Genomic DNA, 288,358 nt, shown 5'->3' on the forward strand with positions numbered 1-288,358 from the left:
AGCAGAAGATGCAAACACAGTTGTTGTAGTTTTAGTTAGAAGCTCAGGGTAATTTATAATCCTAAAAGAGGCAGTCTAATATTATGGCGCCATGACGTCTGTTGGACAAAACTGGCAGACACATTTTTCGACTGTAATTTGTTTCTGATTGACGATAAAGAATGACGTCAAACTTTTGGCAAATGATTTGTTAAATCTTTGCCGCCCTATACCCTGACAATACCACTTCATCTTCATAAAACTTCTTACCCGACTGCCAAGAAGAGCTATGCTTACGACAATACAAGAAAGTCCCAAATATGACTCTCAAAAAACAACAATTGTTTACGCTTAACTGACCTTGACTATAAACCCCGTGTTGATTAAAAAGCGATGTCAATTACATCTAGTGAAACAGCTACATTATTTCTATTTTAGACGTCGGATTATACTCCTAACATGACATTACTACGCACTATGCACGCAATCAAAACACGAGCGTACTTTTTACGACTAAATTAGTATACAAAGTTAATCCTACTACGCAATTTTTGTAGTAAATTTTTCACAATTTGATAGCTGCATGGGTCTGATCAATGCGCCGATCGTTAAAGGCCCGGATGTTTCTAATTGTCAATAATTCTAAATCAAACCAGTATGACGTAAGTACCTATGTTTGCTGCAATTTAGTTCTAGAATGTTATAAGCACAAACAATTTTACTTCAAACTTTGTAGGTAATTCTGCGATTTTACAAAAAAGAAAGCTTGAAAGTTTTGTACCTACTCAGAAAGAAAACTGTTATATATTTTCTGTTGTTAATAGAGAACCAAATAGAGTCGACCAATTAAATCTAACTCCTGGAGCAATCCTATTTTGATATTAGCTAATAAACAAAAGAAAATCAATAAACTGGTTCAAGCACATCAATAACAAAGTGAAAGTCATTGACCATTTGATCCTTATTGCGTGCACATAAGATTCCTTTCTGCGTGTAAGGACGAAGGGATCAAAGAACGCGTGTACTGCGTCGAATGCTCTACCGAACAGGGAACTGGCTTCTGTCCAGCTTTTCCTGAAATAGCACAAAGGATCGACCTCAACTTTTGCTTGTGAAAAAAACTTCTGCGAAATGTCAGCGGACGGCCGTCGGTGGAAAATTTTGTGCGTCACCCAAGCGTGCGCGTGCGGTGGATCATCTAGATAAGTGGTTAATGCACTGGCGATGTTGAAAAGCTAATTGAAGTAAGCCCTTGCTATGATTTTGTTAGGATTTTGATTAGATTTAACAAGGTAATTGTTTAATGAAGCCCGAGCAACGACCTCAGGAAAATATCCGTGGATTATGATGACAGCGGTCAAAAATTGCCTTATTCCTGCACAGATATTAAACTGATAAGGTAATCTACCATTTATATACTGAGATGCAAAGAATGATAGAAAATACCAGTGTCAACTGCTTGTCATCACGTGAACGATTTAGATGTTGCATGTGAGAAAATTCTGCATTTTCTGGCGCACTGTGCCCTTAACGACACCCTACCATACGTTACCATACGTTACCTACCATATGCATACCTGTACCTACCTACTTCGATACTGGCTGATCATAAATATACCTAGGTACTGAGCATAGGTAATCATATTATTGCTACACCAGGTGATCTTAGATAGACATTGTGGATGAGAACATTATTCTGAGGAATTACTTGTAGATACTTAAATTACTTAATACATAGGTTTGCAGTAGGAGAGGTGGTAGATATTACGAAATTGTACCTTATGATTTGCATTTAAAAAGTGCCAACTAACACCGAGCAGTGTTAGAAAATCCAAAATGATGATTCCTGTGTTTTCTATTATATATTTAGTACACAGATGATCAGTCAATTAGTTTCAGCTGCATTTTGAGTCCACACTAAGCAATACGTGCGTCATCTTGTTTGTTATTTGAACATCCGTCATATGCCGTTTTCGGCTCATGAAAAATCACTATAAGTACCAAAGCTTTGTTCTAAACGAATCAGGGCAGCGACAAAATTCATACAATGAAAGCTTTTCCTCTCCCCATCTTAAAATATATTAAAAGAAATATATAAAAAAGCTGATAAACATGAAACTTTCCATGTTTACATTGTACAGTTGAGTAATTTATTTCACAGCAAATAAAACGCAAAAGCTTGTAAAAGTGGGCCACATTGAGAAAATACTCGTAAAGTAGACACGAGGTCGCCTCGTGTAGGAAATACAAAACGTAACTGATTTATTTATTACATAAAAAAAAAACAAATGATGTCTTGAAATTATTTCTAATATATTTAATTAAATAAAAATGACATTGACCTCAAAAATAAATTACAATTTTGTGAAACAAAGGAGCTACTTTTGGCTTGCAGTTTTCAGAAGTTGTTGCACCTGAATGAGATCAACGACACATCTGCGTTTCCACACCGATCTTGCAGTTGTTGGCATGTGTGGTATTAACCATGGCCCACCACATGATTATACATAGGTACCATAGGCTATAATCATTAATCAGGTATTCAGGTATAACGCAGCAAAATGGACAAATTACAATAAACATTAAAAAATCTTGACTGTATCCAAAGTTCCTCGTATATTTTCCAAAAATAAATAGTCTAGTAGGTACAAATATTAATCCGAGCTGTCGGGAATATAGTTCTTGGCAGCTGTTCAAGGTTATTGCTGGCGAAAATCTACGACTCTCTTTGGCCGAAACTTCAAGGCGGTGCGTTGAACGGACGACATAATATGGACGTCAACTTTTTAATTGACGCAATTATTTGCAAGTATGAATAAATGAAACGATTTTCTCAGGTGCCTGCGTACGTTCGATTCGGTCCTTGAACTTGAAGATAATTTGGATTTGTCAACAAACTATCATAACTCAAAACAAATTACCGCCTCTGTTGAAAATGTTTGTAACCACTATATGGGCTTTAAGTAGTTCATTACATAGGTAGGTCCATCTTGGTTCCACAATATTGTTTAGCTCACGTTTTTTACGGAAATGTCTCAGAGGTCTTGAACGAAGCGTTACTAATTAATCAAAGTTATAACACTTTCTTATGGATTTCTTCAATCACGATCGGTGACGACAAACTGAGCCAAGGCCAGTCATTATGAAAATTATAAGTGGCAATATTTATACATTTTGGTTAAATCATGTTACGAGTGAACTGAATAAGCAATATTTTTCAATTCTTGCTTTTAATCTAAAATGATGTAATTCTAGGAAACCTATTGAATAACATGCTCATGAGTCAAAATAAAACCGTTTTAATTCATCGGTAATCAAGTTTGCGCATCGAATGCGTCCGCAATAAATTGCAACATGTAACACATTGATGGCCCGTTGTGAATTAGGCTGGAAAATCATGTTCGACCGTCAGCCCAGCCTTTCACATTGAGCTGATCATCGACATGCATTCAAACGCCGATTATTCCCACAAACAATGCAATCAGATAACGGACTCAGTAATCACAATGCTCTTATTGAAGACGTGACAATGCGCTCCACTGAAAACGAGATCGCAGGATTGTTTATCCAAGCGGAAAACAGATATTCCTTTGTGATCCAGATCAAAACTCCTGACAGATTTTCATAAATCTCCCGTAGATACAATATTTTCCTAAAGCTTCCGCCAGCAGCCAACTTGCGTCAACTGCGCAGCAGACAGTGCGAGCGAGATAGACATTTGTTGTTATTGCGCTCTCGTTCTTGCACCACGCTTCTTTGTTTTGGCAACGATATAAAGGCAGGCTGCGAACGCGGCGCTCGAATTTTACCAGAGTGCTACCGTGGACCCAGGCGCATCGCGTTTCGCTGCGGTGGTAGATGATTCGTGATTCTTTCAGATTGTGAAAGACTTTCATAGTCGTGACCTACCAGTGACTTTACCAAGGGATTGTGCAGTGACTGTTTACAAACAAGTGCAGTGATGAGGCCCCCTGCGGAATACGACGGAGGAGCGAGGATGCCCAGCGAGGCGGAGGAAGGTGACCCTCGGGCGAGGCCCATGATGATCTGTGCGAGGCTGGCCGGACGCGCCATCATCAGAGTTGTGGGACGTTGTGAAGATGCACAGGAGAATAGTCAACTAGGTGCGTACTGCATAATTACATGGTGCATGAATCTTAATTCAAGCCATTGGATATCGCTTAACTAACACAACAATTATGGCGAATAAATAACAACAAGCGAGAACATAGAGATATAAAAAAAAACATAAATAAAAACATTACGCAGTTCCTACTTGAGCCACTTGTATGAATAAAATATTAGCGACATTGAGATAACTAAACGGCTAGTCCGCGGATTGTAATTATTGTAAAAATAAAGACGTGTAACAAAAGAATGAGTTCATCGAACTAATCCAAAAACCTAAATATTCGCATTCTAGCTTCCTCATTAGATTCATCAGTTGTTCGTAAATCATCTTGATATGTTATCGTTTTGCGAAGGTAGGTACGATAATGTTATTGTACCTTTTTAATAAGAGCGTCTATCATTAATTAGGGTCAAGCTAAGCGTGAATTAATGGATGAAGATGACCTCTATTACAAGTGGGCGACTGTTTACTAACAGTTGTTACGGCTGTGAGAATTAGTCAATGAATTAATGAAGTGAGACCGTGACACATAATTGGAGTGACCCAGTGAGCGGTGGCTTAGTGTTATGTTTAATTTAAAGCTAAAGTTAACAAGTAAATTATATAACTTATTTGTTAGGAAATAAATTAGGACCAAATAATTTAATTAATATAAAAATGAACTACAATGATCATATTTTTTTCAGAAATTGGATTTTCCATGCATGTCTCTTTTATCTAAAGTTCGATTTTCTGCAATTTTCTTGTGTTATCCAGTCATAGAATTAAAATAGAAATATTCTAGTCCAATATCAAACGCAATTACAATTAATAGATAAGTCCATACTCAACAATAAACAACCTTTTGTTTTTATTGAGTTTATCGTTATCTATTCAGCAATCTTTTGCGTGTTGAAGATGGTTTAGCAAACGGACGTTGATAAAACTAGTCACTTTTATATTAAGATCCTTCTCTGATTCATTAATATAATTTAAATGTACATACGTAACATTAGAGTCATATTAAAAATAAATTGGAAAAACTAAACGTGAAGGTCAAAGACAAGTAAAGTTCAATGAAATACCTAGTTCTGTATTCAAATTATGTATCCTCATTAATTTGTATCGCACATAATAGTGACTAATTATATCAGCTGTCTGTCGATAAGATAACGAACAACACAATGTATAATGTGTCATGAAATTAGTAAACAACAATAAAGTCTATGAAATCAAAAATTATATTTCTAAAATTATTCTATAAAAATTTCGGAATTTAGTTGATCACACACATAATTGAAACACGTAAAAAACACTAACTTTCATAGACAATCCATATCGCATAACAATCGATTTAATTGTCATAGTTCTTACGTAGATTTCTCTTACGTTATCTAATATACGTAACACTTACAAATAGAGTGTCGACTTCGACACTCACTAGCAATATCCCAAATGATATTGTTCTATAGTAATATAATAAAGAGGAAAGATTTTTTGTTTGTTTGTAAACTAAAGGCTCGAAACTACTGACCCGATTTGAAAAATAATCACCGTTAGAAAGCCACACTCTTCCCGAGTAATACAGGCTATATTTTATCCCGAAACGGGCAGGTAATTCCCACGGGACGCGAGTGAAAACGCGGGGAAACAGCCAGTTGCCAAAAAAATAATCTACTTCATTCGATTTTCCGGTTAGAAGGTAAGTAAACCTTTCCAATTTATAGGTTTAATATGGGTTATGTGCGATGGCCCTACAAAACAATAATTTACTCACTTCTACACGTGCTATTTCCTTCTCATATAAAAATAATAAACAATTTCATTCATGCGTGCATGCTATTTTATTCATAATAGAATAGAATAATAAGATCCTAAATAAGTATAACTACCTATTTCAAAACGAGCACATTACAAGATAGATGTCGCTAAAGATTACTAAATAATTTCCATGTAACATATTTCTTCTTAGTTATAGCAGTTAATGTAACTGTTATGTGAATATATGCGGAATATTTCGAATGAATTACCAATCTTGTTAATGTTACATTAGAATACAAATTTCATTTTATTTCTTTAATTTTAAAAACATTACTTTTATTTTTCTTAGGTAACCATTACACAAGACAATTTAATTGGACACTGTAGATACTTTACCACTAATGGCATTCAAAATAATAGGCTAATCACCGTCACAGTTTATCCAAAATAGCCCGTGCATAAAGCCCTTAACAACTTCTTCCCCTTCACACGTAACAGCTCTCTACTAAGTACATACTACCGCAACTTTTTGTCACACTGTTATGTTCAATCTTAACGCTTATCTTCTCTCGAGGATACCGCAAGAGACTGACTAACGACCCATTCATCATCACACGCACAAAACCCAACTTTATCCAGTAGCACATAGCGTAGCGAATGGCTTGAGCTATCTCGAATGAATAATTACGCGAAATATGCCTGTTTACGCAACCACGTTCAAATGAGTGTTCTGTTGCATTTGACTTTCGTAAACGAAGATATCGTGTAAAAAATTGTGAAACTAAGCGAGGCCAGCCCCAGTTGGAACACTGGCTTTGTTACACGGATTAATTTCATGTGGCTAATTAATTCCTTGTGACTATCTACACAATTGCGTTTTTTGCAACTGCATCAGTGTTAAAATGTTGTTAAATAGTGAAAGAAATAGTTACCAACCGCGTTTTGTTCGATATTTACTGAATATCTTCATGAAATTTTGCCATTTGGGAAAACACCTAAAAAATGACTACATCTCTGGCTACCGTACAAAGTCGTAATAGCTAATATTAGTCAGTTATTTTGGAGAAGTGAAATCTTTTGCGCAGTAGGTACACAATCATGTGCGAACGTCCCAAACAAGAACGCGGATTACAATTTAGTTTTGCGTGTCTTCAATTATAATCTATTGTCGGTGTTGATGTTAATAATGCTCGTTATAAACACTTAATACATGTTGAACTGCCTTCTAGCACTTAATTTCAACAGCTCAGTTATAATTTTACAATTAGTTACGCATTATGGGCAAGACCTTGCGTTAACGTTAGCAACATGTTAGTTGACCCGTAAATGTTTCCAAGATTTATAATATGAAACCATATTTATATTTTTTCTATAATAATTCACATCTAAACCCATATCGGCTTACTGTCCGGAAAACGTTCTGCCACAAACAAAGAACGCGCTAATGCGGAAGACCCGCACATGTAACAATTCCGTGCCATAGCAGTCGGCGCCATTCGAGTGTGATCGATTTAGAACATCTCACATGCGCGTGCGTTTGATTTACAAACTTGAACGGGTTGAACTCGCCAGTTGAACACATGTTGGCCTTAGCTAACCAATTTATTCCATATAGAGTAACACCGCCGGGTAGAGAGGTCACTGCTCGTTATTACACTTCCTTGTAGTGATTCACTCATTGCTGATTATGACAACAAGAAGTTTCTTACAATGTGTCTGTAATCAAGAGATCAAGCCAGAAGAAAAAATATAATTTGCACGTCTTTGTTTGCTGTCGTGGAATGATGAAATTCTGAACTTCATAGATTCCTGGCTTTGGGCTTCGTCATTTTTTGAGTTTATGAACCTAACAAACTATAGGGGACGAATCCCTACACGTGCATGATCATGCATCAAGCTTTAAAATTGGTAGGCTAGAATTAAGATAGAAATGAGCTTGGGGTACTTAAAGATATTTTTTTGTACTTATCTTTCTACTATTATAGGCTTATAATATTTAAAAAAACATTTCGAAACTATGATAGCCCCAGATAAGGGTATTGGCTATTTTTTAACCACGATCGCGAAGCTATTCCATGAAAAAATAATCTTAATCCTCCTTTCAATCGTCGGTTAGCCATTTTCTCACCTATCGAGAATATCTGTGAAAACGAATCAAGAAGTCAGCTGACTGTCAAAAATCTAAACGTCAACGTAAGAAATATGTCAAAATGTCAAAACAATAAGAAAGAAAGCTGAGACAAGAAAGTCAGACAAAATAAATGAAAATAAATAAAGAATGCAGCGAAACTAACATTAATTAGTCATTGCTTGATAACAAATCTAAAACCCATCCAACGTTTACCTTCACACATAATAATTTTCTAATTTATTAATAGATAGCCACGCGCATAACGTGTGAACTTCGCAATAATTTATAGATTTAAAAATAGCTTTAGGAACTATCGCTGTGCTCGTGTTCCCGTTCCTAGTTAGCTGCGGCTACCGAGCTACCGTTACTAGTTAATTCTGTGAAGTAGGTTTAATATTTCGCGATGGCTTTAGCTGTGACCCGTGTAGTGTTAAAATGCGAGGACGCTCAAAAAACTCAAGTACTAGGTATGAATAATAGTTATTACACACAAGGCTAATTGAAATCAGAAGCACACATGTTACATGACGTAACTGCTGATGATTTCTGCTCTAATAAACAATTTGCAATGTGTCCTAAAAATGCTTATACAATTTATGGCATTAATTAGTTTTTCTCAACCTGCTTGAGTGTGTTTCATTGCTTTGATTTAATTTAAATAGAGGCCTATGCTATTGAGTGCTATTGGATCAAATGTCTTTATTTAATGACTACAGGTTCATAAATATGATTTATACTGTGCCCTAATCTAAGTATATTCATCGTTAGTGTTTTTTATTTGAATTAGGGGAAAACATTCAGAATATGATGTATATAAATTAGAAATTGGAATTAAATTCAAGTTTATGAACCATTACGTAGCTTATTATTAAACTTAGTCATAAGGATAAACAAATATTTCATCACTAAGCTCTTGAGACAGGAATTAGTCATTAGCGGGTTTTATATTCCTTGATTATTATCAATATCCTAGACTTATATCTTTGAATATCGGTAGATAACTGATTGTGTCACTATAAAAGTTCCTTTAGAAGAAAATTTCTTATGATTACTCATATTTCATTGACTGATAAGAATTATACACAACAATGTACTGGTGTTACTTCAGCCAGTTGTGCGTGGCAGAGTCCGGCCGAGTTCTAAAGAAAACTTTTTCTTTTTACAGATTTATCAGAATGTCAATTGATGCAAGTACCTGATGCTGTGTACCACCTGATGCGACACACAGAGCTCAAGAGTTGTGATCTCAGCGGAAATGTTATTACTAAGATACCTCCTAAGTTTGCAGTCAAATTTAGTTTAATTACAGGTCAGTTTCACTTACACAATACTTTTTAATTTCAATGAATACAATCTAAAATAAATAATTACATGCTTCAAATACGAAATAAAATCATCAAAGAAAATATTAATAACTTTTGTGTTGATAATGAAAAATATTTAGTTCAAAAGCGACTTGATTAATTTCAGATTTAAATCTGTCCAACAACCAAATGGCGAAGCTCCCTGATGAGCTGTGCACACTGGCCTGCCTGGAGCGGCTGGACATCTCGCACAACACATTTGTGGCCCTGCCCCACATCACCTTCCAGTGTCCTAGTCTGCACACACTACTTGCGCATCACAATCAGATCATTGGTACTTGACATTTTATTCTAAATCTAACATAAGGTAATTTTCTCTGACATACTTTTTGTGTGTCTTAGATTTTAGAACATTAACAATTTTTATTAAAATAAATGATAAAGAATTTATCTTGGTTCAATTTCGTGTTGAACATTTTTGAAAAATATATTGACAGAATTTAACACAAATATTTTCTTCTCTCTACAGAAATCGATGTCGACAGATTAGCCAGATCCCGCGCCCTTGAGTACGTAGATCTCAGTGACAACCCCATTCCTCCGCGCACGCATGACGAGCTCAAGCAGCTGACGCGGCCCTCAGTGTCTGTCTCCGAGAGACAGAAAGAAGACTGGGAGGAAGATCTTCTAATATAGAAGAGTACACTCTTGTGAACTTATGCATTCAGGGCCAGGGGTAGATGCGGCACAACAATGTCAGCTGGAGTATTGGAAGGAGTTAAAGGGTTAATGTACATGTGACTGAGCACATGCAATGATTTACAAACTGTGGCTCTAGCGTATTCATAGGGTTTGGTGCAATATTAATGTCAAAGCTAAAACAACTGGTCCTAACTAAACTGTGATCTTCTCTGTGAAAAGAGGACAATATCAACATGATTTTATAGTGTATGCTATTTTTATTAGTAATAAATGACAGCATTGTCGTGATTTGAGAGATTTGTTAGAGATTATCAATAAATGTTTTTTTAATCTTTTGACATGCTCAAAAGCTAGCGTACTTAATTAGACTAAAATGTGATTTGGTTTGTGAAGTCCTTTAAATATTAATAATATGGCTTATATTAAAAAGTGAAGCAAATAAAAAATTATGTATGTAAAGTTGGTATATATTTTTGATACATAAGATGGTTGGATAGTATTATGTTGATATATCTCATTGTATTGAATACTAGTCCATCATAAAATTAAGCTTATGAATTCCAATAGGAATGAAATTATGTTCTAATGTAAGTAATTGATAAGTACACATAAATGTATATTTGCAATATATGCTGATATATGGTTGTTATTTTAAAATATGAGTTCACTCTGCGTAAATTTTGCTTATAATTTTTATTGACACAATTTTATCCAAAGAATCATTGACTGATGAAATAAACAATATTTTTTATTCTGTATTGAATGCAACAACCAGGAATTTTCAAAGTCGATAAATAAGTTTTGAGATTTGTTTTTTAAGAATTAAATCAAAAATGAATAATTAAACGCATTTATGAAATGCACAAAAGAAATATATTGTTTTATTAATTTCATAGAGCGTGAGCATTTTTCAGTCTTTCTGGATTGCAAGAAAGCAAATGATAGCCAGGGGTCAAAACAAATGAAAGATTTACGCGAGCAGTAGCGGATTTACCGAAGTGGGCTCTCTGGGCATACCTACAACCCTAATTTATTTTTATGTACATATAGGTACACACTATAGTACCTCTATGTAATCCCTGCACTGCCTCATCGGGCTAGGACAGCCCGCACTGTAATAACCTCCTTGATTAAAATTCTAGACAGTTTCAATAAACACTCCTTTTCAAGCCACCATTCATGTTAAATTTCTTTAAAAAAATGTACAATGTCATTCCCTAATTACATATTTTCTTAGATATTTATATTCCTTTAGGAAAACAGTTTAGCAAATCGCTTAGAGTGCAATGGCAGGGCACGGAGTAGACGATGATCCAAAATTAAAAGGTTTCGCCCGCATGTTCAATAGCCAGACGAACAGAGGACGAGCAAATGTGCGTATATCCACACTTATTTCTTCAGTGAATTCATTTATTAGTAAACTAGCTTGTTACGCTTTAACCGCAAAACGGCTGATTGAGATTATATTTGGTATACCTACCTACTGAAATCTGTGGTAGGTGGTAAGGCAGTAAGTACTTAATCCTGAAGACAGTTACGTCGTACCTACGTTAAGCGTCCGCCAAACTACGGCACTGGGCTACATACATTGGCTTACTTCGGACAGTTTTGTCTCCCAACATATTTTACTACTGTAATACCATCTTATCGTAGTGGATGGATACAATTTAGTAACACTGTTACTTAAACTAGGTAAGCATGTACTATACAGTACCTAACATTTGTTTGCAGACATCTAAAGCTACAATGGGTTTAGCTGCTGCAGTTTATGTTTATTTCAAATTTCTCAAAGGAAACAAGAAAAAGAAGAAGTAATACAATTTATGTAGGTACTTTTTTATAAAAAGAAAGTTCCTTCCACGATAATCCAATAGTTTACATATTTGTTTCCTAATATGGTATGACTGTAGATCACCTTATTTTTATATATGTATATGTTATAGGTAAGTACAGTCACCAACAACAATAAAAAATACAAAAGCTGTATCTGTATGGTGACTTTTCAGGAGGATTTAATAGTTCAAATAATTTGTAATTTCTATTATATCAATAGCACGTTTGTTGCTGACTGTACCTACTTAAAGATATTTTTTTTTAATTGCCAAAAACATTCGATAATAAAAATATGTATTTAGAAAAAAGAGTGTAGATTTACAAAATGTTAGTATAATGTTTTATTTACGCGTTGTATGTAGAAAATTGTAACCAATAAGGCCTATAGTATTTTTCTACAGTGCTAATCGAACGGAACGTTGCCTGACAGTTTGATTCTGGCCAATCTGCGTTTCACTGTGAGGTTATGTAGATCTTCAGCATTATTTTATCTCCAGCTCTTTCACGCTTACTACTTTTGACATCATGCTATTCTGCTGTCGCCATTATGTTACAAATTGTGATAAAGTCAAAGTCATACACGACTTTGCGAATTGCATCTACTTTGCGTTATTACATAAGGGCTAAAATAACTTTTTGTCAGGTAATATTCCTGTTTTTACATAAATTACAAAAAATAATTAAGTTACAAGACATTGGGTAATCCGTAAATATTTGGTTTCTTATGAAGTTTTAATTATTTGTGATATAACAAGGTTTCTGTATATTTTATTGTAGAATGGCCGGAGACAGTTCTGTCGATGAATCCCAGCTTAAGGGCTTGTCCAAATACTTCAACAGCCAAACCAACAGGGGCAGAGCTAACGTAAGTATTTAATATATTGGTTAAATTAAATGCCACAAAAATTGGGAGCTGTTTTAGGTTATGTGTTATGTTCTTGTTAAAATACTCCCTCTGTGAAACTAATAATTATGATATATAAATATATTTTGATAATTATGACGACTAATAATAGTAAAGGAGTGTGTACTAGTTATTACATGGAACCTCCAAAAACCCTAGATCCATATGATTTGACATTGGATCATAGGGATAGTATCAACAAGACTTGAACTTACATCTTCACTATTATTAACAGTTAAACTATGGTAATACGTACCCAGTCGTTGTCAATAAGGAAATGATGGTTTTATTTTAATGGCCATTCCTTTTTCTTGGACCATAGGTCAAGACCAGAATATGTAATTTTCAATAGTGTTAGGAGAAATCTATCAAGGTTAAGGGATCTTTTACTTTTACTCAATGTTTTAATTTCCCGAAATAACATTTCACAACATAAATTACTTCCTACCTACTTATGTAAACTTTTTATGTTCCAGACGGCCAAGGCAACATACGCTGTCATGGGTGCGTTCATCCTATACCTGACACTCAAACCTAAGTCAAAGAAGTAATCCACGTTTTATGCATACCTATATGATTTTGTTATTCAGTTAGTACATATAATTTCATTAAGGGCAACATGTAAGTTATTTAGTAAATACAATCATGTGAACTCATTGTTGGACTTTTATTGTTCCTTCTTCTTACGAGGCTTCTTCCCAACTATGTTGTGGTCGGCTTCCAGTCTAACCGGATGCAGTTGAGTACCAGTGGTTTACAGGGAGCAACTGCCTTATCTGACCTCAACCCAGGACTTTTATTGTTTCCTATATCTTTTTGAGTTTCTTGTGCTCTAATAGAGGACTGTAGATTGTTTTTAGCTCTAGGTAGGAATAACTCAACATAATTTTGAGTAAATAATATCAACACTGAAATAAATATGTATTTATTAGTACTATATGTATGTAAAAATAAATAATGCAGCACAGAAAAGATCACAAAGAAAGCTTCACAGTTTCAGATCTAAATAGTTAGAACAGGCATTTTACTTAATTAATCTTTGGTGTTGAAGAGTTATTGTATGTTCAACAAATGATAAAATTCTTGATAAGTGAAAAATTACTGCATATTGTAGAAGAATTTCATAGGTTTTAGACACTGCTAAACAGTGTTAAGTATGTGCAAACGAAAATACTATTGAAAACAGCAGGGAGGGATGTGCTTGAAGACAACAAACACCAATCTTGGTGTGAAAAAAAATATCAGCTGTCAATGGCTGTTCTCCCCATAGATAATAAATTAATATCAACCAAAACGACCAACTCTCATAATAAACATCTCAAATAATTTAAAGATATTCACAATCAATTAAAGCGTATTTATTTGCAGGTCATACAGCATATTTCGTTTTGTGCATCCTATATTTTTCAGTATAAAAATTTAAGACTAATCGTGAAACTCTAGCACCAAAAGCCTACAGATTAATAATACTAGCAAAGCAACTATTTAGTGAAATGTATTATTATTTAAAGTTCGGCCATTCAGAGAATGCGTTCCTGACACGTCGCGATTGAACTGACGACGTAACTTTGCAATGGCGTTGCAGTTACGATAAAAATATTTTTGCTGGTTGTTTACCGTTTTAACAATTGAGGAGCATTAAAACAACATTATTATATCAATAATCAATGAATGTTATTACGTCGTCAGTTCAATCGCGACGTGTCAGGAACGCATTCTCTGAATGGCCGAACTATAATAAATAATTTAAGATTAAGAAGGTTTGATACAATACAATTTCGATTCATACAACGAAGAAAGTTGTTCATACAATATGTCAATACAAGTAGATTTATTACTTAAGTATACCTAGAACTAGGTCAAATTGACCTCATAATATTACTGCAAAAATGCATGGTGTATGGGTAATACACAATATCGTGAAATAACTTCTGACTATATTTTTAATGATTTCGAGACTTATTCTTGCATTAATCACTATGGCAACCACAAAAATATTTTAGCAAAAATGTTGCCATCTTTATAAACTGTTATGGAATAATGCAGTAATTCTGCTATTTTTACCCTGCATTGAAAGGTTTTTTTGTCAATGGCTTACTTTATAATAATTGGCAACATGTTAGATGGTAAAATTATACGTATTAACTACCATCAAAACCAAGCAACATTTTCGTTCGCTATTTGACAATGCAAGTTTAATATCATGCCGGCGTTCTAAATACAAATTGCAGCAAATGACTAGCTTGTATAATGTTTGATCTGTGAAATGCAACACTCTTACAAATCCTATCTAATTCACTCGTACCCTCGTTTTATGCCAATAACATCACAGTTCCATGCTTCAATCAGTCAGTTTAATTGGTTCATACATTGCGTACTGAAGTTTAGTACATAAATATTACCTCATATAATAGTAGACAGTATTAATATTTCGATGTTAAATATTTGACGTCAATCTTCAATTTGCTCAGATTAACTCTTGATTTATTCGGGAATTCAGTAAACGAGTTCAAACTTCAGAATCACATTCTCCTTTAGCACAATATAAGTAAGGAACATGGGTATGGAAATTAGGAACAAGAATATTTTGGAACATGTATTTGTTTACGTGACCTAATCTTTCCTTCCCATCTTAACGCCATTCTTTGGGGCTTTATCGTTCCTTAAAAATATTTTAATGCCACCAAAATCAGTCCCTTTTAGCTATGCCAGCACTACTGTGTTATTATTGCTAAAAATACTGAAAATAATTTATGCAACATACTGTATAATAATAAAATGTATTTGTGACGAGAGGTTAATAAAAAAGACTGACTTTAGCGACAAACTTATGTAGTAGACGAGTAAGCTTTATCAAAGCGATACGATACAATACGACAAAATGGAATGTGGCAGTGTTGCCTATCGTTGTAAACAATTTTATTTATACACACGTCCACACAAATCATGTAAATTGTTGGAGCGTTTGCGCCGGTCCCTAAGCTATGGATGGAATGCTGTAATTGAAAAATCCAAGTTGCTTTACAAGTAACGTTAACTTATATTGCGTGCACAATATAAGGAAGTCTTACCTATCATCGAACAGAGTATAAAATGTTACTACAGTTAAATATCGTTACAACGAGTAATTTATAAGAGTATCATATAGTGAGGACATTGCTAATATCAATATGACGTATGTTGCAACTGCCCGATATCTTCATAAATGTTTCCACATGGAAAAATATTAATGAAGCATACATCCTTCTACTTATAAATATTTGCGACTTGACTAGGATGAATTGATGCAAGTGCATGGTGTAAAATAGTGTTGAGATATTAGTGATTTCTGTCCGTACTTATAGACAACTTTAAAACAATTAGAAATTGAGTGGAATGAAATTTTCATTTGATCCAATTTACAAAACTGGATAAGTTAAAACAAGAGTAAGATACAGAGCTTAGTGTATTTTATGTGTTGTTGATTTATCGACACAACTTCCGAAATTATTTCACCACCGCGAACCGTCACTTGTTATCAAGTAGAACACGGTGTAACTGTCTTTTGTTTCTAGCGGTACCGGATGACGTCATCACTTGGTTCCGTTAAGCTTGTCGTGCGGCGAGTATCGCGAGGTCCTCGTGTATGGTCCAGGGACCGGCGCGGTCTCAGAGCCACGTGGGGGCCCGGCTGAACGAATACAGCGGTGGGGGGACGGTGACGGGTGGGGGGGCCGCGTCCGCTTCCGAATCAGATTCTTCGGATGAAACTCGTTCGGCTGCGCTGAGTGCCACGCGGGCGTATTCGTCCGTGTCTATGCTCTTACAAAAGTGAATAGCGTATCTGAAAATTTGTGACAGATCAGTGTTTAGGACTGGTGAAGTCCAGTTAAATTGAAAAAGAACACATATTTTTACAAAGGTTAGAGTAAACAGTTTCGGCAATGTCATATTACCTGAGTTTCTCCCGTAGCACAGACTTGCAGGAATATCTTGGCATCTTGAGAAGGAAGAAACATGTGTAACTCTCTGGCAAGAAGTGGTCTGGTGGCTGGTACTTGTCTAACACCTAAAACAACAATTCGAAACACATTATATCTCTTTTATATGTATACTGAGCGAACTATGAACCTTATACCTTCGGTTATAGAGTTCAAATTCCATTGTTTCATATGACCAAGCAATTTGTGTACCTGTAGCACAAAGTCTCTCTGCCTCGGGTCTTGTGGGGCTCTCGGCAATCTTGTTCTTCCCCAAACGAAGCGAAGGAACAACGCCCTCTCACTACCGGACAACTCCTCCATGACCTCCCAGAACCATTGTACTAGAGGAGCGTTTGGCTCGATTCCTGGAATGAAAAGTTTCAATCAATTTTCGATAATAATCAAAAAGGATAAATTACTTTTTAAAACAGCAAACCTTCAAAACTTCTCGGTAATATAATTTTAGAATTCTTTATTTGAAAACGTGTGAAATCTCGCACACTTGCGTGCGACGATTCGGTCATATCGTCCGAAATCTGGAAGAATCACAGAAATACCTAACGATGAACTATATTCTGAAAACGTCATCAGATTCGAAGCGCTGACAATGATATATGACAGGTGTGAAGGTAAACAATGTCTTCCGTACCTTCGGCTTGCATAAGTGTGCGAGGCCTCTACAATTTCTTTCATCAGCAATTTATCACACAATTTACCTTTATAAGTAGCAGAAGCCCTGAGCGAGTGTACGGGGATATCAGGCGAACCGCACACGAGAGTCTCTAAGTCAGCCGCGGTGAACAACGCGAGTAGCGGCGCCGGGACTACGCGGGACATGCCGTCACGAACCGCGCGGACTTGCTCGTCGAATTCGTGTAATCTGGGGAAGAGAAATAAGGTATAGGTATTTATATAAATACTAGCTTTCGCCTGCGGTTTTACCCGCGTCCCGTAGCCAGATGGTGACAAAAACTTCCTTACCTCCCCTCTAATTTTCAGCCAAATCGGTCAAGCCGTATTCATGTTATGTCGTGACAACGGAAAGCGGGTTTCATTTTTATATACATAGATGTGAAACTAAATTTTTGGGTGTATTTATTAGGATAACTATACAGAAGTCTTAGGAAGAAATGGTGTAAAAATTACCCAAAGTAGACCAAAAAAACATGTCATCTGATCTTATCAATTAACAACTATACCGATTGTCGGCTGTTCTCTATAAAGAGATCAGCCAGCTGCGGGATATATTATGCATCACAAGCATTTGTGGACACAAATGCACTCTCTATTCCCTCATTCTCATAGTACAATAGATGTGGGACGGCAATCCAACATGCTCTTGCTCTCCGACGCATGTATCAATATTACCAATTTCGCCTCACAGCAATACTAAAATCCCTTTTCTACTAATTACGTTCATTTACCTGTAGTGCAGAGCCAACTGCACATATTCGTCTTTATTGTCAGGAGTAACCCTCTTATGCCTTGTAGAGAGAGGTACTTCGTGCCCAGCAGCCGATGGTATTGAGAATGGAAGCTCCAGGTTTTGTAGTTCCTGCCAACAAAACAAGATATTATCTTTAATACTGATTGCGATATCATAGCATTATGACATTGGGTTGAATGGCATTCAAGCAAACTATAGATAGTTCAACTCAGATTTGCGCGCGGCCCTATGTGTGCGTCGGCTTGTAAATATACAACTTTCATTCGTGTGACAGTGACGTCGTCCGAGCATGACGTGTTCTCATCGCTTTTTGTTATAGGTACAGTCGTTTACGAAAATGTCTAGTTCTTCACGGAGAAAATGTTTTAAGGAGTCAGGTAGCGTTTCAAAAAAATGAAACAACATTCAAAGCTTTTTATTATTACATTTTACAGTTTATCATTATTTTCTCATACGGCTTTTCAAATTGACATTGACAGTATCTAAGAAATAAATGAAGTGAAATATCTAAGATGAATTAAATACTCCTTACATATTTTCTAGCTCGGGGTACGCGGACAATAAATAAATGTGTGGACTAAGAATGTAAAAGACCTATAATTTAGTATAATAATGGAAACAAAATGTGTGGGGAATTTTAAAAAATTATATTGCTTCGCATAATGTCGACCAAAATAAGACGGAAATAATGAAACTCATAAATGAACGTTTAAGTCAAATTGATGAAGGGATGTTGGGTAATACTTGTCGACATGTACAAAAGAAAAAAGAAGAATACTATAGACATTTTGACATGGAGTCAGAATTTATAATTAACATTGGTGAAAGTAGCGAATCCGAAAATTCATCATTTGATTTTTCAAGTAGCGATACAGAATCATTATAAATAAATAAACTAAATTACGTAATAACTGTTTTTCTTTAAACAGCCGTATACAACCCCTAAATAACTGTATTTGTACCCGACTGTACCTCTTGTCACGCACACAAAGTCACTGTATATGTACAAGGGTTACCCACACATAGGGCCGCGCGCACGACTGAGTTGAACTTACTATACATAATTTGATGATTACAGTAAATTTTCATAAACTCTAGGTAGTGGACACAGATTGTTGCAAAATTGTGGATTTGGTAAAAAAACATACAGAAAAAAAAGAAGCTAATGTAGAAAGGATAGGGAAGTAAAAAACGAACACTATCAATGTTTAAACCTACTTCAAGGAATATGAAAGCAAACCATACATTTTCATCTGTTCAAACATGGATTACATTACATATTTTTTCTTGTCAATTAAAGGAGTAATTCATTTTTAATAAATGAAATTCATACCTTATTATGCGGCGTCATATCTCTAATACAAAGCAGAGCGGGTAAGAAGTCTTTGTCTACTTCGGCCAGATCTTGCGGCCGTAGAGGCTGTCCTGCCAACTGACGCCATACACCTTCAGCCAGGGAGAGGGACAGAGGTGACCCGGTGCGGATTGCGATGCCCATTAGTACACCTGTATAAGTTATTAATTATAGTCAAACGGAGTAAAATGTATCATGGCTGGCTATTGAAATATTTTTATGTGGTGTTATTTCTGTGGGCACTCCTTTAGTTTTGTTGTTCTTATTGTCATATCCTGTTGTGACATATCCTGTTTTCCATACATATGTAGCTTCCGCCAGCGGTTTCACCCACGTCCAGTGGGAACTAAACTTTTTATCCAGGTGGATAAAAAATCATGGTAACCCCTAAAGCCTTCTTTGGTAAATCTTACACTGAAATAACTTTTCAAATAAATCCAGTAGTTACCTACTTAGAGCAACGAACTCTTCAACTTTATATGATAAGTAGAGAAAAAAAATGTATTTACTTACCCAGAAATCGGAAACAATTAAGATGAAGCGGAGTATTAGCAGTAGGGTTGAGTAGGAACGCGTCCCTCGATGCGCCGGCGTCGCCACGACCATTCGGCGTGGCCATCAGCAGCGGCAGCGAGCCGTTCTGTAGCTCCTCGCACATCTCAGCTATGCTCTCGCTGTAGCCGCCGCCGCAATCGTCCACGCTCTCACCTGGTCAATGTTAATTGGAAATATATTTGGGTATTCTGGTACTCAGGCATGAATGCAAGTAATAACATGAGTAAAAATGACGATAAAAAGGTAAATAACAGTACTTGTAAAGCAGGAATATAAAATATATGATTGCTTCAGTTTGTGGTGTCTCACTGCAGTGCAAAAGCCATTCCTTTTCGTTGGAGGCCAGTTCGTGCCGCTATCTCCTTAATTCTCTCCTCTGATTTTCCTGGGCCTACTATTTTTTTGTTTCTTGCTATCTGGGATATATTTACCTCGCCAAAGGTTTTCCTGTAGTTTATACCTATAGTCCTGCCTCCGAACATCGCACCTGAAAAGACCCTAGTATTTGTTCACCATACGTACCAACAAACTTGACCTTCCACACGCGGTGCGGTAGCGCGAGTGCGTCCTGCGTGAGCGCGGGCAGGCGAGCCACCATCTGCCCGAACACCGAGCGCATGCCCGCCGGCCCGGCTAGCCCCGACCCCATGACATCACCAACACACAGAGCTATGTTCACTATACGTACCAACAAACTTGACCTTCCACACGCGGTGGGGCAGCGCGAGTGCGTCCTGCGTGAGCGCGGGCAGGCGAGCCACCATCTGCCCGAACACCGAGCGCATGCCCGCCGGCCCGGCTAGCCCCGACCCCATGACATCACCAACACACAGAGCTATGTTCACTATACGTACCAACAAACTTGACCTTCCACACGCGGTGGGGCAGCGCGAGTGCGTCCTGCGTGAGCGCGGGCAGGCGAGCCACCATCTGCCCGAACACCGAGCGCATGCCCGCCGGCCCCGCTAGACCTGAACCACCCCGTCGGGCTCGACGGGCGGCGACGCGGGATAGTTCTACTACGGGGCCGTGTTGGCGTTCGCGTACCATTGTTGCCATTATTGCCTGAGATATAGTAAGTTACATTATTGCGTTCATAAGCGCGTCCATGATAGATGAAATCAATATATCAATATGAATTACAAGAGAAACTATGTATAAAAAAGATTAGATGACGCAAATGGGCGACACAATCTACCTAAAGAGGCTTCTATCGATTTTAGCGATATCTCTTTAGGTCGATGGTCATATAAAATAATTATTATGCGGACGGGAGTAAATAAAGGCCTACGACGAAACACAACGGTTTTTAGTCAGTAGGGAGTCTCGCATTCCCTCACCGCTGCTGACCACTATATAGAATGAGGAATATTCGGTTGGCATTTTCATTAAATACTAAAAACTAGAAAATAAAAAAAAACTGTTACTTACCTATAAACCTACGTAGGTGGTCCCGGTCATATTAGACTAAAATAAAAACGTGGGACCCATTACCTAACTATTGCTGTAATACTTTCTTCTAGAGGTATAATAGGTGTGGATTGCATCGACTTACTATAATCGTAACTGGAGATTTTGACAATCAATAAATCAGCTGTAGCGGCTTCACCAGCGAACGCCGAGCTTACGATCTACCAAAGTATAAAGATATGCTTTGCCATAGGTAGGATTTCAGAGGGCCCCACGTTTTTATTTTAGTCTAATATTACCGGGACCACCTACGTAGGTTTATAGGTAAGTAACAGTCTTTTTTTATTTTCTAGTTTTTAGTATTTAATGAAAATGCCTACCGAATATTCCTCATTCTATATATGGGTCAGCAGCGGTGAGGGAATGCCAGACTCTTACTGACTAAAAACCGTTGTGTTTCGTTGTGGGCCTTTTATGTACCAGGACCACGGTAACTCTTTCGAACAATCCCGCAGCCCAGGCAGGCCTTGGCCCTGTTGGGGCCCGCTGGGGTTGCTGACAGTATTCTACTTGAGTAGCCCTTTCATTTGACACCCATATTGAGGGGGTTGTGGAAAAAATATGTAATCCGCCATTTTGTACCGGCGGCCATCTTGGATTTACAATGTTATTGATATTACTATATTATATTGTCATCGGAATTGAAGGTGTGTACCAAATTTCAGATCAATCTGACAACAGAAAGGTACTCAAATTTGAATTAACCCAAGAATAAATAATAAATAAAACAAACAGGGTGACCTGAATAAAACCGTTTAAAAATGCATACCTTTCTGAATGCTGCTTCCTTAACGCTATAGAACAGTAGAGTCCTTAACTGATCGAAGGGACCGTCTAGAATTAACAGCGGCAGATTTGGACACACCAGATCAGAGAATTGGTGGAGAAGTACCTAGGAAAAAACAAACAATATTAGAACCAATAGTTTCGTTATTTAATGTCCAACTAGCTGTTTCCCGCGGGGTTTCGGAGACTTTAGGTACACATTAAAAAAAATATATATATTTTTAGTATTTTAGTATAGATAAAAAAATACTTTTAAAAAAACATTTTCTTGCTGAGGTCTACCATACATTCTATCAAATATTAGTGTTCAAATAATTAGAGATTGCAGTGTTATGAAGTTCAATACATACCAGTCTATTACAAATAAGTTGCGGCGCTAGATCTCTCAACAGATGGCACTCGAGCGGCGGCGCCGGAGGGGCGCGGGGGGCGCGGGGTGCTTCTACACATAGAGCCACTGTGTGAGCACTGCCGCAAGCCACTTTTGTTACACGTTTGCCCTGAAAAGAAGGAAAAATGTAATATTGCATTGAAGAGGAACTTCGATGAAATGTACTGAAGATGCATGATTAGCACTCGAAGTGGTGCAACCAAAACTTCAATCACTTTACGAGAGCAAAGCACCGCAAGAAGTACATCATCATCATCATCATCATCTCAGCCATAGGAAGTCCACTGCTGAACATAGGCCTCCCCGAAGAAGAAGAAGAAGTACATTTTAAACGAATTGCATTTCTTACTGAAAACGTTCGAAATGTACTTCTTGGGGAGGATAATCAATCCAAAATTCAGAACATGAATTAAATAAGGGTTGATTTTCAAAAGTTTTTGCAGACACAAAAAAAGTATTTCACGATAAAGTATTTCGTTCATTTTGTTTCTGATTACCTGTAGAGCCATCAATAGCCTGGGCCTTTGAGCAGCGAGTGTAGTCCCGTCACCCAGCTGTCCTTCGTCATTGTCACCCCATGTGTACACCTCGCCGTTGTCCGTACATGCGACGCAGTGGAGACTCCCTAACAAGTGGTAAAAATTATTACATACTCAAATTCATTAAATGAGGTGTTGGAAATGAATCTGAAGATGATGTCATGCTTTTATCGTTCTGAGAAATGGAATTAAATGCCTTATTCGCAGGGACGGCTTCAGCCCACAAAAAAATTGTGAGCACATACATCCGACATGGTTGAAAACTCACTATTATTTACATTCATTAAATTCAGGTGCATTTGGAAGTACATAAGGGAGAATATAAAGGGATTTTTCAGCGAGTATAAAGAGGGAGTACATAATGGAGTACGTAGGAGGTGTAAGTATGTAACGGAGTACATAAGAAAATATATAAGAGAGCCTAAAGGCATAGTACAAACCTGTAGCGATAGACACAATAGTCTTCCCTTGCATGCCCGTCACCCGCATCGGTCTCCGCACATGTTCATAACTGCCGTGACCTAGCCGATGGTAATCACCCTTACCCCTGTGTAACAAGGCAAAAAGTTCATTATAATCCGGGTCATTAAAAAGGGAACATCATTAACATGTTCTCTCGCTTGTGCACTATAAATGGCATAAATTTTCTGGCGACAAGTAAGAGGGCGCGGGTTCGATCCCAGGTCAGGCAAGTACCAATGCAACTTTTCTAAATTTGTATGTACTTTCTAAGTATATCTTAGACACCACTGACTGTGTTTCGGATGGCACGTTAAACTGTAGGTCCCGGCTGTCATTGAACATCCTTGGCAGTCGTTACGGGTAGTCAGAAGCCAAGGGGTATCGGGTTGCCCGGGTAACTGGGTTGAGGAGGTCAGATAGGCAGTCGCTTCTTGTAAAGCACTGGTACTCAGCTGAATCCGGTTAGACTGGAAGCCGACCCCAACATGATTGGGGAAATGCTCGGAGGACGAAATTTTCTGGCGACAGAACATGATAATAATATTCCTTTATTCAATATGGTTTTCTTTCCGCGTTAAGTACACAAATGCTAACAGATAACGGTACTTTAACGGCCGTTCCCAATTATCTATCTATTTGTTGCTTTGCTTACTTAAGACGTAATTTTGACAATAGCTCCATACAAGTAATGTCAAATTCTTATCTCTAAAATATTGGGATCGGTCGTAATAACCTACAAAAAGTTTCCTTAACTTATTTATTTACGGTTTTTGTACACACACACATTAAAGAAAGACGAGAGGAAAGAAAGAATTACTTACCATGTATAAACACTTCCACATTGACATAACGCAACTGAGAATTGAGATCCACATTCAACTTTAACGACTCGAAGTCCTTTCAAGCAGTCAATGCGCATCGGAAGCTTACAGCCTTCTGAACCGCCACGACCTAAAATATAAATCATGTATTTGCAAAAAAAAAATGGTATAGTCACAATTTTTAAAATTATGAAGTTTTCTGAATGTAAACAAAACTACAATCCGATAGATATAATTACATCATATTTATAAATTGTTTGAATATTACCTAGTTTCCCATAGTCACCGTCTCCCCACGACCAGACATTGTCGTCGTCGGTAATGCAAAGCGTTTGTGCATCCCCGGAGCCGCAAGCCACATCTACCACGCGGTATGATGATAACGCGTCCACCTAGAATAATAAGAGCATGATTATTTGTCAAACGTGTCAATAAACGTTACAATCGTATGGTAAACAATTCCAGAAAACTGAAGAAAAAAAACTCCAAATCACGGTATTTCCTCAAAAGTGGGGAAACAATAGATAGTCATTGAAAAATAATTGATTTAAAAATATACTAATTTATAAAAAAAAAAATCTATTTCTTTTACAATTTGCAGGTTATTGGAGAACATTTTTCCTTTGACTTAATAAATACAGTGAAACAAACTTGAAATTTCAGACCACTCATTGGATTAAGATTACTTTTAAACCTTTATTGTCAGGTTTTATTTTTAATATTGGTACTTACCAATTTAGGCACAAGCTGGTCTTCCGAGTCACCATGTCCCAACCTGCCATACCGTCCCTTCCCCCACGTGTATATGCGACCTCTAGCGGTCAAACACGCGGAATGCGCGCCACCGCAAGCAATGGCTACCACTTCAAGCCCTGATAGAGCTGTTATTAACTTTGGTCGGTCGTAGCTCCTGAAAAAGTGCAAAAAATCATAGTATTTAAAAAAAAAGGCAAAGTCCTGATTATTGGTACAGTAGAAGCTGTGAATGATGACTTTAAGATATCGATTCCCAATCATTAACCTCTTTATCGTCCTACGAAGAGGCATAATCATAATGCTTGTTCAAATCGATCCCTCTATGTAAATATCATATTATAGAGAAATTCTTAGAAAGGAAGACTGAAATGATTATTTTTTCTTTTAATATATTTTCTAAGATAAAGTCTAGAAACACAATTTTTGGAAACATCACAAAATATTGTCTGATATTCGTATACTTACACTCTATTTCCGTGTCCCAGTTTGCCGTCTTCACCCTCACCCCAGCTGTAAACATCACCATCAGCCGAAAGCGCTAGACAATGTTTACCTCCCGAATTGCAAGCAACCTGACAAATGCAACAAACAGAATAAACTTTATTATAGAATCCGCGTAAAATAAAATTATTGAAGTGTGTAGTAAAATAATTTCACCTTTGTTATGAAAACGTGCTGTATCGAAGCCAACAGTGTTGGTTGTGACACGGAATCGATGCCGCCTATTCCCAATCTTCCACCAGCACCATACCCTGTTCAAAATATCGACACCATTAAAATCACATTTATAAGGATTTTTATCGAAATTCTCCCACATAATCTTTACTGTACATTTACAGTAAAGATTCAATGGTTTCTCGACGTTATTTATGCCCAAAAAATATTTAATTACAACAAAACTTTCCAAACACACGAACTCACCAGTAGCATAGACCTTTCCATCAGGCGTAACAGCAAACAGGGTCTGTTCTCCTCCTACTAACTGCACGGGGTTCAAAGCGGCCAGTGCTGAGCAAGGCGTAGGTGTTCGCACTTTGGCCCCTTCAACCCCGCCTAGTTGGCCGCGATGGTTGTGTCCCCAGCCATATACTGCACAGCCGCGGGAACCCCCGCCCCACCAGCCGCACCAGTCTTCTGGACGTCTGGGGAGAGCAATGAAGATTGTTGTGTAAACTATTAATTTTACCCATTTTTTTTTTTACAAAAAACGCGGACAATACACTAAAAGTCTGACAAATATTATACTGAAAACCGCAAAAAAATCGTTTCAGAAAATAGTGATATAAGCACGCACAGAGAAACATCCACACGTCCAACTAAAAGTAAAACTAAAAGTTTAAGTCATTAAAAAAAGTTGAAACACATTTGGATACACGTAGACTAAGCGTTTTTTGAAGATATATTATTCTGCCTTCGTCTACGGTTTGTCTTAACACACATATAATAGAGTTACGCATTTCGATTGCAACTTACTTGTTAACCCAATGCAGAAGTTGTTCATCATGTTGCTTAGTGAACTTCGTATTATCCTCCCACGCATAATGCGGGTCACTGGTCGCTTCATCAGTGTTGTACACTCCGAGATCTGCCAGTCTCTTTCGCACATCCGCTAGGAACGGCGTGGGTAAGGGAGTGCGACGTATGAGCGCGTCAGCCGTGCGGACGCAGAGGCAGTACTTCTTAAACCACGCCCACCGGGCGGAGTCGGGGCCACTGCAGACGCGGGAGTCCATGCGGAGACCGCATGCGAGCCACGCTAGTTCCTGAAGAGGGAATGCACACATGAGTATAGATAGACCCAAGTATAATATAATAGCGCTGTAACTTTCACCTTGGTATCTAATGCTATACAACATTTCCAAACAAAGATGGGGAGTTAGAAGTCAAGAAATTGTCCTTTGCAATCGTGTATCCACATTTTTCCTGATAATAAGAACTGAAGTCGCTGTTAAGTTTCTAATTTGTCCGATTAAACCTCCCAATGGCACCGAGGTGCTTCTGAAACCTCTGTTAAGACAAGTTTATAATAATATCAGCACAAAAAACCACTACAATCTATTCTCCATCATACCTTCAAGTAGCCCACTCTCCGGAGACGGCGCCATGATACAAGACAGTGGTTATAACTTACCTCCAAGTAGTGAGTGAGTATGCCGCTGCCGCCGCACAGCACGCGCGGGGCGCCATGCTATAGGCACGTACCTTCAGGTAGTGAGTGTGCAGTAAGTGAGTGCCGGTCCGCAGCGCCGGCTCCTCGTGGTCGTACTGCGCGTGCAGCAGCTGCGGCAGGTGGTGCAGCGCGGGCGGCGACGCGCTGCTCTCGCGCGGGGCGCCATGCTATAGGCACGTACCTTCAGGTAGTGAGTGTGCAGTAAGTGAGTGCCGGTCCGCAGCGCCGGCTCCTCGTGGTCGTACTGCGCGTGCAGCAGCTGCGGCAGGTGGTGCAGCGCGGGCGGCGACGCGCTGCTCTCGCACGCCGCGCCGCAGCCGCTGCCGCCGCACACCACGCCGCGGAGACGACGGACACACCATACACGAGCTCGCCAAGCTATAAAAAAGTAGGAGATCAGTAAAATATCCCCCTCCAAAAAAAATAAAAACTTTTTGTAACTGAACATAACGTGAATAGCTCCTCGTTGGTCAAGTAGTAGCATAGCGCAACTGCTTTGCACGAGGTCTCGGGATTCATTCCCGGATTGGATTGGATAAATTAGAATAAAGCTCGCAAACTTACATAACGTAGGCATTTGCGCACATATAGCTAGCGCTTGAGCTAGACGCGGCGCCAACTGGTGATCGTTTGATATCGCCGCTAACAGTGGACCGTCGAGTAAACGCCACGCCAACTCCACTGACGGACACGATAGTACGTAGCGATCTGATCCGCTGTCCTGCGTTTAATAAATATACAATGATTATGACAACACAGATGTCATAAGGATCTGTCAAAAAATTATGGACAAAGAAAACAATGTAAAAAATATTATTCATTATTTTTAAGTAATTACTGACGTAAAGAAAACAGTACATACAGTAATAGAATGTGAAGGCAGCATTGGATGAGCAGTGAACCTCCAACCCCAGCCATTGACGGAACCATCGCTTGTGAATCTCCAACGTAATTCGTCACCTAATACAAGGAAATAAAGTTGCAAATGTATAATTCATTAAGTTAGAAGAACGTCTAGACAGTAAAACTCAAATGTATTTAATGCAAAAAGGCCTTAAGAAACTTCATGCTATTTGCACAGTTCCAAAAAAAAAGGTCCCGTGGAGAAGTGCTTTGAAGAAACTGGACAACATGGGTACTCTTTTAAGAAAACAATTTTTTTACATGACAATAGCAGACTGAAAAACTTATATAATCCAAGTTGAGCTATAATTATAATTACTTACCATTCACAATAATCTCTTGAGCCCAGTCAGTGGGTTCTCGTCCGGACCGCGTAGCTAACACCCGACCCGTACTGTCCGATATTGTTAACGGATCATTCCGACGTTCAGTGGAACATCCTTGTTCGAATACTACTCGGAGAGACGATGCGCCGGGAATTTTTACTACACCTGGGTAACGGTTATTAAGAATGAATACAAGAGAAATATTTTTACTGTATAAAATAAAATATTTTTTAAAGTCAATAAATATGCTGTAGGTATCCATATACCTGATTACTTTTTTAATTTTCTTAGTTTTCTAAGTATTAGATACTGTACAAACTCCCTAAACTTTAGGGCCTAAAGCGATCACAAGATTTTCTAATAAATTTGTGCCCGAATAAACGACGACACAGTTTTAACGACCGGAAAATGCGAACTAGAACCGAAATAATATCAAGAATTTGGCCCTGTTAATTAAGTTACTGAATACTATACATGTGTTACATTATTTTCTGGTCTTTGTATTACGCCGTTCTTCTGCGATTTTGAGAGCCAAATGAAGCACTGCTGATAAATATGTTGTTCCTGTATTCATACCTGATATATCAGCGTCATCAGCATACGGATGCGGACTGTCGACAGTGACGGGCTGTGGAGGCGCCCGCCCGCCTCCCGCCGCCGCCTCTTCTAGTTCACACACGCATACCTCTACTACCATGTCGGCTACGGATGGCTTACTGGCGCAGAGCGCTGGGAAACGAATAAAGTATTAAAAACACGCTTACATGTAATGTATATTATTTACATGTAATATATTTACTAAGGTATGTCAAGGTGCATCCTGCATAGGAAACTTCAAAAGAAATCGACTGTTTGTTGTTTTCGGACTCCACCGCATCGCAATCGCATCCAAATCGCTCACATAGGACGCATCATTATGTACAACTACTGAGTCCAAAAAGTTCTTGCTTGGTTCCTGTTTTATTGATTGTATGAAACCATGTGCATACATACCCATGAGTACATCAGTGATGATTTTAACCGCATTATTCGAGTCTGGTATTCTGCCGGCCGCAGCTAACTTCAGTAAATCAACCAACGCTCTCGCGTCTGACTCGCCGAGTTGTGACGTAAATTCGTCCAGTACCAACTGTCAACAAAATAAAGACGAAATTAAAAATTAAGAAAATAGATCCTGCTTGTAAAATGTTTCATAAACGATGACTATTGTTTCATGAGGCCCATTTCCACAAATAAAATAAACTCCAATTAAATAAAAACAGGTTACATCTTACATAAATTATATAATTTGATTCCCAAAAAAAGTTCGCAAAAAAGAAAGTTTCACGAGAAAGCCAGTTTCATAGTAAAAAAATTGTTGTGTGGACTACCGATCACGCAATCGCCTTTCAGTAAAATTGGCCCAAGTACATGGAACTACTTGAATCGAAACATAAAATCTCTATGTAAGCGAAATCAATAAATAATAAATCATAGTATCTTGAATAATATGTTACCTTAGGAGCTTCAGCTTGCTGCACTGTCATTGTAGCTGCAGCCACGGACACAGCACTCGATGACATGACAGCCGAATGTCGAGACGATATCGAACCACTTAGAGGACTGCTGGCTCCACTCTGCTTAACAAATGTTCTCAACTTTAATATCGATGCTGAATACGAATATCGATTAGAAACCCACACTTCTGACACTAAATAGGCGAAAAATACACATTTTCTTTAATGTCATTTATGGTTTTCTGGCGAGAGGGTTCACTCGTATCACTTGGAAGCTACTTCGTGCCCAAATAAAATGTAGCTCATACAATGTACCTTGCTCGATAAATGGGCTTTCTCACAGTGAAACAGTTATTCAGCTTTATCATAAATTAAGTTCTAAAGTAAAAAATAAACTTACCGGTAAGGTAGCTCTATCAGCGGGTGCTTCGCCCCCTCCAGTGCGGGCGTCGGCCTCCGTGTCTTCGTCCTCAGTATCGATGTTCGTCACTACGGGGACAGCGGCCGAACACGCCTCATGAGCACATAGGGCTTCTACCGATAAATGACTTACCGGTAAGGTAGCCTCCGTATCTTCGTCTTCAGTATCGATGTTAGTCACTACGGAAGCTACAGCCGAACACCTCTCATGAGCACATAGGGCTTCTACCGATATATAACTTACCGGTAATGTAGCCCTGTCAGCAGGGGCTTCGCCCCCTCCAGTACGGGCGTCGGCCTCCGTGTCTTCGTCCTCAGTATCGATGTTCGTCACTACGGGAACGGCGGCCGAACAGGCCTCGTGAGCGCGTAGGGCTTCTACTAATAAGTTGCGGGCCTATAAGAAGTATATAGAAAAAAACAAGTGCTTAGTCCTCGCAAAACTTAATGGCGGTGAACAACTAAATTCCGAGCACAAGTATGCGCATGTGGCCCATACAAACCTACACCTATGCCACTTGCATATGTTAATACTTGCATACCTGGAAATGGTTTTACGCAGCGACTCACACGATGTTTCATGATGACTAAACGTCTGACAAGAACATGTGATAAAGTGATAACTTAAATGACAACATTTCAAATGAATCATCTCACAAATCAAATCTTTTTAACAATCGAAGTAAAGTTATGCCTTATGGTGTGACAAGAATATGCTCCATCATTTCAAAAACATATTGATTAAACGTAAACATACCTGTGTTATATGTAAAGCGAGTAGAATCAACGAGAGTGCATGTTGCGCGGCTACAGGCGGTTCTAAAGCCAACGCCGCAGCGGCCAATGACCCTCGTGATCCTTGTGGCTCATCCACTACCGCTTCTTCGGAGTAAAGTCCTGTGATCATGAAACAATACCGAATTTTTAACAGGCGAAATATATATGAGAAAATATTATGAAGAAACATGATCACTTCCATTTAAATTGTCGCGCAATATTCTTATCATAGTTGTGCAAAAAAATGTGTTTGCGCAAAATATTGAAGGTTTTGCGCAAAAGTTACTCAACTTACCAAGACTTTGTGCACCCAACGGGTCTTTCAACGTAGGGAACGGTAAAGGTGCTATATGGGGTGCTTGAGCATCGGTCTGCAAAGCAGCCGGTCTTAACGACCAGGCGGCTGAATGTGAAGAGCCGGCGGCTGCTCTTTGTACGCCTTCGACCCCGGCTACGAGAGCGGGGCGACGGTTGACGCAGGTGGTGCCGTTACCTTGTTGCCCGTGGTCATTGTCACCCCATGCCCATACCTGGGAAGATGAATAGTTGTAAGTTATGATGACGCATGGTCTTTTCTATAGTTTTTAAGACAAAGCTCGGTCCAGATTGATTGATGGTTATAGACTGTTAGTTAAGTTATCAAAGATGTTTTAAGAATATAGTTTTGCTATGTCAGTTAGTTTATCCTCATTGGTTGCAGTTTTTCGAAATATGCTTTATAGAATAATTGGTAAAAACTTGGCAATTCGTCGCCCTTTTTGCAAGGCTTTTCTCAAAATTTTGAATTTGAAGAGAATTTACAGTTCTTAGGTCAGGTCACATACCTGATGTTCACTAGTTACAGCCAGACAATGTAAAGCGCCAACAGCCACATGTATAACTCGACGACCTCGCAACGCTTCCACAATCGTCGGTCGCCGAACATGAGCATCACACCCGTGCCCTAATCTGAAGTAGTCACCTTTGCCCCACGTCCAGACCTTTATAGAAAATACAAAATTCATATTTTAATCTATGGAAAACTTAGTATTTTGTTTGTTTATAATGGGACTTCTGGACCAATTTAAAAAAATCTTTCACCATTAGAAAGCTACACTATATTATGTGCGACATAGGCTATATTTTATCTCGTCATGGGTAGTAGTTCCCACGGGACGCGGGTCGAGGAAAGTCTTTTATTATTGAACAAAATGTAGAAATTCATACCTCTCCATCTCTAGTCAAAGCTAGGCTAAATTGAGCACCGCATTCAACTTGAATGACTCCAAGAGTATTCAATCTTTCGATATTCATTGGCACTGCGCATCCATCGGAGCCCCCACGCCCTATAAACATTATTAACTTATAAGATCAGATCTCAGATCTAAGATTGATCCACTAATAGGGAAAAAAATCAATGTCTATTGGAATTAATACGTACCCAATTTGCCAAAATCGCCATCACCCCAAGAAAACACTTTGCCACACGCGGTCAAAGCCAAAGTTTGAGCGTCGCGTGAACCACACGCAACTTGTACCACACGGAAGTTTGAAAGGGCTTCCACCTGAAATATCGATAACACATTACACCATTTATCGATGTGTAATTTCACAAATAGTTCGCAATCTCCTATCTACGATTTTCATCATTCGCAAAGAGTGTCTTTGGAGTTTCTTGTCGCTTCTTCTTCAGTCTTTGAAACCGTGCACCTAACTGAACGTTTCGTAAGACCCTGTCAAAGGTCTATGTGAAATAAAAGCCATTGACTCTTTACTGGTTATGTCGCATTTTTAAAGCTTAAACATTTATACCCTTTCACTTCCCATCCCATTATAACAATAAGTAACAACTACTTACCATTTTAGGATACAGCTGTGTAGTATCATCTCCATGTCCAAGCCTGCCGTACTCGCCCATGCCCCACGTATACAAATGCCCTCTGGCGGTCACACACGCACTATGGGCCGACCCACAAGCTATACCGACCACTCGTTCCCCGGCTAACGTCTCTATGAGACGCGGGACTTCGAGTGTGATGCGGTTACCGTGACCTAACTTGCCGTCTTCGCCTTCACCCCAGGAATAAACCTGGGAAAGTATGCTGTATTATTAGGGGGTAAGGTTGATTTTAAAATGGCTACCGGTAAAGTGAAATATAGATTTCTATGCGGGAAAATCATAGTTTCTATCATATAGTGCCTTTTATATACAAGAAATTAACGTTTTTATTACAATTTTAAACGCGTGCTTGTCGGATTCACACACAGATTTTTAAGACAATGGTGAAAATAGAAGTTGTTTGAGCTGAAATGACGCACCCAACCACGACATTTACGCATTGCGTGTGCGTAGAATTAATAGCTTAGGGCTTTATTTTTTCTTTTTTTAACGACGTCAAAAATCATCAAATGACCCCTCCCGCTGTAGGTTAGCAGCGGTGAGGGAGTGTCAGACTCTTACTGACTAAAAACCGTCGTGTTCCGTCATAGGCCTTTTATGTACCAGGGCCGCGGTATCTCTTTCGAACAACCCGCAGCCCCGGCAGGCCTTGGCCCTGCTGGGCCCCGCTGGGGTTGCTGACATCTCTTTGAGGAGCGCGTGGAACAACGCGTGCCGTCGACACGGGTCTGTCGTCTAAGCAGACAGAGGGACGATGAGCCACCCGAACTCACCGCCCACAGACCCACGCCTACGGTAGCCGGGAGTCATCACGCGACACCCGGCGCCCATGGTGTCTACCTGGTCCAGCGCGGCGGCCGGGATGAGAGGTGCGTACTCTCTGGCGTTCCGCCTCCTCCTTCTCGAGCATGACCGCTTCGCAGAAGGAGGGACGGCAACCCATTCCCTCTCGCCCCGGACCATGGCCTGAACCAGGGCCGGACGCGAGAGGTCGCCGCCGCCCAAAGCCTCGACGAGGACCCGGCGGTGCCCTTCCCATGCGGGGCACACCTGGACTGTGTGGTCCACCGTGTCCTCGGGGCTGTCCGCACAATGGTGACACCCGGGCGCCTCCTCACGACCGATTCGGTGCAGGTACCTCCCTTCGGTGCAGGTGAGGACCTGCGTCATGCGGTACGTGAGGGCGCCGTGACTCCTCCCGAGCCACTCCTCAAAGAGGGGACTTACCGCCACGATGGTGGCGTGCCCTAATAGCTTAGGGCTTAGACGAAGTATAACTTTATGTATGTAAAAGGCTAACATTCTTGGGAAACAACTACAATTTACTCTCTATAAATTATACAATTAATTAAAATGCTTACCTTTCCATCAGCAGTAAGCGCAAGCGCATGTTTCCCTCCGGAATGTACGGCGACGCGTCGGACCAGCACGTGAGATAGATAAGGATTGGCGCGCGGACTCGACACGTTGTTACTGTGGCCTAGGCCGAGACGCCCGTTTGTACCTTCGCCACAAGTGTAGAGCTGTTGGAGATGAAAGTTAATGAGAGGCTGAAGAATTGATTTTCAGAAAAAATTAAACAAATAAAATGGGGAAGATATAGTTTCATTTTGACAGAATTGCAGCAGAGTCATAGCGTTAAGCTGTTTCAAATAAGAGTTTTGCTATTTGAATCAGAAATTTCGGCAAAGGTTTCGGTCAAACTGAAGTGATTTTATTCAGATTTCGGTTTTCAAGTACATACAACTTACAACTGCGTCAGGTGCATCATTTGAGAGAAAAGATAAAAAAAACAAGGCAAGAAATTAGTAAAGTAGCAGAGCCTAACTTACCTTCCCATCGTGTGACACAATAAACAACGTCTTGGATCCGCCCGCGATGTGAACAGGACGGTACGCACTAAGGCTCGGCGAGAACACCGGCACTTTCACCTTAGAGCCCTTAACGCCACCTAACTGGTCTTTGTCGTTCAAGCCCCATACATATACCTGAGAAAACATAACAATTATGTAAGAAAAAAAAACACCTGTTACTATTTTACATGAAGATAGTTAGCTCCTCTAAGGATGTTTAGAAACGTTAACTAAAGTCTTTTTCTGTTCGATAAAATTATCTTACTGACTGACTGATAGAATATTCTTTTGTTATGACTTACTTTAGGACAATCAACCGGCAAAGAAGGTGGGTTATTATCGGCAGACACAGCCCCCGTAGGATTATTATCTTTCTCCATCCAATCCTCAGCTACGAAATTCATGCTCTGAAAAATTAAACGCAATCAAAACCCATCCGTATGTCTAGGATGGTAAAGTCCAATTTTATATGTTTACCTGTAAGACTTCAGTGTACAGTGGGTTTGGTCTGAAACCTGTGATATAGAGTCCATGGACGCGACAATCAGCGTTTACGTTGCGACTTTGCTTTACTGCTATTTCTATGCAGGCATAATACTGTAACAAAGACATCAGTTCATTATTTATGTTTGGGAGAAATGACCACAAAATCGATTTGAAGTATCGCTGTTCTAAACTAAGTAAATACCTAATTAGAAACTGAGAAGAACTTACTTAATAATTAACACTTACGGAAGGTAAGTGTTAATTTACCTTCTACTTTCTTTCTTTTATAAGTGTTATATTCCTGTATAAAAACACAAAGGCCGTATGCTAGCGAACAAATTGCACATTGCAGCGATGATCATCAGGTTCATACAATACACAAAATATTCAAAATAATACATATATATTGACAACAAACCTGTTTACAATCAGCCAGCAGCTGTATCTGCGTGAGATGTACAGGCGTCCTATCTCTAGGCGGAGGTGCGGGGGCGCAGGGCACGGCAGCTAGGGGTGCCAGCGCGGCGTCGTCGAACGTAGCCCCGGCCCGCACCGCGAGGGCCGCGGGACAGTGGGTGCCGTTGCTGACGCCTAGCCCGAGACGACGGATGCGAACGCCGCTGCGCATTTCTACGCGGATCCAATGCTGTTCATAGAAATGGTTTGGATATAGTTTTTTTGGACTTAATACTGAATACATAGATTATCAGTGGGTAAAACGAAGCACCGTCCATTTAGTGTAGAAATTAAAACTATATAAATAAGTTCCTAAAAATCAACAGAATCGATTTTAAGGGGTACTTTTAACAAAGTCTAGTTTAGTACCATTTAAGTGAATTTAAGTGTAATTCACAATTAACATTATTTAATTTATATAAAGTAAGTTTTATTTAAGTCACATTTAAAGAGTCTAGAATCAATTGTAGCCTATCAAAGCAAAAACTTTATCACTAATAACCTGGCCATTCCCACTAGAACTCTGCCAATACGTCCCAGGCTGTGAATCCAACAGTCTTCTAGCGCCGGCCCCTGGTCGACATGACGAGACGCGGACCGCTCGCACAGCGCCGCGCCAACCCACTGCCGTTCCACCCGCACTTTCACCCCATTCCGCTAGAAATCAATGCGTAGGTACTCGAAAAATAAACTATAGTCTTAGCGTTAAAGTTAGAATTTATATAAACCGTTTCACATTACACTGCAACGCCATATTATTTTAAATATCGAATTTCATTCCGCTAGGATTCAAATACCGGATCATGTGTACTAGGAAAATGAACCATAAGTCTTGCTAATATGGTTCAAATTTAAATCACCGGCTTCACATAACACTGCAAGGCCATATAATTTGAAAATTGAATCTACTATTTCAAGTATGTAATAATGTCTGGACACATAATAATAATGTCTGGACACATTTTCACACACGGCCTGTTAGCCCCATGGTAAGTTATTAATTAACTTGTGTTATGGGTGCTAACACAACTGATAAACTACATATAGCTACATATATACATATTGATAAATACATATTGTAACACCCAGACCACGGCCAACAAACATGCTCATCACACACATGTCGACCGAACCGGGAATTGAACCCAGGACCTCAGGTTCGGCAGTCCGGCATGGCGACCATTGCGCCATCGAGGTCGTCTAAATCGTATGTGCGACTGGTACTTACATTGATCAGTAACAAGTTCCATCTCGCAAACTTGTCCAGTCCATCCAGGTTGTTGAGGAAAATCAGCTGTCAAATCCCGCCCAGTGCTTGATATAGCTGCAAGTGAAAGAAAATTATAGACAAGTGTAGGACACATGTTATAATAATTTGCAAAGGATTCAATGTTTACAAATACCCTTCAGTTTGAAAAAAAGGCCAATGAAACTAAGCACAACAGTATGCTATAAAAGATTCCGACGAATTGGAAACCTCCCCATTTTTTCGAAGTCGGTTAAAAATCATTTTTGGGCATGCCTCAAAAATACTAACTACTACTAAATAACACTTTAAATTAAACACGTACAAGTAACAGTTCCGACGCTAGAATGATCGATACACCCCCACTTGTACCGCGGCTGCGTGACAGCGGCGCGAACTCGCACTCGATCTCCCACCGCAAATGGCGGCAAGCCCGACACCACTTCGGCATTCACTGCGCGTACGCCGAACACGCGGCCTAGGCTGCGCCATTCAACCTGCACAATGAATTAATTTCTTATTTATTTATGTATAGGTGGTGGGAGTAAGTCTGACACCAGTCTAACCAAGATCTAATGGGTTGCCCGGATAACTGGGTTGAGGAGGTCAGATAGGCAGTCGCTTCTCGTAAAGCACTGGTAATTAACCGCATCCGGTTAGACTGGAAGCCGACCCCGGGAAAAGGGATAAAATAAATCATTTTCAACTTTTAAAATTGTTTGACAGTTTGTGCTGCTCTAGCAACTTGGTTTTTATTTCGATATAAATAAGGTTCAAAGGTTAGGATGAAAAGGAACAAGATATCAGTTATGTGGTTTGTGGATATAACAGTACAAATGAATTAATGAAGTGAGTTATGCGTAACAATATAAATGTATACTATGCACAGTGAAGGGAATACTTACATGCAGGAAGACATTTTGTTTTATATCTCGTTCAACTTTTTGTACCTGTCCCACGTCACCTAAGCCGATCTGAAAAAAATACGCACAGAAATCTCAAAAAAAAACAAGCAAGCGTTCGTACTGAAGAAGCTTATTACATGAAGGTAATGAAGGGGGACAACCTACAACTTTTTTTTTGGGACATAAAGGCATTTTGGATAGGCAGTATTTACACAAGGATTTTAAAAAAAGAACGTCAATAGCAACCTTGATAAAGTCCACTACATCCTTCTTACCGGTTCGACTGCCTTACAGCATCGTACTGTCATTCCAGGAGTGATGACGTCAGACAAATACTGCGCATACTCTTCCTCAGACTTGAAACAACTGCGCCATCTGTAGGGCGTTTGTTTCTTCTCAGGTTTTGCACTTTGAGGCCTCACTTCGAAGACTGAATCATCCATCCCGTGTTGAGGCAGTTCTAATAGGTATACTACTAACGCTTCTACTGAGGGTAGCGTTGTTCCACCTGCAAGGAATTTTGTACTTTATAGCTAAGGAAACAGGGTTGTTATTGTTATAGTATGGTGGTTAGTTTAGTACCTAGAGCCTGAATAGCACCGTAGACAGCGTGTCTAGAGAAGCCCATTTCAATAACTTGCTGTACTTGTGAAGAATTTGCCCAAGTGTTGAGATCTTTCCTTGCTGCAAGAAAAAATAAATTAAAACCATATTTATTTTGTCATAAACATATGCAGTTGAAGATAATTTTGTATGAAACTTACATAAAGAAGCCGTACTAGTCGACGGGCCCATAGACATCTGCATAACATTACTTTTATCTATGATCGGCATTTCGGGCGGCGTCTCATGGTCTTTATCTTCTACTGTAGAACAAAACAAGGCACAATAATAAATGACGACACTTAAACTTGAATTTGGAATGACAAAAAAAATATGAAGATAATTTTTCAAAAAAGTAAAGAATAAACTTGCCATTCACATGGGCAGCCAATTGCTGTACTACGGTAAGAGCAGCCGCTTCAAGTTCTCGCGGTGTATGGGACGCGGCCAGTGGACTTGGGCGAGTTGCTAGCGCTAGTAACCTCCTTAGTAAAGTTCCTTCTGTTCCTAAGGTATTTCCTCTGTCTATGTTACCTGAAAGAGTTACTATTACTTTTGAATCGACTCTCGAAAATACAAGTTCTATGGGTGAGATGGGAGGCAAAAGGAACTTACCCGCATGATCTGGTGGTTGCATCAAAACCTTCCGCAATCTAGTCCTTGTAGTCAATAGACCTCTTACAGCACAAAGGGTCAATAGTTCCATTTGTTGCTTTCGTAATCCGTATACGTCGATGTCAGCTAAAAAGGGAAAAAAATATATTTAAATAGATTGATTGCAAGAACGATAAAAAATCATAACTATGAACCCGTGTCTAAATGAGTAATAAATAAATTTTAATGGACGCACTCAGAGACATCTAATGGTTACTTAAGCCATTCCTTAGTGGAGGATTTCTTTGACAATCCGTCACTAAGGAGTGACTTAAGTAATCATTAAATTTCTCTCGAGTGTGGGGGTAAGTTATAAATATCAGGATGTTTTTACCAGGTAAGTGATGCGGATGCATAGGCGACGCTTGTGGGCCAGCGCCTAACAACGCTGCGCAGACGCGCAAAGCGCTCTCACCGCCACCTAGCGGTAGGGAGAGGCGATCACTTTCCGCGCTCTGTATGCCTATTAGTTCAGTCTGAAAAGGGCAACCAAAATAAAGCAATGTAAACAGTTCAATGAATAACTGTTTTTCACAAAGAATTGGACGGCAACATCTTTAAGAGATAGGGTCCAAGCAACGGAACCGATTTGAAAAATTCTTTCACTGCTGGAAAGCTTCACTCTTCTCGTGTAACATTAACTAAATTTTATCATGGCACGGGCCGTAGTTTCCACGGGACCAGGGTGAAAATGGTTAGTGAAAAATAAATGGACATGACATTAGAAGAGAAAAAAATCTTTAAAACAAAAATAATATGCTCAAGTAAACCCACCTTTGTAGTAGTGTTATCATCATGCACTAAAGTGATCTTAGCTCTAGGCGACAGTTGTGTAACAATCGCATTCCGAGGCGGAGATCCAGCGGTCACTTTCTGACCCAATCTTATACGCCATTCGACGCCCCCAACCACGCCGAGAGCACCCGCTACAAACAATTATGAACCTTGTAACTTAAGGAATAAAGATCAATTTTGTTTGACTGTAGCGGTGTAGTTGCATTTATGAACCTTATGACTAGGGCAGTAAGTATTAATTTTGATTAACTGTTGTGGTGTAGTTAATAGTAGCTTACCAATGAGACAATTTTCCAGACTGGGTGGTGTAGGTTTGATCAGTTGTGTTAAGTCTTGACTAGTGTGTGGCCACCAATGCCAGTCACTCGTTACCTGTAAGTAAATTGTTTGGATTATTTATTTTCTGTCAGACTTCTAAATGCAGAATAGGTATTTAAAAATTACTCAATTAATACAAAACACATTTTGAAATTACAAAAAGGGTATTACAGCTTCATATCATAAGCAGTAGTGTTGTGTATTCGCTACATAGTTATCGATGATTTCAATTCCCACCCATGGCCATAAAGTTTAATATTCTAGAGAATCTCATCATTAACTACCACTATCACTAAGACGATTTTCACATACCTAACCATCTTACGAAATATCAATCTAATTCTTTGTATATTTTGTATGATACTAATTCTTTGTATAATTTTTATCTACTTTTCACAAAATGATCATAAAACTTACCGTCTGCGCCGCTAACTGTAGTTTGTCTAACAACAAAGTCGTAATAGGTGTGTGCCATTGCGCAGCTGAATGCAGTTGTCTCACTAACTGCACTAGCGCCGCGCACGTCGATCCTGTGTAACTAGCGGTGGCTGGTGCACGCCATCTGTTGTCTGTAACGAGGAAACTTATTAAACCTCATATTTTTGTAATGGACTTCTATACATAGATTATGTGGGTAAAGTTTTGAATAATGATAAATTATTTCAACAATTGGAGTCTCAGATTTTCATTAGCTACACTTGTAACTATGTATGTATGTATGAAAATCTTGTAAGCTTAATTTGACCCAATTCCCCGTCTTCGATTAGGATGAAATTTTGCACACGCTCTGAGATCTGATGGCAATACACAATTAGCGTGTTTTTTTAGTCTTTAAACTATTTTTTTTATCAGTTTACAAAAAGTGCTGAGGCCTTTAGAAAAGTGAGCAAGATCAGATTTCATCAGATAATCAAACATCAACAAAGGTAACTAATGCTATGCAACTATAAGGTGTTCAATCACAAAATACTTACCAACTTCCTCTTCATCAGTATTGCTACCAATAGCCTGGTGGTTCGGCTTCAAGGCCGGGTCCCACGAATGAGTTTCAAGCCACAGCCGACCAATCAGCGCTAACAACTGAGCACCGACCGTTCGTCTCCATTCAGGAGGTCCGTTATGTTCTACTAGTATGCGGCGTAGAAGCCATAGAGATTGAATCTGTTGGATAAAAAGAGGTTTAGAATGTTGTGTTCCATATTCAAACTTGGTTCAATTTGAATGTGGAAAGGAGTTTTTTTTTTTGTTTTTAATATGTTACTAACGCGCGGATTTATAGAAATATGTGCAACCTAGAACTAAGTTAGAGTAAATCCACTTGAGTATATAAAATAAAGCATAGAATATATACTGACTTGTAAATAAATGAGATCCTGTGTGATAGGTTTATCCGCAGCGGATATAATACTGTAACAGAGCTCGAACCACGAGTCGGTGCATAGAGATATACGCATCTCTAGGCTTTGTGCACTTGCTGCAACAAAAGAACATAATTACAATAAGTTTCGATATCGATATGGATTAAATCACGTCGAATGGCTAACGGATCGATATACAGCTGCCATATAATTACTGATCCATCGGGCTATAAGAGTGAAGGAATAGTGAGTGCATTGTTGGCTCCTTATATGAGAACAGCCAGATGATCGGCTAACAGGACATCATCATCATATTTATGCTGCAAAAAGTATTTATTTTTATTTCCTTACCTCTTAACAAAGCCAGAGCCGTATGATAATGCGTAGCAAACGCAGTCGGAGGCGGCGTAGAATGCGCATGAGCTAACGTCAACAGTCTTCGTTGTAACGCGGCGACGTTACGTCGAGCGATGGTACCGACGCAAGCGAGAGCGCCGCCCGCGCCTGCGCAGAGGGCTCGGATAGCCCCCGTGCAGGCTGCTCGCACTTCGCTTACCGGCCACCATTCTACGCTGGTATCTACTACTGCAGCTGATTGGAAAAAAAGTTGGTTTATTATTCTGATTATATGATTGTCGATGAGGGAACAAAATTGCTACAATGATTTAGCCTCTGCCTCGAATTTTGCGGGCAGCGGGGCGGCAGCGGCGGCGGCGCGGGCGGTCACCGAGTGCACCGCTCGTTGCCCGCTCCCGCGCCGCTGTATTCGAGGGACCACAATCAAATGGACCGGCCATTTGATTATACGCGTAAGATCCTGCCGCCCACGCCGCCGCCGCTGCCGCCCCGCTGCCCGCAAAATTCGAGGCCGAGGCCTTAGGCGTCATCACATAAAATAAAGTGGCAATGTTCGTTCAGAAGCTATCACATACATTCCTTAATGACAAAATGTGTCAAATGATCTTATGATCATTTGTGTATATAAATATAAATGATCAAATATAAATAAATATAAATATAAAAGATATTAATAAAAGATCAAACAATCATACCAATTGCACAAAAAAACTCACCACGTTGTATTGGTGAGGTTTTTTGTAAGCCAATATATTTTGTACTATCATTTTCTCAGAGTAAAGAGAGAAAAATAAACAAGAAGATTTTAAGCCAACTTACCAGTCCCCTGCACAGTCTCATCAACCGAGGGCGGTGGTGATGGCGACCGTGCTAACTTGAGATCATATTTCCCTTCCTTCCCCATGCGGTAAGAGTTCGTACCGCCCGCGTCCCATGCGACGCGCACCCATCCATCTTCACCCAGTTCACCTATGACACGACCTTCACCGCCGGGGACACCGTCCTAGAAGAGAAAAGTCAAGTTATCGAACTTAGAAATTGTTCTAAAACTAAAAATAACCTTATGTCGGACTTATAATTCTAGGAATGGATTAAAAAATCCGGAAAGTATTTTTTCGTCTATTGCCACAAAGTCCAAAAAAAAGAAAGAGCAAAATATAATATCGATAATTTTTATGTATTTTAACATAAAAATTGGTCCATAATATAAATGCTGCAGCTTGCTATTTACTACTTTGTCTTGACATAACACAATCTTTAGCTGTATATCGTCCATACCTGATCACCCCACTTCCAATCCTTTCCCCTAACAACCCGAGTACCGATCTTCATAAGCGAAGCCAGTTCAGGGCCAGACAACGAAGCACCACGCGCTCGAGCGCCTAATCTCTCATCTTCGTATATTATTAAACAATCCGCTAAAACAAAAATAATTGTTCATTTATCAATATACATGAAAATTAGTATCGAAACGTAAAAACCAAATTACTGGCCAAAAAAAATAATTACTTACATTTCGACTTCAATCCATTACATATTAGAGATGTAAGCTGAGATGTGTCGCCTCCGATTTGTTTGAGTAACGTCAAGCACGTGCTTAGAGCGCCACCATTGATCAGTTGTTCTAGCTCTGGACCTTGACAACCCTCTATGAGGAGTGATAGTAACGTTATTAGGAACCTGGAAGAGAGACAGACATATACACTTTAGTTTTTACCACCCCTAAGAACGAGAAAACAAAAGAGAGTGCTATAACTTTTTTTTTTGTTTAACGACGTCAAAAATCATCAAATAACCCCTCCCGCTGTAGGTTAGCAGCGGTGAGGGAGTGTCAGACTCTTACTGACTAAAAACTGTCGTGTTCCGTCATAGGCCTTTTATGTACCAGGGCCGCGGTAACTCTTTCGAACAACCCGCAGCCCCGGCAGGCCTTGGCCCTACTGGGCCCTTCAGTAACTAAACAAACTCATGTTCGAAGTTCAAAAAAACTCTTACCTAGCTCTCGAAGGCCGATTCAACAGCGCATGAGCACCATAATTCGCACTCATTTTCAAAGGCAACGGTTGAGTCTGTTCGCCTTCCAAAACCCTCGCTTTTAGCTCTATCAGTATGAAATCCATCAACCTTGATCGTTCTAACAGCACCATATACTTAGAGTAAGGTATCACAGATTCTATACCGATCAATGGATGGGTTAAAGGAATAGTAGGTTTTAATGGTACATAGGGAATTGCTTCGGCCATACAAGCGCCCAATAAGCCGCTAAGAGCAGCATATTTAATACTTTCAGACATCGTCTGTGACGAATTGAGAATACTGTTAATCATACTGTAACCGTTCTTTCTTATTTCTGCTCTTTGTACCTGAAATAAGACCATATATTTATAGAAATAGAGTTGTTATAGTTATTTAAATTATTGATCAATTTATCAAAGCTGTTGTACAATTATAAACTTTATGCCAAAGATATAAGGGTCACTTTAGTTTGTGGGGTTCATACCTGGCAGTACAAAGCTCTCCTAAGTATGTCTATATCACAGGGTTCTTCAGTCATGACAAAGTCAATAACGGCTACAGTCAGAGCTTGTTGCTCTTGACTCACTTCCTCTAACAACCAGTACAAATCTAGAAAAAAATACAACAATTTATTAACGTACCAAATATTAAAAAGAAAAAAAAAAGTGAAGAAGGTTTTATACCTTTCTCCTCACACGCAAGTCTCGAAACCCACGTATTAACAAACTTATTCCTCTCAGAATTATCATCATCCTTTTCTTCGTCAGCCAAAATCAAATCCGTCTTCAAATCATCAGCCAGCATCATTACCTGCTTCTCGCTTTCCATCGATTCTTTTAAAATCGAGTTATCGGTAATATCGTTAATCGAACTAATCGATACTTCGTTCGTTGGCGTTTTATCGTCGTTTTCTTTATCGAGAGCATCTTCTCGGTCGCCTTTGTCTCTATCGCCTCGGCCTTCTTTTGTCATGTCATCATTGTTCGATGCATTTTTCAAATCTTTTTCTAATGGTTTATCTTTGACCTTGAGAGTGACTTTAGATCTAAGTAATGGTTCTTTTGGAGCAGTGGGTGTTTCGTTGTGACCTCTAGAAGGTTCTACGATAATGCTCGGAGCGTCATCTGGAGTTTTGGACGCTTGAGCGATAGACGATTTAATGAGGAGAGCATCGCCTTGTAGGAGACTGCTTGTGGCTTTGAACATGCTTTTACTTAGGCTGTTTTGTCTGTTCCTGAGATCTTTTGTGGTTTCAAAACTGGAAAAAAGCCAAGTTGTAAGTAAAGTTCAATTTACAATAGCAATTATGATAGAAGTGTACATTTGTTTTTTTTTTTACCATTTATTAAATCCAGGCGTCTTAGCAGCCCGCATGACTTTCTGGAATATCTTCTTGGCGGTGGGTGCTCGATGGGACGGCGGACGTAAGTGCAACGCCGAAACGGCCGGAGAAATGGCTGCACGAACTTCATGTAGAAGAAACCGAGCTCTTTCTAAAGGTGCTGCGCAAACCTAAGAACATCGAAACATATATATATTTTTAATTTATTTATTTATTCAGGCAAGCCAACAACATATTTACAAAACAAGTATAGTTGCTTAGTTTCATACGTATGTGTTTACAGTGTAAATACGTGTTAACAGACAGATGTCTCCGACGGTAAATTGAGAAAAGACGTACCTCTTTATAACCACGTGACAGCTGTTGTCTGGTCCTCATTAAAGTCCATTTACTTTGCTGAACCGCCTTCACGATTTCAGACATTGCAGGCGAGAGTTTTACCTCACCTTTCTCCATTTCTAAAAGAAACCATCACTTATGTAGTAGACTAGACTTCACAAAATTATATCGATAATTTTCTCAACCATATTTGTTCGTTTATCGATATTTGTATGTGACCTATTTATTTTGCTTCAGACTAAGAAAGATGGAAGACTTGGGGAAGGCCTTTGCCCAGTGGTGAGACTACGTAAAATTTTATCGATAACTTTCTCAGCAATATTTTCTGATTTATCGATATTTGTATTGAAAAAATCTTACCAGCCATAGCAGTAGCGAGCGCATGTTCTTTCAACCCAGCGTGGTATAGTAAAGCTGCTAATAACGCTCGCCTTAGTTCCTCCAAGGGATGTTCAGGGGGAAAGTGTGGAGCGCAGCCCTCGCGTCTCTCGCAGGCCCACCATAAGTGTAGTGCTAATTGGTCCTAGAGAGATATTATATATATGTAGAAGTAGGATAGTGTGTCGATAACTTATTGTTACTCAACATCATACATGAGCTTTAATATGTGGGTATATGACAAGCCAATTTCAATTATAATAAAAATGTAGAGTTTTCGCAATTATAAAAGCATCTTTGATGTTCTACTGTTTGTCTAGTGCAGTGGTTCTTAACCGGTGGTCCGCGGACCACTGGTGGTCCCTGGAGGCATTCCAAGTGGTCCGCGAAGCTTAGCTTCGCGACGTTGCTATACGTTATCTAACTTAATTTTTATCGACTTATAACTGCGAGCGGGGGTTTTCGCATGGACGTATATCGGGTGTATCGTACCTAGTAATTTGTAATTTTGGTTTTGAGTCTTAAAAAATAATTAAAATTTCGCGCTCGCTTCGCTCGCGTATTCAGAAACTGTATGCCTTTATTTTTGCATTTGTCAACAAACAAAAAGTTAAGTACGTTTGGGCTAAATTTTACGTAATATTTGGTTGAAGTCCGATAAAAATTTCGCGCTCGCTTCGCTCGCGTATTCAGAAACTATTTGTCCTTATTTTTGCATTTGTCAACAAACGAAAAGTTAAGTACGTTTGGGCTACATTTTACGTAATATTTGGTTTAAGTCCGATAAAAATTTCGCGCTCGCTTCGCTCGCGCTTTTGGAAACTACATAGGCAAGTTTTTCTTTATTTGCATTTGCTTACCTACACATCTGCCGATATGCGTTTAGCTTTGAGTAGACCTGACCCAAAAATTCAGTTTGTTTTTTGCATAAATAATAAAGAAATGAGTACTAATTTAGGTAAACCGATGAGGTGGTCCCCGGCAAGACAAACTTTAGTCAAAGTGGTCCCTCATGTCAAAAAGGTTAAGAACCACTGGTCTAGTGAGATAAATAAATCGAAACTAGTGAGTCAGAAATTTCGATAAAAAATCAACCAGACGTAAATGGTTAAGCACTTGTCTAGATATTTAACATCGATAAACATTTTTCCAGTATAGTTACAGACATCACATCTTAAGTTTATCCTCTTAATTTTATCGACAAAATAAAGTCCCAACTCACATGCAACTTCGGTTCAGCTAACGCATGTAACAAAGCCTCAGCTCTAGCCGGTGACTGTGCCACATTGACCCTCGGCGGAGGGCGCGGGGGACGGGACATGCGGGTAGGTATCGGCGCTTCACCGGCCGGACTGTTCCCACCGGTGGAGGACCCACTGCGAGCCTCTGCTTTCTCCTCGTCGAAGGGATTTGTTAGTTGGGGGACCTGATGGGATAGAATAGAACGTCGTAGTTTAAAGAATCTGTAAATTATTTTCTACAATATTACTGTACAATATTTGCAAGATTATATCGCAGTGTGAGGTTTCACGCCATGATGATATAATTATGTTCTTCAGTAAATCGAGTTAAATCTACTATATCTATCTATGTTATAAAGCTGAAAAGTTTGTTTGTTTGAACGCGCTAATCTCAGGAACAACTGGTCCGAATTGAAAAATTCTTGTGAGATAGCCCATTTATCGAGGAAGGGTATAGGCTTTTCATCCAGGTTCGTACACAGGTGCCCACGGGATGCGGGTGATACCGCTAGCAGTAGTGATCGATAAACCACTCCTCACTGTCATAAGGCACAAATCGTCAGTCAGCCTTATTATAACAATTATTTTAAACATGGAATAATATCATTTACTTAGTAGTATACAAACCTGTAGTCCCCCTCTCAGGAACACAGCGGCGGCATAAGGCGCAGCGTCCCTTTCAGCCTGTTGTACGGGCAGCGAGCGAGCTAAACGAGACCCGCATTGTGTTAAACCGATAGCTACGTTGAACGCGCAAGTTGATAGTATGTGATGTGCACGAAGACTTGCTGCACTATCCTGCAAGTATAATACCGTTTGAGTATGGATAGTGATAAAATCAATCTATGCTATTAATCGAAGGTAGAATGGATGGTCGAAGTGATAAGTATGGTCGAAGTTATTGATCCACGACCAGCAATCTATTATACCATATATTTGTGGCGTCGATTACTACATTGAGTCAGCCGGTCGAAATTCAAATAGTGCTGGAGTCTACGGCTTCCATTTTAGTTGGTAAACTAAAAACACATGTAAAGAAAACAACGCTACTTCACATCATAATAACAATGATACTCACATGAAAAGGAAAAGTGTACAACTGATCGGTATACATGCCGACACATTTCTCCGTAACCCTAGAAAGGTACGCCGCATGTGGTTCGACGCTCATAGCGGCGGTCGCATCAGAACCGCGAAGCTTTCGTATCAACTCCACCGTGCTCGCGCTCTCGCACTCGAAGTTTTCTACATCGAATACGTAGCCTGCTATTATAACCCAGGAGCCGCCATCTTTTGTGTGGTTGTAGATATCACATCTGAAAAAAATAAAGATTGTGTACTTTCTTTTAGACAATAAGCAAGTTTTTTTAACTTTGGCTCAGATAAGGATAGCGCCTCTTCTCAACTCTGTTGAACTAAGAAATTAAGATTTTTTTATAAAAGGTACATGAAATTTTTCCACATGTTACAGAGGCAATTAATGTTACTTTAATCGTTTTTAAGAAGTTTCTGTCGCTTCTTCTTATTGAGTACGCTGCAGATTACATGACCCAACAAGTTTAGTGTCAGAGATTTCTCAAATCCTGAGTTAGAGTTATAACAATGACTGGTAGTGAGTAGCATTCTTATGTCCCTGACAATAAAGATTAATACTACTTACTTTCGAATAATGTGATTCTTTGTCTGATGTTTCTTCGACACCAGTCCGGGCCAGCCAAGTAAGTCTGCGTCTAGCTTGGCAGCGGATGGTAACGACTTGGCCGCATTATCACAAGCTCGTGCAATCTTGACTAGAGAGCTTGCTGAATCGGATAGGGCGACTGGTGAGCGAGCTGCGCAGGAGCATACCCATGCACCTAGTTCACTTACGACACGACCTAGAGAAAATAATCAAGTATGTAAAGCCTTTATGAAAACACACAGATTTCAACAAAAAAATCATATAGGAAATCCTGAAAGGTTTTGGGATGTCTTGTGTAAATTTTGAGGTTCTAAAAGTGCTGTTTTGCAGCCAATTTTGAATAAATGTTTTTGAGTTTGAAAAAGGTTTTATTTATAGTAATAATAATAACAAATACTACAGAACCCATTGAGCATTCTTGAATGCGTCCCACCAGTATCATTATTGCTAATTCAAATAGCAAACACTGAACCACAATTTTACTGAAGATATTTACGTCGCCGTACAGTTCATTTCCTACCTCGATAAAGCACAACACTATTTGAACAGTTCACACGGACATTCATAGAGCTGCAAAACCCCCTAAAACTTACCAACAATATCAGCAGCAATAAGCTCACACAACGCCACGAGCTGCGCACTATCAGCTCTATGTACGGCTCTCGTGAAGTACCGCAGAGTAGTTTGTACGTGTTCCGCTAACAACTCTATGTATTGTGTCATTAGAGCTCGCACGCCGCCTCTGGTACTGCGCCCACCACGAGACCACATGGCTTCGCAGAATAGTAACCTGGGGGAAATAAATATTTTTCTGTTGATTTTCCCACCTAACTTCACCGCTCCTAACATCGCGGTAGACAAAATGTAGGAAAAGGGACTACTGCACTTGCACGAGGCGACTTTATGGAAATGTTAAGATAGGCCAATTTATTTGACAAAAGCTGTCAATAAGAGAGCGCTTCAAATCTACTAGTAGCTGGCATTATCTGAGATGTGTGGCGAGCAGGCTCGATTGTATATATGTGAATCGCTGCTGCAAGCTGTCCACTTCGGTGATAGATGTGCGGTGGTGATTCACATATCATATGTATTTAGGTTAGTACGTAGAATAGGAATACTAACATAGGATAAGGAACATTGTTACTAACACTTTTTGAGTCTTGTTACTTGAAAAATAAAGATTTATATTATATTATATATTATAAATTCTTATATTTTTTCAATTTTTTAAATTCTTATATGTAACTATCGCCACTGCAAGCAAAAAACAAACGACGAATGCCCTAAAGTCAATGCATTATTTTTTTCTCTTCTAAAATAAAGTGACCCTTGGCTTACCTTTGGAATCGTATAAGTAGATCACAGCTAGGACTAACAGGGTCATGACCTTTCGGATCATCAGTCTTACTTGTATCTCCATACATTATCGCATTAATATGTGTCTGAGTCTGACACGAGGTGTTGCGAATAAGATGTTTTACCTGTCAAGAATAATGTCACATTAAAGTATAATTATACCAACTACTATTATGAGTAAATTAATGTGATATCGATCTTACCAAATGCATTAATGGCACTGAAGCTCCTTTGTCTGAAGTTGCCGCATTGCATATTTGATATTCTTCGGTACAGCCTACAAAATATTATTTAAATTATTTATTATACTACTGGTGTGTTAATTTCGAAGATCACATCTAATATATTATAGAGTATATTTATTTTATTGATAAAAACTACAAACCTGTGACAGTATCAGAGTCATCTCCCGTTGTTGCAGGCTGCGTTCCTCGTTGTCCAGTCACTATATCGATTTGGTCGTAATCCCTGAAATTATTCATACATAACTATCTCCTCACACTACACACAATTGTTGTACATCGTACATACAATAAAATCGTAAAAAAGTCAAAACTATATGTACAGTCGGCAAAACGGCTAGGTATGCAGGCCACACACACAAACATACAGTGTTAGTGTGCATAAAGCAAAACGTGTGTTACTTCGCATATTTATAATATCAGTGCTGCTTCACAAACACAATCAACGGTCAACGACTGTGTGACCCTCCCCTTTCGCGAAGCTAGATGTACAATGTTTATACTTTGGGTCGATATTGTTAATACTCGGGGGGTTATTTTTCAAACCTAATCAAATTCAAAAATTTATTCGCGTGATCAATAACGGTCCTAAAAGTATCGTTGAATATTATAATGTAAAAAATACATACGCGTCTAGTAAGAGATGATTATACGCGTCCGTAGAATGAGCTTGCAATGCGTTACGTAGCGCGTCGCGTAGTCCACCACCGCCGAGTAGAGACCAAACTAGTAGCTCCGTCATGAATCGTGCGCCGGCGCTAGCTGGTACTGATCCTGTTGATAATAATTATGTAAGTGTATTTAAAACCTTATGTGAGTCTAAAATTGTTAAAGTCTAAAATTGTTTGTATTCCGTGTAAGTAGAAGTTTATGTGAAGGTTACGCAAAGGTATATTCTGGTACTTTTTCAAGACCGCAAAATAGAACGTATCGAATTTAAAAACACGCACTTCAAGGATAATAAGTTAAGTTGATTACTGTAAATCCCTATCCTTCCCTCTAAAATACATCAATAAAATCAACCAACCGCACTCAAAAGTATCAAAAATACTTAAGATCAAACCAATAATGCCCTTTCTGAACGATGTGTGTACATACCTTGAGGCAACAACGTAATAAGATGATGTGCCCGCACTTGCGGTGTAGGCAACAACAACGGCCAAGCCGCAGCCAACGCCCTTCTCGCTGCCGTCGCCGCTCCCGCCCCGGCACGTCCTTCCACTAACGCCACCAACGCCGTATGAACACCATTACACCACGAACGAGCTTCCCCTTCTAACTCCTCGGGTTCGGGACCGCGTGAACATTGCCACGCTTGCACCTTTGAATTTAGAACGCACAAAAAGAGGTTAGTTATAAAAAAAACCGGCCAAGTGCGAGTCGGACTCGCGCACCGAGGGTTCCGTACAAATTCTGTATAGATAAATACATAAAAAGTGAGTCTCGCGCCAACCGTTCAGTTTAGAACAATCATAGTTATGGTAATTTCGTGAGAGTCAAAATAGTTCATATTTTTTATTTTATAATACCTATAACTAAAATAGTAGGCCAGTACCTTGTAAAAGTTATTTTATTAAAGTTATTTATATACAACATTTTATAGTCATCATTCAGAAATCTGATTGAAAATAACTAATTATGTCTTAAAGGTCATTGGGCATATCTTACCCGCTTTGTAAAAAGTGGCGGACATGAATCAAAGTAGTTTTAAATCGTGGAGAATGGTATGACGTTTCTTTGAATATAAATATTTTATTAAAATTCCATGGAGACGAATGTCCAGGATCGTTTGAAAAATATAAAAAAAGCAGTTTCAGAGGATTGTACAGGTTGCAATGCTAGTTTTTTTTGTTAAAGACTTTTCATAAAGAAGGAAGATGCTAATTCGGATGACCAGGATCTGATGAGGATCTGGAAACCCTGAGAAATCGAGGGCAACTCTTGAATATTGTAGGCACGCATCGAGTCAAAACCAGACATGTGAGTGTATTTTTGAGGGTACTGGTAAACAGTGAAAGTTTGGAGCTGATTTGATTATGGAGACTACAGAGAGTCGAGGGAACTCCTGAACGGTATGTTGCAACTACCACGTGTTTGGGCTTATTTTATTCGTATTGGCGAAGACTTTCCTCATAGACAGGTTTGACTGCCATTGTGGGATCGATAGCAAAGATCAGATATAGTTACGGGAATTCCTTTACAATTTATAACGTAACCTTGTGTTGGAGCTTATTTTATTTTAGGTGATGAGAATTCACTACTAATGGGATCTTTTATTTTTGAGGGATTAATCACCTAACGAGCATCAGTTTCAGGTTTTTTTCGAAACTGCCTGACGACTTATAACTGTCGAATTGTAACTACGACTGCTAGAGAGTAGGATTCAGGGCTGCTGGCTTTACGTTTCTGGAGCCTTGACAAAAGTGTAATTCTGTCCCTTTCTTTGTTTTATAAAGTCGGCTTTATTTTATTTTGTAGCATTTTACAAACAAATCCAACTTCAAACATATAAAAAAGCAACAAGAAAACAAAAGCAAGAAAAAAATTAAAAAGATGTTAGGTGCATCGGTCTAGAAGTCGGTGTCTAAAGGATGCATCTATATTTATTTAACCACCGAGATCTAGACCGATGCATATAAACAGTTTTCTTGTTGTTTTTAGAAGTTGTTTTTTTTTTGTAAAAATTTTTTATTTTTAACTTTTGTGAAAAGTCCTCGTCAATACGAATAATATAAGCCCAAACACGACGTAACTAAAACATACCGTTGAGGAGTTCTCTCGACTTTCTCACGTCTCCATCATCAGGTAAGCTCTAACTTCCTAACCTTCACTCTTTGATAGTCACCAGACATACATCTGAGAATCAAGTTTTAATCCTATGGGCCTACAATTTCTGATAGTTGCCCTCGATTTCTCAGGATTTCCGTCATCAGATCCTGACCTGATGACAATGGAAATAAACGGCGAGTATACTCTTTCACTACAAAGAAATGATTTCTCAAATCCGTCAAACTTGGTTGTTTAAATTCCCCATTGAAATGAGGAAAATATTTGATGATTACACCTGATTTTCTCTAGATTCCCATGGTTCACATTGATGCGACTAATGCCATAGTAAATCAGAGCCTTTATCATGACACTGCGCTATATTTCGTTCGTATCCGCCGTGGGTATGGTTTCCATACTAAGGTGCCCAATGACCTTTGAATGATTTAAAATTTTTCACAGTTTAGAGTTTGTAATATTTTATGTAACTTCAAATTTATCATTTTCGCAATTTTTCCTTTATCTGTACTATATAACGTTGCTTTTTGGCGAATTTCAAGATTCTGAGTTCACGGAAAGTACCTTGTAGGTTTTGATTCCCTAGCGTGTGACGGAAATTCGTCTAAGGTGTCGGTATAACCGTTGTATCTTTTGATCGCGTTAACTTAGAAGTTTGATTTTTTCACTGCCTAAAGAGACAATAGACTTAGGTATTTGGTATAAAGGACAATGGGCACTTTGTATGGGATTTGGTACCCGCTCCAACAGTAACATATGATATATCATTAGAAAGGTATTTACGTGAACAATAATAAAAACTATGGGGCTTGCCTCAATTAGCTGTCCGATCCGAGTGACGATAAAAATTGAATCGACATAGCAACAAGTATGTCATCCATATAGGCAAAATCATTAAGAGGCATATGTCGTCAGTGTAATAATTTTAAACTAAGTTAATATACATCTTACATTGTTTGAGATACACTCTATTATAATCTAAAGATTGTAATAGTCTATGGAGTCTTACTACGGAAACACAATCACCATCTGATTTGACAAAAGTTCAAAACATTTCTATTCATCTTTTTTTAAGAAGAAATTCTTCATTTTCTCAGCACCTCTTGAGGAGCAAGATTGAGTCGTAATATGTACTATGTAAACATCGTCTTCTGACTTTTCAACTTTAATTGATTGTAGATACTTAAAGACTTTCATCAAATACATAAGCTAGTTCTGCGTGAACTGCAAAGGTTTTGCACAGTCTTTATTTAAAGCAGTGGGCAGGCAAACATTCTAAGAAGGCCAAATTCCTGTTTTTTTATTACTTTACCAGTTTTTATTCAATACAGTTGGATTCAAGAACTACATCTACATTGATGATTTTTGAACATTATACATTCTATTAGTCGATGTCACGTGAAATGGACAAAGATTTGGGACTAGTCGTCATAGTAAACATTTTTTGCCTTGCCAAGACCTACGCAATGGTACTAAAATCAACACTGTTGGACAGGGTACCAAAACGCCCATCGTCCTTTCAATTTGATATCTTTATTCGTTCGTGAGAAATAAGGTAGTAAGTTACATTTTATTAAAATATTTTTTTTTATATTATATAACTAAAAAAATGAGATTTTCGAAATTTTTCCTATATTTGCATTATATGACAATGCTTCATGCCAAATTTCAAGGCTCTGAGTTTACGGGAAGTATCCTGTAGGTTTTGATTCCTTTGCGAATGTCGAAAATTTGCTGAAAATATCGACATAATCGGCTGTATCTTTTGATTGGCTTGGCTTAGAAGTTTGATATTTTCACAGCTTAAAGGGACAACAGACCTGAGTATTTCATGTGAATTTCAGCTTGATGCGTCCACGTGTTTTTGAGATAAAGGGTCTTGACAGACAGACAGACAGACAGACAGACAGACAGACAGACAGACAGACAGACAGACAGACAGACGGACAACAAAGTGATCCTATAAGGGTTCCGTTTTTTCCTTTCGAGGTACGGAACCCTAAAAAAGAGAAATTCATTGCTGGCCGTCAAATTTTAAAACTTTTTGGCAAATATGAATTTACAAAAGACCCTAAAAAGGTTAGACATCAAAACAAAAGAGGAATTTATTGCTGGCTGGTAAATTTAAAATATTCTGCAAAGAGGTCGGATAAAAACAGGTGGAGTTGTCGTTGCACTTACTTGAAGTCTTAGTAGATTCAAGCAGGAGATCGCCATACATTCGACCTCCTTTATAGTGGCTGAGCTGCTTTGTTCGACTACTATCCTCAACAATCTTTCCAAAAGTCTACAAAATGAACAACATATTAACATAATTTTAACAAACTTTAATATTACAAGAATTAACAATGAATATGTTTAGTACTCACTTGAAAGTGCTATCGGATAAATCAATAACAAAAGGCATAGAGGAAGGCAGATCTCTAGGACTTTCCTCACTCCAGACTAAAATTTGAGCAGGCCCACTAGATACACCTAGAAAGAAAATTAGTATTAAATTATAACTGACTATGATAATCAATTACAAAAAATAACAACAAATCGGTGGAATTTTATGTATTGTTCAAACTAACACAAGTAATGTTCAAAAAACTTTCGGTCTCATGTCTCTGCGACCATCGGTTTTCGCAGTGAGCGTCCAAAATAACACGCATTGTTTCAAAGCGACCCTTAACGTTTTAAACTTAAGGTTTTGTATGAAAATGTCCTGTACTAAATGGAACATTCTACTCACCATTAGCTTTAAACGACGGGTTGAGTACTTGCAAGAGCTGTGGCACAGGTCGCGTTATTTGCGCTCGCTCGTGCGTACCCCAAGCGTACAGAGCGCCCTCTGCCGTCAACGCAATACCGTGTGTTGCTCCGAGAGATAGATCCACTACTCTTACTCCTAAAATAGTTAATAAGAAATATTTTAGATTGCTAAACCAGTAAAAATAATATGATTTCTTACGCCCATTCCCTTGTATGACTAGTAAAAGCATAACAACAGATAAATAGAATATTGGGAACGGCCGTTAGTTAATATATTACCTTGCAGAGCGTCCAGCAACTTTGGGATCTTCACATTTTCGAGGTTACCATGTCCGAGTCGGTAGCTCTCTCCTTTACCCCAAGTGTATACTTGGCCACTGTTAACAAAAAAAAAACAATTCAGTATAGTGCATAATTTTGTATTTTAAATAACGAACTCTAAAATTCTTTTTAAAGAAGGATTTATATAAAAAAAAGAACTTACGCATCAGTAAGAGCAGCATGCCAGTGCTCGCCAGTATAAACTCGAGTAATTCTCAACACGGACAGTGACGTCAGAGTACGCGGTACTCCGGCCTCGGTATCACCAAATACTTGTACCGCGCCCTCCCATGTACAGCAAAGAGTTTGAGCTTCACCCCAACCTGGTTATTGAAAGAAATACTCAATTATTCAATTCTGTATTAGCATCCCATATAATACAACATATTGACAGCAATAATGTCGATATCTTTCATGTTCACTAAAGCTATTATGTTAGTTGAGATAATTATATTCTGCCAAGTGTCTGTGTAGGTATGTATTTTACCTTAAATAGGCATCACAATTAATTGAAGAAGAAATGTGTTAACATTTATGTGATCTGTACGGACTCAACTTATATAAACTTTCAAATTATTCTCAGTGCAATACTTGCAAAGTTACGTACCCAGAGCTACATCGATGACCCGTTCAATATTGTGAGCGTTGAAGGAGACAGGTTGAGGCGTCAGACAGTTCTCAATAGTGCCATGACCCAGGCGTCCTTGCGTGCCTCGGCCCCACGTGTATAGAGCTCCTCGAGATGTTATCACCGCACTGAAAATGTGTAACGGTCGTGAAATGGTGAACAAATTCAAAACAAGTAATTTTATGAAGATACTAGTAGTAGAAGTTGTGAAAAAACCAGGGAGAAAAGATTAATTATCGTGGTTCACAGCAAATTATCGTGTTTCTATACTTGCCAACACGATTCAAAAAGAATTTACGGTGAGTTACACCATTTAACTGACCATTTTCAGTAATCATGTCGCCAATTTGACCAATGGACGGCAAGTATAGGAATACTTATGGTTTGGTTATCTTTATAGTTAAATAGTGCAACTGGATCTTAATGAACTAAACTACTTTTCTCTTTCTTACCTGCAAGCAGCCCCCGCAGCTACCCTCACAACTTCATGATGGGCTAAATGGTGTAGATGCGAGGGCGCATCCCGTGGAGCTGTATCACCGTGACCGAGTCGCCCGTCATCACCAGCGCCCCACGACCAAGCCCCGCCACAGGACGAACAACACAGGTAGTGACGACCCGCGGGGTGACACGATACTTGGGTTATTGTTTTGCTTTCGAGACCTAAGACAAAAGACAAAGGAGATTGAAATGCATAGCTTACGGGGAAGCGACTTTGACACAGTAAATAGAAATGCAAAGGATCTACTGTGTTGATGTCGAATCACCTGGTTGCCATGATATATCACACACACGCAAGTACACGTACGCAGTTATGCGCACATAGAAATAGAAGTCGGTGAATAGAGAGTAATAAAAAATGATTGGTGTAGACGAGTGTCATTGCAATGTGCCGAAAATTGAGCAGGGACAGATCATGATAAAATGGGCTAGGAGCTTCACGACTTTATTTACACAAATAAATAAATTATTATATATTGACAAATAATAAATCTGTTTACCTGGAACTAGCTGCGGTGTCATAGTATCATAAGGCAGAGTGTACACAGCGCCATCATGTGTCAATAACAAAGCCAGTTTCTCAGCACACGCTATTTGTTGAATCCTTAGCGTCCCCAGATGTAATGGTCCCACACCAACTGACACTACTTCTTGAGCTGATTCTGTACACTGCATTAATAAATAACATTAATTAGATTCCAATATAATATTTAAACTTCTCTGTAATAAGGGAACAAAACTTACAGTAACAAATCCTTTCAAAGGAGGGAGCAGTGGTGCTCCTAGCCTGTCTAGATGACACAGTAAGGCAATTCCAGCCTTTCTAACGCCCATCAATCCATCACCACTAGGGATGTTTAGCTCTCTAAAATAAAAAAAAATAAAAAAAACCATATTAATTAGTTTATCAAAATTTTAAATTAAATTGCAATGAAAGAATATAGACAACTCATACTTACTTAAGGAAATTTTCTGTAAGATTAGCTTCAGTAGTTGGTTCACTGTTTAGAATAGGATTTGGAGCTGTCACTTTTGCCATGCGCCTAAGAAATGGTCCTAAAGGTGCAGTGCATTCTTCTAGAACAATCCTAAAAGAAGAAATGAATATTGAATGACTTATACATATGAGTCTTATTACAAGGACATAAGTTTCAAATTTCTTTGTTCCGATTTATGTACACAGGCTTACCTATTATCCGGTTGTCGCTTCTGTCGAGGAGGTAATGTGACTAGAACATCTGCAGCTTTCAAAAGGGAGGGTAATTCTGCTCTTCTTGCGCATAACTCCACCCACACACATAAGGATGTCCGCCAATCACCGAGCGGGACATTACAGCCTACTTCCCTGTGGAAACAATAATCGTCTTGCATTTACAAACAGAAGTTAGATGCGCCGAGTTAAAGACCTGGCGATATGTTGCGTATTATTAAGCAAGACCTCTGTCCAATATTGTTAATTATGTACTAACATAAAAGTCGTTTATGAATTTGGTTTAGTGATCAATAAGTATTGAATACATACCCAATCACAACCTGATGCAGAAACTTAGCAGCACTATCAACGACTTCGGCCCATATCTTCTGGGAGCGCGGCGCCTGAGTGGCTCCAGTGCCAGCGAATAATCCCGCATCAGGTAACGCGCGTACCGCATCAAGAGCGTCTCGGAGTAATGCGGAACATACGTCGGCATCTTCCCCGCATCGCCACGCGCGACGGACTAGGGATAAAGCTAAGCGGAGAGCGGCGCGAGCTCCAACGCGAGCGAGGCCGATTGCACTGGAAATGGGGAGTAATTTCAATAAAAATAAAGGAATATCGATCTGGGAAATCAAGTTCTTATCTTAAAAAACATCAGCATTATCTTATCTTCATACTGTCAGTCTCATAAATCTTAGAGCTAGTCTGATTCAAAGCTTGGAATGTAGGAAAAACGAATGTTTAATCAATAACCATGTAAAGAATTTGCAAAACAATATAGTTAATTAATGACCTCACAAGCCATGACTTTTATTTACATAACAAACATTCGGAATGTTAAACTGGATAGCAGTTTACATTGTTGGGTGAAACCTTATAAATAAAACAAACTGTGTGTCATTGACTCACTAATTTATGCACAAAGATTTTGCAAACGTTTATGAAATGCAATGACCTGTATACAGTGCACATTCATACTACATTTGCTGACACCTAAGTATAAGAAGATTTAAAGTTTGAAAAAAGAAGTTCTATACTGTTCTTTACCAAATAGGATATTCAACCTCTTTTGTTGATTCTCTATGATTACCTTTCTGAGTCATCAGTAATTTCCTCACTCTCTTCTTGAGCTTCAGCGCTGCCCTCCCCGGTTTTGTTCAGAGCACCAACAACATTGCTCAAAGCCCTGTTACTGACTGCATGGGGAGGCTTCTTGTCTAGTCTTACTCTTTTAACTTCTTTGTTCTGACTTTGATCTCTGTAAATAAATCAATTTATTATAATTCAAACTTTATTGCTTAAGAATTAACTACATATCTCATTAGATCAATATTATGAAGGGTTTCGTTATCAATACCTAATAACAGCTACAAGATGTCTGTTGCACAACACAATGAGTCGACGGATTTGAGATATGAATGGACAAGTAACGGCTGTGTTAATAGCTCTCACTCGCTGCTCCCACACTAGAGCTTCCATCAAGCTTTGAAGACATTCTGGACCTGAATAATAAGAAAATTGAAATGAGTTTAACACGGAAAAGTTTTACGCAGAATATTGACAAAGGAATAATTACTATAGTATATAAAGAATTAGAACCTGGGTCTTGTTTCCACTTGAGATCATCAATAATCTGATGTGATGGTGGTGGTGCCACTTGCTTGGATTGTAAAGAGATTCTGAGTTCCTCCTCTGCTGATAGTATGCTGCATGGTGGGCAGGCACAACCCGAATGTGGTCCGCAAAGACCATCACAACAGGTGCACGTCAATATCTATGTAAACAAAACAGTATTTTTGTACTACATATAAAAATAAATTCATAAGATAAATATTTACTTAATTATTGAAAAGTAATTATAATTATATCTTTTAAACAAAAAAGGATTTTATTTTCCAAAGAAAATACACTTACCCTCAGACCGCAGTAATATTTTCCACTATCACCAAGTTTAGCAGTTATACCAGCACCATTCACGAGCCCATTTCCGGCGTCGAAATATATTTCCCTGTCTTGCACGAGGCTGTTAAACAAACTGCACAAACCATCAGGATTATGTAGTGCTTCCTGTAAATCAGGATTTAACCATTTTGCATCCAAATGCTGTTGTGGACGAAATATGAAATCGTCCTGATCGTCAGGGACAGACATTTTCGCAACCGGTGCCTCGAACACTTTCAAACACCCATTTTAAGTTTAAGATAAAACTGTTTTATGAAATCTTTACAATTTCATTCGATCGCTCTTATATTTTCATTCTATAATAACGAGTAAAAAATTATTAAAATAATACATCGAAACAAGAATCGACAAATCAATCGGCCCGAAGAAAACTGTCAAAAGAATTTTGTTCCGTTTTTCTTGAGTCAGCTGAGTGTTTCTATCTAAAATGAATTTAATTTATTGGGCAATAGAAAAATGTTATTGGATTGCTCTTCTCCACAGTTGTTTATTTTAAGGATAAGGTGTAAAAGTTCAATTATTTTATAAATGACTTCAATACAAAAAAATACCATTCTCTACTCCTTTGTTTTGATCAACCATGAAAATCGGAACGGAGCGATCTTCAGGGCGTCTTTTTGTTGCACTCGAAAACCAGATTAAAAATGTTAAATTAAAGTAGAGGTACGTATGGACTACGAATAATAGTGATAAGAAAGGAATGAAAATGTAATACTTATTTAATACATTCATTTTCAAAAATATAATAAGATTTATACTGTTAGTTGATCAAAAACAAGCAGTTGAAAAACTATCAAAGTGTGCCAGATCAGCAGGTATTTGAACATAATTCACAACTCAAATTGATGGTACAGATAAAAAATATTCGTCGGCTGTCGTAGTGTCGTGAAGTGTCGTGTTATTGTGCATTTGTGATGTGATGTGTGATACCTACGCAATAATTTAGAGAAATTAAAAGAACAATTGCCTTTGTATGGATTCTGTGTGGTTGTGCCAATGGATACCGATATTTTGATTGAAAGCAAGGACTGTTTATATGGTAATTTTAGTTTCCATTTCTCACGCTTTACTCCGGCTAATTTACAACAACAATGTGCTGCTAATTTTCTGTGAATCGTGTTATTGACCTCTCAAACGTATTTTGTGTACGCACGTGTCCTTGATTACGCTTTCGGTTTTATTAAAAACGTAATTAGCTATAGGAAAACAAAGATTTGTTAGAAGCATGTTTCTTACAAATTCCTTTTTTTATCGCGTTGGAAGTAAAGTCAAGAAAGTTTTTATATCGGGTTTTATCACTGCCGATAAGAACTGTCAATAGCATTTTTTAGAAAATGTAACTTGGTTTTAGATGAGGATTTTCTTGATCAGTTGTTATCCAATGACTACAAATGGTCGTCACTGTTGGACGCTACGGACGCGTCGCCGAGCGAGATCCTAGCTGATGCAGCACCAATCCTGGTGCCGCCCATATCACCGATCTTGAGCATAAAGTCTTCTACAAGTAGCAGTAACTCAGACTCGGGCAGTGAAGATGATTCTAAAAAGTAAGGCTTCAGTAATTTAATATTTTTTAAGCACTTTCACTTTCATTAAACCTGATATTTTTATGAAAAGCTTTTTTACTTTCACTTTTTCTTTTTTACTGTACTCATTTGAACTTGAATAATGGAATAACTCCGCCCCTAAGACGACCCACTGACCAAATTTATTACTAATAAAAATATTCTACTACATTCAAAAAATATTGATCTCAATCAATTCAATTCACTATGGGTTACTAACATTATTTTATATTTTAATTACTTCTAGCTCCAGCAGCACTTCTGCAAGGCAGTCATCCCAATCCCCTTTTGATTGGACATCCAATTTTAGTGAAGAACCTTCCAGTAACCTTAATCTGGAAGATATTGAACTGTTCTTACAGAAAACTGGTACATACAACCTTTTTATATCATACATTCTCATAAGATTCAGTTTTGAAAATAAAATGACTTTCTGGTAAATTAATTTAAACTGATATTTATTCATCCGTAGAAAGCATACATCAAGATGTTATGTAATATATCATGCATAGTAGCCATTAAGTTATTCACAATTACCATTTATGCAAAATATTGCATGTTATTTTGCATTCAGTTCATTATCTAGCTCAATGCACATACATGCAATAACTACTTCGTAAGATTTAGAAGAGATTTTAATCTTTCTACACAGCTCCGAGCCCTGAAAACCCATCTTTACACAAACCACATATTAATGGAAAATCTCCTGAAAGAAATGGCCCGGTCATGGCTATTGAAAATGGTGTTATTAAGGTATTGAAACTTATAAATAATCTCTATCATATAGTCATATATCACAGACGAAATTACTCTACATAGTTCTGTGTAATTTAATTGATAGTATACAGAACTTTTAAAATAGTATCTAAGACAAATACAAGTAAAGAATGTAATTGTTTGTTACACTTATTCTACTTTTATTTTAGGGCATCAAAATGGAGATTGAAGACTGTGATAGTGAACTAAGCAATACATTTTCCAAGTTACAAAGAGGTAAGTCTTTATTTAATATGTATATCATCATCATCCTCATCATCCTCCGAGCCTTTTCTCAATCATGTTGGGGTCGGCTTCCAGTCTAACCGGATTCAGCTGAGTACCAGTGCTTTACAAGAAGTGACTGCCTATCTGACCTCCTCAACCCAGTTACCCGGGCAACCCGATACCCCCTTGGTTAGACTGGTGTCAGACTTACTGGCTTCTGACTACCCGTAACGACTGCCAAGGATATTCAATGACAGCCGGGACCTACAGTTTAACGTGCCATCTGAAACACAGCCAATGGTGTCTAAGATATACTATACATATGTATATCATCAACAGGGAAAAATAAAATAAATCACATTATGTTATAAAGTTAATAAGTTTAGGCAGTTGCTCCTCATAAAATACTGGTACTCAGCTCCATCCGGTTAGACTGGTAAAGGAATCCAACATACTTGGGAAAAGGCTCGGGAGATGATGTTATGCATTAAATGTTACAATTTACAGTATCCTGTTTAATGTTGCGTGTGAATGTCTGTGCATGTGAATATGAAAACAATTGCATATGAGTTATTGTCGTAATAATGTACAGGTGCATTCACAACATGACCTTGCAATACAACTATGTACATTTTTATATTTGAACAAACTGGTTCCTTTATACCATTTTATTGCTTATCCAAAATGTTACAAAGAGATAAGGATTTTTTGGACTGTGTTTTTGTGGCTTTATAATCTTTTATCTCAAAAATGCTATTTTTAAATTATGTCTACAATTGAAATTAGTAGTACTTTTTCATGTAACTAACACAACCATACATTGCTTACCGCTGTTATCAGCTAATTCAATTTTCTTTTCAGGTAATGGTTACCAACAAAATTCATACTTTAAAGTGGTTAATGAAAACACGAATAATTCGCCAAATGATAAGCAAATAGTGGTGAATGGCCAGATTCAGTTGATAGTAGAACAAAAGAAAGTGCCCAGTATACTTAAGAGGAATTGCAATGTAGTTAGTAAGCCCAGTATAGTGATCCCGGCGGAGAGCACAAAGGGTGGGAAGATTGCCATATCGCCGCTGACTCAAACCAAATTTAATGGTGCCAAGGATATTCAACTGAAGGTATAAATATCCTGTTCAATTCCGAAAATGTATTCAACGTTTGAAGTTCTTTGTTAAAAATTCATATATATTTTTATTTAGAACTCAATTATACACATAATAAACACATTTTTTTTTAAATCAATCAGTTATGATAAAAAATAAAAAATTATGTGTAAATTCAAATATATTATGTTTTGATCAACTTCTGTATTTAAGGTTACCTCGCCTAGAAGCAATGTAATAATCAACCATAAGCCGGTAGCACAAACTAATGGTGTAAAGCCACAGATAGTACAAAACCATGTGATACCTCAGAATCCTGAAAGTGAATGTCCAAAGAGTCCCACATTAGACCTCTCAAACTTCAGTGAGGCTGAAATCAGAGCCATTAAGAAGCAACAGAGGATGATTAAAAATCGGTATGAATTTTAAATATTATAACGTCATTATCATCAATCTTTTTATGGCCCCTTGTAGGGCAAGCTTCTCGTACAGAGAAGGAATTAACATTGAATATCCATCACCATGCTTACTCAAGGCGGATTGGCAATTTGAGTCATTGTAAGATCAGGGTTTTCTTGCAATGTTGTCCTTCAATGTAACTCCTTAAAATGTTGTGTTCTAGCCTTAAATGTTTAAAATGCATGGTGTGTTGTCTTGACACAAAAATAGCTTGTTAGATAGTGGTATGTCTACTAACATGCTAGATTTGGATTGCAAATGTATTTTATTCCTTGACCTTTATCTAATCTTCATTACTGCATACAAACTCGTTATATAACTTAGCAACAATACTAATCAAACAAGAACTGAATGGGCGTCGTAACTTTTGTTTTATTTTGCACGACTTTTCGTGACATCGTACATTTTTATTTTATTGCTTAGTCGTAAGGTTTATATTGCAGTAATTCGTACACTATAATGAATTGTAAGGAATGTTATTGCTTTTCTGTAACATGTTGTTATAGATTTCACGGTCAATCTTAATTAAGTACATTGAGAAATAATTGGGCGTAGTACAGACGAATTATCGATGCTAAATGAGGTTTAATTTTCTAGGGAATCAGCATGCCAGTCTCGACAGAAGAAGAAAGAATATGTGTCTGCCTTAGAGCAGCAGTTACTTGAGGCACAACAAGAGATTGCCAGATTGCGACTTGAGAATAAACTGCTGAGAGACCAGATTGAAACTGGTGGAAGAAGTCGAAAGGTACAACTTTCATTACCCACAGTTTTCCTAATGATGTACCGACAAAAACCGTTTCTTATTTTTCTATCTGAAACCACATAAGAAGTTTCTTACGCCCCTGTATTTAAGTACAGTCTGCCTATTAAACTCCGTAAATCATTTTTGATTAGCATCTGAACAGGAAAAAATATTTTATATTTAATTAAATTATTATTCTGTTTATTCAGTACACAGGTGTAACCTTGATCCAGTTAGCAATAGCATACTTACAAGTTAATAATGAAATGTGAATAAATACAGATGTCTTGTGTTTCCACAGATGCCGCGACTTGACACCTCACTTCTGATACCTAAGAAGAATATAGCTGTTATATTTGCTATGGTCTTTATGGTTTCACTCAATTGGAATGTTTTAGGGTAAGCTGGACATTTTTCCTGCTTTGTAAATAAGTACGTCATACTTTTTTCCTCGAACTGGAAAAACATTAACTAACATTTTCCGACTTAATGATCTCATTACGTATTTTACCGCTTATGATAACAATGGTTGTAATTTTTTTTTATTTATGAACTGTAACTAATAAGTACCTATGTATTTTTATTTTTTGAAGGTGGAATGCAAAGCCTTTTGTCGGACCCTCCACTCAGCACGTAAGTTCAAGACATCTACTGTGGTCAGAAGACACAGCTGTAGATATTGCTAATGGTGTGTATATTTGACTACTTTTACGCGACCGAAACATTTAGATATGAAAACATTTAGAACATGCTTATGATCTACAACATATCAATTAAGCAAGCAGTGTAAATAAAATTCAACCCTGAACATGTGAATAAAGCATTTATTTGTACTTATAGTGATGTGTGTGCAAGTCAAGTATAATAATAGCTTCTAGACTCTAGAAGCTATTATTAATAATAATCTGAAAGATGACCTTTTAAAATTTAATTTAGAAATGTAAATTAAATTCCAATAAATTACACTATTTTATTCTTAAATTTTATTAATTTTCTATTTTATATTACAGATGACCTAAGCAACGGGACATACGTAACAGACTGTCAGAACGCTACAATGAAAACAACAGACTTCGTGAATATAAATCAGACTGAAAGTAAAAGGTTAGCAGGAGAATTAAACCGGTGGATCGGCGGCGGGAAGACGTTGAACTGGACTTACGATGTGCCGAGGAAAAAACGACAAGCTTATTTGAGTGAGGAGAAAATTACTGGTAAGTCTTTAAGAATTAACCGCAATATGTACGACGGAGTTTGTTACCTAATATAAAAGCTGCCTTGACGATAAGCTATGTAAATAAAAGTACATTAGCAATGCTCTATTTAAAGTAACGCAAGTAGTTTCAACTATATTTCGTCTGAAACTTCAACATATAATATAGATAATTTTAACTTACTAAAGTATGTTTGTATCTATTTTCAGGTGGCTTATTAGAAACCTACAGGTTATTCAATAAACTCCACTTAGACGGCAATCTAGTAGACTTCCCCAGTATAAGAAGTCAAACGAAAACTGTCAAAGACAAGTCACGTTTGCGGCGACTAAGGAGGAATAAGGAGATAGACTTTGCTGAAAACGCAGTCATCGACTACGAAACTCTTTACCGAAAGCCTATGAGGAAGAGTGTCAATGATTTTAATATGGATGACTTGGGTGAATGGAATGCCTTGCTTCAAGCGCTACATAGGCGCGATGATACTTTCTATATAGTTGGGTTCGGGAAAGGTGAACATCTGTTGCTCCCGGCTGTATCACATAATGTTACCAGACCACCTAAAATGGCGCTCATTCTGCCAGCAAGGAGTGGTAATGGTAAGTTTGCTAAATAATATCTCTATGACTCACACACACTAGTGTGTTTATTCTTGTTGCATTCTAAATTCTATTGTTTTCTTTCAGATTCCGTGATGAATGACCATGTGACCCTCATGCAAATTGACTGCTCGGTCGTCAACACAACGCTAGTCAAGTTGAAATCGGATGCACTACCTGAGAGTTTAAGAAAGCCACCTACAAGCGAGCAGGAAGAGAAACAAGAAAACTCGACTGCTTATTACAAAACAAATAAGGAGAACATTGTTAGTAATCTCTTACAAAATTCTAGTAATATATCAAGTAATAATAATAATTCTAAAAGTCAAAATGTGTCACATAAAGAAACAGATGTAGGCAAAGATGATGCCTTTGCTCATTACTTGTTTTCGAAATACGAAAACACTAAAGAGGCGCCTATGAAAAGGCCGCGTAACAATAGCTATAGGAATGTAGAAAAACAAATTGTTAATAGCAGTTTAAGTTCAACGTGATTGTTTCAGTACGTCCTGATTAGAATATCTATTGTGTTACCTATCTTATTTGTTTGTATCAATAACGTAATGATTAAATTGTTATTGAGCCTTCATCGTAACACCCTTAAATTAAGTTATCGAATGCGTCATAAAAAAAGAAGAATATTCTAACACAAAAAATGTATAAAATTATAATTTTATAAATATCCAAGTAGATTATTGATATGTTGGAATGGCAATATAACATCAGCTTACACTACCAGGCTGACTATTAGATGTACTAAGAGTTTCTCCATACAATTTGTCTATGGGAAATGTAAAGGATGGATAGGGCGAGCAAAAAATCATTTTCCTGCTTTGAGAGTAACTTGGGATTTGGTTCTCTAATTATTTATTTGTTGTCTATTCCACAATTTGTATTGAAATAAGAATTTAGTACCTTTCATCATTTCCGTTAACTATTCATAAAATTATACTATAAAAATATAGTTTAAGATATACTATGTAATCGATCTCAGTATAATATGTCGAAACATTATTTTGGTAGAAAAAGATATACCTGAAAAACTGTAAATAGCCATAAAAAAAAAAACATTTAGCTTAATTTTGACAAACCTACTTATATTGAGCCAAATGTAATATAACGGCGTTGGCTGTGTGTAAGATATATTTTAAATAGGTTTGTTGTAAAATGCAATATTCCATTTCATTTTGGTTTATGAATTAATAAAATAAATTATATTTATAATTCAAGACTAGTCGTTACAGTTTTGGCGACACGACTAATCAGAACTACACTTTTGTTATGTACTCGCCAAGTTAATATAATGTTAGTATCTTTATACTTACAAATATTCTATATTTAAATAGGTACTTGTAATCAACTGATTACAAGTACCTATTTAAATAGTAGTATGGTTCACAATAGAAATGACTTGAAATGCTGAAAATGCACTCAGCAATCATAATTAGCAAACCTTGCCTAACCAGCCTTGCCTGGCAGGGAAGGCAACTTGGGATATTTCATAATAATTTTGGGATTTTTAATTCTAGTTATCTTAATGCTGCCTCTAGGTTCTCGTTTGTTTTTTAATATTTCATGAATTTTAATCTAATGAGAAGTAAGTGTTTCAATACCGGTTGACTCTTTCTTACTTTTTAATCCATTAGGGACGATATTGTTGAGTCTGTTTTGTAACACTGAAGACACTGTACTTTTGGTATGAGATTAGCTGTTAATTTCAAATGTTAATTATATTATTACGCGTTGGCATATTTATTAAAACTTATCACAAAATAACGACTTACTATGTACATTATTTTATCACTTGTTGTTTTTAATTCATATTGTTGAGTTTATTTCACGGGATTTAATTTATTCACATGTTTTATGTTTTCAATATATAACGCACTTTTTGTATTTAAAAATCGGACTGAGTATTGTTTTTTATTCCTTGAATCAATTACTCGGGTTACAATAAATTATATACATTTTTAACGTTTGTATTTATTTCAATATTCTACTTTTTATTACTCTGCTATGTGTTTAGGATAAAATATTTTAAATAACAATATTCTGAAATTCGATTCACAAACTGTGATGCATTGCATTGGCATTTCAATGGGGAGTGCCTGTATAGTAGAAGATTTGGGAAACTCAATTTCAGTTTTTACATAAGATGAATTTTCATTGTGGCCTTTCGTAGGTTTTATTGCCATATAGCTCATATCCTAGCTATATCTCTATGTTTATAGTTCCCATTTCGTACTAAAATACCCTCAATATTAAAAAAATCTAAGGTCGTTTCCACCAAGTCACCTATACGCATCGATACATATGTAGTACTAATACGTATATGAATTTAATTTTGAGGTTTTTAGTTTTTTTTTTTTTTATATATATAATGCATTATTTTTAGGAACTACTTGAGCAGGTGTTTTTGAACGCAAGATCTTTTGACAGAATTTTAGAATCAGCTGTGATTGTCAATGTCATACTTTTGTATATAACCTAACCTCAAACGTATGGGAAATAACATACTGTATTGATATGACATTATTATGAGTGAATAGAAGACTATTGTTGAATGTAAAAGTATTAATTCGCAAGTCAGTAGATTAACTTCAAGCAAAAATGAATTGCTTACGATTGCTACGACTAGCCGAACGGCAACAATTTAAAGTGTTTCAGACAACTTCTGTGAGATGTGTCTCAAATCATCCTATGCGCTTCATGGAGACTCAAAACTTATGGAGGGAAAGGGACGGTGTCTCTAAACGATGGCAGCTGATATATAAGGCTCCTATGGACGGAGCCATGAAATACGCTTCCACATACTTAACGTTGTCAACAGCTATAGTTGCTGCTAGTTCAATGTATTACGGAGCTTTCGTTTTTGACTTAGCCGATATGTCCAAACCCGTAGTGATTGGAGACGATGTGATAATCGCCAACTCTCCTGTAGAGTGTTTCATTTACCTTGGGACATTTATTGCATTAAATATTGCTGTAAAAACATTAATATCCAAATATGTGCTTAGGCTATACCAAGACGGTGATGAATATCTAGCAGTGTTTAGAGGGCACTTCTTCAACTCAATAAGTATTCATAAATTCCATTTGAAGGATTTTAAGAAATTAAAGCCTACATTTGTAGTTTCATGGGGTGATGCCAGGTTTGGTTTGGGTAACAAACATGGAATATTGTTGGAGAACTACTTCAAGACTCCAGAACATTTCAACTACTTGTTAAACAAGAAGAGCGCTGATAAACCTGATCTTGACTGAATTGCTGTTTTTTCTGTAGTATAATACTATTTTTTTTAAGTTTAAAAACAAATTATGAGTTAGCTAATAAAAAATGATTTTATAACACTTGTTTGTTTTGTTTTCCTGTAAATATAATGTAAGGGTTTTAGAATGAAATTCAAGATTGTAATACATATAAGTTTAATATACCTGCTAAGTAACTAATCTACATTGTTATTAAGTTAAAATCCTCCAGTAAATGCATTATTCCATCTGTATCTTGAATCCTTCTTTAATGTTTCAGAGTTCATTTTCTTTTCACTGTTTTCAAATTGTTCTAATGCTTCAATTTGTTCGGCCTTTGGTTCCAACTTCTTAGTGACCAAACATTGGCCATTTTCCTTTACAACTGTATAGTTGATATCATCCTTAGTAGGCTCTCCATATGGGAATACTATTGGTGTTATTTTCACTAAATGCTTAACTTTCCAAAGCTTTGAGTTCACCTCAGGTATGTTCTTCACTATAGCTACTCTATTTTCACACTGAAATTGAAAATTTGATCAATTATTTTCATAGCTAATATCACAGCTTTTGGTCAGTGGGTTGTCTTAGGGGCGGACATGTTTAAAGAAATTAGTAAATGAAGAATGATTAACTTATATTATTCTTTATAATGAATAAATGAATGCCTTGCTGCAAGTTTGTAACTTATATAGATGGTGAGTTTTCTACTTACACCTTCCAAAATGTGCATCTCTTTGAGTATATCTTTAAGCCAGTATGGCTGGTGTCTGGACGATTTAACACGTTCGACTCTGAATAACTTTGATGGTGTGTGTTCAGGATCTTTGTGGTCTGGATCTCTGGAAATGAGTTTAATTGAATTGATTGATATAAAAAATGATTTATGAAATAAGTAGTGCTAGCATAAACTCAAACTCAAAATCGTTTATTCAAATTAGGCTGATAAATCAGCACTTTTCGAACGTCAAAAACAAAAGACAGCCCCCAAAACGCCCGCCCTTCACCACTTCCTGTGTTTTTGCTGGGAAGAAGTGGCGCAACAAACTCCCCAGCAACATAATTTATTACCTTGGGTAGTACACTATGCCACCTGGATAACGAATTCCCCCTGGCGCTTTGTATCCTTTCGGTCTCGTTACCGAAATCAAAGGGTTGAACACTTTTAGCAGTTGCCTATTCATTTTTTATTCAATTAAATCCAAATATGATTTAACCTCAAAATAGGCGCAGTCTGACAGTTAAAATGAAAACAAGTTTGACGTTTGTAATTTTGTTGCCAAGCTATATAGCTACAGCCTGCTATAAACAGCTAGGTCTTTTTTGTACTTGGTATTTTTTCTAAAGAAAACAAGAACTGTTTGTTAACATATAACAAGAAATTGTTTTGTTTCTGTTTACGTTTCATATAAATACTATTGAAATATTTTTTTAAACATGTCAAAAACCGGATTTCTTTAATTTTTAACTTATGCCTACTCCATGAAGTTGGTAATGTTGGTATTCGTTAATCTGATGCTACGTTCAGACGCGCGCCGCGCAGCCCGGCGGGCTGCCTGGCGGGCAGCGCGGCGTGCAGCCCGTCGCGGGCAAGCGGACATTCAAGCTGTTTACACGCGCGCCGTCGTGTCAGTCAGTGCAAGAATGGCGAGCAGCGAGGATCTTGGTGTTGTTGCTGTCATAGCCTTTGGATTAACTTATTTTTATTGGAAAAAGAATCAAAATGATGAACGACGTTAACCATTCCGTCATGTTGTAATCTCCAATCGTAGCGACTTTCTTAGAACGTTTAATCGTCACGAAAGCGCAGGAGAGACTGACTGCCCGCGCGCGTGTAAACAGTCGCCGGGCGCCCGCACATTCATCCTTTGAACTTTGCCAAAAAACCGACACTCGCCCGGTTCGCGGCATTCACGGGCACGGGCGCGTTCACGGGCTCGGGCGTACCGTTTACACGCTCGTGAACGTGACTGTGCCCGTTGAATGTCGATTTGAACGCGCGCGTGTGAACGTACCATGAGAGTTTACAAAAAAAAAAAAATGTTAATGTCAAAGAACTCCTGACAGAAAGTGACGAGTATTTTCAAAACTTTGTTGTGCACTTTATTTTAGTATACTTGTGATTTGTTTGTCATAATTTTAAAGATATTTTATAATATTCTTGTCTTCAAAATGTTAAGCGATCACGTCTGATGTTTTTTTAAAGACCATATCGTAGTTTGTCTTGGGTTGACCGACATAATTCAGAGCCACGGACATAAATGAAGAAAGTTCGGTTCGAGAGTCCTGTGAAAGTTTTAAAACCTATCAATATGAACGACCGTGAATGCCATTCACCTCGTCCTATGATAGACAGACAGTTGCCTTATAACCGTCATGCAAACTTGCCTAACTTCTATAGTCAACCGAAAGTTTTGCCATACAGTGACGATCCTATGCAACTGTTCGAGAGCAGCAACGGTTCTCCGTATCCAATGATGAACAAAACACCATTGCCGGGTTATCAGAAGGGTCCAGACTGGTCACCGTCTAATGACTTAGAATTAAGTTTGCTTGATGCGTCCTACCATGAGCCACGAATGCCTACATTTTGTAGGTCTATCCTCAAGCCTGCAGACATTAATAGCAATCAAAACAGTGTTAAAGATGTTGTTCAAGTTAATACACCGCCCCAGACTTCTACAACTAGGGATAATTCAGTGAAACCACCAAATATTCTCATTAAAGACAATGATTTCTTTATTAAAAGGGATAATTTAGACAAATTTCATTTAGATATGAATCCAATACAGAAGCAATTCAATAAGCTAAGTCTAGACAAGGAAAATAACCCATTTGTAAAGAAGTCTGAAATGGTGCAAATGGCAGCAATTAAACCCACAGAAAATATTAATCAAGCTCTCTCACAGCCTACTGGTTTTGGTAATGAGGATTGTAGATGTCATCATTGCATTAAAAAAGTTGCTACTCCGAGTTATATCACAAACACACCGGCTGTTCATAACTTAGCTCATTGTGAGCCCAAATTTCCAGTACAAAATGTTACAAGACATAGTCATTGCCCTTGCAGTTTACCACCACAGCCTAACAGATGTTCATGTTGTAACAACACTCCTGCTCCTAGACAATGCCAACACAACATGTGTGGTGGAGACCAAGCAACCAGCCCAAAAATGAATGCTGTTGATAAAAAGACATGGGCCATTGAAAAATATGAGCAAGGCCAGAATTCCGATTCTATGCAGGTTGAAAAACAAACCAATATCTCTAAGGAGAAAAGGGAACCAACTGTATCTGATCTTTTCAAGATTATTAAGCTTCAGAATGAGCAATTACAATTGCTGCAAGAGAAAGTAGACAAGTTCATCTCATCTAGTCAGCAAACACAAGTACCTGCTCAAAGCCATTTAACAAATCATGTAGCTATTGAGACAGTTGGTAAGGAACAGCATAAAATATCAATAGGAGTCATGACCAGCTTTGAAATGGTTAGAACTTCCACAGTTATCAATAAAGAGGTTGTGAAAACAAATGAAAATGCTCAAATACAATGCAACAGGTCCCAAATTAGTATAAAAGAGGTTGTATCCAAAGGCCAAACTGCTAATCCAAACTTCTTGGATGGTATTGCACCTGTGGGTGAAACTATGCGAGCAGAGTTTGAAGCTGAAGGAAATGCTTTGGTAAATGCTGCAAAGAATGGTGGTGTACTCCAACCAGCTGGTATGAATGAAGAGAAAACATTAAATGAAATGAGCCTGTATGATGTACAAATAGATAATGCTACTACACCACTCATGTCACCTGAACAGAGTTTATATTTGGACATAAGAGACTACAGCGAGTAAGTTTATCTTCAGGACAAAAAAAATAAATGTTTAAGAATGTTATAGTAGTGCTATAAATAATAATATTTTTATCATTTCCAGTTCAGACACAGGCAGTGATGACCAATCCAATGTTGGGTGGACTTATTACAATAAAGTTATGGTAATATCATTACTTATTTTATTCACTACTTGAAATTATTCATACCTATTTATCCAATTGTTTAAATGAAATTTCCAGACTCATGTGAATGGTATGTTGCAAGACTCGGATATGCCTTCGTCAGCCAGTGCCCTGTACAGGAACACTCGACAACAGATGCAGACTGTACAAATGCAAATTGACAAGACCAATGTTAGTGTTACTAAAAGGTAAATAAAATCCATTAATTTATTTTGCATTACATTTATTTTACATTTATTTTGTTTTACATGCAACTTGAGAACCCTTCCAGTGAATCAGGCGGTGTATTTTTTCTATTATTATTATTTTATAGATTGTAATTATCTAACATAGGTTAAGTTGTTTTTTGTTACTAACATTTTATGGGCCTTGGCGCCTGAATATAAAAGATTTTTATTTTTATTTTTATTTTTTTTTTATTTTTTTTTTTTTTTTTTTATTTATTTTTAACTTCAATGGAATTTATAGGAATATGTTTTGTGATTTGTCTTAAGCCAATAATGTGTTATTATAGGGTGAAGTTTGGAGACGATCCTCTCGGTCTGCATCAACCGCATATCTACGCGTCCACTGACACCAGTTTGAAGATGAACCAACTAGCAGCCAAGTACCTGAAGAACGGGCCAGTGGCGGCGCCACAACGGCCAGCGGTGGCCTCGAGGCCTCCTATGCCGATTGACATGTCCTTTGCTACTAAGAACTATATGGAAAGGCATAAATTGTTGCAAGGTGTGTATCTTTATAATATAGCTGATTAGATTCTGCATATAAACTAGACTACACAAATTTTGAAAAACAATTCTATGGTTTTTTCGTTTTTAATCGTCTTTTATTATAATTATTTATCACATTATGATTGTGTAATTGAGGGAATTCGGATACATATTTAAAAGTATACAGTGGTAGTACAGGTATCTGTGGAGATCTAAGGGGCCTATGTTCAGCAGTGGACATCCTATGGCTGAGATGATGATGATGATTTAAAAGTATTGTAAAAATGATGAGCTATTTTTATTTTCAGGTGTACAACCGCCACCAAAATCGACGTCGCCAGGTGAGATGCCCAGGTTCTAATGCTTCAATTTGTTCGGCCTTTGGTTCCAACTTCTTAGTGACCAAACATTGGCCATTTTCCTTTACAACTGTATAGTTGATATCATCCTTAGTAGGCTCTCCATATGGGAATACTATTGGTGTTATTTTCACTAAATGCTTAACTTTCCAAAGCTTTGAGTTCACCTCAGGTATGTTCTTCACTATAGCTACTCTATTTTCACACTGAAATTGAAAATTTGATCAATTATTTTCATAGCTAATATCACAGCTTTTGGTCAGTGGGTTGTCTTAGGGGCGGACATGTTTAAAGAAATTAGTAAATGAAGAATGATTAACTTATATTATTCTTTATAATGAATAAATGAATGCCTTGCTGCAAGTTTGTAACTTATATAGATGGTGAGTTTTCTACTTACACCTTCCAAAATGTGCATCTCTTTGAGTATATCTTTAAGCCAGTATGGCTGGTGTCTGGACGATTTAACACGTTCGACTCTGAATAACTTTGATGGTGTGTGTTCAGGATCTTTGTGGTCTGGATCTCTGGAAATGAGTTTAATTGAATTGATTGATATAAAAAATGATTTATGAAATAAGTAGTGCTAGCATAAACTCAAACTCAAAATCGTTTATTCAAATTAGGCTGATAAATCAGCACTTTTCGAACGTCAAAAACAAAAGACAGCCCCCAAAACGCCCGCCCTTCACCACTTCCTGTGTTTTTGCTGGGAAGAAGTGGCGCAACAAACTCCCCAGCAACATAATTTATTACCTTGGGTAGTACACTATGCCACCTGGATAACGAATTCCCCCTGGCGCTTTGTATCCTTTCGGTCTCGTTACCGAAATCAAAGGGTTGAACACTTTTAGCAGTTGCCTATTCATTTTTTATTCAATTAAATCCAAATATGATTTAACCTCAAAATAGGCGCAGTCTGACAGTTAAAATGAAAACAAGTTTGACGTTTGTAATTTTGTTGCCAAGCTATATAGCTACAGCCTGCTATAAACAGCTAGGTCTTTTTTGTACTTGGTATTTTTTCTAAAGAAAACAAGAACTGTTTGTTAACATATAACAAGAAATTGTTTTGTTTCTGTTTACGTTTCATATAAATACTATTGAAATATTTTTTTAAACATGTCAAAAACCGGATTTCTTTAATTTTTAACTTATGCCTACTCCATGAAGTTGGTAATGTTGGTATTCGTTAATCTGATGCTACGTTCAGACGCGCGCCGCGCAGCCCGGCGGGCTGCCTGGCGGGCAGCGCGGCGTGCAGCCCGTCGCGGGCAAGCGGACATTCAAGCTGTTTACACGCGCGCCGTCGTGTCAGTCAGTGCAAGAATGGCGAGCAGCGAGGATCTTGGTGTTGTTGCTGTCATAGCCTTTGGATTAACTTATTTTTATTGGAAAAAGAATCAAAATGATGAACGACGTTAACCATTCCGTCATGTTGTAATCTCCAATCGTAGCGACTTTCTTAGAACGTTTAATCGTCACGAAAGCGCAGGAGAGACTGACTGCCCGCGCGCGTGTAAACAGTCGCCGGGCGCCCGCACATTCATCCTTTGAACTTTGCCAAAAAACCGACACTCGCCCGGTTCGCGGCATTCACGGGCACGGGCGCGTTCACGGGCTCGGGCGTACCGTTTACACGCTCGTGAACGTGACTGTGCCCGTTGAATGTCGATTTGAACGCGCGCGTGTGAACGTACCATGAGAGTTTACAAAAAAAAAAAAATGTTAATGTCAAAGAACTCCTGACAGAAAGTGACGAGTATTTTCAAAACTTTGTTGTGCACTTTATTTTAGTATACTTGTGATTTGTTTGTCATAATTTTAAAGATATTTTATAATATTCTTGTCTTCAAAATGTTAAGCGATCACGTCTGATGTTTTTTTAAAGACCATATCGTAGTTTGTCTTGGGTTGACCGACATAATTCAGAGCCACGGACATAAATGAAGAAAGTTCGGTTCGAGAGTCCTGTGAAAGTTTTAAAACCTATCAATATGAACGACCGTGAATGCCATTCACCTCGTCCTATGATAGACAGACAGTTGCCTTATAACCGTCATGCAAACTTGCCTAACTTCTATAGTCAACCGAAAGTTTTGCCATACAGTGACGATCCTATGCAACTGTTCGAGAGCAGCAACGGTTCTCCGTATCCAATGATGAACAAAACACCATTGCCGGGTTATCAGAAGGGTCCAGACTGGTCACCGTCTAATGACTTAGAATTAAGTTTGCTTGATGCGTCCTACCATGAGCCACGAATGCCTACATTTTGTAGGTCTATCCTCAAGCCTGCAGACATTAATAGCAATCAAAACAGTGTTAAAGATGTTGTTCAAGTTAATACACCGCCCCAGACTTCTACAACTAGGGATAATTCAGTGAAACCACCAAATATTCTCATTAAAGACAATGATTTCTTTATTAAAAGGGATAATTTAGACAAATTTCATTTAGATATGAATCCAATACAGAAGCAATTCAATAAGCTAAGTCTAGACAAGGAAAATAACCCATTTGTAAAGAAGTCTGAAATGGTGCAAATGGCAGCAATTAAACCCACAGAAAATATTAATCAAGCTCTCTCACAGCCTACTGGTTTTGGTAATGAGGATTGTAGATGTCATCATTGCATTAAAAAAGTTGCTACTCCGAGTTATATCACAAACACACCGGCTGTTCATAACTTAGCTCATTGTGAGCCCAAATTTCCAGTACAAAATGTTACAAGACATAGTCATTGCCCTTGCAGTTTACCACCACAGCCTAACAGATGTTCATGTTGTAACAACACTCCTGCTCCTAGACAATGCCAACACAACATGTGTGGTGGAGACCAAGCAACCAGCCCAAAAATGAATGCTGTTGATAAAAAGACATGGGCCATTGAAAAATATGAGCAAGGCCAGAATTCCGATTCTATGCAGGTTGAAAAACAAACCAATATCTCTAAGGAGAAAAGGGAACCAACTGTATCTGATCTTTTCAAGATTATTAAGCTTCAGAATGAGCAATTACAATTGCTGCAAGAGAAAGTAGACAAGTTCATCTCATCTAGTCAGCAAACACAAGTACCTGCTCAAAGCCATTTAACAAATCATGTAGCTATTGAGACAGTTGGTAAGGAACAGCATAAAATATCAATAGGAGTCATGACCAGCTTTGAAATGGTTAGAACTTCCACAGTTATCAATAAAGAGGTTGTGAAAACAAATGAAAATGCTCAAATACAATGCAACAGGTCCCAAATTAGTATAAAAGAGGTTGTATCCAAAGGCCAAACTGCTAATCCAAACTTCTTGGATGGTATTGCACCTGTGGGTGAAACTATGCGAGCAGAGTTTGAAGCTGAAGGAAATGCTTTGGTAAATGCTGCAAAGAATGGTGGTGTACTCCAACCAGCTGGTATGAATGAAGAGAAAACATTAAATGAAATGAGCCTGTATGATGTACAAATAGATAATGCTACTACACCACTCATGTCACCTGAACAGAGTTTATATTTGGACATAAGAGACTACAGCGAGTAAGTTTATCTTCAGGACAAAAAAAATAAATGTTTAAGAATGTTATAGTAGTGCTATAAATAATAATATTTTTATCATTTCCAGTTCAGACACAGGCAGTGATGACCAATCCAATGTTGGGTGGACTTATTACAATAAAGTTATGGTAATATCATTACTTATTTTATTCACTACTTGAAATTATTCATACCTATTTATCCAATTGTTTAAATGAAATTTCCAGACTCATGTGAATGGTATGTTGCAAGACTCGGATATGCCTTCGTCAGCCAGTGCCCTGTACAGGAACACTCGACAACAGATGCAGACTGTACAAATGCAAATTGACAAGACCAATGTTAGTGTTACTAAAAGGTAAATAAAATCCATTAATTTATTTTGCATTACATTTATTTTACATTTATTTTGTTTTACATGCAACTTGAGAACCCTTCCAGTGAATCAGGCGGTGTATTTTTTCTATTATTATTATTTTATAGATTGTAATTATCTAACATAGGTTAAGTTGTTTTTTGTTACTAACATTTTATGGGCCTTGGCGCCTGAATATAAAAGATTTTTATTTTTATTTTTATTTTTTTTTTATTTTTTTTTTTTTTTTTTTATTTATTTTTAACTTCAATGGAATTTATAGGAATATGTTTTGTGATTTGTCTTAAGCCAATAATGTGTTATTATAGGGTGAAGTTTGGAGACGATCCTCTCGGTCTGCATCAACCGCATATCTACGCGTCCACTGACACCAGTTTGAAGATGAACCAACTAGCAGCCAAGTACCTGAAGAACGGGCCAGTGGCGGCGCCACAACGGCCAGCGGTGGCCTCGAGGCCTCCTATGCCGATTGACATGTCCTTTGCTACTAAGAACTATATGGAAAGGCATAAATTGTTGCAAGGTGTGTATCTTTATAATATAGCTGATTAGATTCTGCATATAAACTAGACTACACAAATTTTGAAAAACAATTCTATGGTTTTTTCGTTTTTAATCGTCTTTTATTATAATTATTTATCACATTATGATTGTGTAATTGAGGGAATTCGGATACATATTTAAAAGTATACAGTGGTAGTACAGGTATCTGTGGAGATCTAAGGGGCCTATGTTCAGCAGTGGACATCCTATGGCTGAGATGATGATGATGATTTAAAAGTATTGTAAAAATGATGAGCTATTTTTATTTTCAGGTGTACAACCGCCACCAAAATCGACGTCGCCAGGTGAGATGCCCAGGTTTTTAGACATAACTGCTTTGAAACAGCAGCCCAAGTTTCTATGAACTTACAATTAATTATTGTAGTTATGAATTTTATTTTATTAATTAATATTTTAAGGAGCTAACTTTTATCATAATTTTAATATATTGTGTTTATTAGTTTGGACTAGATTTATGGATGACTTACTTAGCTATAATGTTAGGGGTATTTCAGGTATTTGTAGAGTGTAATAAATATATAAGACAGGTTCTGAACAGACATTTATTTTAAACCTCAGAGAAAATAACAGAGTAAAACCCTACATTATATAAGTAGGTATATTTGTTACTGGAACAGTTGTTTGTTAAATATATTACACTTATATTTGTTCAGTATCTCGGGTTTATTATGAATTATTATAATTAATTTACATTAATTTTGTCTACGTATATGATATAAACAATAAATTTAATTTCATACAATGTGCTATTTTAATTTTGTTTCACACAATATCACATTTTGTTGAAACAAGTGATTTAGGATTTTTCCGCATGCACATTAGTTGAAAATACGTCGTTTTACTAATACTGACGCTAAAATTATGTGCATTTAAAAGTATACATTTACCACGCACGCATTTTCATAACTAAATATCCAAATATATATTTTTCATTAATGTACATGCGACTTTTATACACTCATTCAAAATATATAAAGTTATTTAATAAACTTGTGAACTACTATAACATCATTATAACTTTTCTTTCAGAGGTATTCAAATATCTCTCACAGGCAATTGTACTTCCATAACTTTGGATACCGCAATAAAAATATTTATATGATACATCGAATCTGCTTATAATATTATATTTTCTATGGTCTTCGTAACTTTGACTATGTCGAAGAGGGAACTATAAACGGCGCAATTATAAACTGAGAAATATTATAAAAAATTACATTCATATTTAATTTGTTATTTACACTAATCTTTCAACATACATTGGGACACATACATTATCATTATAATATTTATGAAATAATTAAAACAATGATCTAGTTTGGATATTTCTTCATAGGTTACTAATGAAAGCTTACAAATATTTCATTTTCAATTGGACAAAACTTTATGACTACACATTGTACGCATATAAATTTAAATCTCACGTGGTATCAGCATTCATAATAATTCTTATGGTTTAAACTTATCGCTATCAGTTTGGTTCTTTTCTTTGGTAAGTAATATACATTTTCGCACGACATTGAAACATTCAACACACTACAAGATTGTCTGTAATACAAGTAAATAGGTAACTTTAATTAATACATTTGAAATGTTAACGCTACTGTTACTCTATGTACATTGAAGATAATTTGTATTAACACTTAAATAAGGTTTCAATTCTCTTGCATCGCAAAATATTACAGTTTTATACTATTAAGTCTAGAAAGATAACCAAATAATTGGATGGCACTTCTTTTCTGGTGTCAAATAGACTTTCGAGAGATATAATATAATCATTTCTTCAGAAATCGTTTAATCCTAAGAGAACTATTTTACATCACTTTTTTGTCTTACATGTTGAAGTCAAGTGACTAGAATATTATACATGAGATTCAGTATTTAATTAAGTAAGTATATATTATTTGAATTACATCGATATCTGTAGTTACACTGTACATTGTATATTTTTTGTAAAAATTCTTGCTAGGTCATAAAATTTCTTATCCAATAGTATTTAACATTGAACGATCATCTACATCGTAACTGTTAATTTTAATATAATTTTGTTTTACAGTATGTTTCCCTTATATTGAGCATATATTTTGTGCAGAGCAATTAATTAGTAATGTAGGTTTATTTAGACGATTCTTAATTTTCTTATTTCAATAGCAGGGAAGAGAATATAACTATTGTTATAGCATTCTTTCTGATATATATCTCAAATATTGCAACAATGATAGAATATTACAATTGTCAACGTAAAATAGCTTCATACTGATTTTCTCATACACTCTACTAGTAGGAAATATAGTTCTGTTCACTACACATCACCCATATTTGTTATATCACATCTTTGCCATTCAAAAGTATCCATCTAGTATCTACTCGTTCTATGGCTACAGGTAACGTGTCTACTTGAATTAAAATAGCTATTTTTAATTTTATCTAGACATTTAAAGTTGTTTGTACACGACATAACTTTAGGTGGAGCTCTCTACAGTGGTCCTAAGACTATATATTTGCGATTCAGAAAGTTCCGTCGTGTGCAGACAACTTTCCAACTCTTAATACCTTTAGGTACCTACGGTTGTATATCTACCTACTCATAATTTATAATTGTGCACCTGGTTCCGTATTCGATAACAAGCTACGAAGATTGGTTGTGTATTTGTCACTTATAAAGTTTCGTCGTCACCTCCTCCTCTTGATTTGCTGTCGAGTCTCAGTTCTGCTAGTCTCTGGCGAATGCTGTTTGGCCTGGAAATTAAATTGCAGGTTATAGATGTTTTAATCCCGTATATTTTTAGGGGATGTTTATAAGTCAATTTAATAGGCGTCACCTGTCTGAGAAATATGATGTGACCACTTGGTCGGCGGAGACGGACTGTCGCTGGTATGCTCCTGCACTCAGGTTGCTCTGAGGAATCTTGTAGATTCGTACACAGCGCCCGCTGTTTTCTGGTAGAACTGGAAATGATATTTACCATTTAAAGCAAATTTTCTGGAAACTATTCATTCGTTTCCAAAAGCCATTATCTTCCGAATAAATTCTAGGGATCAGTTTGTTTGTATACAAATCGGAGGTTTCAAATTGTCCCAATTGCAAACTTTATAATCCAGTTTTCTAATCTTAACTAATTGCCAACAGATAAAATTGAAGCTTCACAAACAAATTTATTGTAATATCCGTCTCATTATTCTGTACATACCTTGTGGAGAAGTGGGTGGTGATATGGGAGCCATCCTCGTCAGCGGTGGTCTGATATTCTCCTGTTCGGACGATATGGAGCTACTTCTGCTTGATGCCGAGTTATTCTCCGAAGGGGCGGTGCGATTGATATTGTAGGGGTCTCCTCTGTTGACAATAAATAACAACGCGTAAAATTTTGTTCTTCGACTGTATCCGTTCAAGAGTTTTTTTATTGTTTGTAGCTATTATTCTGTTGGTGTCTATTTTACACCTCCAAAAGTTGGACTTTCATCAATTTGGATACCCCTTGGCAACTTATCTCCCATTTTAAACGAAATGTGATTGACTAAGTTTCACGTATTCGTTCTAGGGCTTACCTGTCATGATTTTCATCTTCATCAAGGGAATAAGGTCCACACTGCTTGCTCATCTGTCGGACGAGCTCGTCGTGTAGACTGAGGCACGGATCTATCTCCCGACTCAAAGGCACGTATTCCGGTGCGCATGCCACGTAGAATATATCCTGAAACTTCAGTTGTGTCACTAAAGCAGGCTTTCTACTTTTTATCTCTTGGTAATCCAACCCATTATGCTCCCATTTGAAAAGGTTATTTCGAAAAAATATGTTAAAGCTTGTGGCACATTATAGCAGCACCGCAACAGCACGGCTCCACACCAGCATTTAAGTTGTCATTCAATTTAGAGCATTAAATCGTGTATATTATAATATATTTCGTAATGTCAATATGAAAAAGCCAACGGCGAGCAGTCAGCGTGCTTGCCGCTTCCACACAACTCGACTCGCCGCCCGCGTGCTGCAAGCGAGCGGACCTCATGCGTACAGCGCGCCAACGGCGTGCTAATTGCGCGCCGACTCCGAGCCGGCAGCGAAACAACGTCATTACGTCGTGTTCAATCATAACATCAATCATAATCGTCTTAAAATAATATTGAGTTTGCGGTGACAGCAAGCTTACACCTCGGGGCCGGCGCGCGGCCGGCGCGCTGTCGGCGAGCGGACGGCGCGCCGACGGCGAGCGGACAGCGCGTGGTTGGCGCGCTGGCAGCTAGCCGTAGTCTTAATTCGAGGCGACGCCGTGCTGCAGCCGTGCTATTGCGGTGCTGCTATAATGTGCCACAAGCTTAAGTTTATACGAATCTCGTCTAAATGGAGACCTAATCCCATCCTACGCAAACACAGTTAGACAAGAATTGTTATAACAAATGAAGCGAGATTTTATAAAGGCTGTGATTTTTTGGTCCTAATACGTTTCGTGCCAGACCTTCAGTTGGTTTAGGACGTCGATATGTGGGTACTAATGACGCTCCAAATGTTCGCAGAAACTGATATAAACCTTGAATTGCAAGTTCAAATTAAACAATGTTACATTGAACCGTTTCAGAGTATATCTGTTAAAAGCCTACTGCCTCGCTGTATTTCAAATTACGAATAGTAGTACTTACTCTTCGCCCGCAAAGCAATTTCAGTCCAGGTATGCAGGCTGCGTGTACTAGGGATCCATTAGCAACTAGTCGTATCTCTAATAAATCTTCGGCAAATGCCATAATGTAGGGGAAAGCACATACTGAAACAATATATTGACGTTTACTTACTGAAACAAGTTTTGGGGTACAAATCGAGTTTGATAGAGAGATGAGATGCAAATTGTATTTCGAAGTACCTACTATTAGGTTTTGGTTATAATGCCTATATTTTGTTGTCCTTACCTACTGCTGCAGGCACAGTTGTCCAATGAAAATCGTATTCAGTATCACTTTCTAGTCCTTTGCTCGTTAGTCTTTCAAAATGACACGTATCTGAAAGCAGTTTAAATTCAATAAATATTCTAAGTTCCTAAAATATTAACTTTGAATTTATGAGAATAGTGCTTACGATTATAACATAAAACAATTTGTCCGTCCCTCTCATCTCCTATACGTAAAGCGTTGACGAGAGTTCCACGACGCGGTCCGCTATCTTCAGAGTTCTCAGCTCTTTTTACAGCCTGTAAATTAACAAATTAGTAGCATTTATTGTTACTGGAGTCTTTTGCTATATTGATTTTAGAGAGTTCTGAATTTACCTGGCCAGTTCCAGATTCTAAAACTTCCCAGTGATGTTTGTATCCAACTACCATTATTCCTACTTCTCCGTCCATAAGTTTGATCAGTATGGGAGATTCGCTAAGTTGAATATCCTGTAATGAACGTTTCCAATGTTTAGGATTCGGATCATTGAAACCTTTCTTTTTAGTCGTACATAGATGCTTTTGCAGAATCGAACTTACTTTGATATGTGTGTACTCGAATCCCATCTCGTTGTCAGTCTTTGATTCTTCAATCATAATCATTACTCTTCTGCCAATTGCTACTGCTAATGTGGTTTTACCTCCTTCACCTGAAGACACGATTTCAATGACAATTTTTGAGGAACTTTAAAATTTTTCATATCAATCTTCGGCCTAGGTGGTGAATTGATACTTACCAGTTTCAAGCAGATCAAAATAATGCGCAGTCTTAGTCCGTGGCAGCCTCGCGTGCTTGCAGTCCTGCAGCGGCCGCATGGCCCAGGCCCCTGCACAGAGCTCCTGCACGGGCAGGGCGTACAGCCCCGCGCCCCCCGCGCCTCCCGTGGTGGACCCTCCGCCCGCCACCACCCGCGCACCCACGCGGAACAGACCCGCTCGCTCGCTCACTCTAGCAGCTCGTACGCAACCCTCCCATCTTAATACTACTCGAGTTGTTCCACTTTCTGCAAGTTTTCATAATTTTGTAGTTGTTGCCAAGAATTTTTGAAATTGCATGTGAGATAAGGCCTAAACGCACCTGATGGTTGATCTCTTTTTAAGGTCTACAGAGTTTAAAATAACCCGGTCGGTTGTTGTTACTACGTATTTGAATTATTCAGTGTTTCCCTTAATGATAAATCTAAGTGTGTGCCTTTGGATGGGTGTATGGACCTAATTATAACAGCTAAGTCAGTTGAAAAAAGTACCTACCTTCTAAAATGTACGTGTTGGAAGTGGTAGATAGCAATAGCCGTCCTTCAGCCAGTTGTTCCGCACAGACCGGCGTCGCCGGCAGCGGTGCAGCGCGCCACACCTTACCTTCCCAAGGGGCTCGCCGGGAACCGCCACATCCTGAATACGTTTATTGCGTTACAATAACAAGACTGTTTAGTGAAGTGGCACTGTATTCTCGCTTGACCAAAAATGTTATAAGATCTCTGGAAAGGTCTTTCAGTTCAGTACATGCTGACTTAATTGGAAGATTTAATTACAAAGAACTTTGCTACATAGCCCAACCTTTCAAATCAGATATCAGACTAGCTACCTGATGACACTAGACTAGTGGGTGCATCGCCACGCAACACAGCATCGAGTTTGAGCGCTTGTCCCACGTGCAAGAAGTGTTCAGTCCTAGCCGCGCCGGCGCCGCCCGCACCCGCGCCTCCAGACCACACGTCCGAGAGAGCTCGTCGAGATAGCATGGGCTGAAAATATCACTAAATTACTTAGAAGAACAGTCTACCAAAGCTGAATGCTCTAATGGTAAAAGGATGGAGAAGGATGTTAAAGAAGGTAAGGAATGTTCGCTGTTTGCCAGTTCAGAACGTGAAATACAAGAAAAAGGTTCTTCGGTTTTTGTCATGATTTGGAGCAATGAAGATCTGTCGTCGAAGGCTCGTCGCTTATTTTTGGGGTTAGGGTCTCATTTTCAATATGGAAGCATTCAACAGAATCTATGCCCCAGGCTAGTCGATCTTGGATCACAGGCGTGATGATAATGATATGAATATGATCTGGAAGTGAAAGAAAAACATTTTTTAGTTTTAAATGGAAGTAGGTAAGCATATCTAATTACTTGCGTAATGCTGATGTTAGTGAGGTAGTAAAATGAGCGTATAAGAAAATATAGAGTACAGAAACTGCATACAACGAAGTTATTCAAACTTATGAACCAAGTACAGCGTAAAGTTTCTCTATGTAGAAGCTTAAGTTCTTAAGCATACTACAAGCTTTGTTGCTTTGTTTATAACCTAACTAGAAGCCGCGCAAAATGTTCTAACAAATACTTGCAAGTGGGTAACGCATGTTTTCGATTACAAGCGCGTAGCATGAAACACTTAGGCATTGCATTTACCATAAATGTACCTAATATGACACGGTCTCTGTAGATATAGGCCATGGTTGTATGGCCACAGAAGAGAACATGATTCGTAATTTAAATTATCTGTGTTCTAATTAAGAAGATGAGTAAGGCATCGTTCACACCAAACGTATTGTCCGCCGCTGACTGTGAGCGCGCGTTACGCAGTTTATTGCTTTTCCATATATATTGAAATTGTCGTTCACACCGAACCGACTATACGCTGTTACGTCGTCTGTTGTAGCTGACTCTCAGTAGCCGATTATTTTACTACGCGACTATGCACGGCGGACGCGGATTGGCTACGCGGACGCAGTTGCCGAATAGCGCCGCTCCGCCGCGTACGCACCGCCGCTCCGCCGCGTCCGCACCGCCGCGCAGTGATGCCAGATTGGGGGGATTCCCCTCAAATTTGGGGGTATTTTCTGCCCACGGGGGATTTTTTGGGGGGAACAATCCTTTGGGGGGATCAGCGGGAAACTACACAAGAAACTGTAAGAATTTTCACTGTACATGAAATATTTTTATTGAGCCTAAGTTACTATGGACGTCTGACATTGTTCTTTTCGCAATTGTTTAAACGTGATTGATTTGATTATAATAAATAAGTGTTGATTACAGTACAAGTTGTTTTCCTCTTACCTTAAAGTAATTGTCAATCTTTCTTCTGGCTGAATAGCACGTCGATAATTAGTGTCCCTTTTATATAAACTTATACGTATTAAAGATAGTAACTCATCGAATGTTTTTGTATTTCTTGAACTTATTTGGATAAAGTCTATATTCGAAATATAAAGTATGAAATTGACCAAGAAAACATCTCTTCAAATTTAAGGGATGTACCCACAATCTCTTCTTTTTATTATTTTCGTCTTCCTCTAGAGCTTCGCAAATGGCAACTATCTGAATGCGCATCATTTAATTGAAATATCAGTAAACGTCCGATTTTTTTAAAAAATACACTAGTTTTATCGTATGGGAACCACGAGTGATCTCAGAGATCGTTTATAAAATACTACGAGCAACTTCAAATACTGAGCTCTTTTATGTGTAGAATAGTCGGCCGCTCAGCGTACGCATCTAGTGTGAACCTACACGAGCGTATTCTTTTGTTCACACATGTAGCGCATCGTACGCTATAGCCTATTGTCGGCTTGGTGAGTACGCGTACTGCAGATTGAGTCGACGTTCACACTGAGGCCGACTGTGAGTATACTCACAGTCAGCGGCGGACAATACGTTTGGTGTGAACAATCCCTAAGAAAAATGTTTTTAATTGAGGGAGTGTAAAAAGTTTTAAAGTCCGTGTCAAAGCGAAACTTACCACCTTGTGGTCGGAGCAGTGTTCCGCGTAGATGTCCCTTATTAGCGTGTCGAGGGTTCGTTGTCGTTTTAATGCAAATGTCGGCGTTTGGAAGGCCGCTTTCTCTCCATTCATTAATTTTACCTGAGAATTTTGAATTGTTATAAAATAATATAGTTCTTTGAGTAACGAATATTTTTTCATAAAATGATAAAAAAATTATTTAGGTTACGTTATCCGTAACCTATTGATGTTATAAATACGACTTCTTTCAGAACTGTTTCTCGTATAACATGATCACGTGAACTTACCAGTAAAAACTCCCTAAATAATTGTGGATCATTAAATATCGGCGGACAAGGTAAGGAAGGCCCAAATGGTGGCACTGTATCATCACTGTACACGCTTAACTTGTATCCTTCCTCTACTTCTGAAACGACTGCGAATATATCTGTTTTGTCTATAAGGAAAGTATCTTATATTATGTTAAACAGTTGTTCGAGCTCATAACCTACTATGTATTCACGAACAGAATTATAGGGTTATGTTTCAAACATCTTCTGTCACACAACAAAAACAATTTATTCAAAAATTCAAAAGCAAATATCCGAGGAACTGAAAATATCAAAACCGAGCTCCAGTAGAGAGCAATAAAAACATACATGGCGCATACTGAAAAATATTGATAAAAGGATACGTGTGAAATGGCTTTTGACGCACTGCGGATTAAAGGTATTGTGCACGGAGTCGTCTGTGAAAACTATGTTGACGATGTCATTGCCGATGTGGCGCTTCCTCTCGAGCTGCAATAAATACGTACAAAGTTGCAAGTTTGTTGCTTAACTGAATAGGATCCATAGTTAGAGGGAACCTGTTAGGCTACCGATACAAAACGGTTCGGCTCCAGTTTCCTAATTACTTTGAGCCGGAGTTCCGTTTGAAATTGCAGGTAGAACCTTACTGCAGAATAAACTTTGGGCTTTGGAGGTACCTACTACTGTTCGTTTGGATTGGATCTCTTTGTGTGGTGCTTGTGCATCGGTTTTGGTGAAAATGAGGACTTCGTCACCAATGTAAGTCATTGATACGACAGGAAAACTAGATTGCTGTTGCATTTGAGATAGGTAGTTTGTATGTTTACAAGCTATAAACTGTTTATCGGGTACATAAACCTCCTTTTAGAGTGGTGTTTCGTGGGTGCTCCCTGTGTCAAAATTATTTCTTACTTTTTGTTTGATTGGTACTTAGAACAAACCAACGATTATACTTAATCATTTTAGAGGTAGTAAGAAAATTCTTATGCCGCACTGCGACTAACGTAAGTTGTGTCACCTTTGGCCACGGCTTAAAGTCCTCAATTCGAAGTACTTAGCCAAGACTTAACCAAATTGAGATTGAAATTGGGTTATCTGCTTATAATAAGAATGAACTTTCTTAACATTATCCATTATGAACTTATAAATCTTTAAACACGATTTGCGGTAACTTAGAGAAAATATGTCAAAAAAATTAACGGCAAGGCTCTACATAGATTCAAAGTTGAATGGCCTAACTTAAGCTTGTTGATCAAAACAAGTTGTGCTGCGGTTTTTGACGTTTATTAGGTGACGCAGATTAAAGAAGAATTCTTATATAATATTTTGCATTATCATTAAGTAGGTCGGTAATGCGACATGACGGTAATATTTTTGAACATCTTAAACTTTGCCTCAATAGCAACTCGATCATTAAAATATTGTAATAATAGCAGACTTTGTTCCAAAAGCAATTAAGATAGTAACTTCTCGTCATAATTTTATGTTCCTTACCTGTTGCTTATTATCTTTGGAAAACGGCAGCATTGTAGAGACGTGAAACATAATTTCGTGTCCCTGATGCATCGTGTAAATTGAATGGCTGCCAGTCATGTCACCTGTTACAAAGAACACAATTTTACGAGGCTCTAAATAAAAGATGCAGTTTTTTTTTAATATGTTCAAGCTATATTTTAACTTTCTGTTACAAGGACTTTTGGATTTTCGATATAAACAAACAAACACAACACACACACTTCGTGTTTCGTATCTGAGAAGGAACCAACGCAATTCGTGAATCATATGTAGCCCCGGGCTCATAGAAAGAAACGTAACCTTCAGTTTGTTTATTGCGTAATAACTTGTACTAAATTGAAATATCACAGTTACCTTTGACGTCCAGCCCCCCTCGGAAACGGTTCCAACCCCGTAATCGAATTTTATCTCCCAAAAGTGAAATAAATCTGTCCCATTTCTCGTCGCCTTTCTCTGAAAGATTTCAACATTTAAATGTCCTTCGTTAGAAAGATATTTTGCTTTTAATATTCTGAAAGATATTTACCATTGGAAAGCATTTCGTCGTCAGTCTTTTGGCCGGGTTTCATTAGCATTACTCCTATCTTAAAATTTACAGAGCCTTCCTGCTCTTCCAGTAGCAGAACATCTTTTTGTAATTCGGCACATGTTATCTAAATGACAAATTGATTTTATTATTCATCAGAGGCACAGGAAACTTTAAGTCATGAACTCTTAATTAGGATCGAAACTTACTTCTCTCGGAACCTTGTCAACTCTTTCCATTGAGGGGAATTGTCCTAAAATCTGTTTGACTGTGGGTCTTGTAGGCGCCTGACCACCACCACTATTCCAAGCACTCGGTGGAAGATATATTTTATGGGCACCCTAAAAATGCATAATTTTGTTAACAAAGGTACCTCTGACTGTGCACAAAATAAAAATTTAAATTTTGTTGTCGTTAGGGGAATTAAGAACAGCGTTAACATCAAGTTATTCAGTTTCTACTGCGAAAATTATGTCGATGCTACCGATCATGTATTTCCTCTATGCCTTTCTCTTACTCTCTTACCCTCACTGAAATCTGGATCACTATGACGTCTCGTAATAAACCGTCTGAGCTATAAACGCTCCTATGAATGGTTTCTTCCCAGTCAACAAATTTTATTGCCGGCCATTGAAACTAATACTAAAACGCCAGTCAAGGAGTAGGCAATAAAATCAGTTTTACTAATTCGTCAGTTCATAAAATGGTATAGCGATCAATAAAATTCAATCAAGATTTTTATGTGCCAATACATTAATTAGGTGTACAATTACGTAACACAATTCAAACTATTTCTTTAATTTTGTACGTTTGGTAAAGGGCGCTTCAAATTCCCGCTGACGTGCAAAATAGAACTGATTGAAATCTTGACGGGTGCTATAAATGTAAAGGCCCTTATTCCTGACTTCATGCTCAAGGAAACCAACTGTCAGCGAGAATGGAACTTAATGACTTACTTAAATAATATAGGTGGCTATGTTTGTAATAGGTACATCTGGTATTGGGAAAGCTAGAAATACATCTCACCATTTTATTGAAGAGTATAGCTCGTAAAAGGCCCGCGCCTCCTTCCTGCACCACACTTAGAAGGTATGGCTCCCTGGATCCATCCACTCCGATGTAGTTTTGATGCACTGTAAACATTTTATGATGCAAGATGTTATAGCTTGAAACACAACTGGAATGCAGCGCTGACTGCAGTCGTAAGTTTAACGATATGGACTTACACAGATTAGATATTGAAGTAGACTTTTCATGTGCCCTACTATATTTGTTAAAATCGTACATGTTTTATTTTCATTTTAAATTAGTTACACTGTTTAAAACTTTCGTATTTATACGTATACAAGATAAAATTACGAAATTAACCACTTTGGATCATATTCCAGGAATCGACACCTGCCGAACAGCGAACTACCAAAATTCTATCAACAGAGCAAACTTTACCTAGGACCTGCGTAAACAATTTGGGAAAGTGCCACTAAGCCTAATACTACTACAGTAAAGAAGTTGAATAAATGCTGGTTGGGCTTTATGTATTTAATAATTTTATGAATTCTACATAAATTATTATACATAGACGGTTATTTTTTCCGAATGTATAGTGCTTAGATATCCCAATGATTAAATTCTTTTGAAATGCCTTTATATACCACTAATTCTGTTTTATTTTATGCCACAGTTTGATAATTTTAACTCCATAAAATCACTATGTTTCTAACATCAAAGCTACAAAGCGATTTTCTCGTTTCAATTTTCAAATTCCAGGAACGTCATGGACGGTATAAATAAAATGGAAAATGTTTTAAAAGCTTTTATACCTATATTTTTATTTGGTACTAGCTTCTGCCCGCGACTTCGTACGCGGATCCTGTCCCTTATGCCAGCGACTACGGGGTCAGCAAAATCAAAGATCTGAATAGTCTGATATTGAATTTTAAGGGCCCGTTGACTTGGAAACAACGGAATACGCATAACCATTAGAAACGTTCCATATATTTAATTTTTGTACTTTAACGGCAAAAGCACAGCAGACTAAACAAAACGCTGAGAACTGAACCGCAATAGACGTGACCATAGGGATAAAAGTGGTGATTCTAATTAGTCCGCATTTAAGTTGTGAGTGGCAAAAATATTAGGTACACGTATTATTACGTAAAAAAACATTAAATAGATGACAAAGTCGTGGTGACTTAGTGGAAGTCGTGGTGGTTTAGTGGGTAGAGAACCAATCTCTCAAGTATGAACGTGCGGCTTTGATTCCAGGTCTGGCAAGTGCCTGCCAATGCAATTTTTCTAAGTTCGTATGTACTTTCTACGTATATTTTGGATACCAATGACCGTTATTTGGAGGGGATGTTAAACTGTAGGTTCCGGCTGTCATTGAACATTCTTGGCAGTCGTTATGGATAGTCAGAAGCCAGTAAGTCTTACCAAGGGGTGTTGGGTTGAGCGGGTAACCGGGTTGTGGAGGTCAGATAGGCAGTCGCTCCTTGTAAAACACTGGTACTCAGTTGCATCGTGACTGGAAGTCGACCCTAACATAATTGGGACGAAGGCTCTTGAGATAATAACGACAATAATAATGAGATATAGGCACCGCAGGACATCTGAGGCTGATGACGGGGAGTAGCGACCCCGCGGGGCTATATATACTGAGTTCTCCAGGGAGAGTATACTGCCCCCATCTCCGGCCGGTCGGAGTGAACCATGACGGGGGTAGGTCTCACGCCTCTGGTTTGGCTTGGCCGTCCAGAGTGGAGTCGCTAGAGCACTATTAGTAGCCCTGCTCGGAGGGTGGGTGCCTCATGGTAAGCACAGGGAGCGCGTAATCTGCGTTTAAAGTCCGCCAAGGTATCCTCACCCTTCAGCCGCTCATGTCCCTGTTGCCCTCTTGTTGCTATTCAGTGACTGGTTCCCGGGGGCCCAGTAAGTGAGGTGGCGAGTCTCCACCTGCCATTTTTACATGTACCTAATACATTGTCATCCACTAACATCCCATCACAATAGCCCAAGTAGTTTCCTCCATAGTTAGCAATAGTTTAGCACAGAACCGGGGATTGTCTTTTTTTTAACGACGTCCACCGGGGATTGTCCTTGGGTTCATTTCTATAGTGTATAAAGGGATAATCGTCGGTTTTGTGTCACCATTTAATAAAAGTTGTCTCAAAAGGGCTTCAGCGTGTTGGCTTCGGCCCCACGTTTGCCTCCCAAAAATTCGGAACTCTGTAGTCCCGAGGTCTGGAAGAGACATACAAAATAATAATGAGATATAACGCAACAATGTCGGAGAGTGGGGGCTCGTGACGCCACGTCTAGGTATGTAAAATTTGTACTAAGCAGTGACTTAACACAAAATTCAAGCGTGTTGTATATTCGTTATTATTTGTTTGTGAGAGAGAGAAAAGAAAAATACGTGTCCATTATTTAAGGGTTATCTAAAAGACGGACTAATTACTTTTTTTTGATTCGCCATACCTATTTCATAACATTCATTTCTATACATTTCAAGTGTAGTATTGCTCTTGAAGTTCCACATCAGGTGTTCCAGATCTTCGATGTTTATACGTCAATAGAGAGTGCTTATCAGATTGAACCACTTTTGCTAAAACGTCATATCTTCATATGCTATAGTCTAGCTGGGCCCCTGGAGTTCCACATCAGGTATTTTAGATCTTCAATTTGTACAAGTCAATAGAAAGTGCTTATCAAATTGAACAACTTTTGCTAAAACATCATACCTGTATATGGTACAGAGAAGCTGGGCCCTTGGGGTTCCACATCAGGTGTTCCAGATCTTCAAATTTATTATCTCAGCTAAAAATGCTCATCACATGAAACAATTTTTGCCATGGCACCATTTTTGTATCTCTTATAGTTTTGTTGGTCTGTTGGAGTTCTGCATCAGGTCTTCAAGTTTCGAAGATAAATTATAGCCTATATGTTGACCAGGCTTAATACTGATACAACAAAGAAAAAATCATTGAAATCCGTTCAGTAGTTCGGAAGATTAGCGTGTACAAACAAACAGACATACAGACATACAGACATACAGACATGCAGACATACAGACATACAGACAGAATTTTTTTTTTGGATTTGTGCTCCATTACTGTTTCTAAACCCCACCCAATTATTATTTTTTTAATATATTCAATGTACAGACACAGTTTTTTTACAGATTTATTATATGTATAGATTTCATATTCAGAATGTAAAGTAGGTTCGTGAGCGTTTAGTTAGGTATAAATCTAGAATAATGAGGGTCAAAGGGAGTTCAAAATAGACTAGGTTACTATTAAAGTTTGTTCTATATATGTATGGCCTATTATTTTGCGAACACATAACGTAACGCTTGTTAAGAACAACAAAAGTTCATTCACATTTATCTTAAATATGAAACCTCTATTTGATAAAGGAATTCAATAACTTGGGAGCCTTTATGCTCGCTTAGAGCTTGATATCCAATACGCCTTTTATTTCTATTGTGAGTACCTATATACATATGATATGTCTTCATAACGCGCTAACTCTTCATAAACATTTAACAGATCGTATGTGAATATTACCTACGTTTCCATGGTAGAAAATGATAATTAAACAATCATCAATAAATAAACTGCCTTTGTTTGAAACGCCAATGAGATCCGCACATTGTCCTAATTAATTTTGTGATAATTGCCGTAATTACCATAAAATTAAGGTTTGCGTAATAATTAATGATAAGGGGGGCAAGCAATAGATCCAAGTGCTTCCGTAACGATCTATTATATGCAAACAGGCAAATTATTATCCATCGGTTCCTTCTGTTCTGCATTTTCTTTACAATCAATAGGTAAATTATTGTACTGTACACTGATGACTAGATTACGTGCTGCCGTCAGTTAAAAACTCATTGGTCCAGGTTCGATAGATAAGTATCTGCTGCTGACATATTAGGCTCTATGATATATTTATTTTATTGTGCAAAACTTATTTCCAAGCAAGTACAAAAGTACGCTTGAAGGAATTTAATATCAGTGTTACGTGATACGTGTGATTCTTGTGTAAGCTATCAATACTGAAAGCAGCGGAGTTTAAACGTCTTGGTAAAGTAAGAAATAGTTTGTAATACAAAGAAAACCGTTTCTTTTACAGTTTCCAGGTTTAAATAAAACTTAATTTAGTTTTAATCGCGTGGTTATTACCTAGTTGTATTTCACAATTTAGAAACCTAATTTTTACTGTTAACATCTCGGTTGTACTTAGTAGGCAAGCGATGCATTTCAATACTGGTTATGTGGTTTTTGTAGTGTGGGCACACAGGTATTTAATTTGTTGATTTTCTATATGTAGAATTCAGTACCATTACGTTTAGAGGCAGTAATTAAAAAGGTACGTTCTGTTAAGAACTGTTGTTAGAATATCGATTATACGTCTGACAGTGAAGAATGTTAGTTACACTGAAATGTAAAGTCATTGAGATAAGACCTAAACAATTGACTGTTTGAGCCCGCATATAATATACTAATAAGCACCTCAACCGCTGTTACAAAGTTAGCATAATAACTACCTAGCTACCTGTGTCATTGACTCGCTGCCCTGAAATTAGGAACCTTCGTTTGTAGAAATTAATTTGAGTGTTTTACATAGTGTTATGTTCGATCAAAGATATAGGTAATGATAATAGAGCTATAAAAGCAGAAGTTTGAGCTTCGTGACGTCGGGATTATGTCACGCACGTACAAGAAAGGGGCTTATATCGGCGGTTATATCAAATTTAGTTATGAAAACTACGAGCTAGAGACTCTGAGCACGTTCGAAAAGCTTTTAAGAATATTTATAAACAATTCTGACGACTGCGGGAATGTTATATCATCGACTGTAAGAAAAGGCTTTTTTCTGTTTGTCAGTTTTTTTAGCAAAAGGAACATGTTTATGCTTTAGGCATATAAAGCTGAATACTCTCTAAAGCGTACCACCGCATTTTGCTGTCATATCCAATATTCATGATACACCGACGCAGTCCTAAATTGGACTTAGAATGGAGGGAGATTCTCAATTTGGACATTTATATCATGCGAGTAACACAATCCCCAGTCTAAGTGCACTGCATGCCATGTTTCTATTTTCGGAGAAGTCCGGTGGGAACAGTTCCAAGTTAATTTTGGGAGATAGTTACTTACACTAGTTTAGTATTTAGGTTATATGGAACCAAATGAAAATTATATTAAACGGTTTGTTTTGGAGTACATATTCTTTAATAAACTTTAAGTCTTGATGCCTGAAATAAATGGACAAATAAGTAAAACTGAAGTATTTTAGGACATACCTGTCCTCCTATATACAATGATGGTTTATTATGATTATGGACATAATCGATCTCATTGCGCAATGCGTTTGACTAAACTGCCATCTAGTCAGAAATAAATGAAGCGATTTTCGAGAGAATGTATCGATAAACGTCCACCAGGACATTGATTGAACCATCACCATTACACACTGAAACGGGAATAGCAATTTTTCACGTAAACCACGGAAAGGGATTTTGGTAAAACGCTGGGGATTTTTATATGTGGATCTATGGTGGTGAAGATTGTGAACTTTGGAAAAAGGGTCGCGGCATTTGTGTCCAGACAAGCTATTCGATAAATCTACAGGTTTGTAGGTGTCTGTATTATACATATGCACTGATACAGAGCTGTCTGTTACTGTTACGGCCTTTTTATCGTCCCAAAGCTGGGCACAGGCCTCCTCTCACATGGAGAAGGATTGAGCATTAATAGAGCTGTCTGCACAGCAAATTACTGATCAACTCATCCCTAATATACGTCTCTATATTTTCACTCCAAAATTAGAACAATTTTAAATTACTTTCTCTAGAACCTTCCAGTCTGGAACAACATAATCGCTTACTGTAATAAATTATAGGTCCAATAACAAAAGGTAGGGCACTGTCACAAACATCTGCTGGAAACGACTTGCTATTGTTGAACGTGACAGAATTCATTATCAAATCACAGGCGAATACAAGGGCTTAATAACGTAGAGAAATGTATTTATATGAAAGTTAATGCTTTGTGACTTGACTTCCCGTTTATAGCCATTACTACTAATAGGGTCATTCACCCCGACCAAGGTGATGTGTGACGCGAACTTTGGCTTAACAACACAAGTTAAATATCTATAGTGAATGGAGTTAACATTGATGGATATACATATAGGATATGAAACACTTTAGGGATTAGTTTTGTCCCGGCATACCTAACTTCTAAAGAAAATTAATTCACCGTTAGTGATTTCAGTATTCATCTATCTATTTACAAGTCTATATCTACTACTATTATATATTCAATATGGATCCTAGGTCCCGGGCTGTGCTTTCAAGGATCGGATAGAGAAGAAGAATTTATAATATTATTACAGTATAACAGTGGAATTTTTACTGTATACTTGATTAGTATGTGGGCTGTAGGGTGCCTACAGATAACAGATCTTTGAGCAAGAAAATTATACAGTGCTTAAGTACTCGTATCTACCTAATTTGAATTGTTATTTTATTTAACGCCGCCGACGAACCTTTTGAATCTATTAAGTGATGGCTGGGCATGATAAACGTTAGATATATTTAAATAAATTCGCGAGCCGAAAGTATAGTGTGTACATAATCTTTTCGCACAAAATGAATGCATGTGATTTAAAATTGTAAACATATAGCTTTTCTTCATATTAAAATATCCCAAGCGGTTTTAACGAACTTTAACTAAAAGGATGAACTTAAACTTAATGTCTACTTGTCTGAAGTTCACAGTGTAAGTTTATAAAGACGAGACGTGAAACTTTATTTAAAGGAAAGATTTCAGTCATCGCTCCCTCACGGATCATGTATTTTCTTTTCATAAGATATCCACTAGGAATAAAATTACTCGAACCGCCACTGAAACAACATAGTATCCAGATAGTTTCTATTTCAATCGTGTGATTACTCATTTTCTACACGACATTCATGTTATATTTCAGAGGCCAGCACTAATTATACAAATATATTTGATATGTGCGGCTGTGAGCTCATTAGTAGTGTCTGTCTATTCAGCGAAAAGATTCATTCTGTGCGAGTGTAATTTGGTCAAGCTTACTCTCTCATTCATATTTGCTTGCTTTCGACGGCGGTTTTATGATTAGTTATAAAAAGTGTCAAATCGCTTATTCGTCGTAAACAAAGGTGGCAGAATCTAGGCTTTCAAAAATATATGTAAATAAGAGCTTTTTCTGAAAGAATTACAATAAAAATCTATAAACACTTTACGTAACAAGCTGAAGATATACACTGAATAATACATAAGATACTATCTGGTTTAGATTAGTACAAATAACATCGTTCACTTACGTAAATTGTTTGTTCAGATAGGCGCAAACAACGCTTATTGTTATGGAATATGATTTACAAATATGCTTGTTTTGGCTATGGAAAGTTCTCAGCTTAACTAGGTCAAGTTTTGAAGAACTATTGAAAAGACGGTCGGCTGCCTTGGCAAGCAGTTAAAACCTTTTTTATAATAATTACAAAATGAGCCCTTCAACTTCCTTTGGACATTGTAACAAACAGTGTAAAGAATCGAATTGAAGAATGTTTAATTTGAAAAGACTTCTATACAATACGAGTACCTACCCACAACTACAATAACATCAAAGAAAACAAATTAATTAATACTTACTTTTCCCAAGAAAATACTTGAAGTACCATCGTGTCTGAAACTCCGGATTTTCAAGTACAGGCGCGCTCGGAGGTCCAAATAACTGGAAAAATATGAAACTGAATAATTCTGGGATTTTCAGTGTACGTCAATTAGCATAAACGTTAAAGTATCAATGGTGGGCTGCACCATTATGACTATAACGATAACCAAAACACTTTCAGTTGTGAAATCAACTATTTGACCAATGGGCGTCAAGTACATTGTAGTTATGTCTTGGCTATCGTTAGGGATAGTTAAATTAGTAGTACAATAAACCCTCGTTTACTTGGTAAACGAAAGCATGTTCCTTATGCACCTACATTATGCTGTTTTCCATCGGTTTATTTACTAATATCCGCTTATTGACGTAGATTCCGTTTTGATTAAAACCTCTATTTGATACAAATTGATAGCCTCATTAGCTCCTTTACGTATATCCTATAATTAAGATTTCTCAAACATCTTGACTTAATTCAAACTCACCTTGTCATGTCGCTAAGTAATACTCTAAAGAACCTTCATAGATAGATATTGTAGGAAAAAATCGAATTCTTGACGTGTTACACTATTGAATTTTATTATCACTCTTCAATCAAACTACTTTAGCTAAAAGGTCGTCAGCGAAAATATTTTACCTATTATCTAGCTATATGAACTTTGTTGTAGCTATAGTGTTGTTGTAAGGTGAAATATCTCATATAACTTGTAAATAACTATAGGTATACCTATTATTACTTAACAAAATAGTTATCTCAATCTAATCATAAAATAAATTAGGCACATCTGATAGGAATACAATCCTTGAATAATCTCTGGCAGAAGCCTTTAATTAAGACATAAAAACTTGTCGTTTAAACGTAAAATTTTATTCCAAAACGACTGTGGCTTCTAAACTTTGCGAAATTTACTATCGAGCATCTGTCGAATTCCCTTTTTCTTGCAAATTCGAGGCATTTTTACATATTTACTTGACTTAAAAAAAAATTACCACGTAACTGTAGGTAGGTACATTGACCTATAGCATACAGCCAAGCCTTGCACTATATTCTCCATAATATAGCTATTATTCCTACGTAGGTAATTACCCCGGCTGTGCACAAGCCCAGTAAAGCAAGACACGTGTATAATATATGTAATCATGTGAGACGAATACCCTTCTCAAATTCCTCAACATATGAGCGCGGGGTTGCTGGATATTTAGCAATAAACTTTTGACAAAAGCCAACAATGATTTTTGGTGAGCCCTCATTTCGCTATACAACTTTTTCCCTCATAACTCATGTCTATTTTACGTTTGTACGTTTTTGCAATATATATATAGGGGGAGTGAGTAATTACGCTTGTTATGTCATTGTGATGATTTATTAAGAGAGCTCTAGGGAGCGAAGCTGGGACGGGTCACTACGTCCCAGAGGAGTTTTAACGCGTGGCTTTATCCCGAATACTGATACGTTTTATATCAATTTGAAATGTTTTTATTATTGTCGTCTACTACAAATGACCACGTAAAAGCTGTAAGCTAATTTTTATTGAACTGAACAGGTTCTCCCGGTGTTCGGAATTTCCTCGAAAACCCGGATAAAAAGTAGCCTAGGTAGCTGTTTCCAGTAAACGATGTTTGATTTATTACAATATTTTAAAGAGAAAAAGAACTAATAACAAAATTATTAGTTTGATAACATATAGGTACCAAAGGAAAAACCTAATTAAAACTAAAAATAAATATTAAATTAAAGTTAATACAAAATTCTTACCTCATCCTTCTCCCCCAATGAGTTGCCGTTTTCAAGGCGATACCGCCGGGCCACGGCATCCAAAGCCCCCGGGTCGCCTGACGCAGACAGCTGCGAACAAACATTCATATTAACTGACATACATCGTTCAAGTATTAAGCGACCTCATTATTAGTAAGTCATGTTGCCTCGGAAGCAGTAATTGGCGAAAATTATGGCCTACAGCGATACAACAGATGATGTTTTAGTAATTACCAGTTGACTTGACACTTGAGATTGGTAGGTTTTTGATAGGTATTCACAAAATGTTAAGCGTTTATAGTCGGTTAATTGACAGAGACTCGTTTAATTATAAAATGCCTCAAGTCAAAATTAAAATGTAAATAACAATAACAAAAAATATTAATTATAACGAAAAATGTTTCTTCAATAAAATAATTAAGGTTACTTTTTAATTTTGCGCAACTAAAATAGTGTTCCTTTTTCAAAAATATGATGTAAACATGTCTCGCTAGTGTTATGTAAAGAGGTTTTATCAGGTTTGAATTATTTATTCACACTGTAGTGTTACTATAAACGTCATTTTTTTATTATAATCAAACAAAATCAACGCCTTTTCAATACCCAAACAGCCGGTACTAGAACTCTTAGATAAAATAAGTGTCATTTTCACCCTTGAAGGTAAACAAGTACGGAAATAAGTTGTTATCGTACATACTTTATACAAAATATTATATTCGAAGAAAGAAAACAAATTCTACTCAACAATTCTGCTTCTATTTTGGTTACTTGATCCCGGTAACTGCGAAGTTTTCCAATTGGATGATACGAATGGAAAAACTCAATCACGCGGATGAAGACTGTTTGAAAGTTTTGCAAGTTTCAAAATGTTTGTATAATGATATACGATATTGGGTTCAGATACGGCATTATTGGCGCTTGACTTATTTTGTAGGTATAATATACAATTGAGAATAATCATATAACTTCTTGTAAGAGATTAAAGATTTTCCTTAATATCTAGATAGATTCGTACCTACTTCAGAATAAATTCAACAAAGTGTGAGGCTTAATTAATATAAATAGGATAAAAAATATTGAGAAACAAGAAATTTAAAGGTTGAATCACGAAAGAACATTACTCATATTAAAATCAAATTCAAATGAAAAAATTGTTCTCTCGTGATTTATACAACTTATTGAACATTTCTTATTCTTATGAATATTTGATTGCGCTCCAAAAGCAATGCCAATGAGACGTTATGAATATTTTACATGTCATTATTTTGTAATAAAAAGGAATTATTATGAGTGAAGATACTCCAAAAATATTAAAGGAATTTTTCCTACGAATAAACAACATTTTCTCATAAGATTGTGTTTTTGCGAATGATTAAACTTCAATCAAACTGATTAAAAAAATACTTGAATTTAATGTTACTAACTTATTTAGGTTTTATGCTAAATTGACACATATTACATGTCTTTTAGATGAGTATGATTGTTGCTATTGAAACTGTTATTGACCTTCCCATTTCTTTTAGAACACACTCTATGTGAGCAACTTTTGTTTATGTTTTCAATATTCAATAATCTTATCTGTTGCTGTCTAATAAATTAATCTCTATATTAAATTAATTCTTGCATAACTATTTAACAGATACCTTTATAATTTAATTATTATCCTCAAGCATCCCTCAGTTATCTGATTTCTATTAAGCAAACAATGCCCGTTATTATGTTGTTGGTCTAGAAACAATGTATTGAAAACCATCTTTTATTAATCTATGTTTTAAGCGAAAACAAAGTTATTAAGGTATTTTGATAGATAAGCTAAATTGAAAGTTATTAATCCGAAAATAGGTGGCAAATGTTAGTAAAAAGTGTTTTAATAGATCGCTGTGCTCTTACGAGTTGGCAAAATATAATAGGTAAATCAAATCGTATTCCTCGGAAAGTAGGCCTCGCATTAAGACGCGGTAACTGCCATAACGAATGGCGAATGGCTGTAGGCGCGTTAGTGATAGTGGTTGATATATCGCACTTTCGTTTAATATCCCTTAGCTACTCCATAGTACCCTAGAGACTGTTTATAATTCCCGCAGGGTTATATTAGGACCTTCTCAGATATCATGGTGTTATTTTTCCTCTTTATGTAGGTATATTGAATCAATTCTTACTCTGATCTTTTACGTCTCGTAAATATGTTAGAACAGGCTTGGAGCAAATTACCCACCGTATGGGCTACATCACATTTAACATACATTCTGTAGGAACGTTGCTGCCTCAGACCAGCCTATACGTTCTATTTAGTGTCAAGTCCGCCTGGCAAGTAGTTAATATAACTTCCAATAACTATAAACAGACAGTACGGCCGCTAAATACACCAACAAACGCGACGCCATTTTCACCAGCATGGTTCATCATAAAATGTGCATCGATACGATAATGGTGCGTTTTGACAGATTATATGCGCGCGAACGTGGCGGAATCGCGTTACTAAAATTGTTTATGGTTGGGTAGCGAATATCGGTTTAACATAATCCGTGGAGTGTATTTAGAGGACTCCTGATATCAGTATGTGGAAAGTTTCAGGATACAGAAGCCGGCTCAATTTGATTTTGTATTTGAGGAGAAACGGTGGATAAAAAAGGTCTATTTGGAACGTGTAACAAAAGGGATTCGCAAATATATCCTACAGGATCAGGAAGGTTTATCCATCCGTCTTACAACTCTAAAAGTATTTTGGAATATTGTTATTTAAACATTTTCTCTGAGCACCGGCTTTCTGTGAAGCCTACAAATTTTTCGTGCAAAAATCCATCAAACGAGCTTTTCGATATTTCTCTTCAAAAACTGGGGCGCACCGTTCGGCCTAAATATAAGGGTCAGTTCATATTGCAAAGTCACGCGGCTTCGCGGAAAGGGCGTGACGTAAGATACAATGTATGCTCATGGATCGTCGTGGGTCAAGGCGCCTTTACATACTCAATATAGTTAACAATCCGATACAAGTTATTAGGGTTCTTATACAGACTTTGAATTAATTTGATTGTCACATTATTGTCATGCTGTACGTTGTACTGTGCCTACGCTTACGTGTCAAATATCCTAAAATTGCAAGCTTTTTTAATCAATTTTTGTTCTTTTGACACCAGGGTCAACCTACGTGAGAATCCAACTGGATTATAAATACGAAACTTTCAATATTGAACAGTTCGTTATGTAATGAATTATAAGACTTGCCGATAGTTAGCCGTTTTATTATCTAGTTAACAAAGTTTCTTGATTAGTCTAGATAAAATGTTGATTTGAAGACTATTAAGGACGGCTAACGAGTTGTTTATATGAAAACTTGTGCAAAGGATAAGTTAGTTTCGTTATAATAATTAACAGTGTCTTGTTATACTTAAACAACTAATCACTGCAGTAGGTAGGTATGTCATGGAAAAATATGGTAATAAGAAGTTATGTGGGTAATTTTTTAGGTTCATTTCGCTTGACTATCGAGTCATCTTTTTATAAGTATTTTATCTAACTGTGACAATTCGAACTCACAATTATGTTTGTGAACCGTTTTCTCCGTTATATACCTATAAGTCACCAATAATAAAGCCACAAAGAAAACTGTCTATCTGACCTACCTATATCTTAACACGGGTCGAAAAATAGTTCTATGCTTCAGTTAACACTGCTGAAACACTGCCAATCCCGCATAAATCTTCCCTCAATCACACACTTACCAAGGTATATGAATTTCCATAGTATTTTAGCGCCACATTTGTACAAAAGGTCTACTTTGACCCACGTCTCGTATATCCTTGAGTGAGCGCAACCTCAAAATTTTAAGAATGCTGTAATCCCTACGCTTTTTACAAAAATAAGCAACTTTTTCTACGTTCATTGTGGTTTGTTTAGGGGCGCTATAAAGATAAGGTGCTTTAAATGTTTGCATTTATAATGCTATATAAGAAGTAGAGGTCTGCACATTAGTACGAGTGTGCGGATTCAATTTCAGGTCAGGCAAGTACCAATGTAAATTCCAATGACTGAAACAAGATGAAGAAAAACATCTTGAGGGGATTGAGACTTAAAGTGTGAAATCGTCAATCCACATTGATTTTAATTAATTTTTTTTAAAGACTGACTGACACTTAATACAAAATCCTTAAACTGCCTGAATTATATCGGGTGTGTCATATCTAATCACATTAAATCCTATCACATATATTTTAAGGTATTCCATAAAGAATTAATATTAATCTTGGAAATTGTGTTATAACACTTTTGTTTGAAGTTATATTTCAATTTGAATTAACTTTAAATTGTATAACAAAACAACTGCCTTGTTTGTTTAGAATTCAATAAGTTTTGAGCCTCTCTGCAAAATATTTCGGATTATTGTAGATTTTGAGAATTGCAAACAAATATACAGTTGCTCTAAATATGTAACAAGAAAAGAATTAGTTACAAGGGTAATATTTTTTACAAAACTAATTAAATATATCAAAATAAACCCACCCTAAAGTTGACTGGAAAGAATGCCTGTGGCATTGAGTCCGCCTATGTAATATTTTTGTTGCATAAAGTTTAAATAAAGAAATAAATATCACTACTACACAACTTATCTAACCTATTTGTTTTCCTGTTTGTACTTTTGTTTTGGAATCGGTTCAAATTATTGCCACGATCAGTCTTACTATATTTGGCCTACTTGGCATTTAAATAAAAAAAAATACATTTTAATCAGATACAGACATTCGTGGACTAAATAAAGGTATAATGGTTTCTGGGAACTCAAATCCCTATCCACGATAGGCATACATTTTAATTGGGTCACAAAGTTAGTTGCGATCAAACGTATTGGTGAATGAAAACAAATGCGAGAAACTATGATACTGTAACGACCTGCATGAAAAAACGGAATTTACTTCTTCAAAATATTCAACTGAAGAGTTATCGTATCGTACGCAAATATCTGATATACTATCTATATATGCTATCTTCAGCATTTTTTTCATTAAGTAATCATTTATTTTCAGCATGAGAACATATGCTGTCGTTAAGTTGCATAATTAATTTCATTTAGTAGGTACTTCCTTACTGTTCTTAAATATCAGATCGTAATAAAATTGGCATTCCTTAGTATCATGGCTGCGTAGCGTCACTACTACGACGTAGCTGTCGTAAATGCTACGCTTGCTACGATGCCGTAACCGGTCATTGATCCCCATACTAAACAATACCTACTATTACTCCTACATAGTATTGGATGCTATCGCTAGTTGGATCAGTGCCCAGTTTAGATGAAAACCGTAAATCCATGGTAAATTGTTTTCATTTCCTACATAGTTTTTTGTTCAGGGAATATGATGCGCATTTCATGTTCGGCAGAATTTGATTAACCTTTGCACAAGTTTATTAACCGAAGCAAACTTCTAAAGGTCAAAGCGCCAACTGAATATTCCGCGAAGGCCGCGCGGCTGAATGAAAATTGATAAACATATTGCTTACTCATTTCTTTGTACAAAGAGCGGAAAAAACGTATTACCCAGCAGAGGCGAAGTTTTCCGATAAAGGTGACTTTGTAGCTGACGCCGATATCGCTTGTTTTATGAACTATGAAAAACTATGTTTCATCTCGGAACAAATTGCATTTACTATGTTATATAAAAAGGCAGTATATGTATATTATTATCGTGATGGTATTTATTATTATAGTAGTGTATATTTGTAGTGATTAAGTTAAACTCATCGAGGCGTTAAATTAACTTTAAAATACAGTCGGTATGAATGCGCTCTCACTTCATTGAATCGGTTGGCGGTTAATTATGTCGACTACACGTAATGAGCTACTCTATTTATCATGAAGTTTGTTGTGGGATAAAAAGACTTAAGTTGTTGGAATTTAATGAATAAAGCTACTTCATGGTCTGTCACTGTCCCAAATAAACAGAACAAAATGAGTTTTATTTTTGGGTCTAATGGAGTGATTGTCTTTTTACATAATAGGTATAAAGAACGTACGACGAATATTAGGAAATAAATAACTGTTACTGAAAAAATATAACAAAAATGGCCCGTAAAAAGAGTGCATGCTTCATTCAGGTATTCATATTTCATAAAAGTTAAAACTTTTATATTTACGGCGTAATATCTGGGAGTCAAAGGCTACCTTATAAAATAATGTTAATATCGGCGGCCCTTGTGTGAGTGCCTTTATTAAACGTAGGGATGATTAATCTGACTTATTACCTAGATTATTCCCTGCAAACTGCCTTTAGATAGACTAGGTTAGTGAAGGAGGTTTGCTTACCACAACAATAAAACTATTTTTATAAATAGTTCTACATTTGAATCGGCCTTGATCAGAAAAACGGTTAGGTGGTTACAACATAATAGATGTAATCAAAGTTGGAAATCATAAAGTTCTCTGTGAACCCCGACCCCGGCAATAAAACAATGAATTCACTCCAGAAAACCATTTCCTTTGAGAAAACTCTTACAAGTACTCACTATCAGATTTTTTCCAATTTCTATTAAAAGCCAAGACTACTTATATATTCAAGAACTTTCATTAATACAACGTTATTTTGCTGAAATATTTCAAATATCGGGACATTTCAATTTCGCCAATAATATTTGATCGAGTACTAGGTTGAGAGCGATCCTTCAATTAAGCAAACTGGTTTCAAAGAAATGCGTTTAATATGGATCTTAAGAATTAATCGAGTAGTACATTCCGATTGCAACTCGATTTACTTGAAGTGCTTGTTAGGTCATAACATTAGTGCACGAGCTAGGCTTCAGTGCCACTAATTACCACTTCAAATCAAATTAATTCTAGTGTAATTAGCTGCAATGCGTGGCACTCGATATAATAATTGTATTTTGATTTTGTTGAATAGAGTTTAGTTGCTGATTTTCATTAATTAACAGAATTTATAGGTACACCTCTGTGATAATTTCAGTAGAGGTCAATTTATGATATTAATTTCTCCTGTAGTGGGTAAGTTATGAGCTTATAGAATAATCCTACTGTCCATTTCAGTGACGTTATCTTCTGTGGTCAACCCTTTAGCTGCCAAGTGAGACACGTCTGGCGTTAGTGGAGGGTTGACCTTTTTTATCTCATGTATACGTGAGAAGTTTTCTTTTTCTTTATTTTCTGCATTTTGTTACATGATTTATTTTACAGTGGAGTGTCATCAGTTTTAACACGTTATTAATCTATGTTGCCTGCATTGCGGACGTTCTCTAAAATTACTTCAGTATGTAGGTAAACCAGTATGTGATTAATGTTCACTGGTGATCAAAGACCAAATAAAACGCCGAAACAGTGGGCCAACAAGTAGTAAAACAGCTTGATTTTTGCAAACTCAGCAGTGCTGGACGTCTCAGGAATATAATATTGTTGAAACCGAACTCACCGAAAACACAATTCAGTGTGTGTGTGTTTTTTTACAGATATTTATACTTTAATAAGTATAATCAATCTCATATGGCCATGTGATCACTTTAAAATGACAGAAATTTGAACTTTTGCAGTTATTCTGTTACATCCCATGCCTACACACTCAAGCCCATTTCCCTTTGTAATATTACTAACTAAATTCAATTAAATTTATCAACCCCATTATTAATTATAGCCACCGGAGTGCGATAAATGATGTCACCGAAGCTTCTCATTGTCAACCGACGTGACGGTTCAATTGTTTCATTCGCTCAGATGACCCCGTCAGATTAATTGCCTAATTAGTACCGGCCAACACTATGATCTTGTATCGATAGGTTATCGATTCCTGGATCTATTTACAGCATTCGATTGTGGACGGAATATCGGTATCGGTTTGTTTAACTAATTAATTGCGAATTGCGTAGTCTTGGTCTTAGCTTTTGTGATAGATATATTTGAAGAGTTAGGCAGAATTGTTAAACCATAATGAATTAATTTTTGATCAAACTAAACCATAATTGTTGACATAAAGTTATAAGATAGTTATCTATTACTATACTTACTACATTATACATTATTATACAGGTCTTGAAAAGTAAAAGGATAACACAGCTTTCGTCAAAAAAGTAATGGTAACGGAATTAGTTTAGCAAAACCATTTGTAAAAAAAACCGACAGCTGTATTTCAGAAACCTTTACAGGAAAGTGAGGAAAAGAAAAACGACACTCAATTGACGAATTGTCGAGACGGAAATTGGTCTCCTATGACTAGACTGAGGTGTGAAAATTATGTCACTATCAAAAAGACATATTATATTTCTAGAAAAGTTATATACTGACTAAGTAGGTGCATAAATCAAACCCGAAGATAAGTCCCGATAGAAAGTCTTATCTTTCTGCATGTGGTTTATGAGTTTTTGTTTTTTTAGTGTAAAGGTCTTTAGGTTTGTAGAAAATGCAATCATGCTATGTTATTATAAAAATATATTTATTTTATTCAGAAAACGTATATCAGTTTCAGAGAATTAATTTCACGCATGCCTTCAGTGTGAATCCATTAATTGGACTGAAATTATAATTGTTAGTCGGAAAAACCATTACGCGATAATTTATATATTCGATTGAACGTCGATTTTTCGATGAAAAACCGCTGGCTGGATGTGTAAAGTATAGTAATATGCTACTAAGCGATGTTACCTATATAATAATTAAATACCCAATCATCAAATCTTTAATTTTAAGCGACCTACAATTAGATATTCATATATTAACTCGATGAAGCAAAATTAATATTACGGTTATTACCTATTTTATAAGTCGCCTCTTTAAACCGTAAACGTATTATGTGGGTGCTTATATATCATTAGGGCAAAACCCACCGAGTGACCCTTTCTTAATAGGCTTGTCAAGTATGGTAACTGCGTTTTAATATACCTATAGCAACATACTTTAGTTACAGATTTCGGATTTCAAGATGTGTTCAGGCCTACTCATATCGTAACGAGTAGAGCCAATAATATAAAATAAACAAAATTCTTTACTCATTTCATAAATAACTGACAAAATAAATGACTAATAAGTATGCGTGTTTAAATTTTTTTATCCAACATAAACTCTGAGCACGTGTAGGTTATTTAATACATTACACAGGATGTACTTATTGCCTATAGGTATAGAACGTTTCCTCATCAAAAACATACAAAGAAGGAGGTCCCTCTTTCATGTCACTGTATTTCAAACTCTATAGTAGTTTATAATATGTCATAGCTATTTATTTATCTTTCCCTTCAGGCACAGTCGGCTTTTCACGTTTATCTCAGAAAATTGAGATACCGCAAATAAGGGATGAGCTGTCCAAAAAAACGTTTGCGAACTCATTGTAGTAATCCTGCTTGCGTGAAATTAATTTCATTGCTTTTGTATATTTGTTTACAAAGAGATTATTATAAAATTGTGACGCAAAAAGAAATAAAGAATTTATTTAATTAATCCCACATGATAGACGGAGGCCATGCTTACTGTGGCACGTAATAGAATTTTCTGAGATTTTCTAAATATGAAATAAGTAATTATTTTTAAAGGCTACGTGGAAATCACTAAATCAGTCGCTTTATTGTATACCGTACCTATTTTATAACAAAAGGTTCGTTTCGTTCCTTTGTGCGAAAATCACGTTAAATCATATGAAGGTTTCATAAAAAAAATAAGTTACATAATATGTTACAAGTTAGTAACCAATGTTATAGACCATTATGAGGTACTATTAACCTAACACATTAAAATCGTTATCATTTATTTCCATTTTCACATACAGGATTCAAAAGATCAACCCGAACTCGTAATTACTAGCAGACCGAACCTTAAAAGGCTGTCAGTAACATCGGCATTATTAACGCAATAAAACTTAATACAAAGCAAGTGTCTATTCACTAATAACGCAGGACAATGAGCCATTGTGAGCAGTTATCACATAACAATGGACGCACAATTGATACCGCCTTTTAAGCTGAATCATCGCGTTAATCATTTATATGTTTCAACATTTAAACGTGTTTAGGAGATGGGTGGTCCTTGTATACCTAGCTTTATAACAATTATGCCCATTTTCACCAACAATCTCTTAATCTAAGTGCCACTTAGAATAAGGGCTCTCCCAATTTTGACATAAATAACTATGGATAAGGGATACCTAAACTTTGGTGAAAACGAAATTCTTATTAAGTGTTCCGTAAATGCTCTTAGGGGATCCCTTAATTTAGGTATTTGTTGGTGAAAATGGGCATTAGAGTACCCATACGATGCAAACTAAACAGTTGGCCCAATTGTTTGTGATTAGTTTTGAATTCAATCAAAGTTTTTAGTCGGTCTGACACAGGCCAATTACCTGGTCGTTTTCATGTCCGTCCATAAATTTCCATACTTATCAAACGCCTAATCAAACTGTCTCCCTAATAAAAATTCTACAGTGTGCTGGGTACCCTTACTATTGTTTTGTAGGCTTACAGGTCTGACAAAGGCTTAGATGGCTAGGTGGCTAGGGGGCTAGCTAGGTGGCAGGCGCGCCAGGTGCAATCTTGTCATTCTGTCGCATCTGGTAATCGTTTCGCTTAAACAAATTCTAACTTTGGCAGTAACGTAAATCGGGGCATTTGAAGTCGGCAGATGAAAGATAATTTTATTTTTTTCCAATATTTTATTTTGAGCAGCGACTGTGTAATTTTATGATCAGGATTAAATTATAGGCTCTTTAAATAAATAACATTTTATTTGGTAGATTGCAAAATTGAAAGAACACTTAAATATAAAATACTTACAAATAAAAAAAAAATTATACCTACAGTAGCAGGTATGAGATTTTTCTTTCTATATGAATCGTTAATAAATTCACGTGTATTAATTAAGGCTGACTTCATTCAGGCAAAAAGCAACGCTAATTAATTGCAGCAACTTTGTACTTAACCTGTGAACTTTCGTTAATTAGTACAATTCACGGTATTGTCCGACTGTTTTTCATTATAAACAATCGCGCAGCCCCTCTAATTTCAATAAAAAAAAATTCTCCTTTGTCTTTGAGACTTGACAAATGAATTTTGGCAGACTTTGAGCAAAAAGTAGTTAGTTATCTAACCTTGGATTTACTTTCGAGACGTTTCATAACAGACAGAAAAATCTGGTTAATTATTAATTTAAAACTCTAAAATAAGATTTAAAATAACTGAAAGTTTTATTTGAACGGCCTTTTACTGTACTATATGTTCATTTAAACAAATTAAAGATACATTTAAAATTAAGGTCGCATCATAAAGTCGCTAGAAACAAACCCTCTTTAGTTCACTAAGACGAATGTTAACCCACTTACCTGAATTCTAGTTACAAACAAAACTAAATAGAACAAAGTTTGAAATAATCGCTTCTACCACAACTATGAGTCATCACTTCACTAGCTTAACAATAAAACATAGCATGATAAGAATTCCAAGAAAAAGGGACTTTCAAAAGCATGTTAGCTATGAAAGCGTAAAAATGCGGCTTAGACGGTCGCTCTCGGTACCACTAGCTTCAAATTTTACGGTTTACCGACGTCGGAAAATTGCAGCCACTCCATATATTTATTTTATTGGAGTACTCAGACGCTTTAGAATATATTGTTATAAGGGAACTTGATATTCCTCGCTATAAAGTTTGTATGCATGCAATAATGAAACGAATGAACTTCGTAGTGCATTATTTACGTCGCTCGAGTGATTCTAACCTAACCGTCTTTATTTATATGTCTTGAGAATTGTTTTGACTGGATAATGAACGTTTAGTCTTCAGAACTGTAATGTAGCTTTTGAATGATGCTTTAAATAGATACAAGTATACTTAATAAAATATTCTTTGTATCTGTTCGAGCTCCAGGAAAAAATATTGGTCCTCATAAACAAAAAGCTCTCAAGGTTTCAACGATGGTTCAAGTATACCTAAAATTATTTAGGTATTCTGAATTTATATTTTAGGTTTACCATACTATAAGCCCAAACGATGATAGGCAATACAAAATCAGCCGACCGAAAAAGTAGTAGACTCCTATTTACTCCCGAATAAATATTGAAATTGGAACATCCCAGTGTAAAATATGATTCCGCAAGATATCTAGAAACGGTTCGTATTTCACGTATTATACACAGCAGCTGTAAATTCTGAAGCTAAATGTCCGTTACATTTGCCAGACGCAACCACCGCTCAGCGGAATCCTTTCCGAATGTTTCACTGAACATTTTACCTGTTTTGTGTAACTTTTGGTATTCGACTTTAGCTAATATTGACTAAAATTATAAAAATGAAACTGGACGATGAGATAAATGATTGTTTAACATATTAAAACACATAGTTGCACTAAACCATGTAGTTTACCACGAATATCTTCTGATTAAATAGATACTATAATATATAATACACATATATATACTATAATATAATAGATACTATACATAATCATTGGAAAGTCTGGAATCTATGGAAAGGAGTTATCTCGGGACGGGGCGGGAGTGAAAGCGCGGGCAAAAGCAATCTTCAAAATAATCTTCAAAAAGTAAATAACAGGACATGGTTTTCGTGATTTCGAAATCCAAAACCGTTCTATTTGTATATTCTGGTCAAATACTTGGCCTGAAATGAAAACAGTAGGGGGTTCTTATAATAGATAGAAATAAATAAAACTCTTAAACGGACAAATTGCCGTGCACTAATCACCGGTCAGTAGACGGATTCCTTACTAATCGTAGTTTGTTGTTGTTTAAAGAGCTTGGCTAAAGATTTACTTAAACTAAGTTTTATTAACTATTTACGACCTAATTTATAAGAGAAAGGGATACGGAAATCGGCCCGAGTTAGTGAACACTTCAAAAAAAGTTATACGGCCAGGGCAAATTATAGGAAATAAATTTATTAATTGGCCCTGGCCCTATATTTTTTTTTACTTTAGAGACTCTTGGCGTAGACTTATTACTTTATTTATTTCTTGAAGTGATATGAGAAACAAGAAACACACGAGATATTTCTGTGTCCCCACTCACATCAAGATATTTTCCAGAATTTAATTGCCAAAATTCGCCAAAAGATTCAACTGACGTGGAAATTCTATTTTTTCTTCCTTTATTAAATTTTTGTAATAAATAATGATCATCTAGGTTGTCTAACCACTCAACGATCCATTTTAATTAGCGAGTTGAAGTGTTCTTAACTAAGAGAAAAACGGAGGCTTCCTCGGCCTTAATTAACACTAGTTACAATTTTTCTTTCTTTCCTTATAGAAAATGAATAGAACCGTCGGTAAATCTTAGCGTTCTATAGTCTATAGGTACGGAAGAAAAAAGATTTATTGAGGAAATAGCTTTAGTTTGTAACATACTAGATACCAATAGATGCGGCAGCGGTAGAAGATAGAACAAGACGTATGATTAATGACAATCCAAGAAGTTCGTACCTATACACTTCGACATGTTTGTAGCTCTGTCATTATAAGCTAAATATTTCCAATGTATTGTAATTCTATAGACCGTTTATGTCGTTAGTCATATCGTAAAAAAGTTATGTTACTTACTTGTTCAACAGATCCATACTGTCTTCTAGAAAATACTCCTCGTCTCGAGATTAATTCGCTTGCCGATGATCTGTGGACAAACAAAGATAAACATTAGCATTAGCGTTCCATAAGTCTACAGCTAGTAATTATCAAGAGTTTTATGTTACAAAATGAGTATTAAAAACTTTAGTAATTCAGTCAGTTATTCAAGCAACTGTATTATAAGGGACATAAGTTAAAAACTTAACTATTAAACAGTTTTAACAAAGCTACAACTACGACAAAACTTGCAACTTTGTCATTATTCCGGAGTTAGGTCGTAATTTCACTATAACTAAACCATACTTTTACCTCAACTTAGGTTTGTACAAACGACAAGCTTTGAAAGTTCTCCGAAATCGTAGTTCTAACTTTGCAAATAACGTTGGTTCAGATAACGTGAAACTGCGAAGTGCATATCGTGCAAATTTTTCACCGTGCACTGAAGTTCGGGAAAATGTCTAGCGTTTTTTATGTCGTACTGTATTGTGCAAGCTTTGCAGGTTAATAGATTACTGCGTCCTTTGTGCTTTGTAAATTTATCCAAGACTAGAGATTTATGGAATTCTTATGAAATGAAAAGAGGTACATAATATAGGTTTATGTAGGTACTAGAAATTACCTATGCTCCTATGATGGTCGATTGATGAACTATGGATTCGATGTAAGTTGGTTGTCAGATTGGTGGCAACATATGTAGTTTATTAAATAAAAACCGAGTCATGATTTAAAAAATCGTCAATACGTTGGGAAAATGTCAGGGAAATACAGTACATCAATAGATACTATTAGGTTTACATTTAAATTACTTTGAAACTTGCATCATATCAACGAGTAATTTACACCATTCAGTCTGCCTAGATCGAGCTAACGCCTACTTGGTTCACTTGGTTCAATATCACAAAGTTCAAGCGAATGAACTTACAACGAGTGAGCTATCACGCACCATCAATAGATATCATCAGCCAGATTTGAATTCCAATTAACAACACTTCGGAAGCTAGTTTCCTGCGAGTTAATTGCAATCTGAACCCATCTGACAACTTTAACACGCATCTAACTAGTTCTGAAAGGTCAGATCTTTATTGAATTTAATGTTTTTGCGAAGTTAGCCCTTCGTGACCTATGACGTTTATTCGGCAGATAGAAATGCATATAGAGTAAGGTCGAGAGTCCAGATGCCGTACACTGCTTTGATTTGATTGATCGACCGCCCCGAGTACCCGGAATAGAGTACAGTACAGTCAAGCAAAAAGAAAAGGGCAAAATATTCCATGTATTTTTTCAGCGTTCGAGGTATTTTCATTGTGATTGAATTTCAGATTCTCAGAATTATCGTTTGTTTTGTAGCGTATCGTGTGTAAATGCATTGCAAGTCCTGAAGCGAGTCATGTTATTGTAATAGAAGCTGTCGATGTTCGAGAGAAATGTTTTTGTTAGGAGCTTTATATTCTATTAGGGCGTTTCAATGTCGTTCACCTTAATAAGTTGCGGCGTGGGTGATGTAATAGCGAAATAAACTTTAAATCTTCCTGAAACATTTTCGTAACGAGCTTGGTTACCTACATCACCGTAAATCAAAGTTATTTAGATTAATGTACAGTTGGTTAGTAATAGGTAAAAATAGAAGCACTTAAGATATTATCTGAACACTACGGTTTAAAGTAAAGTGAAGCATTACAAGCCTAATTTTAAAATCTTTCAGAGTTCGTTGATCCCATTGAAAAGCTTCCCTTACCGGCTAATTAATTCACGGCATTGTAGTCAAAGAGCAACGGCACAAAGATATAAAAAGAAACAAGTATCCCTTTTGTAATCTGGATAAAAGATCGGGTATTCTTTTATCATTAAAGGAAAGCAATCTTGAGATTGACGCTGACATGACGTAAGGACGTGAGGGACCATTGGATCTCGGAACGCAATTTGCATTCTGATATTTTCTATAGAAACCTACTACTCTTTATTTTGTAAACTAAATACTATTAGAATGGTATTCCCAGAGAAATAATTTGTACTTTTATTTGAATAGAACTCACAAGTTACAGGCAATTTCCACAGGTTTTTCAAGAAGTAATGGAATATAGAATCAACCAATAAAGGAAGAGGAGGATTAAATCCTTTTCCACAAAAAAAAAAAAAATGAATGCTAGGAGCTTCCTACTTTTTCTAAAGCTCTGTAGAAATACTGCGATTTGAAATAAATCGTCTTATAGTTCTTTCTCATTATGACTGGTACCTATTTATTTTAAAACTGTGACTTAATCTAAATGAAAATTGAACTAAATGTTACTTATATAAATTAGACACGAACATTTATTTTTATTTGATACAATAATGCCATCAAGTGCGTTCATTTCAGTCTTCTGTATGATTTCTTTACCAACAAGACTTGAGAGAAAAATAAACCAAATCTTGGTGATTTCCCACTATTTAGTTCCAAAAAGCGCACATAACATTAACTCTTATCTCACAAAAGAAAAATAAAAACACTCATTTGCATGAACCAATGGAAAACAAACGCAGAAAATATCTACATAAGTGAATAACAGACAGATTTACATACAAACATTTATTCATAAACAAGAACATTGTGTTATGTTTATAGGGTGTGTTAACATGTTATGTGTTCATGTGTTATTTGTGTTATGGTGTTATGACACTCGGGTTACTTTATTATTATTCTTTATTGTACACAAAAACATATAAAAATACACACAACACAGAGAAGACATGTACAAAGGCGAGCTTAACCCAGAACTGGGTTCTCTAACAGCAAACCTTAGAGCGATAGAGAGATGCGATAGGGAAGAGAAAATTAAAAGTGCACAACATTAAACAAAACAAAGATAAAACTACATAACATAAAATATATACCTATAAATAACACATATAATAAATAAATAAATAAATACATACATACAAATAAGGTCATGTTGACAGGAAATGTTCCTTAATTCGTCTCCTGAAGACATCCAACGATATGCTGTCACGTATACTGTGGGGCAGAGCGTTCCAAAGCCTCACAGCGCGAACAGTGAAGGATCCATCATAACGACTCGAAGTATGAGGAGGGAAACGGAGTAGAAGAGATGAAGAGGAGCGACAGGGTTTGCCTCTAGGAACAAGGAACTCAAAGCGTTCCTTAAGATAATTTGGAGCGTTGGGATTGTGAAGAAGAGAGAAGAGAAAAGACAGAATATGAGCATCTCGACGCTGCCGAATTGGCAGCCACTTCAGCTGGCTCCGGAATTCAGACACATGGTCGTATTTCCGGAGGCCAAAAATGAAGCGGATGCACAGATTCTGCAGACGCTCGAGTTTGTTAAGAAGTTCCTCAGTCGCATCACTTCATGGGATGGTGACGCAATCCATGACGTATGTACATCACATATAGTCACAAGATCTAAGTGTAAACTAATAAAGTTGCTGATAATTTATCATAATTTTTCGCCACACATAAGGGACATGGCACATTATAGCAGCACCGCAACAGCACGGCGTCGCCTCGAATTTAGACTACGGCTAGCTGCCAGCGCGCTAACCACGCGCTGTCCGCTCGCCGTCGGCGCGCCGGCCGCGCGCCGGCCGCGAGGTGTAAGCTTGCTGTCACCGCAAACTCAATATTATTTTAAGACAGTTATGATTGAACACGACGCAATGACGTTGTTTCGCTGCCGGCTCGGAGTCGGCGCGTAGTTAGCACGCCGTCGGCGCGCTGTACGCATGAGGTCCGCTCGCTTGCAGCACGCGGGCGGCGAGTCGAGTTGTGTGGTAGCGGCAAGCGCGCTGACTGCTCGCCGTTGGCTTTTTCATATTGACATTACGAAATATATTACAATACACGATTTAATGCTCTAAATTGAATGACAACTTAAATGCTGGTGTGCCATAACCTTAAGACCGATTTCAATCTAAACATTAGGGAAACACAATACCTATAATTTAGCATTTAATCTGAAGCGCACAACATTTGAATGACTTACTTTTCGCAATACAATATCACCAGTTAAAAATACTATTGGCACTTTTAGTACCTGTCAATACTCCGCCCACCAGCCGGGCGATGCTTTGCTCCCCCAAGTTATATTTTACGTCAAACCTAAATAAAACTAGTGAATTAAACAAGATATATAGTTAGTGAAAGCCGTGTGACCCGATAACTTGACAATAGATTACATTAGTTTCAAACGATTCAGGTGAAAATGCCTTTTAAAACGTCAAAGGGTCAGTGACCTTATATGTTGAAAACAAAAGACTATCATTTTATGATAAAGAATGACGAGACGTCTGGAACATTCACCTGGAGTTACGTGATGTGTGCATCCATTTACTAGGTACCTATATGATGCAGAACTGCAAAGATTTTATAGTAGTAGTTTTTTAGTACCTACCTAGTATCTATTTTGCACGGAACGTGATTCCAGCTACACCCATTGATACAAACTTAAACCCATAACACAGTCATGTTATTACAATGGATGTTCTATGTTACAGGAAATACTTTAGTATCCAGCTTTGCTAGCAATCTCATCAGTAGAAAAGTGCTTCTGTAACGTGCAAAGATATATGTAATTTGACAAGTAATTAATACATTATTAAATATTAAACTTCATTTATTCAAGTAACAAGACTCAAATTTGTTAGTAATACAAAATTCTTTCCCTATGTTAGTAGTTATATATCCTTATGTCATAAATTAGTAATAGTTATTATGTCTAAAAATCAAAATATTTTATCCTGATCAATTACTTAGTACGAGTGTTAGATCAATTGCTCTTAGTTGATTCAGCTGGCATATTACACGGTCAATCAACTCCCAACTGAACTGAATCCAAAGTTATTGAACTTACTCCAATAATGCTGGGCTTAATTATCAATTTTTATTTCACCCCGACCAATGTGACCTCTTTTAAGCGTTTGATCCAGCCTAATCCAGCCAATTTAAAGTTTGCACTTAATATTTTATTTATTCATTATTAGTATTTCTAAAGTGAAATTCTAATTCTCAGCTGCCAAGTAACGTAAGTTTGTAGCGATATAAATGGACCATGCAACACTATTCAACCCTTTCTAAACTCTAAAAGCATTTTATACATACCTTTTTACTCCAGCCATTTGTCTGATGAAAAAGATAGAGCTCCTAATTCCATTGAAAGGTGTTTCGAATGAAAACGGTCCGTTTCGTCCATCGGCGTCCTTTCGAATTATACGTACCTTGAACCTCGTTTACGTACAATACAATTGTTTTCGTACTTGTGGAGAAGCTAAGTGAAAATTTATTCTATCGATACTTAGGATTTTTTATTGCCTTGTTTTCTCCTATAGAGAGGACTTTCTAGACTCCGAACATAAGATAACTTTGGTGTTACAAGAATTGTGTCAATAAAATATAATGTGGTCAGTATTTAAGGCCTTATTTGTTACGGTCTAAGAAAGTTTTATTTGGCGAGAAACTTAGGTTTTATTTGTCTTTAGAGTTTTACCAATGTAATGTATTGTGCCATTACAATGTTTATACTTACAGAATATCACGGACAGGCGATATTTAAATAATGTCCGGCGCGCCCCAAGCAGTCACGCCATTCTGACTTGCTAATATTTTAATTACCAAAAAATTGTCAATGCCTAATAGGCATATGTAATTTACATGCCAAATAGATCTTGATTATATCTAGGTGCAGGTATATAGGAGCTCGGGTGAATTTATTTACATTCAAAAACCTACTCAGTTATTTTGCAATATTATTTAAGCCGTAAACTATTAATAGAATCTTGCTAGAACTACTTGCACGGTCCTGCAAAATGTTTCCAGTCTAAAAACATTGTCTTGCAACTCCGATGAGAGTTTGTACCGGTTTCAGAACTTAATGATAACAAGGAGGAATAATACAATATGTTATCGTAATGTTAACTTTCTCGTTTCAACTTCATTTACAAAAGCAACAAATATGTGTTTTTACTTAAAATCATATGTGTTTCATATTAATGAAGTTAAAGTTAGAATGTCTGTTAAATTGAGTATCTACAGTTAGAAACACAATAACTGCTAATGTGTACCAATTAATATTCAAAGTAAAACAGAACACAAAAAAATAGGGCCGTATGCAGAATCGATATAAATTACGGAACGATATCACCGTGCCAAGACTCGATATCGAACAAAGTTCCGTTCCATTAAAGATTTTAATGAGCATGCAAAAAATCTGCCTGCTTTGACGCTATTTCATTAAGACCCTTTATTTTTTAAACTTGGCTAAGACACTTTGGGTAAAGCTCAGCTGTTTTACTGTTCGTGAAATTTTCCAATAATTTGGAGTGCATTGATCCGGGCTGGGTGACCTCTTGGGGCTATTGAAATATCGCTTACCGCGGCCCGCGCTGGCAGATGGCACTCGACACAACTCACAATTCAACGTGGAGTGGGGCTCAAGTTCTTCGGCGACACGTTCCAAATCTTACAATGTGGAAAGTGTTATTATGTTGACTATATGGTTCTCTGGGTAAAGGACAGGACCCTGGCCTTTTTATTTTATGTTGAATGTTGAGTGCCTTATGAGGTTCGAATGTGACCATGATCGTGACTGCATTTGACTTCCTGAATCTGACTCCATTGTAAAACATTTTTTATTTGTGGAGTTATAGGGTTGAAAAATTATTAAATTACATACAATTTTAGATAGGTACACAGACTTGAGCCGACGATTATAATGTGATTTATTTTAAATCACGTTTCCATAATATCGTTCTCCGGCTAAACCCAAACGTTTGTTCAGTAAATCCTTTTTGTTAATCTCATACCGTTTTACCTATTTCCAAGTGAATAATTTTCCGAAGCATACCTTTCTCAGTTTCCGGAACATCATTTATTCTGCGCATAATTCAATTACGTATTAAATGGTGCATGGATTTTGTTTAACCTTTTGGTCGCCAGTTTATTTCTTTAGTATCCTCGAGTATTTTTATTTTATTTATGAACTTAAGTGCATTTATTTGTCTGTCAACATATTACTTATATTTTTAAATATTAGATTACAAAAAAAAAAAAATAAAAAAACATTTAAAAATATAAAAAATAGATGGCCACCGATATCGGGCACAGGGTCCAAGGTACCGGTGGTTAGGGTCCCAGAGACAGAAACCTCCTCACAATACGCGCCGTATCAAGGAGTACTGCCTTCTGAATCAATCCCTTGATCCAGCCGCCCAACGAGAGCCTCCTGAGGTGTTGGTCGAGGCTCTTGGCTATTAGACCATTGGCCGTAATGACAATCGGCACAATAACAGCCGTGTCGACATCCCACATGGCGACAACGTCGTGCGCTAAGTCAAGATATTTTATTTGTTTCTCTTTCTCAGCTTTCACTAGGTTCTCGTCATGCGGGACGGTGACATCGACTATCATCGCGCGGCGCGCTAATCGATCTATCACCACTATATCAGGCTTATTGGCTGCAATAGTCCTGTCAGTGATGATAGATCGATCCCAGTACAACGTGATATGGTCCTTTTCGAGAACTGGGTCGGGCGCATACCTGTAGTACGGTACCTCAAGATCTACAAGTTTGTATTGCAGAGCAAGCTGCTGGTGGATGATCTTGGCCACTTGGTTATGCCTGTGCAAATATTCACCGTTAGCCAAACGAGAACAACCAGATATAATATGTCTGATAGACTCACCCGGATGGTGACATCTGTCAACCCAGCCCGACATATGTCAACCGTCCCGTCTTTCATAATATACCTCCGGTAGTTATTCGTCAGGATAACTTCGTCCATAATTGCACATACAAACCCTTCGGTTTCTCCAAATAGGTCACCGAAGCGTAGCCAAGCTACGGACGCATTGAAGTCTACATCGGGGCCATGAAGAGCCCCGAAGAAGCGTCCGTGTAGCTGTTTGCTCTGCCATACCCCCTTGCGATCATGGGTAGTTAGTACCACAGGTCTGCGCCAGTTCTCATTTGCCAACGATAGCGGGGTGAGTCCTTTGTCCACTGCTACCATATCACGATGCATACCCACGTCGCTTTTGAGAAGATATTCTCTGAGACTGCACACCTCACGGTTGTGGAGCGTCTTTGCATTTAAAAAGCCTCGGCCTCCACATTTCCGTGGGATGTACAGTCTCATCACCGACGATCGTGGGTGATGCATTCGTTCTGCGGTCAGCAGTGTGCGGACTCTCCTATCCAGGGCATCCAATTCAGTTTGGGTCCATTTGAGTATGCCGAAGGAGTACATCAGGACTGGCATGACCCAACCATTATAGGCGCGAACCTTGTTGCCGCCTGATAAGGAACTTTATTTATGAATATTATTATGCATGACCCGTGCATTTTATACCCTAAAGTTTTAAATATCGAAACAAATGTATTGAAATATTTCCGCCATCATCAAAACGACACCATCTAAATCATGACCAGAGAGGTCAACTGTCTGTCCGTTCCCTTTTACGAAACAAAAGCATGAAGGCGGCCACAGAAAAGTGAAGAAGTATATTTTTAACCTCAAGTTTTATATCGCTATAGGTACTCGTGTATATTAAGCTACCTGTTATTACCAGTACACGTGGAAATTAGCTATCAAACGTTTTGAATAACCTCTTAATTTAAGCGAGGAAAGGAAATTTACATTTACTTTATCGGCTATTCCACGAACGTTTACAAAATATGCTTGATTTTCGGCTTTAACATCAATACCTATTATACCGATCAAATATATTAGCCAAGGTATTAGTTGTAACAACATTTTGGAAATTAATGATTCAGTGATTTGGGAGATGAAGTTTATCATGTATAGGTCTGCAAGTCAGCCTGTAGTAAAATTGCTGGCACATAGATAAGATATACATATAGGTACATGTAGAAGAAAATAAAAGAAAAACAAAAACGAATCATTGCCGATGGTAAGACTGGTCATCCTGCCGTTGCTGCGGGATTGTTCGAAAGAGTTACCGCGGCCCTGGTTCATAAAAGGCCTGCGACGGAACACGACGGTTTTTAGTCAATAAGAGTCTGAGACTGTGGCTGTCGGTTAACAGCGGTGAGGGCACCGCTGTGAACCCACAGCGGGAGGGGTCATTTGACGATTTTTGACGTCGTTAAAAAAAGGTAAGACTGGTCATAATTGCTCCAGTAGGTTTGTATCTATTCGAAATTCAAGCACGATTTGCCACCATCCTTCACAAAGCTTAGTGTGAAACTTAGTGTATTATTCTGCATATTGTATTGATGTAAAGCCAGCTGTATGTGTACTGTGTACAATAGTACACGCTCTAATTGGGTCTGACTCCGGATTGACAATACATATGTGTATTGTTGAGCCTCAGGTACGGTCACTGCGTTTCAAGATATGTGATGCGCGTAGGTTATGCTTAGAATATAAAGCGAGGTTACACAATGTATTGTGTTCTTAGTATATTGAGGAAGTTCAGTATATGGTTGATTTCCTTGAATTGTTCACTGATTTCTATTTCATTCTACGGTCTGTACCGACCGATGCGATTAAACGTGTAAAGGAATAGGACAAGAAGACTGTTTAAGAAATATACGAGTTATTTTTAAAATATGTATCTGTAATATATATCTGTAATATATATCTGTTTTAGATAACACCAGAGTAAGATTTAACTAGCATTGCGAATCTAAGATTTTAGTGTTTAAACTGACAAAACAATGCATAATAATGAGGCATCTAAATATCCTTTTCCCTTTCTAAACGCCTAAGTACGGAATAGACTGACATGATACGGAAATGAAACAAATAAATTGGTACAAATCATGGCAAAATCCTCTGCGTGACGGGTGTTCGTATTACGTACCTTTACTTTACCTTTATCAAGACACGTAAGTTTGTTTACCTGTCTCCTTACGACGCGACGTCAAATGCAAGCGCACTAATTAAAACTTATCACTTGTAGTGTAGCACACTGCATACTTTTATTCGGCCGATACTTTTGTTTCGGCTCATAAATCAGTATGAAGATGAATGGTAGTACGCACATTACAACGAAGAGGTATTAAGCCGGTATTAGACCGACTGAAAACTATGACACTAATCAAGACCTTCTCTTATAAAAAAAATATATCCCGTTTGGACAACTCTCGGCCGACTGTTTAGTCTCCAGTGAACTCCAAGCTTTGCTAACAAACCAGCTAGTTTACAGGTAAACTGAGGATGAGTAATAGGCATTGTCGTTGATGAATGTGCTGTCGGTACGTAGTGGATACGTGGAGCGTCATGTTCGAAGCTAACTAATAGCAACCAGGGTGCATGCTAGGAGATGATTTAGTGGGTATCGAAGGAGACTCCGTGTAAAGGTATATTTTATACTCCTATTAATTAAGTCAATGAAAAATCATAATCTGTCAACTCTTTTCTTATTTTAATTAAGCGACTTCAAAGAAAGGCGATTCTCAGTTGGGCCCGTGTGGAAGTTTGGGCGCGATTATCTCACGTTACGCCGGACCGATTTTGCGGTTTTCAGAATAGTGTTTGTCAGACTTAAGAGAAGATTTTAGATATTTGTTTTTTATTTGATTTTTGCCTTTCTTTTATTTACATTAACCCTTCAGAACAAAGAAAAATAAATAATTCATAACAATGCACCGCATTTTTTGTAGGTCTTTAAGGATTGTGGGAGTCGAATGACAGCGCATTTCTTGAAATAATAGGTAAAAGACGTTGCGCCATTAGTCAGAATAACAAGTTTCTTACAAGACGGTTTCAAGTAATGAGTCGGGAAAATGCTGGGAAGCAATAAATTTCCCTCGTCTTGAGATCTGCGAGATTATGGATTAGTTTTGAGATATCTTGCACTAACCTTTAAATACTTTATGAGAAAATACCTCTTTGACTTAGTGGCCTTGCTAATTTTTATTGCTGAATTTTATTATCGTAAGCGACATAACGAAACTGAAAAGTATTTAAGGTGACTTAAATCTTTCGAAACGACATTCAGAGCTCATTAACTACCTATATCTAAACCACCAATACTGCAAGAAAAATGTTCGATACCGACGAAACGAGAATCGGAACATAAATCATTTGGTACACAAAAAACCCAGCGCAACTCTTGTTGAAACATGCGGCGACTGGGAACCGATACATTGCCCATACAAATGCGCCTCGTAGTTCCTGATTCGAAGCGAACACGGAAAAACCGTAGTTTGAAAATCGAATTAAATTCCAAAGAACTTTTTGCCGATTTGTTTTCAGCTTCCAAGCTGTATTCCTGGTTTGAATTTGTTGAGGTTTATTCTTCTTTTTTTTAAGGCGTGGTGGTGGAAGTGGTGGTCTTATTTGGCGATCTTCATTTATTTTCTATTACTTATGATGAAAGTCCTCCATAAGCTGCACTAGACACACTAGCTAAAGTATGTAAATCTCATTTATATATATAATCAAAGGTAAATCTAACCATATTATGTACATAAGTCTCGTTGTAACAGACGTCCACAATGTGTTATCTCAGACTGAACGTCCTAGTTGTAACATACCTACACACAATTTGTGGAGAGACGTAAAGGAGATTAATGTTTACGTAACAAGAAATAACATAAAGCTGCACAATGATGATGATGATGATGATGATGTCCTCCTAGCCGATTATCGGCTACGGCGGCTGTTCTCATGTAAGGAGATTAGCCAAATGCGCAGGACATATTATAGTGCACAAGCATTTGCGCAGACACAGGTGCACTCCCTATTCCTTCACTCTCATAGCCCGATGGGACGGCAATCCGACACGACCGGAAAGAGATCAGGCGCAGGACCGACATTTACGTGCTCTCCGATGCACGGGTGAATCAATCACCAACTTCCAGGCTTCGGGCTGCTTTGTGAAAGTCTTCTAAAACCCACAAAGCGATTTCGGCCCGACTCGGGAATCGAACCCGAGACCTCGTGCTCAGCAGCCACACTTGCGACAGCTAGACCAACGAGGCAGTTAAAAAATAGAAGTAGAATAGAATAGAATATAATCTATATACATACTGTACTGAGTGCACATACTTATGCGCTTAGGTACCGATCTAGTAACCTATTTACTATTGAAGATTTTATTTGACCAAACTCTAAAAAACTATATATTATGTATCTTAAAACATCTTATTTGTTAGTATTTTCTTTATTTTTGATCAATTGAAAGAAAATTCCAGAAATATTTAATGACTAGCCTTTGAAAGGGTTGCTTATCGGACTATATTTTCCACGTGACGCAATATATCCCACTGCGCGACACAAATGCCAATAAAAAGCGTTTTATATACACATATATATACACAGCAATGTACAACGACATTTAATGGAATAACCACGCTGAACAAAACGGAAACAAGCCCGTTCCAGCGAACAATCATCTATAATAGTCTTTTCTTGTACTCAGATTTATTGCTTAACTTATCACAAAAGTATAAAAATATCCTTCAAAATCTATTCGCTTAGTCTTGTCAACTTTTATGTTTCCGAATCAGTCGAAGAAATTACTACTAATTAAGAGAATTCTTCTTCTATATTTCGAACACAACAAAATACCTCATAATTTAGACGGTTTCTTAATATTCGTCGAATGCAATTCGATTGGTAAGATACCTGAAAAAAACCTTTTAAAAAAATATTTTATACGATGTTTTTTCATTTTTTTTTTGTTTTTAAAATACGTTACTATGAGAAGATATAAAATCCAAAAGCTATTTTCTGGGTATTTTCAGCAGAATGTTTTCAGGAAATTCAGTTACCCACGGCACGTTTATTGGTGTTTTTCGCGGCATTGTTGGGCGGCCCGCACGCATGCGGCGGCTTGCGTGAATACCAATCGCTGTGTTTCACGATTGCTGTACATAACTGAGTTTACATACATTAATAGTGTTGCTAAAAAAATAGTGCTATAGAAATCTGTGAAGGATAAAATATGTTTATGAAAATTCTAAAAAATCTAGTTTTTTTAACTTATAGTATTTTTAACTGACATAAGATGACATAGTGATGCATTATTATTTTTTTAAAGATAAAATGTTAGTTTGGTCACTGTTTTAGTTCAAGGCACATTTGTTGTTCGTGCACCTATAAATCAATAAAAGTTAATAAAATCAAGCAAAAGTCAAGAATTTTAATTTAATTCGCAACTCGAATGTAAAACACAAAGGAGTTGTAAAATTGCTCTATCCTAAAAATCGGTCGAAATTCGATACTTTTCTTTGAAAACTGCCCTTCTGTACCCAGACAATCCCTTAAAATTCGATACTTTTCTTTGTACAATTTCAGGAAGGATGGGCTACGGAATGCCTTTAGTGTAAGGAATGCGTTCAAGGTTCTTAAATATTGAGGACATTTGAATAAAACGTTGAACCACGGAGTAAGGAAAGATGAGTGGAGATGCCGTAATGCCTGACCTACAGGCGCCTTCTTCGAGGTTCTTCGAGGTCAAATATGTACGATGGGCATGACCATAAGTGAACTAACGAGGTGTTCGGGTTCTTCGAGACTTAAGTCAGAGATTTTTGGCATTATAAAAAATGGGCGGGTTCAAAAAAAGGCGGAGACAGTAACGTGCTTCAAAATCAAAATCTTTTTATTTCACATAGGCTTTTGCAGGCACCTATGAAACGTCACATTAATTGCACGGTTCCAAAAACTTGGTCTCATGGAGAAGAGCCGGCAAGAAACTCCATAGACACTCTTTTTAAAAGCTAAACCTCTGATAGTTATTTTGTTCTCCATGCGTTGAACTAACAGTGTCAACAGATTTATGTCGCTGACTGTATATTGTGACGACAGAGAACAGATGCAGGAAATGAACTCGTCATCTGTAAATACACAACGTCGGGAAATATGAACACTGAATATAATAAATATTTAAAGCAATAATATTGAATACTCAGAGTAGCCATATGTTCCTGGTAATGCGGATTGCAGAATATCGGATCAAGGGGGCTTCGATTGTACCGTTTTTAAATTCCTTTGTGAGTCTGTATTGGTTATTTGTTACAGTTCCATATCAATAATGTTCTTTAATATGTCCATGAACAATTTTGAAAATGCATATATCTGATAAAATGTAAATGTATTTGTATGTTTTTACAAAGTATATATATCTCCATTACATAAATTCTAAAATATTATTCATCTACTTATGAGAACGGGTGAGTAGTAAGTACCCAAGTAGCACAAAACTGTTGCTTAAGAGCTTTAGAGCCAATCCGATTATTACCAAAGGTGCCAAGATCAAGCGCCAGAGCGTGCTCTACAGACCTTATGCAGCAGCTTTGCAGCCAAAGGGGCACAACTTTTTGCAGTCTATAGTTCCATTAGAACTTCATAGTAGAGGCATAAAAGCGATACAGGAGCGGCAACTAATAATTAACACCATACTAAAGCTCTTACGGCGATGATTGAATGAATGACAAATTTAGCCCAATGAAGAAAACTTCACTGATCGTTCACCTTGTCTCTCATTTATAAAATATATTTGTTGTTCCTGAGTCAGACATTACTGAATACAAATAAATATTAAGTGAAGGTAAGTGTTTTTGAGCTATATTTTGTATTATATGGTAAGTAGCTACAAACGCAGATCAGTTTATCGTGAATATAGTTGATATTGTTGATGTATTTTTAACGCGCCTCAATAATTACCTCAGAATATCGTAAAATATATAAATTATTATTACATAAATATTTTTGTATCACATACCTACACGATATTGAAATTACATACTGGACTGCATTAGTTTTTAGTAAGTTGCTTGTTCGATATTTAGATATATTTTACTACAAATGCGATAAAAACCTATAAATTTCTCGACTACTAATAAATAATTATCTTGTAAACATGGCGTCCATTGAAAGCAGCTTTAAGTTGCAACTTCCACCTTAAAAACTCCTCTCTGCGCGTCATAGCGCTAAGCTTCACTCTTCTGAAGGTCCAAGTAATATCTGTACCTCTATTGCAGTTCAAGTCTGCACTGTGATACTGCAGATATCAAACCACACTTTTAATGGCTACTTGTTTAGAGATCCGTAGAAATCGTTGGACACTCTATAATACGATGATATATTATTGTTAATTGTTTAACACTTAAGTACCATGTGTTACCTTGTTTTCAGAGTACCTACCGTTCAAAATAATTCAAACTTTTAATGCACAACAAGATAAACAAAAATTTTGCATCTGTCCATCTAAATGGAAAAAACGGAGTGTTTAACTATACTTGAGAGTAAATAAATGGAGCTACTGATTTTTTTTATATTCTTGAATAAATACATATTTTTTGTTATAAAGGACAATGCTCATGAAGTATGTGAAAAAAACCCAGGCCCGGCGCAAAAGAAATGTAACTCAAAATATAGGTCAAAATAAGAAATTAAATATTACATAGGGGGCATTATCGAAATCAGTGGCTATATGTGTGAAATTGCTATTCGAATTTTAACATCTGCGGTACATTGCTACTCAAGATTTTAGAGGTAACATAATGTATTAGTAAAAGGAACAGCAAACAGATACAGTTGTGGTTTAAGAGTGTACATAATGACATGTTTATAGCAACTTCTCCACTATTCTACCTACTTTTACAAGATAATAGGATGATAGAACTAAAACAGGATATGAATGTACTTTTCATTTTAATAATAACGCTTAAAAGTCATCGATTCTTTATTTCTAACACGACGAGATCCAAAAATGTTGCGGGATGCGCGAACTGTTCCTCATGTCTAGCCCACCCTAAGTAATGTAAAACGCTCATGACGCGATGACGTGGGCGCTGCAGCCTGTACTTCGGTATTGATTTATCTTTTTCTAGAAGCTTATTACTTGCCATATTACTTGTTTGTTGTTTCAGATAGCACTTTAATTAAACTATAAGCCCCAGCTGCTCATGTTACCCCTTAAAAAAATCAAATAGCAATTTCATACATTTAGCCATTGATTTCGATGATGCCTCCTATGCAGTATTTCATTACTTATTATTACCTATAATTTGAGTTACTTTTCGTTTGCGCCGGGCTTGGGTTTTTTTTGAGCATTGTCCAAATTTATTACTTCAAAACAAACATTATTTTTCCTCTATAACTGATTCGTTATCAGTAATTGAGAAAACAAAATCTACGGGACCCTTGCTTGTGTTTATGAATAAAATACCAGAATGTATCCAAATGAGCAGGCAATGTCTATTAACCTCCTGCTTCTATTGTGGACCCTTAATGTGGCTATAAGTAAAACAGAGGTTCAAATTCCTACTTAAGCCTGCACAAAAGAACAAATCACTTCTGCAATGGAACCTTTAGTGGCAGAAAAGTGATAAATATATCTTTTATACAGTTCCGTTAAAAAGTCTACAATTAGAGTCTTTATGCAGTTCTAACGCGTACATCAGCGGCAATAGAAACTCTTTAGCAGCTTTAACCTTTAACATAATTGTTTGAACTCTCTTTTAAAGATGTAGGCTGCAAATGAGTTGTAGAATGATCTTTTGTAAAACCTAGAGTGCCATTTGGTTCAGTTTCTGCTGCCTTTAGTGATATTTACAGGTATGAGCAGCTACGGAAGCAATAGTAGAACTTAGAGTTACTTTCGGATCCCCTAAAGCACTACTGTACAGCTAACAGTTGCAAAATAGGCTGCTATTTCCACTTGTGTGCTAGTTGGGTAATTGCCGCGTGGGCCATGTTAAATACGTCCTCCGTAAAAGTTTGCATAGGGTTAGCTTAGATTGGCCAGTAAAAGTGACAAAGTGCTTATATAATAATAATAGGTATTATTACAATTACACAATACCCCCCCCCCCCCATTCAAGTCCTGGCAGGTAATATTAAAGTGCCTTATATAAGTCAAAGTCAAGTAAAATACCTACTATTAATTTTACTGTACCCGATAAGACTGAAAGCAGGTACTACATAAGTTTCTTAACTACATTGGAATCCACACAGCAGCAATTGCACAGAACAATAAAAACTTTAACACCAAAAGGCTTTTACAGTACAGTGAAACAACTATAAATGTTCGGCACTCCACCTTTACACTAGAGCTTAATTAAATTTGAACACGTTTCATTTTAATTAAAACTGCGTCTTAGAATATTCTAACAACCCGAACTAATTGAGATTTCGGTACTCAGCTGTTAAAGGGAATTTCTTATCAATCACTTTCCTTTACTTTGTGTATCAATCACAAAGAAGATCACTGACGACTTAATACCTTCTTATTTTGTAATTTATTTTAGAGGAAAATGTGGAGGTTTCCTTGTAGCCAATTGTGGGTGTGTTGAAGAGAAAACAATGATGACAAACGCGCAGAACAACAGACGGGACTCGTATTGTGTAACTACGGTTAATGCGTTTAAAATAACGATTCAAGATTTGTGCAATATGTTATGTGCGGATTGCTGATGATCTGCTTCAGTTATTATTAAATAATAACTTGATATTACGGAACTGAAGGCTTAAAGTATTTGTGGCCACTATAAATTCTTTATTATTAAAAGCTAAAAGATATCAAATTCGTAGTATAAATTAAAAGTTTGACACGATAGCATGAATAGTTAAAACAAAATACAATCTACAGATCACAAAAAGATAGCGAACAGATTGTAAAGTTTGCAAAATGAATGAAATGAAATGTCTAATGGATGTTACTAAGTTAATTTTGCCACCGACTTCTAGGCCGATGCACCTAAAAATAGTTTTTTTTTTTGCTTTTTAGTGTTTTGGGAAGTCGGTTTAATTTTTTTGTAAAAAAGTTTTTTATTTAAAGCTTTTCAGTGATACGAATAGTTGTCACTATCCATACAAGTGAGAAGTTCTCATCAATACAAAGAATATAAGTCCAAATACGAGGTATTTTACATATTCAATTGTCGAGTTCCCTCGACTTACTTTTTCTGGTCTCCATCATCAGGTCAGCTCCAAACCTTCACTGTTGCAAAGGTCTTGTCAATACAAATAATTTAAGCCCAAACACGAGGTAGTTTACATATTCAGTTGTCGAGTTCCCTCGACCCTCTCTGGTTTCCATCATCAGATCAGCTCCAAATCTTCACAGTTGAATAGTGCTTTTAGGCGTACACCTGAGTGTCAAGTTTTTACCCTATGTATGCCTACAACTTTCGAAGGTTGCCCTCGATTTCTCAAGGTTTCCATCATCAGATCCTGACCTGATGACTATGGGACCAACTGGCAGCTATTCCGAGTCGAACAAAAAAAGAATCACGTAAATCGGTCTATAAACCTCGGAGTAATCGATGTACATACATAGAAAAAAAAAAAAAAATCATACCGGCCGAATTGATAACCTCCTCCTTTTTGGGAAGTCGGTTAAAAATTGACTCAGCTTTTGTCTACGACAATGTACAGCTTCGCGTTAAATAAAGTGCTATTCCGATATTCTATTGATATTACTTAGAATAAAACACAGATGTTCCTGGCTTCGGTGCTGCCGATAAATAAATGGATCTGCCCCACTTTGACTGACTTTAAGTGTAATTCCTAAAGCTGTTGTGCTGTGGTATGAATTTTAATAGAGACGGTGTCAAATTGTTTACTAGAAAAGGTTGTTATATTTAACAACAGATTTAGAATAGACTAGAGATTAAAGACTAATACATGCATACTAATGCATTTACATTGAAAAATGTTTTGTTTATATAAGTATGTATTTCAATCACTAGATAATTGGAACATACCTACCTATATGCTGAGAGACAGATTAATCTCGATATAAAAATATTGTAACCCTAAATTACAAGAGTACGAGCACGGCACTGTATAACCTTATTGACCAAACTAGTGGCAATTACTCTTATTTAAGCATAATAATACAACTTTAAAGAATAAGTTTGAAGAATGCACAAATGCACCATATTTTATGTTCAGGGATAATGTTGGTAATCCATCACTCGTGACCTCTAATGACCACTATATCGGTTTTAAACATGAATAATGAATAAAAATGTGTTTGTTCATAACTGGAGGCCATATTTTTCTTCGTTTATTTAAGGAGAAGACATATTTTCTTCTATTAGAAATGCATTGTTCTTGGTAATAGTTGGAGTTCATAGAATTCAGTTCGAAGCTACGTCATCGTAGGTAGACCAATTTCGAAGAATAACGTACGGAGATTGGTTAATGGAATTGTTCGTGTATTTATAAGATCATTCATCGTATATTTCAAGATATTGTATGCCATTCAGAAAGTACGGAACCAATAAGAAATCTTTAGTTGGGAAGACTACTTTTTATCTGGATAAGCAAGTCCTTCCATCAGGTCGCGGGTGAAACTGCGGGTTGTATCTAGCTCATAATAAAAATACCGTATTCCTGTTAACGATGAATATGAATATAAATACCTTATCGAACGTAAAACGTACACTTGACTGGTATCATAAATCTTTTCGATTTACAGGTGGGCATTGTAATAAAATTCTTTCGCACCGCTAGCAATCATAAACCCAATATTACTTTAATTATTAAAACGTACTCGAATATTTCACCTATGGCATCGATGCGAGTATTTTATGACGGAATAAATGCACAAAATTATCGAGACATGAACTGGATTATCAGATTACAAAATGCTGGTGGAATTTTCGCAGTATTTCATGATGGAAAGGCAGCTTTTCATTCAGATTTTTTGTTGTTATAGTAGGTACTACTGTGTAGGCTGAAAAAATGGTAAAGTGGTTTTTAATGTAAAGGTTAAATATCTTTAGAAGTTTTGAGCTGAACCTTTTTTTAAAAGTCAGGATATATCATGCGGAAATTATTTTCAACGAAAATCGGGGAAACACCATATATACTATTACGCTAAACACATAAAGCAATTGAAATTAATTTGAATATAGAACCGCACAAATCTAACAGGCATTAGGGTTAATGGCAAATTAATTCGGCTCATCAGCGAACCGAATAAGTACTTATGTGGTCGCATTTTCACCACATAATTCAGTACCGCTGTTTAACATTCATGAAGCATGGTGGTCAAAATTTACATGTTGCATGGCCGAAGTGGGGCACCGTGGTAATAAATGTCAACCGGGTAACAGACTTGGTAACGGGTAAGTCCACTGACCGAGAGGGAAGTAGGCCTTTAAGACCGTTCATCACGTTTAACGTTACGTTTTAGACGCTTTAATTAGTTGACGTTTTATTTTGGTAGGAAATATAGTAAACTGAGCTGAAAAGCTTATCTAACTTGTTACTATTTTAAGTTGCCTGAATGGCTTCAGGTTCGGACTTAGTATGTAAACTTAGTAAAATCAAATCCAATATCGTTTATTGGCTAAAACAAGCACAAAACAACACTTTTTGAACGTCAGGTATTTACTACAAAAGACAACCCCCAAAACGCCCAACCTTCACCACTTCCTATGTGTTTTGCGGGGAAGAAGAAGTGGCGCAACAAACTCCCCAGCAAAAAGTAGTTTGAATGAAACTCTGCGTGGATTCTAATGGTTGAATGGTGTACCAACCATAATATTGGGTAACGACAACAAACAATTTTGCATTGTCTCACACTTCTCTAAGGCGTCACATTTTAGCACATCATTTCCTTTAACTAAAAGAATGTCCCTATCTGCAATACCGTCACAGCCTGACATCGAATCGCTTCATTACACGTGCTCAGTTCAACGCACCCTCGCTCGATAAAACAATTCATTATCAAATCAGGATTTCAATGGAGGAAAGTTTCCTTCAATATTTCAGAGCTTCCTTGGTTCTTTTCCTCATTTTCCTTTATTCAAAAGATCTTTTGGATTTTACGAAAAAGAAAATGCAGGCCAGAAAATCCTAATCAGACGTAGTAAAAAAGTCTTATAACAGTGTAATAAAGCGTAAAACCTCGTACTGCAGTTTAGGCCAGACTATAAGACGCCTCCAAGTTCCTGCTCGTTTAGCTACGTATTTTCGTACTGTATAAATTTAGTTTTATGTAAAAAGTGATTCTAAATATAGCTCCGGCCGTTTTTATGACTTTGCTATTATTGTTACCCAAATAAAAGTGTCTTTGAAGTCAAATGACTAAGTTCTCTTGAAAAAAGCTACATTAGTGTTATTTATCGTTTAAATTCTGTAGATAACTTAACATCTAAACTGGCTACGCAGTTACCACGTAGTACATAGATACAGTCATAAAGGCATTACACAGGCGCTGCTTAGAAAATCGCTTGTCACTAGTTTTAAATAATATATCGTCACCGATCTTGTCAACATAAGGTAATTAGGTGTTGTGTTAAGAAATGAGCCTATGCGAAAACATGACGACGAAAATTTGTGTCATATGAATGGGTGCTAAAGAAAATCCTGACGCTATGGAACGAATGACGTACATGTGTACATATATGAAGTCATTGCAAGCTACCAAAATATCTGGGTGTAACTCTTGACAGGTCGCTCACTTACTTTAAAGTTGCCTCCCGCAACAACCTGTTGCGAAGGCTGACGAGCACAACCTGGGGAGCCTCACCAACGGTGCTGCGAACCACTGGCCTGGCACTCTGCTACTCCGCGGGCGAATATGCGTGCCCAGTGTGGAGTCGTTCCGTTCACGCTGGGCAGGTGGATGTAGCACTGAACGAAACGTGCCGCATTATAACTGGCTGCCTCAAGCCGACCCCGTTACAAATGCTGCACCCACTGGCCGGCATTGCCCCACCAGATGTTCGCAGAAGCGTAGCCTCTGGCATCGAGAGAGCCAAACTCGAAACAGACCAACGACACCCCATGCACAATTACACCTCTGTGCCACAACGGCTTAAAAGCCGCAGGGGTTTCTACAAAACCGTTGCTCCTGTCCATGGTGAGGCCTCTCGTGCTAGACGGGATCTTTGGCGATCGAGGAGTTTACTGCCCTCCCCGTTTGTCCCGCTCTTAGAAAGTCTCCCTCCTGGACACGATCTCCCGAGAAGAGTCTGGCAGTCTCTAAACAGACTCCGAACACAGGTAGGCCGGAGCAAAGATAATCGATCCAGGTGGGGTTTCGCGGGCGGGGCGGACCTTGGGTGCGAGTGCGGGGCTGCCGTGCAGACGATGTCCCACCTAATCGCATGTCCACTGTGCCCTGAAACCTGCTCGCGGGAGGACTTAATGAGCGCATCCGGCCGTGCTCTCGCTGTGGCGGAATATTGGGCTGACATAGTGTAGTCTCATATGACATGTCATCGACTGGAAAGAAGAAGAAGAAGAAGAATATGAAGGAGATGACGATGTCGTTGTCCGGAACGAGGGAAGGTGCAGATAAGTGTCATTAACATTGTCAACATATCCGGGTACACGTAATTTAGAAATTAAGGAACGTAAGTTTCATCCTTACGTTAAATACATATAAAATTGGATGATGTCACTTTGTTTATATAATGTCGACGTTGGCCTTAATCGTCTTTAAATTTCAGAAGAAAGGTGTAAAAAAGAAAAGAGTTTATCCCTGATACATTTATCAGAAATCGAATTTAAGATAGGATGTAACGACTTGCAATAATTTTGCGAGCATAAATTCCGTCATAACTAAAACGCAAAGTGCGTCTTATTTTGTACCTATTAATGGACATTACTACGTATAATACACGCATTATATTGAAGCTGGTCGTAAAACCTAAACGCGTACAGTGTACGCGTACACCCAACAATTCTAGGCGATTCTTTAAATTACATTACGTATACGAAATTCGGGATTCGTCCTGTACCACGATTCGCGGAATGGAAAATACCTCTACATGGAACATCCGAATACGAATTGGGAAAAAACAATTTCCTAACGATGTGTGTTTTGTCGACTTATTTAGATCGTGATTTTTTTATTCAAACTTTTTTTAAAGTCCAGTGATTGGTTTGTTCCACGGAGGAGGAAAGACTAGGTTTGTTCCCACTAGTTCTACTACTTTATTACACCTCATAAGAAGAACTAGGGGGAAAAAACTTCCCATTAGTTCTAGCGTTGCACTGAGCAGTAGAACTAGTGGGAACAAACCCAGTGATTCCATTATTTTACCCGAAAGGCCTAGATAGTTTTTCATGGGACTTTTCACAATGTTTTGTTTCTTTTCAACCTGCTGCCGTCGATCTAGAGTTATATCAGACTAAAATCTTCCAAAATTTGCTTTTCATTGTGGCAAACAGGCTCTGACACCATACAAATGCAGGCAAAAGCAGATCTGTTTCACGATGACAGAGTCAATGCATTCACAAACACATACACATACAAATCGTTAAAACGAGTGCAAAAAGGTGTTATCTCCTCTACATTATCATCGCTTAAACGTTTGCTCGCAGCTCCACAGAATCCCGCAATATGTTAATTATGTCCCCTAAAGCGAGGCAAAATGTTTTTAAGTTCAAACAAATCTCTTTATCGTCCCGACTCATTCGGGGATATATGTAGTAGGTACATTGCGTTTGTTTTTGCCGTTCTTTTCGGACTTCACCACAAACATTTTAAGAACAAACTTTTGAAAAGAGGGATTCTTTTTTCATTTAAATTAGGTAGGTATGTGCCTGTGTTCTGTGCTGGATTACTGGCTATGCTTTTTACTTCATGTGAATTGGAGTACCTAGTATATAAACATGAGTGTTCTGTAAGCATTGATAGTAGAAAACCCGCATACGTGTCATGTCTTGTGAAAGTACAAATACAGTACTGTATGAACCATTTGTCGCATTAAACGGAGTGAGACATTCAATGTCATAATATCATATCAAGAACTTCTGCATGTGCATAAACGATCCTCAAAACAATTAGCGGAAATCTACTTCGCGGATTTCAAACTATGCTAATTTAATTATCCCGACCCGGGAAACATTTGAAACTAATCTCTTTATCGGTCCCCCTCATTCGTGAACCCCGTAATATATTGCTCAAACAGTAGATAGTAGGATTTTGTATTTGTTTGTAACCCACACTAGGCTCGATCTACGTAGGGTGACATACATTACGTCTTTGTGAAGACACTGTAAAGACCCTTTTTGTATATAGTAGACAGTTTGTTAAAAAAGGTTCTGTCGGGTGGAATGTCCCTTTTTATTTAGGTACACATTAATGTTGCGACAATTGAAATTATGTGGTTTCATTTCTATTGTTCAGGTTGTTTTTCCAGATCTGTTACCTGTCATGTGTTTTGTTAAAATAGGTACTGATACATACGTGTTTTATTTTATTTCTATATGTATAAAGATTTATAGTAACAAACAGCGTTGTGTGCCTCCTCCACATATTAAAATTACATTTGAATGCATTTAGTGCAGGCAGTGGAAATCTGACGGAATATGGACCGCATAACCGGGGCTGTGGCTTGAGGTGACCTATCTGTCGATATCGTTCGAATGATTCAGCAATGATGAACAGAGATAAACTTTTTAAAACATTCATACATACGTTGCTAGCTTTTGTGTAACTATTGTTTATGTTTTAGAATAAACTGTACAAAACATAACTAATTGTACGACCCAATTTGTAGGCGATGCCATTCACAATTGAAACTATGAAATGTTCAAAAAGTTTTAGGCGGAATCTATTGTAACTACAAATATCGCCGCTGGCTCGTTGTAAAGTTTTTGACAACAACAATAGTGAATGTTCGCGTTAAAACTTCAGATTTATTTATTGAATAAAACTGTAATAGTAGTGCTTTATACAATATTATTGTTGTAAGTAAAGGATATTCAGTTCAGAGTTCTAATTCTGTTCTAGTCTACTGTTCAGCAATGATTTTCTTTTGTTTTTGATGACCGGTAAAACAATGGTCCTGTCTAATTTCAACTCAAGTCTAAGGCGATTATCACACTGCCCCGCATGATGCAGCGTAGTGCGTGGATGCGTTTTTTTCCGTTGTATGGAAATATCTCCGTTTGTATGGAAAACACGCATAGTCCAACACACTGAAAATGCATCCACGCGCGTTCATGCGGATCACGCACATACATGCGGAGAAACACGCACCCCCGCGCGTAGGTGCGGGGCGAGACGCAAGGTATGGCACACTGAATCCCGCAATGCCGCGCGTGATTTTGAATGGGCGTGACGTGTATATTTGAAAATGGAACTCGCTGTGCGTGAATTTACAAAACGCACCTACGCGCGTGAGTGCGTGAAAAACCCGCACGATGATGCAGATCTGCACTCCCGCAGGAACGCGCGTAGGTGCGTCGACACGCAAGATGCAGCGTGATGCGGGGCAGTGTGAAGATCACCATACTAATATTGAATCAGACGTATGTACATACATGCATCATAAGACAAGTAAACGTATAAGTGCTATCTAGTTTCGAACCACAAAACAATTTATAAGGGTGGCCATAGCTGTTTCTTGTGCTTAATATGACGTTGACCTCTTTACCATTAAGTGGTTGCTCTTGTCATAACACAATAGTTCTCGTTAGAAAGAAATTACATTACTACTCTTTTGTGGCGTAAACAATCTTTATTCTCTAGTGTTTTCCTAAACACGTCGCTTCGACCTGTGTCTGATGTATGCAAAGTGCATCAAAAATAAATGGGTACTTATAGTCCCCAGGCCGGCGAACAAAATTTTTTTTGATACATATACATTTAAGACTTTATGAGTGCCTTCCTTACGATGAGTCCGACAAACTTTTCGAATGCGCAAATTTTGGTGCCGCTGCGTTTTTTAATGCTTGACTCCTGAAATTGTCGATATGACGTCACTATGGCTCTTCGTACATACACGTTTCATCTTTTGAGATTCGTTTAATAAAGTTAACTAGAGAATGGTGGTCAACTTGTCCGATAAAGATCGTGCTGCGTTTGGAGTGTCCACCATCCTGAAAATGTCGATATGACGTCACTATGACTCTTCGTACATACTTGTTTCATTTTTTGAGATTCGTTTAACAAAGTTAACTAGAAAATGGTGGTCAACTTGTCCGATAAAGATCGTGCTGCGTTTGGAGTGTCCACCATCCTGAAAATGTCGGTATGACGTCACTACGACTCTTCGTACATACCTGTTTCATTTTTTGAGATTTGTTTAATAAAGTTAACTAGAAAATTGTGGTAAGCTTGTCCGACAAAGATCATGCTGCATATGGAGTGTCCACCGTCCGGAAAATATAGATATATTTTAAGATTTGGTATAAAGTACTGACAATTGGTGTGAAGTATGTTAATAGTAAATGTTGCATTTAGAAAGTCGTTTCGAATGATATATGTATCATTACTACAGGAGGGATTTATTAACTTGAAAACACCTATCGATAAAATAATCTTATATAAGCTCTAGCTTCTGAAATACTAACAACTCGCCGAAGTTTTTTTAATATGAAATGTTTCATTTAAAAACGTCTTTTGAATGATGTATAACTCATTACTAGAGATGGGATTTATTTAATTGAAAACATCTATCAATAATTATAATTTTAAATAAGCTCTAGCTTCTAAACTACTAACAATTTGTCGGAAGTATGTTAACACGAAATGTTTCATTTGGAAAGGTTTTTCAAATAATATATAATTTGTTACTAAAGAAGTAATGGATTAGCTTGACAGAACCTACCGATAATATATTCTTAGAAAAGCTCTAGCTTTTAAAGTACTAACAATTTGTCGGAGTTATGCTAATACAACCTTGCGCTTAAAAAGATCTTTTGATTGAAATATGGCTCATAACTTCAAGTGAGATGTTATTCCTTAACACAATGTAAAGCATCAATAATATGCCTTAGGTCAGTTATGTCTTCCAAAATACTAAGAATCGGTAAGTGGTATGTTAAGACGGAATATAGCGCTTAAAAAGATCTTTCGATTGACATATGGTTCATACCTGGAGGTGGGACATTATTCCCTAACATAGTAAAATCTATCGATAATACGCCTTATTTGGGCTATATCTTCTAAAATACTAAGAATTGATAAGTGGTATGTTAAGACAAAATGTTGCACTTAAAAAGACCTTTTGATTGATATATAGTCTATTAATAGATGTGGGATATTATTCCTTAACATAATATAAACTATCAACAATACGTCTTAGTCAGGCTACTTTTTCTAAAATAGTAATTAAAATTGGTAAGTAATATGCCAATTTAATATACTTAAATAATGCACGTGAATATTTAAGTCAGAAATTGACAAAAAGAATAAACTTCTTCCAATTGTAATATTTTTTTCTCATTTTCTTGTCGAACTGACTATTTGCCTCACTACATTTGTCGGACAAGTCGATATTTGCAATAAGAATAGTATTATCTATCATTGTTGTATTTGACCGACATGTATGTATGGGGAGACACAGTGACGTCATATCGACATGTTTCGGATGGTGGACACTCCAAACGCAGCATGATCTTTATCGGACAAGTTGACCACAATTTTCTAGTTAACTTTATTAAACAAACCTCAAAAAATGAAACGTCTATGTACGAAGAGTCGTAGTGACGTCATACCGACATTTTCAGGATGGTGGACAATCCAAACGCAGCACGATCTTTATCGGACAAGTTGACCACCATTCTCTAGTTAACTTTACTAAACGAATCTCAAAAAATGAAACGTGTATGTACGAAGAGTAGTGTTGCCCAAATGCAAGAACAAGACGAGACTTAGCCAGTCTTGGTCTTGGTCTTGCGCCAATACACCTGGTCTTGGTCTTGGTCTTGGTCTTGCGCTCCCAGTCTTGGTCTTGGTCTTGGTCTTGCAGCAAGAGTCTTGCAAGTCTTGCAAATACCTATTAGTCTATTACTATTTATTAAAGTTTACTTTAAATCTTAGAAAAACGTATTAGAATTGGAACATTGTGAGCTTGAATTAACATAGCCATAGTAAAGATCAAGCAGATTATTAAATAACTGAAGATTTGATAAGAAATTCGAAAAATCAACTGACCTATATGTCGTTTTCCATGGAAGTAACTGTTTCTTAATAAACATTTATGATTTATAAGCTTACATTTGCTAAAACATGTAAAAAAAACAAATTAATTACAATAACTTGACTGTATTTTAAAGAACAATACTTACTTATCTGTCTAGAAAGAGATTGAACCCTCGACTTATAAGAAATTTAATAAAAGAGTTTTACGATTTATCATTTATTTTTTACATATAAGTGAATGTTTTGGAGTACATCTATACTAATATTATAAAGCTGAAGAGTTCGTTTGTATGTTTGATGACAGAAGTTTTAAAATAAATAAATAAGTCCTGAACGTCACATACCTCCAAAGTTACTATTCCTCGTAGACGAAGTCGCGGGCACAGCTAGGAAATACTTACTCTCATCATCTCTCTCAGAGATATTCGGGCTGGTAAGTAATACAAAACTCTTATCGCAGGCTTTTTATTTTATTAGTAGGTAAGTACCTACGCGTTTTATATTATTTTATTCGTTTTGTAGAATTAATTCCAATTAAGAAAAAAAAGAAAACACTTAATTCCAATTCTTCCTTCATACTTTTACGGGCTTAGGGCCGTCAGAAACATTTTTCGTAATAAAACCGAAACAAAGTGATGTAAGTTGACAATGACGTATTATCAGGCCTCTGTCACTCTCTGTACTTGCGCGCGATAAATGCCTACCACTCGCTGGGTTACCGGCAGCCCCACGCAGCTCAGGGCGCACAACAGTCACACGCGCCGCGCGCAACACAATATTTTTATTTCGTGCGGGTTGATCACTCCTCGGTTGCGTAACATTATTAGATTGTTAGGCGCAGCGTACAATCTTCTTGCTACCCTTAAATTGTCACCAGCTATTGCGTACACGCGTACCATTTGTAGGTACTCGATATTCGAGTAGCGACGGTTCCTATCACTCATCATGCAAGACGTTTTAAAACCTATTTTTAAGTAAAAGGCGGCATTTATCAAAGTCCACGTGGACTCTTTGAAAAGTGCCGTCGTCGTCTTTGGCGGTGCCGTCGTGCCGCTCGTGGAATGAATCTCATTGGATGACAGTCCACGTGGACTGTGCTAGATTGGCTTACGATATTTTGTCTCGTAAAAAATGGAGATGGAACGATCACTCGACTCGAGCGCTGGGAAGGTACCTACTTTCTACCGTTTGATACGTACATTATTAACAGAATGTTTCTTATTTCTAATGTATTAATTATTTTTCTTTGCACCTATTATCTTAATTAATGCTGTAAAAATAATAATCGTGCCTAGTGGTATTTTATGTCGAATACATTGAGTGGACCACCTTTGTAAGACGACTAAAAAGTCGCGGTGTATTTAAAAGTGGCTACAATATTTATTAAACGGGTGATATTTGAACACTTTTGCTATTTTTTCTTGTAAAAACTTAAGAAATATAATGACTAAATGTACAATAATAGTACCTAAGTAATTAGTTTAAAACCATATAAGTAATCAATATTATAATATATACTTACTAGAATGAATTAATATGACATCTACTACCTATCCTTACCATTTTATCCTAATCATAATACTACTTGCTTGATCAGTATAATGTATTCATTTTCATTCTAAGCACTCTGAAACTTATTTATTCTTTGGAACACCTGTATGTACTCTACTAGGAAATTATTTTGCATGAGTATACGTATTACGTACGCCCTATGGCCAGGCCTCTGTCACTCGACGTACTTGCGAGCGATAAATGCCTACCGCTCGCTGGGTTACCGGTAGCCCCACGCGGCTCAGGGCTTTCAATAGTCACACGCGCCGCGCGCGTTCCAATATTATTATTTTTATTTCGTGGCATGTTATGCTGTTGGTTTTTATTAGGTTTTTTAAGCTACCTAACAAACTGATGGATTATTTTGAGTTGTGTTGGTTTATATGCGACTATTGTAAGATTTAGAAACATTTTCTATTTATGAACTTATCTAGTAATTCCATTTTTTTTAAATAAATTAATACTTATCTACTTTATGATTTTAACAACAGAGATCATTAGGTACTTATTTTACTTTAGATACCTACTTAGTTATATGAACTGTATTGTGAGTTTTGTAGCTCAAAACACATCTCGAGTGTAAGTAGGTATAGTTCTGGTCCAACTTAATGACGACTCGGAACATTACGCGTGTCGCTACGCAGAAACCAATTTTAGGTATGTATCAACACTCGACGGAATTGTACCATATGGGGTATGGCACTTGTGCTCAAAAAATAGTTGGAAACTGTCTTTGATTTTGACGAAAGCTTTACTTAAGAATTTACCTATGCTTACGTATTAGTTAATATTTAGTAATATGTACCTACACTCCATTTTAGTTGGCAATACAATAGTTAACTAAAGAAAAATATTATTGATATTACTTTTTATTTAAAAACTCAGTTTTAAAAAAGGCTATCTTAAAATAAGCGTAACTTTGTTTTCCTACTTAAATATTAATTAATTGTAAGAAGCAACCCTAAGCACGGCCACGGCACGGTTGCGGTCACTGAACTGTGCGCTATCGCATTGGAATAACAATCAAGCGCTCGAGCTTTTAAGGTTCATTTTATAACGCAGCTAGGAATTTGTAGGTAGTTGGGGAACTTGTAGGTGCTTATAACAGTAGGTATGGACCTTTTTGTATGGAGTGATTTATCTGTTACGTAGTAACTATTATATAATCTGTGCTATGGCGGCAATCAAATAGTGTCAAATGTTATGATTTCGGCGTGGCGGCAACGATTGTTGTAGATTTCAAAAGAAGCCGCCGGCGCGTGTATCATAACCATGTACTTCCGAAAAGCGGCAAATTTCTTTGAGAAGTAAGTACAAAACCTTTGATGCCGCATTATCAAAGTGCCGATGGTTAAAACATAACTAGGCATGCACTCAGTTTGATTTTAATAGATATTTTTTTATTCGCTATGTTTCTGGTATTAGTGGTAATGCGCATAGGTCCAGTTTTTCATATTCTTTGATACAGTTTTTAGCGTCTCATAGAATTCCTAAGCGTACCTACCTATACACCGAACTGTTACACCTAACTACTCAGTGAAATAGCGCTAAGTCCTAGCTGCAAGACGCAAGAGTCTTGCAGGCTAAGTCTTGTTCTTGCTCAAGTCTTGCACGGTCAGTCTTGGTCTTGGTCTTGCTAAAAATACGCGGTCTTGTTCTTGGTCTTGGTCTTGCAAAAACGCAAGAACAAGACCAAGACTGCAAGACCAAGACTGAATTTGGGCAACACTAACGAAGAGCCATAGTGACGTCATATCGACAATTTCAGGTGTCAAGCATTAAAAAACGCAGCGGCACCAAAATTTGCGCATTCGAAAAGTTTGTCGGACTTATCGTAAGGAAGACACTCACAAAGTCTTAAATGTATATGTATCAAAAAAAATTTTGTTCGCCGGCCTGGGGACTATTATATTTTGTGGCAGGTGCTCAGAAAAGCAGAGAATTTCAAAGTCACTCCTTGCCTTCATGTCTTTACTAACTACTAAAAGAAACAAACATACCGAGTAATATATTAAGCTACATATAGGTATTAGAAGCATTTAAACAGCTGTTCACAATCAAGATTAGGAACAACACAATCCCACGCAATCCCAATCTAAATCAGAACGAACAAAACACTGCACTGTTTGATCTATCGAAATAACACTAACAAGTTTCGTGTTACTATCGTTTGCTTTGAGAATACAATTTTAATGAGACTGCTGACGTTTGCTGGATGTATGTTCGCCAACACGAGTTGTAATAACATACAAACATACAGACACAAAAGCATCGATGTATCGCGTGACCCCTTTTGTGCAAAGCTCGACTGTGCAGATATTGCAAACATTAGTCGATGCTTTGAAACACCACATGGGACCTCAGATACGAAATGTCTATGCAAATCTCTAATTTGTTTAGCAAGTTCCCATATTGCATTGTGTTATGAACCAGAGTAAATCACAAGCGTCCAGGCGTCTGCATAAGTTGGTCCTTTGATACAGTTAAATAGGACTAGCAATGTGGGGCATGACCGCTTACTGATTTCAATTTGAATTATAATATACAATACGGAAATAATGTAAACTAGGCGAAATTAATTTTAGGTACAAACAATAACATATACATGCAGAATAGACACAAGTTTCCTGTTACAGAAGTAGGTATATGAAAACAAAAACTTTTGTTGCCAGAGGATAGACTGGCCTGATTTATCGGACAACTCACAAGTTTGTTTGTTGTTCGAATTACCGAAACTTAGCTGCTTTCATTATTCTGCTATTGTTGTGTACTCGGATTTAGTTTACAAATATTATCTTTGGTCTTCCTATATTGCATTAAATTAGTAGTTAAAAAAATATATATCTATTTCTATACATAGAATTTCATTAAAAATTCAATTGTTAAAAGTCGAAAGTAGAAGCAAAACATCATTCCATCCACGCATTAAAACAGTCCTTTAAAATTTATACCATTTTAATGGTATTACATGTTTACTTTGATGTCCAGTGGGTGTCAATTGAATCTCCGTTGCTCCTATAAGCGCCTTAATGAAGCAGCACGTACAACGCAGCACAAACGTAAGTCAATTAGCATTGGCAGCACATTTTACACATTGTCCGCTCCATCACACGGGTTTTATATGGCTTTACTCGTTTTAATCTCGTACATAACAGGATTTAGCGATTCGCAACCCTTTCACGTCGCACTATGAAAGTGAAGGAAAGTACCATGAAGAACAAAATGATTAGCGGAGATGTCAGAACGTAAAATCTCCTTAGCAATTCGCGCGACAAAATGCGGGTGTTTTAAGGGACGAGGAACGTTACTAGCTACTTACACGCCACATATAATAAAATGATAGGAAAGTCAAAATTGCACATTGAATATTTTTTTTTTAAGAATACTTGGGGGGTGATCCATAATCGATTCTGAACCCAAATATGTAGTTTTTAGAATTTTTGTCTGTATGTCTGTTTGTCTGTATGTTTGTCCCGGATAAACTCAAAAAGTACTGCATGGATTTAAATCAAAGCATGACTATTACCTGGGGCCCGGTTCAACACATAGGCTATATATTATCACGCCATCACCTACGGGGTTGAGCAATGAACGATTAAATAAACGAAATTGGAAAATTGGAAATTCTATATTGCCCACGCAGACGAAGTCGCGGTAACAGCTAGTTTTCAAAATAAAATCACCAAACAATCAAGAACAATCTTTGACAGATTGGTTTTATTTGTCAAGGAATCCAATGCCTCGTTAGTTCTGGTAATTGTACGTTACCGTGACCTACAAGAAGGCGCCTGACCTACCCTCTTTGTCCTCCCTGCACCTCCGCTACCTTTCTTTCCTCTGTGGAAAGTACCGACGAGCCTTCCGTGTCTTTTTAATTAGTACTTAGTGGGATGTTGGGTTGTACCTTCAGTAAGAAATTCCTCTTTATGGGCACAGCTCAGCGGATAATGAAAAAACTTTTTGCGTTATTGTCTTAGCGGTTATAGGTACATTTTTTGTTAAAGCATTCTGTTTTTTAATTAAATGTAGCTTTCACTAAGTTGAGGAGGAATTAGGTTAAGCAGAGAGCTAAAGCTTATAATTTGGTTTGGTTAATATGAATTTAGCTGTGCTTTGCTTGCATTATATTGTGGAATTGGGAGGAGTTTGTAGCTAAATTACTGGTTTACGGATCAATTAATATCTAGGAATCGGGCTGTACGTGCGTTCGGAGGATCAATTACCGTATATGTGTTAGAATATCATATTCATGTCAGTCCTTATCGAAAATCATTGACCAGAAATTGATCAGTGTTACTAAAATATTTTACAATGATGTGTTTTATCTAAAACAAAGACTTATCTCCGTTATATCTATCCCTAGTGACGCTGTGAAACTTTCTAACCCAGTAGTATGATATTCTATAACAATAAAAACCATAGTTGTCTGTAGGTTTCCTAAGCCGCTTAAAAACTGTAAAGCCAAGTTTAAAAGGAGCTTCTGACTTAGAGGCAATCCTCATTTCATTCATAGCCGTTGCAAGAAATTATTTTCATTATGTTAGACGATCATGAATTTCTTTGAAAGTTTCGAAAGTATTCTCTTAATATTATAAAAAAAAACATCTAAATATCTTTTACTGTTATTGTAATTGAGGTGTTCTATCCATGTACCATGCATCAAGCACTACTTAAACATACCAATCATCCGTGTTACTTAGGCAAAGAATCCTGGATATACAATTTTTCCTTCACCCCATCGTAGCTGTGATTAATTAATCAAACTGCACTTAATGAGCGCCTGTCAGGGCTCGAGTTCACGTCCTTTAGAAATTACTATTGTTCTACATATGATGAATTGCCTGAAAAATGAGGTACTAGTGGTTTAAAATCATGGAGTAAAGAAAGATGAGCGGAGATACCATAATGCAGTTAGGTCATGCGCCTTCTTCTAGGTCAAACACGTACGGTGGGTGGGCATGACCAAAACAATCAGTTACTATAGTTCGGCCATTCAGAGAATGCGTTCCTGACACGTCGCGATTGAACTGACGACGTAACTACATTCATTGATTATTGATATAATAATGTTGTTTTAATGCTCCTCAATTGTTAAAACGGTAAACAACCAGCAAAAATATTTTTATCGTAACTGCAACGCCATTGCAAAGTTACGTCGTCAGTTCAATCGCGACGTGTCAGGAACGCATTCTCTGAATGGCCGAACTATAGAGAACTAACGAGGCGTTCGGGATCTTTGGGATATCTGTCAAGGATTTTTGAAATTAAAAAAAAATCGGGTCCAAAGAAGGCGTATAAGACCCAAGACAGAAACGTTCCTCGTCCCCCGCACACCCGCATTTTGGCGCGTTACTTTCTCAGGAGATGTTCCGGTCACCTCCGCTAGTCATTTTGTCCTTCATGTTTAAAATACACCTTCGAATATTTAGCTAATGTGTTTTAAAGCCCTTTGGTTACAGGCCATAGGGATATAGGACATAAAAGTTGTCCAACTGTGATCTTTCATTCGGAAATCCGTTGGGGAGCAGTATATGCTTATTTACTTGGAACACAAACGGCCCATAGATCAGTTAGGTGACCCTTTAGCGGTGTAGTTTGTTTGAGTTTAGAAATATTTTGTTACTATAGTTTATGTTAAAACATCTGATAATGTAGGTATAGAAAATTGGTATTTAGCTATTACAGGATTTGATGATAATATTGTGTAGCGGTTTTTTATAGAATTTTGTTAGTATCTCCGAGTATTGTAGATGTAATACAAACCCGTTTTAAAACCTCTATCCGAAATGTTATCATGGATTTTATAGCCCCGGGCGAAAATGATATTCAAATTATTTAATCTAATTGTAAATGTATGAATATGACTGTTTAAAAAGAATTAAAATGGAATACCTAGTTTGTTTTAAATAAAATTATAAATAATTTTGATGCATTCTGTTTTCCTTCCTGATAATTGTTTAGCTTCCTGGCAATTTTATTTCACATGATACATTTGTTATGTTTCCTTTATTATTTACAACCACATGATGTTTACTTACAAAAAAAATATATATATATAACTGTGACAGGCGCAAAACCATATACCGAAAGACGTGACTTTGACACTCAATAAGTACATTCATGAAGGATTTTCGAGTTAAACAAACTTATTAAAGTTACCTCAAATTCCATAATCGACTAAAAACAGTTGGCAAACTTGCCGCCGTATGTAAACCGATTTGCAGTATGCACGGCACAGTTCGCCGAGGGGTTAAAAGGCAATTATAACTTTAGCAGACATTAAAAAAAACATTTTCGTGTTTGTGAAAAGTGCAGGAAAATGTACGTATGGCGTGAGTTGTGTGGAGTGCAATTCAGTTTTTTGAACTGTGCTAATGTGGTTAATGTGCCAGAGACTAGTAGTTTCGCACGCGTGGCTCTTATTAATAAACAGCTATGAACAGATTTACAAACTATGTACCATAATTTGTATAAGTGAAATGTAGGTTAGTTCCTCTGAAAGGAAATGACTTAAATGTGGTTTATAAATATTGTACAAAGTATTGGATAGGAATATGAAAACTTCAAAAATGACTCCCAAATAAAATAGTAAAGTTATCTTCTTTTGTATGTTTCTTCTTTTGTTTGAAAAAAATTGAACAAAACTCGTTGACCGACATACCAGACATGCGTTGTGTTTTAATTTTCGACACATTTTTTTGATGTGACTGCTACGTAAAAATCCTCAATTTGCGGTCGGCGCTTTTCAAATTCACTCTAGCGAAAGGCTTTTTCTGACATAAAAGGTTAGAATTTCGCAAACGATAAAACTGGCTCTGTTAACTTTTGTGCGAAATAGTGAAAAAATGATACTAGAGAAAAATATACGCTGCCTACGGAGTTTTATAAACGTCTAGTGTCAGTAAATATTTTATGTATCCATTATTTAAGTTCCATTATCTTATCATATGCGAACTAGAACAAATGAGAGACTGTAAAATAAAAAGTTAAGAACTGCCACAGACAGCGGTCATCATATCTGGTCACTGCGTCAAGAAAGGGCTAACACGACAATCATCCATGTTTAGCTGTTGAATCATACTAACGCCATACAATAGGTATAGTATAATAGAATATCTCCTTAATGAATAAAAAACTAAAAGGTATTGAAATGGGGACGAAATGGCAGAAAATGAGGCGAGTCTGTCTTCGCCGACCGAGTCTAGGTAAAGCTTAAGTACTTCGAACTGTACAAATTACGGCAAGGCACACTTAAATGAGAAACATCTTATTAAAAAAGTAGTGTTAGCCTTTTAATAACACTACAGTGAACTACTTTATTTACATATTTTACAACATACTACGTTTCAGTCAAATCAGTTGAAATTGCCTCAAGCACTGCAATCGTGTAATTGGCATAAAGGGAATAATTGTTAACCTATTTGCAACAGTAACGTCGCCACTACGACGCGCCTACAATATGCCGCAGTAACACGTTACCGAACGTTTTGCGTGTTAATCACTAGTAACAAATATTCACAGGTAACGTTTTCAAACACATCGAATGTTCCCGAACAAAGCGGTAGGTACAATTAATCAAACCGTCATCGAAATAACGGTGACAAAGGACCACGTTTTGTGGTCCTGCTGTACGCAACTATTTGATTGTTCTATTAGTAAATTTCCAATGCATTGGAAACATACCTACGTACGTATTTATAGTGTTTTGAAATAGGGTTGTGCGAGTCACGTGGAAGTAATTGTCGCTGATCATGCAAGCCCTGTGGAAGCAGGCTTGAATCAACAGCTGTTTTGATTTCATAAAACCGCGATAAACATTTACAACAAATCATGGTAATTTATCGAAATGTTTTCTTTTATTTTTTAATAATATATCTTTACGATTGTATGTGAAAATTCATATTTCTGTATACGATTATAAAACAGAATTGAGGAATTAAAACCAGGGATTCTTAAGCCGTCATCGAACCCACATTTGATAAAAAATATACATAAGTGTCTACATATCCCTACACATCACCGATTTCCCTACTCATGTTTCGCGAAATTTTCCTCGTAACACGAAGGCGCGGAGCTAAGCACTTATTTTTCATGACATTTTCGATTTATAAGTTCGACAGCAAATCGACGGGATGCGTAAAATGATTCCGACGAGATTCTTGTAAAGTACGTGAATTATTATTTAGTATACGTATATCAGTTGCGTATCTTACCTTCGTGACACTTGACGGACAGGCGTAAAATGAGGTCGGCTAAGATTGCTTTGCGATAGTTCCGTACAGTTGGCGAAGAAGATAATGCAGGTAACTGGTTTTGCATTTTCATAAGTACCTAGGTTTTACTTTTCAAGTGTCATAATGCAAATTGGACAGGAATTGGCTGTATATGCTGTTCAGTTAAACGTCACATAAGTTTGAATAGGTACGACATTGTTTCTTAAATGAATCGGTTAATAGAAAGGGAACATGTCAACTTTTTTCACCTTTGGCAATATTTGTGGATTTCAATTCTCTATGGTAAGACAAACATATCAATCAAGAAACGGAATATAAAGAACCAGAACAAAAAGCATACAATAGTCCTGTGCCCATCAATATAAAGAAAGAAGATTGAAGATCTAAAACGCATTTTGCAGTAGGTACATTCCACACACGTGTAGAAGGATTTTTTTATTGACATTGTGGAAAATTGGCCTAACACAAGTGAAAATAATGTTAATGATGATGATTAAAGTGTGTAAATCATATGCCAGTTTTTATTTTTCCTTACTTCTTTGAGTTTGGTTAAGAAAGGGAATAAGTCAATATCTTTGGTTAAGAAAGGGTACAAGTCAATGATTTTGGTTAAGAAAGGGAACAAGACTTTTAATTAATTATTACGTAAATTACACAATGCTAAAGTATAAAAAAAAAACATTCTAAATTATGTATTATCATACATAATATGCAATTGCAAACAATTAATACGATTTAAAAACCCATTATCATATCCAGCTTGGCAGATGTAGTAGTAGTTATTATTTCCATTATATTAACATTTCGCTTACATAAAGTTCCCAACTACGTCAAAAGAACTAAATAAAGACATTATGTGAACCCGGAATTTAGGTGAGGTCCTCAATTTTAGAAGATTGCTTTCAAAAATGACTTACGGCGATACTTCATAACTTTTTTACACAACAATATAGCGTTAAATTCTTTCATATAATGTTCAAGTATTAAAGCGTTTCGGTGCTCGTTTCCACCTTATTCTTGAAAATTATTAAATTTTTCAACGCCATTTCTCTGTGTCCAGTTTGCGGAAAATGTATAGCATGATTTTCAAGGCCTAAATATCCAAGATATAAGTACTTTAAGTTTAAATAAAGTATAAGTATGTATTCATTTTTCGACTATGTATTTTTACGACATGTTTAATATGAAGATATTGTATGGTAAATAAAAATATCTGGTCTTTATTCATATTTATCAGTATAGATATAAATATTGACGGTCAAAACAAGGTCATACAAGCACGCCAAGATGTGCCTTCCAATATATTTTATCGGTGATCTTAATCGCATTTTTCACACGAAATCCAATTTCTTCCATAAATTGTGGTTCATGACAAAACATTAATAGACATCGAAGTACGCTTTATTGAAGATCTTTGAGAGAGCAATTTTCCGAACTCTGCCAAGTTTAATGGACATTCATGAACCGAATTTAGACTGAACTATAAAACAAACGGTTAAACGGTCTACACAGTTTTTTTATGTTCCCGTTGGCTCGTATACTTGGTTTTCACGGCACTTTTAGACCGAATATTAAAGTTGGTGCGATAAACGAAACTCAATTGAATTTGTATGGAGCCTCGAAGAATTTTGTTGATCTGTTAATTGCTTGCTCAGAATTGCTTGGATATGCGAATTTTGTGAAGTATATGCAAGTTTATGGATGAAATCATATTAACAGTCGAATGATTAAGGAATATGAGGCAAAAATAGTTGCTCTTATTTGATTAGTCGATCGTTAATAATTAATGTTGCATGTTTTCGCAAAATAATCCTTATTAACTGAATTTGAAGAACAAAATAAAATATTTTGCTTTTCCAAACCACACGTATCCAATCGCTAATTTCAAACAATATTGATTTAAACCTCGTCTAAAGTTAATCAAAACATTGAACCGTAAAACCAGTGTAGTTTCATAGTTTGTAGTTTCGATTTGACATGAAACGCATTCGGTGCGGTCTGGTCGAATCGATACCTACACACAACCTGCCCCTATGACCGACGTGACTTGGATACGAATCGCACACTTAACCAATCGAATGCCCTATTAACTAGCGATTAATTTGTCGATATCTTTTCCTTACTTTCCGCAAAGTTAGATTTTAAAGACTATCCTGTGAAGGATCCAATTACATAAAGTAGAAGTAAGTATTAGTTCCTAAGGATGGTGATAGTATGCTGAAACTGTAGGCGGCTAGTTGCAAACCTTTGTCAGAACCTTTAAATGTCTTTGGAAAGAATTTGCAGTGTGGTTATAGACAAGAGTATCCATCGTAAAATGTTAGTAGCTATAACTTTTTTGGCCCCTTTCTATCCACATAACATTTTGGTCTGCATTTCCTAAAGTCCAAGTTAACTTACCTTCATACTGTTCAGATAAATGGTTATCCCATCTGACTAAGCAAAAGACTAAGCAGATGGCATTCAGATATTATAAAATCGATCCTAAGAGCTTTCACTCAGCAGCTGGCTCGGAAAGGGGCTATCAACGATAATGGCTACGTATTACTTATTGCGCCTACCCTCTGCATCCAGTAATCGATTTTAAAGGCCGCTCTCATTTACGGCTGCTTTCAGACACAGTTCAGAACTTTAATGCAATGAACAGCTATGAATATAAAATATAAGCTTTCTAATCGAAGTACTGAGTGGACCCGGGCTGTTATGGGTGTTGATATTAACTTTCATAAACTACTACATACTTTTGTTCCAGGCTTAGTTCTAGGAAGCCCTTTTGAAAACTAATGTAGCAATGTTGGGTATTAGTAACTAATACGTTAGGGCACGTGTTAAAGTTGCGGGGGACATTTAATTAAGCACATTAATGTAACTTTAAAACGGGACCACTTATTCCAAGTCCAACCTTCCTAAAGTCTAGTTCTAAAAAGCTTAGACTTGCCAAACCAGTCTAGTAAAAACAAAACCGTGGGCTCAATAATAGATTGTAAAAACGTCCACTTTGGCATTTTCTAATGAAACCAATTAAAACTTCGTTGTAATACAAAAAAACCGTTTCCTTTCCTAATTAAGGAGGGCTGCTAAAATTTTTGATTACGATCAGCTTTTTGTGCCTTCATTAGGAGTAAATGTACACTCTGATTGTTCTGTGCGTGTGTTATAATTTGTATGACGTCACGAGTACGACCCATGTTTGACATTTGATCATGTCAAATAAAGCGTGGCTTACCCAAAACAGGTTCCACGTGGATTAGACATTTTGTTTCGTGACTCAAATTAAGTTCAATAATAAAATTAGAGATGTAATGAAAGTGCTGTTTGGGCAAGTTTCATATTTGATAAATTAGTTAAGTTCTGGTATGTTTATTTATTTATATCGGCTTTATTTTTGACATAGCTATGGTGACCACCCAGCCTTCGGCCCTAGATTAAGTCTGTACGCACACATGTATAATGTGCTGACTATAATTTTAAGAACTTAGGTAGATAAGTCGCCCCACCGGAGATGTCGCGCCGAGATGGGTCAGACAGTAGATTAGTTTTTTTACAATTAAAAGTACCTCAGAATCGGTAACACGCTTTTAATTTGTCTCCCGAAATTCCTTAGTAGTAATACTTAGTAATTTCAATAGTTTCCCCGCTCCGGAAACAAGAGTGGCGCAGCCGGTAGGATTTCGCTGTTATATTCCTAAATTCTTCGCGGTTTTAAATTCGTCGCGTGTCTCGAGGACGAGCTGCACGATAGCTGTGGGAATTTAAGGACGAGTGAAATCCGACGAACCAAATAAATTACTCTTGGTGCGTGTGGGCAAACAAAGGAATACCAAGGATGAGAGTAGCAGCTGGCTGGTGAGTGATTTTTTCGCCAATCCATGTTCCTCTATCCCCCAATACTTAATACCTACATTATTTTGAGATTAAACCTCTCTCATTATAACGTGTTCATTTAGATTATTGGCTTATCTCATTGTGTTCTATAAATAGAACCGACATAGAGTAGTTAAACTTTCAGAGACGCCAATTAATTGTTATCTCAAGTGTATTCTTTGCATTGATATTTTTATAAATGTGTTTTATTAAAAGTAATAAGTAAAGTGTATGTAATTCTACACCTAATATAAAAAAAAATATATATTTTATACATTAATATTTTTAATTTTATTACCTAAACTATTACATACATTTTGCGTCTAATTATTTTCTGATTTACGTGTGTTATGTTTGAATTGTGTTATCTTGTGTGTTTCATAGCATAGTCAATTGTACTCTCACGAATTGTTTTATCTGTTCCGTTCTCTACTCTGTGAACATGATGACTTCAGTGACTATTGAACAAATACCCAAAGAAATTATTCAATTAATACCTTTGTATAATGGTGATAAAAGACAGTTAAATCTTTATTTGCGAAAGTGTCAGTATGTCCTTGACCGATATAAGGGTAGCCACGAACAAAATCTTTACGTTTATAATGTTTTAACTAGTCGATTGAGAGATGACGCCGCAGCGCTCTTATCAGAACGTGAAGATATTGTGACATGGTCTGCTTTTAAAGATCTACTTATTCAACATTTTGGAGACCCGCGTAGCGAAGCGTGCATTAATATCGAATTAGAATCCTTAAAAATTAAATCCGGTGAAAGTTATTTAGAATTTTGTAATAGAATCCAAAGTGTTCGATCATTATTGATGTCCAAGGTCAACATGATTGAGGATACTGATTTGAAGAGTGCAAAGACAATTATTTATAACAATACGGCCTTGAATGTGTTCTTATACAATCTCCCAGAGAATATGGTTCGTATTGTAAGGCTTAAGGCACCCTCTAGTTTAGAAGCGGCCTTGAGTATAGTACTTGAGGAAGTTAATTTCTTAGAGCAGTATAATACTAGGAATCGCATTTACGGTCAATCTAGCAGTTTCGGATCAAAATTGGTAATGACGCCAGCGGGATACAAACCTTTATTGCCAAATAATATTACCACACCTAAATTTAATTTCGGTATTCCACAGAATAAATTCAATCAGCCCCAAGGTCAATTACCAAATGCATTAACATCACGCCCCAAGCCTGGGTACTTACCCCAATCTCAACAATTTGGGTACAGGCCACCCCAACAATTCGGGTACAGGCCACCTCAACAATTCGGGTATAGGCCACCTCAACCATTTGGGTACAGGCCACCCCAACAATTAGGATACAGGCCACCGCCACAGTTTGGCTATAAACCGTTGCAACCTCAGCAGTTTGGTTACAAATCCCCCAATAATTCTAATACCCCACAAATACTAAAACCTCAAACGCAAACTACTGATGTGTCTATGCGAACAGCCCAACCTAAATCGAATGTACCACAAGGTTTCAATTTAAATGAATTGTCTGCTGACGACTATGAGCCTTATTACAATAACTATTACTCTAACTATGACGATGACTATTATGGTGACTCAAATGAAATTAATTATCATGACGAGACTCATGTTGACTATGAATTACAATCAGAAAATGAAATTCAGGCACTGGATTTTCAGGAGAGTGCCTCGACGGACAAGAAATCTTAGAATTAAATTTTGACTCTAATTTAGAGCTACCGTATATTTATGTAGAAGAGATAGACGCAAAAATGATGATAGATACTGGTAGTATGAGATCGTTCATTAGTCCTACAAAAGCATATGAGTATTTTTACGACTATATACGTAATGAAAATTTTCAGGTGGTTAGTACTCATGCTACTAGTAGACATAATGAAGTAATAGAAATTCCTCTTCTACCTACCTTTGTTAGTGACGATTGGCATAAGTTCTATGTATACGAAGTAGATCCACGGTATGACGGGCTTATAGGTAACGACCTTTTACAGCAATTAGGTGCAATTATTGATCTAAAAGAACGAATCTTAAAAACGAATTCCACTTGTATTCCAATAATCAATAATAATTTAAATTATAAAATTACTGTACAGCCACGTTCAGAACAACGATTTAAATTGCCAGTAGATCAATATTCAGGTGACGCTATTCTTGACTACCAAGAATTTCGAAATGGACTACGAATGCCTAGTGCTTTAGTAAACTGTGATAGTGGATACGCATTTACAGTAATTCAAAACACTTCAGATTGCCCAAAACAACTGACTATTTGCCAACCTTTCACAGTAACGCCATATGAAAATACAGAATACAACATTAATTTTACTACGACCAATACTCCTCTAGAAATTGACAAATTACTTGAAGAAAATTTAGATAAATTAAGACTCGATCATACCAATGGCGAAGAACGTGAGAAAATTTATGCACTTTGTAGGGAATATAAGGACATATTCTACTGTGACCAAATCCCCCTTACGTTTACTAATCAGGTTAAACATCACATACGTACCAAAAATGAAGATCCTATATACATTAAACCCTATAGACAGGCACCTTTCATCCAAAACGAAATAAATAATCAGGTAGAAAAATTACTTCATGAAAATGTTATACAAGAATCTCATTCCCCTTGGAGTGCTCCAGTTCACCTTGTCCCTAAAAAGAAGGATGCGTCTGGTGAAATTAAATACAGGATGGTAATAGACTACAGACGACTGAATGACATAACCATAGACGACAAATACCCCCTACCTAATATTAATGACCTTTTCGACAAACTAGGAAAGAGTGTGTACTTCACCACATTGGATCTAGCAAGCGGCTACCACCAAATAGAAGTAGAAGAGAAGGATAGACAGAAGACAGCTTTTTCGACGCAAAATGGCCATTTTGAGTTTCTCAGAATGCCGTTTGGACTTAAAACCGCTCCTGCTACCTTCCAACGGACCATGGATAATATTTTGCGTGGTCTGCAAGGACTCCACTGCATGGTATACTTGGATGACATAATAATTTACGGAAATAGCCTTGACGAAATGATAAATAAATTAAGAATTGTATTTGACCGACTTAGAACAACTAACATGAAAATTCAATTAGACAAATCTGAATTTTTACGCAAAGAAGTGCTCTACCTTGGACACACTATAACTAAAGACGGGCTAAAGCCTAATGACGACAAAATAAACGCTGTATTGAATTACCCGTTACCAAAGACAACGACAGAGATTAAGAGCTTTCTTGGACTTGTAGGTTACTACAGACGTTTTATAAAAGATTTTGCAAAAATTACTCAACCATTGACAGCCTGCTTAAAAAAGCGCAACAAAATTGTTATTGACCAGAAATACATAGACGCATTTAACAAATGCAAGGAACTCCTGACACATGCCCCACTGTTACAATACCCTGACTATGACAAAACATTTATACTGACGACCGACGCATCCAATGTCGCTCTAGGCGCTGTGCTGTCACAAGGACAGATTGGCAGTGACAAGCCCATTGCGTATGCTAGTCGTACCCTCAGTGATACAGAATCACGTTATAGTACCATCGAACGTGAACTGCTCGCTATAGTGTGGGCAGTAAAGCATTTTAGGCCCTATCTGTACGGTAGAAAATTCTATATATATACTGACCACCGTCCCTTAACTTGGCTCCAATCTCTTAAAGACCCTAGTAGCAAACTCACACGTTGGCGGTTACGTTTGCAAGATTACGACTTTGATTTAATTCACAAAAACGGCAAACAAAATACAAATGCAGACGCTCTGTCCAGAATAAAAATCAATGCCTTACTCACAGACGACGAAAATCAGTCTCTAGCAGTTAATATTGATGAGAAGGAAGATAAAAATCTAAATGAATGTGCAGATAGTAAAGGTTCATCAACAGTAACGATATCTGATTCTAGTCGAACTATGACCTGTAGTCCTATAGATTTTTCCGACAATATTAGAGAAGTTCACTACGATACAAATGAGTATCCAATACGATCAGTGTCCAGTAAGTCGAACGAAACCGTTCATTCCGCTGTAGAATTAGAATCAACCGGTATACCTATTTTACATGAGGCGATCGACACCAAGCCGAATCAAATCTTAATATTTTCATGGTTTAAAAATCAAATGCATGTTAAGAACCTGTCACGTGACAAACAAAAGATATTAGAAGTTTTCCTGCCAAAAGATAATCCGCAATTAGTAAAGGACTTTTTAAAGGAATACATACAGCCAAAATTAAAATATTTCATTTATTTTGAGGAGAATGAACATCGGAAACTATTTAGCAATATAATAATTGAACTATTCAGAAAGGGAACTATTAACCTATTTGAATGTACAGAAAGAGTTATTTTTGTAGAAGATGAAGGAGAGCAAAAGGCACTTATACTTAAACACCATGAAGGAAAGACCTGTCATAGAGGCATAAAAGAAACGCTAGTTAGGCTCCGTAGAAATTATTATTGGAATAGAATGCAGGAAACTGTAACAGCAGTCATAAACAGTTGCGATGGGTGCCGTAGAATGAAATATGATAGGAAACCCATCAAACCTATATTACAACTAACACAAACCCAAGACGCGCCTTTTCAAGAGCTATTTATAGATCTTTTTAGTATAGAAGGTAAAACTTATTTAACTATAATTGACGCATTTAGCAAATTAGGTCAGGCAATCGAAACTCAGGGAAAATCAACTCCCGAAGTAACTAGAGCACTGATGAAATATTTTTCGTATTACGGTACACCCAGAAGAATAAGCTCAGACCCCGGAACCGAATTTAATAATGAACTAATTAAGGAATTTTTGAATTTACATAAAATTGATTTCCACATTGGAACCCCTAATAACCCCAATTCAATGGGTCTTATTGAGAGGTTCCACTCCACTATAATAGAAATTTACAGACTGGCCAAATACGAAAAACAATGTACTGATGCGGCTTCGGTTATGACTTATTCTGTTCTGGCATACAATCACACTATTCACTCAGTCACTGAACTTGCACCATTTGAAGTTGTCTTCGGACATACCGACTCAAGCAGTCCGTTTAGCATAGAATTAGAAAAACGTTATTTCCAAAAATTAGTAAAAGATCATGCAAAAAGAATAAAAACATTATACGAACACTTAGCAGACAAAATGGTTAATATTAAAGAAAAGAATAGAGAGAGTAAGGGTGGTGAAGGTGAAATAAAGTTTAAAAAAGGAGAAATTGTTTTCGGTAAAGACATAAATAAGCGTAAAAGTAAGGATAAGCCCCGATATATAAAAGCTGTAGTAACAGGCAAAGCAGATAAAAATATTTTACCTATAAAAATAGGAGAAAGGGATACCAAAATTCCTATTAAAAATATAAAACGTCCTCCACAGGTGCGGCATATTATTGATGACAGTCACGATGCTGTCGCTGGCCCTTCATCTGCAAAATCTTGAAGGTAATCCAGGAGTTTTACCGGTGAAACAAGGTCATGCATATTTCCAAACTGATCAGTGGACTATTGTAAAGATCATCAGCCTAGATCAAATTTATACTGACCTTAACTACATCTCTACCAACTATCAAGCGCTTTGTAATTTAATTGATTGGAATGCATCATACTCACAAGAAATTATGACTATTAAAATGCATACAGATTCCATACGTGATTTAACTGTAGAAAAATACCAACAGCTTATACCATCCAAACGATCTAAACGAGGACTCATTAATCCACTGGGCTCTATTATAAAAATTGTTACCGGTAATTTGGATCATGATGATGCGTTGAAGTATGATAATCTCATTTCTAAATTGAATCAAGGTCAAATCACTATATCTAAAAGGTTAACATTGGTCTCTAAAATGTTTGACAGTTTTATTAATGCCACTGAAACTATTGAACAGAATACAATTAACTTCCATAACAGGTTAACTAAAATTGAAACATTAATTAAAGATTTAACTGCTCAGCAAAATAGTTGGATTTTTCTGACGTACTTAACTGGGTTGTTCAATGTTTTCATGAGTAACTTTCGTACTATATTTATTAGATTAAGTGAAATCGAAACTGCACTTGCATTAAGCAGAGTCTCTATTTTACATCAATCAATTGTTAATTCTTCAGAACTTTTATATCATCTTAAATTAATATCCGAATATGAAAGCTTAATATATCCTCCCGCCGAAGCGAACTTGTTAAAAATAGAAGAGATTATATGTGTTAAATCATTTATTAAAAGTAATCAAATAACGTTTATAATGGAGATACCACTTACCGATAATGTTACTTATAACTATTATAAGATTTACTCCCTACCAATTTTCCATGACACCGAAAATAAGACCCTAGCTATTTTCCCCAAATACCCTTACCTATTGGCGAAAGAAAATAGATACTCACCAATCGCAATACCGTGTAGACCATTCTCTGCCGGTGCTCGCTTCCTCTGCACTGCAGACAACAGGATCCCCTTCTATGAACTTACCTGTGTCGAACAGCTTATGAATTTCGAAAACGACCTTACCCTTTGCAAACAACATCCAATAGAAATCGAACAGGTCAGAGTCCAACAAGTCGCTAACAACAACTGGATCCTGTATAGTGAAGAGAAGACCACACTAACAGAACGATGCAAGGATGAGACCAGTAGACAATTGGTATTTGGTACTTACCTGATGACCATCGAAGAACCCTGTGAGGTGGAGATTCATGGCATACACATTAATCATCGTATCTTCATAGAGTCCGATGTGGTGAAAAGAGTACCAATCATCGCCTTACCTCAGTTACGCACTAACGCACAGCTATCCAGTACACGTGCACTTGATATGAAGGGCATAAATCTAGACGAAGTGAAATATATGGCGTATTCGTTAAAACATAGTGAAGTGATCGAAAGTGTTTTTGATAAAAGGGACAGTAGCTTCAGTGCGTCCTTGGTGTACGTGACCTTAGGTTTAGTTATTTTAAGTATTTTTGTATTTTCCGTTTATGTTGTTCGGCTCAAATTGCTGAAATACACGTGTTTCAAGAAAAATTATCGGAACCAATCTAAAATCGATTCTCCCGATAATTTTCCTCTTAAGGTCGGAGGAGCTATGGTGACCACCCAGCCTTCGGCCCTAGATTAAGTCTGTACGCACACATGTATAATGTGCTGACTATAATTTTAAGAACTTAGGTAGATAAGTCGCCCCACCGGAGATGTCGCGCCGAGATGGGTCAGACAGTAGATTAGTTTTTTTACAATTAAAAGTACCTCAGAATCGGTAACACGCTTTTAATTTGTCTCCCGAAATTCCTTAGTAGTAATACTTAGTAATTTCAATAGTTTCCCCGCTCCGGAAACAAGAGTACATAGAAGTTATTTTGATTGAACATGCCAACTAAATGTTTATTTCCCTACCACCTGAAAACCTGTGTTAAGACTGTCAACGCTTGAACTCGGTCACTGACAAATTAATCTGTCGTCTGCAGCACGAGAGCTTACTAGCTTTTTTTCACTCAAACAAAAGTAGACGAAATTACAATTCTTTAAAATTAAAAAATAATGCATTTTCCTTATAGATCTTTATGAAAAGATTGAAGGAAAGCTTCTGAGAAAGTCTTGTATAAAGTGGAAAAAACGTGTAACATGGATATAAAGTATTTGTTACAATCAAGTTAAATCTTTACCACGATATTAGAACAAGTAATATTTTCCATCCGTTAAATTGTACCGTCATGACGGTTAAGTTAACATTTAATTACGATTTTAATTGCGTTTAATGAAACAATTTTTTTGGTCGAGGCAGTGTTTCCGAGTCAAGTTGTAACGTTAATTACATCGTTCTGTGATATTATTGTAAATAGTGTTACGATTTTCCTGTTTGTTACTATTTTTTATGTGAATTGTGTTTATTCCTGTTTCAGTCATAATATGACAAGCATGTTTAGACGGATGTACAATTGTAGGTAGGTACAAACAACAAATACACGTTTACATTAACCCACACTTCACCTGTCAAGAAGATACTCATCCTCCGAGCCTTTTCCCAACTATGTTGGGGTCGGCTTCCAGTCTAACCGGATGTAGCTGAGTACCAGTGCTTTACAAGGAGCTGTCAAGTGATACTATGACATGAATAAAGAAGAGTTCCTATTATATTGGAACATGGTGGAACACAACACCACCATAATGTTGTGACTGATGTTACGATAAAATGTGCTTTCTCATCTAAATCTTCATAAACAAAAAAGGTAACCGCAGACCCCTGCTCCATAAAAAATGTAGCATTTTTACCAACGCTGTTTTTTACTAACTTGAGTCATGAGGTTATAGTTCGGCCATTCAGAGAATGCGTTCCTGACACGTCGCGATTGAACTGACGACGACTATTATTTTATAGTAATTATATTTCGTTCAGTAGGTCGCCGCGATTACCGTCTTACAAGGTCCGATAGCGCCCCCCCCGTGGCTTCGAGTGGAACCGCGACAATTACATTACGATAATAAACTAAGCTTAACAGCTGAGCGACAAGGGCGGGAAATTATCAGTTTTAGGAGAAATTCGGTTTTTAAAAATATAACTTGAGTTATTGACTTGGATTTGGCGGTTTTGTTAATAAGACGTCTATATAGTCTCACCGTTTTTTAGTGCAGTTGACAGTACAAAAAATGCTATTTTCCCTTGAAAATTTTCAGCGGTCAACTGAACAAAAGATTCGGAAATTATTTTTTTGTGTTGCCTTTTAATAATTATCGACATAATATGATTTGCCTCTCCATAGTGAACATTACTTGAAAATACATAATTGTATAGACTAATCACGTATTGTGATTCCTAAAATCTTCAAATGTTACACGTATACATATATTAGGTTTCGTAACTTTCTTATATAATTTATTTAACAAAATATAAATAGGATAAACACGAAATAAAGTCTCTCTTTCGAATTGTTTACGACAAAATTATACAGCCTGTTTACAATCCATACCACCGACTGTTCACAACATTGATTTCACCCACATCAAGACTTGTCCAAACCAAAGAAAAGCTGAATGTTTGTTTACATACTTCAATTCGCGATCTGTGTAGGTGTGAGTGGACTGTGGACTTGTAAGGGACACTGCACACTGTGACGACTCACAAACATACCTCAACAAGTCAACACTTAGAGTATCCGTACACTACAAAATTTTAGTCGGCCGACAGTTGAGTCTATGGCGGCGTACAAGATTTTTTTTATGGAAAATCTTGATTTCTATAAAAGATTTCAGTCGGTCTGAGACCGGCTTAGTACCTGTTCTTTGTAATGTCTATTCATCATAACTACATATAATCATCGGCAAGGATATTGAGCCCTGACCTTCACCTGCGCAGAAGTGATTTATTGGTGTATTGCCTTAAGTGTACAGTGCGCAAAGCGATCCCCACTCTTCTGCCGATAGCTCAATATCCGTGCCGATAACTATACTAATTTATGAGTCCAAACTAACTATGGGCCAACTAAAAGTTTGCAGTGTGTGAATACTCTAAATCGATATCCCACGCTGAGGGATTTCTTTCACTAGTTCTTTTTCATCATTAATTTGGTATGGGAGTCAACACCTTAACGTTCGGTTTATTCAGCGCTTTTACAAGTGTATGGAGAAGAAAATGCTGGTGTTTTAAACGGTTAATGAACGTAGACTTTGGCAATATCGAGTGAAAATATCGGAGCTTTATAGGTAGACCAGAAAAATATAAGCATTTAATAAAATTACCTAACTAGGTTACAATATGCTTTATTTTGAACTAACAATCATAAATCATTAATTACGTAGGTATACATTTTAGCGGTAGCCTCCTTCTGTGAGGACGTCATGTCACAGAAGGAGGCGGCAGAGCGCTTGCGGGAGAACGACCCTGTTGCAGCGCCGCTCCGCAGACGAAGAAGGGGTGGAAGACGGCGAACACAACGTCCGTCCCCATCCGCCCCGGGGGGTGATCAGCGGGCGACAGGCGCGGGGGTGCCACCGCCTGCATTACAAGGATCGCCCCTTGTGCTCCGGCCATCATAGGGACCCCTCCCCACTGGGGGGAGGCATGAGGGGCCTGCCGTGAGGCGGGCAATCGCCGGTGGGGGACTGGATGCACTAGATTCCCAGACCCCCTCCACTCAGGCGAGGTCGGAGTGCCGCTGGGCCTTTTTAGTGGGTATACCGGGAACGTCGTTACCGGGGAGTCCCACATACCCCTCTCCCGTCCCCCGACGGGAAGGGCATGCGTAATAGCATTTTTTTACCCAGCGACAACAAAAAAAAAAAAAAAGGTATACTTTTTAATGCACTGAAAATGATGACTATAGCTAGATGATTGAAACTTCCAAAATGCCAACATTTGATGTTCCGATAGTTAAAAACACTATAAAGTCTTCAACTCTTACGGAAAATAAAACCCATCCCGCACAAATATGATACTAAAAACAAAAAGCTACACAAGATTACTGGGCTCGTAAGTACCCAGTAGACAGTATCCGCTTTCAATTTATCGACTAAGTTATTTTATGAGCAAAGTCAGCGGCGTCCTAAAATTTATGAGAGCGATTTGTAGGCACGTCCTATCTGCCGATAAGTGACCCTTCGGCTGTCCGGCGGACCCTTAAGGATCACCACTAACAAGCTTACTGGGACCGCAAGACCGCTTTAAATGTTTATATTTTGTTCCAGTCAGGGATTTAGGATGTAGATACTTGGATAGTTAAACCTGTCCTGTTCAGCATTCGTTGACAAAGGTTAAGGTAGTTTACGAATGTGTCCGTTTTTTTAGTATAAGTATAGTTTTACATATTTTATTTATTTTACCAAAGTTACATCGAGTACTAGATGAGGGTGTGAAAATAGTAGAAATTGGGGCAGCATGGAATTACCTATTATAGACAGTTATAAGTGTGTCTGACGTTTTGTTATTAGTGTTAGAGCAAATGACTGCCTTTAAAAATAGACACACAGACAACAATTCTTCCGACTATCCTAACATTAATGGACAAAGGGCGCATTACTTCACGATAACTACGTGTATCGTGAAGATCATGACGTGTTGACCGGTCGATGAGTTGACCCTCCGTAATAAAATTTGTTTAGTGTTGATAAGACCACGACCCGTCAAATGATGGTGATTTACTTAGCGTGACGAGGATATGTGGAGCTTAAAATATTTCGAAATTAATACCTATGTTTTATAATAATTTCGTACCATAACTTAGAAGAAAAATACAAAACATTCATAACATACAAAGCTTTCCACCACCTTCCTACTGTGAATATGTTTTGGTAATATTTTCACAGGATATTTAATTTTTCATCTAATTATCTCCAAAATTTAATTCTATACGAAATTCGGCGTTACAAACACAAATCTTGATCTCACGAGTCGTGGTAAACTGATCAGGATTTGTTTGACTACTCAAAAGTAAATATGTGATGTGGTATTCTTAAATTCAGGCTCTGTTTTTCTCAATAGTCGACAAAACAATAACCTTTTTATTTGATACAGTCGTAAACTGGAGTGGGCTAACAAGGTAACGTATAAAGGGTCTTAAAGACATTACGTGCGATTAGCAAAGGTCAAGTTTATTGTCATACAAGTCTTTACGAGTCGTCTGAAGGCGCCAGTGCTGACAGACCTGACCTGAATTGGACACTTTTATTAGCCTCAATATTTTCTGGGTTATAAAACCTGGCCGATTCCCTATTTAGGTCTTAAGTTTGTTTTCCTGACCGTGGACTGTGTGTAGGTAAGATATAGCACTAGGAAATTGATTAACTTAAGATTAGCATTGCCATTCAACGTGGCAATGTAGCCAGTCTTCTGGGCACGTTTCCGGAGGACAGTGATGCGGAGGAATACTTCGACGCCTGATCGATGCTCTTTTATATTTTATGTTTTATGTTTATATATATTTTGTATATAGTATTTTATTTTTAGTTTTGTATAAAGATAAGTAGTATAAGTTAGTTGTATGTTGTATATGTATATTTATTATTAAGATATTGTAAAAAGTTATTTGTAAATATCCCTTTCAAATATACAAGTATATCAGAAAAAAAAAAAAAAAAAAAAATAACTTAATGAACCATTTTTTTCCTAAGTTAGGTGGCAAATGAACAGATGTAATATAGAACGTATTTTGTTTTTTGTGTGATATACCCATTTGGGTGTATATAATAACTAATCGGTACCTACTGCATGCCAGTACTTAATTACTTTCTTAAATTAGCTGTCACCACCTACGTTACTGTTCGACTTTATTGACTTTTTCATGGAATTTAAATTAGGGTTAAGTAGGTTGAGTCACACGTGAGTTAATGGTCAATAAATGTATGTACTTATACCCTAAATGGGCACTAAGTTACAACTAAATTAGAATTCCTGTAATTGCTATATATATTTACACTATAAGATACTGTCTCCAGTCATTCTTCGTATTAGTATTAGGTACTACATGGTATATTACGTAGACGTAAATAAATTCAGACTTAGGGAAAAACAACTTGTTTTGACTTATCTTAGTGCCCTACGAAAGTAGGCCACAATTTGTCAAGGCGCTTTCTTGACTAGATTTATGCCTGATTTGCAAGCAAAGGGATGTGGTAACAAACTTTGTTTTTATGTGCTGTGACTGTAACTTCGTGTACTTAATTTTGACAATAGGTGTCCTGCTAAGAAACTTGCTATCTCGCCATAATTTGAGAAATACCTCTTCATACTGGCAGTAGGTACTTATACCTATGGATAAGCAATAAGTATATACTTAGTTTTCTATAAATAATGTTAGTAAAAATAGCACGAAAGTCTTAAATTACATACAAATATTCTCTGCTTTTCTTACGTATTAAAAGCAATTTAATTCTATTAGTTTACAGATTTGCTCTGTTATTGTTCTGTTACAGCCTTTTTATCGTCCCACTGCTGGGCACAGGCCTCCTCTCACAAGGAGAAGGATTGAGCATTAATCACCACGCTTGCTCAATGCGGGTTGGTGATTACAGACTTTATAGTCCAGGTTTCCTCAAGATGTTTTCCTTCACCTTTATATCAGCCATTGGTGTCTAAGATATACTTAGAAAGTACATACAAACTTAGAAAAGTTGCATTGGTACTTGCCTGACCTGGAATCGAACCCACGCCCTCATACTCGAGAGGTTGGTTGATTTGCTACCTCCGACAAAATCCCTTTGTAGTTCCTTACGACGCCCATGGGAGGCAAAGATTACCAAAGATAGAGTGTAAGTTACTACAAAACATTTGTTACACATTTTTATGTATTTCAGACATTAACATAGTTCGCACGTAAGACTTTACCATAAAACGCGAAATCTGAATAAATTATTCCAGACGAGTTAGCCAAAAATAGTGTTTGCTCTTCTCTAATGATACCTTACACGCGTAATCAATTCATAGCATTATAACTCTTTTTTCACACGCGATAACGTCAAAAATTGCGTGCAGGTTTTCATCGGCATGTGACCTTACGAATTTAAAGCGTACAGAGAAAAACTGTGCGACATTTAACGTGAGTTGAAGTCGGTGGCGTGACCAAAAGCTGTAAAGCTAATTTAGAAATCAGCATTTTGTCCAATTACTCAGTTCGCTGCGTCCTGTCATTTAAATGTTATGTCATGACTCCTCTTGATTTAACCAGTTATTGTTCTGTTAGCAATTTTGGACACAGTGGCAATTTTGATGGAGATTATAGAGATATTATAAAGCATAAGTCAAGATTTCCTTCATACTTCATTCTGATAGTTCGACTCGCAGAAAGGGCTTTGTATATTACAAGTACAAAAGCGGTCAATCCTGCAGCGAAGGCTAACTGAAGCGGAGAAAGATCTATGACACGACTCTCAACCTATTGTAACCTGTAACTACAAATACAAATGGAACCTGTAACTGAATACAGGTACATCGCCCTATAATACGTACCTATACTTATGTGTGATTCTCATGTAACTTTTATTACAGCCATCTCAAATGAAATGTATAAAAGCCATTTTCGAGGTAAAGAAAAAGAAATAAAGAGTATTTTTTGTTCCAAATTCCAAATGTGGCGTTTACTTTTTGTTTTTTATTTCTAAACAGAGATTTGAAAGGAAAATTATGCGTTAAGTGTTCACCTTGTCGCGGCGTATCAATTTTTTATGTAGCTTGATTGTGTAATATGGCTTCACTCCGGGCAGGTTGGTACTTACTTGTATATAAAATATGAATTTGGCAAAAATATATGTGTATTATACTTACGTAACATTGAAAGACCCTAATGAAATTGAATATATGAAGCCTCTCGACTGCGATATTCGTTGCAGTTATTTCCTGTATTTGAAATTTTTCCTGTATTATTTGTCGTTTACCTGTATTTAAAGTTTTATGTAACTTTCTAATCTTTCTATCTAAGTACAAAGGCATTCGTAAGATTTAAGTTTTTGGACTAAATTACTATAGGAACCACTTACTTCATAAACTTCCTAGAATACTTTGTTTAATGATAAATCAAAATCAGGAACGAATATTAAATATTCCGTGACCTATTTCAGAATAAACTTCGTGTACTTACGATTTTATACATAATAAATGGAAACTTCACACTCGGCGTTCCTTACTCAGTTATGACGTAGGTGCCATACATAAAATACGCATTCTGCCTTCAAAACTTTCCTGGGACATAAATATGGAGTCTTGAAACGATTTCCAAGTTTAATTACTATAGTTTTACTGTCGACACTGCGCCCTTTCAATTCGACTTTGGTGAAGAACATCACTACCTACACTTTTTCCGGATAGGTTTAATAAAATAAATTCACAATAAATTAGATAGAGAGACCCCAAATAAAATTGGGGTAAGGGCAGGAAGGTGACTGTCATTTTTTATGCCAAGGTAACAAGGCAAATCAGCCTAACAATTCTTGTTGCCTTCAAAGTACATAGTACCTACCTCCCAAATCCATGCACGCTCCCACAAGCTAAACGCAGAAGATTGATACATCTCGGATACCCACATCCTGTCCTCACCACATCAACAATTTGCCGTGCGTCACAAAGTCATCGACGCGGGAACTGGGTCGACCATATTTGTCGTTTTGGCGGCAAACGGCGTCAAATTGCCGCCGCCATGCGACATGGACAAACGCTACAATAATACCCCTTCGTATGGTAAACATTGTGTGTCATCATTGCTATTGTTCCGTGCACTAATTCTGGGTTTATCGTTAGAATCGTTATCGTGTCTAATGTTTGAAGTATGCGAGCCATTTGTTGCTTCACTTGTGCGATAACATCATGTTTGAAATGGTAAAGATAAACGAATGTTTAAAAAGAAGAGATTAGAATGTTGCGTTGCGAAAGTGTCGCTTAGAAAATAAATTACTGATTGAGAGGAATGCCCTAAGGCGAGCTGAACTTTAAAGTTTGAAATAGCGAATCCACCTTGAGTAAGCACGATGTCTGTGATTCATGCACATTTCTTCTCCATGTTAAAAGAAGCATGTTTATTGCATTGGAGCCGTAAAAAGGCCGATGGTGAGAACGTTGCAACAACTATTAGAATTTTATAAAATTGGAAACAAAATATTCCAATGATTTTATGTCCAATATGAAAGGAGAAAAGTAAATCAGGAATTTTATTATTTAAAGTGATTGTACCTATACCCAATATTCAAATTCATAACGTATTCATGTAGTCATTTAATAAATATGACCAGCGTGGGTGCTTAAATAAATATGAACGATTAAGTTAATCATTGTATGGAATGTAGTGGAATAAAATAGGAAAAATACATTGTGATTTAATAATAAATGTTACGATAAAGGGTTGATAATATTTATCTAAACAACGTAATAAAACTTTCAATTAGCTTAATTCCTTTCACATTCCAACATGGAACATATTTTGAAGCACAATTGTTTTTTGTTAATGACTTCACGAAACATGAATTAACAAAAATGAATTAAAATAAATGACACGCCATTTGTCATAACATAACATTTGGTGGGTGGTTTACGAGTGCCACATGGAAAATGTTTCATAACACACCGCGGCACGGTTTCACCCTCATTGTGACTTTGTACCTACGTATAACTCTGTAAGGCACCTGTAATGTGTATAGAAATATTTCAAGGCCGACATAACGAGGTCAGACCGTGCTAACCATCAGACGAGGGGTGATCAATCTTGACCACGAACTTTTAAAGTCTTCGACGTAACTTTTGCTACGACAAGTGCTACGTCAAAGTTTCCCACGACTGTAATTGTAAGTCGGTGCCAAGTTATATCCTAGGACATGATATACGCCGCCTTTCTTCTGATTTATAAATGTAATAAAAAACTTGTAAAAAGTTTGAAGCGCTTGGAAGTCCAATTTCTCTTTAAGTACGATGTGATAAGTTCATTGAACAAGTTGACTCTTTGGAGTAGTTTCTCGTATAAAAACCGCACATACTGGGTTAAGATCCTTCAATAAACATTACAATTCTACGATTTCACTTTGAATCACGAAACGGTTTCATGTTATTTCAAAGGCTCTGATATCTACATACGCACATTCCAGATAAATCTAAATCTATTTTGTGAAATATGGTTACAAAACCGAGTCTAGCAAATAATTCTTTTTTATCAAGTCGAGCGCGAAAAATTGTGTGAGGTGACTTGAAAAGTATCGGTGTCACGGTTTGGGGAGTTTAAATTCATGGCGCGACTCGTCGAGCCGTGATTAAATTCAGTCTTAGAAGCATTTTTTTTTCCAACGGAAAATAAGGCTTCACGGACTGCTAGGCTTGACTAATATGGCGCCCATTCCTAGGTCTCGCAATTGCCAAGAAGCTATTTTTAAACGAAGAATTGGGATTTAATTCGCTTTATTTTAGAAACAGTGGGTGGGAAATTGATTGGTATGAGAGAGTCCTGACTATTGAGTTTCTGAAGTTGATTCGAATTTAGAATGTCATTATTAATTCGTTATTCAATTAGGTTACTTATAACGTTTCTATTTTAGAGTCTCAATTACATATTCTGTCTTTTGGAACGTGTACTATTTCTGAATATATTTTCAACTAGCTGTTGCCCGCAACTTCGTCTGCGTGGGCAATATAGAATCGTCAAAATACTACTTATCCCGTAGGTGCATTCTTTCACGTGACAGTATAATTAGGATTAGCACTTGGCAGTCGCATAGATTCATTGATCAAGGTTGTGTTGTGGATGTGACAATTTATCTAAACAAAAGAAGTAAAGTTTGTGACGTTGTGGATATCTCTGGATCTAGTCAGCCAATTTGGAAAATTATTACGTATGGTGCGTAAGTAATTTTCACAGGAAACAGCTATAATCTATGTCTACATGCTTTGAGTCTGACAAAGCTGTCATTTGTACATTTTCTGCAGCTGCTGCGAATAATCAGAAGCCAGAAAGTCTGTCAGTCTTACCATGGATATCGTCTTGTGTAGTTGACTGGATTGAAGATAGGTAGATAGGTAGTCGCTCCAAGCAAAATATTGGTACTCAAACAGATTCGGTGACTGGAAGCCAACACCAACATAGTTGGGGAATAGGGTAGGATAGTTTCACTTACTCACTATGGTAAGGCTGACCCCACATTAGGCGTGCGCGATCCTCGGGCGTGTGAGTAGCGCGGGAGTCGCGAGCGCGCTGCGTGAACGTCGCGTTTTGCTGCCCTGCGGCATGTGTGAAGAGTGCAAGCGACGCGCTCGCGGCGAGCACGCGGCGCTCGAGTTGCGTTCTTACCCCTTCGCCCGCTATCCCCGCCGCCCGCTAAACGCCTTAGCAGTTAAACGTCAAGGAGAGCGGCGCGTGCGCGCTGCGAGCGCGCTGCAAATGCCGCAGGGCAGCAAAACGCGACGCTCACGCAACGCGCTCGCGACGCACGCGCGGCGCCCGCGCTACTCACACGCCCGAGGATCGCGCACGCCTAATGTGGGGGAGGCCTAAGCCGGGACTCCACCGAAATGTTTGCATTAGTTCACGAATAGGCAAAATGTACGTATCTGTGAGAGTCCACTTCATGTGTTCGTACTTGAAACCTGCAGTTTTGCCAAGATTTTCAGAATGTACGCTCGCAATTTGTCATTTCTTGGTGGAGCCAGCAAATCAAAAGAAACATAAGTGTTGTATACTGTGCGTCACTACCGCACACCGGGAAAATTTCGCTCTTGCGGAGGACGTTTATATACCATATTTTGTGTCACACGTAAACAGGACGACAGTAGTATCCACCGAAACACTTTCAAAGATCTGATGAACGAACAAATCAGACCTGACTTGATCACCTGGGGCCAATCAGAGCTCTATGAAGCGATAATACGCTTTGGCTCCTACTGTTATTGTGGTTTCTGAAAATTTATTCACCTCATTCAACGATGAATGTAATTCTGATGGTACTATTAAGAACACTTGCATAGCGCAGAAGCTGACGTTGGCAGGTCAACTCTTTTGACTTCTCGAATAGGATACGATTGGTTTTTGTGCAATGCACACCTGCAATGCATTCTGGATTAGGATAGGTTATAGGTGGATAGGATTTGCGACAGAGAACAATTCTGTCTTTGTGATTAAATTACATCAAACGTAGTTTTATATAAAAGGTGTTTTTTAGGGTTTTTAGACTTGGCTCGGGTCTTACTGAGACTGTTCGTAATCGTGAACAGTGTATTTGCGATCAGAAGTTGAAAGTAAGCATGTCTCTGGGATGCGACGCGTAATTTGTACGTTTTCAGACGCATAAAGCATTTTACGTGTGTATGGTATTAAATAGAGAAAGCTCCCATTTCTTATCTGTACTTTGTATCTGGGCTTGTTTTTAAAGCTACAGAATCCAACATTACCTACCTCACGCTTAGCAGCGCTTGCGAGAGATAGATCCTCATTTCTTCTAGGATTAAGTTTACATATTTTGCATCAGAAAAAATAATTAAGGTCTACTTAATACTACTCACTCAAAGTAATTTGTTTTAAGGCCACCACATTAGTGGAAGATAAGCTAAACTATGTTTATGAAAAAATCCTGATATGAACTCCATCTGTAACTTTAAATGATAATTATTTGTTCCACTAAAGTCATTATTTTTGACATAATGTTCAAAAAATAATTTAGATGGCACCGTTTTAAATTTGGCTGAGAACTATTAATTTTCTTTTCATCAAGGTAATAATTATAGTTGGATTTTGATGTGGCACGGCAAACTGACAAAAACTATTGAAATGTCTATCGAAAAATTACACTACGTGTTAAAATATGGTGAATTACGGAAAATACACAACTCCATCTGTTGAAATAATAATCCCCTATAAAGAATGTATGGTAATATTGTCATTTACCACCTCGCTCCTTCCTTTGACAAATTTGATGTATTTTATTTACCACAGACAGATGGAGCTACTTTAACCTTGGCTAAACAAAATTTTCATATTTTTTTTTCTTCCGAAGTTACTTATAAAGGTGTGATTTTCTGTGTAAAGATTAATAATAGGCCGATCAACTAATATAAGTACAACATTCAAATGTACAGTTTTGACAAATAGATTGCGTGTCGTAATATTTTACATCTTGAATTCACAAAATTAATCATATCTTTTGATAGAGTGAATCGATTTCGATGAAACAAAAACTAAGTAATACCCCAAGTTACGTAGAATTTTTGTATATAAGCATTGTCTGCGTTTAATTCGTAGATTTTACGTGAATCGCGAACAAACAAACAGATAAACAGACAAACAGACAAAAATGACAAAAATGATGGAAATGGGTTCTGTTAGTTATCCTTTAAAATGCTGGCTATTTTTTTTGTCAATTTCTTCAATGTACAAAAATTACTTTTCTACAGATTTATTATATGTATAGATAAATAGATCTTTCTCCAATTTGCTTTCCAAAACATATTTGTATTAAAACTGTTTACAGTCTGAATATGACACACAAAGAGAAAATAGCCTAATATAATAGGAATATATTAATACATTTTTGCTATTTAAACACTATAGTTCGGCCATTCAGAGAATGCGTTCCTGACACGTCGCGATTGAACTGACGACGTAACTACATTCATTGATTATTGATATAATAATGTTGTTTTAATGCTCCTCAATTGTTAAAACGGTAAACAACCAGCAAAAATATTTTTATCGTAACTGCAACGCCATTGCAAAGTTACGTCGTCAGTTCAATCGCGACGTGTCAGGAACGCATTCTCTGAATGGCCGAACTATAATAAAAGAGGTCTGTGCCATAAAAGTAAATCGTTTCATTAACCAATATTGAGAGGTGTTTATCAGATCAATGGATGGCACTCAAGTGGCTATCAGAATAATGAAGGCGATTGATTACTTTTATCGCATTGATATGGTAATAAAGTTCGCCCCTTTTATATAAAATCTCTTTGTTATCGAGCTTTCCAATTCAGTTTTTAAAGTTATTGTATTATATTTTATTTGCGTTTGTTAATGAGCTTTTTTTTAACTCTTTGAGTAGTGAGTGGCATTATAAGTGTATTTTATTTTCGTTAGCAATTTTAGGTTGTAGATATATTAATATACATGGTCGTCTTTGGGCTCGATACAGATGTTTTAATTGGTCTATAATTTTTCCAAGACGTTGACGGTTTGAATCAGCAATTTCAGAGTTTACAACGTTTTCTTCCTGAAAGAATAGGACGTAAAACTCTGAAAGAAGTTCGGTAGTCGCAATTGTTTAAATCCATGAAGTCACCATAAGGAAATCGGCTAATTGCCGGCTTTAAGCCACCATAAGTATTTCCATATGTCATTTTTATTAATTGGAATATTCTTAGCTACATAGGGTGGAAATCTAAAAAGATTCAGATATTTTTGGAAGTCCATAAAAGGTCGTCTTACACGGTATGACTGATTAATAATAGATTAAACTTTGTGAAGGAGTGTATAGTTCGGCCATTCAGAGAATGCGTTCCTGACACGTCGCGATTGAACTGACGACGTAACTTTGCAATGGCGTTGCAGTTACGATAAAAATATTTTTGCTGGTTGTTTACCGTTTTAACAATTGAGGAGCATTAAAACAACATTATTATATCAATAATCAATGAATGTTATAATTTTGTGCCAAACTGAGTGTCAAATAACTTGGTAAACAATATTTTTCTAAATCTATACTGCGCTATTACAAGGTTATGTCAGCGGTTTATATTTTGTAGTGCTGTGCTAAAAATAACAGGCAAGTATCGTAATCTGTTCTTATACAGTTATAATATAAAATAATACGTTTTGATTTTCTTTTTAAGAATTGGAAAATAATGGACTATAAGACTTAATTATAACGTTTATGAAATATAAAAATAAAACTATGACCAAACCGCATTTTTATACTGAGATTAAAAATGGTAACCCCAAATGGCGTTATGGGCCGCCATTTTGTGACGCTAAAACAGTCGTCCGTTGTCGTTTCGTGCGCATAGACCACGTTTTTCAAGTGTTTTCGATCTGTTTTTATTTGATTACCCGGCTTTTGTTAGACCGAGATATCAGGATTGATTCTGTTATTGATAATAATATAATTATACATGTAGGCGAAGATGATGATGAAGACACCACCTCCTCAAGCAAATCGGAGTCTGATTAATATTCTGTTCGCACATTCAATTCAATGTACTTGTAACAAAGAATAAATAAAACAATTTTATTATATGAATATTACCTTTTTTTGGTTTCCACTTAAATAACTAAAATATAAAACAAATGATTCCGCCAATTTAAAACGAAAATAATCTTAAAATAATGCGGCGGTTCATTTTGAAGGAACGGTAACGAACTCAGTGTTATGTTGTGCCCATCACTATAAATAGTCGTGACTAACTGATAGGTGTCAGGAACGCATTCTCTGAACGGCCGAAGTATAGTAAATATATCTTTCTGAAAACATGTAGTACGTAAAGAGTAGAGCTATATTTAATTAGGCCTTCACCATTTTGTATTTAATTTTGTTTGACACAGCCTTGTAGATAATTATTTTGATATTCTTAAGTTCTAAAATACACAATAGATAATAAAATATATTAATTAATTAGTTATTGTACAATCTCTTTCAATAAGTAAAATGCCTAATTAGTGTAAATTGAATAACCTTTCAGGAAGGGGTTATAACTAATAATGTAGGTAGCTATATTAATATTTATTGAGGTTCCCATCTTAGCTGTTTCTGAGACAGAAAATTGAGGTTGAGGGTCCAACGGGGGCGTGGCTCTTGTAGAAAAGGTCTCAGATATTTTAAAATGTTTAATAAGTGTTACATCTCCCATGTGATGATTCCCTTTACGGCTTTACCTCAAAATTTGTTCCTAGTTGGAACATCTAGTAATTACATAAGTACATATACTCATTAACCAAATCCTAATACCCTTAGCCATAATCATTCAATCAATGTCAACAAGCTTACAACTTTACCGATGTATCATCCCGAATAGCCTTACGAATGTATAGAGAGGAAAATACCGCCCAAATTGCTTTATTTATACATACCAATCAACAGATATTTCTTCAGTGTATAAATAGGTTACAGAAAAAAAGTTCTAAGCACGGGTAAATCCTGTTTCTCATGGGCCAGCGGTTCCGAAGGCCGTGAACGTTTCCTTAAGGGGCTTATGACCATCATTGTCGAATGTTCGGTGAAATTAACAGGGTTCAAAGCGACGTTATTTAAACTTCGCTGATTCTTGTGTGTGGGTTTCGGGATTTAATTGATGTGGGAAAGTAACAGCGTTTGATGTCCCGGAATTTTGTTAAATGATACGAAAATTCTTTTCATATGTGTGTATATTTTTTTTTTGTAAAAATATTTGTGGGCCGTATTTTGTTTTTAGAACCTTGTACAAAAATGTTTTGAAAATACGAAAAGGAATTTGTTGAATATGCGAAAAGAAAAAATACGAAAGAAAGTAAATAATTTATTTAAGATTCAATTAACAACGACTACCAAAGGTTGTCGATAAGGAAATTGGACGCGACAGATTTTACGACCCAATCTAATTACCTAATATCGTAAATAAACAAAACACATCACTTTTTGTACAAACAGAAATACAATTAACAGTACTATTTAACTTTATACATCGGATTGTTGACTAAAATCCATTACTGTCTGCCAGGATGTAATACAGAAGTTAGTAAGTGCAGATTGTTCCCACTCGAGCTAGTTTCAGTAATTAGATTGACCTGCACTCACACATCGTATGTAGTTCACGTACAGTCCAATAGCTGTGTTTAAAAATAATTACTATTATTAAAAAACTAGTTTAAGTGCAGATAAAACGATAAATTAGCAGCACGGAAGAAGTGGAGCTGTTGTGTTTTGTAGTAAATTGAAATTAGTTTTGTAATTATAGTACTTGGTTGTGCAAATATGTAATTAAAAAAACACGCATGGCTAGAATTGACATGTTCCAGCTAGAGAGTGCCTAATTTTAGTAGTCTCGTTTTATAATTTAATTGATTTTTTGAGGCAGTTTTTAAGTAAAAAATACATGTTAACATGTTGGCATCCATTTTCTAATAATTATAAAGCAACTTTAAAGAGATCAACCTAACCTAGAAATCCATTTCCCAACTATGTTTGGGTCGGACTAATCTAATCTAGGAATAAAAACTTCAATTTCAGCATCTCTATCATTACTCTACACAAAGCCAAAGTATCTAAGTTTTAAGCAGAGGGTACACAGCCTTTATAGCCTCGCAGGCGATAAAAACAATGACAGCGTGAATTAATTCGTGCCAAAGTTTAAGCAAATTAAATGCCCGCTGTTTCGCTGTCGCCTCTGACCTATTAATCACTCTGTGGAAAGACAAATGCATCCTTTATTACTGTTTATTGAGAGCAAGTTTTCTTATTATTTTAATGTAGGCCGTAGTTTAACTTAAGAAAAACATGACACTTCTTGGTAAATTAATAGGCTAAATTATACATACACACATTCATTTATTGATTGATTTATTATTAGATTTATTGATTGATTTATTATGAGATTGATTTATTAGCAAAGAACCAATCCCGAGTGACGGCTATGACGCGATGCACTGCGGGCCAATCAGCGCTTTAGCCCGCCCCCGCGCCTCACTTCATACCACAAAAGGGACCCAATAAATTACTTCTGCGCAGGTGAAGGTCAGAGCTCAAGATTCGTGCCGATAACTATAAGTCGTAGAGGGCAAAGAACCAACCTCTCATACGAGCGCGTGGGTTCGATTCCAAGTGAGTTAATTACCAATGCCACTTGTTTACGTTTGTATCCAGACGATAAATTCTGAAATCACCAACCCGCATTGAGCAAGCGTGGTAATTACCGCTCAATCGATGTCAGTGTGAGAGGAGAGGAAGCCTGTGCCCAGCAGTGAGACGATAAAAAAGACTGATGACTGATGATTCGATCATACGAAATACAGCGCAAGAGTGTCTCAAGACATTCGTCAACTTTTCGCCCTATTTCTCAGTTCAAAGACTAAATACATTATATCGGAGTTCCCGGAGAGTCGGCACGTATCGGGTTATTGATTTGAGTAATTACTCGATGCGGCTGACGGCCCGGGGCCGGACCGGACACGTCCGAGCTGTGAATATCCCGGATGGTGATTTATGGCTCGGAAGAATGTGGGAGCGAAGTGGTTTATGGTATTTTGGTTAAAACTAATGCGGTGTCTTCCTGTAATATTTTGTTTAAAAATGATTTAATAAATTAAAGTTTTTCTTAATAATTAAAATATCAAATAAAAAGTAATTTGTAATTATTGGCACTATTGGGAACCGGATAATTAATATTACGTTATTTCAAATAATAACAAACAAATCATTTTCATTATAGCAATCTTTCTACACAAAACGATCAGAAAAAAATATACGTAGAGAATGTAAAAAATAGCGCTACGTTGCTACGCCGCGCCGCTACGGTGCTACGCCGAACCTTCGACACTTTAATAATATCGCCTTTTGACTTTTTTCTTACACCAAAGGCATACTTAAACATCCCATTTGCGTCACAAATACTTGCTTGAGGCCCATACATTTGCATTTTAAGTTACTAAGATATTAATTTTCAGTAGCTCCCTTAGGAGTAAAAAATTCCGCTGACCGCCTCTGGCTCATTTTTTGGCACTAAAATATATCTTTATTAATTTTCGTTATGCATTTTAAATTTCTATTTATAAAATCAATTAATCTTTCTCCTTGTTAGATTTAAAAGATTCCTCGTAGCAAATTGTGATGTTATTCAAATGGTACCGATTAGGTGTATTTTATAGCGGTTTCTTCGCAGCACGATATGTTATGTAAATGAGATGGTGCCTCGTACTAAGTATTTATTGTATCGCGAACACTGTAAAGTGGAAATCGAATCGCATGGAAACCGGTTAGCGTTTCACACGGTTAATCGTTTGCAATTTATTTATACGGCTACTTCTTGGTCTATATTAAAGTTGAGCAACTTCAACATATATACATATGTGCCTGCTACAGCTAAGTTTGTATGCAATGACAATTTGTCTTCTTCTTCCTCCTGCCCTGTTCCCAATTTCATTTGGGGTCGGCGCAATATGTCATCCTCTTCCATTTTTCCTAATGACAATTTGTGTTTGGAAGATAAAATAAAGAGAATGATACTTGACAATGAGTACCGATGAGCACCAAAGTCATGTGTCTTCATAGTGAAAGCCATTTCTTTAGACTTTAAAAGCAAATACATCTATCTTAGCAGGTACCAAAACTTGAGCAAAGTGACAGTGAGTTATAGTCTACATCTGTACATCTGAGTTTACGTATTAACAACTACTAGAGCGAGCACTTTGTTCTATCTGACGTCTTCACTTAGAAATTCTGACACGAATGTTAGTACGAGCGGCGGTGCGAATGTAGAATGCGGATATTTATGATATAAGTTTTGTTAGGAATAGTATTTGTTGTATGTACTGACAGGGTGTCAGTAAACCTGTGGGAAATCTGATATTTTGTAGTGTTTGTAGTTAGAGGCTAAAATGTGACGGTCAAGGCTATTGGCTGAAGTAGAATGCGCATGGTGATAATCGTTCAGGCTGAGGACTTGATGTTAAATCTAAGATTATTGTTATGTAAGGGATAACAATTGATGAAAGGTATATATGAAGGTTATAATCATACAGTAATTAAGTGTAACTTCTCACGATACAGTATGACATATACAGAGTAACACTAATTCATTTTAATGAAAGTCAAAAGGTAATCAAAATCGCAGCTTAATTATTCACATACTTGCCTAAAATGAGGAAGACATCTAATTAAAATGTGGAGTAAATTACAGTAGCAAAATGTGAAAGCAAACATCGTACAACACAGCTGTATTTACAAAGAACAATTTCCGTAACATATGCGATGCTTCTTCAATCAAAATTATTACGTTAACTTTCGCACGGCTGCCCGGCTGTACCCAAATCGTAATTTAAAATTACGCTTCGTGTAAAACGAAGTTTATATTCGGCCAGCTATCTCTCACAGATTCCGAGCTCTGAATAACTTTCAATTTAAGTGATACCGAAAGCCGAAATAAAATTGTATTTATTTCAACCGGCGAGTAAGACATTATTTTGAAACCTGGTGTTACAGAGGCAGATTTTCATGCTATCTAAACAGTTTTTATTTGTATTAAGAACTATGGATGAATCGATATTGCTGTCATAAATTATATGGGTGGGGTGAGCGTTAGGGCTATTATATATCTAATGCACCTTCTATAGACAATATTCTCTGATTTGATAGCGCCTTTTTATGTTGCATCATATAATCTGCAATATTACATACATCAATGATGTCCAACCAGTAAGTAAGCCAACAGTAAGCTACTTATTGCTTGTATCATCTTACATATACGAACGTGGCATTCAACAGAATTCCATGTCATAATCCCAACAATTCAGCCGCCCAGACTGCTAAATAACCTCAGCAGACCGCTGGAATCACTATAAGAAAAACTTATTAAAAGTCTTTTGACCATAAAATATCCTTTCAGAATATAAAATGCGGAATAACTTAATAGAAGTTCAAGCTATCATTGAAATATGTTCGCTTTATTTGCCAGAATTAGCATGTCGAAGCACCCATTAGGAGCGGGTCCTGCTTTATTGCCGAAGTTCTGATGGCAACTGCCTCACATACCAACACTCGAGTGTCGCTGTATTAGTTCTCTTAGTGAAACTTTCCTTGTAGTTCTGCATGCCTGGTACTTGTCGGTATGACATGACTTCAAACTAGCTTTAAGATGTCTGCTGTATGGAGTGTGAATATTATATAAGTTTGTGAGTTTTGTGTTTATGGTAAGAAATAAATTCACTCATTATGGAATTTCCTCTACAAACTTTAAAGTAAAATCTAATCATAATTTACATAATCATGCAACACAAGCAACGCATATCCGATAATAAGTGACAAAGTTTCAGCGCCATAAAGATTTCAATTTCAGGTGCGGAGAGGAGAATTAGGTAATATGCATAAAAGTGGAGCATTAGGGCGTTATAAGCCTAGTTTTGTGGGCCCCAATAGTAGTATTAGCCAGGTTTTACGGCCGACCCTACCCTTAACTTTTAATTACCGGTTTGGTCAATGAACGCAATGTTTACCTTGACGTAGGCCGAGGATTGCGGCCGCAAAACAAAGTAGATTGCATGTGCTTATGGTAATAAAGCCGTCTGATTATTCGTCTAGATATAACGGTAGCTTACCCTAGTCATTTGATTAAAAATACAGGCTGGAAAAGGGAGTGACGACGGTGTTCGTTATCTGAAAAGTTGTTCAACACTTTTGATTTAAACTAGTCAAGGCAAAAGTCACATTAATTTTCTTGAAACATACCTACGCAAAATAGTTTAAAAGTTTTTATTTATAACATGGCCAGTTTGAAAGGGTCGTGGTGGAGCGCGTTGATCCTTGTGATACATGGTAGGTGTAGGAACAATCTATATTTGCACCACATATGATCCAAGAAAATACAAGTGGGCTGCTTTAAAACAATACCTAAATAATTATGAAACAAAATTAGAATGTTACGAACCCTCTGACGACATTGATATTAGGGTCAACCGAACCTTAATGCGTTATACATAATTAACCTATTATAGTGTTCTAATATCGATCTCCGTTTGTTAATATTTTACATGAACAATGACTACATAGGTCGATAAAAATAGAATTGGATTAAGTACGAGAAGGGGAATTTAAATATAGCTGAGAAATAGTGCCCAATAGGGTCTTTGTCTACTCATAAGATTGTGAAAAACTGCGAAATCTTTAAAACTTCATGACAGAAAAGAACAGTTAAAATTATTAAGAGAGTGAAGCATTAACATAGACACTGAAGAAGTGCTCTAACTAGATAGATGAGTATCGTATAAACAGATCTCCAGACCACTGTGTTTACTTGCGAAGTAGTCCGACAGATAGTCAGACGGATAAAGTTAAGTACCTAACAGAAAGTGGACCTCGACGACAGACGGACAAGACAAACACTTCGACGAAGTCCTATCTTCGTTCTATTTGATGAAGCAAGGATTAAACACGACAGTAGTAATAAAAGTTTGTGAAATATATCTGATGTACCTTTAGATAGTTTCGATTTATGTGATGAAGTCTCACAGATCGGTTTTGTGGTAAAGCATATCTTAGGTTAGAAGATGTTAAATACGTGTGACGTGTTGTTTCCAGTGGTTACACGGTCGATGAAGTTCGATTCTCCGGTAGATCATTTTTTATGTTTCATTTTATCCATAGTATAAGCTTCTAAAAGTATGCATGGAGGAAAAACAGTCACCATTATAATAAAGCTTTCAAACAGACGCTGATGACCTTGTCTTTGTACCGTAGCAGTAATTTCCTGCTCGAATTCCTTCATAAGGAACTGTAATACTATTATACAATGGACGTAGGATCGTTTCTCCTCAAATAGTTGGTACGTTTCCATTCCACGACAGCGGGGATTGTGTTGTTCACATTGGGGCACCGGGGTGCATCTCATTGCGGATCTCTTTGTCAAGATGACCTAATTTGAACAGCCCCGAAGTGGGACGCCATAGCTATAAATAAATATTTGTTTCCTCTTTCCCATACAGTTGGCAGGATCATTTATCTTGTGGATTTATTAAAGTTCAAATGTTTGAGGATATTGTGCTTGAAGGTAGCAGATTGATTTGGTTGGTTTGGGTAAACTTTTTTCGTTTTATACAATATTATTTGTGTCAGTTGCTCATTTTAAGTTTCTTCTTTGTTTATTAATATTAATTAATCTTTATTACACACATAAATACCTACGTACAATACTTATTTCTAAATATCCATATTTCTGTTTTTTTTTTACGACTTTCTTTTCTTGGTTGAAAATGAAGTCTTTAAATAATAATCGATTAAAATTGCACAGACATACATTGAGCTTAGTAAGAACCATTTCTGAAGTCGTTTAAAAGTAAAATACACTTGTATTAAATTTAATCGTTGAGGAGCCGGAGTTGGAGTTGGCTCCTCAGCAGGCCAATGCGGTTTATGAGCTACTTCCTCTAATACTTTAATGGATTCCTGGAATTAACAGCCTGCAACGTCTTGATGCTTGATAGCGAATGAACGTTTAGTGAAAAAGTTACGACTTAAGAGAAAATATATAAAGTGCACTTAGGGTTACGAGTACACTTTGTAGATATAAAATTGTTTTGGTACTTCTATGTGTAAGGATCTACTCGTTAAAATGTTCGATATTCGTGAAAAGACCCTAATTTTTCTAGACTAAAAACATAAAATTTACATCACTCATTGTTGCCTATTTGCATGTTATTAGGCATATAAATTTTAATAGTAAGTAGAAAATCTAATTATTGGACTGTCTGTGTTCTGAAATAATAAGTTTATTTACACAAATATAATCTTGCCAAATTCTCCCCATCTCATACCATAAAACAAAAGAAAGCATGATGACTTTAATGAGTGTTTTCTACGACTTAAATCGAAAAGTTTTCGACTTACGTGACGTAAATAACTTTTTGTTTTGACTCACACTGTCCCTAATGGTTTGATAAACATATATTTTTTCGTAAACAACCGCAAGGTAAACACAAACTCTTTGTATGGAGTTTTTAAATAAAATTAATGGGCTCTTAACGATGTATAAGAATTATAAACAATATTTAAAGCCATACATAATTATTTCTGAAGTTATAAATTGGAAGGCGTGTTCTTTTGTTTACATTTAGGTACAGATATTTAATACCTTACTAAACTTGTGAATGAATGGCATGAAAATGTTAAACTCGGAAGAAAAAATTGTGATCGGAATCTAAACATCAGTTTAAATATACAGGGTGTGTCGTTCACAATCACATTAAATCTTATCACACATACTTTTTGGTATTCTATGCCGAATTGTAAAAAAAATAACCTAATCCATTCAATGGTTTAGCCACAGGAGTCATTTTTCGTTTTTCTAATTTACAACATCATGTGTAAAGCAGAGATAAAGTTAGGAGTATTGAATGTTTTGATCAGTTGACAGCTGTCAGTCTTCAAGGGAGAGTTTCAGTTGTTTGTAATGACTAACTTTTATATGGTGTTCTAATTTTCACACATTTTTATTCTATTTACTTTGTTTGAAAAATTCATTTTTTTATTTTTACGTATTTTTCTTTTTCCTTTTGTGTTAATCGACATATAATAACCAGTATATTAACGCATTTCATTTAATGTGATTGTGAACGACACACCCGATATACCAATATATAGGTATGTACCAATGCTCATACGCTGCATACATTGGGCACATCAGATAAACCACATTATAATAAATATTTAGTAGCTAACGGTTCCGTAGTTGCAGCTACTTATATAAATAGCATAAACAGACACACAGATGCAATCTACATCACTACTATCTACGTTTAAATGCGTCTGAGCATAATGATTCACGATTATTTTTCAGCATGAGCTCGTTCTGTTAATAGTCTCTTTGTCTAAAAATACTAGTCAGAGGATATAAGTGTAGATGACTGTAACAACAAATACTTAAAAGGTTTTTCAACTTTGTGAGTTCATAATTCAGTTAATTGTGTTGAATGATTTGGTCCGAACCTAGCATGTTTACAATACTTGAACAATGGCTGACTCACTCACTCACTTCGTATAACCAATAACAGAGTTAATATCCTAAGCACACCATATTTGAGTATGTAATGCATGTGCAATTTTGTTGTTTAAAACCTGCCATTGTTTTAATTTGGCCACTAAACGCATGAACCTTAGCTGATGATGAGTTTTAGATCATGTATTTTTCACAAATTTCAAAAAGGGTCACGTCTAAAACGACGCAATCTTTAACACCCTACAACAGTATGATTTGACAGTAGGATTTGACGACTCTATAGTAAAAGAACAAAGATAGTGCATATTCTAATGTCAAAAAATACTTGTCGAAAAAGGAAAAATTCTATCATATTTAGAAAAATTACGTCCATTATAAATAAAAAAGCCAGTTTACGTCGTTGACTCAGTCAGTTACACTGGCTACTAACACTACCACATCTTATACTAATCAAACTTAGAACACCAGTAAGGAATTCCACGACGTTCACACATCAATGCTTTTTTTAAGGCTCTGAGCAATGCCGAAGCACCAAAACAAAAGTGCATCGAGACACCAGACAGCCAACGGGCACCCTAGTAACCTATTTCTCCCATCTGACCCCAGAGTCACAACTAGCAAAAAAGATAAGCAAATGATATATTTTACGTTATTATTTCCCCCCAATCAGGGACTGAATTCCTTTGATTTATTGTTTTGTTATATCCAACGGCAAATTGTCCTGGTTTCCGCTTTGTGGTTCCGATAAATAATATGTTTATTGAATACAAATCGGTGGCCTTTGAAAATAATATGAATTTGAGGTGGCAAATCTATGTGGGTGTATTGTGTTCGATTGAGTTTAAAAAGATAATAAGTTTTGGCTTCTACTTATCCCGATTTTGAAATCGGAGATTGTTTATTTAATTTTATTTGTATAATTCATTAATAACGCGTATCGCGCAATTTCAGAGTTTTCAGTATCTAAATACAAAATAGCGAAATATTTATCATTAGATAGATAGAGATAATTATCAATTGTTAGTTAGCGGTTCGTTTCAATGTTTTGTAATCCATGCCTATATTAAATTAGAAATTTGAACTTGATTTGTGGTTAAGCCTTTTGTGTGAAAATTCCGGCTGTTCTGGTCATTTATTGGAACCGAAAAAAGAAAACACATTTTGATTCTTTATGTGTCAATAAAGAACTATAAATGTGTTTTCTTTACTTTATAAATCTCTTAACCTTCAAGAAGTAGGATATATATCTCGGGAAAGAAGTTGTCTTTTATAAAAACTTACGTGAAAGTCCAAAATTATATAATAGGGACTGTAGGTATATTATATAAACAGTACTTTTTCATCACATATAAGAAACAGAACGCTGAGCCCATTCAATCACACAATAACATTGACGAACCGACTTTAGCGCTTTCAACATCCTTCTATGGGGGTAAACGTACTAAAATCTTGTAATACACTTTCCTTCCACGCACGGATTTACGCAGTATTTCTTTCATTCTTCCCTATAATGGCTTGAATAGAACTGGGGTAATATCTTTTACCGTTGTTTTTGTTACCCAACTAAGTTTTGTCTGGAATTCTGGACGCATTGGGTGAGAACGGACAGATAAAATATATTTTCTACCGTTTTGGGCAATGAGTTATAGTCAGTTGTTTTTATTGATATGCTTTTATTAGGTCCTGTATGTAACTAGGTACAACATGGAATCTAAGGTAACTAAAACCATCTTCGAAGGATCGCGTTATGAAAATTGGCAATTCTAGTAGTTCTAACGACAGTACAATAATATGATACTGTCGAACTGATCTGATAATGGAGCCTGAAGATATGAACTGAAAGCTGTGTCTAGACTTATAGGTAAGTAAAATCTTGTAATGATTTTTACATGCATTTATAAAGACGTGTTTTTCAGTGTTTTCCTAAACTATTTTATAACTGTACAGCTACATACATATGATTTGTTCGTCATACGTCTTATATGGTTGACGGCGTGTGAGCTAAATGGGGTCAGTGGTCAATCCTCAAGGGAAGAAATTAGGGGTGACAGTTGATATCGTAACATTGTTACAATAATTATGTTATGTATCTGCTGTCGGTATATAGATAAGTACGTTGAAATACATGATATTAATTTTGAGTTTTCAAGTACTTTATTCTTAGGTTCATAAAACTGGTGTTTACATATGGGCCAAAGCCAATGCGATATATCATATTTCAGAGCAATCGGTAATTATTATTATTTACAGGAAATGGTTTGTTAATTTTTTTTCTTGCACTCTAACAATTGTAAACAGGATAAATTCTATGCACAATTAAAACCTTCAATAATTTGTACATAAGGAATATTATTAATAAAAGTGCTTCAAGTATTAATTGAATGACACTTTGCTGAAATAATCATAGGAAATAATACCTACTTATTACAAAATGTAGAGTTAATTTTCTTGTGATCATGACTAATTTACAAACTAACCTATTACTGATAACTGTTTAATTGGTTTTGACTTTCAATATCAGACACAATGAATAGGCATTGTGGTTAATATTGTTTACATTTGCAAATATTGTAGTAATTGTAATATATGAATGTTATCCTATAACTAATTGCAAATGTATTTCTTCAGAAAAACATCTCTGCCTACCTAATAAATAAAATGCCTATTAACAAGAGGTCGCTCTAAAACTGAAATGATAACAGATGCAAATGGCCCGTTTCATGATACTCCACATATTGTATTATAAGTTAATTCATTCATTTATTATTTTATTCAGGAACCAAAACTGATACCATCATATTAGGTATACCCACGGATTTTGGGCATACCTATTAGCTACAACTTAGTACGACATGACATTTCAAGAGAACTGGGTCGAGCTCATACTTTCAGTACTGCAGATACTTCAAAATCCGCGACATTGTATTGAAAAGCACCTAAGTTTTTTCTTATTGTGACGAACTTAACATGAAAAAGTACGGGATTGTTTTTAATATCATTAAGTTTTAGATGATACATATATGTATGTAATGAAGGAAATTATGACCTTCTTTTAACTGAGAATCTATTAGATATTACACGCTTTTTATTAGCTTCACCTGTATGTTTGTATGTTTGTAACCGACTTCTTTGGGCGCGATTTTGACCCACTTTAAACGGCCAGATTTCGTTCAAACTTTGTAGATTTATTGAGGACCGATGACAATACACTAATTTGATAAAATTATTCCATTTTTAACCGACTTCCCAAAAAGGAGGAGGTTACACATACACATCGATTACTCCGAGGTTTATAGACCGATCTACGTGATTCTTTTTTTGTTCGACTCGGAATAGCTGCCAGTTGGTCCCATAGTCATCAGGTCAGGATCTGATGATGGAAACCCTGAGAAATCGAGGGCAACCTTCGAAAGTTGTAGGCATACATAGGGTAAAAACTTGACACTCAGGTGTACGCCTAAAAGCACTATTCAACTGTGAAGATTTGGAGCTGACCTGATGATGGAGACCAGAGAGGGTCCAGGGAACTCGACAACTGAATATGTAAACTACCTCGTGTTTGGGCTTAAATTATTTGTATTGACAAGACCTTTGCAACAGTGAAGGTTTGGAGCTGACCTGATGATGGAGACCAGAGAAAGTCGAGGGAACTCGACAACTGAATATGTAAACCTCGTGTTTGGGCTTAAATTATTTGTATTGACAAAACCTATGCAACAGTGAAGGTTGGGAGCTGACCTGATGATGGAGACCAGAGAGGGTCCAGGGAACTCGACAACTGAATATGTAAACTACCTCGTGTTTGGGCTTAAATTATTTGTATTGACAAGACCTTTGCAACAGTGAAGGTTTGGAGCTGACCTGATGATGGAGACCAGAGAAAGTCGAGGGAACTCGACAACTGAATATGTAAACCTCGTGTTTGGGCTTAAATTATTTGTATTGACAAAACCTATGCAACAGTGAAGGTTGGGAGCTGACCTGATGATGGAGACCAGAGAAAGTCGAGGGAACTCGACAACTGAGTAAATAAACAAATAAACTGAATATGTAAAATACCTCGTTTGGACTTATATTCTTTGTATTGATGAGAACTTCCCACTTGTATGGATAGTGACAACTATTCGTAATATCACCCGTGTCGTCACGTTACGCACCAAATCCTCAACCATCAAGAGACCAACATCCAAAATATGTATTTTACTCGTAGTTGAATAAGTTTTATGTTTTACGCATGTTATTTTAGAAGAAATTTACACTTTACATATGTTTAAAATCAAGTAAGTATACAACAAATATTTACTACTTTACTTTTAGATCAAATGTACAAAATCACAATATTGTTAAATTGTCTTTCCATATCTATGTTAATTATTTTAAGATAATATTGTTATTCATATTTAAACTTTGTTAGTATAAGGTCAAATTGTTATATTTATTATGTATATATTCATTGTATATGAGTCATAATGTGTAAATTTTGTTCGAATTTAATGTATACAGTACAAGTGCAAATTATGTAGTTCAAATGTTTTTAAGTATAGTTCATCCTTAGTTCATTTTCGCCCACCAAGGACGTTCTTTCAGTAACGTCCTTGGTGGGCGGTATGTTTGCGACCTCGATAGATGGCGTTGTCGCGTTTAAATGCGCGCTATGGTTTCGTTACAAGCGATACTCTAAGACAAAATGTTTTTTTTGTAAGACTTTAATATACCAGCTTAGAACAGTGCACAGAGGAGGTTTTATTTATCATCACCCCATCTTGTGTACTAGTAGGTCAGCAGATCACCTAGTAGCTTAGCTAGGAAACAACAGTCGATAAGGCAGGACTCGTTGTTAATTTTTATTTCCAATAATTATCTTTAGCCGTTTTCTCTAATATTGTCAAATTTTTGTATACTAAAGAGAATTTTAATTCTACAAAACAAATAATAGTTTAAAAAAAAAACTAAATCTACTTTAAAAAAAAAAAAAAACTAAAAAACAGAAAATGCAAAATATCTTGATTCCTTTAACTAACAAGGCTACTAAAAATAGTTGCCAAAATAAGGCGAAAAATTTTTTTCGATCGTAAAGCACTCTCTGATGCTTCGCATCACGAGTCGTGCAATAGTTTAAAATTAAAAAGCTATTATAAATAATCCAAACTAAAAAGTAGAAAATAAATAATAGTTTAAAAAAAAACTAAAAAACACGCTTTTTATAGAAAACCGAACTAAAAAATAGCAAATAAATTTTAATGAATTTAAATTAAGAAAATAGTGTTCAAAATTTCAATGAATATAAATTAATAATAGTGTGAATACAAAAAAAAAAATATTTAAAAAAGCGTGGGGTGTATGGTGTCAATAGTTATAAATATTTTATTGACAGATATGAGTAGAGTGATTTTCATTTCGATATGACCTTAAAAAGCACCCCACGCTTTTTTAAATATTTTTTTTTGTATTCACACTATTATTAATTTATATTCATTGAAATTTTGAACACTATTTTCTTAATTTAAATTCATTAAAATTTATTTGCTATTTTTTAGTTCGGTTTTCTATAAAAAGCGTGTTTTTTAGTTTTTTTTTAAACTATTATTTATTTTTATATTCCGTTACAATTTGATAATACCAAATAATGTAAAGTTATCAACATGTTTTTTTCAGGTAAGGACTTACATAGCACTGCTAGCTCTCCTATGCAGTAGCTGCAGCAGGCTGCCGTCGGCTCCCGAGGAGCAGAGACTGCGCGAGCGCGCGCGCCGCTCCCCCTCCCGGGCGCTGCGCTCGCGCCAGCGCGCCATCAGCGACTCCAGGCACAGCATGGCGCCACCATCGCACACCATCCGTCACTCGACACTAACCCACCCTTACAACTAACACCCAGCTGTTCCACACGAAGTAATAGCTCAGACCGAGACACTACGAACGTGACTCATTCAAATGTTACGATGTCGGCATCGCCTCTCTTATGCATTAAAAGTGCAACACTCTCGCTAATCCCAAACTGTCCACTCAAACAAATGATACCGTATACCGTAGTCTTATATAATATTTAGCGCAAACTTTAACTGCATTGTAATTCAATTTTTCTCTATAACTTGTGGCTAAAGTTATCTCACATCAGACGCCACTGAGAACACTGCAAATTAAATATTCACACGAACAATTAAACTTTGTGGAGCTCGCGCAAGTTAGTGATGTGCCACTTTACGAACAAAGTTAATCACGGAGTTTATCATGTGGTAGACGATGGCGATAAGTGTGGCTTACACGGGGAAACAATCGCATTAGTAAATGGGGTAAAGTCGTAGTAGTTACATCACGCGACGTAGGCCCGGCTTATCGGTGGTGGAAAGTGCATCAAACTTGTGAGGAAAAGTTTATAGAGAGGCGCGGTGGTAGAGATAGATTGCGAAGTCGGGATGTTTATTTAGAAGTTTCCCGCCGGTGTGCGAGCGCGGGAGGGCGGTGTGGTGCCGCGTGGAGCGCTTCTCGCCGACTGAACGAGCGCAGTAGTACGGCCCGTGTCTAGCGACGACGGAGCGCCTTCAGCCGAGTCCCGGACCCACTACTAGCGAGGTTATATAGCGCACCCTTTAGAGCCTTACTTTGACGTGGTGTTGTCACCCAAACTTGCGTAAAGTTTTGCTGCTATATATCATGGCGGGTTTCATAAGTGCCATCGTCACGAGCGTGTAAAATTTAATCACGCCGTTAATTGCTTATGTTAATGGACGCATGTTTTTGGGTTCGTTTGTGGAAATTTTGGTTGTTATTTTTTATTTATTATTGGTTAGCACTTTGAATATAAGAATAAATGTTGGTAATTAATGAAAATTTTCTAGATGAAAGATAGCTAATGTTACCTGTCCTGCCGTACTTTGTCCGTACGTCACAATTAACATAATTCTGAGTCCAACTTGCATAAAAAATATAAAATAACTTTTAACTTACGCCGGTAGTTCCAATATCTGACCCAAATTTTGTTTCCCTTCGGAGTTAAAACAAGGGAATTCAGGGAACTGAGTAGTTTTTTAGGTTATCGGCTTTCGAGTAAACTTTGTCGTATAGACCAATTTTTAAAACGAATTAGTATCGCAAGCTATTTTTCCAATATTCTCAGTTTATTTTTCCAATAGTCACAGTCACAGTTTTGTTTTTGGACATAATTTCACTTGCTAAATGTAATTAATTTTAAATTACTTTTATAACTCAATGGATTGTTTCAGGGTTCTATGGTGAAATTAAATCAAAGGGACAGATTTTCAGAGCAATGAAATCAGAAATGCAAATTTTTTATAATTTTACTTTGAAGCCAAAATCACAATTAATAAAGTTATTAAACAAGAGAAAACCAACTATTTTAAAGACTTTTGTTGCCAATTTCAGATAAGAGCTTCAGTATCTGTTTTCTGTTGTTTGTATTCGATTAATAAACTGACACCACTATAACTCAAAATCGATTAGAAAACACTTGAAAACGGCCGCAATCACAATAAAACGTGTAAAACACTTCTCTATTCAGGTACAAGTATCACAGCACTTTCCAACTTTGAGCTGTTGCAAATTAAAAACGTGCTCCGGGCCCCATTGAGGGACTACAGACATTTTAAATTGGACCACTGGCAGCGGCGGCCCTAGCCATTGCGAGGCTACGTGCGGCAGGTCTATGCGAGGCCCTTTGTCTTACGTGAAAAGTATGTGTTGCGAGAGTAAGCTGGTGTTTTGATTTAGCTAAACGTCATGTTTGAGGAGTAATGCTCAAGTTAAACAAATTAATACAATTTTATTTTTACTACAGTTGTCTTGTGTCATCGAATTCCTTAAACATGTTGTAATATTTTTAAGCCTCGAAGAACTGCTTTTTCGATATTATTATTTTATTATTCGAATTCTCAAGACTATTTCGGTAGTGGGATAAAGGACCATGAGTCAAATTGGGCTCATTGTCCAACAGAGTTATAGCATACGCCGTTGTGAAGGTTTTTGTTTGTACTAAAATTGTTACTATGGGCACTACCTTCAATTCCATGGCAAAAAAAAGATACGCACCTAAATAGGTTTACATATTACGTAGGTATAAGTACATTCTGGTTAACAGAAACGAAATGGGTCGAGATGCCATCACTCAGTATTACTGCTCGTGTCTAACAGGTAGACGCTCAGTAGGAAGTTGTGCTCATATCATTTCAATAATATGGTATCTAGGGTGAGGCAGGCACTCACAACTTAATCCACCGGCAGGATATTTAGACGACATTATTATTGATATTGATTGAAATGTTAACAAAAATAATTTTAACTGTTAGCAGCTGTTTTATTTTTTATGTATACATTAAACCTGGAATTAAAACTAGTTAAAGGTGTTCAATAACAAAACCTACACTGCCATAACAGCACTACTTTTTGCAGAATATTAGTTTATTTATGGTCGGAGAAAAATATTTATAGCAAAATAACCCCATGGATTCTTCGCAAAAATGAGTTTAAATCTTTATATTTAGTGCTTTACAAGTATATTCAAAGTGGTCTCATCTCTGTTGGTGGGTGAGCCCAGGCTTCATACATTTTTGCCCATGGTCCTTTCAGTTAATTTCTAATATATATTTCAGCACCGAGATAATATTCAGCTCTTCGTATTTCTGATTCAGGGCCGACAAAATAAATTAAAGTACTTAAAAATCGTGTACATATGATTCATGATGCTTTTTTCTAGGTTTACCATAAAGAAACCGGAGACAGATCACTGCAAACTTTTAAAGCGCTAGCGAAGCGAGCCCGTAATTTTTGAGTTTTGGAACAGTATCTAAAGTACCAAAACGAATTTAAAAGAGGCCGCCGTAGGTAAAGGAAAAAGGCGCGAGCGTAGCGAGCGCGAAAATACATATTTTGGGACGCAATGATACCTAAAGATTTAAGAAAAAAGTTACTGAAAAGCGCGAGCGCAGCGAGCGCAAAATTTTTGAGTCTTGGAACACAAAAATACTCAAACAAGTTTGAAAAAAACCCGTGGAAAGTTCGGTGCTTTAACTTTTTATTAGCTTGAGGACTCAAAGAGTAAGCGCAGAATAAATGAGAAATTATGAAAAAACCGCGAGCGAAGCTAGCGGTTTTGTTAAAAAAAACTTTGAGGAGTTAATTTAAGTAATCATATAAAAACAAAAATAAACAAGAAAGAGATGGGTGACAGCCGGACCGCCCCCTCCGCCCTTATGCCGCTACTGCCCGCCCGCGAGCATAGCGACCGCAAAAATTTTTGAGCTTTGGGTCACTAAACCACCTAAAGTTGTATAATAAACAACAGTGCAGGGTGAAGTCGCGAGCGTAGCGAGCGCGAAAATTTTTGAGTTTTGGGACATAAAAGTAGTCTAATCAAGTTAGAAGAAAAGGTCTGGTACTGTCAAGTGAACAACCGCGAGCGTAGCGAGCGCGAATTTTTTTAAATAGTTTGTTTAAGGACTCTCAAATTAAACTCGGAATTAAGCAAAAATAAAAGAATCCGTGACTGGACCGAGAGCCAGTTGTTTTTGTTACTTTGGTGTTTCAAGTTTTTGTTAAATTGAGGACTTAAAAAGTAAACGCAGAATGAATTAGAAATAAAGAAAAAATGCATTTTTTTTTTCTTGGACCAGATGTATATACACATTATATTTTTTTATATTAGTGTGGGTTGTAGCGCGAGGCCCCCCCAAGCGCGAGGCCCTGTGCGATGGCACAGTTCGCACACCCCTAGGGCCGCCACTGACCACTGGGGCCGTACTAGCATCCTACAGATTCAAAACAAATAATAATAGACTAGGACAGTAAAACCTCAAATACTGAAACACGTGTAACTGGCAGCATAGAAGTTATTTACAAAGAAGTCAAACACATTTTAAATAAGGAACGTGCCTTTAAATGGGACAATCTATTAAAAGTAAATAGACATTGTTCTGCAGTTGACATATTTGAGGAGAATTGAGGAAAATGTCAACAGTTGCCTAACGAGCTCACTTGAACTGCCCAGTTTTTTTTTGGTTGAGTCTTTTATAGTACTACAGTTTAGGTAGCTGGCTACTCATTGCATACTGACGCTTCTTTTTTAAATAAGTCAACCTGCAGACCATGTTTTTTATTCAGCCTATTCTGACACATTGCTGAGCAAAGGGCTTTCCTATAACCTTCCATCTATTTCCATAGAAAGCTTTTGTGGCCAGTCCACATTCAACAACTACTTCTACAAAAAAAAACTTCATCGTGTATGCAACCAGCAACTTCTTCAGTTGAAGGTCCTTGTATCCAATTACGATTAGAATTGCGCCGCGCCTCCCGTGGGAGTCGTAGGAAACCAGCCCGCCTAGTGGTTATAACTAGGGGAGAATTTAACACCTGGGAACTAATAACTACGTATTGTTTTTGTAGAGATTTCCTGAATAGATGTTTTCTTTAGAAACTACTGTCCTATCTAGGGTACTGTCCACTTGAAAAAAGGTTATTGTAAGCGTTATACCCTCCGTATTTGAAGTAAAATAATTATTTAATTTTGGGAATAATTTAACACTAAGTTACAAAGATAATTTTAAATCAATATGATTCAGCATGAGACTGTCATAAAATACACGCAATTTTTACTCGACTGCGTTTGTGAGAGGGTTATGTTTTGGTTATGTCTTGTATTTGCAGAATTGCATATATTATTTACTGTGTTTATATTAAGTAGGTATATGCGTCTTCGATTCCGTAATAAAATGCATTTTCTTTCTTTCAGAATCTCTCCTTATCGATTTCTGACACTTACGCGAATATTAGACATTTAAATAAAACTACTTTTACGGATTTTATCGCGTTATATTAATATTATTTAATCCCGACGTTTCGGATCCTTTACAGCATCCATGGTCACGGACAGACGGGCAGACGAAACGTCGGGATTAAATAATATTAATATAACGCGATAAAATCCGTAAAAGTAGTTTTATTTAAATCTCTCCTTATCATCATTTCAGCAACAATATTCCTACTCCTTACCCCAAAACTCTTATTACTTAAGTTAACACATAAAAGTATTTTTAAAGGGGAAACGTTCGATGCAGATGTTTACCATGGCACTCGGTGGCCGGGTCGTGTCAACGATCGCTTTATTCGCGGAACCCCGCCAAAAGTGGAGGCTATATATCGTGCAATGTCATTATATCAATAAGCGATTTTGTACTAGTTTGTGACGTCATGAATGTGTATTTATTTATGTTTTACAAAATAATCTTACCTAATCTTTAACAAAATGATACTTATCTATACTACCTAATGCAATATAAATGCAAATGGGACGTTGACTTTATCAGACTTGTGCTTAAGTAAAATAATAACGAAAATAGTTTCGAGATATGTTTTAGATAACTCTTGTTTGATATACTTACGTTTATATTTTTAGCCGTATTTAAAGAAAAAAAAATGTCGTGGTGGCCTATTGGGCAAAGAACCAACCTCTCGAGTATGAGGTCGCGGGTTTGATTCCAGGTCAGGCAAGTACCAATGCAACTTTTCTAAGTTTGGATGTACTTTCTAAGTATATCTTAGACACCAATGACTGTGTTTCGGATGGCACGTTAAACTGTAGGTCCCGGCTGTCATTGAACATCCTTGGCAGTCGTTACGGGTAGTCAGAAGTCAGTAAGTCTGACACCAGTCTAACCAAGGGGTATTGGGTTGCCCAGGTAACTGGGTTGAGGAGGTCAGGCAGGGCAGTCGCTCCTTGTAAAGCACTGGTACTCAGCTACATCCGGTTAGACTGGAAGCCGACCCCAACATAGTTGGGAAAAAAGGCTCGGAGGATGACTACCTAATACAATATCTACCTAATAATAGGAAACATTTTTCGTTTCTTGTTTGTGCCCTAAAGGCTCAGAGAAACGACTTTACCGGTTAGAAAAATTCTTTTACCATTGGAAAGCTAGACCATCCCCGAGGAACATAGGTTATATTTTATCCTAGTACGGGAAGAAGTTCGCCCAGGATCCGGTACTCTAGTAGGTATAGTATCGAAGTATAGATTACAACATTATCAAACAATGAATTTAATTTGTAAAAGGGGAAGTACAACTGGTTCCAAATCAGCTCGTAAAGTTATACTTAGTATGCAAAGTGTCGTTTTAAAATAAAGAGAACTTTGTAAGCTAAAATAAAATGTCATCCATGTTAGGGTGCGTCCACATCTGGCGAATGCGCCGCGAATGCGCAGCACGCGAGCCGATCGCGAGCTGTCCGCGAGCTGCGCGCGTGCAGTCACTGCAATAGTTCGGTGCGCCTCTTTAGGGCAACTCACGCAAGGCTCGTATAGAGCGCGCGAGCGGCGCGCGATCTGCGCGCAATCAGTTCTCGCCCTTACAGTTCCGTATATTGGCTCAGTACTATCGAAGATGGCAGACGTCGCGCGCCGCCTGCGCGCCGCTCGCGTGCGGCGCTTAGGTCGCGCGCGAGCTGCGCGCGGGCGGCGCAGAAGCGGCGCACGAACAAAAATGCACGCGCGCAGCTCGCGGACAGCTCGCGATCGGCTCGCGTGCTGCGCATTCGCGGCGCATTCGCCAGATGTGGACGCACCCTTAAATCACTTTAAAAGAAAATTGAATAATATTTGGTAATGTTATGGTAATTATTATTACTGGGGAAACGGGGATGTCCAGTGTAAATAAATAAATTTAGTACGTACCATCAATAATAACACTAAATAGCTTCCGTATTAATAATATAAGTATATGATGTACCTACCTATTTATTATCCGTGTTTATTACCACCTAGGTAATACATTTTTTCCTTCCTTTTTACTGTAACGGTTCCCAAAGTGATGGAGGCCCTGAGTAAGCAATACAGATTGTTGGCGACAATCCCGGTCCTAATATAGTTGCCCGAGGCTCAGATAATAATCGCACGATTCATTCTGCGCAGAATTGAATATCTTCATTCATACTATTACCACTTACAGCCTTAGCCACGGGGAAAATGAAATGATTTTCCTCCCCCCTCCCCCTTTCCTGTCAGATCTAAATATGAAGTTATCTTGAGGGCACATTTCCGGGACAGAATAAGTCAATCCACGAGGATTTGTTGGATTTGTGTACCTTCCCGTACCCCATGGCTGTACAAGCGAAGAAGTTAAAGGTTTAAGCCCATGTTAAACAAAAGCCCATCGGGGGTTTTACCTTTTTTACGGTTACGTATTTTAGGATAAAACAAAAATAGTCCCATGTAAAAAAATATGGATAATGATGCTGACGATTATGATAAGTAGTTGAATATAAGTTCAGGCCATTCTATTTTTGGTGATAGTTAAAATTCAGATAAGTTAGTTATGTAGCTACGATACTTATACATTTTGAGTTTTATAAAAGACAGGTAGGTACTGAAAAAGGCTACTTTATGCTTAACAACAACAACATTCGAAGCGATATCGCGGTAATTCCTGAACATTAAGTAAATAATAAATACCAACACCTCTATAAAACGTAGGTAAACAAAATATTTGAAACTCAATATGTAGACATACGATATTCATTTATTATTTTTATAAAGGTTGGGAGAACTATGAAGCAGGGAATGATCCCTAACAAGTGTTCGGAAAACATAAAATGGTACTGAGTATTTTGTTCAGTTCTGGGAACTAAGGATAGGATATCAAGGTAGGCTAAATAGATTTTTTCTTTAAAAACGGTCCTTTTACGTAGGTATGTAAAATCAACAATCATTCTTGTAAATACCCGACTAGTTAACTTTTTGGAGAAAAATAACATAATCTCAGAAAGGCAATTCGGCTTTAGGAAGGGAAAATCTACTGAAGATGCCGCTCTTTTGTTAACAAAATCGATTGCAAACTGTATAGAAAAAGGGGACAGATGCATGGCAGTCTTCCTAGACTTGGCTAAAGCCTTCGACACCATCTCTACTGATCTTCTCCTCAAGAAACTAGACGCCTCCGGCATTAGAGGTATACCATTGGACTGGTTCCGTAGTTACCTCACTAACCGTAGCCAATACGTTAAATCAGAGTGTCTCACTAGCAGCAAACTTTCCATAAACTTTGGCGTCCCGCAGGGTAGTCTACTAGGCCCAACACTCTTCACTATATACATAAACGACATACTCAACCTAAATATACACAGTGCAGAACTAATATCATATGCCGATGATACTGTTATCTTATTTCAAGCAAAAACCTGGGAGCAGTTATTCTCCCTAGCAGAAGAGGGGCTGTCAACAGTAGCACAAACACTCAACAATAACCTATTAACTCTAAACATAAAAAAGACCAAAGCAATCACATTCTTCAAAACCATGACGTCCAGTCCGCCTTCTAACCTTTCACTCAAATTCCACACATGCCACACAAACACACCAACAGATAGCTGCTCTTGCGAACAAATACAACGCACTCACTCTATTCGATACCTCGGCTTAATTATTGATGAAAATCTGTCGTACAAAGAGCACATCCAGTCTTTATCCACGCGAGTCAGAAAGCTCATCTATATTATGAAAAAACTAAGAGATCGGACATCTAAAGACACACAGCGCATGGTCTACTACGCCATATGTCAATCTATAATTCAATACGGAATATCTATCTGGGGAGGAGCTGGCAAAACCACTCTCATAGAACTCGAGAGAGCCCAAAGGGCGGTCATCAAGGTGCTCCTCAAGAAACCATTCCTATATCCCACAGACACCTTATTCAACGAATTTGGTGTACTTCGAGTCCGTCAACTCTATATTCTAAATGCATACCTACACACATTCAAACAACTAAAAAAAAGACCGGATTACCAAACGCTGATATCTAAAAGAACTAACCAAGTCCCAGTACCACGCACCATCTCCCTCCTAGCCAGAAGATGCCCTACATACCTGCACACTACAATATTCAACAACGTCAACCGTAGTATATCCCGCAGCACAAATGAACTTCCGTATTTCGCATGCAAAAAGGTGATCAAGAAATTGTTAATGGAACTCACATACGAAGAAACCGAGAATATTCTCACCGCTTCATCAACACTTGAAAAGACACACTAACTCACACATACCCTCACAGACACCACCCACACACAAAACACACACAAAACCAACCATCACACACAAAACACGAACACAAACACCAAACATCACACACAAACACCAAAAACATACAAAGATCTACCTATTAGCTAAAAAGAAGAGGATTTCATTTCTTTTTCTTTTATTCATGTTATTATTTTATTTTTATCCTTTTCTTTTTTTTGAACTTAATTGTCCAGAGAAACAAAACAATTAATTTGCACGAAAAAGCAACTTATGTTTTCAGTTTTTGACCTCACTAACCTAATTCAAATTTTATTTTATTTTTATTACTTTAATGTCCAGAGAGAGAACTATTTATCTGCAAGAATGCGATTTATGTTTTAGTTGCTGATCTCCTTTAATATATGTTAATTTAGTTTTATATATTCCTAAGTGTCCACCGATTACATACAAAATAATGTTAATGTTATTATCTGACCTACAATCAGAGTTTACGCATAAAAACACAATGTAATTAGAAAATAGGTCCCCAAGATACAGGCACAGCCTAGTTTGGGGACCACAGAACTGATAAAAATGACTCTAGTAATATAGTTACAGTTTACCTTTATTGTAATCTACCTCATAACATTAAGAAGTGATTTGTGAATGTAACTGTGGATCAATAAACGAATTTATTATTATTATTATAAATGTATGTCTCTTCCAGACCTCGGGACTACAGAGTCCCGGATTTTTGGGAGGCGAACGTGGGGCCGAAGCCAACACGCTGAAGCCCTTTTGAGACAACTTTAATGAAATGGTGACACAAAACCGACGATTATCCCTGTATACACTATAGAAATGTACCCAAGGACAATCCCCGGTTCTGTGCTAAACTATTGCTAACTATGGATGAAAACTACTTAGGCTATTGTGATGGGATGCTAATGGACTAGGAATGGGGAAACTACGGGAACTATGGCACCTGCCGATGACAATGTATTAAATACATGTTAAAATGGCAGGTGGAGACTCGCCAACTCACTTACTGGGCCCCCGGGAATCAGTCACTGAAAAGCAACAAGAGGGCAACAGGGACATGAGCGGCTGAGAAGGGTGAGGATACCTCGGCGGACTTTAAACGCAGATCACGCGCTCCCTGTGGGTCCAGCATCACCGGCCCACTCGCCACTTACCACGAGGCACCTACCCTCCGAGCAGGACTAACCTTGCTCTAGCGACTCCACTCTGACCGGCCGATGAAGGCAAGCCAAGAGGCGGGAGACCTATCCCCCGTCATGCTTCACTCCGGCAGGCCGGAGATGGGGGACAGTATACTCTCCCTGGAGCACTCGGATATATAGCCCCGCGGGGTCGCTACTCCCCGTCATCCGCCTCAGATGCCCTGCGGGGCTATATTATTATTATTATATTATATATTCTGATTCTGAGTAATAATGTTGTCAATACATATTATAATTTATGCATGCAATTGTTTTATGACTTTTCATTTAGTTAATTTATTTCCAAGACAAAGGCACGGTTGTTCTTACGTTACGGTAAGGTTAATGTTAATATTGACCGATATCAATTTTGACCACGGTTAATTTGACGTTTTCAGAAATTTTAACGTTCGTAAAACTAACTGGTACTTCAACAACGCTTTTTGAATTTAAACCCTGTTAATTTTACTGTAGAGTAACTAGAATTTAACCCTAACCTTGACGTAACTGAGCTTCGAACAACCGGGCCTACAGAAGATCATTTAGAAGACACGAAAAAAATATAAAAGGGTCAATCTCCTCCAAAAAATGCTTTCCTTAACCAAATGTCGGTTCACAAAGTATGAGAGAGAGTTTTTGCATAAGTTGTCACGCTCGACTGAACATTTACTACTATAGTAGGTATAATGTGTCACTTCGCTAACTCTCGTGATTCTGCAATCCAATAAACCTGCTATGTAAGGCTTCACGTGATACTTACTCAGTAAGTAAGGGTTAAAACCCTTCATATATTTGAACTATAGATGGCCTAAATCAAAAACTTTCCATAAGTAGGTATTTGACAAATTGTTGAAAGAACAATTTGTCAAATACCTACTTATACACACCTACTGTACAAAATTATTCCACAAGAAATACGCATCCCAAACTGAGGTTTTTTCAAATGATATGACAGCTTATAATGTGTTTGAGCGCAACGACACATACATAGGTTAACTTTCCCTTCTGTGTCGTAGAAAAAACAGAATAATAATCAAGGTATTCTCGACAAAGTTCTTACCATAAATTATAGTTTCCCACGTTCAGACATAGTATGTCAGCAAGTCAGTGTTCAAGAGACTGTTTGGCGCCTGTTTGTCTACTCTATCGACCCACTTATGTACACTAAGTAAAGTTTAGGCTAGTAGCGAAATAGACTGTGAATTCAAACTTATAAAAGTCTGATAGGTTGTTTAATAAGCTGTAAGGGTTCAATAGTTGTAGATACAAATTCAATGGTAGTGAATACGCTTGTATATAATCTAAAGGCTAAACTAATAGAACCATAGATAACATTTTGTAGTCGAAACACTACCTCAGTAAGTGTAAACTAGGCCACCACAGTTTATCCGATTTTTAAATAAAATTTTCTTTCGCCGAAACATTTTAAGTGCCTAAGTGCCTACATAGTTCCGTAACATACAGCCTATTTATGGTAGGCAGTAAAGGTGCTAGTTTGTGGCACGGAATAGTTTTACGTGTCCCGTTTCTCGCCTCGTGTATGTTTTTGTGATTCTAGTTTCTTTCATAATAAATTGCGACTTGTGTCGCTTACAGCTGCGGATTGAATTATTATGGTAAAGATTTGAAGGCAGAGAAAAAATAATGAGGTTATATAAGTAAATAAAAGTATCAATCATGTTTTTGATCTGTAGAAAAGAGATTTAAAGCTTTTATTTTTTACAACTACTATTAACTATCTATTTATATTCAAGAGCAAGGAAAATGAATTTCACTTCAACGTTGCCGACCGCATAAGTAAAGCGGCACACAATTTCAGCGGCAATATTTGAGTCACGACATGTAAACATAATTTCGGTAGTTACAAGTGACGACTGGCAACACTTTGCTTCTCATTTCCTGCTCCAAGCATTCCGTATAATTCCAGATTGATATGGAATTGCGGCTACAAATATACTTACACATAATGAAAAAACCCTTTCGTCTCACGAAATGGAATTTTCTCTTTTGACGGGAAGAAACAAAAATATGCATGACAAACATCACAATATATAACTTTTTACTCGCAGACAGGATATTAAGGACGTGTTGCTAAATCTTTATTATTTCGTCTTGTGTAGCTGACTTATTGTTTGATAAATTTTGAAAGATGGACAGCTTATGAAATGGGATGTGCCGAAGAAGGTATAGAGTCCTACTAAGTATATATTTTTCAAAATAAACAACGCTTCAAAATGATTTCTACAAAAGGTATTTCCTGTTCAAAAATGTATCAAAAGCTCTTTTAATATCACACAATTATGTGTCAGTGCAAGCACCAAAATACTTTGAAATTCATTTAGTTTAAACACTCGTTTTTCCACAACAATTTTTGGCACATTTTCCTAGAATTACAAAACAAGGTAAGTGAGGAAAAGTCAGTAGGTAGAACAAAATGCTCTTCTATTGTCTGATATCCTAGTTTGTTTGTGCCTTTTGTGGTCTCAGAAGTTATTAATAAGCCCCATCTCTGTGACTAATAGGCAACTTTGATGCTCTTGCGCAATTTGTAGGGTGGTCCGACAGAATTCCGACGGCAGGTAAATCGATTAGGCAACAACAATATGCGCTAAACAAGTAAATTAACGACGTGACTATGATACATGCTGCGGGTATCATTGGAAATTGTGGTTTTGTCAACTATTCGAACATAAAAATATGTAGGCATTTTTTATGTAGGCTTCTCCTACTAGGTAATGTAATTTTGAGATCATGAAATATTTTTCTGGAGGCTCCAAATTATAGTCTTGAGTTATGATGACTGCCGTACGAAGTAGGGATTGGTATTTACGTGAGTAGGTACAGGAAAACATGAGGCGTGGAAAAAATGGAACGGGCTCTAAATCATTGAAAAAATAACGAGCTGATTCTAAACTCCCAGTATTTTTCTACACTCGTACAATATAAGAACAATCGATAAAACTGAATTTTCTACTCCTAAAACTGCTACGATTTTTGAGGACTTACCAAGTGCCTTATAAGTCATCAGTCATTTCTTAGCAAACACAGTTCCCTAGTTCATCCGCAGCATTTTTCTCTAGCAAGCTAATGTTTGTTCAGCAATTAACGTGTGTGGGCGTTCAATATACCCGCGGCTTCAAACATGTGCTACTAAATATTTTTAGAAAGCAATCAGATTGTTTTGAAGAAGTCTTGTAAAATTAGAAACGTAAGGGAACATGATGCAGTGTAACGCGAGAACAGAAGTTTATGAGTACTTATTCTGTAATTTTAGAATGGACTGTAAATGTGAGCAAGTGTTGTGCACAATGTGAGCGTTGGTCATTTTGTAAGGCATTAAATACTTTGTTATGGATTCTGGTATTGTTTTGTAAGTAGTAAGTACGAAGGTAAGGTAGTAATAACAGTGTATATGTGAATGCAGCAAAATATATACGAAATAATTAAGCACGGGAACTAAGCCAAAAAGTAAATATGACTCCACAGAGTTGAGCTAGAAAACTTAGCTGAAAAACTAAGTAGGTATCAAATATTGTGGAATTTAAATTTGAATTAAAGTAAGTAAAGCTTATCTTCTGTTTGTTTATTTAAAATATTTTGAACGGTACGCTATGGCCACGCTTCACTGACTCGAATAAGAATTCGGGCGGTAAACCAAAATGTTTTGGTATCGCATATAGATACTGCAAAGGCAACAGCTCTGAAATTATTAATGAGAACATTGGCTGATCTTTTATGGGGTATGGCTTGCATCCTGTTGGCTTTATTTTTGCAGTTCAGCGAATAATGAGAGACTGAGAAAATGGGAAAATGATAAAACGCATATTTGGAAACATTTCAGCCTGTTTTTGTCTCTACATTTTCAAGTGAAAATCTGTACAAAATATCTCTCAAGGTTATTATAAACGTAAATGTCTTTCACCATCTAAAATGGTATCCCATAGGGCGATCTTCATCCCAACTGACCCAACGGCTTATATAAATAGTCCCATTGACTAGTAGCCAATTATAGCCGTGTCTTTTACTCTCCCTTCAGACTATAAGTGGACACAAAGGAAGCACATTCACTAAGTTATATTTATTGGATATACTCGCCCGACCGATATCTTGCACGACCCCTCTGTGGTGTGAATCAAGTGGGCTGGTTTCAGAGACCTAGGGATGATAAGTACCTACTGTGATATCTAGGTTATGTACTACCTATATGCGAATAGTATACACAAAGAGTAATGGAGAAACTTCTCTTAACTTATGTACTTGTAAGTTTGTAAAAAGATCTTTTCTAAAATAATTGAACGGGTGGCATAATATTGAAGGTGTTCTAAAACATATTGTAGCTTTATGAAATAAACGAAAATAATCCAGTAATAACATTACCTATCATTTTTATTCTAATCAGTTCAGACACATTATGACGTAGCACCTAAAAATATAGAAACCTTTTAGATTTTAGGCGATGTAGGGGCATTGACCTAGCACCTTCGTCCGCCATCACATTAAATAAACGTTCGATGCATGATTAAAAACCGAGCTAAAGTGATTTGAAAAATTATTTCATTGTTAAGAAGCTACACTATCCCGGAGTAATCACATGCGATTCGAGTACTTAGTTCTTTTTGGGACGTGATGAAACATTGGGGGACACCCAGTTAACATACTTACATTTCAATATTCATTGCTTAAGCGACTTAAGTACCAACCTAAGACCTGTTTACTTTTCTGCAGTCAAACTCTTTCTTATTAAAACCTCCTTACAGACGGATCCGGTAACCTCGTTTAAAAGATCAACTTAAGTAAACGAATACCGTTCCAGTTTAATGTCGCGATAATCCAACTTAAACTTGATCCGCAACAGTCTCCATTTAAGTTGGTAACTTAGAAAACATTCGCCTGTCTGGCACCTGACCAAAACCACAAAGTTCTTTAGGCTACTAGGTCCCTAAGCCTCGGTCCGTCATTATATTTTAATTTAAGTATAGTCATAACATCTAGTAGATAAATGATTTCTTAGTTTAAAACGTTTATGGTAAAATACTCAGAAGCTGATTTTAATAGTTTTTAATTTAAATTGAGCATAGAACTTGTGCCCCCTAAAATCTGCACGATTTATTAAGTGCAACCATCAAAGTTTAGGTACAAGCGTTGCATTATGAGCCAATGTACGATTTTTATCATAATAACTAGCGAAAAGGACAAAGACGAACTTTACATACACATTTTACATTACAGAATTAGATTTAACAGTTAACTTTAGAGCGCGACTGGTGTACGTCGTTATAAACTTCAATTTCATACATAAAACAATAATTTTAAATTACAGGATCTAAGTATGAGATAGGTACTAAGATAATCCTACAAGTGGACTTTAGTGCCTCTTTTTGAAGTCGCTAGGTCGCTAAGCGATTAAAACGCAAAACCTAATGATGTAGGTGGACTACGTGGGTTACATAATAATCTAATGTAATTACTTAGGGATTTTACTTAATATCCTACATTAATTAGCAATGCCAATACATGGACAAAATACTTTGACATCATTGTTCACCGATATCGTCCGCCTACATTTGACCTACAGCGCCTTTCATAATCCAAGTGGAAACCACCTTTACGTTACACGACATATTAGTAAGTTTTATGTTAAACCCCGTGACCTTTCTAGGGATTTGTTTGAATATAATAAGATACTTGTATACAAGGTATAGCCCCCAGCTACATGTTATGTAGGACATTAGGTACCTGGGTAAGAAAAAACTTACTAAAGTTATTAATTGGGCAAAGGGTAACCTATCTAATTTTCTGTAGCCAGTACCTACTATCTACAGAGCAGGTAAACATTGACTAATGTTTCAGTTTCATTTGTAAACTTGATCATAGAATTGGTCGATTATATTTTCTCGCCTTGATTGTAATGTTGTAATGCTAGCAAACCATCAGATCACAAACGCAATGTGCAAATCGCCCTCTATATGGATTGTGTTGAATTAGTTTTCGTATTCATATTACAGCGCCATCTGCCGCTTTTCTCAGTAATTTGTTCAAGTTGTAAACTAGTAGAGACATCTATCAACGCAAGATTGGAAGTTTCCTAGTCCGTTTTTGGTCGTGTATAGTGATTTTCTATATGTTCACTAGATGGCGCGGTTTCCAATTTTTAGGGTGCGTTCTCAAACTTGCTTATAATAACTCACCTCTATACTTTTACAAGACAAAGAACTGTAGCTTCATATACCCATTTAATGTATAAGTTACAAAAACGAATTATTAAAAAAATAAATAAATAATGTGCTTGAACGTCTGGTCGCCGTTCAATGTTTTAAAACCGGAAACCACTTGGACGAGCGAGCACTGAGCACGGATTCGGAACATAATTATTTTGAGGTTTGACATTAGGAAAAGATAAAAATGAAATCGCGGAGTAATATTATAATAAATAAATAGAAAATAGATATGAAATAAATAATAACAATAGCTTATAATTAATTAGTTTACTTACCGTCCAGACCAGCCTTCGAGAGACGTGCTTCTGTACTCAGGTTTGCATTTTTTCTGTTGTACACTGTTAAGTCTGTTTTTAAGTTTTACACTCAACCTTTTTGGACTTCCCGGCAGTTTCATGCCGGAACTGATGCTCATTTTAGACGATTAATGTATAAACTAGCCGTTAAACTGTATATATTATTGGTTTTTACAGATAAAACCATGGATAATGTGGAATCTGAAAATATGGACTCGGATGAAGAATTCGCCTTCGAAACTGATCACCTAGCTCTTCGGGGGAATAAAGATTACTGTGACCTGCTAAAGTTTATTGTCAAATTAGAAGCTCAGAAGGTAAAGGCGTTGAAAGATATAGAAGAATTATCTGAAGCTCAGAATAGAGCATTAAATGACCCTCTATCTTTTCTGGAGGACATGAAATCAGGGAGTGTGAACTTCCCTCCTCGTCAAAGTATTGATGAACTGCCGAACATAGACTGGACCAGTTATGGCATAGACGCCACAATGGATGGTGATGACATTAAGGACACAAAACCAAATAAAGATGATCTAGACAATAGCACCAAAGTTAGGGGACGAAAGTTCACAGATAATAAGCCTGAAACATTTAATCAATTATGGTCTTGTGAAGAGCAGAAAAGGTTGGAAGAATTACTTGAAATCTATCCGGAAGAGCCCATAGAGGCGAGACGGTATAAGAAAATAGCTCAAGCTTTAGGAACTAGGACTCCCATACAAGTCATGAGTAGAATTCAGAAGTACTTTACTAAGTTAGCAAAAGCAGGGTTGCCAATTCCTGGCCGAGTTCCTAAAGGTATTGGAAGAGACAAGAATAAGTCAATGTTCTACAAGAAGTCCACATTCTTCCCTCAGCTGCATGTACCTGTCACTATGGAAGATCCTTATGAGGAATCCCATGATACTGTCCCCACACTAGAAATTAAGAACAGTAACAAATATATGTTGGAGTTACTGAAATCTGCAAAGGAACAAAGATTGTTAGATGAGACGTCACCGGTGTATCAGGCTAAGACAATGTGTGTAGGCTGCCAGAAGACTGGCTTCTTAGGTGCAAGATGGACGGATAATACCGGTACGGACTACTGCACTGATTGTGTTGTGAAGCTGCTACCGGCTGAGAGATTAATACCTGTGCGACAACCCGTGTAACTGATGTTATAAAGCTCATGAGATATTTGTACTTTATTGTACTGTGAACCAGCTGAGAAAATAAAAGTGAAAAACTGTGTAAACTGCAATAAATCTACTAATTTATTTGTACACTTTGTTTATTATTTTCATAACTGTTTTATCCATACAGTTTTTAGTTTCATGGCAGTTTTTTTTTTGTTTTCAAAATTATAAACACCACATCACCAAATTATGTATTTTAAATCATGCCACTATCACTAAACCACTATCACACAAGGCACACTATTTCCATCTAATTGTTCTAAAATGCTCATTTTATTAATTAACACAGCAAGCAAAGTTTGTGTGAGCTCCCGCAGTGGGGCGGCCGCCGCGACTGATGAACAGCCACTGGCCTGGAACACTGAACACGGCTCGCACTCCTCTATTGAGCCCTCTATCCTAGATAGATACCTATAGAGATTGGAGGGTAACAAGGGACATCGGCCACATGACAACCTCGCCGCGATTCACTTTTAAATCTCGATTGCATGCACTATATCGTCGAAGCGCTTTTGCAAATCGAACATGAAACGTGTCTATGTTTCATTTCAAAGCGTGTCAGTGCAAAGCACACTACAGAATCAAACAAACTCACCCAGGTCCACTTTTGCTTTGATACACTGAAAATAATACAATCAGTTAATTTCTTACATATTTTGGGGATTAAGTTAACGTTATTTCCACTATGTTCTAAGTAAAAATGTCCCGCGTGGTGAGTGGTACCGAGTTAACTAGCTTCAGTACCTATATTCAAGACAAGTATATAACCGTTATAATTTAGAAAGACAAGTAGTAGTGGTAGTTTAAAAAAATGCACTCGATAAATATGGAAGTTACCGTTCGGAAGATGAGAAGATTAATTTGTGTCTAAGTTAGTTATATTATGTCTATGAAGTTAGTTCGTTAACCTACAGATGGTGGTCGCAAAACACTTTAAGAAATATCCAAGTAAGTATACGTAATCAGACTTATTCAGGTAAATAGAGCTCCTTTCGTAGTATCGGTATTTCTTACTACAGACATAGTTTAAATATATTCTCTTGTATGCCTGAAAAAAGTCGACGCTTTACATGTCTCCATATTTTATGAAAGGTTGGCTACGTGTCTCACACAACTGGTAAGTTATGTCCGCACTCCTATACTCGTAGCATAAAGAAACATCTTTTGCAAACCAAAAAAATAGCCTAACCTTACACCGACCTCCTTACTGGGCAACAACTTATTTTTTGTGTTAAACTGGGGTTTTCGGGAATATCGTTAGTCATAATTTGCATCTGAATGAGATTTCAGGCGTTTTTAACGATATTGAAGCGTAACTCATCTGTCGAATTTGCCTTCAGACGTTATAAAGACATCGGATAGGTAATTTCCTGTAATGTATTATTCATACGCATTTTACCTACTCAGGGAAAAATTGTGTAAAATTCGGTTTTCCTGGAATGTCTTGATGAGATTGTTACGGTGCTATCGCACCTACATACAAATGCAAGGAAGTAAGTTGAGTTGGTCCCTATCCCTATATACCTGTGGAATCTGCACATTTTTAATTACATATACTTATTATTAGAACATAAGTATTAGGGCATACAAATTTTCTTGTTATTTTGTATCTTTGAGTCTAATTTTATTTTTTTTACCGATGAGCATTTTTGATAAAAGTCTAGGCAGGAACGTAATTATTTGTAGATTACCTATCAAATAAAACAATACTTAGAAAAGCAGTTGCTCAAAAACTTAAGTATAAAGAGAATCTCTCTTCAAGTCATTCCGTCCGGTTCGGTATAGACATTTATTTATGCTGTGGCTATCCGTCTCTCAGATTACTATGATTGGACGCGGTGAGGCGAATCCGAACAGTCGCCATCTCGTTCTACTGTTAATTAACGCCATCGCCACGATTTGCCGCACAATACCTAAATGGGTAGTGCTTTAAATAGACTAGGCCTTGAACTAGTTTGAAATCATCGTTATTTATGGCGGTGTAATAAATAGAGGGAAGATAAGGCTCTATCTTAGAACATTTAAGATTGCTTTGTTCTCACTACATAGGTATAGGTAGGTCGAGCTTATCATTTGTAAAATAATTACCTTTGTATTACCTACTTTCCCAATGACACGTCTCCATCATACTTATTTCGGCTGCCGTACAGTACTCTAATGAAGAAATGTATTAACTAGCCTCATAGAAAAAGTTTCATTAAGTGTCTGTAGGAACGACTTAAACGCATCTTTTGATGCATAAGCACCAACACATAGTCCCTACTGTCTACGTAATAAAGTTTCATTTTGCATGAACCAAGAACAGCTTCTTTGCGTTTCGCTTAGAATTCTAGACTGATCCGGGATCCCTTGTTGGCATTGTCAGTAAGCCATTTTCACTGAGCGGGATCATGTGCAACCTCGATTTTGTTTGCCGTTCAGCTCTATGGAATAATAAACACAAAATATTTTATGAAATTCTAGATTTATTCTACATGTTTCAGTGTAGATTTTCTTTGCGTAGTAAGATTAAGTATGTAAAAGTTAATGTCATTATTATATAAACTTTTTTTAGGGCCTGACAGCCTGGCAGAGGTAAATATGTAATCAAATTCAGAAGATTAGGGGTAGATAAATTAATTATTCCGAAATCTTCTAAACACTTAAATACCTACCTAACTAGTAGCAGTTTATGGGAGTGGGGTTTCCAATTAAACGCACCGGTTATGATTACTTTTGTATAATGAAGAAAGAACATAACCACACTACACCATTATCAGAAAAGTACAAAAAAGTTATAAGAATTATTACAAAAAAAAGAGTTAATCACTAACGAACACAGTTATCGGGAGGATTCGTGGTATACATAGACTTCGTGTATAAAACTAACTAGCCTCGGCTGTTGGCGGGGCTGCGCGGAACGAGCATACATATATATGTGTGTATCACACGCCGGTTGGTGGCGGACTGCGCGGGGTGCGGGCCGGCCAACAGTCGTAGGCGCTTCGACGCCTAAGCGGCGCGAGCCGAAAAAAGCCGAAGCTATCCGAGCGCATCTATGTCCGCGCCGTCAAGGTAGCGCGGGGGGATGCGACCACGGGACGCTCGTACTGGACGAGTATGTTCGGAATGTAAATGGTTTGCTACACACTCCCCCTCCAGTTCTGGAGAACGCCCTCGCTCCTGAACTGGTATGCTAACCGTTGGACGTCCGCGTTTCCTTTTAGGGATGACGGGAAGAGGGAAGGAGTGATCATTACCGTGGTAACGGGTAATGTCTTGCGAATGGTATCTGCCTATGACAACATCAGGTTGCTGCGTGCTGGCTACATTGAATGTTGTGGGACTAACTACTCCCACGATTTTATACGGTCCATCGCGACGTGGGTAAAACTTCGACGTACGGTCTTTCGATGCGCTGCTAAGTAGGTGCGACTTCAACATTACTAAGTCACCTACCTGGAAAGAATCCGACGGTCGGCGCGAAGCGTCAGCATACCGTTTCGCCCTGTCCTGTTGGACCTCCACGCGTTCTCTTACAGCTGAGAACGAGTGGAGGAACTGCCTAAGATAAGGTGTAATTTGCGGCACGAAGTTATGCTTTTCCTCAATGGCACGAAGGTCATGAACGACCTCTGTGGGGGATCGCATTTCTCTGCCAAAGGACAAATAAGCGGGTGATCTTCCTGTAGTGCGGCACTTAGCGCTGTTGAGGGCAAATCGAATCACCGGCAACTTCTTTGGCCAAGAAGTGTGGTCTCCCTCTACGAGATGAGCTAGCATGGCTTTGAGGTCACGATTCTTTCGCTCTGCAGGATTCGACTCTGGATGATAGAGAGGAATGAAGTTTTGTTTGATGTCCAATACTGTCATGCATTGGCGCATGACGGCTGAAACAAATTGGACACCGTTATCTGAAATAATCCTACGAGGTAGACCAAAGCGCATGAAGTATTCTTCAATAAGAATGTGGGCACAAGCTTCTGCTGTGGCTTCTTTAAGAGCATACAGCTCGGTCCATCGTGTAGCCGTATCTTCAACGAGTAAAATCCATCGCTCCCCCTGGTCTCCCTCCGGTAGCGGGCCGAATAAATCTATAGCCAACACCTCGTTACGTTGGTTCATAACGGGTGTCTGGAGTAAGCCTGGTGGTTTGGCGTTGGTGGCCTTATATCGTTGGCAGTGGATGCAGGCTTTGACATAATCAGTGATTATTCTCCGCATTCCTGTAAAATAATACAGCTGTGCTACTTTCTGGTACGTTCTGTCAATGCCTGGATGGCCGGCTGTTGGAGAGTCGTGCAACTCTTTTAAAATATTTGGAACGTGGCTTGCAGAGATGACTAGTTGCGGTGATTCACTCTCAGAGTCCGGATTATATCGGAACAGGACACCTTGATCCATGAGGTAACCCCTTTCTAGCCATCTTTGGGCCGCGACATCATCAGGTCCCTCAAGCTCCTTGACAATCTTTTCCACTTCAGGGTCTGAGAGTTGTTCCGAGCGAAGTTCACTAGGCGTCTTCGTAGGCAAGTCACAGATGACTGAGCAGATACCGCAGCTGTCACGAGAGTCGCTAGAACAGATCGGCCTGCTCAGCGTGTCTGCCACGACGTTCGCTTTCCCTGGTGTGTACTGGAATTGGATGTCAAAAGCTTGAAGCTTGAGCGCCCAACGGACCAACCTACCTGTTGGTGATTTAAGTGAAAGCAACCATCGCAGTGGTTGATGATCGCTGCCGATTACGACCGGTTGGCCGTCTAGGTAAGGCCGGAAACGCTCCACCGCCCACACTACAGCAAGCGCTTCACGCTCGGTGGTAGAGTAGTTGCGTTCTGCTGCGTTGAGGAGTCGGCTGGCGTATTCAATTGGCCTTTCCTGATTACCATCGCCCTGTAATAAAACCGCACCTAAGGCGTAGTTACTTGCGTCTGTACGCAGAATGAAGGGACGATTGAAGTCAGCTTGGATCAGTACAGGAGCTGTGGTTAGTAGACGCTTCAGCTCCTCAAAAGCTTGAGACTGCTCTGAGTCCCAAGACCATATTTGACTTTTCCTAGTCAAGCGTGTAAGTGGTTCAGCTACCTTCGAGAAATTCGGTATGAACTTTCTGAACCACGAACATGTTTGTAGAAAGGTGCGCAGGTGTTTAAGGTTACCTGGTTCCTTCATCTCGAGAACAGCACTCACCTTCCTAGGGTCGGTGGAAACACCTTCTTGTGTAATAACGTGGCCGAGGTAATGAACGCTCCCCCTAGCGAAAGCGCACTTCTCCCTGTTTACATAGAGGTTGAATTCGGCCAGACGTTTAAAAACTGCCTCGAGGTCTTTTAAATGTTGAGTATAACCTTGAGAAATGACTAAAAGATCGTCTAAATATGCTAATAAGGTTACATCCTGTAAAGCTGAACAAGAGCGGACACGATCAATGAGACGCTGGAACGTCGCAGGTGCGTTTCGGAGACCGAACGGCATTCTTTTGAAACGGTAAGTACCGAGAGGGCAGATAAAAGCAGACTTGTCCCTATCGGCTTCCCGAAGACCTACCTGCCAGTATGATGAACGAAGGTCTAACGTGCTCATGTAACAGTCTCGCTTCGTGCTCTGTAGTAGCTCGTCGATGCGTGGCATCGGGTATGTGTCAGGCTTGGTGATTGCGTTGAGACGCCTATAGTCCACGCAGAAGCGGATGCCACCGTTGGACTTCGGCACCATCAACGCCGGTGAACACCAAGCTGACTCGCACTCTTCTATAATGTCATCACGTAACATTTTGTCCAACTCGGCTTTCATCAGCTGTTTCTTCGACGGATTTAATCGATACGGAGGGACAGCAATAGGTGGGTGATCCCCCGTCTCTATGCGGTGCTCAGCATATGGAGTCGGACCTCCCCCTGCTCTAAAAACGTGTGCGTGTCGGTTAAGAACATCAGCGAGCGCCTGTCGCTCAGCTGACGTAAGATGAGTGCCCTCGTCATCTCTTAGTATATCTGTAGAGGCGCATGACACTCTACGCGACGTAGGTTCATAGGACAGGGTGTATTTTATATTGTCATCGCTACTAAAATACCAGATATCTTTATCAAAATCAATAACTATTCCGGCGGCGGTAATAAAATCAATACCCAATAATGTTTCATTATTGGTAGAGTCGGGAAAAACTATAAACGGAACCGTTATCACTTTTGATTCTAAGTGTACTTCTAAGGTGGTAGTGAGTACGTCCATAGTACGAATAATACCATCCGCAAGCTTCACGTTCTGTGAGGAGGAGTTAAAAGAATGTCCCTGACCTAGAAGGAGAGTATATAGCGAATGACCCGCAATGCAACGTTTTGCGGCCGTATCAATTAACGCAGTACCGTTAAAATTCATAATTTTAATTTTAAAAATAGGCCGTAAACTACGTCCAGCAGAGGGTTCCGTAGTAGCATCGCTACATACAACATTTTGTAAATATTTACATGAAAAAAAATCAGTACAATAAAATGAAAATAAATCAGTACAGTAAAATGTTTCACTATCCGCAGAGTTTATATTGGATTGGATACGCTCACCTTGGTTCACCAACTTACGGCACTGGTCCCTAATATGACCGTATCGCTTACAATACGAACAGACGGGTCGTTGCCTGTTGACCGAGGCGGGCCGCTGCGAGTCGCGAGTCGGCGGAGCGGGCGCCGGCGCGAGCGGCGCGGCGGGCCGCGCGGCGACGGCGGCTGGAGCGGCGGCAGGCGCGCGAGCGATCGCGTCGCTCGAAGTCGGCGTGCGCGCGTGCACGACACTTGAGGTCGGCGCGCGCACGGTCGTGCTATGCGACGAAGCGGGCGGCGCGCGCGGAGCGTGATGACTATGATGTGCGGATGTGGATGGCGGTTGCACATTTTGTTGCACTCTGTTATCACTTATCGGCGTCGTGAGCTTTTGATCGTACGCGTCTTCGATATTCCGTGCTAGGCGGAGTAACTCAGTGAAACTTTTAATTTCCTCCCTCCGCAATCTTTTGCGTATACGGCTGTGGAGCAGGGCGTACGTCATGTCGATCTGTGCTGACTCTGATACGTCGCCCTTCGGCAACCTCGCTAATAGGGCGCGAACACGTGCAACGAAAATATCCGTATTTTCGTGTTGTTGTTGCGGAGTGGAAAATATTTCTAAATAAATACGTGGCGGTGGCCGTCGGTCCCCGTAGGCACTAATTAGATTTTCCTTTACTTGGCTCCAGGTGGACACGGAACTCTTAATGCCTTGCCACCATGTTGCGGCTTCGTCCTTGAATAGGTACGCAAGTCCGCGGACGATATTTGAGTCCGTCACTTGTGCGCACTCGCTGTATGCTTCAATGGCGTCAATAAATGCTTCGACCGATTCTTTTGGTCGGCCGGAGAAGGTGGCCTTGCAGCGGGTAAGGGTGCTTTGCCCTAACAATGCGACTGGAGTAGATGCGTTTGCGCGATTCACCGAGTCGAACAGCTCTTTAAACGCTTCCGTCTGCGAACGTTGCAAAGATGCAATTATAGTCGCGACGTTATCGGCGGAAAACGTAGCGTTGTTGTTGTCGGTGCGCGGCGAAGACGCGCCGCCGCCATCTTGGTGATAGGCGGGCGCGGTCGGCGTCGGCGTCGTCGGTCTCGAGGGGTCGGGGAATACTTCGAGGGTATCATCCCTGCGAGTCAGACTAGCGGCTCTGCTCCTTGTTATCGGCATTGTAAAAACTACGTAGGTAACTAAATAGTTCGTCACTACAAGTGTCCACTTATTTATCGCACCACACTTATGTCCGCGTAGGAATAGTTTTATCACACGAAATAAACGTTGGGGCGCCACATATGGGAGTGGGGTTTCCAATTAAACGCACCGGTTATGATTACTTTTGTATAATGAAGAAAGAACATAACCACACTACACCATTATCAGAAAAGTACAAAAAAGTTATAAGAATTATTACAAAAAAAAGAGTTAATCACTAACGAACACAGTTATCGGGAGGATTCGTGGTATACATAGACTTCGTGTATAAAACTAACTAGCCTCGGCTGTTGGCGGGGCTGCGCGGAACGAGCATACATATATATGTGTGTATCACACGCCGGTTGGTGGCGGACTGCGCGGGGTGCGGGCCGGCCAACAGTCGTAGGCGCTTCGACGCCTAAGGGCCCCTACGCATTGTGCGGTTAGCCGGAATGCGGTCAGCCGTGCGGCTGACCGCAACAAAAGGTTTGTATGAGAATGTAGTTTTCATTCGCACTACGACGCGGCTGCCGCCCGACCGCTCCGGTCGTTCTGAGCGCTGCGGCCCGACCGGCGGCCAGCCGGACGGTCGCTATACACACTACGCGGATAAGCTAGTTTGCGGTTGCCCGCCATTGACGGTACACGTGTTCACCAACATTCGCGCATTTAACTGATACTTTATTAATATGGATTTCGATACCGAAGAATTTATAATCGAGATACAAAATAGGCCAGCAATCTAGAATACTAAATCCGCAGAATATTCCGATAAAAACCAACCGCAAACCACTACGGTTTCTAAACGCACTTTCCGGTTGGAGTTGCGGCTATCCGCCACCCGGCTAACCGCAAGCGCAACCGCTTCCTACGGTTATCCGGACGGCTGACCGCACTCCGGCTAACCGCACAGTGCGTAGGGGCCCTAAGCGGCGCGAGCCGAAAAAAGCCGAAGCTATCCGAGCGCATCTATGTCCGCGCCGTCAAGGTAGCGCGGGGGGATGCGACCACGGGACGCTCGTACTGGACGAGTATGTTCGGAATGTAAATGGTTTGCTACAAGTTTTAAAATAAAATAGATTGACTAATCAAATAAGTGATTTTCGAAATCCATTGATTAAAATTATAGACATAGAACCCTTCTCAATCATTCTGAATTTACAGCACGTAGGCCTAGACTCGGACCCTAATTTAAAGCTGCAAGTGTACCTAAGTAAAGCCTACGTAACTAGGCTGTTTTGAAGAGCCCTCGCTATGGTCTACTAATCATGCCTACACCACTAAAGATGCCTCTAAGTTGCAAAACAAATCTAATTTAGCGCACACTCACTCACAAAGTTATTATCGTGAATAAGGCTCCCGTTGTTCGGTAATGGATGACACTAGTTTGCCTTGAGTGATTTTTGTATATGATTACTATGAGAATAGAAGCTTATTTATCGTACCTATAATAGGTTTTCTAAGAATCGTTTTTGGATAGCACTCTAGCCTAGTACAAGATCCGTGGCGAAACATCTTAAATTCGTTATAATTTAACCAACATTTCTGATGAATTTGAATCTTAAAGTCGTATAAAGTACCTACACTGGAATTCAGCATTCAATTTTTACCGTGCAGAACTGCAAAATGAACAGATTGAACTCATAATTTATATTTCTGAAAACAACATATTTCGGGACATCATTTCATAAAATGTTTCGTTTATTTTATACGTCATCATAACATTAAATTTTTAACGTTATTATCTCGAAGCTGGTGCGCTGTCATAAAATTTTTATTTTATGTATCATAGTTATAATAATTTTAGATGAAACTATGAAGAAGAATGGTAGAAAATACATTGTAGAAGACAACTTGAACGTATTTTTTTACTAAGGCATTACTGTAAAGTTTTAATTACATGTTTTAATGAGGCCAATCCGGCTTAAACTGGTTTAAGCTCGATTAAAACTGGGATAGACAAAAAAGGTGTATTCGGGTTATGTAAATACGTATAAAGAGTTGAGACAAATGTTCGTAGATGCAGCTGCGTACATGAGGAATGGGATACTCGGGCGTGTAAAATTGGTATTTGTTTTTACCCATCACATTTCAGGCGTTACTTCACAGCTCTAGATTATACTTTGACAAGTCGTACCTACAACTTCTATCATTATAATGAGAAGAGGTACAAACTGCTTACTTAAGTACCTGTAGAGTACCTGTATACCTGTATACCTGTAGAGTCTTCGAAATAATGTAAATATCTCTAGAATTCAAAGCTTGATTAAAAAAGTACTTTTAAATGTAATTTCGCTCTCTCTTTATTTAAATTATTGCTAATTTTCTGTTCAACAATGACATTGTTCCAGCAACTCCTTAAAGTAATATTATAGTTCAGTCTGATATTATTTTTAAATTACAGAGTAGGCGGGATGAATTGAGAACTCAACTATTCCCTAATGAAAACCTTATTCCATTTCTTTACAGTTTTAATACCGAAACGACGTACTAAAATTTCATTTCACGTAAATGGAAAAAAAAAAAAAATAAGCAAACGAAGAACATTTTTATTTCAGGAAAGAAAAACATTTTAGCTTAAAATGAGAGAAAATACTAGCTTCGGTATTAGTCTGAATGAGGAAAAAATTGTTCCTAATGAAATTCGTTTTAAGTTACGAAGTGCTTAAATAATTTTCTTTGGACTTGCAAAATAAATTTTAGAATTTATTTCGACGACCTCGATGACGCAATGGTCACCATGCCGGACTGCCAAACCTGAGGTCCCGGGTTCGATTCCCGGTTCGGTCGACATTTGTGTGATGAGCATGCTTGTTGGCCGTGGTCTGGGTGTTGCAATATGTATTCATAAATATGTATATATGTAGCTATATGTAGTTTATCAGTTGTGTTAGCACCCATAACACAAGTTAATAAATAACTTACCATGGGGCTAACCGACCGTGTGTGAAAAGGTGTCCAGACATTATTTAATTCGGTTTTGGACATTATAAATGAATTTTCGCGAATAGGAGATCTAGGGATTTCACGTATTGCCGATGGATTTGCCAATGTATCAGGGAATAGAATAAATTTCCCCTAATACCTTTCCATTTATTCAGGGCTATCTGGATCCAGCGACGAAAGGACACACACACACAAGCCCTGTGTTTTTCGATGAATATGTGAAAGGTTGTTTATTTTGGAATAATAAGATATTGCTTTTAGCTGAACTGTTGCTAAGCAAAATACATGTGTTACAAACAAATATACGGTCAAAATTCTCGATTTTGTTACAGTCTGGGTGCATTTTGAAAATTGCAAATTTTGGTACAGACCTTTTGAACCTAAAATATGTTTAAAAATAATAAGTGTTATGTACAAACTATACATGTACCGTTTGTGCTTTATATTCGAGTAACAAACAAAGTACTTAATCATCATCATCATCATCATCTCAGCCATAGGACGTCCACTGCTGAACATAGGCCTCCCCCTTTGATCTCCACAGATACCTGTTGGAGGCGACCTGCATCCAGCGTCTTCCGGCGATCTTTATAAGGTCGTCTGTCCACCTTGTTGGTGGACGTCCTACGCTGCCTTGCTAGTAATACTAAATATTATATTTAAATACAAACGCAAGACGTATCAACAAATGAAAGATCCATGTCCACAATAAAAGACGGTAATTATTATACAACCGCAGGTTTCCATAGACGCATTACTTATTCAGATAGGATCTGATCATTACGGGAAAGGGTTCGATTGGCGGGTTTCATTCATTCCAATTGCTGCTGATGGATCGCACGAAACGCAATCTAAAAGATCGATGGCCACGACCATTCAATTTTGAACTTTATTCCCTAAGCCTCAAGAATCAATTGCCAATAGAAGGTCGAGCTACGTATACGGGGAAACGTTTTTGTATAGCTTCGTAACAATGAAAAACAAGTTTTGCGAAAACCGTTCTTCTAAGCGAGATTGTTTCGTAATTGGTGTTAACTGAGTTGCCCTTATTGTTTATAGTTGGTATCGTAAAACAAAAGAGGATTTATGGGAAGATTCATTACACTTTTTCAAATTTTACCCGACAATTGTAGCCTAAAAGGAGGTTAATAGTTTTTCTTATACCTTTATATTAAGACTCTGAATAGCATTATATAATCTAATCAGTTTTCTGACTCCTTCTTCTACAGATAATATGTCCAGTATAGAACTGTAGACAACTAAATAAATAGGATTTTAATATGACTACGATTTCGCAGTGCTACGAGCTACTACGCTGCTACGAACGTAGTCTATTGCTACGCGCATTTCGCTATCGTTGAATTACCCCAAAACCGTATGTCGCTTTGAATTATATTATAAGCTGAATTTGATATTAATGAGGGATGCCATAGTCAAGGGTAATTAACCGGGATATATGGTAATTAATAGACAAAAGGATAGAGCGGGTTATGACACCATCAGACTGAATAATATAAACCAAAAGAACATTAAAACGTGATTTTCTAACAAAATGATGAATGGACTGAAACACGTCGAAAATTCGTGAGGTGAATTAATTATTTAAATTGTTTAATAAGCATTAAAGTTGGTTCAATGGCGTGTTGTATGATGAATAGTTTATTAGCCAATGTGCTTGAGCTGAATACCTTAGGTAGTGTTTTGTTCTTTGTTTGCATAATTTCGTAGGAGTTAATAATTAACTCCGAAATTAATGCGTATGTGCCTACATATTTCTTCTTTCTATAATCATAGGACTCAACAAGACTTAAGACCCACACGATTCAGAGCTTAATTTTTAATGCGTATATTCATGCTACATATATTAAAAAAAGTCTCCTCGATGTTAAGCTACATGATAACTTAAACAGCCTGTAATACAGTGACTTTGGACTGGAAGCCGACTCCAACATAGTTGGGATAAGGGCTCGGAAGATGGACTTCGGACAATTTAATCCAATAGAATTTCATGTCGCATTGCATCATATAGAAGAGGTACAATTCAAAATGTATTGAACAAAAAGACATTAAGAATTGTTTATTTTGCACTAGCCGATTCGTTGATAAGTTATGGGGTTCTTGTGTACGGACGGACTTTTATTACATATTTAACAGATGTTAAAGATTTACAAATAAGACTGATAAAGTTCCTAGTAAGTAAAAATGTTAAAGATAAATGCAACAAAGAGTATGATAAATTATTTCCCATACGCAAAATTATACCCATAGACAAAAAAGCTGTTTATTTAATAGGGTTGGAATATTATTATAGTGATAAATTTAAAGTTAGGGTCACAAACAATTATAACACACGCAGAGTGAGAGAAAACAAACTGGTTCAACCCTCGACAAAAAATTATTACGGAAAGAGAACATCAAAGTATTTGGTACCTAAAGTGTAGACTTTTTAAGAGAAGAGGTAAAAATTAGTAAAGGGTCACTCAAAATTAAATTAAAAAGTCACTGTACGGGAGAGTAATAGATATATATAGTTAAGACTTAGCCTAAGTGTTAATACAAAATAAGTAAAAAAAATGTATAAATTCTGTACAAAGGTGGTTCATTGTTAAGAACAAGAGCGTATCTCGCCATCAAACGTAAAAGTTTGGCGAGTTTAGACTTAAGAAACACACCTATGTAATTATTAAAATTTAATAAAAAAAAACTCTCATCTGTACTTCCTACTGACAGTAATCGTAAAACTTAAGTTGCTATCTAAACTCGGAGAACGCGTAGGTGTTCGGCACGTTGATCCACATTAGTGTACCGCCAGGGTTGCCAGGTGTCTGGTCGCATCACCAATTAGTCTCTGCTTGTTTGCTGGCAGCCCCGAGCTCCGCCTCTAACTCATTAGGGGGATAAAAATAAAAAACATTGCGAGTTGAAACCACAGATCTGTATATAATTGTTGGAGTGTAATGTTTCTGTGTTGGGCACGTGTAAGGGGTATGCGAGCTGGTTCCAGCAATTTCACCCACGTCTTAATCTGCACTTACATTATAAATAGGAAAACTTTGTTTGTTTGGTTGTAATGAATAAACTCAAAAACTACTGGATCGATTTTAAATATTCTTTCACCATTAGAAAGCTATATCATCTGCGAGTAACATAAGCTATATTTTATTCCGGTGCGGGCAGTAGCTACGTAACGGCTAGTAATTTTTAAAATTCCTTTCAAAATTCACACTTTCTTTTAGAGTTTTAGTTGTAGCGGATTTTTACTGCATTTTCCTGTAAGTTCGTAGATTGAATAAGATATTTAATACTTACAGTTTTTACTGACAATTTATTCCAATTTTATTGTTTTTGAAAAAGTTTATTTGCTCAACATTATTCTATCATACAAAAAACAGCTGAACAAATGGAAAAATTTACTATGCTATCGTTATACATACATCATCTATGTATCTATGTAAAAAACAAATCGACGCAGATATGTACCTCTATGGCACTTGTATACGTAATAATCCTGGCATAATCTCTCATTTTAATGTATCACGTACACTTTATAATGAGTATTAAGAGACGACCCTGAATGGGATTCATAATTTTGTTACTGATTTAATTTCTAATTTAATTTAAATATAAGCCACTTGTTCTGAGGTTCATTATTTCAAGAGAGGTTCGTTTTTAAGGATCTAAGTAAAAATACTAGGTAATGCAAATGGGTCGTTAAGTTCATGAAACCTGTGCATATTTAGGAAGATCAGTACGAAAATGTTTTTGAAAGTTGGTTTCGATCACTAATAAAATAATAATTACGGTTTAAAATATTTTTTGCCGTAGTTTAGTTCTCATTCACATTTTATGGACACTAAAATTGTTCAAGGTTTTTACCTCGAATAGGTACCTAGTACATTTATTACCAATGCCCTATCTACCTATACATAAATGTACTGATGACGAACCCCTTTACAGGTTTACCAAAAGTCAGACTACGCTACTGAAACCCTGACAGCAAAGTAAAGTAAAAAAGGACATGTAGAAGAAAAGCCTTTTACGATGTAAGACACAGATGGCAGAGTCGTAAACATAGCAATCCTACCTGTCTACATAAGTTTGAAGAATTTATATACCGACGTTGCCTAAAACATATCCAGTATAACTTGGTACGTGGCAAAGCCTGCAACTAAATTGGTTTCAAGGAATTTGACGTTTTACCTCACATGGCAACACTTTTGAACTATCAAAGTATATTGGGCGCACTGTAATTCCCGGTCAGTCGGGGAAAAAGATTGGGACTGTCCGCGATCCGAAAGTAATGAATTAGGTAGGAAAACAAAGGAACAGAGATTGAGATACTTATAGAAAAGAAAATTCAATTATTTCGAAGCAAATACTGGGATCGTGAAAGAAAATTGGGGTATTTTCAAAGGACAAAAACAGGCAATTGAATCGTTTGAAAATAACAAGCTATTTTACCTGCAAAAATAGCATTAGTATTAGATGCTATGAAAGTCACGGTGGCCTAGTAGGTAAAGAACCAACCTCTCGAGTATGAGGGCGCGGGATCGATTCCAGGTCAAGCAACCAATGTAAAAAAGTACCAATGCAACTTTTCTAAGTTTGTACTTTCTAAGTATATCTTAGACTGTAGGTCCCGGCTGTCATTGAACATCCTTGGCAGTCGTTACGGGTAGTCAGAATCCAGTAAGTCTGACACCAGTCTAACCAAGGGGTATCGGGTTGCCCGGGTAACTGGGTTGAGGAGGTCAGATAGGCAGTCGCTTCTTGTAAAGCACTGGTACTCAGCTGAATCCGGTTAGACTGGAAACCGACCCCGACATAGTTGGGAAAAGGCTCGGAGGATGATGAGTATTAGATGCTATACTACCCAAAGCGTCACCGTATTGTGGGAGCACATAAAACATTGCATTCAGTTACTATGCCATTCGTAAATTACAGTGATTCTGCTTCATAAGTAGTTACTCGTCAATATTGAAGAGTACTTACTCTTGCTCAGCAATTTGTTTTTATAGCTTTAGGTGGTGAAGCATAAAGCTTTGATTAGCAGCTATGAATTATTTTGAAAGGTTAACGGTGAAAAGAACCAATGGAGTAGAAGATATTAACTTCAAATGAATTTACGCTAAAGCTTCAAGTGACTTACCTTTCTTAAGGAATAATAAAAATGGTTTATGGGAATTTTAGGCAAATTTTTAAGTTAGCTTTTTTGTAAAAAAAACATTCTTTGAATGTTGTATCAATTGACTTATGTTTGATTGAAAATAATTAATTATCCTTAATTACTAAAGTCAGTAAAATACAAATTCTTACGACGACACCTTCCTACCAAAAATATTTATGTAAGCCGCTTGACTTTAGGCTAAGTCTTGGGAACATGAACTCAATTACAATTAACACCTAGCTTCTAAAATCGTTTGTCTAGACTGCGTAACAAACACTCTGTATCTACCTACCATTTGTACCTAAATAAAATTAATCTTCTAAGACCGTCCAAATACTTCTTCAAGATAAGTTAGGCTTTACGGGGCTAAGATCCTCTGAATTAGCGTATAAGACAACAAAGTTATTAAACAACTAAGTAATTTATATAACTTAAATGTTAACTAAGTTTTAGTCGCAAAGCCACGTCACTGCAGATACAGTTACATAACTTTGTTATTACCTATTTAATGATAAGAAAACTATCACCAGGATCTTCATTTGGGAAGCAAAGCACTTATAAATAATCCTATCGTGGAAGCTATCTGACATGAAAATTCAATTTCCAATTTAATTATTTCCACTTTTGAAATTCAATTATATTTTTGTCATATTGGGTGGCTCGGTGGGTCTGGCTTGACGCTTGTCATGGAACAATGGCTGAGTCCAACGTTGGCTGCGGGCCTTGAGCGAGGAGAGTGCGGGACGAGGGCGGGAAGGGTGCGGCACGAGAGCGGGACGGGAGCGTGACGGTAACGGGACGATAGAGGGATGGGCGCGGGACGCTAGAGGGATGGGCGGAAAAGCTTGGACTCAACAATGGCCGATGTGGAGATTGATGAGTTAATTATGATGAGGAGTTCACGCCTTTTTATGTAGTTATATGGCTCGAATTAATTAGGTACGTTGGTCGAAGAACACGTGAGTAATTATTTGGAAAACGACATATTCTGTTAACACCGTTATTTATAAGGTAATTTTTCCGACGAAATTCGATACACTAATGAGTGGACTTGTGAAGAAAATGCTCAGTTGTTTTTCCTCATACCTTGAGGGTGTACAATGGTAACCAGAACAACGTTATTACTATCGTACATTAGAAACAAACAATGTATTTAGGTAATGTTGTTTACCTCATTCTACTAACGTAATAGGGCTGCCGAAAATATTTTTTTAGCTCAGAAAAACAGGAGATGGAAAAAAATGTGTGGTGGAAATACCTACCGTTTAAATGAGATTGTATGTTTCTGCTTAGGGCTTGTATATATTTATAATAAGATTCTAAATTAGTTACTACCTACTTCATGCAATTAAATGTAACTTTTAGTAAATTCTTAAAAAGAAACTATTTGTCAGCACACAAAATGTCTCCGTGATCAGTTCAGCCATTTTTATTCAAAAATTCACATATTTTCTCATTTGTTACTTAGGATTGCTGGGTTGGCAATTCCATTTAGAACAAATAAGATTGTTCAGCTCTGCTTGTACTAGTCGTAAATTTGCCTGGGAGTAATGGTCGCCGTAAAAGATGGGGATAACCTGGTTCACTTCCCATGGTATAAACATTTGTTATGTCGCCTTGCTGTATACCTACGAAATTGCGACATTTGATTTGTGTATTAGGCACCTACTGTGAATACAATTATGCATAATTATGAAAGGAACTCCATTTTCAACCTCTCGTGGTTTTCATGGAAACAAATCCTGACTGATTTATGGAAAGAATTCCAACGGAATCATGTAATGTGAGTATTGTGAAAATTCCATACACGGTTTATGTTTTTTGTAACTTAAAATATCAAATGACAAAGCCTGTTTATTTGGAGTGGTTTTGATAAAAACAATAATAGTGGTCGTCGGTGATAGTAATTCGATCCTACCTATATGTAGTATATTAAATAGTTAGTAGGGGACTTTACTAAATGATACCAATATAATGAAGCAATTCCTGATATCTTAACAATTATATAATTATTTGATAACTATTTCCAGTGAAACATTACTAAAAACGAAACAAGTAGGCAGAAAACACCAAATTATCACAAAGTAAGTTAACAACGCGTCTCTTGTTACGTAACTTTTTCCTCGAAGGTTCAAGTCTTTGACGTTATATGATTATCTACTCATATAATACATCTCTAGTAAAGCTTTTATCTTAAAAACATCTCAACTATCCATCACGCCCTTGAGTCCCTTTGTCCCATTCATAATTCCGCGTCCTTCACAACCTACATTTTTGCAATCACTTAGTATGACAATAGCATACCGGTTCGCTCCACGGAACCACCCACCTACAAATCGGTTTCCAGATAAAATTTAAGTCCATTTAAGTTTGAGATAATTTATCTTCATGACGAGTTCAAAATACAGTTACGACATTCCACAGGGAAGCATTAAACGGTAATGGAAAGTAATCCCGGGACGCCCAGCCTGCTATAAAGTAATTTTATAGCGAAGTAGCTACGTTGATGCGACAAAAACTTTCGTTGTTAGGTCCGATACCGACCTCTTTACGCGAAAGAATAATGCTAGAACTGCTATCCATCCTTCATGTGTTATGAAAGGAATATTATGTTCACATCTGGTATCCTTTTCTGGTATTCCGACAAAAAGCTACGTTCTCTCTTCATTTCGAGGTCCATTGCTTTTTATTTGTTGTGTTACGAACAATAGCTGGATCAAAAACTGCGATGGAATAAAAAGTGAGATGTTATGTTGAGTTCCGTCTTCGTATTTGAAGGGTTTAGTACGTGGGTGGTATCAAATTATCTCGCTCTGCCGCCTCTCATGATGGATATGTATCCATTTGTTTCCGTGTACCTACAGCATTGTAATAATTTACTGTATGATTATGTAAAGTACCTACTATAGGAAGGAAAAGCTCAATTAACTGTAATCGGATAAAGTGGAGTGCGGGATATGAATAAAGCGATTAATTTTAATTCCATTGTATAAGCAGACTCCAAGCTTACTACCAAACGTCAGCATTATAACTAGGTACCTAGGTCATTTATTTTAAGACTTAAATCAAGCCGAGGAATTTCTCATTAACAAGCTAGAGTCTGAATTTGTGACCTGGTAAGGTCGATAGGCTCACACCGATTACTTGAGACCTAAAGAAAAGTGTAGAAAAGAATTGAAGTAGGTAAATGCTATTCTATGTATAAGTTAAGCATAGTGTGGTTTATCTTCAGAATAAACCAGAACATTTTATAAAATAGATGCTCTATTTCATATTCATATATTTCCTTGCATTTTATAATATGGAATTTAGTTTCCGCTTCTAATACCTAGCCCAAGCATAATAAACTATCTAATTAATAAGTCTAGCGAACCGCCACCGATTTATCTTCATGACTAGAAATAATTTCCGACTTTAAAGAAAGGCAATTAGTTAATGCGAACATTATCCGCATAGCAGTATACGTTAAGTCATTGTCCGGGTAAAGTGGGCTCGCTTTATTCTGGGTTCCAGAATATTCATCGATGGAAATGAGAGCGTTGGAGTAATCTGATTCATGATGCTTGTGGATGTAGGGGTTTCTTGATTCTAGTTAATTATGTTAATATATTGTTTGATGATCAGCAATACGATGGATGGTTTGTATGAAAGACATGGCTAGGAAGAATGGCTCTTTTGATGACAAAAGTATAGAAGAAGACAGAAGTATATAAAACCGTCTGACTGTTAGAAAGGTTCCTCAAAAGGTGAGAGGTAGTTTTAACACTTTTAGTATAGATAGTTCAACTCAGATTTGCGCGCGGCCCTATGTGTGCGTCGGCTTGTAAATATACAACTTTCATTCGTGTGACAGTGACGTCGTCCGAGCATGACGTGTTCTTATCGCTTTTTGTTATGGGTACAGTCGTTTACGAAAATGTCTAGTTCTTCACGGAGAAAATGTTTTAAGGAGTCAGGTAGCGTTTCAAAAAAATGAAACAACATTCAAAGCTTTTTATTATTACATTTTACAGTTTATCATTATTTTCTCATACGGCTTTTCAAATTGACATTGACAGTATCTAAGAAATAAATGAAGTGAAATATCTAAAATGAATTAAATACTCCTTACATATTTTCTAGCTCGGGGTACGCGGACAATAAATAGATGTGTGGACTAAGAATGTAAAAGACCTATAATTTAGTATAATAATGGAAACAAAATGTGTGGGGAATTTTAAAAAATTATATTGCTTCTCATAATGTCGACCAAAATGAGACGGAAATAATGAAACTCATAAATGAACGTTTAAGTCAAATTGATGAAGGGATGTTGGGTAATACTTGTCGACATGTACAAAAGAAAAAAGAAGAATACTATAGACATTTTGACATGGAGTCAGAATTTATAATTAACATTGGTGAAAGTAGCGAATCCGAAAATTCATCATTTGATTTTTCAAGTAGCGATACAGAATCATTATAAATAAATAAACTAAATTACGTAATAACTGTACTTTAAACAGCCGTATACAACCCCTAAATAACTGTATTTGTACCCGACTGTACCTCTTGTCACGCACACAAAGTCACTGTATATGTACAAAGGTTACCCACACATAGGGCCGCGCGCACGACTGAGTTGAACTTACTATACTTATTTTGGATTTGTGGTTGTGATGGGTTTTATTCAAGTGGAGTCTGGTTCTTTATTTTTTTCATATTTCGTACATACCTAAGCTAATACTAAGATAGAGAAGTAGAGTTAAGATATACCTATTAATAATGATGATTGATGTAAAGAAACATTACATCACATACCTATTCTGGTAATTGTTTGAAAAGAATCTTTGTAGCTATATTTTATTCTATCTCTACAATTTTCATTTTTTATCAGACTTGTCCATGCTGAAGTGTAAAATCCTGTTAAATTACGGAGACTTTTCATCTAATAATTGAAATCCATTTATCAAATCTCGGTTCGCGTCATTGGTTCAATACTTCATCGTAGCAATATCTGTACGGTCTGGTGATCAGAAATAATAAAAAATAATCGAGGGATGAGACATATTTTTTTACATTTTATGCGCTGTAACACCCAAATTACAGCAGCATAGTGTATCTTAGGCTAGTTTTATAAACAGAAGCCAGACATTTATAACTCACTGGGTAAAGATTGGACAAGAATCTGAGGATCCTAACTAGTTGTCACTAATTTGACCTTCCACACATCTTTGCATACATACATCTCTAAAAGACATAGGTACGACTAGACATGCGTCTAGTCATCAATTCTTTCGATTTTCGATCAATCATTCAGCCCACTTCAAACAGTTTAATTGTTCACAGTGTAAGTATAAAAAGAATAAGTGGTAGTAACAGTACGCGAGCTAAGTAGCTCGTTTATCCTTGTCATTGTACGAGCATCCGAAGTTTGTTCGAACGATTTCACGCAAGAACTAGCTTCGCCTTTCCACCGTCTGTGGTGATTTAGCAAAACATAATCGGATTTGAGGTTCGATCAATGGAAACTTAACCGACCTTGACATTGTGAGGTTAGGATCTTGAGGACTTGGTGAAAGTTTTTGTCGATATTGGGCTCGTTTTGTGTTATTGAGGTCACTTTGGCTCATCATTTTCGTAGGAAGTGGTTCCTTGTGAATGAACATGACAGAGTAGTCATTAGGATAGGTGAACATATTTTCATTTGTAGCACCAACAACAACAAAAATCATAAAAGAGATGCTGATGATGCTGATAAGGGTATTGACATGAACAAGGGTAAGATTGTAGACGAATATGTCCTCATTACTGACCTGTCGTCAAATAAGCTTGTTCAGATTTCTGACTTCACAGATTTTCAATACAAAAAGTCTACTTATATGAATTTTCTTGTTCAGGACATGTTAGGTACATCAGAATTGACATGTTCGAACATGAATCTACCTACATTTTGTTTAATTAAGTGTTCTGTTGAACTACATACTTCAGCCTAAGGCTGACAAAGGGTTACGTAAGTCTTGTACTGACTAAAATTCTTCAAGTACTTATCTTAGCTAGAGGCGAAGTGGGAATTACTTGCGTATAACCGCATAGCTGGCAAGTTTCTAAGATTAAAGGGGGATGAAAACTGTTTAATGAACAATACTTAATAGTTTGATAAATATAAAGATACACGAAAAATAATATTTACCGAAAAATTTATTTGTAGTCCTTTGAGTAAGAAATCAATTTACAAAATTAATTTTTGCGTTAAAATTTTAGTCAGTGCAATATTATAAGAATGCATATGTCGCTGTTATACAGGAATGAATTTTATCCAGTGCGCAAACTTTGTCAACTTATAGTTAAATAAGTTTTATAGATACGTATATTTTTATTTTTATGTGTTTTAGTACAAAAAAGAAAAGTTATTGATATCGAAAGATGTTCATTTTGTAACCGATTGTACGGTCACAATCGTCATAGTATGCGCGGCGGCAACGCGAAACCCGTTTACTGACGCGAGCGCGGCTCCAAGCGCGTGAGAATAATTGGTGTCCATATTTTGCTGATTTTAGGGCGGACAAAAGAATGAAAAAAATTTTTTTACTGATGATGCAGATATGTTCTGTTAATGATTCTGGACCACCAGTTTTTTTTTTGTGCACTGCATAAAATTCATTCCTGTATACAATAAATATAATTTGCCTTCCAACTAATGCTAGAATCTGTATGAATTATAGGATTTATACGAAAGACGGGTGACAAAGGTAAAATAAGCAAGTAACAAAGATATTCACAAGTTTTTTGCTAAAATCGACTGTGATTTCGTAAAAATCCGTAGCTTTAATGAAAACCGAAGGAGGTCACTTGAGGCTTAACTAAGCTTACTTACTTGGACCACAAAAGCTATTTCTTTTCCGGGTTCCTCCACCCTTTTATTTTCTTTCTGTAAGAGTACTTGTAAAGTTAAATAAAGAGGGATATATATAAAAGTCTCACACTCAATCTGTTTTTAAGTATCATTTAGAGCACACTGCAAACTTTTAGTAGTCCGATAGTTTGTTTCTCCTCATAAATCAGTCTGGGGATGGTATTGAATGTTAGTACACGCATTACAAATATCAGGTACATATTTAGCTGCTGCGGGTTGTTCGAAAGAGATACCGTGGCCCTGGTACATAAAAGGCCTATGACGGAACACGACGATTTTAGTCAGTAAGAGTCTGACACTCCCTCACCGCTGCTAACCCACAGCGCACAGTGAAGGAATCTCGCAATCTAGGGGGATTTAAATCAAAATATAAATTCTAATAATATATAATATAGTTATATCCTATTTATACCTAAGACCCCATTTGTCATAGCTACATATTAGAAATTCTTGTAGGTACTTTAAAAAAATTATAAAAAAATGTTAAAGTGGTAAGACAATAATCGTTGCAACGTTACAACACGAACAACAAAATTAAGGTGTCATCTTCACTTGAGATTACTGATCAAATTAATGTATAGTCTTATTTATTTGTTTATTATTGCATTCTGTACATCTTTCAAGGTAAGTTATTGTGTATTTTATGTAAGTAATAGTTAAACATTGATCTAATGACATGATTTAAAAGCACAGTTAAATTAAGCATTTTTTAGAGATGATATGCAAAATAAAAGGCGTGTAGAAAAAAATGCTCTCAATATCCCGGTGTTTCTATTGTTTCAGTTTATAGCTTAGAATCTTAACTTTTGAGAACAATTTACAAAACTTGCGATTTTGTGCGACCGTCAAACATTTTTTTTCGGTTTCCAGAATGACCGCCGAAATTACAAAAAAACAAATTTTTGATATTTGGACCTCAAATGCGAAAGAGGAGCGAATTAATGCTATTTTTGCATTTATAATAGGTAATTACCCTCGAGTACAGTTTTCGGAAGGTGCTGTTAATGAAATTGAGTTTTTTTAAAGAAAGTTCTGTAACAAACTTAACGAAAAATGGACAGCAAGCGTTAGATATCGCGAACGCTTTTTAAACAAGAATGTTACTTGGTTGAATGAATGCATTAAATTACCAGATAATGTTTTAAATGAAATACCATCTACATCTGGCCACTCACAAGGAAGACCACATAATTTTTTTGTAGAATGTTGCGATAAAACCAAAAAAACGCAAAGTTCAGAATCTAATATCGTCTACTAGCCCTGAAGAAATAGCGATTGCACATGAATGTAACCTTCGAAAAGCTGGTAAAAGGGACTCTGCAGCTATCGTAAAAGAACTTTCTATGAGTTCACCTAAGAGAGGTTCTATCATGAAAAGCGTACGAAAAAAATTCTTAGCGATAGCGTTCAAGTAACTGTGTCGGCCGATGAAGCATTAAGCATGATGGTAGTGCTGATATTACTGGGGTAAATTTAGAATTAATAACGAGGTTTCATATCATTTTAGGTTTCATATCATACTCTCGGGTCGGGTTTTACAGTCGATTTGGATTCCTTCAATAGTTACACAGAAAAAACCAGAAACTTGTATCTTAGGGAACACTCATGGTATAACATGCCAGTTAGTGTGCACAAAGTCTTATTTAATGTCCGGGATGTCATAGCTTCGTGTATTTTGCCGATTGGCCAGTTATCAGAGGAGGCACAAACCCGAAGATACAGGGAATTCTTCACTAGAAACACGACACGAATAGACACCAATACCGACCTACTTAACAGACTTCTCATATCATCAGATTCATATATATTCATAGCTTGGGACTTATAATGAAGAGAAAACGGAGTCCTTTAGATCCTGATGTCCTAAAATTGCTTTCTGTACCCACCGTAAATGAGGCCGAAAGTGGAAATAGTGAATAAAATATCAAAATTTATTCATATCGCATTTTTTCAAATAAAACTTTATTTTCTCTCACTATTTAAGTATTTTTATTTATTTGTAAACCAAGAAATATTATTTTTTAACTTGTATATTTTAATTAATTCAATTTGGAATTAAATCCCCCTAGATTGCGAGATTCTCACACTGTGCAGCGGGAGGGGTCATTTGATGATTTTACGTCGCTAAAAAAAAAAAAAAAAGGTACATATTTAGCTCGGCCGACTATTTAGTCTGCAGTGTGAAACTCTTACATAAAAGCGTATAAAAATCGCGAAAAACAAAAAATATTAAAACAGCATTTTTATTACGACAGCCAATATATCGTTTTATTATACGGGCAATTTTTTAAACGATCTGAAAAATAATGACGGAATACGTTCCTACGGCCTTTAGCTTACCGATATAAAATTGATGGCAACCTTTTTTTATCTGTGACAGTATGATAACCGGAAGCGAACACAAGTTGATCGTATTCATAAATTATTCCACTTCATCCGTACCTATATTGACAAGTAATAAATAAATATGTAGTTTATTTGTCTACGCAGCTGTAGTTACAAGATATGCCTATGTTGGAATTTACAAATAACCTTTACAGATTGTTAGTGAGAATATTTATGTTATTTCAATTAAGGTAAGCCTACTTTGGGTAAAGAACCAGCCTCTCGAGTATGAGGGTGTGGGTTCGATTCCAGGTCAGGCAAGTACCAATGCAACTTTTCTAAGTTTGTATGTACTTTCTAAGTATATCTTAGACACCAATGGCTGATAAAAAAGGTGAAGGAAAACATCTTGAGGAAACCTGGACTATATAGTCTGAAATCACCAACCCGCATTGAGCAAGCGTGGTGATTAATGCTCAATCCTTCTCCGTGTGAGAGGAGGCCCGTGCCCAGCAGTGGGACGATAAAAAGGCTGTAACAGAAGCCTACTTTAGGCGTGAAATCTTTTTTCAACGGTCTTAGAAAAACCTACACTTCTGATTGCTTATTAAAAACCTGGATACATCTGCCAACAAGAGGTCATTGACTTCATTATAAAGGTATCGTTAACTTATTTAATATTACAAGCAAACTATATAAATCACTATAGATTTATATTTTCGCCTCGAAATCGAAAACAAAAGTTGAGCAAACCATAGTAGGAAATTGTTAGTAAAATTTAATATAACTGAAGGCTAGCTATTGAAGATGGTTCCACAATTTTCGTATAAAATCTAGAATATTCATGAGCGTAACGCTTTACAGCTTTGCCATAAATCTGCGGCTGAATACGCGAGGATCGGTACCTACTCGTCTGTTTGTATTTAAGGCTTTCCTGTTACTAACTGCTGTAAAATAATATATAGATTGAGGCAAATAAAGCCCATAAACTTGTGGTACTCATTTCTATGCAAAACTTTGCATTGATACCAAATCTGAACAAAGTCAGGCGTTTGTTCCCAACTATATTCGAGTCGACTTCTAGTCTAACCAGATGTAGCTGTGTACCAGTGTTTTATATGTAGCGACTGCCTATCTGGATTATCCGGACTTCCTCAAACCTGGGTAACTCGATACCTCTTGGAAGGACTGGTTCCCACACTTACCTACTGGCTTCTATGTAAACGTAATAGACAGCCAAAGATGTGCCAATAACCAATTCAGCAATTACCGAGTATCGGAAGGCACGTTGCCTTCCAAAACTCGTAGGAACTCATCAGGACATAAATCTTCAAGCATTGTTTAACCTTGTGTGTGATCGATCAACCTATGCGGCTGTTACTTAGCCACAAACAAAAAACCTAACATTCGTTATACCTATGTTTTTATTACTCAGACCTACGTCCTTAATAACTCATGGAATCTTGTTATAAAATCAGAGCTAACAAGATTTTAATCAAAGTGAGTAATCAAATAAGCACTAATTTATTATTTCACGAATGTTCTAGAAAGTACTTATTTAGTTTAGCCCATTTACATATTTAAATTAGCCGGAGGACTCAATTATTACGTTTAACATTCAAATCTGTACGTATGTTGCCTGAGGAACAATATTAGTCTTATAAATAAATTGCTATACATTATCTATGTGTTTTTTAATTAAAATAACATTACATTAACCCTTACCTACAATCACATTTATCAATTCTATACTCGTCGCCTTCAATCGTTAACCAGGCACAAACCGGGCTAGTATACAAACTCTATGGATGCCACCTAAGATGCAACTTAAAAATCGAACTTACTGCCATGTTCAGTATACTACAGTCTGGCCACCTGTCCAAGGACGGTGACAGCTGACAATCCTGTCCCGCGCTCACCTGTAATCACTCCCGCAGCTTTCGTCCCGTTCCCAGCCTAGACCATGGAAGAGTCATTAATGATCTGGCCAGGCTATATATAGTGTGATTGTAATTAGTGACCGATACTCGAACAAGTGATTCTACCCATGATTACATACAGCTTTCCCCAAGTAACTTAGTTTTTATTCTCATTATCATATTTGTATCGGTCAATAACTGCCAGTCATCCTATATACATAAATATTACCTGCTGCTACCCATAAACCTACACTAATATTCCTGTGAGTGTACACGTAAACACATTATTTTTCTCCAAGATACCCATACTCGCAACTTGTTACCGATAAGCATTTTACCATTTATGTAACACAGTTTGTTTGTGTTTGCAAAGAAAACATGTTTTTGCTGAACCGATGTTAGGTATCTCGTAAAATTTTAGTCCTGAATAACAATATTGGTATGACTAAGTAGATTAGGTTGGAAATTAGGAAGTAAAACGGTTCTAACCACAACATGTGCACATCAATTTTGGTCTCTATTTACCTAATGAAAGGTTCATTGTTATGGATTAGTTTATACTTTAGAAGGCGGGTCTATGGTTTACGCCTCACCAGCTTATTCACACAGAAAGGATTCATAATTCAGTTTGATAATAAGCGCGTTCAAATTATCCCTTTGTTGAGATTCAACATCTCTTTCAAATATCTAACTCTTTTAATGAATTTAAATTGAAAATTACTGAAGTAAAGCTGCTTCTCTTAAACGAAGATATATCTATACTAATATTATAAAGCTGAAGAGTTTGTTTGTTTGTTTGAACGCGCTAATCTCAGGAACTACTGGTCCGATTTGAAAATTTCTTTCAGTGTTAGATAGCCCATTTATCTAGAAAGGCTATAGGTTACTTTTTATCCCGGTACGGGAAGTAGTTCCCACGGGATGCAGGTGAAACCGCTGGCAGAAGCTAGTCTATACTAATATTATAAAGCTGAAGAGTTTGTTTGTTTGTTTGTTTGAACGCCCTAATCTCAGGAACTACTGGTCTGATTTAGAAAAATCTTTCAGTGTTAGATAGCCCGTTTATCGAGGAAGGCTATAGGCTATAAGTTATCACGCTATGACTAATAGGAGCGGAGCAGTAATGAATAATGTTTCAAAATCGGAGGATTTTCTCTTCTATTGAGAGTTTCTGCTGCGTGCGCTGCGTAAACGGTTAAAGTTTCGTAAAAATGGTGTATACAGAATAGTTTCACTTTAAAAGTTAAAAAAAAAGTCCGTGACAGCATATGTCTATCCCTTAGGGTTAGCTCACTATAACCTTTTTTATGCTTCTGGTTCTCAAAAAATGTATTATTTGCAGTTTTTTTTTTATAAACATGATATTAATTCTTATCCAAATAAATGCATTATAAATATTGTGGAGCATAGGTAGGCAATAAACTTTAAGTATGTCAAATATATATTATGTATGATGAAATATAATAAATAATTATTCTTTAGTCATTTACAAGTGTTCGCCGTAACCAGTTGTTTTATTTACATGACTCATCAGTATCAATAGACAATATATACCTATAAGACCGTAGAGACTCTTACATTTGGTGACCCCGACGTGATTTTTGGCTTACCACATATCAGCAAATCACTGCAAGAATTACACTACATAGATAATTGTGAGTATTTTTATAATGGGCAATTACGGCGGAAAGGAAGAAATCGTGGTGGCGCAAACTGCTGGCGGAGCAGGAGGATCGAGTATTTCCATCACTGAGTTTACTATGAGTGGCGTTCTAATCGTCGGCGTCATAGCATTGGCGTTGTACATGTACAAAAGCTGCAGGAAGAAGTTTTACAAAAAGGTGTTCCGGCATGTGGACAACAGGCAAGCTCAACTGGCTCCGGTCCCGACGGTCTCCATGTGTTGCAGTCATCACGCAAACGGAGGAAGCTCGTGAAAAATGTCACAAAAATGTGACTCAGTAGTTAAGTGCAGTGAAAACGGTGAAGTGAAAATATACAACCTTATATATATCTATATAGCTTATCCCATAACGTCAGTGTAGTTTTAAGTTGGTGTAAAAAAAAAGGGTAATAAATAAATGATGATTAAACTTAAAAAAAAAGGGGGGAACTAATGTGGAGCATAGGTAGGCAATAAACTTTAAGTATGTCAAATATATATTATGTATGATGAAATATAATAAATAATTATTCTTTAGTCATTTACAAGTGTTCGCCGTAACCAGTTGTTTTATTTACATGACTCATCAGTATCAATAGACAATATATACCTATAAGACCGTAGAGACTCTTACAATATCAAGTATTTAATATACAACAAAACTGTCCTTTACATCGTACGATTTAAAGGAATATATCTGAGGAGATAAAACAGTTTTAAAATAACAACACAATGACAGCAAAATAAGTACATAAGAGAGTCCACATGTGGAGTACATAAGAGAGTACATAAGGGAGTACATAAGAGAGTACATAAGGGAGTACATAAGGGAGTTCATAAGAGAGTACATAAGGGAGTACATAAGGGAGTACATAAGGGAGTTCATAAGAGAGTACATAAGAGAGTACATAAGGGAGTACATAAGGGAGTTCATAAGAGAGTACATAAGGGAGTACATAAGGGAGTACATAAGGGAGTTCATAAGGGAGTTCATAAGAGAGTACATAAGGGAGTACATAAGGGAGTACATAAGGGAGTTCATAAGAGAGTACATAAGGGAGTACATAAGGGAGTACATAAGAGAGTACATAAGGGAGTACATAAGGGAGTACATAAGAGAGTACATAAGGGAGTACATAAGGGAGTTCATAAGAGAGTACATAAGGGAGTACATAAGGGAGTACATAAGGGAGTATATAAGGCAGTAGATAAGAGAGTACATAAGGAAGTACATAAGGAAGTACATAAGAGAGTACATAAGAGAGTACATAAGGGAGTACATAAGAGAGTATATAAAGGAGTACATAAGAGAGTACATAAGAGAGTACATAAGAGAGTACATAAGGGACTACATAAGGGAGTACATAAGAGAGGAAAAAAAATTGGACGCGTTTGAAGTCGCGGGTGACCGCATTTTTAAACGGTCTTATTTAGCTCACCCCGTTTGTTTTTAACGCTCAACTCACATTCCAAAGAAAGAGGAGTTTCTGAATTCGAAAGTTTTTTTCTGTTTTGTCACTCGATTTCTCGAATTCGACTTGCGATCCGATTTAAAAATCATTTCTTTATATGAAATGCTTTCACTTGGATCCCATTTTTAACATCTCAAGGTCGAATGATGAAAACCCTAAGAAATGGACAGCTCTCGAAAATGGTATGCGTACATCGGGTGAAAAAAGTTTTATTTTGTTGTTTACCATTTATTTTGAAAGTTGCACAATAATTAAATACACGAATGATAAATGCAAGCTCCGTATTTTTGATACTCTTACGAATACGCGGACGGCGTCGCCGGCATCAGCTAGTGTATAATAAAAGATTTCGACGAATTGAGAACCTCCTTCTTAGTCGCTTAAAAAAGATATCTAAAACGAAATATGGTGATTTCATATGTATGAAAACTTCTGATAGGTACTTATGGGGAATCGGAAAGCAATTAAATATTTAAACGTTCCTGAATAAACCGTTTTCTTATCTATAACACCCGGCAATGCCTTTATTTATTCAAAAAGATTCTTTATGCAAAGAAATTGTACGCATAACGAGGCTTCGGGGCTCTCTTCGCAACATTGTTAGACATTTATCTATACACTCTTCGTGAAAATTTCCATAATTATCATCAGATCTGACCTTCGTTTCGAGTTCCCTTCGAATACTTACATTTTTATTAATATTTCTTCCCTTTTTAGTCCATTGTATCGCCTTACGGTAGACGTTGGACAATATATCAAACTCAAGGCTGACCACTTTGATATAAATTGTAGGGATCGTACTGATAAATCGTGATTTTTTGTTTCTGATATATTTTCCTTGCGTATCAAAATATTTATCTTGATAGAGTTTCGAGCCTTCCACTGTTTACCTACATATATTAAGATCAAGAGCTATCACTTTCGAATATTTAAGCAAATTTTGGATAGGCTACACCACTTTTATCAGGTAGTTTGTTATTTGTGTAAGCTCTATAACACCAAGTAAGTATCTACTTTCACTAGGTTACAGAAAACTACAAAGTCTTTGAGTCTATACTTATGGTCTATGCGTACCTATAAAAGACAGGCAGATTCCTAGGCCAAACTAATCAAATATGAAAGCACACATCAACACACTACATTATGCAACATCTTCATCTTTCATCATACAGAAATTCATTCACCATTCCGCAATATTGCATCAGAACGTGAACACACTTAAATATTAAAAACTATGATGCAAAAGTGTACGAATGATAAGATAGGATATCGAAGAAATCAAGTACACGATTGATATGCAAATGCAGTTATGAATGATATTATTGGCGTATAATTATGAAGATTGAAGTTTCCACCGTGGATTTAATGTATTTCTGAATTCATATTTACTTCAATTCGCGAATGGACTTTTGGTACCTAAATCTGTTTGAATTTGAATCAGCTTATTTTGTGTATTTAATGCACGTCCAAGAGCAAACCAAGAATATTAGCCATATTTGCGTGTACCTCAATACTTTCGAGTTCTAAGAATTGTGAGGAAGATTTTTCCTATCCTTAGCCAATACCAAAAGTTTATATTTATATAACAAACTAGCCACTTTCCCGCGATTTCACCCGCGTCCCGTGGAAACTACTTCCTGTAAAGGGATAAAATATAGCTTATGTTACTCGGGAAGAGTGTATCTTTATGACAGTGAAAGCATTTTTTTAATCGGTTTAGTAGTTTCGGACCCTTCGCTTGCCATATTAGTACAGACTAACCATTGAAGGCAATTTCAGTAATTTCACTGTTTATCTGACGTGACTCATTTACTGTCCACAAATGTAGGAGCATTGAAACAACAGAGCATCACGTAGCGTGATTGACGAGCAACGTGCATGGAGCGAAGCGCCGGTCAGTTTTGTTTCATGAATCTATGAACCATGCCCTGCACTGAACTGCTCTGACACTCGTATTACAAGAGTAGCTTCAGAACGTGGTTTGTGGAATTATGGTCCTTATGTATTCGGGTGAGGGTTGAATGTTAGTTTTTCGCGTACGTGATGCTGCATAGTTCTGTATGAGTTTCCTTTTAGGAATCATTCAGATCACCAAAATAAAGACTATGGTAAAAAAACGCTTTATTTACATACTTAAAATGAAAAAAAAACAGCAAACAAAAAGGGACTAAAAATGTTGGCTACAATAAGATTAGTCAAAGTTAAAAATGCTTTAATTAGTTGTGATTTTGACGCTGAAAAACAGAGATTATGTACAACGGCGAGCTTAACCCAGTGTTGGGTTCTCTTATTATTAATGGGATCTTATAAAAGTCTGGTTTAAAGAGTAGTTATGACTAAAAGCTATTAATTAGTGTTATAAATGCCAGCCTGTAAAACTCTTAGCTTGAGAAAAATAGACAATGACCAAGGAACATTATGATAAAAGTAATTGCACTTAGAAGTGCAGTCTGCAAGCACTAGTACTTATGACGCTTTTTGCAAGATAATAATAGCTTGGTAAAACCTCAGCTCTTTAACTAGCTATGTAGTAAGACTATTATGATATTTTTCTTGGTTTCAATCGCGTCTTAATATCTTAATATTGAAGGTTTTACTTTAGCGCTGCGTGCTTAGGTACGACATAACAGGTCTTACCTCTCAGATGATGAACAAGCCATTCAAGCGGTCAAGATAGATCTTTTACCATCTTAAATGTGATACAATTAAGTATATCTGTCTGTAACTCCTTTCAAAATGCTTGGACAGATATAAACAAAAAATAATTTAGATTCCGTTTTATCTATCGAAGGGCTACCTAAATATACGAGTTAAACAATGGCAATTAGCTAAATCCTTCTCAGTGTGAGAGGAGGCCTGTGCCCAGCAGTGGGACGTTAAAAAAGCTGTAAGTAACAGTAATTAGCTAAATAGCGGCTTCCCAAAAAGAGTTGGCTCTCAATTTGGATGTTTGTATTTTCATATTGCTTTTAATAGTGATAAATACTTCAGTACGCCATGCAAGGCTAAACAATAAACCCGTGACGGCTACATGGAAACAGTTTATCCACAAATAGCCTGCGGGCTGCGGTATTGAATGCAGTCGTTAAATTGAACACAACTCTAATCGACGGTCAATGTGTTCAGTTGCAGTGAATACTCGCCTCAATTGAATGGTCAATATTTTGTCAAAATATTTCGGAAAAATATTTAAATTATATTAAAAAATGAGATTTTATTTAGTTATTTAATGGGATTAATGCTCAATCCTTCTCCGTGTGAGAGGCATGTGCCTGTGCCCAACAGTGGGACGATAAAAATGCGGTAACGTTTATTTTTTGAAAAGTACTTCAACTAACAACTAACTAACTACCTAACTAAGTAACTGCAGTTGTCGCATTGGCAACAATTTATTAGAAATACATATAGAATTATTAACGTATATAGGTACTGTCATTATCATTGAATGCATGCTATCTAATTGATTTGATTGAATCATCAAGATGATTATCAGTGCGTGCGATGTTAATCACTTTTGAGATAAGTACCAAAATCTACGTAAGATGTATTCGAAGGTTCAAATACGCATAATTTAATGAAGTATAATCATCGTGATGATAATGATAATTTGGGTTCTTCAACAACTGAACCCTGACCTTTTAGCTTCGGTTGCCTTTTTATTATAAACATGGAATATAATGACCTCATTATTACATAGCATCTAACCAAGCGTGGAGGCTGGTGAGCGTAAATAATCAAATGAAAACATCTGACAATTAAAAGTGAATGTTAACAGCTATTTCGAAACTTAACATAACTGGCTCGTTGGTCTAGGGGTATGATTCTCGCTTTGGGTGCGAGAGGTCCCGGGTTCAAATCCCGGACGAGCCCAAGTTTTTTGCATAACTCTTCAACACAATGCAAGTAAACTAATCCGATATTCAAGTCGGATTACAAATACATATTGTTAAATAAGAAAAGTCTCATTAATCGCTACATTTTTGTCGAACACACGAATGAAATTTTATTGTTCATTATCAATTCATGAACTGTAAAACAAATATCACTCCACTCAAACACTTTCATGTTCTTTATCATAAATTACAGTCCCATGTTCTAATTTAACAGCCCTCTAGCATTTTCTAAGGTACCACGATCTACTCGCAGCAAGTGCATACAACGCTGCACACCGTTAGTTCCAAACAGCCACGACAGATGGCTCTGCTATCGCTTACGTGGAATTTATTACGACATAAAATAAAATGATCATTCACGAGGCAACTGTAGTTTATTAAATTATATTTTACCAACACGTTTTTATACGACTATTCATTAAACTTTTCAAACATATGCAAACACTTTAATATTGGAATGCCACTTTGATAACACGTCATGCTATCGTTGTGTGGCATATGAAAATTAATTAAAAAGGTCTTTGGTAAATTGATAAAAAATATCACGAATATTTTACATTGTATATTGCACTTGTTTTCCTTATATCAAACATGCCTACATTTTACTGAAAGCGATCTAACGGCTTGAGCTCTAAGTTGAGCCACGAACCTGTCTATATCTATAGCAATCATCGTCATAATTGATCTAGATCATAATCAAACTTAAGACAACATTAAAAGCACTTGCGATCACAATGCCAACAAAATTGTAGGCCTAAGATAATACGAGAACAAAAGATGAATAGCATAATAACCCTAAAATTTTACTACCTAGGGTCCGAAGGGCACTTCCTGAGTTAACGACCCGACACGACCTAAAATCCCTTTCTTGACACTGGAATTTTCAACTTACATCCTCTTTGAAAGCTATTTAGATCGTCCTTAGACTATAAAAGGTTACCTACATAAATATTCTTAACCTTCCCGTGCTTAACTTATACGTATTTAGTACTTATAAATTACCTTCTTATAAGAGAACGATACTTTATACTAGAGTTTGAAAGAATAAAGTTTGACTCTTGCAAAGAAAACGTACGTAAGTAATAACTTTTTTGTCGAATTCTCAGAGGTCAAAAGTCAGTTTAACTAAGTTTCTGGTTTTCAATAACGGAGTCGGCTGAGTTCTACACCCTTAATTGAATTAACAATGAACTGTATGGACAAAAAGTTAAGAATATTCCTACTAAGTTCCGCCCGTACGAGGCGTTTTATGCGATGGCAATAATTCATCATTATGGCTCTTTCCCGTCATTTGTTCGTAATTTTGCTCGTAAACGTCCGTTGCCAACATCGTATAGTGTAGGGAGAAAACTAATAATTTGCATTATTTTTGAATTTATTTTCTACAGTTGACAACCTTTTTACGTGTAAATAATTCTGGTAAATGAATTAATGTTTCACGTATTAAACACTTTTAACAAAATCAGCACATTAACCTTTAGGGAAAATATTTACGTACCGTGTCAAAAATAAGCAGACTCCCAACGGTTATAAATTCGATATGCTTTTGCTTAAACTTATCGATGTAAAATATAAAATAATATCTAAATATTACGTCTTAAAGTACAATATTAAACCCTTGAGATGTGTCGATGAAATGAGCTTTTAGGCGATAATCCCGTCGTACAAACATTTGGGCGAAATGTTCCCGATAGGCATTAAATTGATGGCCTCAAAATGTCACGCGCATACCAGGGTTATCGCTCGAAAGTGCTTCTGCATTAGTGAAATACAAACGCTCATGTTTCATTAAATGTGTTTGGGTTTCTGCAAACCCAAAGATTTTATTTTAATAAGGAAAATTGAGCCTATACTTAATGAGTTTTTAAGAGAAATTGAATCCAATATTTCCATGACCCTCTAATTTTCCTTTTGGATCACAGTTTTTGTTTTTCTGTCACGTGTTATATATGTATACAGGGTTACTGGTAAGTAGACCGCATCCTTTCATGTCTCGTTTTCACGCAGTCTCGTTTTTGAGGATTTTGTGTGTTTTGTGCCTTTTTGGATAGCTAGATAAATGTAGATGTTTTTTAAGTATTCTGCACAAAAAAAAAATGAAGAGTAATATTTTTGAGAAAATAGCTACTAAAAAAGTAATTGCTGTTCGCTATAATTTCCTCTGTGATGGTTTTATGGTTTGTTATTATGAAGTGATTCATCTTCTATCCAAAAACACACAAAAATCCACAAAAACGAGACTTTTGACTAATAATGAAAATTTATACGTGTACCTAGACGATTGATCTTGAAATTCGATTATCTTGAAACGGGTTAACTTTTGTCCAGTGTATCCCATGGTCAAATTTGTCCGTATTGACCTATACTATCACCTCCTGAAAGGATGCGGTCTACTTACCAGTAACCCTGTATATCTACTTTCTCATAATAGCCGTTAACATAGCACCTTTGATTATTTTGCTAGAGCTACAAAAAAAATAATCATTTATTGAATTTATAATGTCTGAGTGTAAAGTAATGCAATTCGATTAGACGATTAAGTACGGTGAATGAACTTGGGATTAATGTTCAATTAACATTTTTTAGTAGTTAGTACTATTTCCAATTAATATGATTACTTATTTCTACAACAGCTTTTTATTATTTTACGTTATACTTGTACTTTAATATCATTGCTGTGACTAGATATACAGTTGTAATTCTAGTTCTTAGCATGTTCTTAGCATATTTACTCGAACTTTAGGTACAAACTTCAAAACTTGAACATTATGTTCTTTGATATTTTAATCCTTCTAGTCTGTGGATTTTAATTAATTAAGATAACCAAATATGCATTCACACTCTTGGAAACATAATTAACTTTGTGCTTTATTTAAAATTCTTGCAGTTTTGCTCTTTGGTCTTTGAATAAATGTACCAATCCAAAAAGTAATTTAGTTTATTTTATCCTTCGCACAAAGTAGCAATTCACTAGTATTATTTACTAGCTGCTGCCCGCAACTTCGTCTGCGTGGGCAATATAGAATAGTCAAAATACTACTTATCCCGTAGGTGCATTCTTTCACGTGACAGTATAATTAGGATTAGCACTTAGCAGTCGCATAGATTCATTGATCAAGGTTGTGTTGTGGATGTGACCATTTATCTAAATAAAAGAAGTAAAGTTTGTGACGTTGTGAATATCTCTGGATCTAGTCAGCCAATTTGGAAAATTATTACGTATGGTGCGTAAGTAATTTTCACAGGAAACAGCTATAATCTATGTATATATGCTTTGAGTCTGACAAAGCTGTCATTTGTACATTTTCTGCAGCTGCTGCGACTAACCAGAAGCCAGAAAGTCTGTCAGTCTTACCATGGATATCGTATTGTGTAGTTGAGTGGATTGAAGATAGGTAGATAGGTAGTCGCTCCAAGCAAAATATTGGTACTCAAACAGATTCGGTGACTGGAAGCCAACACCAACATAGTTGGGGAATAGCTGGATGAATGATAAAATGAGTCATCATCATCAGCAGGCGCATAGGGTAGGATAGTTTCACTTACTCACTATGGTAAGGCTGACCCCACATTAGGCGTGCGCAATCCTCGGGCGTGTGAGTAGCGCGGGCGTCGCGAGCGCGCTGCGTGCACGTCGCGTTTTGCTGCCCTGCGGCAAGTGTGAAGAGTGCAAGCGACGCGCTCGGGGCGAGCACGCGGCGCTCGAGTTGCGTTCTTACCCCTTCGCCCGCTATCTCCGCCGCCCGCTAAACGCCTTAGCAGTTAAACGTCAAGGAGAGCGGCGCGTGCGCGCCGCGAGCGCGCTGCAAATGCCGCAGGGCAGCAAAACGCGACGCTCACGCAACGCGCTCGCGACGCACGCGCGGCGCCCGCGCTACTCACACGCCCGAGGATCGCGCACGCCTAATGTGGTGGCCTAAGCCGGGACTCCACCGAAATGTTTGCATTAGTTCAAGAATAGGCAAAATGTACATGTCTTTCTAAGTAAGTAATGCACCTACCATGTTATCTCTGCATCACCTTAAGGTTGACTGGAGAGAATGCCCATGGCATTAAGTCCGCCTTTGTAATTGTATGATTGCATAAAGTTAAATAAATAAATAAATGTACGTATCTGTGAGAGTCCACTTCATGTGTTCGTACTTGAAACCTGCAGTTTTGCCAAGATTTTCAAAATGTACGCTCGCAATTTGTCATTTCTTGGTGGAGCCAGCAAATCAAAAGAAACATAAGTGTTGTATACCGTGCGTCACTACCGCACACCGGGAAAATTTCGCTCTTGCGGAGGACGTTTATATACCATATTTTGTGTCACACGTAAACAGGACGACAGTAAGTATCCACCAAAGCACTTTTAAAGATCTGATGAACGAACAAATCAGACCTGACTTGGTCACCTGGGGTCAATCAGAGCTCTATGAAGCGATCATACGCTTTGGCTCCTACTGTTATTGTGGTTTCTGAAAATTTATTCACCTCATTCAACGATGAATGTAATTCTAATGGTACTATTAAGAACACTTGCTTAGCGCAGAAGCTGACGTTGGCAGGTCAACTCTTTTGACTTATCAAATAGGATATCATTGGTTTTTGTGCAATGCACACCTGCAATGCATTCTGGATTAGGATAGGATATAGGTGGATAGGATTTGCAACAGAGAACAATTCTGTCTTTGTGATTAAATGACATCAAACATAGTTTTATATAAAAGGTGTTTTTTTAGACTTGGCTCGGGTCTTACTGAGACTGTTCGTAATCGTGAACAGTGTATTTGCGATCAGAAGTTGAAAGTAAGCATGTCTCTGGTAATTTGTACGTTTTCAGACGCATAAAGCATTTGACGTGTGTATGGTATTAAATAGAGAAAGCTCCCATTTCTTATCTGCACTTTGTATCTGGGCTTGTTTTTAAAGCTACAGAATCCTACATTACCTACCTCACGCTTAGCAGCGCTTGCGAGAGATAGATCCTCATTTCTTCTAGGATTAAGTTTACATATTTTGCATCAGAAAAAATAATTAAGGTCTACTTAATACTACTCACTCAAAGTAATTTGTTTTAAGGCCACCACATTAGTGGAAGATAAGCTAAACTATGTTTATGAAAAAGCCTGATATGAACTCCATCTGTAAGTTTAAATGATAATTAAATGTTCTATGACGATGACTAAAGTCATCATTTTTGACATAATGTTCAAAAAATAATTTAGATGGCACCGTTTTAAATTTGGCTGAGAACTATTAATTTTCTTTTCATCAAGGTAATAATTATAGTTGGATTTTGATGTGGCACGGTAAACTGACAAACACTATTGAAATGTCTATCGAAAAATTACACTACGTGTCAAAATATGGTGAATTACGGAAAATACACAACTCCATCTGTTGAAATAATAATCCTCTATAAAGAATGTATGGTAATATTGTCATTTACCACCTCGCTCCTTTGACAAATTCGATGTATTTTATTTACCACAGATGGAGCTACTTTAACCTTGGCTAAACAAAATTTTCATTTTTTTTTTCTTCCGAAGTTACTTATAAAAGTGTGATTTTCTGTTTAAAGATTAATAATAGGCCGATCAACTAATATAAGTACAACATTCAAATGTACAGTTTTGACAAATAGATTGCGTGTCGTAATATTTTACATCTTGAATTCACAAAATTAATAATATCTTTTGATAGAGTGAATCGATTTCGATAAAACAAAAACTAAGTAATACCCCAAGTTACGTAGAATTTTTGTATATAAGCATTGTCTGCATTTAATTCGTAGATTTTACGTGAATCGCGAACAAACAAACAGATAAACAGACAAACAGACAAACAGACAAAAATGACAAAAATGATGGAAATGGGTTCTGTTAGTTATCCTTTAAAATGCTGGCTATTTTTTTTTGTCAATTTCTTCAATGTACAAAAATTACTTTTCTACAGATTTATTATATGTATAGATATAGAATAGATTTATTCCGCGTTAGAAGCGTCTTAATTCAAGAATACATTGTTCAAGTTAATTATAAAAAAAGAAAAACACATAAATATTCCATTCCATTTTCATAATTTTCAATTTCTATTCGAAACAAACGAGCATCGAGAAATAATTGCATGTTGATCATTTTCTTAAGAAATAATAGGAGTCTTTTGTTCTCAATACACAAATTAAAAGCGGGTAATTTATTGAAAATCCACAGACAAAGACAAAGGAAATTATGTTGGTGTAAGTCTCATCCGTATTATTATATTTTCTAATTAATGAATAATAAAAAAAACGCTTTTAACCGCGTCTCGTGGGAACTCGCGCAGCTCGATAGAAAGTAGTCTATAGCCTGTCTAGATAATTGAGCTATTTAGCTCTTTAGCTTGATAATGCTAATATAGAAGGTCTCAAAAATACCGCATTCTACCTGTTTCACTCGGTTCCACCCGCATCCCGAGAGATTCACTCCATGTATTTTATGCTGTCCTGGTACATAGTTAGCAATAGCGTAGTCACTCAGTAGGTATTATGTAGGTAGTTGTTTGATAAAATCTCTCGCCTGTACTACTAAACCTTTAACTTTCAACAATGAAAAAACCCGCAAGGCTAAATTAAATTCAACGCAACAATTTTCGGTACTATCACTATAAAATATCTTGGAAATACGAGATTGTTTTAGATAACAGTAACCTACAGGCGCTTAAATGGAATTTGTTTCGCTAAGTCACTGAACTATGGACCTACCTATATGAGGGTTAGAATTTTCGCTAGATGTGTAATGGCTACCTATATTTTACAATGCTCATTACTTATGTCATCTGAATACATCTCACTTGAGCGTCGTAGTCTAGATTTGTATGGTATGTTAATATTTCCTTTTAGGCTTTCAATCATACAAATACATACTAAAAGTATTATAAAGCTGAAAAAGATGTTTGTTTGAATGCCCTAATCGCAGGAACTATTGAACCAATTTGAAAAAATATCAAATATATCGAGGAAGGCTATGGGTTACAACTTTATTGAACAGCGCGGAGTAGTTCACGGGACACGGGTGGAACCGCTGTTGAACCTTAGTGCTGAAATAAAAGCACACCACAGAACATCATGGGAAGAGCCAGGGTCTATACCAGTAAGTATATATATTTTGGGAAAAAAACTATTTACTTACCCCACGGACTAAACTGATCCCGGGAAAGCTGGCCTTATATTTATTTAGATATCTTGGAAGATAGAGTTTGAACCTTGAACTCGTAGTTTCTCAAATGAGAACTACATTAGAACATTCTCGCTACATTTCAAAATTAATTAATTTATAGAAGCTGACTTAAATTAATAGAGGTTATGTTTCACGAGAGTGTATTATGCTCTTGTTCATACATTATGTATTTAGTTTAACATGTTTATGGAGCACCATAAACATGTTAAACTCATATATCAAAAGTCTAAATGTTGAATCTTTTTCATAATTTTTGTCCTGCATTTGAAATTATATAGGTACGTTTTATAAGCGTACTGCCGACTGCAACTACCGACCACACGTGAACGACTGCATGAAATCGGTCGATATCTGAGGGGACTGTACATGCTGCTGCCGTTTCGATCCAAAACGATTTTATGTAAACACATATAAACCAGTAGTACAGTTGCGGCTAGTTCGGTCGGCAGTTGCAGTCGAAAGCTCGCTTCCAAAAGTAACCTTAATGCTTAGAAATTTTCAGAGTTAAGTACTTTTTATCTGTTTTTATTGTCTTAAAAAAATGGTACAATAATTTAGGATAAATTGGCAACAGCCGTAGTATTAACAATATCCCAGAGGCAGTATTAGCACAGATATTAACGTAAAATTACATAGATACAAATATAATGTTATCGTCATTTGTTTATTAGCCTCAGGGGAACTAAACTAGAGGTACCTAATTATTAGGCATGATGCCAGATCAACACAATATTATGTCAATGTTTATTTTGTCAACTATCTACGGAACCGAGGTATATATGTAACTATTTATTAATCGCACGTTCCCATTCAAAAAATATTTAGATAAGTCTGGTAAGAAAGAAATTATCAAATAGAAACAAAACTTGGAAATCCGTATAAAGAATCGCTTTTTTGACAAATATAATCCACCTACAGGTAGCTTAATATGTACCCATTCTATTATAAGTAGTATAAAGCTGAAATGAAAAACTCAAAGAAGGGAAAAAAGCAGGTACCTAACAAAGAGATCGCAATTTACAATTAATCGTTACCTACTATAATATTACCGGCGCGGCGGTAACTTTCTCTCCCTTACATAGCTCACTATGGATTATCCACGAAACAATGGCCACTTTTACTTCAATATATGGCCATCAAACTACATACAACGGAGGCTTGGATTAAGGATACGACACAAAAAACGCTCTTAAACCGCAACTTATATTTTCGAACTACTTTTTACAGTCTTTTAAATTTACATGAATATATTCCTATAGTAGGTATATTTTTAATGACTGATGAGTTTTCCTTTACGCTTCAAGTTTAAATCAGCTGAACCAAGTTATACATAATTTGGTAGCTATGTAGTTAGACTGTGATCTTAGAATTCTTATGCCGATACTTATTAAGTTTTCTAAGCATCTGAAAGAAATAACAGGCATACTAAAATATCTTCCACTGTACAATATTCTTTCTTTATTGACGTAATCGAAACTAAAACCAACATATATGTTTATTGCCTAACGTCCTACTTAAATTCAGCAATAAAAACTTGTCACTGCACAGGCAGCATACTGATAGGTACTCAAATGAACAGTTACAGAGCTGAAAAGGCACATTGACTGTAGAATTTACTCGCCAAGGCCATCATACAAGGTCAAGATGCTCATCACACCTCGTTTAAGATTGCTCACACTCAAGTAAACATACCTACATCCCCCGCGCTAATATAACGGAAATTACTGGCTTCAAACGGAAAATTCATTGTATGAACGGAAAACATCGCGGAATGGGTGGTTACGTCCTTTCGTCGCGTTGCTAAGAGAGTTTCACGCATTTATACATGTTTTATATTATTAACGGTGACTTAATTTTACGATAAGAATGTTTTAATGTCGCTTTTTGTACTTGAAAGGAAGCAATCACTCATAATTGTAACTTACGATTGTGTACAAGCGCCGCGGTGACATTACAAAAAAATAATTGAGTACGTTTACCGTTAACTAGGTTTCTATTAATAACAAAGGAAAAATTATATTCGAAGATTAAAATTATGTTTTTTTTTTTAATAAACTCTGAGCAAGAAAGAGGATTAATTTAATCCATAAATTGAAATTATAAACTTTGAGTAGAACTAATTAAAATTCAGGTCGAATCCTTCTTAGTTCGGAATCTATTAGAATTACCGAAGCCAGACGTCGGAAAATTTAGGATTAAGACAAATTTTTATTTTGAGAACGTAATTGTTGAAAACAGTTTACTTCGCCTGTTTTTGTCAGAAAGTTTTGGTTTGCTTCTAAAGTGTATTTATAAGTCGAGAATTGAATGAAATATTTTCGCAGAATTGCTTTTTCCATTGTTAACACTTCCTTCCTTCCTCATAGAACTCTTATAAAACTTTTGTCATATTTTTGTATGAAATATTATAGTAGCTTCAATTAGCATGTACCTATTTGTATTCTACAAGGTATGTACCGAATACTGAGCTAAGGCAAGGCCAATAGTAATGACGTAGGTGGATAACAGAGTCTCTTTGTACCCGTGATGTCAATCAAGCGTATTGTTCAGCCAACTGGGGCTGTATTATGATATGTTTCAGCCAAATTCTTGAACAAGAACGAGATAGGGATGTAGGTGCAGAATGGGTAATACCGTTTGTTTTGTACTTGAATCTAGAATACCTAGTCATGACCTATGTCAAGGCTGTACCTTTGTACCTGTGTGCATATGGTTCATGTGATCCCCCTAACTAAAAAGCAACTTTTTTGGAAATTAAACAGAGAGAAATCATCAAAAAAACCTTCCGTTGAGGATAAGAAGAGCAATTTCACGATTTAGAACGATTTCAGACTCTTCTACAGCATCGCTATATGCTAGGCCAGGGTCACGAAAACTCTTCAGAACAGTTCGCCCACGTGCCGACTGACATTTTGTCGGTTAGGTAGGTGGTCCTAGGAATAATTTAAGTTTTTATACGAAAAGGGAAAACGTCAAAAACAACAAAATGTATTTGTTATTTCTACGCCACTTTTAATTCTTATAAATAATTTCGTGTGCGTGAAAACGTGTAAAGTGGGTGAAAATAATAGGGTCACAATAATAGGGTCCCTGTCTAGACGTGCTCTATACTTAATGATTCCTCTCCCAGGCCCACAGACGTGGAGTTAATCATGTTTAAATTAATCTTAATGTCTCCTCATAAATATTTATCAGACGTGTCACGGTAATTTATCACGTTCCCAGCCAGATTAGGATGTATCGGATTATACCTTATTTGTGATTTAGATGCTACACCGCGTACCTTGGCTGTGACAAACAGTAAATAGGTAAATAGGATTATTTATGTCTCGTTATAGACATTTACGTAAATATGGCCAATAAGGTCTCGAAGATATTCAATAATAATTTTGTGATTATGATTGTCCTTCCTAGTCCATAGTCCTTCAGAAATCAAAAATCCTATATTTACTACTAGCTTCTGCCAGCGGATTCACCCGCATCCCGTGGGAACTACTTCCCGTATAAAAAGTAGCCTATAGCCTTCCTCGATAAATGGGCTATCTAACACTGAAAGAAATTTTCAAATCGGAAGTAGTTCCTGAGATTAGCGCGTTCAAACAAAGAAACAAACTCTTCAGCTTTATAATATTAGCATAGATGTGAACTTTTAGATGCTGCAATGCTACATATTTATAATCATTAAAATACGTATTGTATTACACAAGCTTCTCATACTGCACGCTTCTCAGAAACGCATATCAAATAAATCCGACATCAAAATGATTGTTACAACACCAATACTCGGCCCATTGTATGATCGTGCACAATAGTGCAATAACTTCGTTATCCGCATTCATTCCAGTGGCGTCTCACACACGACATCGGTTAGCCGCAGCCGTGCCTAGAACTCCTAAACATTATCCTCGTATGCAGAAGTGCATGTCACCCACTAATGTCACCCAGTACCGCCCAATGTCACCCACTGTCCATGAGACACCTAATTTCCGCACCACTCATGTCACCACGTCGCCATTTCGCCTATGCATAGTAAATGGTAAACAACGCTCTGTCTGAACCGTGAACAAATTGGGGATTAGCATGAAACATTATGAAGCTCGATGCACGATGGCTTGTGAGATGTCTCAAAGGGGTTCCGTATAAATTACGCTTTGAATGCATATAGATGTTTGGAGCGTGATACGAGTTTGTAGTTGTGTTTCGTGCTTTGTTATGCCATTACAAGTTACCATAGGACTGAAAATATTGTTTATAAATTAATATTATTGCTTATTTATGTATGTGGTCTATCCATGTGAGCTATTGAGGTAGTAAATAGAATGTCAATTGTTTTGTTTGAAAATGAAATGAGTGCAGAACGATGTGAGCTTGCAAGCGTAACTGGTAGCTACGTAGACTTATATTTTTAATGCAACCAGCACGTAAAGGAAGCTCAAATTCTATCCAAAAAAAAAACTAAAGCCAACATAAATAATTCAATGGCACTAGAAACCTTCGCTAAACAAGTTTGTACGCGCAGAAAAGGGTCACGAAAGATCCTTTTCTGTCGATTGCTATAATTTGCGAGTCGTTAGTCCATTCAACCTCGCAGACATACCATTATGTATGTTTATCTACACATTCCACTTCATGTGGTTCGCTAACTTTTAGGGTTTGGGAAAGTACTTTAATATGTCGCGAGGTTTTTGTAACATATTGCTTAGTATAGTTTTTTTTGCCAAAATGACAGTTTTGGCTCAGGGACAATTTTACAGTACTCCAAAGACTTAACTAAGTGTGTTTAAGACTTAACTAACTTAAAATAAGCGTGTTTATGAGAGCCAAAAAATTCTTTACCACTTAGCACTGTTGTCACCAAATCTTCAAAAAGCCATATTGCAGAGTACTCTCTCCTTTAGAGTGTAGATAAAATATGGGGAAGAAGAGCGCCAATATTATAATTGATCATCCCACATTCTCCGGAGCTTGAGCTCTATAACCAATTTGCTGATTAACTTAATCTCATTATCACGAGCATCATCTAGATTAGCATATAGCTGCCGACAGCATATAAGATCGATGCCTCTTTTAGAAGTCATATTTCTTCGTTTATTTCGCCCCACTCATTTATAAATTACTAGTACCTAGTACTTTGTTCTATTTTTGTGATCGATCGAATTATGAACCGACGCGACAGTAAGCAAAACACTACTTGGTACTCAAATGATAGCGGTGAGGCGTACTTGGAAATACTATCCTCAATTCTTTGTACAAACAAAAGAACATCTCGAAAGAATGTGAGTAATATTTTCACTTATGAGTGAGCGTTACACTTAGGTTTCCATCAAGAATATATATATATTGTGTACAAATGTGAAACAATATACTTCTTTCGTACTAGATAGGTACACAAAAAAAAGTATTATATTTGCATTCACAAGGGGTTTTATTTAGGCTAGTAATTCACACGGTTTTCCGTAGATTTCAAATACATTCTTGAAAATTGTGAATACCGGAGCAGTTGGAGGCCTTCAAACATTTATGGCCTTACTACAAAAACTTTAACAACTGTTTTACACTTGTCTAAAAAAAATGTGTCTCCAAAATGAACCTTATGTCAACGTCATAATTTGACATTTTTTTAGACGAGTCTTAAACTGACGTTAAAAAGTTTTTGTGGTAAGACGGTTACGATTTATAGGGTTATGAATGAAAAAACGGATAGATTATTTATTAATGTACTGTTGTAAGGGAGGTGGACAAAATTGGGGATGACAAACATTACTTTAGCATAGGTATCCCTTGACAAATGGGCTATTTAAAACTAAAAGATAATTATAATTTGAAATTGGCCCTGTAATTCTAGACTAGTAGATTTGCGGGATCATATAATACTTACGTTTAATTCGTCATAACATACAAAATGTAATTTATTATATCAAAAGAATGTGTAGGTATTACGTCGTTAATAAAACATACCGTGAGTTTAAGCCATTCATTTCCACACGGTCCGTGATTTATTCTGAATTAAGGTCCACGTCCATTTATTACGATAATTATTCTCACAATTATTGAGGTAGGCAGCAACTTTCCTTTTTCAGACAAAAAAATTGTCACTTGTGGCACTTTGTCTGTCTTTTTTGGATATCGGAATTAAGACCTCTTTTTTAAACCAATTTAATATAATTTAAAAACAACGTTTTCTTTATAACAATGACATAAATTAAAAGACTTATCCACTATTTTCTCTTGGGACTGATAAATAATACCAAGGACCCGCTTTACTTTACTACAATTCCAAGTTTGAATTATTTATTTATTCGGCCTCTGTTGACAAACGCGTGGGCACCCAAAAACGAAGTTTATGATCTCGCATACAATGTACAAAATAAATATTTGTGCCCAACTTGCAGTAAAGTGTGTAATTAGGTCAGCACTGCTTTGCGCATGTTTAGCTCCCGAGGGTAAGCAGACCTTCAACTATTACACAGTACAGGTGTCGAGCGTAATAAATTCTAACTTTGTTGGAAATAAATACTTAGAGCACATAAACGGAACACGGGTACGGTTAATTTTGCATTAATTTTGCTTAGTCCTGACAAACTGTTCTTGTATTTTAATAGGTTAAAACGTTACAAGGAAAATTACCTATGAACTAACGAGTCTAACGCAATGCCTGGAAAAGGTATTATTAAAATTTATTAATGACAATATTTTTTTGATTCCTACTCTTTCTCCCCATACTTTCAAGTAAATATGAATGTCCATTTTCATAAAACCCGAACAAGAATAACTAGATTTTGTCTCAAGAAAATAAACTCATTCAGTTTGATTTGCCATCTGCAGACACGGATCAAAACTTGCTGAAAGCATAGCCTCACAGCTATAAACTGTAGGTCTGTATGTTCTTACATTACAAAGCGGAGGATCTAGTGTTTTTATCCGAACTTTTTTGATCTAACTTCATGAATTACTCTGAGATGTTATTTCGATGAAGTTTGCCTTTTGTTCCAGGCGTGATAATATCGTGTTACGTAAATGTAAGATTAGGATATCAAAATCAAATGTTAAGTATTTTCATGGCAAGTAGTTAATACCTATAATATTTCAAGTAGATCTCAAAATATTAATCATAATAAGCCTCGAAATTACTATCTCATGATCTTCTAGAATTATAACTTATTCGAGATGATTTAACTGAAACAACGATTTTCTCAAGTAGGTACACTCAAAGCAAGAGGGATTAATTTTCCAACGTGTGATGTTTCATAAACCTAGGTATATTAAAACGAAAATTTTAGGTAGCGAATTCGGTATCATAAATCATGTACACCCTCATCGCCCTAGAGTACCCAAATTCTTATAAAGCGAGACGTTTTAATCTGGGAACAAAACCTATTGAGGTTTACCTACCTCAGCGTAACCCACTTGGCTCACAAAAGACCCATAAAATGCCTAAAACACAGGTAACAATTCATTTTCCAGCAATATTTTTTAGAATTGGAACGGATAACGTATAAAAATATCGGTCGTTAGTTTTTTTTAGTTTCCATTCACAACACGTGGCTCGTGTTTCGATAAAAACATGCGAGGTGATTCTATGGCTTTATATTTCGATTTCAACGAGTCGATGTAATAAATTTTACCACGAAAATATATCGCGTATATACGATTTGCCTCGAATCGTCAAAGTATCGGAATACCAATAGAATGTTCGATATTTCTAGACTCGTCTCGCGGCGTATTTTCAAAATATTATTATATTCTTTGAGTATGTTTACCAGCTCTCGGTTGAGGTAAAAGCGACACGTTTTATCGTATGATTGAGATATCAATCTATACGTCCATCAAACTCCGTTTCCGAATTGCTTTTTGTAAGGGTTTTGGTGTTATTGTATGTAAATGTACATTGATGCTGAGAAATTGGCAATTACTTTCTTTTCTCCGCATGTGCGTGTAAGAAAGGCTTCAAATCGAATTTGGTACACACCTAGCATCGACACCTCTGTACGTAGACTACCAAATATTATATATTTCACGGCGGAATTTTCCAGTATGCCCACAGATACTGGTGACACTCCCTTACTCTGTACACTATAGGCAGGGGTTACTCACTGATGGTCCACAGTCAGGGCCCGCCGGGGCGGAGCAACCAGCGCCACCGGCCACGCCGCCTGCACTAATGACTCTCTCACGAACTGCTCCCACGAAGGTGAAGTCCCTGGAACAAAGTAGCTTTGTTAGCGAATAGTACGCTTGGAAAATAAAATCACCTTATATCTGAGTACTGTATAAGTAGAATTCTCCGTGAAGTAGGTAGTTGGTTTTAACTTGACCCCATTGGTACTGACTTAGATTAACACAGTTTGAAGATAAAGGCGTAACTTGAAAATGGTTATATCACGCCTTTTGAGAGTGTGTAAAGTAGTTCGCTGAGGATGTGGGTGAAGCTGTGGAAAGTAGCTAGTTTAAAATAATATTTAGTTAAAACAAGTTGAGCTAATAAATAAATAAATAAATAAATAAATTGTTTATTACTTCTCTTTGAACATCATTTTACAATATTTTGCTAATTCTAAAAAGTGCTGATGTATAATTTGCCCGAACTAGGTAAAAACCTGTGTCTCGGGCGTAAAAGTGCTTATTATAATATTTATAGCTAATTAACAATAAATTGCTGCTAGTTACTAAAAACTAGGTCAATGTGACAAATACAGAGTTATTACACATGTTTGTTATAATGCTTACATACTAATTAAAATATCCATATTGCGTACCTACAATATTACATACAATATTTGAGTGTAAATATGCGGGCCTAAAAATAATCAGTAATCCACTATCCCTAAGTAAAATATGAAATTATATAATGTGTAGAAATGATTACAGCTAAATATTATCTCGAGTTTGACGCTATCAGACGCCTTTATAGTCTACGGAGTTGATGTACCTATATTCAGCGGCTTTTCTAGCAGGGCATTCGGAATCTCCCGTTTTGTGATTGTAGGGTTTTTTAAAGCGCTTACAGGTTGCACATTTCGGCGGTTCTTCCTTTGAAGAGCACTCTTGAGTCGCGTGTCCCTCTCCTCCACAGTGGCCACAAGTAGAGGTAGCAGATTTGCATGTCTTGGATGCATGACCATACTGCTGACACTTGAAGCACCGAGTCACAAGGGTGAAATCATGTACCGGGCACGACGTCCAGTTTATGTAAAGCCTGTTCTGATTTACTAGGACTTTCCGGATGCTGGCTGGAACTTCAACAATATAGTTGCAGCTGTCAGCATCCCTTTTTCCTGACTTGTGGCTTAGTTTAATTGAGGTCAAAAAGGTATCCTTGGTCAATGTTGGAAGTTTGTCTACGATATTTTGGTCATAAATACTTTTGAAAACTTCTTTCTCTGCCATATCAGTGGGTACCCCAATAATTATAATGCGAGGCTTCCGCTTCTGAGGTTCATCAACAGTAAGTGCAGATGTGGAACGCTCGACAGTCTCTTTCACTTTTAGCATGTCATCCTTAGTCTCTGTGCTTATGATAACACCTCCGTTTCTTGTTTTCCAAAGTCCACGTACCTTTAGCTTCATTTCCTCAGGGCATACAATTTTTTGGACTAAATTTTTGGTCTCTTCACTGGTCTTAGTATGGTCACTAGGATATATAGCGACAGAGCTGGTTGCATGAGGCATAATAAGGCTTTTTGTACCCTTCACCATGTCTGCGAAGGATGTGCTTTCCGGCTTATGTTTGATGAGAGTATCTTGTAGTTCCTGCTTGATCTCAGTCAAACTACTAGCGAGGTCTTGATTTTCCTTCAACGTTTGCAGGGTGGCGTAGTTCTGAAGGGCTTTATGTTTCAATGACTGATATTGCACAGCCATTTGAGAGACTCCGTATCCGACTTTGCGACAAAGGCTAGTGACTCTTAGTTTTTGTTCGGAATTCATCTTGCCTTCCGAAACCGTGATCGAAACCTCATTCAGGCACTGCTCAATACTAGACATCCAGGATTGAATTTCAGGAGTAGAAAAAACCTCAATTGTTTCATCCTGTGCGTGACTTCTGGGTGTTGCTGCTGGTGGCGATGAGCAATGTGGCAGTCCGCCACGGTGGGAGGGGCTTCTATCCATAATTGTAGATCACTTTTTGTCCATATTTGTAATAAATACTGTATAATTTCACAACAAAAACGCTATGACTCTAAAACTAGGTCACAATAAAAAAATTGTTAATTACGCTATTTTTAAGTTGCTTGATGAGCACGTCTGTGTTCGTCGATTAACGATAATAGTATATAGTGAGCTCACTCGCTATTAAAACACGTACTTCAAGAAAATTGACTTGAACTCTCGGGAAAACTAAAGTAAGCATAAAAACATACAAGTTTCTCCTTACGTAAGTTACAAGTATATTCCGTATGTAAGTAAGTACGTACACTTCTCTCTTCCAGAAGTTAAACTTTGAAAGCAATCGAACAAGTTGTGTACGAATTTCCGTATTACGTACAAAATACTTGTATGAGTTTCATGGTGAAATTGAATTTTGGTTTCTGACGTGACAAATTACCTATTCAGGGGAACTGAACGAATATGCACCAAACACAGAAAATAAAATAATACAAATATTTACGACGTGTTGGCTTGTATTGTGCACTCCAAAACCGTCTCATGAAAGAAAACTTCTATAGAAAGATAATAAAAAATCGGAAGCAAAGTCGCAATAAAATTGTCTGTAAAAAAAAAAAAACAAATAATAGTCATTTAAATAAATAACTTTTACGGCCAGTTTCTTCATCAAAAGTTAAAGTTAAAGTAATGTCTAAAGTAAAAGTAACGGTCAAATTCGTTTTTTCAAGGCTAAAGTGACAGCAAAACTAATAGAAAAATTGAATTTAACCGTTACTTTTACTTTAGACATTACTTTAGCCATAACTTAAACTTGTACTTTTGATGAAGAAACTGGCCGTTATTCAATAGGCGTTCTATAATAGTCATTAGATTACCGGCACACTGCAAACTAAACTGTCGACCGATAGTTAGCCGGACGCCGATGATTAGGATTTTTTTTTACGAGAATCAAAGTTTTGAGGTATTTAGACACCATCTAAATACCTGACCGTTGTTATGTGCGTTATTACTATTCATTTTTAAACTGATTTGTGAGCCCGAACAAAATGACGGCCGATTAAAAGTCTGCAGTGTAGTGTAGGTACTCTTACTGAAACAACGCAACGCGGTAATAATGAGAATCCGACCAAATGCTCCTAAACAATTGAATCGATATCCCACTGATGATAACGAACGCCAATTGATTGGTGCTCCGATATATGATAGGCCTTTCGGCTGTAATAGAGTCGGTCGTGACAAGTTTGTATGATTTTATATTGAAGCTATAAATACCTACACAAGCCGATATTTAACAAGTCTCATGGTACTCAATGTGAATAGGAAAGTAACATTGTCTATGTGTGAAGTAAGCACGCTAAAAGGGCTCAACTTATTGAGATGAAATTTGCCATGAAGATGGTACCTACTGTGACATTGGCTCCATTGTATTCACAAGATGGGAGTAAAATATCAAATAGTTTATCTATTTTTACAGCATATTCGTGCAAAATATATAAAGTAGGTTAGTGACTTGTGATTCTATTTCAAATTCCAACCATTCGCCAACTATTCGTTTCCCTATTGCTTTCGAAATAGAAAACGCTACAATAAAGAAAAAGTCCACCAAAATTGCACTAAACGTTCGCCGTTCAAAACTATTTGAACACGGTGTGGCACACGACGTGACACGAACTCGATCCTTGACCTACCCGCTCGACTCGTGTTCAGGAACCGAAGCCAATTTTACCATTAATTGAGTTTTCGGCTTTTAAAGCCAATGGCCTCAAAGCGCGCCGGTCAAATTTAAACCTAACACTAGTCCCCTTTGTCAGAACATAGAACATTGAAACCAATTTGAATAGACTTGACAATAGGCGCGAATGAACTTCATTCAACGTTCATCTTTTGTTATTTTATTGTTTATGTTCATTAGGTTCGTTCGGACCAGCGAGCTGAACGAAGAGCGTATTAATCGTTCAGTGTTACCTCGCGGTAGTAAATTTTCATTTTGTTCATAAAATACAGCGTTCCGTGTTACGTGCTCTACGTGTTGTTATTTGCGCGATGCTTTTGTTTCAAGGATGTGAGGAAATGGTTTAGCATTTCACACTTGAAGAAATACGAATTACTATTGTCTTTATTAAGGTTAGTTATGTAGATATATCCTTTGTAACCTGCTTAACGAAAAATAATACTTGGATAACCCAAAATACGAGACTAGATTTCAAATCGCTTTTTTAATCTATTCAGCCGTTACTAAATTGAAATGCAAATGAAATAAAAACAGACTGGAAGGTTTCGTTTTCACAATACAGTATTATTTTAATGTCTGCAAAAAGGTCACAATTGGGAATAACAAAGAGAATAACAAAAATTCGTTTTCAATTAGAACTTTTATGCTGATTAGCAAAAACAAATTTTGAGCCAGCAATTTTGTTTGAAACGAATAAAAGCTACAATCCAAAATGTACAAATTACACTTCAATTAATGTTAGTTTAGGACAAGTCACCTACAGTTTTGTTATTAAGCTTGTTTAGGGTTGTTAGTTCAGCTCGAACGGCGTACGTAATAAAGATTCCCTTATCAAAACAAAGCAACAAAGTGTACTAAGCTTAAATATTGGAACTTGCTAAGAGCTGAGCCAGCCAATCAGTGCCGCCCATTAAACAATTTGCTGTCGATAATGGCCTTGGGATATTATTATATGTGTGTACAGACAGACATAACCAATGTGTGTGAACGCGGATATGGAATGAAATAGATTTCGTAACAATGTTACATTGATTTTGAGTACCTATGAAACTTTCTGATGTCAGAACAAATTTTGTTTAACCTAATGGAAAGTAACTATTACCATTATTTTATGAATTTAAGAAAGACCAGAATAAAAAATGTAGTTTATTTTATTAGTTCTCAATAAATTCACAAGTATTTCTAGTGTTACTACACGCAGTGGTGGCATGCTGATTTATCTATACGTTCCTATATCTATGGTGTGAACAAAGAAAGTAGTTTGCAATACGTGGCTTGGTTAAACGAATTGGTGGAAATAGAAGTCGCAGCAAAAACGGCGTGTGTTGTGCGGTAAATATTTTTTGAAAACCACCACCTTATTGTTGTTACTATAGAAATGTTGACGGATATTTTTTGATAATATTGAAGTATTTTTGAGTACTCTAATTGTATACATACTTATGATACTTACCGTCAGTCTCATGATTTCATTAGATTTATAACGTGCTTACGTATGTAGAACTATATAGAAACACTTTTCATATTTTATAGAGCTTCTTTGTAATTTTTTGTTGATAGCTCGAGGTATTTCTATCTAAAGTATTAGATCTAGAGAAGTATAAGAAGGTAACTTATATTAAGCTCTAAATAATATCTGTAGAATAATGTCTAAGCTTCTGTTATTAAGAAAAAAATATTACTGAGTATTTTATCATCACGTTAAAGCAACAATGGAAGATTACCGACCTAGAAATATACCGAACAATATTGGCTTACCTAAAAATTGAGGTAAAATATTGTGTAGGTATATAACCTAGCCAGATGATATAAAAATTCTATCCAGGAAACCAACTATCGCATGTACGCAGACGGATAAATAATTCGTTCTTTTTTTGTGTATCAGCAACATAGTAAAAGCCCGGTTACGTATTTTACCTTTAAATTTTTCATGAAAGACATTTTTATGGTTTATACTCTCACCCTGACCCCGCATACCTGTTCCATTTTCATAATTTAGCAGAAAGAATTAGATCAAGGCCAACGTGAATTAAACCTTATTATGAGAGAATAAAGTTTAAATTTATATTTTAGAAGAGCACAATAAGACTGTGTTCAAACCAAATTTACTGTCAGTCGCCGAATGTAGGCGAACGTTACGCAGTTTATTGTATTTAAATAAAATTCACTTTTTCGTTCACATCTAACCGACCGACGATACGTTATGTAGTCCCCAGGCCGGCGAACAATTTTTTTTTTGATACATACAGGGTGTCCCAGAAATAGTGAATCAAACTGCTATGGAAGGTAGCTTGACTAATGTCCTATCCATAAAAAATATGAAAGTAAACAAAACGCATATAGCCATTAAAAAAAAATAATAATATCGGAGAAACGGGAAAATCATCGAATTCTCTTAAGTTTCCAGCTCTAATTATTTCGTTTTGGGTTTATTTGTACTTTTTTTCTGCCAATTTTGATTGTTAGAGTTCGCTCCAACTGATTGTTAACATTTTTCAAAAAATAATGTCTACTATTGAAGTACAGACCACTTAATTTATGTGATTTTTTTTAACCGAAAAATTTTCTTGCGCTTTTAACCAGCTGTGGTATAAAAAAAATGTATGGGCCTTGTTCGGCAAACTACTTCAAAAAGTTGCCTATTTAAAGAGGATTCTAAAATGGTACGATTTAGTGAATTTACTTCACAAGATTTGGAGACATTAATTTTTTTTGAGTGCAAGGGAGAAATTGGTAAAAATTATTATTTATTTTTTAATTCACTTTTTATTTCCAATTCGTCGCTCCTAAGGTTAGAATCGGCTTAAAAAGTTATTTCAATGCCCGGTAGACTCAACAAAACTTGCTATCTTTCTAAGGAGTGCGTAAAATGATTTGCGTGTTTTCCTAGAATTTGAAAAATGCGCCGGCGCTGGCAACGCAGGTAGAGACTGGACCGGGAAAATAATGGACGATCAGTGTTGCTGTCTCACTCCAATTCCAACCTCCAACGCAGGTAGAGACTGGATCGCAATAACAATGGACGCTCAGTGTTGCTGTTTCATTCCAACTCCAACCTTCATCCAACGCAGGTAGAGACTGGATCGCGATAACAATAGACGCTCAGTGTTGCTGTCTCACTCCAACCTTTTGTGTTATTAGTAATAATGGGGCCCTCTCGGTGGCGCTAGGTAATCTTATCCTTTTCATTCAGTACAACGTTTGACGCTCTGTGCTAAGCTTGTGTTCTGTTTTTTTTTCCCTGAAGTGATACATTACGAACTTGGCTTGACTTGGACTTTTGATTTTGCTCGTGATTCGGACCGGATTTTTGTGATTGATCATAACGACTTGGCGCTACTCTGGAAATTGATTTGCTGTACGTCATGGCTAACCAACGGCAACCTTTTTACTCTGCAAGCGAGTATTGCGACATGCATCTTGTTTACGGAGAAACAAGGCGTGTTAACACCAGAGGAGGAGTAAGTTACTCTGCAAGGGACGCTGCTAGGATTTACGCTGAGCGATATCCAAACCGTCAGCACCCAGCTTATGGAGTATTTTTAAGAGTGCACAACTCTTACTCGCAGGGCCGACTTCCTCGTGGCCCTAATATTGATGGAGGAAGACCACAGGGACATAATGTTGATGTTGTTGTACAACAAGTTGCTGAAGATCCGTCCACGTCAGTGCGAGCTATTGCAAGAAGAACTGGCATACCACGATCTACAGCGCACCGAATACTGAAAAAAACAGGATACCATCCGTACCATGTACAGAAAGTACAATGTTTACTAAGTCGAGATTACGCACCGCGTGTAGCTTTTTGCCGCACAATGTTAAGGTTGCATAATGAAGACCCGAACTTTTTTAACCGAGTTTTGTGGAGTGACGAATCAGCCTGCAAGAAAGATGGCTACACCAATTTGCATAATCTGCATAGCTGGCAGTTATCAAACCCACATCTACCAAGAGAAGAGCGTTCACAATACCAACTTAAAATTAACTTATGGACTGGTATTCTTAATGGCAAAATTGTCGGTCCAGTCGAACTGCCTGCTACCCTTAACGCACAACAATATTTACGTTTATTGAGAGACAGACTGCCGGAACTATTAGAAGAATCCGACGACTTCTTGCAAAGTATGTGGTTGCAAAATGACGGATGTCCGGCCCACTATGCACGAGAAGGGAGGGCCCACCTTGACGAAGCGTTTCCTGGACGGTGGATTGGTCGACCGGGACCTATTTTATGGCCCGCGAGGTCGCCAGACCTAAATCCATTAGATTTTTTTTATTGGGGTTGCCTTAAGGAAAAAGTTTACTCCAAGTTAACACCAATATCATCATTGGATGAATTGAGAAGGCGTATTAACCAGGCCGCACAGGAAGTCTCTGCAATGAGTTTGCGACGCCTGAAACAAAATTTTTTAAGAAGATGCAGATTGTGCATACGTACGGTTTGAACACCTTTTGTAGGGATTGCGTTGCGATTGTTTTATTTTGCTAATTATTTCTAAACTGTAATTGTTAATTAAAGTTGATTTAAATAACTTATGTGTTTTCTTAAGTTTATCTTACGCTGGAACCTAAGCTTTTTGTTCCTATAATATTTTTATACTTATTTTGAGCTTTATGAATTATTATTATTAACGTAACAAATAAATAAGTTTAAAAAGCTGTAATTTTGAAATTTAACCAATTTCTCCCTTGCACTCAAAAAGAATTAATATCCAAATCTTGTGAAGTAAATTCACTAAATCGTACCATTTTAGAATCCTCTTTAAATAGGCAACTTTTTGAAGTAGTTTGCCGAACAAGGCCCATACATTTTTTTTATACCACAGCTGGTTAAAAGCGCAAGAAAATTTTTCGGTTAAAAAAAATCACATAAATTAAGTGGTCTGTACTTCAATAGTAGACATTATTTTTTGAAAAATGTTAACAATCAGTTGGAGCGAACTCTAACAATCAAAATTGGCAGAAAAAAAGTACAAATAAACCCAAAACGAAATAATTAGAGCTGGAAACTTAAGAGAATTCGATGATTTTCCCGTTTCTCCGATATTATTATTTTTTTTAATGGCTATATGCGTTTTGTTTACTTTCATATTTTTTATGGATAGGACATTAGTCAAGGTACCTTCCATAGCAGTTTGATTCACTATTTCTGGGACACCCTGTATACATTTAAGACTTTGTGAGTGTCTTCCTTACGATGAGTCCGACAAACTTTCCGAATGCGCAAATTTTGGTGCCGCTGCGTTTTTTAATGCTTGACTCCTGAAATTGTCGATATGACGTCACTATGGCTCTTCGTACATACAAGTTTCATTTTTTGAGATTCGTTTAATAAAGTTAACTAGAGAATGGTGGTCAACTTGTCCGATAAAGATCGTGCTGCGTTTGGAGTGTCCACCATCCTGAAAATGTCGGTATGACGTCACTACGACTCTTCGTACATACACGTTTCATTTTTTGAGGTTTGTTTAATAAAGTTAACTAGAAAATTGTGGTCAACTTGTCCGATAAAGATCATGCTGCGTTTGGAGTGTCCACCATCCGAAACATGTCGATATGACGTCACTGTGTCTCCCCATACATACATGTCGGTCAAATACAACAATGATAGATAATACTATTCTTATTGCAAATATCGACTTGTCCGACAAATGTAGTGAGGCAAATAGTCAGTTCGACAAGAAAATGAGAAAAAAATATTACAATTGGAAGAAGTTTATTCTTTTTGTCAATTTCTGACTTAAATATTCACGTGCATTATTTAAGTATATTAAATTGGCATACTACTTACCAATTTTAATTACTATTTTAGAAAAAGTAGCCTGACTAAGACGTATTGTTGATAGTTTATATTATGTTAAGGAATAATATCCCACATCTATTAATGGACTATATATCAATCAAAAGGTCTTTTTAAGTGCAACATTTTGTCTCAAAGTACCACTTATCAATTCTTAGTATTTTAGAAGATATAGCCCAAATAAGGCGTATTATCGATAGGTTTTACTATGTTAGGGAATAATGTCTCACCTCTAGGTATGAACCATATGTCAATCGAAAGATCTTTTTAAGCGCTATATTCCGTCTTAACATACCACTTACCGATTCTTAGTATTTTGGAAGACATAACTGACCTAAGGCATATTATTAATACTTTACATTGTTAAGGAATAACATCTCACTTGAAGTTATGAGCCATATTTCAATCAAAAGATCTTTTTAAGCGCAAGGTTGTATTAGCATAACTCCGACAAATTGTTAGTACTTTAAAAGCTAGAGCTTTTCTAAGAATATATTATCGGTAGGTTCTGTCAAGCTAATCCATTACTTCTTTAGTAACAAATTATATATTATTTGAAAAACCTTTCCAAATGAAACATTTCGTGTTAACATACTTCCGACAAATTGTTAGTAGTTTAGAAGCTAAAGCTTATTTAAAATTATAATTATTGATAGATGTTTTCAATTAAATAAATCCCATCTCTAGTAATGAGTTATACATCATTCAAAAGACGTTTTTAAATGCAACATTTCATATTAAAAAAACTTCGGCGAATTGTTAGTATTTCAGAAGCTAGAGCTTATATAAGATTATTTTATCGATAGGTGTTTTCAAGTTGATAAATCCCTCCTGTAGTAATGATACATATATCATTCGAAACGACTTTCTAAATGCAACATTTACTATTAACATACTTCACACCAATTGTCAGTACTTTATACCAAATCTTAAAATATATCTATATTTTCCGGACGGTGGACACTCCATATGCAGCATGATCTTTGTCGGACAAGCTTACCACAATTTTCTAGTTAACTTTATTAAACAAATCTCAAAAAATGAAACGTGTAAGTACGAAGAGCCATAGTGACGTCATATCGACAATTTCAGGAGACAAGCATTAAAAAACGCAGCGGCACCAAAATTTGCGCATTCGAAAAGTTTGTCGGACTCATCGTAAGGAAGGCACTCACAAAGTCTTAAATGTATATGTATCAAAAAAAAATTTGTTCGCCGGCCTGGGGACTAATGCGTAACATGCATAGACGCTGACATTCGGCGGCTGACAGTCAGTTGGTTTGAACGCAGCCTAATACGTTTATACAGGTGAACGCATATATGTACACAGTAGGTAACGGTGAATTTGGTTCAGAACAAAGTTTCAAGGTAGCTTTACTTTTACGTTTACGTTTGGCACATGTGGGAAGTTTGGTAATTAATAACAATTTGTGGAGTAACTTGTACCTGTATAATTTGAATTTCTGAGTTGATTTTCAATGTGCCTGTTATATTATGTTGTTATAATTACAAGTTATTTCTCTAACATGATATGTATGAGCTCAAACTTGACAGTAGACGATGTTATACATATCATCATGACGTGAGTACGTTAAAAGTGGGTTGAATTGAGCTTATGCCTACGCACTTTATATATTCATAATGGCGTCCACGGCCGATTTCGGGCACGGCGGCTGTTCTCATACAGACGCAGACACAGGTGCACTCCCTATTCCTTCACTCTCATAACCCGATGGGATGGCAATCCGGCACGACCGGAAAGAGATCAGGCATACATACTTAATAACTAATTAAAGATGATAACTTGTACCTACTTAATAAACTAGGTACAATGAACTGAATAAAAACTACAACCTTTTTATATTCACATATTATTTGTAGCTCAGAATAGTAGTTATTTTTGTAGAGTAACTCAAACAAATAGCGCTGTTGACTATACTTAGGTACTAGGACAACAGAAAGAGTCAGCTGTTAGCCTTCCCGCGTGACACGCTGTGAACCACATACAAAACAAGACGTTTGTGGGCCATGCATCAATTTGAGTGCATGTTACGTTGTTTGTACAATTTTTAGTTGAGCAAAATTAAATGTAATGTTTCTTAAAGATTTACATCTGTGGAATGTAAGTAGTATGATAAAAAATAAAGTTTAATAAGCTCAGCAATGGAAGATAATTTGCAGGTATGATGAAGAAGGGCTTATTTAAACTTATTCATGAAACATTTATTTCAGTTCAAAGTACTTTTATAACAAGAAAAAACTTCGAGACTCTAAACACAATTAATACGAAACGTCAATCTCATAAAGCCAATCGAATAGAACGTAATTGCTTGACAACATGAAACATTGTGCCCCTAATCAATATTGTGACTTTGAGCGGAAAATAGAAAACTTATCTTATTTGTCACCCAAGCAATCGTCTCGCCTTGTGTTTACAGAATAGCCAGTAATTTTTGCTGTACATTTTGCATCATTATAAAACTTCAATTTGTACATTAAAATTAAAAAACAGCCTTATTAAACACATTTCCTTTCCTTATTTTAAGGAAAAAAATGTTGTCGGACCTTTTATAATTAAATGCACTTACAGAGTCTTACTCACTTAATTAAGACAATTTTACCCCACAGAGGTATTAATTATTTTTCCCGACCCAAATTATAAACGATCTAAGTTCACCCAATATTCTTACCAAACTTCGGTTTAGGTTTCAAAACGGGGTCTTCAATAATTAAAATTGTTAAATCCCTTCACAGTAGAAAGATGAAACATAATACGTGTTTAAAATAATTTCTGCGCAACTTTACAAAAGGACATCTTCAGCTTTCAACAAAAACAAGAGACTTGTTTTGAAATCTTAATTTAAATAAGTGGGAGAAGTTTTGTTACAGGAATGCATATTTTATTATAAAGTAACCCTGACACGGAGTAATAGAAGTTACCACGAAGCAGTTTCGCAGAAGCAGGAAAAGCAATATTTTCACTTTAAAATATTCGTTCCAAACAAATTGGAACTGCGCTAGCTAGATTTGTACAAATGTATGTAATAAATAGGACATTGAATTTTATGTGGCCCACATGCTGGTACTGCGAAATAATTAATTATATTGTAAAATGTTGAGTTGTGAATCAAATATTGGTAACCTCAGATAGTGGTGTGGTACCGTGAGCCGATTTAAATTTTAAAACAAAAGGTTGTTTTAAACAGAGCATGAATGATCGCTATAGAAAATGATTGGAAACGAGAAAAGAACATGTATCGTCGTATCTTAAATGGGTCAAAATTATTTATATAAATATGCAATTTTAAATATAATGTTTATTTTGTCTCAGTACCCTAGAGGAAGGTATAATAAAAAGGGATTTTAGTACCCATAAGCATGTTACCATCGCCTTTCCATAGCCTTTAGCAATTTGCTCATATAAGACGAAATTCGTTTTGGGGAAAATGTCGCCCCATGACGTCATGGTAGGAAATTGAATTTTTAGGCGTTAGCAGCCATTTTATTAAATATTTAACTACATTTTATTTCGAAGCAGATGTTTGAGAAAGTTATTAAGATGTCTGTCTAAAACTTCAGGAAGAAGCTAAAATTAGATATTTTAGTTACACATGTTTCATGAAAATGCATCGATGTGTTGTAAAGTCTCAGTAGTTCTATCATACTCAGGCCCTAAGTTTCGCAGCAAACGAGTGCAACGGTTTCCCGGGCATTCCATACCGTTCATTGCAAACTATCTAATGACCATCACTACATAGTTATAGAACAAAGTAATTTCTCTATCTATATATCCCGATGTACATGTGCTTAAATCTTTAAAACTACGTAACGGATTTTGATACAGTTTTTTTTATAGATAGAGTGATTGAAGAAGAACGTTTATATGTAGGGTAGTAACATCAGCATTGCGAAGCCGGGGCGGGTCGCTAGTTTAGGTATAAATAACTCTTAGAACGTGTTTAGTTAATCTAAATGTCACCTTCTTAAAGAGTCCTAGCACAATCTATGACCACATTCCCGACTAGCGTGTCGCGTCGGCGTCGTAACTTAACTGAAGGCGAGGCTAGAGCGATAAGAGTAACTCACATCGAAAGGGTGTTTTGTGAAGCAGGATGCGAGGATTTATATTAAAACTCTCGAAAATTTCTCGGTAAACTTCAAAGCATGTGGTGTGATACAATTTTGTGAAGGAATCTTTATAAGGTTTAGTTTTGTAATTCATCATCTCCCGAGCCTTTTCACATTTAGTTGGGGTTGGCTTCCAGTCAATCCGGATGCAGCCGAATACCAGTGTTTTACAAGGAGCTTTTATTGTGATTATGGTATAAAAATAAACATAAACATTTTTTTTAAACCTTTCACATGCAGTGCAAAAGAAGTCGCAGTTGCTCACTGTATTAAGGAAGTTTCTTTGCTCGTAGCACAGTGCTACGCCGTAGGCTAGTTAAGTTCAGAAAATAAAGCAGTCAATAAGTAATCAATCTATTTTAACATAATGTGTTTAAAGGCTATTTCATTTAATTTGACTTTGGGTGTGTAAAATATTATGTACTAAATTTAATATTCACATCATGTCTGGTCTCCCTACAAGACGTATACAACGAGTATAAGTACATTTAAGACAAAAAAAAACACTGTTTTATTAATGAAATTCATCAATTATTTCTTCACAAAATAATTAGCTTTAGGCATGAACTAAATAAAACCCATTATTTTAAAGCTCAAGGGTATTCCAAGCATTTAACAAATATATTTATTAATGACCGTACTTAATCCATACTTAACACATTCACTGCGTTACGGCAAGTATTTGGCCGTATTTGACTCTCAGCCAGTGCGGTAGCTCGTTGTCCTTGTTTTGCGTACTGTGCGGGGGCGATTTATCTAAGTTCCCTTGCGCGTAGGAATGAGATAGTGATATTTTCAATATTGTTGCTTTTAATATAATAATATTGTACACTAACAATATACGGCAAAATAGTTGCCGTAACGCACAGTAAAATAATTATTTTCATTCAGTGCGGTACGGCGAATATCTTGCCGTACCCCCCCAACCCCGCACCACACTGCATGCGTCCGCGCGGCGGTTCAGTGTGCGCTAGTGCTGGCCGTAAGCAAGACGTAACAATATTTTTTGTGAAAAATATTACGCGGTTCTGCTACAATGAGACGTTCACATAAAAAACTGGATTTGAGTAGAGAGAGAGAGGGGAAATCATCATCTTGATGCCAAAGATGTCAAGTGTGAAAATAATTCAGTGGAATAACTACCTACTTACTAAGTTTCATACACGTCCTTTAATAGTTTTTAGTTTTTTTTTAAATTTGTCTGTTGGCGTAGTGGTTGTGGGTTAGATTCCCACACAAATCAAACATTCTTTGTCTAGTTGTCTTGGTCTGGGTGTATTTTCTAACTATACTATGCATTATATGTATTTGGGACTAGGTGGCGCTATAGTGTGATTGTGGTAGAACATAAATACATATTTATACATATTATATAATTAGGATACCTAATTATGTTGATTTATATAATAATATAACACTGATAAATATGAATATTTTATCTACAATAAAAAATATTTTTAAACCATCGACTATCATTCCAGAAGTAAACCCCATCCCTAGCATTTTTTCACTTCTACGCTGTACGGCATATATATTGCCGCGAATGAAAGATTTTGAAAAATCTCTGTATCTTTCAAAGTATAACAGAGAACCCGGGGCGACTGCAGCTAGGTGTATACAAGGATATAGTCTATCGATTTGTTGATAAAAACCATTGATATAGGTGGTTTCCACGTCTGTATAGGCTTTGAAAGTCAGGTTCTGGTACGGCAAAATAGAAGCCGTAACGCATATCAGGAAATATAGATACGGGCAGCATTTGTCTCGTATCGCACTAGTAGAAAGTTTAGATTTAACGCTGCCGCAGTGAATGTGTTAATAGTCTATACTTAATAGCGAAGATCTTATTCAACAAATGATGTAATAAAATATATAGACGTGGTATTAGGGGAATATTAATAGTCCTAGTGTAAAACAAATAGAGCTATTAATATTAATAGCTATTTTATCTGAAAAAAATTGGTTCTCAATTGATGTTGACACCCCAACAAGCAAAATCAGTACTTTAAACGTTCTTTAAGAGCATTTTATTTTCACTTATAAGAATCTTGTAGCATGCTACAAAGTTGAATTTGGGCGCAGTTATACGAGCATTTAGTTCTATAACTATCTTATAATCATCTTATACAATGTTATTAAGCCTTATAATATACTTGACGAAGCTCAATAGCGCCTTTAATGATATGAGACTAAACAATTACAAGTGCAAACACTCTTGTTAGTATCTGACGTAAGTATTTTATTAGAGCAATCTTGTTTATAAAGCACTTGTAATGGTCTTAGAAAATAGTTTTAAGTATATTTTAATACAAGTTATTTTCGTTGTTGCTTTGACTGGTCGTGCCGGATTTTTTGTGTTACCACGCACGTAAAAACGTAAGTAAACTTACTATTACTATTATTACTTGTAGTACTTTAAAACATCGGTAATATATTGTAAATATAGTGTGTGAACTCGTGGGGAAGTAATATTTACTGTAAATATGTATCGAAATTTAGTTAATTTCACGGGGCCCTTCGAAAATTCCACATTAGTATAATGTTGCGAATAAATTATTTCATAAATTCTTATGCATATCGGCCATGTTTTAAAATTGCTCTTGATTAAGTCCTTTATGGAACCATTATAGGTAAACTAGTACTTGTAGCAGTTTCTGTCCAGACTACTCGCCTCCATTTTAAAACAAATTAGGGTTCCCTTGAAGTAAATTAAAGTCAGCTAGCTAATGATTGATTTTCCTTTTTAGGATTTAATCAACAAGATGGTGGTCATTTTTGATGTTGACTGTTTTTTGACCAAATCGTCATTGATTTTACTAAATCATGTGAGATGGCCTTGGACAAACACACATTTTGTGTTATCCGAAAGCTGCAATGGGTGTGGATTTCCAGTTTATTTAAACAATATGGATAGACCTACTCACTTCATTTCTAATCAAGAAAATCTAAAACTTTTCATGCATCAAAGCTTTTTTTGGTGCCCGAATTGCTCCCAGTACAGCATATATGACCATTACATAGAAGATGAATGCACAAATTGCTACTGATTTTGTATCCACATAACTTTTTACACACGCAAAAGTACTTAACTAATTTTAGAATAGTGCTATCCAATAAAATAATAATAAAAAAAACATTATACGGCTGGGCAACCGAAATAACAAGAAATTCCTTCCCGCGCCACCCTGTTTGACAAATATTTTGAAGGTACGATTATACAACTGCTATCTATCGAATTACTATCTGTATCAGTGGTTTATAGTACGGCCGCGGAGTTATAACCGATTTGACACATGACGAATTGTCAATTTTAGTGAAGTAAGGATTAATTTAATTACTTTATTTACATCGAGTATACACTTATATGTAAAAATATGTAATGTATCTACAGTATAAGGATGTTACGAAGTTTTTTTCCGATTCCGAAAAGTCGGAAGTTCCGATTGATACACCTCCGACTCTGGTTTCGGCTTCGACACTATTAAATCGGAAGTCGATCGGAGGCAGCGCCACAGGAACAGCAGTACCTAAGCATGTACGAACGAAATTAAACTTGCCGCACGGGAATCCCCTCTCTCCGCGTGCTTTCTGTCGATTACTCTATCACTTCTTGTTTTGCATGTAATGAGATCGTGTCATTTGTTTCGTGATTGAATATTTATCGCGTCCAGCAGGCTCAGTAGCAAGCGAGCAACTTTTTAGTGGTTCTGGTCTAATCTATGATCCGTTGAGAAATAAATTGGAGACAGAGATAAAGCTGCGCAGTTTTTGTTTATTAAATACAATTTGCTACTTTTGGAGTCACTTCATTTGCTTTAATTTAATTAATTGAATAAAGGGAATAATAAATATTAAGAATCTGTCAAATCAGTAATAACTCAGCGGCCGTATTATAGCGGTAGTACCTACACAGCTGCAGTACGGGCGCCAGAGGTGCGGGGGGCGGTTGCATGTCGAACCAGTAGCTGTCTAGCAGTAGTAGCACCTGAGTTGTCAGGAAGAGCGCGTGTGCTTAATGTGAGTAAGGTGTATCGCCAGAGATTTACGTATTTTTACTATATTTGAAGTAACTTTCCTAGAGTATAGTAGCTACTAGTATTTCCTAGAGACGGACCTGATCACGCGTTGTGTTGAAACTCTCTACGAGGCAAGGTCAACGTGTTTCCACAAACTTGTGGGTGATTATATTATTCTTTTTTTTCTAGTCAAACATTATTTTGTTTACAGGTTCAAAATGCCATTTAAAATTGTTCAGACCATTGAAAAGGGTAACATTGTATTGACATGTGTACCACATCAATGGGAGAGCGATGGAGTTTTGTATTGGCCCAGAAAACAAACCCAGTCACAGACGAGTAAGTTACAAAAGGATGAAGGTAGTTGGCCCGATGAATCTTGGGAAAAAATAAACTGTGCGGTAAAAAGGCGGAGCATAAAAACGTATCAAAATGCAATACATGAAATTGATATAATGAGCAATAATTCAGACACAGAACCTGACATAGAATACGTCTCATCAAAAAAACAGCGCAATTGCTCTGATCTTCCACAGCTGTCATATGATAATATGGCAGAAGAAATTTTAAAGGTTTGTACAGAAACTTCAACTCATCTTGGCGCGCGGCTCTATGTGTGCGTAAAGCTTGTAGGCATAGATACCATGACTGCGGGTGACTAACTACTAACAACCGCGGGCGGCTGATTGTGATTTGATTGTTGATCAGACTATTAAACTGATTAAATATATAGAAATGTAACAATAAAGATTTACGTGACGTTAACATTATCCTTATTACTAACTAGCCGTTTTCCCGCGGTTTCACTCGCATCCCGTGGGTATTACTGCCCGTACCCGGATAAAATATAGCCTATGTCACTCGTGGATAATGTAGCTTTCGAATGGTGAAAGAATTTTTAAAATCGGTCCAGTAGTTTTTTAACAAAGTTTTCCTCTTTATAATATTAGTATAGATAAATATATTTACAGTGTTTAATCTATACAGTGTTTTGTCACGAACTCTCTTATTTTGGAAAAAGAGCGAAAAAGACAAAACACTGTGTAGCGTATGTATACACTATGTAAATATTTTTGTTAGTAAGGTATATATATATTTATTATGATATATTTAACAACTGTATGTGACATTATAGGTATTTTCAATTACTGAACCTGCACACGTGTTGCTCGGACGACGACTGAGCGTCACCCGCTTCACTGTCACACAAATCAAAGCTGCATATTTATATATATGTGCACACGCACTCTAGAGCCGCGCGCCAAGATGAATTTAAGTATACTTATGTGCTTTTGAATTAAAGTTAATTGATTTCAAAGTCGCTTCTGAAATACCTGTTTATAGTGCATGTAGCTGACGTGATATTTTCACAGATCGTGGATCGATTTTACATTAAGTAGGTATTTCCTTTTTGTCTGAGAGATTATATGAACTTAGACTGGTACAAACAGCGTCACGCTGTGCTAGTCTCTCGTGTATTAGCGTCACTATGTGGAAAGGGCTAGCATTATCGTGACGCTCGCCGCGCCGTCTGTACCACACGAACGAAACCGTTGCTTTCAAAATTGTTGTCCGTTATTTTTTAAATGATTTCAATAAATTATATTTTCAGAATAATGAGCATAATGCTTCTTCAGCAATAATACCTGAAGATGGAGAACAAATAATGGTGGTAAGTTATAAATACGTAACATACAAATATATTGATGTTATATTACGCAGAGAATATTAGACAGCAACATAGTAAAATGTGCCGTTACTATAAGTATATCACCGTTCCAAACATATAAGCTCACTGTATTGTACTAACTTAATATTTACTTACATAAAAAATAGTATTGCCGTCATATTTAGCTAACTCATGATTGTTATTGTTTAGACTAATTACGAAATCACGACACCGAAAGAGTCAACTCCATCTGAAACACCGTTGAGCGCGCCGCAAGAAAATATTGAAAAATACATTGTTATTCCTGAAAGTAATCAGTCGGACACACCTATAATATACTCGTACATTAATAAAGAAACAAGTTTATCAGAAGAACAATGCGAATTAAAATCCATGAAAATAGATATCACCACTATTAAAAGTGACCTAAAATCCATAAATGACGATATGAAGACTATAATGGGGACCCTAAACACAACACTAAATAATCAAGCCGTATTACACGAAACACTGAAATCGATTTTATTACAAGTGACTGAAATACAAGTTACGAACGAAGAATTCATTAAAAAATCTATTACAGAAAAACAAAACCATTCGTTGATGTTAAAACCAATACAAGATTTAAAAGATTTAGAAGAGTTTGAAAATAAATTGATGGATTCTGATTATAGAGAAGATTTACTAAGAAAGTTTAGTGTGTTTGGCACTAAAGGGACAGGGAAGGGAATCACAAGAGCATATACAATTATTGATATTTTGTTTGAAAGAAAGTTTTTCAAATCGTGTTCGTGGACTGGAGCTTCACGTTCCCAAAATGAAACAACAGAAAAAATCTGCTTAAAAGGTTTCTCTAAGATGATTGGTTTCTTTTTTGAAGTTATTTATAAACAAGACTCGTCGTTCCATTTAACTGACTGTCATAATTTTTTTAAAACAATTTTGCGAAATGCCGATCAGCGGGCCAAATCGAAGCAATTACGAACTTCCGCAAGTAAATGCAGAGGAAAAAATAGCGCCAAAAGGACTTCTTCTGAAAATCCTACATCTACACCACAAACCACTGGTAACCAATTAGAAGTTGAAGATGTTACAGAGGAAATTTTTGTCTGAAACTATTTGATCTAATTTTTATTTGACTAAGTGACTTTTGCATCAATATTAATTATAACACGAGAGACATTAGACTACCCCAATCTGTCTTTGACAGTTTGGGATAGTCTGACGTGCTGTCGTCACTCAAATACAAATAGATCAATATCCCTAGTAACTAAATCAAATCATTTCAGACAAAAATTTAGTCTGATCTGATTTGCTGAAATTATCTTCTAAGTTGTGTAGTTTTAGTAAATTTTACCAGACTGCGACGATGCTCAAAATTAGGGTTATATATTTGACCTGAATTAAAGAATATAATCTTATATTATATTATAAAAAATATTTCAATTTAAATTTGCCATAAAGATGATTACATGATCTTAATGGCGAAGTTAAATTGATATATTTTGTTTAACTCGTAAAGTTTTATTAGTTATAAGATTTATTAGTACAAGGAAGCTAAGATAAATTTAAAATTGTTGCCAGCACATTAAGCAACCCCAAAAAATCTGACAAATTTCTTTAAATGACTTTCAACTTTATTACACATAAAACATTCATAATATAATAAGGTGCTTATATGTTATGGATTACGTTCAATTTTGAAAATTTGTCAGATTTTTGAGATAGGTTGATGTGCTGGCCGCCGTACAAAGAAGCTTAAAAATTAAGTTTGTTGAGACTAGTTATAAGGACTACAATAGATGATTATAAGATTGATTAAAAAGAAAAAAGAAGAGGCCCATACCCAGACATAGGTAATGTCAGGCTAAAATGACGATGATGATGAGTGATTATTTTATTAGTCAAACTGATTATGAAGACTACAATAGATTATTATATGACTGATTATGAAGATGACAAAGATTATAAGACTGATTATAACGATTATAAGACTGATTATGAAACTGATTATAAAGATTATAAGACTGATTATAAAGATTGTAAGACTAATGTTTAATTTTGAATAAAACATAATTGTTATAAAGTATCGTTTTATTTTTTGCTCTTTAAACTTGAAATTTACAGGGTATGTAACAATGGTAAGAAAAATATCTCTGAATTGTAAGTAATACTAACTAGTTTACATTTTATATTTTGAACTTTGCATAATACCTCCGATTTTTCAATAGGAGCACAATCGCATTTATAAATATTCAAAAAAGAAGATTTTAGTGGTTTTTCAAAAGCGTCGAGGATATTAACAATGCGATATCCCGTGATTTCTATTTCAAGCTTAGTGTTGTCTTTTAAGCTGATGGATTTTAATTCTATTACATGATTTTTGTCAGTAAGAAACCACTTGTCTTCATCTTTCGATGATAAAATATATGTTTCTAGGTGTAAAACTAATAAACCGTTTCGCTGGTTTTTTTTAATATATGGATAGTGTACAATTTCTTCGCTAAGATGCTCCGTTTCGATTAACTGCCTTTCAATTATTCTTCTTGCAACTTGCTGTAATGGTTGTTTTCCATGTCTGATAGTTTGTTTAATAGCGTATAATTTATTTTCAAAAGGATATGCATTAAAAGTTTGCAGAATACCAAATTTTCTTACTTCGTCAACTATTTTCGTTAACTAATTGTTTGTATATTGACTATTTGTGTTTGTGTAATGGTCGGCGGCATAGACCACAGATAAAATATAATTTTGCGAAGCGCGAGTGTCACTTCCAGTCGCATTCGTTCGGAATGCTGCGTAACTAGGTAGTTATTTTTCTCTATTTATATTTAGTTTGTTTTTATAGTAGTATTTTATATCCATAAATATATATAACACTTTTTATATTTTATATATTTAGTTTAGCTTAAATGCACCGATTGACGTCACATGTTAGTGCTGGCCATCGCTGAAAACCAGCGCAGCGACTCTGTCTCGCATAGGGTCGCTGCATAATGCTGAGCGAGGGCCATTTCGCGTGCTTGTGACGCATATTCTTATTATTCTTGTGTTTTCTTTTTATTGATGTTTTTATTTTATTTTTGTGTTTTTTTTTTTTTTTTATGATTATGTATGCTACTGTTTGTGTTCGATATGCGTCATGAACGCGAATAAATGCTTTGATTTGATTTGATTTGATTTGAACTATATGTGTTAAATTATGTATGTTACTAGTAATGTAGTCTCGCCCGTAGAAGGCCTTAAAACTTTCTGTAAAATCTTCTAACATTTTTTCAGCAATTGGCAAGAGTGGCAAATGCTTTTCATTTGAGCAAATCGTTATGGCGCAAAACAAGTTTAAAAAATGATAAAATGGTTCTGGTTTGAGCACGTGATTTAAAATTATAACGCTTAGATAATAAAAAAAAGAGCGGTATTCGGAACCTTTCCAATGGGCCAAAACATCTACAGATCTCATTGATCTGTGAATTTCTTTGGGCATTTGACAATTCAGTAAAAAGCTATTGACAATATCAATTTCACGAGCACTCCATTTGGTTAGGTATTTTCCCAACTTTCCGTCACGCCATCCAATCAACAACCGCTTCATCAAGCCAAGGTCTATTAGGTGTAATGAGTCTGCCACAGGAAAATCCTCTATCATATCTATGTTTAGTTTCAATAACGGAGAATCATGCTTATGGTGTTCTTCATATTTTTTAGCACGAAAATCTTTATCGTTTCTTTTAGGACAATTGGACTTAGGAAATGTTACAGTATTTGATTTATGTGAGTATTCGCCAATCACCGTACATTTCAGACAGCCATGCTTTCCATTAAAATTTGTGACACCTGTAAGAAATTAAACATCCATATTTTTCATTCATATTAAAATATCAGATATCAGATAATTCAAATAATATCAATACTAAACTTGCCTTTAATCAAGGCTCTTGCTGGTGAATCACAAATGAAGGCTCTTAATTTGACTTTGATTTTAGATTCATTTGGCGCCAACGATGTATCTAATCCATATTCTTCAAGTTCGTTCATTTCTTTCACAAAAGACTCTAAATAAGCATTTAGATCAGATGGTTTTCCTTCACCCGCATAAATTCCTTGAAAAATAATATATCTATATAAATAATTTAATAAAGTAGGTAGTTAAAGTTTCTACGATATTGAAATAGTGTTATCTTACCAATCACAAAGGGAGGTATGTGGGGAATTTCAAAGATGTTACACAAAATAGGCCAGAGTTGATGTCTTGAACTTTTGTATACAGGCAACCCATCTATGTTTACATTTAACGAAATCGTATTTCGTAAAGTATTCAAATCCAGCCCCTGCAGTGTATTTTTTAGGCATTTAATCAATCCGTTATGCCAATACTGTCCTGGATCTGAGGTTGTAATATGCACCGTTTCTTTGTTTGTATGAAGTAAAGTACGAGCATCTTTGGGTAAAACATTACCTAATCTTTTGTTCAAAAAAGTAAAGAGTTCGTTTAGGGCCAGGTGAGGTATATTAAATTTTATAGCCCAGCTTTGCATGTCTTTCAGAAATTCATGATTATTGTCATAGTCAGTGGTCTCTTCGATATATTCTTCTTCGCTGTTCTGAACTTCTTCACTTTCTGAGTCGTGGGGAAGACGTGGAAAAATATTTCTGCTCACGGAACCCTCAATTATTCCGCCTAACGCACTTGATTTTATTTCTGAAGACCCTGACATAATTAATTCTTTATACCTATTTTTTACCTTTCTCCTGTAACCACCACTTCTTTTCAATCGTTTCCAATCATTTAAGTTCATATTAAACTGAATTCTCACAATGGACGGGTACAACTGAATGTTACAAAATGGCTGACGTTTACTAATAAAGTGTTTGATCTACAAGTTTATAAGTTTTTTTTAACTTATAGCGCTCTTATTAAGTTCTAAGGCTAATAAAAGTCTTGAGCAAGACTATGACGGCACAAACTTGTAGTGGTCTCAGCTAAGGATGTTATAATATCGTTTTCTCTCACAAAATGCTAGTATAGGATCAAAATATTATTCAGGATTGTTTAGTCCTATAAGTGTCCTAAAAGATAATCTTGTAGTTAACTATAAGACTGATATATAAAAACAATTACTCTTGAGCATATCTATGCTTGTGAAATGCTGCTACTAGTAAAAGTGTCTTATAAATGTTTTAGAGGTCAGTCTTGTAGCGGACTATAAGACCGAGATATAAAATCTAATGCGCTTGAGTATGTTTAGGCTTGGCAAATGCTGTTATAAGTCATAGAGTCTACCGCAATACCATAACAAGAACGTTATAAGTAGTAATAGACTTATAATTTTTCTTATAGGATTACTTTGCTTGTTGGGACGAAAACAGCTGACACACGCTTGAGGCGTTTGTAAGTTGGTAGAATTAGAGTATTCGCACACTGCAAACTTTTAGCCGGCTGACAGTTTTTTTGGACTCATAAATCAATATGAAGATGAATAGTAGTACGCACATACAAAGATCAGGTATTTAGCCGGTGTCAGATCGACCGAAAACTTTGCTTGGTATCAAGATTTGCTTTAAAAATAAAAAATTGCTTGCCATCGAGTCAACGGTCGCCGACCGTATAGTCTAAAGCGTGCAGATAGTTTTAGGGGTTTATAAAAGAGCCAGTGGTACTAATTCCTCTCATAAAAGACCTCCTTAATGACCGGGGCACAAACAATAATACTATGAACCAGCAATATTAGATGTAAGCCTCACAGGGCCGTTTCATGTAACCTTCTTCAGAGCAAGAATACATATTCAGCAGCGATCATTTACGAGCTTTATACGGGCAATATACTCGCCCCGGGTTAATCGGAATCAGCATTTAAGATTTAGCTGGCTATAGTATAGATATAGGTACAGTTACAATTAGAAAACTTCCTGATCGTAAGGTCTATTCTGCCTTATCGATCGAGACTAAAGTTCTAAAATGTTAGACCTGTCTCCGCTTTGGAGGCTTAGCGTCTGCAGTTTTTTTTGGCAAGTTTTTAGTCAGTAGCTTAGAATATTTTATAAGGTCCATATTGATCCAGACTTTAGAAGAATAACAATAGTTTTTTCCAAAGAAAATTAAGCAACAAAATGTCTACGATAGACCTTCTCAACTAGCACATTATGCTATCGAAGCTACTCTGTGGTCAGGAAAAACAATTAAATTATATTTCCCGTTCCACATTCGCTTCATAAAGCGTAAACACTCAGCGCATAATGTTTATTCAAGCGCAGTTTTCGCTTCATTTTCCGCTTTATATTCATTCTGAAAACAGAGCCGGTAATTCTATTCAAACAGAGATTTGATTATTTTTGTTTGCGCTGCATCCGAGGATGTGAAGGTGTACTAGTGTCCCGTATAGGGTGCAGAAATGCAAACAGTTACCGTTTTCTATTAAGGACTGCCAACAAAACAGTGTGCAGTTTTTGCTGATTAAAAATGGAGCATCCTTTTTCTATATGCCAGCACTGTTATTATTTTTTGTGATGGCAATAATTATTCCACTTATATCGCGGAGTTTAAACGTTTTTAAACAATTGAACTATAAACAAAATACATTATTGACATTGTAGTCAATAATGCCCGAAATTAGATAATCTTCATTAATTTCCTTTGCCTAGAACACCTTGGCTTTTTTTTGTGATTGAATAAAAAATAAGTTGATTGAATGGTGTCAACAACGGCTCGATATTTACTGGCAAGCGCGTGACTGATTCTCAGTGAGAGATTATTTAAAGAGGATTAAGGAGACTTCCATCTCTTTCTGGTGAGGAAGGTAAGAACGAGATGGCACTTAAGATGGTGAGATGCCTACAGCTTGCAAACGAGTCATAGCGGCTTAGAGAATTCCAATCAGAACTTACTTGGTAGTCGTATACTTACTTTGCTACTAATTTGAATAAGTAGGTATAGTTCATTGGAAATATTTTTCTACTTTGTTGGACAGTCAATCGATAGAAATCAAAAGTATTATATTTTTATTTGGTTATTCAATATTTGTTATCCAACCGAGAATCTTTATGGAATTAAAGCTACTTTTTTGTATATGAATACATTAAAGAGAAACAGCCTCGAAGACGCACAAAAAATTCAGTACACAACGAAAAGACGTACAAAACGAATGAGCCAAATTGGTGTCAACTGATATTACTTTCTCCTGCCTAGGCTAATTTTCAAGTCTATAGCAGACGTCTCTTCTGACAGACTGATCGATGGATAGTCCTAGAAGCCGTCAGTACCCCTATCACTTTGGCATAATGATTTCTTAACTAATTACTTGAGCCAATATATTTAAGGCTTTTAATCCTAGGCCTAAACGTGGCCTGCTCTAATGGATTCTAGTACCTACTTAAATTCTGCTGATGCGCAATTGTATTAAATGAAAGTTTTACTTCGTATCTGAAAGAGTTTCGTTCGGGTTGTTCATAGGAGTTATCTAACTTGTGTTTTATAGTAGGTATAGGATGAACTGTTAGAACACCTTTTCTAAAAAAAAATATGTAAAGGGTAGTAAATACTTATAACAACATTTCTCTACGTTAAAGAAAACGCAAAAAAAAACACCGTAATTTATTTATAAGTGATCTTGATTTCCTTAATTAATTGACTAATCAATGCTTCGTAGTCTGGAACCTTCTGGAACCCTACAATTGAAAACTAAGTTAAACAACCGCTAAGTATGAGATTACTTCAGTTCCAACTAGGTAAACAATACTCTGAGTC

General features: G+C 36.8%; 14 protein-coding genes, 1 long non-coding RNA gene and 1 other non-coding gene across 24 annotated transcripts; 11 read left to right on the forward strand and 5 right to left on the reverse strand.

The window, feature by feature from the left end:
- The first annotated feature begins 3,768 nt into the window (after nt 1-3,768).
- Nucleotides 3,769-10,860, forward strand: LOC124642105 (leucine-rich repeat-containing protein 57). 2 transcript variants are annotated; one of them, XM_047180416.1, is made up of 4 exons: nt 3,769-4,103; nt 9,148-9,291; nt 9,453-9,620; nt 9,816-10,860. In XM_047180416.1, exons 1-4 carry the CDS (start codon nt 3,941-3,943, stop codon nt 9,980-9,982), a joined length of 642 nt encoding a protein of 213 aa, XP_047036372.1. In that variant the 5' UTR covers nt 3,769-3,940; the 3' UTR covers nt 9,983-10,860. The 2 variants fall into 2 exon arrangements, with proteins under 2 accessions (XP_047036372.1, XP_047036381.1); XM_047180425.1 differs by lacking the exon at nt 3,769-4,103 and adding an exon at nt 8,056-8,449.
- A 1,444-nt stretch (nt 10,861-12,304) lies between these two features.
- On the forward strand, nt 12,305-13,382 carry LOC124638277 (ATP synthase membrane subunit K, mitochondrial). The gene is made up of 3 exons (XM_047175213.1): nt 12,305-12,464; nt 12,599-12,686; nt 13,202-13,382. Exons 2-3 carry the CDS (start codon nt 12,600-12,602, stop codon nt 13,274-13,276), a joined length of 162 nt encoding a protein of 53 aa, XP_047031169.1. The 5' UTR covers nt 12,305-12,464; nt 12,599; the 3' UTR covers nt 13,277-13,382.
- Nucleotides 13,383-15,057: 1,675 nt separating this feature from the next.
- On the reverse strand, nt 15,058-61,369 carry LOC124638268 (probable E3 ubiquitin-protein ligase HERC2). Its single transcript, XM_047175201.1, has 89 exons — nt 60,966-61,369; nt 60,651-60,825; nt 60,409-60,553; nt 60,142-60,309; nt 59,376-59,630; nt 59,043-59,198; nt 58,813-58,941; nt 58,598-58,718; nt 58,354-58,522; nt 57,805-58,015; nt 57,332-57,480; nt 56,888-57,047; nt 56,683-56,780; nt 56,384-56,539; nt 56,019-56,124; nt 55,831-55,936; nt 51,964-52,186; nt 51,495-51,639; nt 51,009-51,091; nt 50,827-50,900; nt 50,606-50,748; nt 49,861-50,057; nt 49,247-49,463; nt 48,665-48,902; nt 48,214-48,384; nt 47,568-47,771; nt 46,328-46,490; nt 45,968-46,086; nt 45,626-45,798; nt 44,970-45,544; nt 44,771-44,895; nt 44,266-44,633; nt 43,784-43,950; nt 43,549-43,688; nt 43,090-43,273; nt 42,265-42,504; nt 41,911-42,029; nt 41,530-41,716; nt 40,973-41,124; nt 40,516-40,609; nt 40,217-40,368; nt 39,777-39,918; nt 39,404-39,529; nt 39,161-39,322; nt 38,950-39,051; nt 38,768-38,869; nt 38,461-38,693; nt 38,186-38,254; nt 37,606-37,777; nt 37,263-37,358; nt 36,537-36,691; nt 35,997-36,224; nt 35,570-35,689; nt 35,395-35,499; nt 35,072-35,227; nt 34,601-34,762; nt 33,198-33,428; nt 32,781-32,904; nt 32,567-32,685; nt 32,185-32,340; nt 31,656-31,890; nt 31,341-31,480; nt 30,828-30,980; nt 30,164-30,283; nt 29,661-29,796; nt 29,244-29,396; nt 28,665-28,832; nt 28,301-28,398; nt 28,003-28,159; nt 27,620-27,816; nt 26,742-27,031; nt 26,190-26,410; nt 25,926-26,020; nt 25,734-25,840; nt 25,245-25,422; nt 24,781-24,904; nt 24,513-24,642; nt 23,670-23,776; nt 23,188-23,315; nt 22,650-22,799; nt 22,283-22,405; nt 20,898-21,108; nt 20,002-20,196; nt 19,468-19,640; nt 18,112-18,242; nt 17,404-17,567; nt 16,898-17,052; nt 16,661-16,773; nt 15,058-16,548 (listed from the first exon to the last, which is right to left on the reverse strand). The coding sequence occupies exons 1-89, from the start codon at nt 61,200-61,202 to the stop codon at nt 16,374-16,376; spliced, it is 14,481 nt and encodes a 4,826-aa protein (XP_047031157.1). The 5' UTR covers nt 61,203-61,369; the 3' UTR covers nt 15,058-16,373.
- A 534-nt stretch (nt 61,370-61,903) lies between these two features.
- On the forward strand, nt 61,904-69,662 carry LOC124641019 (cyclic AMP-dependent transcription factor ATF-6 beta). The gene is made up of 13 exons (XM_047179028.1): nt 61,904-62,052; nt 62,365-62,560; nt 62,826-62,947; nt 63,231-63,331; nt 63,505-63,571; nt 64,424-64,686; nt 64,885-65,087; nt 65,728-65,878; nt 66,177-66,274; nt 66,469-66,563; nt 66,886-67,089; nt 67,299-67,688; nt 67,776-69,662. The coding sequence occupies exons 1-13, from the start codon at nt 62,010-62,012 to the stop codon at nt 68,180-68,182; spliced, it is 2,340 nt and encodes a 779-aa protein (XP_047034984.1). The 5' UTR covers nt 61,904-62,009; the 3' UTR covers nt 68,183-69,662.
- A 496-nt stretch (nt 69,663-70,158) lies between these two features.
- On the forward strand, nt 70,159-71,039 carry LOC124640161. Its single transcript, XM_047177834.1, has one exon. It carries the CDS (start codon nt 70,299-70,301, stop codon nt 70,950-70,952), a length of 654 nt encoding a protein of 217 aa, XP_047033790.1. The 5' UTR covers nt 70,159-70,298; the 3' UTR covers nt 70,953-71,039.
- Nucleotides 71,040-71,097: 58 nt separating this feature from the next.
- Nucleotides 71,098-72,207, reverse strand: LOC124640172 (39S ribosomal protein L30, mitochondrial). The gene is made up of 3 exons (XM_047177844.1): nt 72,009-72,207; nt 71,653-71,779; nt 71,098-71,458 (listed from the first exon to the last, which is right to left on the reverse strand). The coding sequence occupies exons 1-3, from the start codon at nt 72,119-72,121 to the stop codon at nt 71,156-71,158; spliced, it is 543 nt and encodes a 180-aa protein (XP_047033800.1). The 5' UTR covers nt 72,122-72,207; the 3' UTR covers nt 71,098-71,155.
- Nucleotides 72,208-72,986: 779 nt separating this feature from the next.
- On the forward strand, nt 72,987-76,022 carry LOC124640154. Its single transcript, XM_047177821.1, has 5 exons — nt 72,987-74,781; nt 74,867-74,927; nt 75,006-75,136; nt 75,463-75,677; nt 75,970-76,022. The coding sequence occupies exons 1-5, from the start codon at nt 73,199-73,201 to the stop codon at nt 76,020-76,022; spliced, it is 2,043 nt and encodes a 680-aa protein (XP_047033777.1). The 5' UTR covers nt 72,987-73,198.
- Nucleotides 76,023-77,766: 1,744 nt separating this feature from the next.
- LOC124636939 lies at nt 77,767-81,228 on the forward strand. Its single transcript, XM_047173232.1, has 5 exons — nt 77,767-79,549; nt 79,635-79,695; nt 79,774-79,904; nt 80,231-80,445; nt 80,738-81,228. Exons 1-5 carry the CDS (start codon nt 77,967-77,969, stop codon nt 80,827-80,829), a joined length of 2,082 nt encoding a protein of 693 aa, XP_047029188.1. The 5' UTR covers nt 77,767-77,966; the 3' UTR covers nt 80,830-81,228.
- On the reverse strand, nt 81,015-194,556 carry LOC124636924 (GTPase-activating Rap/Ran-GAP domain-like protein 3). 3 transcript variants are annotated; one of them, XM_047173211.1, is made up of 24 exons: nt 193,725-194,556; nt 115,454-115,523; nt 101,934-102,023; nt 100,159-100,240; nt 92,492-92,598; nt 91,675-91,806; nt 91,466-91,592; nt 91,294-91,392; nt 90,919-91,022; nt 89,808-89,913; nt 89,422-89,561; nt 89,135-89,254; nt 86,992-87,151; nt 86,658-86,798; nt 86,144-86,410; nt 85,947-86,056; nt 85,743-85,856; nt 85,553-85,664; nt 85,387-85,476; nt 85,123-85,244; nt 84,036-84,187; nt 83,678-83,823; nt 83,309-83,435; nt 81,015-83,225 (listed from the first exon to the last, which is right to left on the reverse strand). In XM_047173211.1, exons 1-24 carry the CDS (start codon nt 193,889-193,891, stop codon nt 83,144-83,146), a joined length of 2,967 nt encoding a protein of 988 aa, XP_047029167.1. In that variant the 5' UTR covers nt 193,892-194,556; the 3' UTR covers nt 81,015-83,143. The 3 variants fall into 3 exon arrangements, with proteins under 3 accessions (XP_047029167.1, XP_047029176.1, XP_047029157.1); XM_047173220.1 differs by having other exon boundaries at nt 84,036-84,181; nt 89,132-89,254; XM_047173201.1 differs by having other exon boundaries at nt 89,132-89,254.
- Nucleotides 156,642-164,219, forward strand: LOC124636947. The gene is made up of 2 exons (XM_047173242.1): nt 156,642-156,919; nt 162,323-164,219. The coding sequence occupies exons 1-2, from the start codon at nt 156,900-156,902 to the stop codon at nt 164,061-164,063; spliced, it is 1,761 nt and encodes a 586-aa protein (XP_047029198.1). The 5' UTR covers nt 156,642-156,899; the 3' UTR covers nt 164,064-164,219.
- Nucleotides 194,557-210,637: 16,081 nt separating the features above from the next.
- LOC124643563 (ZZ-type zinc finger-containing protein 3) lies at nt 210,638-212,060 on the forward strand. Its single transcript, XM_047182578.1, has 2 exons — nt 210,638-210,814; nt 210,973-212,060. Exon 2 carries the CDS (start codon nt 210,981-210,983, stop codon nt 211,947-211,949), a length of 969 nt encoding a protein of 322 aa, XP_047038534.1. The 5' UTR covers nt 210,638-210,814; nt 210,973-210,980; the 3' UTR covers nt 211,950-212,060.
- Nucleotides 212,061-235,278: 23,218 nt separating this feature from the next.
- Nucleotides 235,279-236,254, forward strand: LOC124640698. The gene is made up of 3 exons (XR_006985583.1): nt 235,279-235,315; nt 235,562-235,656; nt 236,199-236,254. It is a non-coding gene; the product is annotated as an uncharacterized LOC124640698 (long non-coding RNA).
- A 9,614-nt stretch (nt 236,255-245,868) lies between these two features.
- Trnap-ugg lies at nt 245,869-245,940 on the forward strand. The gene has a single exon. It is a non-coding gene; the product is annotated as a tRNA-Pro (tRNA).
- Nucleotides 245,941-261,659: 15,719 nt separating this feature from the next.
- On the reverse strand, nt 261,660-263,423 carry LOC124637526. The gene has a single exon (XM_047174041.1). The coding sequence runs from the start codon at nt 263,273-263,275 to the stop codon at nt 262,061-262,063; it is 1,215 nt and encodes a 404-aa protein (XP_047029997.1). The 5' UTR covers nt 263,276-263,423; the 3' UTR covers nt 261,660-262,060.
- A 13,528-nt stretch (nt 263,424-276,951) lies between these two features.
- Nucleotides 276,952-282,703, forward strand: LOC124637503. 4 transcript variants are annotated; one of them, XM_047174024.1, is made up of 5 exons: nt 276,952-277,308; nt 277,680-278,949; nt 279,160-279,520; nt 280,561-280,620; nt 280,828-282,703. In XM_047174024.1, coding segments are annotated over exons 2-5 (1,326 nt in total). In that variant the 5' UTR covers nt 276,952-277,308; nt 277,680-278,947; the 3' UTR covers nt 281,731-282,703. The 4 variants fall into 4 exon arrangements, with proteins under 4 accessions (XP_047029980.1, XP_047029973.1, XP_047029991.1 ...); XM_047174017.1 differs by having other exon boundaries at nt 276,952-278,949; XM_047174035.1 differs by lacking the exon at nt 277,680-278,949.
- Nucleotides 282,697-285,968, reverse strand: LOC124637486. Of its 3 annotated transcripts, XM_047173997.1 has the most exons (4): nt 284,801-285,968; nt 284,538-284,717; nt 283,808-284,451; nt 282,697-283,287 (listed from the first exon to the last, which is right to left on the reverse strand). In XM_047173997.1, exons 1-4 carry the CDS (start codon nt 285,411-285,413, stop codon nt 282,739-282,741), a joined length of 1,986 nt encoding a protein of 661 aa, XP_047029953.1. In that variant the 5' UTR covers nt 285,414-285,968; the 3' UTR covers nt 282,697-282,738. The 3 variants fall into 3 exon arrangements, with proteins under 3 accessions (XP_047029953.1, XP_047029959.1, XP_047029964.1); XM_047174003.1 differs by having other exon boundaries at nt 284,538-284,944; XM_047174008.1 differs by lacking the exon at nt 282,697-283,287 and having other exon boundaries at nt 284,316-284,717.
- Nucleotides 285,969-288,358: the final 2,390 nt, after the last annotated feature.

The sequence above is a fragment of the Helicoverpa zea genome, chromosome 2, assembly GCF_022581195.2.
Source record: "Helicoverpa zea isolate HzStark_Cry1AcR chromosome 2, ilHelZeax1.1, whole genome shotgun sequence".
In the NCBI taxonomy this organism is placed as follows: domain Eukaryota; kingdom Metazoa; phylum Arthropoda; class Insecta; order Lepidoptera; family Noctuidae; genus Helicoverpa; species Helicoverpa zea.

Bases quoted from the DNA above. Each gene is read 5' to 3' on its own strand.
- LOC124642105 (XM_047180416.1), top strand. From the start codon at position 3,941: ATGAGGCCCCCTGCGGAATACGACGGAGGAGCGAGGATGCCCAGCGAG. The intron at 9,292-9,452 runs GTCAGTTTCACT...GATTAATTTCAG, and splicing joins CAAATTTAGTTTAATTACAG to ATTTAAATCTGTCCAACAAC. The intron at 9,621-9,815 runs GTACTTGACATT...TTCTCTCTACAG, and splicing joins GCATCACAATCAGATCATTG to AAATCGATGTCGACAGATTA.
- LOC124638277 (XM_047175213.1), top strand. From the start codon at position 12,600: ATGGCCGGAGACAGTTCTGTCGATGAATCCCAGCTTAAGGGCTTGTCC. The intron at 12,687-13,201 runs GTAAGTATTTAA...TTTATGTTCCAG, and splicing joins CCAACAGGGGCAGAGCTAAC to ACGGCCAAGGCAACATACGC.
- LOC124638268 (XM_047175201.1), bottom strand. From the start codon at position 61,202: ATGTCTGTCCCTGACGATCAGGACGATTTCATATTTCGTCCACAACAG. The intron at 52,187-55,830 runs GTAAGTGCAACG...CTAAATTCAAAG, and splicing joins TGAATCTACTAAGACTTCAA to GTGCAAGCGTGGCAATGTTC. The intron at 42,030-42,264 runs GTAAGGAAATAA...CTTTTGTTGCAG, and splicing joins GGCTCTGGCTTTGTTAAGAG to CAAGTGCACAAAGCCTAGAG.
- LOC124641019 (XM_047179028.1), top strand. From the start codon at position 62,010: ATGGATACCGATATTTTGATTGAAAGCAAGGACTGTTTATATG. The intron at 62,053-62,364 runs GTAATTTTAGTT...ACTTGGTTTTAG, and splicing joins AAGCAAGGACTGTTTATATG to ATGAGGATTTTCTTGATCAG. The intron at 64,687-64,884 runs GTATAAATATCC...TCTGTATTTAAG, and splicing joins CCAAGGATATTCAACTGAAG to GTTACCTCGCCTAGAAGCAA.
- LOC124640161 (XM_047177834.1), top strand. From the start codon at position 70,299: ATGAATTGCTTACGATTGCTACGACTAGCCGAACGGCAACAATTTAAA.
- LOC124640172 (XM_047177844.1), bottom strand. From the start codon at position 72,121: ATGAATAGGCAACTGCTAAAAGTGTTCAACCCTTTGATTTCGGTAACG. The intron at 71,780-72,008 runs GTAATAAATTAT...ACTCATTTCCAG, and splicing joins GGCATAGTGTACTACCCAAG to AGATCCAGACCACAAAGATC. The intron at 71,459-71,652 runs GTAAGTAGAAAA...TTTCAATTTCAG, and splicing joins AGATGCACATTTTGGAAGGT to TGTGAAAATAGAGTAGCTAT.
- LOC124640154 (XM_047177821.1), top strand. From the start codon at position 73,199: ATGAAGAAAGTTCGGTTCGAGAGTCCTGTGAAAGTTTTAAAACCTATC. The intron at 74,782-74,866 runs GTAAGTTTATCT...TATCATTTCCAG, and splicing joins GACATAAGAGACTACAGCGA to TTCAGACACAGGCAGTGATG. The intron at 75,678-75,969 runs GTGTGTATCTTT...TTTTATTTTCAG, and splicing joins AAGGCATAAATTGTTGCAAG to GTGTACAACCGCCACCAAAA.
- LOC124636939 (XM_047173232.1), top strand. From the start codon at position 77,967: ATGAAGAAAGTTCGGTTCGAGAGTCCTGTGAAAGTTTTAAAACCTATC. The intron at 79,696-79,773 runs GTAATATCATTA...TGAAATTTCCAG, and splicing joins CTTATTACAATAAAGTTATG to ACTCATGTGAATGGTATGTT. The intron at 79,905-80,230 runs GTAAATAAAATC...GTGTTATTATAG, and splicing joins AATGTTAGTGTTACTAAAAG to GGTGAAGTTTGGAGACGATC.
- LOC124636947 (XM_047173242.1), top strand. From the start codon at position 156,900: ATGAGAGTAGCAGCTGGCTG. The intron at 156,920-162,322 runs GTGAGTGATTTT...CGTCCTCCACAG, and splicing joins ATGAGAGTAGCAGCTGGCTG to GTGCGGCATATTATTGATGA.
- LOC124636924 (XM_047173201.1), bottom strand. From the start codon at position 193,891: ATGGTGTGCGATGGTGGCGCCATGCTGTGCCTGGAGTCGCTGATGGCG. The intron at 89,914-90,918 runs GTAAGGAACATA...TATTTATTGCAG, and splicing joins CCAAAGATAATAAGCAACAG to CTCGAGAGGAAGCGCCACAT. The intron at 86,799-86,991 runs GTAGCTAGTCTG...AAACGTATTCAG, and splicing joins CACTAGTCTAGTGTCATCAG to GATGTGGCGGTTCCCGGCGA.
- LOC124643563 (XM_047182578.1), top strand. From the start codon at position 210,981: ATGGATAATGTGGAATCTGAAAATATGGACTCGGATGAAGAATTCGCC.
- LOC124637526 (XM_047174041.1), bottom strand. From the start codon at position 263,275: ATGGATAGAAGCCCCTCCCACCGTGGCGGACTGCCACATTGCTCATCG.
- LOC124637503 (XM_047174017.1), top strand. The intron at 279,521-280,560 runs GTTTGTACAGAA...TTATATTTTCAG, and splicing joins TGGCAGAAGAAATTTTAAAG to AATAATGAGCATAATGCTTC. The intron at 280,621-280,827 runs GTAAGTTATAAA...GTTATTGTTTAG, and splicing joins ATGGAGAACAAATAATGGTG to ACTAATTACGAAATCACGAC.
- LOC124637486 (XM_047173997.1), bottom strand. From the start codon at position 285,413: ATGAACTTAAATGATTGGAAACGATTGAAAAGAAGTGGTGGTTACAGG. The intron at 284,718-284,800 runs GTAAGATAACAC...TTATTTTTCAAG, and splicing joins CATACCTCCCTTTGTGATTG to GAATTTATGCGGGTGAAGGA. The intron at 284,452-284,537 runs GCAAGTTTAGTA...AATTTCTTACAG, and splicing joins AGCAAGAGCCTTGATTAAAG to GTGTCACAAATTTTAATGGA.